Source organism: Amblyomma mixtum, chromosome 1 (assembly GCF_055824585.1).
Source record: "Amblyomma mixtum isolate Tamu chromosome 1, ASM5582458v1, whole genome shotgun sequence".
Lineage (NCBI taxonomy): Eukaryota > Metazoa > Arthropoda > Arachnida > Ixodida > Ixodidae > Amblyomma > Amblyomma mixtum.
The window spans coordinates 11,959,040-12,245,841 of NC_143012.1; the positions used below are offsets into that span (position 1 = coordinate 11,959,040).

Sequence of the window (286,802 nt, forward strand, 5' to 3'; positions counted from 1 at the left end):
TCAAGGCCTTAGGGCTGATTCTGTAGATTCCACGGTGGAATGCACAGCTATATATGAATAACCGAAAGCTGCAACAGCTTTTCCTGCACTCAAGAACCAGCTTTGCCTAAAGTAGTAGTGCAAACACTGTTCTTGCCTGCTGCAAACTTGCATGTGAACTACTTCCTTCAAACTATTGCACTAGCTATTATAAAGCATAGCAGTGGACTTTAAATAAGCCGGAATATATCCAGCATAGAGATGTTACATCTTTCAAGAGAAGAAATTCCGGCATTTCAAATGTACTGGAAAGCTAGGCATTCAATGTTCCCTTTCCTTTTCTCCATGGCATACTTCCAAGTTTTGCGTACCTTCCAATGATGCACACATCTTGCAGTGGTCTCCCATCTGGGCTTTGGAGCAGTTCTTACAATGGGTTGAATCTGCAAAATTTCTAGAATGCTACTTCAGGAAATGTTCCTTTTGACAGAGTGATTTAAGGCCACTTGTGATCTGCTGCCACTGATAGTTTTGTAATGACTGCATATTATGTCCTGCTAACAGTCTACCTCATGAAATCTCCCATACTTGCTGTATTGCTTTCTCAATAAATCTAGGATGCTGACATTCCACTGTCAAAAACTTGATTCACTGCAACAATTTTCATTAAAATAGCTTCCAAAATGTAGAAAGACCTTGCCAGACACAGGAATCCCTTCATGCCTAGGACATAGGATAAGACATAGGAGATAGGAGTAGAAAATATGAAGAAATGAGCTGTTCGATATTTGCAGAAAAGCCAGTACATTCTTTATCTACTTCAACCTTGTTTCTCTACCTACTCCAGTCAACAGCACCTTACTACAGGAAACCTTTTTCACACCGCTCTCTCTCAAATTCCAGCACCGCCCACACAGGCACCACAAAATCAAAGAAGCAAGCCAGACAATCACATCAGCATTATTTTATTTCTGCAACAGGCCTTCCTTCTCAGCAGGGGTGGGGCTTATGTACAGCTGTCAACTATTTACAATGTGCTTGTGTCCCACTTTGCTCCTGTAGCTGGCTGCAGCACACAGGCCTGCCTGCCAACCATCGCTGTAGACCGCACCGAAACAGCACCAACACACGGGGCATGGAAAGCTGGTCCCAAAACCAAACAAAATCGGCCCCCAAGCAGTCCAAACAAAGCGTGGCAGCTAAGAAAAAGAAAAATGGAAAACAACAAAGCTACCCCAGAGTGCTGGAGTCCCCACTGCGCTCCTTTCGAATGTGGATTGACGTGTGCTTTCGCAGCTGGCCCACATATATTCGGCTCAGTCCTTTCGCGTTCCATTCTGGAAGATGAGTTCCTCTTCAGGGCTGCTCAATAGGACTGGAGGCACAAATTTCTTGTCTTTCACGTAGTCTTCCAGGCCCTGGAATGTCAGGCATTTCCTTACTGACACAGCATCAGAGAAGAATTAACTGACAAAAATTAAATGGCAGGCAGCAAGCCATAAGCAAGTGGTAGGAGCAAAGGAAATCAAACTGAACATAACCATAGCAGTCATGTATGCTGATTTACAGTATGTGACTTCAGTGGTCACTTGAGTAGCAATTACCCGGTATTTTGGTTGCTTGGACTAACCGAAGGCTCCCTTGGAATTGCTACACTCAGGGTCTATGTTCTGGCATGCAAGCGATGTACGGAGACTGATGCCAGATAAAATTTCTCATGACAGCATCCATCTCCATCCCCCTCATGTCGTTTTTTTTATTCAGTGTGTCCAGGTGCATCTTGTACGCATGTACCATTTTACTGTACAAAGTATAGCCAAAGAAACAAACTCTGGCATTAGAAGAATGAAAAACTAAGAGTTAAGCGGGGTCTGTGGTTCACAACTTTAGGACCAAAAATAAATTTAAAAACAATGACATGCCAGGCCACTCCATCTCGCCTCTTGCTGCTTTGTAAATTGCAAAGGTTCTGCTGTAGTGAACTGAATTCCCACATCAGTAAAACAATAAAAAGTGCACAGGAAAACATACCTCGCCATCGTAGGAAATCAGTGGAGAAACCTCACAGGCAACGGGGTGTTCGTACTTGAGATCCTCCTTTTGACTGGAGTGAGAAAAACAAATTCTTCATAAATAATATGGCCGCGGTCATCATGAAACCGACTGCAACCAACACTACATAACGTAAGCTCACATGACTACACAGTGCAAACTGGCCTCAAAAAGCACAAAGCAGAGGCTCTATATAAATACGAAGAGAGGCCTACATTTAAGCACTGCTGTATTGCACAGCCATATTTGATGACAGGATTGAGACAATAGAAGCTCACCAAACAAGCCAGAACATGTACAGCCTTCACCAAAAATATGCAGGCCCCAGATTAAGTTTCCAGCACACATAGTGACCTGTGTATTCTTGAAAAAAGGTGCACAAGAGTAGAAGGGCAAAAGAAATTTGTTAACCCTATATTAAGGGGGGATGCTACCCAAAAAGTGAACTTTGAACCGCTTGCTTGATTTCTTTGAAACTTGCAAATATCACTGCTGGGACCACCTCTGCCAAATTTTATTATTCAGCAGGGGGCTTGTCTTGAACATTGTAGTGTTTAAAATAAAATGGGATGATTTTAAATCATGTCAGTCTATTTTTCTCATCTCCTGTTTCTTCAGTAAACTTTCAGCTTAGAAAAACTATCATTCCAATATTACTTGATAATATTGGTATTGTAGCAGGTTTTCTGGAGCAAAATTTTATGAGGAACACAACTGTGCGCTCAGTTTGTCTATTTTTTACCTTTTCTCGCACTAAAAAATGACTTTAAAAAAATTGACGTAAAATGAAAATCTAATGTCATTCCTTATATGGTATCATTCTTTCAAAATATAGGAGAACTAAGCAAAATAATTCCACAGTTGTATGCTCTGGACATTCCCAATGCCCCATAACACAAAAAATTAAAAAAATTACCCTTATTTTTCAAACAATAGTTTTCCTAAGTAAGCATAGTCATCCTTGGCATAAAGGCTGCATAACCTGCTTCATACTTATTCTAGAATAATTAAATTTGGCAGAGGTGGTCCCACTAGTAATATAAACTAGCCCCACAAGTTTCAATGAAATCGAGCAATTGGTTCAAAAGTTCACTGTTTAGGGTAGTGTCCCCCTTAAATTATGGCAACTGTTCAAAAAAAAAAGCTAGGTGAAAGTAAAACTAAGTAATATTTAAAGAAACACAAAGGGCAACTGCATGCAATTTATTTTAAGTACAAAAACCAATTCTATGGCCCTTTCTGGCTAGGTTTACCTTTGTCCAGCGGCAAAAGATACATTTATTGCAGAGAAACTTGCTTTTGAAAATCTTCCCGTCACTCATTTCAAACTCTTTACATCGACACTGTAAAGGACTGAGCGATAACCATTTACGAGCGAATGACAGTATAACCTAACCTCCAAGATAGGCGTTAAAGCTTCATCGACACACTGCAATTTACTTGTGAGATCAGCCAGTGATGATAACGTCTGTATTTCACTGTTTTTTCCTGCCAAAAAAAAAATGTTCAGTTTTCGGTGATATCATTCCCTTTGAAGTTACAATGTAGTACTCTATAAACTAACCTCAGGCCCTTTAAAGTTGCCAGCTGCATCTACAGGTAACGTGCACAGGCACCACTTCTGATCTCAGCCTCTCAAATGATAAGTACAAAAATAAAGTATAAAGCTTCAATGGCTATTCTGAAACAAGACAACCTTGGTACAAATAGTGCATACATAGGGACTGTAGCACAGCCTCACAACGGTGAGCCACAAAAATTTTCCTGGCATCTGGCATATGCCCCAGATGATAATGTACGACATAAAGAAAGATCTTCAGATCAGATCTTTTTCTTGCACACGCAACAAATTAACACTACTAGTTCCCTCAATATCCTGCACTACGCAAACACCCCTACTTATAATATAGGACGTGCCTCTACATGCTAGGAGTCTTATCACATGTCAGTTGTGACGGCCTTGCACGGCAAGACATCTGGGTGTGAGAGTACACTGTGGAAGAAGTGCTACTTTTCCGGAGAAATATTTCAGCCTAACTACTGCTTCAGAATCCAAGTGTTCTTACAATAGAACACACCTGGAAATTTATCTGCTCCCTGTGCTCCCTGTGAAGTAAATCCAAACTGGCTTTGTACAAAAGTTTAAGTAAAAGCAAGTGTTGACAGATGGAAAAATGCAAATTAGGGTTCTTTCTTGTCATTATTACCCTCTGTACTGTGAACTAAGCTGTGGAACACTTTTCTGAAAAAAAAAAAAAAACATTAAATACAAGTGAGGACACAAAAGTAGCACTTCTGCCACACATACCAACTCAGTCTCTCACAACTGGCTAACCATGTATGCCACAAAGCATATCACATTGAGAAGGATGTGGAGAACAGTTTCTAAACTTGTCCAGCATATGACAATACAGAAAAATCAAGTGACCAGACAAGAGCACACACCCCCTGCTAAGCTGTGACATGAGAAGCACAGAGAAAATCAGCAACAAGAAAATAAACTACACCCAGCCTGATGTTGCTACTGCAGAGGAACCCGCAGCAAAAAGAAAGTTCTGACCTTGCTATTCAAAGCGCAAGCTTCATTAAACATTGATTTGTCTAGTAGCTCTCTTATCTTCATATTTTCCTTGCAGAGTAACCCCATGAGCTGTTACAGCCCGTCATATCCTCAATATCTTGTGGGTATCATCCACAGAAAAAGACACTGCATGCAAAGTCACATGACCCACCATCACCAGTGACCACATGACCTATTTAACTGTCGTCACAGTTAAATAAGCTCTCAACTGAACACCTGACCACATTCTTTTTCTCACATTTTTTCCACATTCTCCTTACATATACAGCTCATGCCAGCACTCGTGTCACATTATGTAAACACCCCAATAAATTTTTTTGCTTCAGCCAGTCCACCACACAGTTTCCCACTTAAAGGTGCACTGAAGAGGAATCTGAACTTGTCTTTTTGCCGCGGGAACTCGATCTACACGTTCCGAGCTTTCTTAGAAACTGCGATTTACTGCCCTGTGTGGCCGATTTCCCCAATTAAATCGAATTAACTTCCGGCTCCCGCCTTTCTTTTTTGAATTCTGCCTCGTATGGTGGGCGGAGTCGACCAACGCGTGGAGCGCCTTTCACTCAGTCCCGTGGCGGCTTGCCGCTCTGCCATCAGCGGAGTAATACGTAGTAGTCCGTAGTAGCAAATAGTCCGCGCATATTTTTATTTCTTCGGGCTTATTTTGTGGCTATATTAGCTGCGAATGAAACTATTTATTCACTGAAACCTAAAAAACAAAATAAAGCGAAAGCAAAGCCGCCACGGGACTGGGTGAAAGGCGCTCCACGCGTTGGCCGACTCCGCCCACCGTACGAGGCAGAATTAAAAAAAAAGGCGGGAGCCGGACGTTAATTCGTTTTAATTGGGGAAATCGGCCGCACAGGGCAATAAGTCACTGTTTCTAAGAATGCTAGGAACGTGTGGATCGAGTTCCCGCGGCAAAAAGACATGTTCAGAATCCTCTTCAGTGCACCTTTAACGCATAACACCAAATCAGTCCTTTCGCCTGAATCACAAAGCAGACCGAACAACAGCCTAGACAGCCTCTGTTTTTAGGGTCATAGTTGCAAAGTCGCATAGCAGTACCTTTTATGGTCACCGTGGCCATTCTCAGTTTCCTCCGCACTGCTGAACAAGGGTGGGGAGTGGGGGAACGGGTGCGTGCAAAAAGAAATGCATGCTGTATTCAGCTAGGGTGCAGAACATGCCACAAAACTCAGGGACATGCTTGGATGGCAGTCAGGCCTTCCTTTATACCTGTCACATGGGCGTATAAGAAAATACGTTGGCTAGGACTTCTCATATATTTTCAGGAAATGCAAGTGTTTATTCAATGCTAGTGTTCTGAAGCGTGAAATGCTTTTAAGCTTTCTTTTAAACCACAGGAAATGCTAGCAAACAATCTCTATGAGAGCCAGAGGAAACCAAATGGAAGACAGAATTCAAAACAATGCTAAAAAAAAATCTGTTCTCCTCGGTAAGTAACCCTGGAAATCGGTGGTTATGCCTGCCAAAAGTGGACACCAGCGCGTTTCTATGCATAATGTGCATTATGTACAGCTGTGCAAAAACTTTAAAATTGCAAAAGTTCATTTAAAATATACTCAAACTACTAACATGTAAATTTTGTACAATGTATTTATGTAAAGGTTAAACTATAGTGGTGTGCAAGCCTACAAAAAGTTCACAAGCATTTTTCAAGAAAGGCTTTCTAAAAATTCTTGAAGTTGCATTAATCAGTGCAACATATGGATATCTCGAAAAAATATCCAGTCTTTGCTCAGAGGTGTGCCCATGATGATTCTATCCAGTACAAAATGCAGCAACATCCGGCGATTTTTTTTTCCTCCGCCCATGTGACAGGATTGCAGTACTAGAGTCTACACCAGAGAACGGCAAAAAATCATCTCAAAAGACAGAATCGAAGCAGAAAAAAAAGGCAGCCACAACAATACAAGCATAAAAGAAAAGCATAAAGGTGATTGATTGATTGATTGATTGATTGATTGATTGATTGATTGATTGATTGATTGATTGATTGATTGATTGATTGATTGATTTGAAATGCACATCTGGCTCTATATTTAAAACTGTTCGCATACTGCGAAAGGTAAGCAAGGAGCACACTTGGAACAACTGTCAAACAGGCCAATTTAGTGTCTTTTCAAAGAGTGCGCTCAGCACCATCGAGTGCCACTGGGATCATGCAGTGCCACATACATTAGAAAGTTTGGGAAAGCGGTATTTTCTTGCTTTTCTGGGACGAAGCTATGTTCCCACCTGCTATGATCTTGTAACATGAGTGCAGTATTTAAAGCTACCGAAATAAATAAAAACAACACCAGCATGAACATCTGACAAGGTCTGGAGAAGGAACAGGATGGGAATGGGAATTTGTACCATTCCTATTCTGAAGCTATCCGTTGTAGCTGTAATAGTCAATGCAACTCTGCAGGGCCAACAAATATCAAAAGCTAAGACGAGCTAGGAACAAGTCGTATACTAATGCCATGTATCTATTTCTCTTTGCATAAAGTGGGCTAATCATGAACACTGGTAACACTTCGTAGAAACATTTAATATGAAGATCTGCATAAAATTACCAACATTCTGATCTTCAGCTGCACCTTACTTGCCATCAAAGCAGAACTTTCAATGCTGTGAAGTCGGGGCCCTAACAAAGAGATTTCAGACTGATTGAACTTGCTCAGCACAATCAACGAAAAGTGTGCGGATTGCAAGTGTCGGTAGGCACCCCTGCAAAGCTACTTGTGAATGACACAGGCACCGGGCGACACAGGAACCGGGCGACACTGGCACCGGGTGACACTGGCACCCAGCGACACTGGCACCCGGCGACACTGGCACCCGGCGACACTGGCACCCGGCGACACTGGCACCGGGCGACACTGGCACCGGGCGACACTGGCACCGGGCGACACTGGCACCGGGCGACACTGGCACCGGGCGACACTGGCACCGGGCGACACTGGCACCGGGCGACACTGGCACTGCATGACAGTAGCTCGTAGTGACACTCACTCGTCACAACACTAAATTTGCCTGACACTTCACAATGCAAGCAGATAAAAGTATGTTACACAAACTAAAAAGCCTCTCGCAAGCGGGTGCTTATAGACAAGATGCGAACAGATGATGCGTGAAGACAATGACAATGTTCGAGCTAGGAAATACAGAATCTGAAGCAAACCATGCATTCATAACTGCTGTGCAATGCATTGCATGCGGTGCAGATTACAATCTACCTCACTACTTCTTGCAACAGAATGGGAGTTACGAGTGAGGTAATGGCTTTCAGATAAATACGGTTGACTCATGAGTGAGTGAGAACAGCCTACTTATGGAAGATGTCACCTCATACATTTAGCTTCTGCTCCACCGCAATAAGTAGTGAGATAAAGGACAGGACTGCTCAGTATCATAGCCAAAGTAGAGGCAATTAGTAGATGAATGCATGCTTCAACAAAGATCACCTGACACGCTAGACATTGGATGACATTTCAAGCAATAGGTCTGCCCTGTCTTATATGTGCGCAACCTACTATGTACACTGTACTGATGAGCATGGATGGTGACCAAGGAAGAGCATTGCTTTGACTAATGTAGGCAACATTTCAAGTAAAAAAATGATCCCTGCCTTAAACTGAGGGTCTATGATAAGATGAAAGTACAGTGTTTTAATTCCAATCTACAAGTTCACCAATGCACTCATGATGCACAAATTAGAAATAATATTACGTGAAGCAATACTTTAGTCAGGATTAGTTGGTTCAGTACCTAGCTGCACACTAATTTTGGTTTTACTGCCAGCTCACGCTGAACTTGTAAGCTGGCAGGAAATAGACGTAGTCAGCTACGTCTGCTTTGAAGCTGTGTGCCAGTTTTTACAGCTGCGTCAGAATGCTGCCACCAATGAGCGTAATCTGCAGCCATATAAGAAGTCAGAAAACCACAGCACGAAAGGCAGATGAGATCCACAGAGACTTAATGCCTGCCTGAATCAGCCAGAATGCTCTCTTTTCAACAGTAGCTCAGCAATATATCTGATCACAAGGCAGAACACTTGGTAAAGAACCTTGCAAAAACACTTGGTCTGCAGCCTTGAAAAGTAGTGTAAAGCAAATGCAGAAAAAAGAGCACATAACATGGCACAGCATCAATGATTCAAAATATGTAAGCCTCTGTTACCAAGCCCATCTTTCAGTGATGAGGATGAGTCAAAATATTTATAAGGCTAGAAGGAAAAAAAGGGCACGTGGACCTAATTTTATAAAAACAGAGCAACTTATCTGAATCATTAAGCCGAGAGGATATGCACGCATGAAATAATGTTTGAGAAGGGTAACCAATAATTCCTGCTTGGTATACATAGCAATTTATAACCTACTGGGTTTAACTAGGATCGATCAACAAACTCAGTTCCATGCATTACATTATTCACATCACTAGCTCCAAAACAATGTGCAAACCATGTGCGTCGCTACGCACAATTTCCTGCAAGCAATTTTTGCAGTTCATCACGTGCCAAGAAGACAATGTCTGCGACAGCACATTTACAATACAGCCACTACCTCACTGCCTTTCTGTTTGCACTTATAACTAAAAGTACAGTTGCTGTATTTAAACTCCACTTAATGCCCATTTTACAGCTCGACGTCAAACTACATAGCAGGTTAGACATGACACCTGTCTGTAGATGACCATACACAAGTTCAAACGAGCAACATACTCTAAATGATCACCCAGTTAAATAATTAACTACAAGTGTGCTTCACTGGACTAGATAGGTTACGACTGTATCATGCAACCTTACTTCGAACCTCTTAACATGACTCTTCAACAGCTCCCAGAAATAAATTAATTTTGAGCTTCACTGTAAATGTCCGCAGTGCTTCCTTTGGGTATTTCAGTGCATAACGACAGCTGCAATTCAGCGGCCTGACATGTTCTGTGCTCTTTGGTCTGCATTCTGTTTGTAGCATCCAAAAGGAGCACAAAGCACCTACCTGGCAATGCTTTCATGTCAACAAGGGATGTCAGCTGTTTAACAAGCGAGCAGACACAAGAAAGAGGCAGCGGCAATCACTTGCACGATACAACCACTGACAGAGACGAAGAAAATAAAAGCAGCAGCCGCACCCACACAGACTGGTATGTCTGACCTGGGAATCAGGGAAATGGGGCAGCCGTCCTCGTCCACCAGTTTGCCGCCGGCGCTCAGGATGTAGCGGTGGTGCAGGCTGTACAAGGCATGGCGCGCTGTGCTGGGCGTGTCCTTGGCGGCCCCCTCCGCGTTCTTGAGGGGCGAGAACTCATCCTCCCGAAGCACTTCCCACACAAAGAAGTTGCTGCAGAGATACGACAGAGAAGACGAGCGTGATTGGGTGCAGGGTATAAAAGTTGCGCCGTTTCATGCAACTCTCCTCAGTGGAGTTCACAAAGCCTGTCCTAATTGATCTAGAAGGGTTAACTCAGACACAAGAAACGATGCTCCAGTTTCTGCCTTAAGACACATTTACAAAACCAGACTGCACCAACAAAATAATACGCATTTTTTTTTTTTTTTTCAGAGTGCCATGGTGACCACTAGCAATTACATGCATAGCCAAGGGGTTAGGCACAATCTATGTAGATTGTTTTGACAATCACCAAATGTGCTCAACACTTTGCCTCCATCAAGTTTTATTTGTGACTAGCAAATATAGTTCGCTTTCGAGGCCGCTGTACCTCCACTGCCCGACACCACCACCCACAGGGCTTTTGCGATAGAGGTACTCGCATGCTGCAAGTCATTTCGCGGCGACAACTACAGAAGGCGGGGGTGCTAAAATTGTGAAAACAATGCACGAATGCAGCCTAGCTGGTAATGATCCACGTAAACACTGAACTGCTGAGGCACACAACAAGCTGACAGAGTAATGCATCGTGTTGATGGCATCTCCCAGCAAATGCAGCTCCAGCAAGCGAGGAACCTAAGACCTTGCAGCCATTAGTATGCATGCATGTCACAAATTCGAAGCGACAACTCACTCAGCATACTCGAAGACGTCAAAGACAAACATCTCAAGCTTGATGCCGTTCGGTTTTTCTGGCTTGACAAGCTCTCCATGGTCGTTCACATGAGGAATCTTCTTCTTGGCCACGTGGTACTTGAGACTCGTCCCTCTGCACCACCAGGAGATGAACAGAAGAAGAACAATGTCACAGATCAAATGAATTGGCCGACTCAAAGCAATATTTATTTTTGATTGCTCTATGGCCTGTTAACGTTATGGGGCAGGGGTTGGGAAGCATAGCAGATGCTGGGAAAAAACTCAGAAGCCTATCCTCAATTTCACCTGGACCAGGAGGATGCGATTTGCGCACAGACTTCTTTTCTTACAAAGTAAATACACACTGCACTAACAAGCTCAAATATCAAAACAATATCTGGGTACATCTTCAGTAGCAGTTTATGAATTGACCAGTTGCGTCTTTCATATATCACTGACACTATACTTGAGGGCCTGCTTATGATCAGAAAGCAGGGGAAGGGATGGGGCTTGGACGGGTTTGGCTGAAATGTACAAAGCCCATGACAGTGCCATTTACTCATATAACAGTTATCACCCAAAGAGAAGACAGTCAGTTGTCCTTACGCAGACACTCGCTTCAGGAAGTCCAGGGTGAAGAAGTGGTTGCAGATGGAGCCCGCGTTGAAAGTGAGCCTACCATCGGGGTTGCGCCGCTGTGCTGTGCGCAGGGACACCTCGCTGTACTCCACCACCTGGAAGCGACCCTTGACCCGGCAGACAACCCCGACCGCCTCAGTCGGGAAGGCCTTCTCCACCACCTATCGGAAAAGGGCGCCCAAGAGGAGGAAGTGGCCGTTGAAAGACAGGAGTGCCAGCTCCCATCCCTAATCTCTCATCACTAATCTCTCATCACTAATCTCTCATCACTAATCTCTCATCACTAATCTCTCATCACTAATCTCTCATCACTAATCTCTCATCACTAATCTCTCATCTCTAATCTTGCATCACTAATCTTGCCTCACTAATCTTGCCTCACTAATCTTGCCTCACTAATCTTGCATCACTAATCTTGCATCACTAATCTTGCATCACTAATCTTGCATCACTAATCTCGCATCACTAATCTCGCTTCACTAATCTCGCATCTCACATCAATAATCAATTATGGTTGATTATGAACTTTTAATAAAGGAATGTTTTGGGATACCAGGCCCACGCTGCTGTGGATGGCTGGTAGATTGAATTTAACAAGGTACACAAATGACAGCTTTCATACATCATACAAGCAGCAATTTTAACATGGTACATATATTTTAACATTTCACTGCCATTGAAATGGCCAGGTTTGAACCCACAAACCTGTGTTCGGTAGTCAAATGCCGCAGCAACAGAGTGATATCAACAAAGACAATCATGTGCAGAACATAATGAACTACTACATAAAAGATTCAGCCAAAACATGAAAACTAAACTGCAGAGAGTCTACCTGGTAGTGACAAGGTATTTTGCATCTGCAACCAAAAACAGGCACACAAACGCGCACGGTAATAGGCTTCAAAAACAACAATGCCTCCCTTCACAAAACATTAAAACTTAGTGCAACCAAGATGAAAGGATGCCAAGATAGCACTTTTTAAAGATGTTTTGTTTTAATAAATCCATTGTTGACCATGATACAGAGGACAATTCAGCAGAGAAGCTGCCCTTATAAACAGCATACATAGAAGAGGGTGGCAGTGCACTAGAAGTCCAAGCAACCTTATTTCAGCTGACTTTTCAGTGGATTTAACTTCTACTGGCATAGAAGAAAAGAAACATGACAAATCATTTTACTGAGAAAAATTACTTTGCTAGACAACAATGCAAAACTGGCGCTCCTGAATCACTATGTAAAATAACAGTAAAACAACAAGCGGAATCACGGATAACTAGCAACATGAAATAACCAGTTACATTTTACTAAGGATGCAGAACAATTTGTTAGAGCCAACTGCAGGGAAGTTAAAGCTAACTCAAGAGGTACGAAATGCACAGATTTTTAAGAGAGGCCTTTAAGGGGAACTACTATAAGTTTCCTCTATTGTGTCCATCACTGCATTACAAATCATTTCTACACAGATTAATTTAATTACACTTCCTGACATTGTAACACCGTTACTATGCTTGCACTTAATAATAAACGTCCACATAAACTGTTTAAATTTTTCATATGAGTTCATACACGGACTGGTGAACTTCTACGAGTGAACAGCGCTTAAATACCTGGAGTGAATGGGCAAGATCTGGAGACGCACCTTTGCAGCGCAGTCAGCCCCATTGGTGACGCAGTAGCCCACAAAGGTGGGGTCGGCCATCTTGACGAGAATGTTGTCTACACAGTAGACATGGATGTAGCTGACACCCCGGCGCTCCATGTCAGCCAGGATGCCCTTCCTCTGCAGCACGCTGTAGAGGCCACCGTTGCCATCCGGAGACATCGACACCTGCAGGCAAAATCACACCAGACCAATGGACAAAACACCCCAGGCCTACCTTCTCGGCGCATTAAGCTCCCTCCTTAATGTATGCGACAATGGTACATTTTACTTAAGCAGTTAGAATTTATAAAGCCGAAACGTAAGAATTTTCTCGCAGGTGTCTGGTGTCCGATGTGAGATAGGGGAAGGGAAGAGGAAGTCAAGGGAGAAGGAAGACACAGGGTGAAACTAATAAGGAGGTGAGGAGGTGAAAAGAGCGGGGTGACCAGGCACAAGGTGAATGCTGGGAAGGGGAAATGAGGTGAAATAGGAAAAGCAACAAAGAGCATAAAGAGCAGAGGACGCTAACCTTGGGAAGTGGGGAAGCAAGCCGCGAGTGGGGAGCGAAAGGATGTATGCATGCCGTTGCTCAACAGGTGCGACTTTTCAAGCATTTCAGAGAAAAAAGGTCAACATAAACATAGATTTCAACGAGTTGACTATAATACGCGAGAATTTGTGAGCCCAAGAATGCTACTCGGTATAGGAAGTATACAAAAGCACATGCCATCTGGAACTAATAGTTACACACCTTGTAGGGAGTCTCGAGGATTATCTTCCCATCGAAGGTGAAGGCGGGCATCATGTTCTGCTCAAACACGACCAGGCTGTCCTCCTGAAGGCCAAAGAAGTCGTGCTTGGCAAAGAACTCCAGCGTGGGCTCCTTGGTGTGCTCGCTGGTCATAATGTACCTGGGCAAACAGAGAGAGAAGACCTGAACACACATCTCAATACATATCTCAATACACATCTGACTCTAGCTGCACAGCACAGAGTACCACATTTGCTTAAAGGGATACTGAACCAAACTTTTGGAGCTGCTCTTTTGCATGTAAACAAGAGCATGACTGCTAAAATTGATAAATATGACAAGCATTTTAGCGAAAAAGGCGGATAACATGCTTTTTTTCGCGATTTATTGCCGTATCGTTGCACCTGGCGGTCGCCTGTGGAAGCTGCGACTAGACGTCATTACACCCGCGCACCCACCGTTCCCGCAGAAGCACGATTGCCATCGCTACTCGCGGCTTTTCCCATGTCTGTCATCTGCTCACGGCGTACACAGATATGTCAAAATGTTAATCGATGCTCTCTACATACCATAACCGTATGCACGCTTACGTCCGCTAAATGCAGCTACTTTCTCCGGACCTTATGCCATTTCTAGCATTCTCACTTTTAAAACAGAAGAGCGGCGATGTTCAGACTAGTGGCGCCATCTGGTGGTTAGGAGGGGAAGCATTGTTGTCAACAAACCGACACCCCTTTTAGCCTAAAGGAGGCAGAATCGTCACTCTAAATAAAAAATAAAGCAAATTTATTACTCGTAAGTTTTCTTATGGGCGACAGGAGACGAAGCAAAAGACCGGTGGCCCATTTATGGCCAGTGAACGCGCTGAAGAAGCCAATAACGACGCAACCAGTCCAAAGCAAGGTTTCATGCATCGAAGGGCGCCGCCATATTTGTCGCCGCGGGAGGGTGCCATGACGTCACGCTCTTCACCTCGCACTGGCCAGGAGGGCTTGGCGCGCGCTCATGAAACATCAAAAATAAAACCATCCGCTGAAAAATGTGCGCAGTGACGACTAGATTTCGGTGTAATCACATTCCGAGAATCTATTTTCAGCGTTTTTGTTCAATTTTCAGATTTTGCTTCAGTATCCCTTTAAGTGCAGCACAACTATGATTATAACACGAGAGCTGCTTTTGCCACTGAGGAACAGGAAAACGGATCCAGTTATTCAATATTGAGGCAACTAACAAAAAAGGTGATTTTTAACTTCGATAATCAGTACAAAGCTCTCGTTACATTCGAATAGACGTCATTCTGCCTCTGTCACTCAGTGGTTCAGAAACAGGATCCTGCTGTACTGCAGCGCGATATGCGAGTGCGATACTCACCAGGGAATGTTCCCCCGCTTGCCGGTCACCTCCTGTGCCAGCTGGGTGAGGCGGCACAGCCGCTCCCCCTGCAGCTGGTAGAGGGTCTTGTGCGAGGGCAGGCCCACATCGTACATCCCCTTGGGGTAGGGCACACCCAGCCGGGTGCCCTGGCCACCGGCCAGAAGGAGTGCAGCCACCTTGCCCTCCGACACCAGCCGCAGACCTGGTCGAAAGGGAGCAAGGCAAAGTTTTGGTTTACCGGGTTTAACGCTACGAGGGACACCGCAGTGGAGGGCTTCGAACAATTTCCGGGTTCATCATCATCATCAGCCTGACTACGCCCACTGCAGGGCAAAGGCCTCTCCCATATGTCTCTCCAATTCACTCTGTCCTTCGCCAGCTGCGGCAACTGTATCCCCACAAACGTCTTAATCTCATCCACCCACCTAACTTTCAGCCGCCCTCTGCTACGCTAGCCTTCTCTTGGAATCCACTCTGTTACCCTTGAGGATCAGCAGTTATCTTGCCTTCACATTACATGCCCTGCCCAAGCCCATTTCTTCCTCTGGAGTTTGACTAGGATGTCATTAACCCGCTTTTGTTCCCTCATCTACTTCGCCCACTTCCGGTCTCTTAACACTACACCTATCATTTTTCTTTCCACAGCTCGCTGCGTTGTCCTTAACTAAGGCTGAGCTCTTTCAGTTAGCCTTCACGGGCTAACGGATTTCGGGGTTGCTGGGCACCAAATGGCCCAGCAAACCATGCCTCCAATTCTATTCTTCATATATGGGCTTCATTCCCCATGTCGAGTCTCTTTTAGACTGGCTGCCCTCAAAAAATTTCCAGCATCATTCTTGTGTCCCCTTCTGGTATAAACATTCCTTTTCATGGTTCCTCTCCTCAGACAGCATGCATCCACAAGCACTTTGGCAGCACAGTGCAACGTGGCAAAAGAAGCTGTCATTGGGAATCAACGTCAGTAATAACACTCGTGACACTTAACAACAGCATTCCCATTTTTCAAATCCCACTACTCTTTTTACACAGTTTTACCAAATTGTGTAATATGTGGATAAAAGGTCAAAAAAAAAAAGGCCACATTTTGTAAGCGAATGTATTTACCACAACAAATGAAACCCTATGCCCACTTGAGACAAGTATGAAGCACATTGTGAATGTGTCCCTTTCACAGCTTGCCTAGATGGCTCTTGATGGCCAGAAGAAACACTGGAATTTCCAGCAATGACATGCCACAGTGCTGACAGTGACAACTGACATCAAAGAAGGGAGTCCCCTGCACAGTTATTTCTGTCATGCCTGGAATAATGATAGCACCGCTTTGTCTCTCAGCATTACAGGACAGCAATATTGAAGGCTTTTTTTTAGTGCAAAAGTACTAATCCAGAGGTCCAGAGCCTAGCAAGATCGTCTACTGTACGCTTGTGCACCTTGGGAGCATAGAAAGAAAAAAAAAAAGGCAGAAAAAGAAATCGCATCAATATCCACGACTGGGAGTCGAACCCGTGGTGAAGCGAACCGATCAGCTTCAAAGGCCGCTGTCTGAGACCACTATGCTATCGCCACAGCCGAATATGCCTCGTGTTAGACTGCACCACACTCTCGCTCTATGCATTGCAGAGCGTCATCTTCTTCAACTTCCACCTGCTATGTCTGGTGGCACTTCCCGCTCATCGTCGTCTTCTGTGTGGCACAAATCCATCTTTTCGCACTGATTCGAATGTACCAAGCATTCTCTGTAATGTTTTCTAAATGTCTTGGGATGCTACAAGACCACTGGTCTTTGAACAAACGTAAGAGTCTAGCTCCACAAAATTTTTAACATAAAAAGGCCATGCTAGGTGGTGCTTTAATTTGCTGGTGCATTAAATTACAGTAAAAAGGCACACTGCAGGCTAGGGAAAAATGGCCTTCAATAACCCCTGCTACTGCATAGCACTATCCACATAAAAGACCAATTTTTCAGCCAGGGTTATGTAAAAACAGTCACGCTCCAAACCTAGCTTCAAGCCAGCAGGCAACAGGCACACAGACCAGCTTTCAAAGCTATGCCAAGTTCCAAGCAAGATTTAACAGAAAGATGCAAAGGCATCACAAGCTCAATCTTCCCACCTTCGTTGCGATAGGCCTCGAGCTTCTCAGGCGAGCAACGGGACACAGAGCCCTGCCTGTCGGCAGGAATGGGCTCCAGGAGGTCGTCCAGACTTCCGGGGTCGCCAGCCCCACCATCTGTTGCCTGCTTGAAAGCTACCGAGGTCCGCCCAAAGTCGATATACCTGCATAGTACATTCAAATGGTCTATTTACGACGGCTGCAGAATGCCAAGGGAAGAAAGAAAAAAATCTGCTGCAGGCCTAGTCAGAACTGTTGTGAGCTACCGTCAGGTACAAATGAAGTACTAAGCAGCAAGTGTCCCTCAGAGGAAGTCCTCCAGCCAGTGACATTGCAATTAATCAGTGCAATTAATCACAGATTAACCAGATCAGCTAGATTAACCTAGACAGTCAGCGGACACCACTGGCTGCATATAGGCATTCGCTGCTTCGTTCTTGAGGTGTATCCGACTATAGTGTCTGAGCTAAATTTGAGAAAAATCAAAATTTGGGACAGCTCCATCAATCAACATTGTGCATGCACAAACACATTCCATGCACCTCACAACAGGTTGATAATTGAATTAATCACCTGATGTGTGCGTAAGTTGAAACCTAGCATATAGAATACAGGTATAATAATCGAGTTATGCTAAATTAAGCATACAGGCTTCTAGCCAGCCATTCAGCCACGTAGATAACAATGAATGTGGCTATAAAATGATGAAACTGGCATTCTTCTGTGCAATGAAAAGTGCAATCAATTACACGATAAAGACAAAAAAGTTAAGCTCTTTGAATTCACCTTCACTTTGAATTAGCAGTCCTAGCATACAATATGAAATAAGTAAGATCCACTGAAATGATGTTAGCAACCAAGAAATGATCTTGTAGCTACTGAAAAAAAAAAATGGGGGGGGGGGGGGGGGGAGAGGGTTAAAATATAATCAGCCCCAAAGCTCTCATCTAATAGGCAGGGCTAGAGCGACAGTAAGAATATGCCCTGTGCATGTAACAAATGATATGGCGGGGCTATAAACACTAAACTACCACTACCCAGTGTATGTTGAGTCACACAAAAGACTGATACCTCTGTTACAAGCAAGACTCCAAACACTACTACTAATGGTAGAGAGAAACTCTTTTTTGCAGGGCACTCAGTCATGTAACGCTGTCGGCACGAGGATGAGATAGGAAGAAAATGATGATTCAGTTTATACGGACAGTTTCATCACTCAGAGCAACTCCACGCTTCTTTCAGCTGAACTGCTGTTTTGTTCACGCTCGAATTTCGCACACAGGAGGCATTAGGTGGCCAGTTTCATCGTTACTACGCTTTGGTGAGGCACTTGCATGATTCTGTCGGAAAGAATAGAGAGTATGTATGGTCTGTGCTGACACTGGACTAAGAAAAGCTTTCCCAACAACTGTAGCAGCAGCAGCAGGATGAAAGCACATAATGCAAAATGGAGGTTCATTCTGTCCAAATCAGGCAGGTACCCCTTCTCAAGGCTAAAACTGAAACAAACTAAAAAAACTGACTGCGAAAGGACACCTCTGTGTGAAATTTCACTGCAAAAAAACCAGCGGTTTAGCTGGAAGAAATATTCTAGGAGTAGCTTGGAGCAATGTAACAGCCTATAAATTTGACCATAATTTTATAAGGAAATAATTTAGACTTTATGCCAGTGAAACCTGTTGGCATAAGTCAATCCAGTGCTGCACACTATAATGGTTGCATTCAAACCAGCTTGCTTAATTCCAGCATTCGGGAAGATGCACCTGGACAGTTACATTACACCAAAACAAACACCACAGGAAAGTTCATTTATGAATGTAAGTCAGAGAATAAACTTTGCAAGGCATTACTGTCCATGCATTAATATCCTCAAAACTTTTCATTTGTTTAGAAACATAAATATAGAAAAAACTCCTGGCAACACTACCTGCGCCTGAGCGAACTTGTATGACAATAATAAACTGCATGTCGGTTATGTTGGCTCAAGTATGTCAACGTAACCAGATAACCAGAGGCCTGTGCTGTTAGCTAAGCCAACACAACCATATCAAGAGAAAAATATAGCCTCTATCATGACATGTAGCCCTAAAAACCACCCACCAGGCTTTTTAAAAAGAAGTCGCCGAGTCAGTAAGGTTACAGCAAGTCAGTAAGGTTACACTGAAGTTGGTTTAAACATGAAAGAAAGATGCATCTATATGAAAGTGAAACAGAGCTGGATTGATCTATAGATCCTAAAGTTCACGTTGTCGAAGAAATAGTTTTTACCATCTCATTTGTGCCGTGCAACTTTAATGCTGCACAACTCTGTGCAACGCCCCGTGTCTCAAATGCCACTTTTTGCCGCACATGTCCAGTAAAGCACGACAGAGAGACAGTGACCCCTTTCCAGGCCAGACACCCAGTCCAACAACCTTGCATGGTGTGTCCAACAGTGCTCTCCTCTCGGGCTTGCCAGGAGTCACGTGGAGTCAAGTTCTGCCAAAACAGAAGCACACGACTCGCCAGTCACCTCAGATCGGTCATCAGCTGGCACCTCTGCTCCTCCGTGAGCTGTGGCCAGAACTTGAGCAGGTGCTCCTGCCCGTGCGCCTCGAGCGACGCTCGCACCTCCTCAAACTCGGCATTGGTGTATCTGAAATGGGAACGAGGAAACGGCGGTGAGTAATCACTGTGTGCGGTGCAACTTCTGGAGTGGTTCCCCGCACTCCGCTGGAGAGCCCGAGATTGTGTGTCAGCAGGAACGCTGGAGAGAGATGCTGCCAAAGCGGATGCTTGCTCGAGAGCCTCTTTATCAGGGTTGTTTGCAGAACGTTGCAAACCATTGGCCACGTGCACCACCTCTTAGCATATTTATAGGTCATTACTAGGAACGGGATGTTGGCAAAAGGGCAAGTTTTATCTGCACTGTTTGCGCTGCGTTTTTCATATCCGCCTGGGCAATCCACTTTCCTCCAGTTCTCTTCTCTTTAATTAGAACCGAATCTGCCATTGCATTCCAAGAATTCCATGACTTCCATGATGTTTGCTCAGTAGGAGTAGATTTAGTGTCCTTGCTTTTCAAGGTTAAGACAAAGAAAATCTGCTGCCTTTATAAATACAAGTCAAGTGTTTCCAGTCTCATATTCAACTGGCAGCGCACTTAAAACCGCATTCCGTCTGAGATGAACTTCAGAAACCTGTTGCAGCTGAGATGAACTTCCGAAACCTGTTGCAGAAGAGCTGGATAGTTCTAGCCCAACAGATTAATTGAATATTAATGCTGTACTAAAATTTAATTTGAAATTACTTAATCGGTTTAGTGTAAGTGCATATAAAAATACGCCAAAACAGCAGATGCTGGAAACAAGCTCATTAGTACTATAACATTGTGGTTAGCATGCCAGTCTGGGTCTATCAAATCGGCACCTACGCACATAAATGCCATATCAGGCTATGTCACACAGTAATCAATGCAAACACAAGTTCTGTAATGGGCACACAAATACCATACATATAATGCAAGAAAGTGGGTATCGATTAAACATTTTTCAATCAGATTATTCCACTAGGGGTTCATAAATTTGCATCGCCATGTTTTGAAACCACTCGTACACAGAACAGCTCCACTATTTCAGACGTTTTCTTATCCACCATCTCTTATTGTCTGCTACAAGCAGCAGTGTCCCAGGCCAATTAATGGCTGCATATCCCAGGAATTAAGCGGGAAGTTCTGTCTTTATTACTTTTTTTTCTGCTGTAAAAGCAATGCCATATCCAGCTTGTCACAAGCAAGATCAACAAGATGTGCATCTAAGGTGAGCATTCTGTGGCCACAAAAACAAAAGTAAACAAATAAATAAAGAAAAAGAAAAACAAGAAAGAGAACCAAGTAAACGAACTATTTTTTTTTTTTTTATCAAGGCTGACACAAGTGTTTCAAATACAACCAACGTTTTACGATCAGCGACCTATCTATAAACTGCGCACGTACAAACAGCGCTCGCAGACGAAATTCCGCGAGCATCGACACGTCAAAATTCACGTACGGTTTCGGCGTGCGCCAGTCATCATCGTCCACATCCACAGTCCGCGCAGTCAGCACGCGCTCGAATCGGCGACCGCGCACGACGTAGAGACTCATCGCTGCGTCTTCGCAACACGGTGACTGCTGCCGCGGCAAGGAAGCACTGAGGACGGCAAATATGCTCCAACTACTACTGCAGGCTCGAGCGATGCCGTGTCGCTGGGTCAGGTCAACACGAGTGCCGCCGCGATTACGGAGACGAGCAAGACTCGAGAGCAGCAGCGGCGGCGTTACTCAGCGAGCGCTCTGGCGGGCGACGTGGAGAAGGGGCGTCGTCCCAACCCAAAGCAGCCAACACGTCGCTTATCACGAGCAAGTGAGCGCGCGCGCGATCACACACACACACACACTGCTCGGCGCAAGCCAGCGTGGCGTGGTTGCGTGCGGAAGCGATTGGGTGATTTTTTCTTCTCCCTTTTCTTTTGTTTTCTTTGCAGTTTGGACGCGCGCCTGCGCGCGCGGCTGTGTTTACGTTGTAGTGATGAGACAAAGCTGCGGAGAGTCAGGCGCGTGTCAAAGAGAAAGGCACAAACGGGCAACACACTTGGGCCTGAGAGATAGTGGAAACTGAAGTATTGATTAACCGTGGCGGTAGCACACAGGCACTCGAAGCTTGGACACTAGGAATCTCAAGTGGTTGGAAAGATGTCACAAAACGACGACGCCGTCCGCCATCCTCCACACGTTTCACGCCTCGCGGAAGCAGACGACCCAGAGTTGCGGGGCCGCCTTCTGGAAATCTTCCGTGCCTGACTAACGACAAACCGCCGGGGAAAAAAAAAATAAAACAATAAGCGTTATGATATAACACTGGCTAGTAAATGCTCTAGCTGATTAACCCCCAAAAGAGGAACTTTCTTTCTGGCAAGTAAATATCATAGAGTTTCTTACTATTACCTAGAGGGAAAGCTGGCGGCCCGTCTATGGGAGTTTGCATGGCGACCCCTCGAGACCACTTCAGCCACCATGGGCGCTCAAAGCATCATGGGGCGGTGAGCTACTTGTTGCGGAACTGCAACTTTTGGCCAAAAAATAATAGAAAAATAAAGCTGTTTGATAACTACAAACGTCCTAACATTGAAAATCTTGTCTAATGATTGCAACAAACGAGCAGAAAAGCATTTAAGTGCAAAGTTTGCCCAAAATAAGAGACGACTCGCTCTCCTATTGGCCTAGTAATTAACACTATAAAAACTAATATTTCGTATTTAACAGGCGCACTTTTAAAAGTAAATATGTTTTCAAAAAAGATGTTGTTTCTTAGATACTATAAGAGGTTTTTTAATGGCATTTCGGAAGAGTAAAACCTTTTATTGGCGTCGTGTGTCGTCGCGTTTTCACTACTATGGTTTGTACACTCTGCATTCGCGCGAAAGTCGTCTGCGCACACACGAACAGCGTTTTCGGAATGAAAAATCTTAGTAGTGCCACTCCATGTTCCCGAAAAATTACGACTGTGCCGCAACAAGTAGCTCACCGCCCCATGATGCTTTGGGCGTCCATGGTGGCTGAAGTGCAGCGCCGCCAGCTTTCCCTCTAGGTAATAGTAAGAAACTCTATGGTAAATATACTATGAACAGGAACGCAGCGCGAACAGTACGCTCAAGTACAACTTTCTGACGCTAAATGGCGCTAGTGAACACGCTTATTCGGGAATTGATCAAAGTATAGTCCACGTGCACAATCATAGCGAGAAATTTGAATCGTTAGGAGCGACGAAGATTGCCAGCTGCGGCCACCTTATCCCCGCAAACTTCTTAATCTCATCCGCCCCCCTAACCGTAAAGGCCGCCAGACGTCCTGCTCTCTAACAAGTCCCTTTAAAAATCAGTGCTTTATTAACCCATACAGGTGCCGCTGGTTATTCTGATTCAAAATAAATAGTTTTCCGCCTCATTAGTATCTCCAGGCTTCCAGAAAGCCGATCCGTTAGTTTTAAGAACCAAAATACGACGTCTAAATTATTTACAGGCCAGTACAGAATTTCGGACAAAGAGCCACAACGGTGGAAAATTGTAACACTGAAGTGCCAGGAACAGCAATAAACATCCCAAGGTACAGTAGAACCGTTTTCTGATTTGGAGATGAGCATATGACTCCAGAAATTCAGGAAATTATAATATATATATATATATATATATATATATATATATATATATATATATATATATATATATATATATATATATATATATATATATAAAGCAGTGAGCTTGGTAGAAAACCTTCCGCTGTTTTCATGCAGGCAGATTTTTCGTGGCATGAAAAAGCACCCTATTTGCGATATGAAAGACACTAAATTCGCCTGAAACAAAGAAAACAGTGCTAAGCTTAGCAACTAGGAAAAATCTGCGAGGTTGCTATGTAAAAAACTGTGTGCAAGGCGCCTTAAAGGGTTGAAGGACAAATGCACGCCAGCTTTACGTAAGTGGACGCCATTATTTTGAGATTGTCGCGTGGAAACAATGCGCTGTTTCTCTGAGGGATCCATGGACCGCACAGCGAGCATCGCAAACAATACCGACCCTGAGTCGTTTATAAAACGCCGTTAGTAACACTGCGCCAAGAAAGTCACTTCTTTCTCTGACTGCACAAAGGCATACCTTACTATAGCGTAAAAAATAAAAATAGCTGCTTTTCATTTCTCCAGAAAGGCATTCAGAGTATTTTAATAAATCATAAAACATATCACCGCAGGGAAACAAACATATGACGTGGGTGTCCGAGTGGAATGTGCATTCTCGCTTGCGGCCTGCGCTTGTCAGACCTAAGGAGCTTGGTAGAACCGGTTTCAAACCGCGCTTTATATCTGAAAAAACATTTTCAGCTCTCGCCGAATGCTCTCAACAGAGCTGGCATTTCAGTTCAATTCACGTCCACTCGTCTTAAGGACATACAATTTCAAATGATACGCCCTGCGCACTTCGGCAAGTAAAATCCCAAAAAATCTGGAGCTGTTCTAATCAAAAGGGACTTTCTGTAGAGTTTCAAACTATTCATTCGGTTCTCCCCTTCTATCTACATTATCTGAGAACGTGCTATTACGTTTCTTCAGAGAATACATTGAATTCATCGCAAGTGCTCAGTGTCGCGACCCAGGACGTAAGGTATACGAGCCGAGGGTAGCGAAGACCAGCGAGGCGACGAGCTCTCGTATACGCGAATCAAAATGAAGTTACAACGTTCAAGGGAACCCCCAACTTTTATTGAAAACGTCCCGAGTTTCCACAGAGAATCTACTTGAGTACGTTTATTGTTGTTGGGCTATAGTTGGGTATGCATGTTGCACTTCAAGAAACAAGGCGCTAAAAAACACAGGAGACGAGACAGGACGACGATACAGGCGCCAACTTCCAATTGTTTATTTGGAGAATGAGGTGCAAGCATTTATACACCGCTCAACAGCATACATTCATTTCTTTCGGTGCTTATCAGAAGCCTCCACTTATCGTGCCGCACTAGCGTGTTGACACAGGAAATCGAATTCCGCCAAATACCGAATAAATAGAAGTTTTGTGTTTTGTGTTTTCTAGCGCCTTATCTTTTTAAGTGTAACAGAGAATCTATAGGGAATTTCACCGCAACTCCTTTGACACGCCGGGCAACGTGCACCCCATCTCGAACTTAATGGGGACATTCCACTGACAACATTTAACTGATTTCATAAAGGTTCACTGAGGACAAGCAGAAGCTCGCCCGAATGGATAATACGTACCGAGTTCGAATCCCGCAGAGACCACTCACCGTAAACGAAGCGCCTGTCCTGTTAATTTTGTCTCCCTGTGTCCGTGTCTGTTTAGCGCTATGTGGCAAGTGAACTGTCAGCAACTCGCCTTACATTCTCTCATCGACTCATTCTCTGCTGGGATTTCCTTTCATCCCCTTCCGCTGTCATTACGTGCGGTGAACCAACCGTCGAGGTTGAAACCGACATCTGAGACCTATCTGACCGGACGCCTCACCCCTTAGTTACAGCCGCTGACCATGTCATCTATCCTGGCCACCTCAAACACTATGCCTGAGCCTATTCTTCTTCGCCAAGGATGTACTGTCGCTTCAATCGCCAGTGCTCAGCAGACGCTTCTCTCCCTTTGCAAACCCGCGCATCCAACTTCATCAGCTTCATTTAGTGAATATGTATACACTTTTCCCATTGCAGATCTCTGAGGCTAGACTACACCACCGTGCACTTCCAGCCAGCAATCACGGAGTCCGTAATTGTCTCGGCGTTGTCATCAATTCGTCCCGAGTTTTAATCGAGCAGCGATCAAAAGCATTCCGTTTTCAAATCCAGTTTTATCAAATACGCATTTCGCTGTCAAGGAGACGGCAACGGACGTACAAAAGGCCAAACAGTCAAGTTTTACTGAAAACAAAGACTGGAAAAAGTTGGCACTGTGCCTCTTTTCTGACTTTAGACAACAGTAGCGCGCGCGTTCTATGAAGAGCACAGACACCTGCCCCCGTACATACCGAAGGTCCTGTGGAGCAGCTTTTCAGAACAGGCGCTGCACATGTTTCTAACTTACGTAAACGTAGTGACGTCAAACAGCAGGCGCCGTGTCTAAAAGCACGCAAACGCTATATTCTTCCGCGAGGCGACCAAGCTCCCGCGTCTGTCACGGAACGACGCACTAATAATAGAACGGGGATATGATGGATGACGATACGAGTGAACTTGCTCGTCTCTATGCACGAATGCACGCTCGGTCCGCAGCAGACTAAACTCAGAGTATGCAAAGGAGAGGGGGGGGGGGGGGGGCTGCCCCCCTAAAGACCTTAGGAAGGGTGGCGCAAATTTTGTACCGTACTGCTCCACGCTACCCAGAAGACATGAACGGATGCTACCATGAACTTTGGCCTCCCTTTACAGAAAGGCCTGTAGACGCCTACACGCCGTAGCTATACTGGAATGCTCCAGTTTGAGTTCTACCACGTGGAGTTCTATAGCATGCATTGATACCTCACTACAAGCGAATTCCTCGGACAGCAGCTCTCGCAGAGTGTATTTTAATCAGCTAGGCTCTTCAGATAAGACGACTACAGCGCGGCGCGGTGAACTAATTAGACTTGAGGATTCAGAACAGTGACAGCATAAACAGCAATGCACACGAAATCTGACGATGATGGTTTGATTTCAATGGGGCAAGAGCAGACTGGCCAAAGATACTGGACGAATCGGAGTCAAATATTCGTTTCGTTCTTCTTTTTAAGTAATTTTGCTGCAGAAAAGTCGAGCATCAGGCCGGGACCGAGCTTGTACCTATACAAAGACCGGCGGTTACCCGGAAGCACTGGGGATCGAACCCTGGACCTCCCGCGTACCAGGAGCATGGTATATGGAACAAGTGCGCGGCCGGAAGTAGAACAGGTGTTTTGAACCGACACACAAATGACAAACATAGCCAGAATAGCAAAATGGCGGAAGAGTGAAAGCGGAAACTACTTCAGCGACACCCAAGGCCTCGAGTGGTATAAACAAGAAAAAAAAAACTGCACGGAACAGAGATAATATATTCACTGAAAGTATACGCGTTCCCGGCGTATTCGCCATTGAATGGCATCCAGACAAGGTCCTCGAAATTGAGACTGGACCTCTTTTCACTATCGGACAGCAACCGGAAACGGCTCAAGGCAAACCAGCGAACAACCGGCAGTTGTTAAACTTAGACCCTGCACAAGGTCGCGCTAGACAAGCAATGCGAGTGACCTTTCTCTTCTTTCTCTCTCAGCCTTTTTTCACGTAACCCCTTGCGTCGTTTCACCCGCACGTCGTGGGACAAACATCGAGATCGGGAATCTTTCCACACACGGTGCCCTTTTATTTGTTTATGTCCGCGGCCTCCTCACTCGGGACGTGCGTGGCCTTTGGTATCGGCGAGTTCGTGCTAGCTGGACGCCGGAGGCCGACAACGGCACGTACTAAGTACGCGCGCACTATATATATAGATTCTCCGCAAAAGCTGACCCGGCTTCCTATGCTAGGCACGAAACGAGCACGCAACCAAGCCGATCGGCTTTCAACGTGTACCTCGAGAGAGCCGTCACATACGCGCCTTCAGACTATCATGCTGCGCCATCGACACGCACGTGGAGTGTGTTAAACTTGTTTTTTCGCTGACCGTCATAGACTTTCTATAAACTTCTTATAGACTATTGCCTTCGTATAGATATTTACTTCCGTCTATTCATAGTCTATAGACTTTATATAGACAAAAGTCTACTGAAAGTGTATGGCCATAAACCTATAGATTGTCTATAGACTGTCTATGGGATTTGTATTGTCTATAGACTAGTCTACAGGATTTATGTATTGAAAGCATATAGACTTTAAAGACAAACCTCTCTTTACACAGTCTACAGACTGTCTAAACAAATTTTTGTAAGGGCGGACCCGCAGCTATACCTTTAGCTATTATTTTGCACTTAATGTATTGCGCGATTGAAGGAAAAGATAAAGTTAGACAGGAAGGAAGCAACGAACTGTCTTCATTCGTTCTAACGTACATGTCTCGATATCGAGAAAGCTGCGTGCAAGCACGCTCATTCTCCGACTCCTATGTAAAAAATTCCGGCAAACTATAAACTATATTAACCACATACTATCAATGGGCTGTCGATATACTCTCTATAGCTTGTTTGCGGCCTGATAATGGACTGTCTATTGACTTTTTGAGGCTATGATTGTGATGTCTATAGACTGTCCATCGTCTCTTCATGGACTCGTCATAGACTGTCCATGGACTGCCCATGGGTCCATGGGTTGTCTATGGATTGTCTATGGATTGTCCATAGATTGTCCATGGATTGTCCATGGATTGTCCATGGATTGTCCATGGATTGTAAATTAATTTGTGAGGGCCTACACGTCCCATACAGCACGTTGTGCTCCACTGGGCAACACTGACTTTTGGACGGCAAGATACTGCCGTAGTTCTTCGTTACGACTCAACGTTTACCCTGAAGAGATATCTCCTTATAGCGCTGTGTAAACAAACATCGGAGGCTGTTGCAGCTCCAGTTGCAATCGTCTAAAAGCGGAACTTGGTAGGCGTACACTTCTCTATATCGCGGTGGCGTCGTGGGACTCCAGCCAAGCGGAATTGCATAACGCGCTCGAAACGCGTAATAAGACGAGGCGCCGTGGGGTCAACTTCCTTAACGATAAACGCGAAACCACCGCTAGCTAGCCACCGTTTCTTTCTTTAACTCGCCCAAACAGCCACGCGTGACCTTCCATTCACACAAACCCTGAGCCGTGCGGAGAAAGGGCGCTTTCAACCGAATCCGCAACACGCAAGCGTACGCTCAGCCACAAATGTGCAAAGGCCATGGCGAAAGCAACTGGTTTGGTTTGGTTTGGTTTATGGGGTTTAACGTCCCAAAGCAACTCAGGCTATGACAGACTGCGTTTGGGGCAGCTCGTTGTGATGAATGGAATAGGTGCAGCTGAACTGAAATCCCGCTGACGATGACCTTTAATGGTCCTCCTTCTGCGCCTGCCACCGGCCGCATTGTTAAAGCAAATTTCTTAATCCAGTCACTCCATCTGACTCAGCCGATCTCGCTTACGTTGTAGGTACGCTTCAAAGTGCAGAAATCTGGCTGGTGCAAAACTCACGAGGCAAGCTGACTGTCGCATCGCCTGTAGACATCCAAAATTACCTGCACAAGTTTACTGCCCCCCAAGATTCGGAGCAGTGGTGTGGCGACGCCTGGCAACAAAATCAGCTAAACAGACACAGTAACAAATTGTATAGATAAAACAGTCCGAAGCATAAAGAAATGAAAAGCCAAAACAAGCAATACATTTCAAAACCTCTGAAGCTAATGACAAAGGTGGCGGGCGCACGCTATTGATACGATTTGAAGGAGGTGCCAAGAACAATCGATCGTGCGCACGCGCGCGCGTGCGTGCGCGTGCGTGTGCGCGCGCGCGCGTGTGTGCGCGTGTGTGCGCGTGTTAAAAATTTCGCAAAGTAGCTGTTGTGCATTGTGATTCATACTGTGATTCATTTATCGTTTTGTAGCTATGTGCCTGATGCTTTCTTAACGAATTTTTTGGGGTTCATTATCCTGTGTGTTGTTCTTATCTACATATATTGTGCCTGCCCTTTCGATTCAGACATTCTGACGAAGGCCGTTCCTCAATAAATTGTTTCAAAGTTGGTCTACGTTCATGCTACTACATACCGTACCAAGATTTCTCTTTTCGTTGAATTATATGTATGTATATATATATATATATATATATATATATATATATATATATATATATATATATATATATATATATATATATATATATATATATATATATATATATATATATACCGTGTTCTGCAACTTTATCGGCACAGGTTTGAAAAATTCTCCCGCCACAACCGTTGGCCCGTTTGTGGTGAAACCGCGCACAAAGCTTCCTTATTGTTGTCCGTTTTAAGGCATAGTAAATATAAAAGTGGTACTTACTAGGTTTGGTCACGCGAGATGAGAAACAAGAAGCACCCGTGTTGAGATCGAGCCGCCGTCATCGAATTTCTGCCGAAAGATACTTGCGGCGTCATCTGGCATCGCTGAAGGAAAGCGCCGCAAAAGCAGACGGCAGAAATACGACGAGACAATGGAGAACATATCTTTTATTGGTAAATCACCGTCAAGTCATTTAATTTGTTTACGATAGTTTTCAAAATGCGTTGGCCGAAAAATATTTCACGCGCTTAAGCAGACGACATGGCCCGAACGACGCATTCAAAGCAAGCCGCCGCGCTTCCGTCGCGGCGGCTATATATATATATATATATATATATGGCCCAGGGAGCAGGCGGGTTTCGAAGCAGAGTTTTGCAACTGGCATGATAAAAATATCCCAGTATAACCGGGCGAAACAAAAAGGGGCGGCTTGTAGAATACTTTTCATCCGAAATTATAGAAAGAAATCAAACAGACATGTGAACTTTAATAAATTATCTGGTCATATCGGCTTCATTGGCGCATAAGCAATTACGCCAATCATGCGTCAAGGACAACACTAAAGTTGGAGTACATCTGATCACAGGAAAAAAAGTGAAGATTACCCGAGGGATAAACAAAAAAACCAACAACGCTTGCGTCGAGCAAGCAGTGATGACAGTCGCTTCTACAGTTCCCGGAGAAATGGATCACCGCGAAGTAAAGAAATTATTCTACGCTGCACAAACTCAGTACAGTGGCAGGCGCTGGGCGTATCGTCAACAAGTCCGGCTATAACGCTCGATGTCTGTCCAAATGGCCAGCCTTCCGTAACGCCCGTCTCGCAAGCCCCGGTCATACGTGACAGGCATTTCCATGGAAACGAGAAAGATTCCTCTGCTCTTCCACTAAGAGAGTGGCAGTGGAGAGAGTACCAGGAGAGAAGAAAGAAAAAAAAAACGCACTGGCCGCATAATAACTGCATGGGCGTGCATGGCTGGCGACTGAAACAACGGCGAGCAGTCGTGGAAAATCTTTTTTCGGTGATGTTCTGTCTGCGATCAGCATTCGGTGTGTACCTCTTTGATCGCGCGTCCTCCCTATACATGCGCGGCGTCCTTCGCGAGGCCTATACAGCGGCCAGCAGAGCTAGAAATGGCGGCGCACGCAGTGAGCGTATAGAAGGACGACTTCGCGCGCGGGTGTGCATGCTCCCCACATATCCTCCGAACCGATCTCCGCATTCGGGGCACGACCACCGGCTCCGCAGAAGCAAGTAACGGGACGGTGGGGGACAAAGTGCCCGGGATTACTCCACCTGACCGCGCATGCTTGTTACATATACGCAGAACCGGAACGGACTGGGAGCGGCCGTGAAAGGAGATTCGAGAGATGAGAAATGAGAAAGGAAGAAATAAAGAGAGAAAGCAAGAAGGAAACAAAGAAAGAAAGAAATAAAGAGAGAAAGCAAGAAGGAAACAAAGAAAGAAAAAGAAGGAAAGAAAGGAAGGAAAGAAAGATAAAGAAAGAAAGCAAGAAAAAAAGAAAGGAAAAGAAAGAAAGAAAGGAAAAGAAAGGAAGGAAAGGAAGGAAGGAAGCAAGGAAGGAAACAATGAAGGAAGGAAGGAAGGAAGGGAAGAAAGAAATACAGAGAAAGAAAGAAAGAAAGAAAGAAAGAGAGAAGGAAACAAGGAAAGAAAGAAGGAAGGAAGGAAGGAAGGGAAGAACGAAAGAAATACAGAGAGAAAGAAAGAAAGAGAGAAGGAAACAAGGAAGGAAGGAAGGAAAGAAAGAAAGAAAGAAGGAAAGAAAGAAAGAAAGAAAGAAAGAAAGAAAGAAAGAAAGAAAGAAAGGAAAGAAAGAAAGAAAGAAAGAAAGAGAGAGAAAGAAAGAAAGAAAGAAACAAAGGAAAAGGACAGGCCTAAGAGTAAAGAGAAACTGGTGAGAAATATCGCAAGCAACACAGGTAATCGGCATAATATTGGAAATGGACGGCCCTACCGTGAACAAATTTATTAAGCTAGCTGAGAGCTCGGTTCTTACATTTACTTCGGCATGTTTTTTTTTTTTACTGCTCTGGTTTCTTCCGATGTATTTATGACATGCAAGTGTCATTCCTGTTTTATGACTTCATTCCTTCATTATCTATGCCACATGAGTTGCCTGTGCAGCATCCTATGTTAGGATTCAAACTTTAGTCACTCAAACTGTATTTGTGTACCATATTATTTTGTCCACTCCTGTAAAAACCCCAAGAAAGGGATTGGCAGTATTCTGAAAAAAATAAAGTTGCCGTAAAGATTCAGAACAAAAAAAAAAAAGAAAACTCCGAAATAAAGAACGGGCGAAACTCGTCGCGGATGTATGACGACGGATCACGCCATACAACAAGCGTGCTCCAGTTGAACCCGCATGCCCCCGAGATCGAGCGGACGCAGACGCGACGGGTACTCGGGACAGTTTGGGACCAAGGCAGTCCGGTCGGCGCCACAGCCCGGCAGCTAAGCCAGCTTCCGCCTCCAAAGCCGACGACTACACACGCGCCGTCGACGAAAGAAAAACAAAACTATATATAAAAAGTGAGAAGATGCAGAGAAAGAAAGTAAGCAGCTCTGAAACGAAGGCAAAACCCGAATAGCGCCGCAAAGGCAAGAGACGTCTCGCGCCAGCTCCACCGTCTGTGCCTGACGTGAGCTGAGTAAAACCGGGAGGCGAAAAAAAAAACTGCAAAAGCGAAAGAAAAACATGAAGCGTGGAAAAAGGCTTCCAACGGGCTCGCCCAGCATGCAGGCAGGGGCGTCAAGCAGCGTGGATGAACGTCCACAGCCCCGGCCGGAACAATGGGCCCGAAATTGCGGCAGCCGAGTTTGAAACTAAGGAAAAAAAAGAAAGCGAAGATGACGGAAGCAAAACGCTTGGCCTAGCTTCGCTTTCCCGCGCGCTCGGCTGATGGCTGTACCCGAGCACGTGGGATCAAATCCCGAAGGCGGCGGTTGCGTTTCGATGAGGGGGGGGGGGGGGGGGGGGGGGGGGGGGGAAACACAAATGGCGCCTGTATGTTGTCCGATGCCAGTGCAGGGTGTAAGGAACTTGAGGTGGTCGAAATTGATCCGGACCTCTCCCGTATACACACTGTAAACACGAATACGCCTTCATGGAGGTAAAAATGGAGTAATTTGTCCTCTGACGCGCCATATAGCACTCGTCCGCTCTTCAGCGGCCTTCAATGCGCGCCCTTGGCCGTCTTGGCCGCTTTCTCACGTTATTGTGCTCGCAGAATAATTAACGAAATACTCTAAGCGTTGCACAAACTGCAGGTGCAGGCAGCGTACTGCAATAGCTAACAATCGCGTCGAGGGAACTATATGTGCATGGGGTGAACACTAACACGAATACGTCAATATCTGGGCGTTTACATGAGCCCGACAAAAGTCGGGTTAAGGGGGCTGTCGGGCCGAGAACCGGTTGTCGGGCTCATGTATACGCTAGGGGGTCGAGCTAAGGGACCGTCGGGTCGAGCAGGGCCAGCCCGACTGCAGGGGGTGGGTTGACTCTGCACGACCCGGCTGGAAGGAGCATGTATACGCTGCCGCATCGGCTTAGCGCCTCCTCTCCTGCCTCCTCTCTTTCCTCCTCTCTGGTCTGGCTGGCGCTGATCAGGAACTCGGAGATATTTTTTCCAGATGCTCGCCGAACACCGCCATGTTGCTTTCCTCCTCTCTAGCTGCTTCGGAAAGGCGGTATCCGTGCGTCCCGTGCGTTCTCTGCGGTTCTCCGTGTTTATTGTATGCGGTTGCTTAGCTGTAGTAGCCCGATTTGGGTGTATGCGCGATTTAAGCTGAAACGAGGCCTTCAGGAAACCACCGCGCAGTCGTCTGCTGTTCAAACAACTACAGGAAGCGAAGGCGGCTTGAAGCGGAGCAGTGTGAAAACACAGAGAGCCACGGCGGCAGTGCGTTTGCGGGCTGTTTCAGTTACACATACCTTACACGCGAGCACCTACTGCTGATGTCGCTAAGATATGTGTCGTCTGTGAACCTTGCAAAATCAAAACATAAGTAATAATTCTGGGAAATGATGCAGCAGCACTGCGTGTTGCGTGAAACATTTCTGTTATAGCTCTTCTGTAAAACAGTTCTTCTGTAAAAATTTTTGTGCACGCTTGTTTGTTTTTCATCAGTCCCCCCCTATGTAATGCCCTGCTGATCCCTTAGGGTATTCTGAATAAATAAATAACTGCTGACACTGGCGACTGATTATTAGCGACAATGGCACTGTAAACATAGCTATTTGACAGTACTTGAAAGCCATGATGCATTGCGCAAATGCCACAACTGTTTGCTTGCAGTAAATATCCGATAAACCAGCAGGACTTAAAAAACTCAAGGCCGCAGCTTTGACGTGTCCGCCTTGCATCGTGACACCTCATGCTTCGACCAAATACTATTTTCAACTGACGCCATAATGCAAAGTGCCGATTGTTAAAAAAAAAATGTGCCTATTAGGGACGTGCAATCAACAGGCACGCAGTGCCCAGCCGACCACACGCACGTACTTTTTCGCTCTTTCGGCATTAATCAGAGGCCGCACCCGAGACGGACCAAACAGATACACCTCTCAGGAACTGTCACAACATGTGCACCAGTTTCGAGTGTATAAATTACATCGCGTTCGAAGGCCAGATGCCTCTCTACTACATCCTTTTCCGAGTTTAGCGAAATGTCAGACGACGCGAAGCTCCACATCCAGTTTCCTCTGTTCCTGCGACACTTCGCTTCGACGCGCGGCGCCGACGGATGCACTGGCGCTCCGAAGAGCGCTGCCACACACTCGCATGCTCACGCTAAGAGTGGACCACCCTAAATTTGCAAGCTTCACCAGTTATTTTACCGTTAGTACGAAGTAATCAAGAAATTTATGCAAAGCCAAAAGCCGCAACAGAATTCTGTGCGCTTATGCGCTCCAGCGGTGCCTTCTCCATGTAGCACTACAGAAAGTACCGTTTTTTAGGACAGTGCAGAGGGAAAATGTTGTGAAAGACGCGGTCGAACGCAGTTTCAATCTGTTCGTGTCACCGGCGCAACGCAGGACAGACCGCTTGAGCGCTTGACAGCAACACTGCTGTTAGCCCGGAACGGAGCGGTTTTTCTTTTATAACTACAACATAGAAGCGCTCAGCAAGTTTCGTGCTCGCATTGATAAATGTCTCCTTTATAGATACCAGAAAGCCGTTAAATGAATTTCGCACACTTGCGTAGAAGCGCACCTCCATTGTCGATTTTCGGCACAACTTGCAGGGAAACATCCGCGTTGCCGCTCGCCGAAGCACGGGCCATTTTGTTCACAGTTGCTGAGTGCATACAGTGCAACACTTTGCTGGTCAAAATCATGCAAAAATCAACACTCGGATAAGGCTGAACAGCGCGGTGAGTACTCGCTGCCTGTATTGCAGCGTGGCCACCCAAGCCAACATGGCGGAGAAATCGGCCAGACGCAAGATGGCGCTGCTGTAGAAAGATGGAGCGCGCACCTGAGCGAAGCACTCGACAGCAAGCGACAGCGAAATCAAGACGTATATAAAGAATTTGAGAGGGAGATGCGCGGTATGGGTAATAATTTTACATGGGAACAGCTGCGCACCTGCTGGAAGAACATGAAGAAAAGGTTTACGCTTGTAAATATTTAAAAAGTCGTCCTTGTGTTACCTCCCGGGTAATTTATTCGCGGATTTTAGGAGCTGTTCGGATCGGACCAGTAGTCCTTAGTCTTGAACGAGACCATTTTGACGTGAGGCTTCGGAAGCGGCGGAAGCGAACGTTTTGACGTTACATCGCCACGGCAAGTACCATGTTGTGCACATTCATCCATGAAATAGAGCTGATTCAAACATAACATGAAGCTCAACGCAACAGCGGAGACACCCATTGTAAATCAAACCGAGCCCCTGCCGGCTTCCAAGAGAGCGCGCACGCGAACGGGCGAACCAACCGACCGGAAAGAGCAGCAGTCGGGAAAGGGAACTTTTCGTCCGCGCGTTCCTCCTCCTCTAGCATGCGTGTGGTTTGCTTGCTCGACGCTAGGGGTAGCGACGATCTCTGCCCGACCGAAAACCGGTTCATGTAAACGCGGTGGGGTCGGGCTGGTTAGCCCGACATCTGGCGCACCCCGACCCGACCCGCAACGTCGGGCTCCATGTATACGAGGCTAATATGAGAGTATGCTATGAGAGTATGAGAGTATGAGAGAGTAAGGGAGTATGCTGTCCTCTAGCGAACCGCGCTAGACTCTCTTTTTAGTCCTTTTTGTTTAGAGTGTACACCTATGCCAGAAGGGATGATTTTTATACTGATTTACTATACGTTCCTCCGTGCTCGTGCCCAGCCATTCTCCAGTGGCATTATAGACCAGCGTATGCGCGACGCACTTCTCTCATCCAGCCGTAAACAGACGGCCTTTCAAGGCAGGCGCGCTGTGTCCTCGCTGATAAGATCGTCTCGCGGTGCCGCCAAATACGACCCTTCGCCGGTTCGCTCGCCGAACCAGTGGCGACACACAACGGGCTTGCCGAGAAGGGCACCGCCTAAGCTGTCAACGAGCTCACGAGCTGTTGTACGAACAGCTTTGATCACTGGGCTCCGTGTTCTCTGACGCAGTGGTCGTACGCAGCTTTCACTTCAGCGTCGATAAAAACTGCGAAATACGGAACGCATGGCCGTGGTATACGCAGCATTGAAAGTGGAGGGCTCGCTTCTATAGCCGCTTCTTCGATATACCCGTCATTTCGTAATATCGAGTTTTTGTGTTTTTTTTTTTTCAGAACACACGCGCGTGGCCTACTATACTGACTCCGGCGAACAAGACCTATTCAATAGGCTGCGAACAGAGTGCCCCAGGTCATGATAATGCCCCCCCCCCCCGGCTGACAGTTTTGTTCAGAAAAAAAACGTACCCCTCTACCCACTCCGCTGCCCCGCTCGCTGCGCTGACGGCGCGTGCCATGAGCACGAGTATGCACGCATATTCCGTTGCTGGCCCGATCAAGGAGATTATTATTCATGCAATCCAGAGAGAGAAAAAAAGCTGACACTGCTGCAGGCCGCGGCGAAGAAATTCGCCTTGACGAGAAACTGGTTCCGCACGTCTGAAGCTGCCAGCCACCGAAAGAACTGTTTTTTTTTTTTTCATTTAGTTCCTTTTTCTCATTCCTGTTTCTCTCATGCGGGCAGCTTTTTTTTCTCACGGCGTCAGTGCAAGGTGGCAGAGGCGACGACGAAGAAGCGACGACGGTGGCGTGGTGTGCGATGTCAACCGCGTTCCATATGCCGTGCACACACGGCCAACTGCCTACCGAGGCCCGCTTCTTCAACCAGTGCAGGCTTTTTTTTCTCTCTCTCCCTCTCTTCGAGGACGAACCGCTGTGCAAATGTGCGCGAGGTGAGCGTGTGTGCGCGCGAGAGAGACTCGTTCGACCGGGTGCACCAGTTACACGGACTACATACATACTACTCCGGGCGACCGAACAGGATTGGTTGGGAGGCGCAACATTCCTGGCCACCGTTCCAATCAGCGGGATTAATCACGGGAGTTGGATTCCAAGGCAATCAGCTACACGAGAACCATCCTGAAAGAGGCAGCGTGTGTGTCCTCAGAACCAGCCCCATGAGAATGTGAGACAGTGATGATGTATGTGAAATAAACCAGCAGTACTGAAACTATAGAAATGCTTGACGCTTGTTCGGCTAGTTGGTTAAACATGACTTCAGGGCAGCGCATGTAGAAAGAAGGGACGGGGTAGGACAAAAGAGTAAAGAGCGCTGAATAGAAAAGCGCTGGGGAAAAAATTCAGGGGAACTTTGGTACTCTAAAGTGCTGCAAGGTGAAAGCCTTTCCTGGCGCACTGTTTGGCATTGACTGCGAGACTGTTTGTGCTGTACTAGTGCTTTATTTGACTGCACACTTTGACAGCACATTACAGCTATACACTTTGACTACCGACTTTGACTGCTTCTTTAGCACGACTCTTTCTGCTTCGATGAGTTCGGTTGTATCCATGGCTCTGTTCGCAGTATCTATAGAGGTATATAATGTGGCCACCCACGGACGCCTTAAGCCCCCTGTCGGAGCGGACGACAACTATTTTATTAGTTGTCGTCTGCTCCAAAAGGGGGCGTCAGAGCGGGGGCGCGCGCATCGAGGCACCCTAGTGGGTAAACTCATTACTGCGAATCCGCTCACTCTGACGTCATAACAATTTCGACCAACCGAAAAGCGTGACGTCTCTACCGACAACCTTCTGCTGAAAACCCCTTTGTCGACAACCTTCTGTCGACAACGATGAGGCATAAAGGCTTTCGCCTTAATATTTCTAGCCCGTATGTTGGCGTTGATTAAAGTAGGGGGGGGGGGGGTGCATTAAGTGCGTAATCATTTTAGATGTAAGATCATTTGCACAGAAAGCAGAAGAAAACGACGTGCCGAAGGTGGGATTCGAACCCACGACCTCTGAATATCGCGTGACGTGCTCTATACCAGCTAAGCTACGGAGACATCTTCTGCTTTCGAAGCTACAGAATATGTTGCGTGTATTGACAGTTCGGTATAATGCGTTACATAAAGTTTGACTGTGTGCGAAAGCGTCAGTATTAGACAGAATGGGCCTTATAATACGCCACAAGAGATCGCATTACCTCACAACGAGCCTTCGATGAAATCCTTGTGGAATGAGTTTTCTATCTGCACATGAAACTAAATAAAATGCAGGGATAACAGAGAAGTTATTAGTTTTCGCTTCTCCTGCGTGGCTCAAGTACGCGTTCCCATCAAAGTCGCGTATGTTTTTTTTTTTTTTCTGTGCTATTATAATGCGCACACAGCCCTCTCGCATTCTTGTAATCGGCGGACGAACCCGAGACAAACGCATTCAAGGTCGTACACAGGAAGGCGACAAAGATTAAAGGAGGAGGAAACGTCTTGAGCTGCGCGCCCATTAGGCGATCGGCACAGATAGTAACAATGAGCGGCTCTATATTTGCCCGCACCCTCTGGTCCGCGTTTATGCAGAAGAAACCAAAACGTAGACGGATTCTCCCGAAGAGCACGACATTCACGGCAGCACAGCTGTAATAATAAAATAATGGCCTCATCCATCTCAGCAAAAATACGACAAACAAAGAAGACCGGATGTTGAACAGACATTCCCGTCTAGCATGTCGGCCACACTGCAAAACAATCTGCACCCACTCCTGACGCAGTGCTGCAGCGGTTAAGCGATGCGCCACTGCCCTGCAATGACAGGTGCTGCCATCGGTGGGGCTTGGAAGACCCAGGTGGCTCCTCCCGACCTCGCGACCAAACATTAATCTAACTGTCACCTGCCACGGTGGGCAGTTTGCTCACAATCGAGTAGGCAGGTTGTGCCGACTTCATGTCACGTGACCTAGGCAGGCCACATTTGCCACCTAGCCCCCCCCCCCCTCCTGTTTCCAGGGAGGGCACTAGCTGTGGGCGCACAGAGGGACGTCACAGATGGTTAAGCTGCTGAGTAGAAACTATGTTAACGCACTAAACAAACTGCGGAAGACTACCCTGTAGCACAACTGATTTTTTGTTTTTTATGCGTAGCAGCTGTCCATAGTGTGTGCAATAGTGCGGTGTGAAAAAAATATTGTCCTTGAGATAAATGATTCAGTTTGCACTTGCGAAGCCACACTTTCTTATCGTTCCACAACGGGCTGAAAACATCTTCGCTCAATAACTAAAATGTCATGGCACGCTCACAAGCGCCGACACCAGTTCCGTGCACATGTGCACTCCCGTCGGACCACGACGGCCCATTCACTCATGCTCAACGGGCGTATACAATCGTCGCCCCAAAGCGCAAGTACTGCAGAACGAACGCCGCCTTAGGCTCTCGAATAAACAGGACGGCAACGCTCGGCGCGACTGCCAAGGAGACGCACGCGCCCCAGGCTGCATGCATATAGTATATACAACACGATACGAAAAGAAGACTAAGAAAGCAAGCAAGCCGGCAGGCACGCGGGCAGCTTCCGCCGAAATCGCGCCACAGGTGTCCCGGCGGCAGGCGAACACGAGCCGCCTCAAAGCACACACCACGCAAGGAGAGATCCTTTCGCCGACGACGACGATGAACGGCGACGCGAAAGCGAGCACAACACAAACGACGACGGCGCCGCGTCCAGTTACATGCAGCGCGGTCGAAACGGGCCGCCACACGACGTCCAATCAGGAGATCACGCATCACTCCGCGCCGGTGCACCGGTTACACACATAGTCCTTGTAGGCTGTAGCACACCAGGTGCGCAACTCCGCACGGGAGACATCATAGTTGGTTATACTAACTCTATGCATACAGCACATCAACCCATGTACCAAAATGTGACGCTTTTTTGGTTATTACAAACTGTCGCGCCATCTGCCGCATCAGTAGGAGTTGCTCAACGCGGTCAAAAACCGCAAGGCGCAATAAAGTTGAGTGCCTGCCTGCTGGTAGACGGCGCTACCATCCGTTAATCTTCAAAAAAAAAATTCAATTCTGGTCACGACTGAATTTCGAATTACAGTTGCGTTACTGGTAGGATTGCCTAGTATCTGGGCTCACACTCCTCACACTGCACTCTCGCTGCATCAGAGGTCGCGGACGTTTATGCCATCTGCGAGTGAAATTCACGCCAGACTAAATGACTAAATCGGAGCTGAATTAATACAACGCTGCAACTTCTGCCGCGTGTGAAGGGCGGGACTACTTTGTGCGGCGGAGGAGAAAGTCTTACACGCGCAACCGAAGAACGCTCGCTAGGGCTCCGCGCGCGCTGCACGGAACTGTTGAGGCTACATGCGTGCGGCGGTTGCGGCGCGCTCGCTCGAAAGCCAACGGTCCCCGCGCCGGCCGCACAGCCACGAGATGCGGCGAGGCGATCGCGTCGCGGACTAGCGACGACAACGGACCGCTGCTGTCAGGTCTCGCCAGGAGTCGTAACACGAGAGGAACCCGCACAGACACTGAGCTAGAAGAAATGCCGAGGTATGTCATATATTATATTGCTACATAATGGCGGCAGTTAAAACGACCCGATAACAGCTCTGGGCTCGGCGGGTGGTCGTTTGAGTACCTTTCCTGCGCTCTCTCCTGCTATCTCCCCTCTCTTTCTCTCCAGGGCCACCAGCGGCATGCATCAGCTGGAGGATGACACGTCTGAAAGCGACGAGGGCCAAGAAGACAGCGTCTCTTTGCGACCACGCTCGTTCGTGCAAGACGGCGACGACGACGTCATGACGTAAGGAGACGCTTCCTTTTTTTGGTGTCTTTTTCGCGCTCTCCGCTCTTTTCTTGTATGCCTTCATGTCTATATATAGAAGGGTATCTATAAATGCATCCGGATCGATTGCGTGCATCCAATCACGAGAGTAGCGATCGGCCAAAACGGGAAAGGGAAGTTGCGCAAACGATCACTTTATATAGCGCGAAGGCCGCAGCAGTCAGGGGGCGTGGTGTCTTCACTGTCTGCCTTGTTGATGCAGAGCTAGTATCGTTCTATTAACGGGTGCATCACGACTTGAGAAAAGGAAGGAGGGAGGGGGAACTGGTGTGGGGGGGGGATGTCATTATGTCATAAGGAATCACAAATGTGCGACAATATCATCTCAAGTTTATCAGTAATAACAGCAGCGCAGTGAAATGGCGATAAGTAAATTGCGTCCTGGCAAACGCTCGAACGTAATATAGCGACACGCACTTGAAAACCTCCTCGGTTTTCGTTCCTCGGCGAAACTTTCCTCGGTCGGAATGCGATCGTAAATTCCGCGGAACTGTCAAAAGGAAGAAAAAAAATGCGCCCACACGAATTATTGCCACACCACTTTCCCCCACTTCCACGTTGGCGAACGACACACGAGATATCTTCGAGATGAAAGGAGCAGTCAAACAAAACCATGTTCATGTCTACCCCCTTCTCGTAAAAGCAAGGCGGGAAGTCACGGGGACGTGTATACGATTAAATGCGAGGTCGCAGAGGAGATATGTGCCAAGGGCACATTAAACACTACTCAGTGTACACAGTACACCGACAGACGTCCTGCGCTGATTCTTCGAACGTATAAGCTCGCACGAGTCAGAGGTTGCGCCGTATGTTCTGCGGTTGTAAAACCAAAGGTCCCAAAAGTCGTCAGCTGTGATGAAAAAGGGCTCGCCTCTGCAAACGTAGTACAGGCGCATCGACTTATACTTCTGTGGCACGTGTCTTCAGCTTTCAGCGTCTCGCTAGGCAGCGGAGCGTTTGTAGAAGCTTACCGCCATAGTGAGCTGAATTATAGCAGCAGTACTGCTATAACAGTACTGCTATAAAACCGAATGCACGTTGACATGTGAAGTACGCGACGTCAGCGGAACAAACCGGCATCTCGGTGACGATGTCTCGTCCGTAAGCGCTGCATGAACTACCGAAAGTATTTCAGCGTTCGAATTTTGCGGCCAAGTTGATGCTAAACGATCGATTTCTGTTTGCTTGCTGCAACGCGTGACTGTTCTACGGAACACATGCATCGCGCTATACGAACTACGCGATTATGTTCTACAAGATGCCAGGCGGCGCGCGGTAAGAAGTGATCAAAGCCCGTCATAGCTCCAAAGCGAGAACAGCAGCGCTCTCTAAACGAACCTTAACGGGCTACTTCCGCATATAGCGAATTAACGAATATAACGAAGTAAAGATAGTGCTATTGCTACTCCAAGGCGTCTCCTCCGGATACAACGAAATAACGGTTATAACGAAGGTGCACCTGGGTTCAACTGCTCTCTATACACCCGTCACTTTTGCCGCTCGTTTCCTCCGTCATTTTTCGTCAGTAAGGATCACGTTACAGATGACACACTACTTGGCCATGTCCGTTACGGTTGCGGTGATATAAAGGGAAACTCGTTCAACTGTCGCTATTAGAAGGAATCGTCTGTCCGGCTGACTGATGAAGGAAACCGTGGTTCTTCGCAGCCAGTGAAGGACAGAATCCGATATCCGCAGGACTAAGCAGAGAGGAAAGCTCACCGCATTCCGTTGGCATGTGTCGGAGACGTCATGACGGCCTCGTCCTACTGGCAGCAGCAGCCTTCTTTTCAAGAGTCGTCACACCACCAATGGGCCTACGACCGTATAGGTCTACAGAACGTACAGAAACCACCCGATGACCGGGAGCAGCAAGACAAGTCAGCGGCGGCGCGTCAGCTGCGTACCAGGAGTCGAGGGCACGTCACCGTAGTGTCGTCGCGAGCGACGTCGTCGAGCCAGGGAGATAGGGAACTTGGTGTGGTAACACTAGCGGGCTTTTGACCACACGACGAAAAACAAGTTGCGTTTTCCTTCCAACTCGCTTTGCGTGGGATACGCCGGTGGCTTTCGAGAAACAAGCGCGCCAGAAACGGTGGGACGACGCTCCTGGACGACTTTCGCCGGAGACGACACTATGGGAGCGCGCACCGGCCGACTTGTCTTCTTCCCACAGTGCGAGTGAGTGTGAGTGGTTTGCTGCTTGTGTAAGAGAGCGACGCTGGAGAAGGTGCCAGGGAGGAGGGCGCTGAGAAAAAAAAAGGTGTTCGTTCAACGAGAGTGGTGGGAGGAATGGAGAAAGGATAAGCGCCTACCTGCCTACCCCACCGCGAGACAGAGACGGAGGACGATGGAAGAAGGGAGGAGGGTTGATAAAGAGGGAAGGGAGACAGCGCCGAAACGATACGTGCCACAGCCACCACCACGCTTCGAACGGAGACGGAGAGGGATGGGAAAGAGTGGAAGAAGCAAGCAGCGGCAGCAACTCGACAAAAATCTCGCTTGACCGACTTTGAGAACGAGAAAGTCTGGACGAAGAAACGGAGGAAGAGGGGAGAAGGAGAAAGGAGTCCGGCAGCTCCCCCCCCCCCTCCCCCCCCTTTCTACACACACATACCGTTCCTCGCAGTGCAGTTTGTTTTTTCTCTGTTAGCTTTACTGTGTTTTCTATAGCGGCCAGTTCTTCGCGCACACACGCACACTGGCCACTAGGGAAAGTGGGCTTCGTACGGAGAGGGGGAAAAACGGCGAAACTCGAGCACGCTGTCGAAAAGAAAACGGCGGAGGATTTTAACGAGAGAACGCGAAGGCGTATACCCGTCTCCTTTACAAGGTTGTCCACTCAACGAGGCGGCAGGCAGCAGGTCGAGCAACTTCTGTTTCTTCGTTTTTCAGTCCCTCTCTCGCGCAACTCACGACAAAGCACCCACCACGCAACGATAAGTGACGGCGGAGGGGGGGGGGGGGGGGGGGGGGTGCATACCTAGGAAGAAGGAAGGACCGCAACAAAACAGCCACGCGGAAAAGAACGAGAGTTACACCGAGAAAGAAAGAAGTGAAAAATAAAGTGGGAAAAAAAGAAAATGGTCTGGCGAGCCGGACCGTTACACGACGGCGGCCAGCTGCGGGCGCGCGCGCCTGATTCCGCCTTCGGGGTCGTTAGCGTATAAACGCTCGGGCGTTGCGTAAGCGGCCGATTGTGTTGTTACGACGGCGGCGGCACCCTCTGATTGCCGCCGAGATATATGCCTGTCGCGCGCCGCCCATCGCATACGCGGCAATATGGGGGGAGGGTGTCGAGAACCCGTTTGACACGTCGGAACGAGCTTTTTGCAAAGGCGCCTGCAGGTTTGAGAAATTTACACATTTAAGTGTGTTTTGACGTGCACGGCTCATTACACGTACACCCCCATAATAGGTGCTTCAATTACACCAGTTTAGTGCGAGGGTGTTTTATGAGCTCTGCATCCTTTATAAGGGGCCTAACGAGCGCTCATTGTTTGCACGCGCCGCAATGAGTTCTATAAAAGTAGTCACCGCGGCTGCGCATGCAAAGTGAATTTACACCTTAAAAGGTGGTTTGATCCACGCACAGGTCACACACACAGTTTCACAAAATGCGTGTTTTCGTCTCATTAGCAAGCTTTTATTCCCATCAAAGCATATAATCGTTCACCGATTCGAAAATTTCTGGTCATTCTTGTGATCCATGCAGCGCATAAATGAACGGTGGTAGTCGCCTAGAAAAGGCTTGAAACGGCTTGTCACAGTATGCACTAGGTTTATAGCAGCCACGATTATCGTGATGATTACCACGTAGGCACGACATTCGCAGCATACCTGTATATATATATTCGTCTGCAGAGCACACAGTTTATGCTGGCAGGACGTACATGTCTATTTCTTTTTCTGTAATCTGCTGTCCCGTCACGTTTTAAGAACTGTATCGAAGCAGGACCGAATGCATGCAGACACGCGATATGACGCAGTTTTTTGCATATCTAAGAGGGCGCCGTCTGTGCGGAGACTAGCTGCCATCGTGAATCATTTATTCTCTCTAAGGGAGTAATTGGTTTCGTTTATTAGGGTTTAACGTCCCAAAGTGACTAAGGCTATGAGGGACGCCGTAGTGAAGAGCTCCGGAAATTTCGACCACCAAATTTCGACAGTACACGGGACTCCACAATTTCTGGTCCAAAGAAATTCTAGCCGCCGCGGCCGGGATCGAACCCGCGTCTTTTGGGTCAGCAGCCGAGCACCATAACCACTGAGCCACCGCGGCGATCCCTAAAGGAGTAATGGCTGCTCTTTTAGAGAGTAATGGTTGTGGCTACGCCGTTACTCCTAAGTGACTAAACCTTGTGGCACTTTTAGGGCTTTTTCGGGTGGAGTGTAGAGCGCCCTGTCAACACATAGCCTCGGATTATCTGGAGGTAACAATGTTACAACTGGGGCTAATTGGTATTCCATAGCTGTAGTGCAAACGAGCTGAGTATAACAATCACAACAATCACGTATAACACGTATAACATTCAGGTGTTGCGATTGTTATACTTAGCGCATTTGCACCACAGCTATCTGGAGGTGTTCTTGATGTTGTAATGGTTTTCCGGCGGGGCGACCGCGACTACATTTATTTCTCAGCACGAGAAATAAATTAGGTGAGTTCGAGGTGCGGGCTTCGCCCACCGAAGCCAAACCTCTGACGATCAAGCCATTCGTTCAGGTGGCCGACGTTCGATGAAAGCCCCCTTCCACCCTTTCTCATCGTCGCTTGTAAGCGAACGCAGGTGATTCCCGGCTGCCTCTGCCACACTGCGATAGAGATAACTTGCGTGCTGCTATGAAGGCCTAATTCTCTCCAGAAGAGAGCAAGCCGGTGTCTGAACAAAAGGAATGCAGGCCGCTGTCTCGTTCCGTTTGCCACTTCCTTTGTCTCCCTGTTTCCTTCCTTCCTTCCTCGTTTCCTCTACCTTGTTTTTTTTTTTTGCTTCCTTCCTTCATTCTTTCTTGCTTTGCCTTTTTCATTTCTTTTCTTTACCTTTTGCAAGTCTTCGATCAGAACTTCCTGCAATTTTATTTTTTTCTTCCTTTTTTCTTGTAAAGCCGCTTGATCATCGGTGTCACGCTAATCCCACTCGAGGAGTAACTTCGCGAAAAGCACTAAGGAAGCCGCGCATATTATTAGTAGAACGTTTTGTCATGACACTATACCGCCAGCCACCAGCAGCGCACAAGTGTGGCGAACTGGGCTTGTTGTCAGTCAGCGCCTGTGTTGTCTCCTTCTGTCCCGTCTTTCGCGCTGTTTCAAGTATGAACCAACAGCGCATGCGCAGATGGCGGTTAGCGGTATGCGGTAGCCACCCACGATACCGCTACCCTAAAACGCGGCAGTATATGTTAGGTGGCGCAGCGGCGACTATACCGCCTATACTACCGCCGGCGACTATACCGCCAGCCACCAGCAGCGCACAAGTGTGGCGAACTGGGCTTGTTGTCAGTCAGCGCCTGTGTTGTCTCCTTCTGTCCCGTCTTTCGCGCTGTTTCAAGTATGAACCAACAGCGCATGCGCAGATGGCGGTTAGCGGTATGCGGTAGCCACCCACGGTAACGCTACCCTAAAAAGCGGCAGTATATGTTAGGTGGCGCAGCGGCGACTGAAGCGATAAAGCGCTAGAAATAAAATATGTTACTCGTACAGTTAATAAAAGTTAGGTCTAAAACCCGAGTTTAAACTATATATGGCTTAAAGCATAAAGCGTTCTGAACTAAACTGATTGAAGGATGCCAAAATCTGCGAGAATTAAAAGTTTGCTTATGTTGAATGAGTGACTCATCGCCGAGTAAATATTCCGTTTCAAACATGGGACGCATTGCCGGTAAATCAAATTGAGATAACGGAAGACAGAGCACAGAATCGCAAAGCCCGAAAGAGGTGGGATGCCGGACACCTGGATGACGCGTGCACAATGCGAGGTAGCCTTCCGTTGCTCCTAACTCAGCTTCTTGCTTCCTCAATCAGTTCCTGCTGCTCACCTGTTTGTTTAACAGCATCCTGTTTAACAGTGCATTCAACCCCGCGCATTGTGACTATAATATTCCCATATACGCTAGGAAGCAAGCTTTGCTCATGCCGGTCGTGTCGCGTCGAAATCCTGCTGCCATGCAAAAAAAAAAAAAAAAAAAAAAAAACAAGCGTACGCGGCATTGAAGTCCCCGCATCGCCCGAACTCGTATCGCATTTCGCCACACGCTGAAAGTATATTCGTGGCCTCGGCGGCGGATCGGCATGCCACGCGCATGCTCGCATAATAGAGGGGGTCCTTGAGGGGCCGTACATACTCCACGACGAAGTCGGGCGCACGCCGTGGCTCTTAACTATAGATACATGCGGGACACCGTAGAAGTGTGGATGGGGATAACCTGCTCGTGGCGAGGACGTCTGTGAAACGAGAGGACGAACAGAAACCACATACAGATGCGTACACCAAGAGGGCGCCTGTGAACGGTCTGTCACAGGCGCCCTTTTAATTCGCACCCGCTATCCCAATTTCTGTTCAGCAACTATATGCGGATATACCACTCTAAACACGAATACGCCCATATGGGCGTAAAAAGGGAGTCATCTACCGCACTCCTTTATAAAGAGAGTATACGCTAGAGGGCAGTTTACTGCCTTGTTACTACATTCTGTTGAGAGTACTCACATACACAGGCCGCAAAGTGCAGGGTGCTGTCGGGAGTGTGCCAGCTGTGCTCGTATGATTCAGGTGCGCCAGGAAGTATCGGTACACTCGAGAGGCCGATGAGTCAAATTTTCTTTCTTTTTAGGCTATACCACCGAGTAGAATCGGCAGAACTGGAGCCCAATTGCATACCCTGCCATGTAGGCTAACGAGATAGATGACTAATGAACACTTCGTTGCACTAATTACTGCGAACTACAACATTCCGACTCGCACTGAATTCCGCCGAATGCCGACACAGCTTTCAGCCGAGGCCGCCTTTACGGATGGAATAATGATCGTTCGTATGCCGCCCTCTTCGGCGATTCAATGGGACTACTCGATAGGTACATACCCGATAGCAAACCAAGTTGAACGTGACCGCGATCTTTCTACGTGGGAACAACGGTTATCTGTCCACCACAAAGGGGCGGTAGGGTGACAAGATGGGGTGATTTCGCTGTACACCGTGACTTCCTTGTAACGGGACGCAATTGTTGTGCCGCGTGGGAAATAAGAATAATCGTCTGGTTTCCGTATGTTCAATACGTCACATAATTCACTTCAAAGCGTGCAGAGCGAAAGCATACACGGTTAGGAAATCTCTTATCTCCGCGAAACTTCTATATCGTGAACTTCTTACTACACCAAAAAAAAAAAAAAGCGCAAAGAAGCACGTCAGTACGCAATAAAAAAATCTCGGCAGCTCTGTGTTATAACCCAGCGCAAAGTAATAGCGATTACATCCACTCCCAGTGCCCGCCTCACGTGACTATACAGGCGGCACAGACTGTCTAGAGCGTCCTGTCCTTCCATGCATATAGGAGTTCCTCATACGGCTCAGGAAGCAATAGGTTAACGCGGGAGTTTCCGGTTATGACATACGGCGTCGCTTGCTCCGATGAAGTCCTTCAGCAGCTTCTTTACAAGTCCTTTTACAGGAGGACCATTCACATCACTGGAAAGGTTCAACCCTGTAGAACGGAAATGAGCGACAGTTAAAGCTGCTCATGGAACGCGCAATCAACGTCACTGGACGGCCGTTAAGTGCAAGTAGACTAAAAGCGAAATACTAGTAACAAAAACGACTTTTCTCTGTTTTGTTGGCTATGGATAAATACAGAATTGGTCAAATGTTTAGGGGAATCCCCCAAGGTGTAGTAGATTTTGTACTAAGGGAGTAATACTCATTGAAGTCCACCCGATCGCAGCCATACGGCTACAAAGGAAAGCTAAACAGCTTTCTCAGAAACTTCGTAGTTAAAGAAAAATTCGTCCTGGTCCGGGGTTCGAACCCGGGACTACTGCTTCACCGGACCAGTCGCACTAGCAGTAGCTCCTTCCTTTGTAGCCGTATGGCTGCGATCGGGTAGACGTCAATGAGTATTTACTCCCTTATTACAAATAACGAATTGTGAACATTTTGTACAAGACAATAAGAATTGGTTTTTGAGGAAAGGACATGACGCAGTAATTGTCTCACATCTCGGTGGACACTCGAACCGCGCCGTAAGGGAAGGGAGGAAGGTGGGAGTGAAAGAAGAGAGAAAGAGGTGCCGTTGTGGAGGGCTCTGGAATAAATTTGATTACCTGGGGATGTTTAACGCGCACTGACATGGCAAAGCACACAGGCAGATTTCTGCGTTTCGCTTCCATCGAAATGTGGCCATGAATCTATTTCAGTGAAAAGACGACGAAACGGGCAACAAAGTGAAACAAACCGGAATGAGGTTTTGCCATTGCCGAGAAAGCGGGTCTTAAATATGCCTCAAAATACATGCGAAGTATAAGGCCAGCTATGTGCCCTTAAGTTCACAAGTAGTACATCGGCTCATAATCAGAGCGGAAACGACAGACAGTTCGCGGCCTCGCGAATCCACAGCCTTGAGATCACCGGACGGCCTTAAATTACGCTCCTTCCATACCGCATCAACCGCAAGAACGCGGACACCGGCGAATAAATACGAGAAGCCGCTACAAGCGTCGAACCCGCGCCCTTGGCTCTGGCTTACACATACGGAAAAGGGCCTACCGAAAATGCCCGCTCGCCGCCGACTTCCCACGAGAGCGGGTTCGGCCTGGGAGAGAGAGAAAGTGGTTCGCCTCGTCGTTCAACGGGCCGACCGGTCGGTCAGGCGGTCGGCCGGCCAGCCCGTTCACGCGGTGAAAGCGCGCGCCCTGGGAAAACACGCCGTGTCCGAGAGGGGGCGTGACCCTTGACCCCGTTGAACGACTCGCTTTGACCCCTGCGCCGCCTCCGACGGCGCGTGCACTGCGGGGTTCACGCGTCGGTCGCGGCTGGGGTGGCGTAATGGGAACACGTGCGGTTTCGGGTCGTTACAAAAGAGCTCGCTGGCACGGCGTTTTGTTTCGGTTTCCGCGTTCACTGCGCCGCGCAGTGCGTGCGTCCGTGCGTGTGCGCGCGTGCGTGTCAGCAACTTCTGGCGACGCTGCTTCCCAGATGGAAGTTTCAGAACTTGGGCACTGATAAAGCAATAGCAAAACTAAAGGGACACTAAGCACAAATTAAAGCTTGCTGCATCGATATATGATCGCCTTGTAATAAAAAAAACAAGCCTTTTTTGTTAGTTTTTTAACTGAGAACAGAGCTTTTTATAAGCCAGAAAGGGTGAGTGAGTGAAGCTATGTTTATTTAGAGGGGGTATGCTAGAAAAAGTAGAAGAAAATGAAGTACTGGCGTCGGCATCGCCGATCGATTTCTCAATTAAAACACGTGCATCGATACAGCCTTTGTTACGCCAATCCCGGAGGCCAGGCTACACCGCCATTCACTTCCGAACAGTCATCACGGAGTCATTTTCTCTGTAGACGTCGCAAGTCTGAATCCAGTGACGGAAAAAAATCTTTAAATGAAAATTTTCCGGTATGATTGAGTCTCTTAATGCCGGACATGCATCAACATAGCCATAATGAATCTTAATTTTGGCAAGAGCAAACATTGGATAGAGTTGAATCGAGTGTCCCTTGAAGTTCAAAGGTTTTTCTGTCAGCCCCCCCCCCCCCCCTCCCCCCCCAAAAAAAAGATGTACACAACAGAGAACTGCACAAGAGGTGCCCGTGTCCTGAGAAGTCCTCGATCGAGCCTTGCTTCAAGAAGTCGCGAATACAATTACGGCACACCAGCTTCTAAAAGACAAATAGAGCATATATCCTGTCACCGGAGTAGCTGTAAAAACGACATGCACTGAAGGGAAAGCGCAGCTCAATCTAGGAAGGCTCATAGAGAGGAGTAGCCGTGCTCAGTTATAGGCCAGAATTCCTCGGCTGCTGAACGTGCGGCCATGTTCGCCCGCTTCGTTCTACCAGCTACGCAGCGCGCTTGAGGAGCCTCCGCCATTAGCCGCGTTTAGCATCCCTCGCTGCCGTCGCTGTTTTCACACGCCATTTATTTGTTTATTAATGCGCTGGCATTAAACGCCTCATCAGGAAAAAAGGTGTCGTCGGTCATAAAATTCGTCCATTGGCTGGTGAGATGTGACGTCACCATACCGGATGGTGGTCGCTGATGCCGGCGGCACGCAGTTGGCTGTAATGCATGTTAAATAGAATTCAGCGCAAAAAAAAAAAAAAAGGACAAGGGACGGAGTAAGGGACACAGAGACGTTCACGAGTGCTAACTACCAACTGTTTATTCATGCTGAAGTACAGGGGATATATAGGAAGGGAATGGAGAGCATGCACGTAGAGAGGTACAGATAATGCACATCCGTCAAGCAAACAAGTTAATCAAAAAACGAATCTAAAAAAGCACATTCAGCTGAGTATATGTGTACAGACGTGTCACTGACATAACGTTCGGACAGCTTTCTGATATAACAAGATTCTAAAACGAGCCTTGCCTTATCATTGCCGCTCTTGCCAATAATAGTGGTCTTCTCTAATCCCGCCCTACATTTACACGAAGCAAGGCGCCGCACAAGATTCACATTCGTGTCGTTATTTTCGAACCCGACCGCGGCAGCCGCGTTTCGATGGAGGCGAAACGCAAGAGGCGCCCGTGTGCTGTGCAATGTCAGTGCACGTTAAAGAACCTCAGGCGGTCGAAGTTATTCCGGAGAGCTCCACTACGGCACCTCTTTCTCTCTTTCTTTTATCTCTTCCCTTACGGCGCGGTGAGCGTGTCCACCGAGATATGTGAGACAGATACTGCGCCATTTCCTTCCCTCAAAAACCAATTTACCAGAGAAAGGAAAACGGAAAATAAGAAAAACGGCCACCAACTGTGCATGCACGTCGTTCTGACAGGCAGTGCAAAATCCAGAACAAAAAAAAAACTACAGAAGAAAAGAATAGAAAGAAAAAAAAACGCAGCAGCAGCCGAATATGCATACATGCACGTCACAAGTCGGACAACGGTTCTTCGCATCGCATTCAACGAACACAATGGAGGCGTCTTATTCTATTCATTGATAGCATGCGGAATGAGAGCGCATGAATACATCACTGCGGCATTTTATCCAGCGTATTTCGCAGCAACCATCGCACATAACTTCCGGGTATAGCACTCGGCGGTAGTAATGAAGTTGCAGCGTTAATGACAGTTTTACTGAAAGAAATGCGATAAAGAAATTCTAACCAAATTCGCATTCGGCGCTTTTATAGGGAGTCCCATTTCAGCTTCTGCTTAATACTGTCGCTACGAACAATTGAAACACAGTAGTTAGTCACAAACCGCTCTGCAAACTCCAGCATAGCACAGTGGCTCGCTACTACAGTGTCCTACAACCTGCATAGGCATGCTCCCTAATTGGTCTGGTGTTAGCGAAATATAAGAGTTTTCCAACTTTCTAAGTAGCAGCCCTGAAATTCCGCTTTAACAAGCCGAACACTCTTCAAGCTTCTGTCGATACATGTTCAACACGCTTTTTGTCCCGTGAGGTCAGCCGAAAAATAAACACCGAGAAGTTTATAATCTATCATTTTCAACAGAAGCTGCCTGCTCAAAAGGTACGACACAACAGGAGTACGTCTGCGCATAGAAACTGCAGCATCCTGCAGCACTCAAAACCATGCCCCATTTTTCGCATCACCGGTGAATGCGGTCAAAGTTTTGCTGGGAAGGGGGGGGGGGGGGGGGGGGGGTATACGTATCGCATGGAGATTCTACCTAACGTGGTACGCGCTTACAGCCGCACCTGGCAGGTATAACAATTTCCACTACGTCATTGACATACATGAAGGCCAGAATGGGCCCAAACACAGACCGCTGCGGAACGCCAGAAGCGACTGTTGCAATGTCTGAAAAGCAGCCGTTGACCAAGACTCGTTAGTTGCACCTTTCGAGTAAAAATAAAGAGCTGCCTTGTAGTGCGCGCTAGACGACAGCTCGCACCCTTTCTACTCCTTTTCTGTTTAGAGTGTACAAGCTATCGTTTCTTCATATAGCGAACGAAGCGTTTCAATGGATTAAATATCTGGTTTGGTTTATTGGGGTTTAACGTCCCGAAGCGACTGAGGCTATGAGAGACGCCGTAGTGAAGGGCTCCGGAAATTTCGACCACCTGGGGTTCTTTAACGTGCACTGACATCGCACAGCACACGGGCTTCTAGCATTTCGCCTCCATCGAAATCCGACCGCCGCGGCCGGGATCGAACCCGCGTCTTTCGGGTCAGCAGCCGAGCGCCGTTGACCCGAAAGATGTCGATCCCGGCCGCGGCGGTTGAATTTCTTTGGAGGAGGAATTCTAGAGGCCCGTGTGCTGTGCAATGTCAGTGCACGTTAAAGAACCCCAGGTGGTCGAAATTTCCGGAGTCCTTCACTACGGCGTCCCTCATAGCCTGAGTTGCTTCGGGACGTTAAACCCCAAAAAACCAATAAACCAAACCAGATATTTAATCCACTGAAACGCTTCGTTCGCTATATGAAGAAACGATAGCTTGTACACTCTAAACAGAAAAGGAGTAAAAAAGGGTGTGAGCTGTCGTCTAGCGCGCACTAGAAGGCAGCTCCTTGCTCTATTTTTACGCCCATACAGGCGTATTCGTGTTCGGAGTGTAACTGTGTCAAATATGCCCTTTAAAATCTAAACACACGCAGTCCACCTGTTCATGGCTGTGGAAGGCAGAAATACTAAAAGGTTACGGCTGAATCCAGGTAATTGTGGTATGCATAAGCGGCCAGCACTAAAACCATGTTGGGAGTCGATGGAGGATTTATTGCATCCGATGTGTTTTACCACTGCGCCGTAAACGACGTGTTCCGTTATTCTACAAGGGATACAAGTGACGGAGATAGGCCTGCAGTTCGCGCACTCTGGACAGAAAGAAGTAATAAGGGAGTAACAAACGCAGGTTAATGACATCCTAGTTGAAATCAAGAGGAATAAATGGTCTTGGGCAGTGCATGCAACGCGAATGCATGATAACCGATGGTGGTTAAGGGTAACGGAGTGGATTCCAAGAGAAGGCAAACGTATAGCAGGGGGCGGCAGAAAGTTAGGTGGGCGGATGAGATTAAAGGTGCACTGAAGAGGAATCTGAACTTGTCTTTTTGCCGCGGGAACTCGATCTACACGTTCCTAGCATTGTTAGAAACTGCGACTTATTGCCCTCTGTGGCTGATTTCCGTAATTAAATCGAATTAACGTCCGGCTCCCGCCTTTTTTTTTTTTAATTCTCCCGCGTACGGTGGGCGGAGTCGACCAACGCGTGGAGCGCCTTTCACCCAGTCCCGTGGCGGCTTGCCGCTCTGCCATCGGCAGAGTAATACGTAGTAGTCCGTAGTAGCAAATAGTCCGCGCGTATTTTTATTTCTGTGGGCTTATTTTGCGGCTCTATTATCTGCGAATGAAACTATTTATTCATGGAAACCTAAAAAAAAAAAACAAAATAAATTGAAAGCAAACCCTCCACGGAGCTGGCTGAAAGACACTTCACGCGTTGGTCGACTCCGCCCACTGTACGCGAAAAATTCAAAAAATAAAGGCGGGAGCCGGACGTTAATTCGATTTAATTAGGGAAATCGGCCACAGAGGGCAATAAGTTGCAGTTTCTAAGAATCCTACGAACGTGTAGATCGAGTTCCCGCGGCAAAAAGACAAGCTCAGAATCCTCTTCAGTGCACCTTTAAGAAATTTGCGGGAATACGGTGGCCGCAACTGGCGAAGGACAGGGTTAATTGGAGAGACGTGGGAGAGGTCTTTGCCCTGCAGTGGGTGTAGTCAGGCTGCTGATGATGATGATGACTCCTAAGGGAGTAAGATGCATACCCCCTTGTAAAAGGGAGCGTGTCAGAGGATAGTCTACTCTCTTCTCACTCCAATATAGGCGTGCTTAGAGTGCGCCGCTATTTTTATAGCACCCGCCTGCTCTTCTCCGGCCTTAATCGACGCGTTCGGCCACTGCGGTATTCTAACCTTCGTGTGGCGCTACACAACGCTGCCGTTGGCGACACAGGCGAGCGCTCGCATATATCTACACTCCTCATTTGCAAGTGCTGTACGAACGGATGAAACATGACCGTGACAACTGTCGCTAGCAAGTGGCGCTAACTATATATTTAGAACACACGGCGCGAGCAGTTCCCGCGACGGCCGAGTGATCTGGGGTGTCGAGGGAGGGAGCTGTTTCATTTGTGCCGGCGCTGGCTTGAATGTCCCTCGGGACGCTGGAACGGAATAGTCTGTTCTGCCGAATACTATTAGAATGAAAATTTTCCCTTTCCTATAGTTTCAGCGCCGGCCTGCCCTGGTTTCCCGAAATGGGAGCTAAAAGCATTTTGTGGTTTAAAAAAGTACTAAACTCAATTCAGTACGCGCTGTCTTTTTTTTTTTTATCGATCTGTAGCTGCTGATAACTCAAGATTCCTTCCACTGGACGCAGAACAAAATTACCACATGAACGCATCATTGAGGGACGCTTTGATGATCGCTGAATCACCGACGCAGCAAGCGGCGACGATCCGATGAACATCGCCGATTTTTGTGGCAGCCGTTATTCTATGATCATCGTTTTATTATTATTATTATTATTATTATTATTATTATTATTATTATTATTATTATTATTAAAACTTTCTGGGGCGCGAACAGGTCATGAAAGCGCTGTAGCAGTCCTCACGTCAGCGAAAAATGTGTCGCGCGCAATCGGTTCGAAATACCCGCAGAAAATAGGCCAACGATTGTGGTTAACGCAAAAATCGAGATCAGTTGCCGGGCTGCGTCGACAATCTTTCAATCGTGCGCTAATTACAAGCGTATCTCCTGGGCATATATCAAGCGCAAGCCTCTCTAACGCGTACAAGGACATCAAAAAACTTATAAAATAGCTATGGCCGTTTTTCGAGATAACCGGGACGAGATGCAAACGCAATATTTTTTCCTTTAACACTAATCAACTTCAACAACCTGTTTTTTCGGTGTTCACGGGAATAGTTAATGAACAAGTAGGCGTTTCTTCCTTTGTGCTGGATGTTTATTTGGTACCTGACATTTGTGACAACTTCTGTACACATGGATCTGACCTTTTAGCGGCAGCTTTAATACAAGAGCCCCCCACCACCGAATCGCTGAAAAAAAAAAAAAAATCTGAGAGCGCGTGAAAATGTTCCTAAAAGGATTTTGAAACCAAGATAGCAGGCGACAGGACGTCTGCTTGCTTTAAACTAGCCGTTTCTTCAGCACCTCCGCAGTTCCTGTCAATACTTGCCGTTTAAGTTACTTGAATACAATATCTCGAAAGCAAATCCTTTCCAAAAAAAAAAAAAAATGTTCTGAAACTGCGCGAACGCACGGTCAGAACGTTTCTGAAAAGGATGCAGAAACCAGACAGCAGACGATGGAAACGTCTTCTTGCTTTAAAACAGTTCGTCTGCGCGAAACATCAACGGTTTTGCATGTGTACCTTTACGCAGCCCACAATAATTCCATTCGTAACAAATGTCGAAGCTCGCTCGGCACAGGCGTGTGACGCCCTAAAACAGCTTAATACCGCGTGCCTCGTCGATAGAGGGGCGGCTGACGATCGTATACTGGCGCACACACATAGACCACCCCAGCGCCACCAATTTCTGGGGCAGTAGTGACAAGTTCCGGGTTCCGCTTGGCGGCACACGTGCCACATCTTTCTGCCTCGCGTTCGCCCGCGCTCTCTTCGTTTTTACTGCCTATAGGGAACCCAAGCTCAAGTTTGGGAGCGCGACGCCAGCGCCGCAGCGGCGAGCAGCGGAAACTCGGGGCGGCGCCGTAGCAGACGCCCTGCTAGCTTTGTGTGCACGTGCGACGGGAGAGTCGCGCGAGGCGCAATCTTCGCGCTGACAGACGCGGTCTCAGCGAAGCAAAAAGGAGGTAGTACGAAGGCCGTAATGTAAAAACCAAAGCGTATGTACACGGTGATCCACTCTTACCGCGAACACGCGAGTATGCGGCCGCGCTCTTCGGAGAGCCAGTGAGTCTGTCCCTACCACGCACGAAAAAAGTGACAGACGACGCGCAGGCAAGTCGCTCGCTGCTCGATTTTCCAGCCTTGCGACTGGGAGTCGCAAGCCGCTGAACTAATCGGCGAGACAGTGGAGCTTTTGGCAATGACGCCGTCCGCGGACAGTAGAGCTTTCGGCAACGACGTCGCCCGCGGCCACGCCGGGCGACGAGCTGCGCTGCTCCCTCGCTGCCGTAGTCGTCGCTAAACCTAATCATTTCGCACCGATGCTGTAGCTGAGGGCACTTCGGAACTGGCCAGCGCTGTAATAAAGGTGCTACTCGCGTCACCGTTTTACTATGTTCACCGTCACATAATAAAACAAAGACGTGACCGATTTCCGTGATGCCTTTAACTGCGGAGCCAGGTGACAACAGGCGAGCAGCACTGGGCATGAGCAAAGCGGCTTTGGAAAAGAAATATGCTTGTATCGCAGTTATCGCTTCTACCAGCAGCTCGGTATTGGCCAACGATCCTCAAAAATGATTCATTTTTGACGTTGCTCTACTCCAGGGTTTGGTATGAACGCGAACAAACAATATTAGCGTATTTTTCTGACGGCGGCGGCAGGCAAACAGGTCGGCAGGCCGGCCCTAAAAAGCGCGCCGCTGTCGCTGTCATCGTGACGCTTATACGACTGCGGTGCACATCAATACCGTCACGACATCCTCCTGGTCACCGTAGTGCATTGAGAATCGCACCGAGCGCGAGTGCAGGAGACGCGGTCAAAGCAGACGAAATTCTCGAAAGCGCGCAAGCAATGTTATTCCGGAGAGTTTTCGTTTCAAGCAAGAAGGCGACCCGCAGGTCGCACTTGCAAGTGTGAACAATGGTGGTCAAATGTTTAGGGGGTTCCCCCAAGGTGGAGTAGAATGTTGACGAACTGTTGCCTGGTCGCATGTCCTTTCGACTCGCACGTAAGTGGATCGCCCTGCGCATCGCATGCAACAACTGACAACTACGATCAACAAGTGTCTCGCTTTATTTCTCACAGCTGATAGTACTTCGCATATTTCGAGCATATAATTATACCGTGGACTTACCTCTAGTTACATGTCATACAGTACGACGTTAATACTCACTCGAGAAACGCATTTTACAGTCAAATGGGCCTCCTCATCGTCGACCGTCTGCTCCACACAGTAGACGCGACTAATCAGTTTCCCCCCTTTAATTAAGTTTGCATTGCAGTACTGCGCGTCAGTCTGAACGATCTTATTGTGGCTCATGCAGGCGACACATCGCGACAGCGCGGGCGCGCGCACGTGCAAGGAAGCGCGCGTGCAAAGAAGCGTGGTGAAAGCAGCGCCCCAGTTTCTACTTTTCTCCCATAGATGGCGCTGCACATCAGGCGCAGCAGCGCCACCCGGCGATGCTTTGGGAGCCTATTTCTCTCCCGTGTGCGCTTGACATACGTTATCCCCGCCCACATGGCAGTTTTTCGCAGCCGCCTCACCTTTGCTCCGTGTCTGCGTGGCGCCTGGTGGGTTCCAACCGTGTCTGCGTCGTCGGCATTTCCGTTCTAGCCTGACCCCACTGACGGCCTTGGTAGACGCGGTTTCGGTTGCGGTTGTACTCGACGGTGACGTCTGTTGATCGCTGCCGGCACTCCCAGCCAGGGCACAGGAACCAAAAATCACCCCACGACACAGAGATCGTAGATCACGGGTGAAAGATCACCAGCGCACAGTGCAGCAGCGGAGGCGGCAGCAGACGACGGCGAGCAGACGGCAGGCAGCAGCAGCGCGGTAGCAGACGACGACCGAAACCAACCACGTAGGCGCGCGCAGACCAAAAAAAAAAGCGGAGCGACACTAGCGCCCAACGTCACGGCGCGGACGTCGTCGTCGTCGGCGCACTCGTCAACGTCGTCGCCGGTGGTGGTGATGCCGTCATCCGTCGCCGCGCCGCTATATCACCGGCCATCTGCGAGGATAAGGGTTAGAAAGAACAATGAGGAAAGAAAAAAAAATGCAGCGAGAGCAATAGGGAGATGCAACGAGCGACGTAGCGCCTCACGAGCGGCTTTCCATCACTTTTAGTAGGCAGCAAAAGTTAACGAGATGCGGGCTTGCGAAAAAAAAAAAAAAATCTGGCGCAGTCACGCAAAGCAATGCTCTGAATTGCATGCGAGTATGTTGAGGCGCAGATTCGCAAGCACACGCGTCCCGCAAACGTTTGCCGGAGACTTCACCCTTCGTCACTGGCTGTCGCCGACACTTGCAAACCGGCGTGGCGCTGAATAAGGACAGAATAGAACGAAAGGAAAGGGACCGGTCTAGCACACCGGCCCACGAATGTTGCTGTGCGCTGAAATTTTGCAGCTAAGTTCTCTTTTCTATCTGTACTTTCAATCTTTACACAATTTCTCAAAGATTGGTATGGTCTGTGGTGTTTTACTCTTGAAGTAATATATCGGCTGTGACTATACAATGTAATGAGGGACGCCATAGTGTAGAGCCCCGGATTAATTTCAGCCACCTGAAAGTATTGCATTGACATCGCACAGCACACGAGCGTGTTTAACGTCGCCTTCATCGAAATGCGACCGCTGTGACAGGGATTCGACCCTGCGTACTTGGGCTCAGCAGTCAAACGGGTTATGCCCACAGCCTATATAGGTAATTGTAGCTGGTTCAGTTGGTAAAGGCACTCCGATTATTTGGCAGGCAAAAACATGAATACCTCTGATCTGCGAAGTGCAACTCCAACTGCTGTGTTGCATATTGTCTAGCTAATCATGCAACAAAAAAATGGTGTTGAAAGGTAAGGCGGTGCGAACTAAAAGGCGAAAGAAATGTAATGACGTTTAGGTTCACAGGGAGTCTTGCTCAAGACGTGTGGGAGCTGAAACGTCATTTCATTGCTTTCGATTTTTAGTCGGCGCGGTTTCTTTATCTTTCGTTACATTTTATTTATTTTTTTTGCATCAGCAGCTAGGCAAAGTGTACTCAACATAGCTGCCAATTGGAGCTGTACTTTGCAGATCAGAGTTATTGATGTTTTCGATGTCATTAGTTTTCGCCCTGTGATGTTTTTCATGGCAAATTAGCACGCAGACGAGGTTCCGTCGATCCCTTGATTTCAAACTTGGAGAAGTCGTTATTATCATGTCTCTACGATATGCAATTCCAGATAAAAACGTTGCTCACACATGGAGCCGAAAATAAATTTCGCAACAAATATAGTGCCAAATTTAGGGGGTCGGGATCAAGCTAGAAATTACATTTTCTTGGAAGGCCAAGGTCCAAGAAATGCGTTGAGCAATTAGGACCCCCCCCCCCCCCCTCTCAACTGATGAATCCTGGTGTAAAGAAATAAACGTTGGCGCTCTGCACTGTAAACTTGATTACTTGGCTTTCTTGACGCCAGCACAAAATATTTAGGCAGACGAAAAAAAAGTCGTTTTTGAACAGTAATGTCAAGAGGCGCCTGAAAGAGTTGATGCGAACCCGCTTAATTCAAACTGCCCGTTTCTTCGAATTGTCCATTTGGTCCAGTCAAGATCAGTCATATTAAATTATATTGCTGTTATGCATTGCCTGACGAAACCTATAGTCTCATCAGTTGGAAATCATTATTGCTAGCGCTTAGTGAACACAAGAGACAAAGAACACAAATACACAGGACACACGCTAGTCTTCAACTGCCGTTTATTCGAAAAACAATCAATATAAGACATCTAAAAAATTCTGATACTCACACACGCGCAAAGCAACGCCATGCTTCAGGAACAACACTTCTTTTTTTGATAGATTGACAGATGGGGTGCTGACGCATTTCGAACCTTCTGTATCAATGCACAGAGCTTCGAAAATTTCACGTTCCGATTGCGTTTTTATTGTACCCAGAATGCTTGTTTCTTGAAAGACTAGGTGTGCAAGGTACAGGGTACCTTGCACACCAGTACCGTGCAGGGTACCAGGGTACCGGTCGCCAGGGTACCGTTCGATAAAACAGCGTTTGCAGAGCGCAGCGAGATCCCCCCCCCCCCCCCACACACACACACACACACCTAGTCTTTCAAGAAACAGGCATTCTGGGTACAATAAAAACGCAATCGGAACGTGAAATTTTCGAACCTATGAGCATTTACAAAGAGGGTTTAAAATGCGTCAGTACCCCGTCTGTCAATCTATCAAAAAAGGAAATGTTCCTGAAGCGTGGCGTGCGCGTGTGTATCAGCATTTTTGAGATGTCTTATATTGATTGTTCTCCGAATAAACGGCAGTTGAAGACTGTCTGTCCTGTGTATTTGTGTTCTTTGTCTCGTGTGTTCACTAAGCGCTAGCAATAATGGTTTCAAACGCTTTCCAACTAGCCCAAGTTTCCGCCTTAATAAGTCTCATCAGACCTCGGCTGAACCGTTGCTAGCCTGTCAAAAATAATTGATTCTACTAACAATATATCAGCACTCTTTCTGGGCCTATCGCTACAGTTAGGCATAAACGATGTACTGTTGCATACCTTCGTACAGAGAACTTCGCCAGCTATCGAACTTCGCCAACATTCACTAATCCTCTAATGTTGTCTAACACTCCTCCAACACTCACCGACACTCGAATGTTGCCGAGCACTTCGACAACTTTCAACAACAATGGAATGTCGCCGAGCATTTGGCCGACATTCAACTGTTGCCGAGTGCTTAGCGAACATTCGCCGACTACAACAGTGCGTGAGAAAGGAGATCAGGGTGAACGCAGCACATACACACACTGCACCTTCCCCGCGAACAGAAAGCGCCAACTAAGATGGACGCTTCACGCAGCCAGCCGCGCACGTTATCTTCGCTTACATCAGCAAGCAAACAAGGTTCGCGTGCTGCGAAGACAAGATAATAGCCAATCATCGCTTACTCAGCGCGCAAGGCCCGATAAAAGGCCGGCAGCTGACAGTGGAGAGGGGCTTGTAACTGCTAAACTACACCATGCAGAGCCGATAAAGCTCGAGATAACAACGCAACCTTGACTCCGTGACCGCAACATTGGGTATGGAGCGGTCAAAGACTCCGTGTACACTCGAAACAAGACTCTAGCGCATACCCTTTCAAGAGGAGTAAGCTATCCTTTATCGCGCAAGAAGACAAGCGTACACCCTTTTTACTCCCATATACGGCAGATTTAGTGCCGGATCGTCTTATACTTTTCTACTCGTTGCGAAGCCTTTTGCTTAACGCAGCGGTAAAGGTTGTCGAAGCGCCGTCCGGCCGCTATCGGGGTGAGCGTTCCAACCGAGCGGAGACGCATCGAGAAGCAGCGAGGTCCGTGTCCCAGCCCAGAGCGAAAGACGCCCGTCTGTTCATTGCAGCCAAATATATACAGGCCCAATGACGTCACGGTTCTCACGTGACACGAACGCAGACACATGTCAGCACATCCCCCTTTTTGGACAACATCAGAAATCCCGTTATCACATTTGAGGCACTAACTATACTTCACAGGCAAATGTGCGAACTTTACAGCCAGGTAACAACAGCTTTGTTCTGCTCAAAAAAAAAAAAAAGAAACACTCCGCATGGCTCAGCCCGAGAACGCGCACACAACAAAAGGTTACTCATCATATCCCCAGCGAACGGGAGGGCGAACTTCTCTTCCCGACCTGGTCACCGTGACTGGAGCCGAAGGCACCTGGCGTTCGGCTTTTGCTTCGGCCGGACAGCTGTTTACATTGGCAGGCGCGTCCCTGACTGACTCACCTGGCTCCTCCTGACCATGTTCATTGGGAACTCATAACTTCCTTTTGCTTTCCCAACAATTGGCAAGCGGTTTAACATAATTCGTCGATTACGGCGCAACAGAGCACCTTGTTCTGTGCGTACTACGAAGGACCGCGGGGTAGCTGCAGCGCAAACTACAGTGGCCCTGGTTTTCAAGTCTTGAACCCACACAGGATCACCGACCTTCAACCGAACGAGATCCCCAGCACGATGACGTTTGTTGTAGTAACGCGCTTGCAATTTTCGATTCCAATGATTCTTAGCTGTAACATCAGTCATTCTACTCTGTGTTGGGCCCCGCAGCTGAGGTGCCATCTGAACACGAGTCGACCCATCAGGATTTCTGCAGGACTGTAGCCCAGCACTCCTGGTGTCGCCCTATATGCGAGAAGTGCGAGGTAGGGTCTTTCGGTTCAAGTACAAGACGCTTGATTGTTTGCACCATTCTTTCCACTTCCCCATTTGCTTGCGGGTGCCTTGGGCTTACAGTCACGTGACTGAAACCATACTCAACAGCAAAAGTTTCAAACTCGGAGCATGCAAATTGCGGTCCATTATCTGTCACTACCGTTTCCGGAATGCCATGACGAGCAAAAATGCTGTTCATCCTTTCTATAACGGTTAGAGCTGTAGTTGAAGGCAGAAGCGCAATTTCCGGGTAGCGAGACAGATAATCGACCAGCACTAGCAGTTTGCAGCCAAATATATAAAGGCCCAATGACGTCACGGTTCTCACGTGACACGAACGCAGACACATGTCAGCACAAAGGTTTGCACATTCTGGCGCCGAAGCGATTTGACAACGATCAATTTAGGCTTAACCAACACTATTTCAAGTGCTATATCACAACTTACTTCCCCATAATGCTGGACGAAATGTACGAACTTAGCTAGCAGCTTGTACCTACAATCTACACCATCAGCTTTTTGAAAAGTAAGTGACTACCGCATAAGGAAGAATAGTGATTGGTATTTTTTAGCCCAAACGAAAGCAGTAACTTTTAAATCGCGTTACACTGACCTCTGCATAAAGTTACCGCGCTGGGGCGTCGCGTCGACCAAGGGGCACATCCATCTGTTTGAAGAGCGGTCAGCATTGTTCATTAGAGCGAATACGAACTCGCTAGGTGTCTTGCAGAACACACGCAAACTCACTCCAGCGGCGTAGAACTTTTAAGTTACGAGGGAGAAAAAAAACAACAAAAGTTGCACGATTGTAGTACACTCAATTTTTCAATTCATTAAACAAACTTTATAAAAAACTTCCAGCCCAGCAGAGTTTCAACACGCGCAAAAATTTTGCAATGAACTATAGGTCAGCTGCCATTGATGACGGCTTGCGGCCCCGTCATCCGAAGCTGGCGCCATTCCTCCAACCATTCCTCCATGTCATACAGCAATCTTTTAAATTTTACAGAGCAGCGTAAAGGTTCACTGCACAGAGATCACGTCGTACGCATGAAATGACGTCATCATCACGTGACGAGCGGTGCAGCTGCTGCGAAACCCAAGTGCCGGTTCTGTGCCTGTATATGTAACTTCAGGACAAGCTTCGTGACCCAAAAAAATAAATAAATAAAAGGCCATCAGAGGGCTTTATTACTCCTCTAACTCCGTCCCTCTCTGTCACATACACACAACGGAAACCGCGTCAACAGATAACAACAGTCGCAAGTACTATGACGGTCAGAGGTTTACTAAGCTATTTCGATCACAGAACAAAAATATATAAGAAAACAAAGCAAGCAAAGAAAAAAAACTAAGCGGATGGCTATGTGTGCTTGCTGGGAGAGAATGCGTTCATCCAATCTGCCAGCGACATTTAGTCTCGCCAGTCAGTCAGTAAACCGAAGAAATAAAAATTCAAACAGATACGGTGCCTGTCTGGTCGCAATTACGAAAGCAAACGCGCAGCAGAACAGGATCGAGTTCTGTTCGCAGCGGCTGTCCCAGCGTGTTTCTGTGGACAAACACCGGAGGAATTCTGTGTCGAGAAACTACAGTTCGCAGTAAACGCCGTTTGGGTAAGTGGGCTCCTATTTAATGTGACGCAGTTAGGCTCTGGTCAGAGGGCGCTGATGTCGCCTGCTTTAAATGCGTGACGATTTACGCTCCTCTGACAACACCTTGTAGCGGTCACGTTCTTCACACCGCATGTGGTATGCGGGGTTTCATTTGATTTGATTTGATTTGATTTGGCTCCTCGGTATTCGAGAGGAGGCTGGGACAGAAGCCTCCCAGAAAGCCTGACAAAGGTCAAAGCCCCCCTGTATACAGTCCAGCAGCAGTTTTCTGTCTGCCGTGTGTTCTAGAGATGTTGAAAAAAAAAAAAAAACACGCTGAAAAAAGTTGTATGGTGCAATAAACTCGTAGAGTTTGTCAGACAAATGTCACACAATTATCCTACAAATCATACATTTGTCACGCAGATGTCATACAATATCATACAAATTGCATGACATTTGCATGACGAAGCCTGTGTGAGGTTATTGCATTATACAACTTTTTTTTCAGCAGGGATAATACACAGACAATGAATATGTCTCACAAACTATACACGTGACAGATAAGCACACAATGCTAGAAATTCTTGATAATGTAGCCAGTGTGAACCGAAACGACACGTGGGGGCTATGAGGGACGCCCTAATGGAGCGCTCTGAATTAAAACCACCTGGGCTCCTTTAAAGGGACTATGAAACAAATTTATTGAGATTATGTAAAGATAGGCAATCCATCACTCGTCACTCCAGCGCAAGAATTTTTGAGCTAGCATCAATAACAACGAAGTTATAGGCGATTAAAAATCACCCTCCTCCTCTCCCCCCTCAACTCGTACGCGCGGGGCACCATAAAAAAATAAAGAAAACAGCTCCGGGACTGGGCTCCGCCCATGAAAACGTCATTCGCTGACGTTCGGTTTACAACTTCCGGTTGTCGCACTCGCGAGGAGCAGCGTGCGTCGGCAGCGTCTCTCCGGTCTCGGCGCTTTCTTGGATTGCGGCGCGCGTCGGGTTTCTTTGCTAGTTGGCACAATGGACCCGGACCTGTTCCCGGCTCACACAATGTTTTATTTTTTTTGTGCGCTGGTTCGGCCGTCACACCGATGCTGCCAAGTCTTGGTGTGAAACACCGTGCATATACTGAGCCTAGCTCTCGAATGATGTTGGACACCCGGCTGCGGGATCGCAAAATCGCGCCGCCCGACTTAGAACACAAGGAACATACGGTATTACGGTCGTAAAACGGACGGGAGAGTCAAAGAAGGTCGGGACCGAGTCTGCATGTCGAAGCAGCAGCCGAATGTGAACAGCAGCAGTACGTAGCCGTCAGGCCAAGGCCCTCCGCGACAGCTAACGCTTCGAATTCGTCCTGTGCCCTAAGTAAATGCGGCACCTTTTTTTAAGTTCTCGTAGATAAAATTGTCTTCCGATCGCAGTAAGCTGGAAACTCACCTTCCCGGCGGGAAGAAACAGTGTCGGCAGCGACTTCGGTCGAAGCTTCAGCTGCTTGACATTCATGCCTGACTATCGAACGAGCGCTGGGTTATAGTAGTAAGCGTCAGGTGCGAAGTGTCGACCGCAAACGCGGAGTCTTCGGCGTGCGTGCGACGCTGGCAGTCCGATGCGCTCCATCCAGGCTGCTCGCTCACGCACGTCTCTAGGAGTAACATGCCTGAGTTCAACACCTCGCCAGTCACTGGGTTTGCAGCCGACGACACAGCAAGGCGTATTCATCTTGGGCGGTCGAAAAAGGCACTGCTAGTGGCTCCCGAACTCGCGACAGAAAGAGGCGGCAGAGGTAAATTAAAACCATATGCGCGAAGGCAATGCCCTCGCTCGCGCTTGCCCCAGGGAGTCGCGCGGCAGCTCGAGCAGACGATTTTCACCGCTACCGGAAGTGTGCCCGTGACGTCGAAGCTGCGGTGGCTCTAGCGAATGACAGCGTGTGGTGGCCTGCCGACGTCATGGGACTAGTGACGTCTATCTTCCCGGTTTTGGTTTCAGAATTGCTCCCTACGAAGACACCAAGCGGCCCGCGAATTTTGAAAAACACGGTTTTTAAAAATTCATAATAAATTGCCGGCTGAGTTCCGAAGACTCATACTTGGTGTCAATGCTTCTGAGCATCACTTCTAACATTTGCAAGCGGCTTTTAATTCTTTTCATGGTCCCTTTAACGTACGCTGACGTAGGACGTTTTTTTTTTTTTTTTTTTTGCGTTTCGCCTCCCTCGAAATCCGGTCGACGCGACCCGGACCTGAACCCGTGACCCTGGTATCAGCAGCCGAACGCCAAAGCCACTGAGTCAGCACAGTGTGTAGTTAGACCGAAGGTGTTTCACATAAGATTTTACACAATTCTTAAAAATCGGTTTCTCGACTTTGAAGAGCGCTTTTTTTCGGCATAGCACTGTGAACGGTATAGTACATAAGAATACAGCTAAGACGTGCTAACTAGCAGGATGGTTAACTAATACTGAATAGTTAAATTTTTAACTATTCCCGTTAGTTTTTCGAATTTCGAAAACGCAGTTACCCTCGGAGCTGTGGCCCAACAAATTTTGGCTACGTCGCGCCAAAATACACGTGCTTTCGAGAAGCTTGCAGGCAAAGCAACCTCTCCAGTGCACGCAACTCGTCGGGCTACACGCCTTTGAATAATTAAGGAGCCTAACGGTAATAGTTAAAAAGTTGACTTATCAATATTAGTTAACCAGCCTACTAATGAGCACGTCTTAGCTGTATTCTTATGTACCACACCGCTGACAACGATATGCTGTAAAAAGTTGAAAAAGGCCATTTTTAAAAATTGTGTGAAGTCTTAGGTGAAACACCCTGTATATAGAAACCCATCTTCAGTACTTTTACGGCTAAGAATAACCTCCTCCTATGTTTCAGGCGATTCTAAGAACTGTCTTTAAGCAGCCATGGCCGTTAGACAATGTATATATAACGAATGTATAGATGCCCATTGTATCATAGCGAAAGGTCACCTGCATCTGTCTTCTGAGATGATTCTAAGAATCGCCTTCTAGCAGTCATGTTCATTAGACCACAAGCACAGACCCTTCGAGTACTTCTGCGAGGAAAAGCGAAAAGACTGCACTAACCGGTTGATATGATTACGTGACAAACGTAATCCGTCATCCAGGATTAAATTAAGTAGGAGCGGGAAAGGGGGGAAGGGGGGGGGGGGGGGAGGGTGCGTCATTCAAACTGAATCACATGTTCGGAGGGAAAACTGCGAAAAAAAAAAATTACCGACGATTACGTTACTTCCTAATGCGAAATTTGAGCGCAGCAAATAAGCTGTTTCACCTTTTCGATAGATTGAGGCAAAGAAATCGAGCAACACATGTATGCGCTATCACAGAATTTTTTTTTTTTATTTTTCACACGTATTCGCAATTTCGGCTCGGGCGGTGCACATATACAGATCCGCCGCCACCGATCTGGCTCTCTGATTGCCACCGCACAGGGGTTGCATTGGAGGAGGAGCGAAGAAAGGAATTAAGTTCGAGCCGGCGCTTTGACAACCGGAGACTCGCAGGAAGAGGGGGGAGGGGGGCGGCGTGTACACCCAGCGGCAAACGATGGGGGCAGAAGCGCGCGCAGCAAGCGGACAACACGATAAAGGGAGGAGGGAAGAGATAGCAGCGACTGACTGATGCCGCTGACGCCGATAGCGCTGGGGGGATGAAAGGGGGGCGGAGCTGGTTACGAGGCCGACGACAACGCCGACGCCGACGACGACGCGAAACCCAGGAACGGACGCCAAAGAGCTGCGCTCTAAAAAACTCCCGGGCTACATGGAAGCGACAGGGATACCTGCATCAGCAGAACGTAGTGGGCGAGTCGGTACCTGCATATATCGCTCCATTCATTGCACCTCCTCGTCCGCAAATCCTCCCCTGCCATAGGAGGAAAATTCTCCAGAGTGTCCACTGCCTCGCCAAAACATTCTAGTTTTCGAACCGCAGAATGCGAAAGATTTTAGTTACGACATACGACGCCTCCGCCTTTTATACCAGAGGAAAAAAAAAACACTGTTATCTTACTGACAAAGGACGTCTATTCTGCAACATAGCAGCATTAAGAACAAAGAACACAGGTCTTGCCGTCTTCCCCTTCGGTAACAAAAAGAACATCCCATGGGCGGCAACGCCAAGCAAGCAAAACCTGTGATAAGGCCCACTCCATGACGCGGTTGAATAACCACGGGCATCGGCTTTGATTCCGCTAAATTCTTATCGGTTGAAGCCTGTTACCCAGAGATTTGCTCCCGTTTCTGCAAGAAGCAGCGCAAAAAAATAAGCGTACGACACTGGGGAAGTTATGAGGCGCTCTGAGCAAGTCCACGAATTCAAACAAAAGCATAAAATCGGAGATTTCGAGCTCTTACAGCGAGACCATCGCCGTGTAGTTCTTCATATTCAGAGCGGTAACTCCACACCTTTCTCAGTGGAAAAATTCCATCAGGAAAGAAACCACACAGATTTTTTTTTTTTTCGCAATGGAAAATATTGAATGTGTGAGACAGCGTGTGTGTGACAGTTTAGACGTAACGGGTTATTTTTTCGGCACAGTACCCAGTCGTGGCAAACTTCAGGAAACGGTGGTGTGCATAATTCAACCGCGCAAAACGACGAGGCACGAAGAGAGGAAAGCACAGGACAAGACGCGGAACTTCAGCTAAGGTTTACTACAAGGAAAACCTCATTTATACAAGATTCGTAATCACACCTGATAAACAGCCGACACCATCACATTATACAGGCAGGTGGGCGCGCGTGGCACAGGTTAGCATCTAGATAGTTGACTTCCTTCTTGGATAACGATACTGAAGTGGAGCTGATGCAACGGTCATTTCCTTTTTTTATGCAGTAGGCTTCAAAAATTTCCCTACTAAGCTGGGTCGTTAATTTTTTCAAGACAATTGTGTCGCGGAACCTGGGCGTGCACTTGCTACAATGGCGACAATGTCTTGCCAGTTCCCCGCCCCCGCCAATGATTCAACGGCTGCGCGATGCTCCTGAAGTCTAACATTCAGGCCAAAACGGGCCAAAACGGGTTCATTAGTAACTCGTTAACTATCATGCCATTTCGCTATAACTCTTACAGTTAGTCGCCCAGTTGTAATCAGATTTGTAAGTGGTAGTTAGGAATAGCAGAGTCCCTCAAAGCTATTGAAGGACTCTGGTAATATTCACGCCTGTGTTTAGGTTTTCAAAAGGGCGATTTAGATAGGCGCAGCTAGTGTTCCACGGCTCTGAGTGTTCCTATATTTGCTCTCGCAGGGAGCAGAGTTTCGCGACCGTTTTCCCCGCGCCGCTCGTAACGCTAATCGCAGACCGGCGATCACATGACCCCTATGACGTCAAATGTTGCAATTCGTGTCGGCTCATACCCAACCTGTGAGCCGCAGGAGGCTATTCGCTCCCATCTTGAGCGCAGTCTACTTTGTTCTCCGACTGAGGGGGGTATTGTATAGCCACCACGGGGAGGAGCGGCCTCCAAACTGCCACTTTATTAGTTGCGGCCCAGTCAACTTGAAAGGTGCAGCGCTGCTTCTGCGCATGCGCGTATTTCCCTGAGTAGCACGGCTCCTGCCACACGAGAAGCGGCTTTCCCGCAGAGCTTGGAACAGCATTTAGCATACCGGTTTTACGTACGCTTGTTGCGCACGCGCAGTGGTCATACCCGGCCGCGTACTTGCGGCTACGCATGCGCAGATCGCCTTGAGGCTGGCCCAGATGGCGCCGGGTACCCAGCAGCTATAGTGCCTATACAGCAGCTGTGCGCTTGCATGCCGCATCAGGACCAATCAGCGCGTGCATACTGACGGTGGGCAGGCTCCCGCCGCTCCGGTAACGGTAACAGGGTACACGGTATGCTAACGGTGTGTAATGACGGACCTTCGCGCGGCTGTTCCCCTGCGGGAGCATACAATGATACACTCAGCGCAGCGGCCCAAGAAATTCTGCCTCTCCGGGCGTTTCAAAACCGAATACAGGCGGCCGCAGAGCGCCCACAGCCGCACCCAGCACCTCATGCCCAGCACCTCAGCAAGAAGACCCAGAAGTGGTAGCGAGGGAGTTGGCTACTGCGCGATCGCCTCCTCGCCATCGTGTGCCCTTTCGTTGCAGCCGCGTGTTTACCACAGTTACTACGCATGCGCAAGGAGGCTAATAGCACACTTGCCTCCACCGTTATCGTGGTGCTCCCAGTGCATTGTGCGCGAACTGCGACAGCCATGACGTCAAACAAACAAAGCATAACTGCAGCTTTTCGCTTGTATATCCAGGCTTAACCAGAGCTAAGCCACTGCCAATTTTCCCTCTACTTCGGTGCTACAGCCAGTTGACTGCAATCTTCTTTTCTGTGCTGTACCATTGTACTTATTCGACGGCTCTCTAGGGGCTATCTTGATGTAAACTGGCGACATTCCTGAGTTTACTCAGAAGAGGGAACTGCTTCCCGAGACCTTTTGGTTGGAAAACAAGCTTACGGAGAAACTGACTGACAGATTTCTGCAAATGGTCCATTGGTGGCTCGGCATGCGTCCACTGTTTATAGAGTTGTGTGTGTGAGAGTGGTTTTGGGGTGAAGACAAGTGTGTGACTGCGTGTTCGTGCTTTTTTTTTTGGTGGAGTGCGTGGTCAAGGGCAGGTGTTTTCTGGCATGCATGCGAGCCGCAACAAGGGTCATCGAGAGCACCTGCAGATTTTGTTTATGTGCAACATCATTTTCGGCGGTTTTTTTTTTTCTGAAAAAGAGGCAGAGGGGGGACAGTTGAAATAAAAAGTTACTAGTAACGTGACACCTCACGTTACCGGAAAATGTTAACGTAAGTACGTTACCGGTTACAACTCCGAAATGGTAACGAGTACATTACTAAGTTACCGAAAAAAGTAACGCGTTACCGGTAACGTCGTTACTTGTAACGCGTTACCGACAACACTGGTCACGACCAGCAATTGAGATAGAGTGTAAAGGAAAGTTGTGGAAAGTTTACAATGATGCATTCTGTTGACAGGTAACTGTCTCGACCCGCTCCTATCCCTGCTCTATTGTGTCCTTTCAACAACTTCCCTGTCATACAGATAAAGGGGAATCCCCTCCATTTTCGCTCGAGATTACGAGATTGACATCTGCAAAAGAGGATTTTCGGTTGGAAAATTGTAGAGGGCGCTCGGTATTCTGCAAATTGGCAATTATCTAAGCCATAGGTGTTTTTTTCTCTTTTTTTTTTGCTGCCGGAAAAGAGTTAACGCACACTGAAGTGAACCAAGCGCAAAAAAAAATAAATAATCGGTGTCTCTGAGTTTGCTCCCAAACCTGGCGAACAGTGTCGATATCTGTATTTTGTTCCCCCCCCTTTTCTAGCTTACATGCAAAAGATCCGTTTTCGGCGACGGTGCAGACTACAATTTAACCGTGCTATTTTATCGGTACAAGTCAACTTCAGTTTGTCCCCAGTTTCAGTTTGAACATTCACTTGTGTTCAACGCTATACACTGTACTCTTATGTAGGTCATACATAATCATGGGACTGGTAATTTTGGGGACAAAATGTTTTCCTATTGGTCGGCAGTTCCGCACGTAACACGGTTTAGACGTCATGCCTGCGGCGTATAAATCGTAAAAAAGAATATTGCTGAACACTTTAATTGGCGAGCATCGCGACGTTCAGAGTTCATGAGTTTACAAGGATTGCAACAGATGCCCATTGTTTCGCTTTGTAGAATGTAGCACACAAACGCGACAGCACGCGGCTTCACCACTTTTTGAAAGTGTTACTGTATTGGTAAAAATCACTGACGAGTGCCCTCGTTAATTTGGAGCATTAATTGCAGTTGAGCATCAATGAATTTCAAGGGTCACAGCATTCAGGCACACCGCGCCGTGACTTTCACTGATACACAGTCTGTCAAACCATCCATCGGCCTCATCAGTTTTGAGGCGTTTTCAGAAAAGGCTGTATGTAGCGCGATTCATAATCACATAATTTTCCGATGCTTGCGATGAGATCTCCCCACTTCCTTACCCTTAGATCTTCTGGAGTTCACATCCTCTCAGCCTCTTCCCACCACCCTCATCTTCTTTCCAGTGTATGTCATTGGACTAAGTAATTAATACGCTTTGTGCTTACTAAGTGATCGAGGTCATAAATGCAAGTACACTTCAGTTATGACCCATACCATTGCCGAGACCTCGAGACCGGCGGGAGCATACTGTATTTTATTTCAACTGTACACAATAACATACGCACGGTTTGGAAAGGAAAGAAAAAGGCTTTTTTATTTCCAAGAGAACGCGTGCGTTTAAAAATATTCTCGTGTGGTTATATTCGAAGGAGATAGCATCCACATTTATTGAATTTATTGAACATCTAACGCGTATACGTATATCACGGAGTTAGGCAACTACGTACGGTGTTCGTAGATTTTAATGCACGAGCAGTTGCAATTTTATAAACCAGAGCCCTTGCTTCAAGACAAATAAAAAAGAACTAAGCTCACCATAGATGCCTTTAAATGGGAACTATGCAAGCTCCGCATCGTGCTTTGTCCGCTCTAACAGCTATCTTTAAGGGCAACGGAATAACACCCACAGCTGCTGCGTTGTTTTAACGTGATTCGTGGAATCGCTATTCGTACTGCAGGATTGTTGACGTGTTCACTTAACGGATTTTATTTCACTGGATTCTCGAACTCGCTCAGGTGTGTGAAACCTAGCTACATTATATATTAGCGCGGTTCAAGTTCTATCGTTAACATTGATCGGTAGAATTATAACTGGCTCTGTATGCAGTTATTGGAAACAGAACACAAGTTGTAAGTTTGTTCCTAAACAATTGAACACCAATATGTGCTTGGTTATGCGTCCAGCACGCACTGTTAAAACGCGAATGCGGGTGGGGGGAGTGGCACTGCTGCATGCGCTAAAATAACCTAGATGTTCTCAACCAGTTCAGAACGCGAAGTTTTTTTTTTTTTTTTAACGACCGGCGACGGCAGTGTCAAATGGTCGGCACACCGTTCGTGTGCGGACCGGCATGCGTTATCATGGGAATTATAGAGCGGAGGAGTTTGATGCCGCGTACTGTCGGTGCCGTGGCTGGGAGCTTGCCAAGCGCTCAGTCAGCAACCGGCGAGGAACAATCGGCGAAAGCCGCGCGAAAGGGAAGAAACAAACGCCCACCATTCCTGTCTCCTGTGCAGAACCCGTCAGACGCCTCCATCGGGGCCTCCGCAGAAGCAGCACCGAGCCGACAGAGCTATGCCGAGAGCCACGCTCGCCGATGATATCTCCGATGGGACGCCCGCCGCCGCCGGAAGTTGTCACGACCCGTTCTTGTCACGTGGCCTACTTGACGTCACGGTCAACATCCGGCGTGGTCGGGCGGCCAAAAAGATGTCGAACCCCGATCGCAAGAGCAAGAAACCGTCGAGTGAGCCGATTTATTTTCTTCTACCTTGACTTGTTTTTAATTTAATATCGCTGTGCATGGTTAAGCTGCTACGACGCAGTTCCTGAAAATGTGGGCTTGCAGCTGAAGGCTTTCGAAGGGACAGATAGCCCTTGGCTGGCACTGAACTGGGGCGTAAGCGCTGTGTTCGTGGTTACAAGTGCGATCGTTGTGACCTTACCTGACACCGTTAAGTGAACGTTTGTCGTTCACCATTCGTTTGGACAAGAACTGAAGCCTCAGCTCGGTTCGCCGGCATCGCGGATTTGAGTTAATTGTAACAATCGTGCTTCATGGCAAGACGAACAAAACGGAAATCGCTGCAATATGCGCTACCGATAGCCGGCTCTGACTCGATTTTGCCGTTGTCGACGGTCTGTTAATTTGAGAACCGTTCTCTACTGTGTTTGATTTCAGGCAGTGCTTTCAAGCAGCAGCGACTGTCGGCATGGCAACCCATTCTGACGGCAGGGACGGTGCTGCCTACGTTCTTCGTAATAGGCCTTGCATTCGTTCCCATAGGCATCGGTCTCCTAGTTTCGTCCAACGAGGTAACGTCGGCGGCTTTACTTACACGCGAAACCTGTGACCTAGTAACATTGGCGGTCTTACTTACGCACGAAACCTGCGACCTAGTTTGTTCCTCCAACTCCCTGTGCTCAGACTGTTCAACCTTCCGTGACAGGTTCAAGAGTTCCAGTTTGATTACACGGAATGCAAGGAAAAAGGCAAAAACGTAACATGCGCGTCTGTGATTCAGAACGACATCAAGAAGACATGCGTTTGCCTGGAGCGGATAACGCTTCCCGAAGATTTCAAGGTAAAATTGTGCATTACAGCTTCTTTTTTAGCGCTCGATCATTTCTTCATTGTGCCGTCCCGACGGGAACTTACTTCAAAGCATATTTTTAGAAAGAACGTTTGGATATGTGTACTTAGATGGTGTGGTGCTAAACGGTAATTCAGTACCGTATGTAGAAGGCAAGCATTTGTGCTCAAATCCAACTGTCTTCTCTCATTCTAGTGTTATTCTATTTATGCAGCACTGTCCAAGTTTGTTGCGGTCATCTGTGTGAAGCACAGATGTATCAAACGTGACATGTAGATTCTAGGCTTTTTTGCAAAGCCTGCTCTGTGGATAGCATGGACGAAATATGCATACGGGGCTAAGCCCTTGATCCTAGGCTGTCATCCTAACGTCAACACTGGTGTCACAGTTTGCAGCCGTCTTGATGTACGGTACAGTGCACAGCTTTTAATCAAGTATCTGGTGCAGCTTATTTTTTTTTGCTGAAGTATGGTGCCTACTAATGTGGACCCAAGGCTGTCTTTTTGCATATATGTCTGTGATGCTCAAAAAAAAAGATGTGTTTTTAAAAGTCTAGAGGGTTGTGTTCATGGCTATCACTTCATTGTTGCTCTAGTCTTCTCACATATATAAAACACCAAACGTCTCATGATAAACCAGCGGCAGTGCATGTAGGCAAATTGTTTTTCACTCTGCAGCAGCGTTGGAGTGTTCTATTTTTTTCTGTCATTATTGCTGAACCACTTACTGGCATTGTGTTTCTTGAACTTGCTCTGCAGGCTTTTGAGGGTTTGCAGATCAGTTCAGTTAATGTGGTGGGAAAAGTTGCTACTGATGTTGTGAGATGTGTCTCTGACAAGTAGCGTTTATCAAAATACAGAGGTATACGCCTGGTGGGGTGTGCACATGGCCTTCTAGAGGGCGGTTTAAAAAAACCTCTTCTTCTGCGTTGCAGTCAGAAGTCTATGTGTACTACGGGCTGACCAACTTCTACCAGAACCACAGACGGTACGTCAAGTCCCGGGATGACACCCAGCTCCTGGGCCGACCTCTTCAGACGAATCTCGACTGCGAGCCCTTCGCACAGGACCCCAAGACGGGGCTGCCCATTGCCCCCTGCGGAGCCATCGCAAACAGCATCTTCAATGGTGGGTTCGGTTCTTTCAGCGCAATGTCTGCTTTCTTGCTGGAGTTTCGGCTTTTCAAATCTTTGCTTGTCCTGCTTTTCTGAACAGCTCCGTGGCCAAGAAGTTGAATTCCCTTCCGTAAGCTTGAGCTGTGTAGCTCAAATTTCAGAATTGAGGTCACTGCAACAGGGCGGAGACCCTATCAGTTGTGAAAGCTTGCTTGTTCGTGTGTTTGCATTTGCATAACTGTGTGGTTTGCTGAGTGGTAGCGTTTCTAATTGATGCTGAGTTGGGGGAACCCTTGAAAAGAAGTGTGCATACACGGTGTAGGCATTGTATTGAACTTATTGTATTGTCTTCTCATCCGTTTTGCAGCAGCAGGAAGCAGTAATATTTGTTAGTCGAACATTACAGGGAGGGCCATAAGCAAGTTGCGATGACGATGCACAGATATCTAGTGATTTTTCATTTAGACAATTTTTCCTTTGTCGGGGAGCTTTATGAGTAAAGTTCAGCAAAAAGGGAATCTTAGCGGGTTTGCAGGGTGTTTCAGAAATTTTCTTGCTTTTCTGATGTGTTGAAAGGAAAAAGCACCAGAAATTCGGATTTTGGTTCGAATTGAAGGAATTTTCGGCTACAGCAAGAAACTTGACTGAAGAAACCATTTTTTTTTTTTTTGCTTTTTGGTGTCATTAAATTGACGTCAGCAACCCTGGGTGTGCCTGAAATGTGCCTTTAGATATTCTCTTTTTCTTTTTCAATCATTAAGACACGTTGAACCTCAAGTACCGCCACAAGCCAGACCAGACCAACATCGAAGAATCATCTGATGTGCACCTTCTCTTTGACAAGATCGCCTGGCCCACTGATCGCAGGGTCAAGTTCAAGAACCCACCAGGTCAGTGAAGGGGTGGTCCTGTGATCTCTCTGCTACTTTGTAGCTGCAGCCCATGGTCCTTGAACAACCCTGCACCATCTGCTTTCGCAATCACGTATTAGCTGCAATGTGCACAGTGTAATAGAACGTCAGTTCTTGAAGCGGTGCGAACGAGACAACACTGGAAAATTATGCCATCAGCGGCCGATGAAAAGAGAAAAATACCATGTTCATGTTTCCTGCTCTGTGTCAAGGTGCATTGATGTGCTTAAAGCGGAAACCTAAGTATGCTCACTGCTGACGTGTTGCTGGCTGTATTGAATGTTTCATCATGGCTGGTCTTCTTTTTTCAGTATGGCTCCTCTTTTTGACACACAGAGAGAGTGTGTATGATTACTACTGCATCATCAGTAGTACTGTATCAGTAGTACTGCGTGTGAAAGAGACTTGCAACCTGCCCGGGCATGTGCACTGTTAACAGTGCTTGCAGACCTTCACTGTTTTGATGTCACTAAAAGTAATGCAGGACTGCATCTTCACTAGTGGAACTTGGAGTCCTTTTAACGACAGGTTGGAAACATTGACAGCACTTTCTGCACTCAATCGTTTGCCACATCCAACTTTTGAGAAAACTGTACTTAGCAAGCTTAAATACCTTCCTTGGTGCCTCTTCTTTTGATAGAGCAGAGGAAGAATTTTAAACTCGCAGCAGTGCTACAAATTTGCCTTCTTGAAAACGTAGCAGCACGAAAAAACGAGGACAAAATAGACACAGGTACGACAGGACATATGCTGCACTTCCAACTGTCGTATCTGTGTCTATTTTGTCCTCGTTTTTTTGTGCTGCTACGTTTTCAAGATGGATCAATACCAACTGGCCCAAACTTCAGTGCTTTTGCATACAAATTTGCACAGGGCAGTGATGTGCTCAGCAGTCATAATGGCCGCAAGGTGTAAACACTTGTCCATATATCACATCTGTCTCTGTTCTCCTCCTCTGACCACACCAGCTGAAAAAATAGCTTGTGATGATGATGTCTTGGCTGTACTACACCAGCAGCTGTCATACTGGTCTTTGACTCTGTTCTAAACATGCGGCAAACCAAGAGCTTCCACATATTTGCACAGGTGCCTATAGTATTTGTTTTGTCAAAGATCCAGCACAAGACTGAGTTAGTGCTCTTTCCTGTACAGGCATGAATTTCAACGGCACGGCGAAGCCTCCGAACTGGCCCCTGCCGGTGGAGGAAGTTGGTGGATTCGAGAACGAGACCCTCATCGTGTGGATGCGTACCGCCGCACTGCCCACCTTCCGGAAGCTGTACGGGCGCGTGGACCACACACGCGAGCTCTTTGTCAGCTCGCTGCCCAAGGGAGAGTACGACCTGGAGATTGTGTACCGTATCCTTCATTTGTTTTCAACAGAGACTATTGAACCTTGTCTGAGTCACGGTGAAGTTGAACATGGCTCACAGGCGGTTTGTGCTCAAGAAAGTTTGCAAAGGTGTTAAAAATAAGTCTCCGTGGAGACCTGGCCACCTTTTGAACACTGCACTGATGCACATTTGGCGGTCAAAATTGGTCGCGGTGAACAACTCAACCAAGTTACTCTGCCCTATGCAGTGACATCCTAGCTAAAATCAAGAAAACAAAATGGACCTAACATTGCATGCAAGTTGCCCTCTTGATCAAGATGTTTCTAACCATGATCAGCGAGATATCAGATGGACGTGCGGAAAAAAAAATTTAATATGTTGAATTAACTGTATAAATATCACATGACAATAACTAACAGCGTGTGCTGTTGAGTCCAACAAAAAGGAAAACTAGAAGTTACTTATTAATGAAATGTTTGTTTACAGAAAATGGCAGTATAGAAAAAATATGAGTGGCATCGCATGAACTGGGGCAAGTTCATACAGCACTGAACAAAACTTCTCAGAAGAGGGAGACCACAGCCGTGCGTGGGATACCAGTGCTCATTCCTGGGCGTGGACAAGGGATGATGCATCAAACATCCTGCTTTAGCTAGGAAGGAAAACTCATCTTGTTTTGTAATGTCAAAATTGGTAGTACCTGTACGAACTATAATAATAATAATACAGTCAAGCCCACTTATAACAATACTGGTTATAACAATATATCGGATATAACAATGGTCAGTCATGGCACCATCAGCTGTGTCACATGTTCTATAGTAAAATAAACTGCTTATTGCGATGCTGTCAAGGCACATTATTGGTTATAACAATTAAATCTGGTAATTGAGTGTCAACCATTATAGAAGCAAAAAGGAAATGCTGCAACCACACCAGCAAAACCATGCTTACAGCACAAAAGCACGCACGTGGGGGGCCGACCAATGGACTAAGCTGGCGCAGCAACGCCACGAAAGCAAAAGAGGCAGGCGTCATCGCGTCAGGAGAGCTGCTGCATTGCTGCATTGGCTACGCACGCCATGCGTACCCCCAATCAGTCAGTGCAGCGCGCGCGCATGCAGCCAGCGCGGTTTTTCTCTTGTCAGCTGTCACCGCACCCTTGGTTCTGCATGCTTCTTGAATTTCCCATAAGAATCACTTCCGGTAAGACGGCTTGATTCCTGTGACGTGGAGGTGCGCGAAGCTCCCGGTGGCGCAGTGATGGCGGTGCTTTGGTCATCGGTGAACGGTGAACATTGTTCCGGTTCCCTGAAGTTCGAATTAACGAGCTTTTACAGGCATTAGAACAATCAAACCCCTCCAGGTATTTGCTGTCAATAAATGCGGTGAAGTTTGTCATCTTTTCTTTTTTTCGGCTCAACCCTGTTGTAACAATTATTGGATATAACAATGGTATTTCCATGGCACTTGAATATTGTTATAAGTGGGCTTGACCGTAATGCCTTTGTTTGGCAAAACGAAATTTGAGATAGTGTCTTGCTCTCCCATGTAGCCTGAAGCAGAGTGGCTTTAGGGCACACTGGGCAGTATTAAAGGGACACTGAGGAGAAATTGAAGTTGGCTTGTATCGACAGAATACCAGCTCCTGATTACAAAAACGCCACTCATACTGACAACAAAGCTCTTGTAACGTAGAAAAGAGCAAGAACCAAAATACAGGTATCGCCGCCACAGGCCAAACTCGCAAGTACAAGCGTCATGACGTCATATAACAAAACAGTGTTGCTAGAACCAATGGTTCTAGCAACGCTAGGACACGAGAAGCACAAATCACTGAGGCGCAGCCAATGCATGCGCAAATCTCCTTGACGTCGCCAGATGGCGCCACGTGCCGGGCAGCTACGCGCTCGCCTGAAGCATCGGGACCAATCAGCGCCTGCTCGCCGGCGTTAGGCGGGCTCCCGGTATTCCGCTAGCGGTATCAAGGTACACGGTATGCTAAAGGTGTCTATTTGCGAGAACTTCGTTGACGACTTCGAGAACGAGATCCATCGTAACGCTCGCAAAACGCCGGTGCAAACGTAAGCGAAGCGACTGTAGCGACGGCCGCAATAGCCGATAGATGCCTGCAACGTGCGGCCGGCGGTAGCTTTCTTTTCGGCTGCTGCTAGGCCGCACTGCTGGCCGGCAGAAATCACGGAGTCTGCAACACGTCATGTTTTACGTCACTTAGTCCTCTGTCGTCATAGCCGAATCCTAAGTTTGAATCACAGCGGCGGGAAAAACCTTTTCAACTTCGAATCCAAATTTCTTAGAAATAAATGCATTTTTCGCTGCCGGCCAAGTGGCAACAAAGCCATGACATGCCGAACTATCGGATTTTGCTATAAAAAATATATTAATAGTGCTCTCCTCAGTGTCCCTTTAACCCTTGTGTGTTTTCTTCTTTTTGTGTATGAAATTCAAAACTTCATGCTGGTGAAAAGGGAGTTAAAATTTGAACAATTTTTTTAAGGCCTCATGTTTGAGGCTAACATGCCAAAGAACGCGAGATGAACAGGGGTGCTGTTCTTTGTGTCTTATTTCTTCCTTGTGCCTTGTTTCTCGGTGTATCAATGTCATGTACAAAATCCTTCTTGTTTGCTCACGCTCACAGAAAGTTTGGTGAAATGGAGTAGTCACTGACATCCTGTGAAGGCATTTGACGGTGCAAACCTTCTCATACTGCACTCTATGCTGGAAGTAGAAGTAGTAACATAACAGACCACTTAGCATGCTTTAAGTTGCCTGCACATGATTAGAAATGTTGACCAAACTCCTTCTGATTATTAGTACAAGAGAGGCTAGAAGTTTTTGTGGTGATGGTTTCCTCATTGGCCACTAGATGGCACCAGCATGCAGTAGGGCTCCGAACTCCTTGAAGCCTCAGTGATGCTGTTACACCTTACAAGAGACAGAGGGTCTTATTTCCCATGTGTTCTTCTTCTTGTCTTAATTGCTAGAGCTTATTCATTTAATTTAGTGTCACATCATGAATGGTAGCTTACCAATATCCCTGAAGAGAAAAGTATACAATAGCTGTATCCTACCGGTACTCACCTATGGGGCAGAAACATGGAGGATAACGAAGAGGGTTCAGATTAAGTTAAGAACAACGCAGCGAGCTATGGAAAGGAAAATGATAGGTGTAACGTTAAGAGATCGAAAGCGGGCGGAGTGGGTGAGGGAACAAATGCGGGTTAATGACATCTTAGTTGAAATCAAGAGGAAGAAATGGGCTTGGGCAGAGCATGCAATGCGAAGGCAAGATAACCGCTGATCCTTAAGGGTAACGGAATGTATTCCAAGAGAAAGCAAACGTAGCAGGGGGCGGCAGAAAGTTAGGTGGGCGGATGAGATTAAGAAGTTTGCGGGAATACAGTGGTGGCAACTGACAAAGGACAGGGTTAATTGGAGAGACACGGGAGAGGCCTTTGCCCTGCAGTGGGTGTAGTCAGGCTGATGATGATGATGACATAATAGACAGCAATACAAATTACGTAAAAGCCGGAATATAGGTCGACCCCCCAACTAACCAATTCTAAAAATGAAAGAAATCTTTTTCAATGGCAAAAGTACAGAGACACACCCTTACCTCGAAACAAATGCGACTCAACCAGTTGCACAGTGGTGACAGTATTTATTTTCATTTAGATGCTGCTCGTATGTACACCCGGCCAATTTTTAACACCATCGCGCGACCATCGACCCGCGTGCTGGTCAGCGCATTATTAACGGCGCTGAGCGGCGAAACAAACGAGATATGCACATGTGTACACATGCACTTGCTCTCGCTTCTTTCACCACTCCGTGCCATGATAAGGTGCTGACAAACATGCGAGGCGGTGGTCACGCGATAGTGTTAAAGAATTGGCCGGGTGTACAGTACAGAGAAGGGCACGAAGTGCACAAGCTTTACTCCGAGTCATCAGAGCCGTCCGAACTCGAGTTGGATGCCACGTCCCACTGAGCATCATCCTCTGTGCCGTCTAGCGCGCTGCTTGTGCTGCATATTCTAAAAGACTCGCGCACCATCTCTGTGGGGAAAGATTTCCATGCCGACGACACCCAGACACAAACCAAAATAACTTTGTGACAACGGAAACGCGAAAGAGCGGTGCCACAACGTCCCCACACCGCGCTGCTGCTGATGGCGATGGAGGCCGTTGACTTCAGCTGCCCACTGTTGCAAGACTTGCGTAGTTTTACCGCCAATGACCGGTATATAAGATGTGGGTCGACTTTTTGTCATGGTTTTTTGAGAAAAAGTATGACCTATATTTCAGTTTTTACGGTACTGTGTGCACAGTGCATAAAGTCTTCCTGCGGTAGCACTCTGCGCTATTCTGTTTTCCTGAGCTGGCTGTGACAGGCTACCCGGTGACGCCGTTCAAGGGCAGCAAGCGGATCATCCTGTCCAACACGTCCTGGCTGGGCGGGCGCAACCCGTTCCTCGGCATTGCCTACATAGCCGTGGGCAGCTTGTGCCTGGCCTTGGCCTTCGTCTTCCTCGTCATCCACAACAAGTTTGGCAAGAAGTGCGTTGTCGGGCTGATGCTGCAGCCATCACTCTGCCACAGTAGGGCATGCCCTCTCCCGTCACGCCGCCGCAACCGCCCTGTCAGTGGCGGCGCTTTCGTCTTTGGGCCGTGCTTTGTGCATGTTGCTGCACCCAAAGCAAGCTCGCTTCACCCCCGCTTCCTGCTTCTCTCTGAGCCACCTGCATGACTGACCCCTTCTTCACTACTCCTCCATTTGGTAAGCAGTAGCGCTGCTGAAAGCTCTGCCACTTGGCCAGCCGTTTCCTTTCAGTTCTGCGTTCCAGAGTGAAATGTGGGGTCGGGAGCACTGTTGTGCGTGATTTTGTTCTATCAGCAGTACCAACCCACAGCTTCTAATTTAAACAGCCATCACCTAGGGGCAAAGAAGAGATGAGAACACTTAAAAAGTGCTCAGTCCCATTGGTTCTGTTGCGCAGTGGATTAGCACTGCATTTTCGAACACCCGAGATGGCATTTTGAAGCCTCTTGCTTGTAGATTTTTTTAATCCTTTTTATTTTCTACACCAGGAATTAGCAGCACGCAAATCATACCCTCGGCGCGTGTTACCTTTCAGGTTAGATTCTGAGCTGTTATTGATGAGCTAAAAACCTCCGTTAGAGCTAAGAGACAAGCCGAGAGAGAGCGAAACAGGAGTTGGGGTGCTGTATCGTTGTCAGAACTGAACTATGCGACTGTGGTGCTGCATATTTCACTGGAACACTCATTATGCTGTTACGCTTACCAAAGTCCATACACCTTGCAGTGTTTTTCACCAAGGTGGAGTATGTCGGCCTTTGTGTTGTGGCCAGTGCTGCTGTTTCCCACCTCTATGATATGTGCCTGTCCTCTTGAGGTAGCTTGTTTAGCACATTGCCTTGCTTGTTGTGAATAGCTCATGAGCATGGGATTTCACTTTGTGATGTAGTCATGTATGTGGTGATGCGTTCAAGGCCTCCTGAAACTGAAAGCTTTGTACTGCTTTGTACCGCTCTATGTCTGGAGTGTGGCTGCAGAAACTTTGTATTTGTATTTTTTTGTTCCTGCATACAGCTGCTCATAATAGAAGCGACGTTTGCTGCAGCACAAGCTTACCAAGCAGGTTCCATATCTGAACCATTTGGCAGATACAAGTACTTAATGCAGTCAAAGGCTGACACCAAAGCAACGAACAAAACATGACACAGCCACCTTCTCGATGTTTGAGTTGTATGTCAGTTCACAGCAGTTTTTAAAGTATCAAGCTGGCCCGATGCTGAATAAGTGGGGGCCTCATTATTTATGCACGGCTGCAGCGATCTTGTTACAAGATCATAACAAGTGGGAGCATAGCTCTGCCAGAAACAGAAAACTGTAGGCACGAATAAAACAAGACCTGTGTATGCACAGCAAAGCAGAATATCTTGACCATTGTGCCCGATGTGTTACTGCCAAGCCCATTACCCTAACTGTACATGTAGACAGTCTACAAGTCACAGCTACTCCCAAGAAGCAGACCCTCCAGAGTAATCAGGCCTCTCTAGTACTGAAACATTATCTTCACTTGCTGCTATTGCTTGCTAGGAGACTTCTTTCTCATCTTGCATTACTATCACGCATGTGAAGTTGCACTTTGCTATTTCGCGGGAAATGAACCTGCCTGTGGTTCTTCTTTGCCTTGCCTGCCATTGATCGCGATAGTGCATTGTACAGGTTGATGCAGTATAAAAGGGAACATCTTATTATCATGCAGTCGATTACTGCCCTGGTATGAGTGAAAATCATAAATTTTTCATCTGAGTGGCCTTCCTCTCAGTACATCTGTGCAGATGAGCATTGTTGGCCCCTTTGGGTGTTTATTGTCTTCCTTATGATACTGTGCATCATTCTTTTCTATAATAATAACTGCCTGGGTGCTGTGGCATTGTATAAGTAAAAATATTAAAATAATACGTTTTCAAGTTCGATGCTAAGGTAAAAACCGCTCTTGAATTCGGACTGAGAGTTTCCTTTTGTATTACACATGCCTGTATGAGCAGTGTGTCCATGTAATTGTGTTTTTCTTTAATTGCATGGTGATGGTGACTATCAGGGGTTCGTGTTTCGTGGCAATTTCACACTTTTGGGTTGCCATTAATGTTGGCTCTTATAATTGCAAGACAAGTTCTCTTTATACTGCCAAAAGCATGCTTTGTCCTCATGAAAGCAGATTTTCCAGATAATTTTTTTTTGGCCCCACTCTAAGTAGTTTGGATCCTCACTTCCTACTGTTCTTATTAGGAGTGTCATAAATGTTGGTACTATGTTGACTCAATGATGCAAAGGTGTACTTAGAATTAATGCGCCATGGCTAATCAGTTAGAATCATTTTGCAGCTCTTTTGTCAAATACAGTGGATCTCAATGTTTGTAGTTTCTAGATAGCATAAATTTAGCCATACATGTTAAAACCCTTCACCTGGAGCTAGGGTTCATACGACCAAGGCCCAGCAGTTTTAAGTTATGCATCATTTTTAGCTGCTGAGTCATTTATTGTTCTCTGTGGCTATGAGCGATTGTTCTCTGTGGCTCTGAGCGGATAATCTAAAATTTACTGCTCAGATATTGACTGGCAGAAATGCTGGTGCAATGGTGTCTTCTTCACTGATGTTAAAGGGCAGCTGCAGGGTTTTTTCGGACATTTTGAGTTTATAATCGCATCACATTCCTTAGAGTTCGCTCTCTCCAGCACAAAAACTGGGTTTCAATAAAACTATTGGCGTCGGAGACACTGTCGCAAAACCCATCATGTCTGGAGCTAAGCTGGAGGAGCTGAGCTAGAAATTGTAATTGACAGTGTGAATCATTATTTGTCCGAAGTGAGCAAAAACCAGCTCGAAATTTTCTTTTTTGGCATACGCCGAGTGAATATCAACAAGCTTGCAAACTGTGACGTCACACAAATAATCTTGATTGAGGCCGCCAAATGGGAAATTTTTAAATTGCATTGCAAAAGAAGCCGCCCAGTTGCAAAATTCCTCACAAAAGATCAGAAGACTGTTTAGACCAATCTGTGAAAGTTTCAGTAGATCCTGTGGAGGTAGGAAAAATGTCAGAGTTGCCTTCTAAAGCAACTATGAACCTCAATAAATATGAGTAGGTCAGTAGGTTAGCTTTCGTAGATATTGGAGATGCAGATTGTGCCAATAACATGGATTTCTTGACAGAAACAATATGAATGTTAGCTGCCATGCAGTTTTTCTCACTATTAGATGATGACATCCTTGTCGTGGTGTGCAAGCTGATTGGCTGGGCATTGGTAAATTATTTCTGAAAAATTGCAGTACTCGGGGCTTCATAAGACAGGGAACTTTGTTGCCTGGAGTATCTTGAGTGCAGTGCATGAATATCACACAAAACACTAAATGTATGAAAGAAGAAAGAAGCTGCCAGAGGTGTCATTAAAAGTGGCCATCCTAGTCATGGCATGTAAATTTGTCATGTCATGCGTTATTAATTCAACCACTTTTGAGCATAGTGCAAATTCATTCATTGAGTGGAGTGCTCTCTGCAACTGAACAAATTGCAAGGTACTTGGTATGGCCCTAGCCTAAACAAATTCAACGCTCAGGAGTTAGATCTTTTAGCCCCTTCAACACAAATTCAGCCTGACCCAGACCGCAGCTTCCTAATTCAGTTCCGAATTCTCATTTGCAGCACGCATGACTTGGTGAACATAACCCAGAGAACACCGTACTGATGGAACAACCGAAGAGGCCGTCGACGTGCCTAATGCATTCCACTCGCACTGGTTGGGGACCTCCACTCTCCTGACGAGAAGCCTTTCACACAGGACCACTTCGGATCTCGCCGGCAGCTTCTGAGTGAACCCCGTGGTCAGGCACAGCTACCTTTGAAGTTGTTTTTTAGGGTCTGCGAGAATTGCGATGGGACGGATGTGTGCCAGCATGGCATGTTTACAGCAACACTCGCCTCTGTGTTTATACACACTTCCGCTATGCTCTATGTGGATGTTCTTTGTGCCGTTCTGAAATTCTCTGTGCAAATGCTGCTGTCTCAGTACTTCTGCTGTGATTGGCTACTTGAAAAGCTAGTCTGGCTTAAAAAGCGGGGGGGGGGGGGGGGGGGGGGGGGGGGGGGGGGGGGGGGGGCATTAAGAGGCTTCTCCTTAATCAAAAATAATTTTTTGTCTCGTTCAAGTTCAAATTAATCAAGAGTCAACAGCATAACACCTGCGAGCAGCTGCGGCCACCAGCAAGGGGCATGAAATGCATGTGGCTCGGCTGAAACTATAAACTCCATGAATAGGCCGGCTCTGCATAGAGGTTGACTTCCCTCCTCCGACCCCACCCCTGGCTCCTCGCCTTCAGTTTTGAATGGTAATTTTTATAAGAAAATGATGACTCGTATTTTTCAGTATGCTGTAAGTTCCGAGCAAGAACCAAGGACAGCATTCCTTTACTCTCAGAACTGTAGGTGAAAATGAGTGAAGTGGTGGCCTTTTACTGTTTTTGAATACTGCCTGAAGTTGTAACCCTTGCAGTTACCGTAAAAAGCCACGTATAATACGAACCCGAATATAATACGAGGTGCAGTTTTAGAGACGCGAAATGAGGAAAAAAAGTTTTACCTGTGTATAATACGAGTGACGCAAGCTCATAGAAGACATTTATTCAAATCGCATCCGGCACTCCATTTCAAACACATTCTTCTTCAGTAGCGCTTCCTTCAGACATTTCTTTGTCCGACAAATCATCCCAAATGTACTCATCTTCTGTGTCATCGAGGCTGTTCGAGATGCCGCGCTTCTTAAGCCCGCTTCGGCCACCCGGTTGGCGTCACTGCAGGCTCACCTGAGCGCATCCACTCTGCGTAGCACCGCTTGACTGCGTCCTTGAACGGTTTGTTTACACAACCATCAAGCGGCCACGAAAGCTTCGTCGTGTACCGCTGCACGCGAAAGGGGCTTCTTTCTGTCGTGGCCATCCACGAATGCTTCCGTCGATGACAGCAAACTGCCTCCCAGCCGCACCGTTGCCGATGTTCTCCGCATCTAAAATCACTTTTCGCTTGAAAGCAGCCGGGTACTGTCTTCGAGACGCTGACATCATGCTCCCCAAAACAATATCCACTTCGCGGGAGCACGTGCATTGTCAACAGGCACATGGCATACCGCGACCCCCCCGGCGCACCCAACGGATCAACAAATAAACAACGTCGTGACGTCGTTTGTCGAGAGTAACGAAGCCAAGCCGTAGCCACGCCGCAAAAACGAAACCAAAACTTCGAGCAACTTCGAAAATTTTTCTTCGGATCCGCAAATAGTACGAGGCGGAATTTTAGGACGCTAATTATGGGAAAAAAACCTCGTATTATACGTGAGTTTTTACGGTAATATCAGCAGACTCCTCAGTGTGCTTGAAAGCATTATTTTGTTGCCTCCCGGTGAGCAGAGGGGGAATGTGTGGCAGAAAACTCTTCCTCTTTGTTGCTAAGCGATAGGCTGGCCGCCTTCCCTTAGGAGGTGTGGGATTGGTATTGTTGCCGGCTCATTACTTCTTGCCGTTCCCCTTGTGAAATATTTGAATTTCGCTCAGTTTTTCTAAATTACTTACATCCACATGCACCAACTAACCCACTAGAAAACACTGCTGAATATTTGAAATGAGCACTTTCTTTTTCACCATTTTGGGGAATCGTTGCTAACTCCATGTCATACTGTGGTAGTCTTTACTGCGGAACTGCCAGGACGTGAGTCAGCTTTGTTGTATATGTTATGGGAAGAAAGTTTGTTGCGAAGGTGGATCCCTTGTTTTGTCATGCCTAAGGCATGACACGTTCGACAATTATGGACGCACTTATTTTTATGCCACAGAGACCAAGACTGTGGCGAGGGATGATGCAATGCAAATGCCACGCTGCGGGACCTGCCATTTGCAAACTGTTCGTTGACGTTGATGTGCATTACTCATGCAGGATTTCTTGGAGCCTTGCCTTGTTGTGAACTTTGTGCATTGTGAAGGCAGAAATGTCTAGTCAGCTAGTGACGGTTTTCTGTGTGTCCCACGTGCGTGCTAGGCAAAAAGTACTTCACTCAGGCTTTGCGTAGGATGATTTTTTGTAGCGTTAAATAATGATGATGGGACGAGTTTGCAAATCATAATTGCTGCTTGATGCGATCTTATTTTTGGCCTTGCGTCGGTATTCGTTGATCCTTGTAAATATGTTGTAATTTATTTCGTGAATAAAATAAAGACACGCCTTTCTTTACAGATTCCTGTCTACACTGTTTATTTCTTGACAGACTTATTGCAAAACTGTTTCAGGGGTGCTTAGCAAAAACTTGTACATTCTTCTGCTTTCTGACAAAATGGTCAGGAAACGTTAGAAATGAAGTAAAGGAGCAAATTTCTCTAGACTTTATTGGCAACCAGTAAGGGATGGTGCGATCTCTATGATGCATATAATTTAGTACATGATTGCTTCTTTTTTAGTTGGCTCTTTTATGAAACACTACAGTTTCGAACCAACCAGATGTTGATCTAGTGAAATTCCCTGCCTCTCTACTCTTTTATTCTGTCATGTTACTTGCATTGCACCTCATTTATGAATGCCTGAAATAATGGGCCCTGCAGAATATGTTCATCACAGAGCCTGTTGAAACATTGATTGCTCTGTAGGCATACTACCGTGGTGCCTACTTTCCCTAACACACCGCTTACCTCATGGAGTCACTGGCCATCACAAAGGCTGAATGCAACCATCATACTTGGTTATCAGGGAAGGAAAGACGCTGTAACTGTCCCACATGGAGTGGGAACCAAACCGAGACCTCTAGGAAAAGAAGAAGTGAAAGGAAATTAGGGCAGCAGATGCCACAGTAGATTTTATGCCGCCTGGGGTTCTTAATAATGATGCCCTGTAAGACAGGACAAAAACTTGTGATGAACAAAATGAACAAAAAAAATTGGAAGTGGCATAGCTCAGCTAGGCCAGGATATACGTTGCGAAAGCAGTTTCGTCTACTGACATTTCGGTAGCGGCACATTGTCGTTAAGCAGCTTGGTGGCGTCTCTTCGCGAGACGTTCCTCTCGTTCTTCGGTCGTCTCGGCCGGCCGTTTAGCCTTTCTCGCCTCGTTTTCATGCTGTCGGCCACCCTTGTGCCATGCAACGACTTCTTGATCGGAAGACTCAATTTCACGCTGCTTGTACTTCTGCCATGACGAGCAGGGCCATTCTTCTTCTATGGTGTGCGTCTGAGGAGCGAGTGCATTGCTTCCGGCTTATATGGTTGGTTGGTTGGTTGGCCTTAAATAAAATAGCACATACCCACTACGAGGGAGTGGTCAAGACACAGGCGATGAACTGCTGGAAAGAAGAGCATTTATAGAAAAGGGAGTAGCAACAGGGTTTAGGCTGAGATTGGACGACACAACGACAGGGGACCTGTTAGCTGGGAGATCGAAGACGGGAAGATGGCTTTTTGTGCAAATTCGAATGCAATGCATGTAATGGTTCAATTTTGCACTGACTGAAAGAGATAAAAATAATGAAAAATTTTTGAAAGACAGAAAAATAAAAATAAATAGAAAATAATATAATAAAAAGAAATCAAATTAAAATTAGCATGGGAGTCGCTGCGTTTCTATAAGAAAATTTTTAACAGCACGGCGCAGACCCTTGTTGCTTCGTCCAAGCGAAGAAGCGCCAAAGGAAAGAACAACCGCAGTAGACACAGGCAGACCCAGCTGGTGAAGCGGAATTTCTAATAGGCGCCTCCTCAAAGCAGAGAAGCGGCGGCAGAACAGCAGGTAGTGATCCACTTTCTCAGGCTCGGCACAAAATGGGCACAGTGGAGAAACCGCCAGACCAGATCTGTGAAGGTAGAAATTTAGCAGAGGCACTAGGTATCGCAAACGCGTGAAAGAGACCTCCAGTCTGCGCGAGCGCCAGTCTTTGCTACTCCAAGGATGCAGAAGATGCTGATATTCGGGAGATGAAGTAAGTGCTGAGGCTGAAAATTTCTGAAATAATGTGTAACTGCGACACCTCACCGCAGCTGTATACGCGCAGGTTGGCAGGACAGCAATTCTTGGGTCGCAGAGAGAGGCCGAGCTGCGCGGCGCCACTCTGCACATGCACAATGCGGCGCAGCGGCTGTGACGTCATGGTTGCCATGGCACTGGTTGCCTTGGTAACGGCGCATGCGCTGTAGTGGCCTTTGGCAGGCACCGCGAGATGCCCGCGCCAATAGGTGTCGCGCGAACTCCCCTTTCCTTTTCCCGCACCGAACCCCTCAACGGGAGCGCGCTTTCCTTGTCTCCGCCGTCCACCTACGTCCAAGAGGGAGAGATGAATTTGGACCGCGCCCACGAGCAGCAGCCTAGTGTGTTCTTCTCGAGTAGAGGGTAAATAAATGTTTTCCCGTGCCCGTAGACGCCATTTTGTTTCAAGCCAACAGCGGACATACGGAAGGTAACGACATTCCCTGTTCCTGCCGGTTTCCTCCTTGAACTTCATCGCTATTATTGTTTTCGAGCGCCCGCAATAATTCATGTCTGCCGGTGTAAATACGAAGCTTTCGCCATTCTTGTGTGCCTGGATTATAATCATGCAAAACTAGGCCCCACTCAGTGCACAATCAGCGCGTTCACTCGCGCAACTGGCTACGACGTGGTAGAGTCTTGCGCATATGCGCCGAAGTTGTGACTGTATTCCGAAGCAAATAAAGACCACCACTAGCCGTGCGATTTATCACGCCGGCACTTCGGGTCAGTCACAGAGGGAAAAGCATGAAAGCGAGGAGGAAAGCGGCAATCTCATAATGGCGCCAATTTCTCCGTACCATTAGGTTTCCTTAATATGCACTGACGCCGCGCAGTCTAATACACCCTTGTCGAAATGCGGCCGGGATTCCATCCCACGTTTTCGCACTCAGCATACGAACGCTATAACCACTGATATATCGCTGCAGGCAATGCTGAACGTCGGCTAGCTTGAGCATGCTGGCAAGGAGGAAAAAAGCTTTCTTGCGTGCCGGCCTCACAGAGGCTGTCCGAGCTGACCATATCGTAAGGCTTAAGGCCGTTGTACGATCGCTTTTGAGCGGATCCGCCAGGCAGGCGGACTGGCGGACCGAACGACCAGACAATAGGCATTCGCCCCGTTCGGCAGGCGAAAGGAAAGTTGGTGAACTTCAACTTTGGGGCGGACGAGCGAACCGCCCGGCGACCGAATTGCAGCGATTGGCTGCTTTTTACGTGACGTAGGCATCCGCTCCTGCCGGGCAAGATGGCCGTCCGTCGACTGAACTGGGGAGCGAGGCATAGGTCGTGGCTGTAGTGGTGGCATCTATGCCGCGAGGCATACTATATTGGCCACATGTTGATATTACGAGTGTTCAGAGCGACTGCGAACTACTCCGCGTGCAGCAGCGGCGAGCAGCGACAGTGCTTTTACATCAAGGCAGTGAAATGTGCACCTTCGAGAGCTCACTACGCACGCCGTGCTTTCGGAATGCTGAAATGAACGTGGCGTTGTGCAGCTAGTCGCATTCGTTGCGATGGTTGCAGTGATCGCGACCGAAGCGTGCACACGACGTTGTTGCTGGCTACGCATTCGTTACCATTTTGTTCGCGATTCGTGTTGGCACTGTGCTTGAGAATTGCCGTGTGTGCGACGTGACGCGACGCGAGCTTGGCTGCACGGCCGTAGGATTGTTTTGCGGCGACAACAGCGATGTCGCCATCCTCTGCGCTTTGGTGCTCCATTCAGTACGTTTTGTGATGATGGGTGCTCGGGTTACGACTCGCCGGAGAAACTGTGTAACCTGTGTGAAAACATCGGTGCAGTGCAAATGTAACTTCGGGAGCGTCATTTCTTTTTATTTCCTGCCGGCTGTGCGCACATTTGCCTGCAATAAACATATCGGCGTGATGAATGGGTGACTGAAGACTTCCGCTTTCGGTTTAGGTTGTAACATGGAAACAAGAATCATTGCTGCTTTTGAATCACGACTGATTGACAGTGTACAAATCTCTAATATGTGCCAACTCATAAGTCTGTTTTCATGAGCATTTGAATTGATGTAGCGCAGAAAAAAAAAAGTGTGGCAGCAGCTTATGCAATCAAAACTGACCACAGAGCAAGTTGAGCATAACGAGTCTTGATGAAAAAGAAGAAAAAAATATTGAGAAAACCTTTGCCATTGCTTTTTTTCTCTTTTTGCTTAGCAGTGTAAAGTCAATATTGACAAATGCTTGGCAGTATTCAGTTTAAGTGGGATGTTGGTTTCCACTGCAATCAGAAAAATACAGTGGTCTTGAAGCACCTCATAGGCAATGACAGTGTCTGTTGTTGATTTTGCTCATGGTCCTTTTCGATCCGGGGATCAGTGGTACGAAACTGGATGTGTTCGCAATGCTATTGTTGCAGAGCTGCTTGCGAAATCGGCCTTATTGGTGTTAAGTGGTTGTTCAGCGGTGCTTCCTGGGTCAGCCGCAGCACTTTGTTTAACAAGCCATTCTCGAAGCTTTGAGAAGATCTTGTCGATGCACTTGCATATGTCTGTCTGCTTCCACCTTCATTTGCCTGTGACTGCTTGCTACAGACATGACTACTTGCAGACTGCAAAATAAGCCCTGTGGAGCTGGTAAAGCTACGCTAGGAACAAAGACGATGGTAACATCACTGCACAGCGTAGCAATTCTTGCTCTGTTGTCGTCCCTTAGCACAGTTTCGACATGCCAACTTGCCACCGGTGCACCCCACAGTACGCTGTGATCAAGTTCTGTGAAATTTACGGAAAGCAACAACGGGAGAGGAAGTAGGTTGTATAGGCATATCTAGTGCATGCTGTACAGATAGCTTCCTGCCTTATTATAGCCTGGCCCCTCTGTTTTTAATCCTTCATCACCCAGCACCTATGGCCCTATTTGTGTTATTGGCATGTGCTGCAAATCACCAAACACATTTCATACTCTTGACCCTGCTAGATTGTTTTGGCCCATTAAGTTGTTTGATTCAAATCGGCAAGCTTTTAGAAGACATTTCTGCAATAGCCAACTTTTTCTTGTTCTTCACGACATGCACCTTGACTGCAACATCCCCCTATGATGCTTTTGTTCTTTGCTTTGAAAAAGCATGCATTTCCCCTATTTATGTGAGGCTGGTTTTCTCGTGCTTTAACTTGCATCCAATAGCTCTAAACTGGATCCAAGCTTAAACAGCCAGCCTTCGGCAGATTTCCCTTGCCAATTCTTATGTATCTTGCCTTTTCCTGCAATCTCGGACGTCCGCCAAGGCACTCCTTTGGGCCTCAGCTTTTCATTACTTGCATTATTACCGTCCCTTCAGTGTTTTGTCATATGCCTTCAATGACAGCCATATGGTGTGTGCCATATTGCAATCAATACCAGCATTTCAGTTGTTCAAAACAACAATTAGCATGCCCTAGATTGTCCTGTTTGCTAATGTTACTAAGAATGCAGTAATATTGTTTTTTATTGTCAGCATTACATTTTGCCAACTTATAAGGCCTTCCGATAAAGGTATATTCACTGTATACTGGTTCAAATACCTAATAATCCTCATACACCCACCCACAACCTAGGATATTTACACCATGACATGTTGTTAGTATCACCATCTTCCAAGTTACTTGCATTCAATTCCCCTGTGTGTCATCAACTTGGGTATTCTAATGGCACATGGCACAAATCTAACTTAACTAGAATCCTTGAATTAGTTCAGTCCTGAGCCGCCTGTTTTATTTTCTCAGGCCATTTTTGAAGGTCCAGTGTGACAGCACCAAAAGTGCATATTTGAATGTCTTCATCTTATGCAGGTTTTTTTTGCTCCTTACCAACACGTCCCCAACTAATCAGTCCCAACTTGTAGTCTCTCGTGCACTAGGTGCACTAACACTCTTGTGCCTCGTTTAGCTCATATGCCACTGAATTTCAAGATTCGTTTTTGTTCGTGCCACAGAAGGCTGTAACGGTCTTGCATCCCACAAGGCTGTGTATCTTACTGTCCTGCGAAGTGGTTACTACAGAAATCGTGGTATAAATTACGAACTCACTGAGCTCCTACCTGGCACACCATTTTAAAGCTCGCTACTAAAGTAATGTCATTAGGACCACTGAGGTGTGATAAATATGAAAACAAATAGATCTGATATAGTGCTCAGTCACTCGGTCACCTCGGCAAACCAGTACAATGCTCTCTTATACATAACGTGTTCATTGAGAACTTTGTTCATAATTTATTTCAAACTATATCGGGGCAGATTTACACAATAGTAGCATTTGGGCTAACTTTGCACAAGCTAGCTTTAGCTACCTACATTCGCCGACTGCAAAGCTAAACATGCATTAGTGCACCCACCTGTTGTTGACCAGGCTTCTCTTTGTGCTTGTCTGTTCTGCTCAGCTGAGCAACACACTGACTTCATGATGTGGCTCAGTGAGAATTATACATCTGTATGCTTATGCATGTAACTTGTATATAGTCACATGTACTAAGGATAGTATTAACTGGGCAATTGGTTCAGCTTAAAAGCTCTCATCATCAGATTGCAGCAAAGAGATAGCAATAAAAGACAAAAGTCATCACTGCCTTTCTGTTTTTCTTCATCATCCTTCGGCCTGACTTCAACTTGGTTTTTTTCCAACTTCCTTATGACTACTGATGGCTCAGTTAATTCGTTTCCTTGCAACCCAGACTGGCAGTGGAATAAGGATATTTTGCTAAGAAATTGGTAATTAGTAACTAGTACGACATTATTCTATATATAACAAGTGGTGCGGATATCGATTAACAAATACAGATTCTCTCTTTTGCTTGCTGCTTTGGGAATCAGAGTTGCCCTTAAAATTTCTCATATTATTTTTTACTGATCAGAAAGGACGTACCTTCAAGATTGCTGTAGAGCTTTACTGGAGAACTTAAGCATCTATGGCCCACACATACTTCAATGGCTTATTTTTCAATTCATTCTGTCCTGAGACATCATAGCTCTTATTTCTGAAAATTAACTTTTTCGCATTCTGCTTGATATGATTGTGTTTGCTTGAGGTAACTGCAAAATATGAAGCAGTTCCCGTTCCCTTGACTATACAAAGCATTATATCCTAGTCTCCGCCAATTTTTAGAAGAGCAAGTTGCTGGGCTAGTTGGTGCTGTTGCATCGTGGTGGAGCAGCGCAAAGGACGGGACACAAGAAACAAGGAAAGACGTACACAGGCGCTGACTATCAACTGAATTTTTATTGCGAAATATCGCTATATATTCTCTGTATTTCGCAATAAAAATTCAGTTGATAGTCAGCGCCTGTGTACGTCTTTCCTTGTTTCTTGTGTCCCGTCCTTTGCGCTGCTCCACCACGATCTCCGCCAATATTTGCTATGTAAACTTTCCAAATCGGTTCTTGCATTTCCTTAACCTCTAGGCCAGTGTACTTACTCCAACCACTTTGTTTTAAATTCATGGGACAGTTAAGAATGCTTTGTGGTCATACGCACAATACGCCACCTTGTTTCTGTGCATGTCAACATTGATTGGCTCTCAACAGAACTTTCCACACTTGTTTACTATGCTGCATACTGGTTTGCACAATGTTCACTGCAATGTCACCTCAGGAAGCACTGGTAAAAGGAAGCGGCCTGCCCACTGTCACTGCAGAACAAAAGCGTGCACTTTAGTACAGTGATGCGCACCATATCCGCTTTGAAGCCACTGAGTGGTATTTCTATTTCAATTTTCTTAATGGTGTGAAAAACATGACGAAAAAAAATCAGAAAAGAAATCAGTATTATTGCGTCGTCATTTTTCTGTGATGTGATATTGTAAACACCTGCAGTTAACACTGATCTTCCATATTAGTAAAGGTTGGGAACATTGTAATTTCCTCATGTATAGATGCATTCATATCTGATGGTAACATGCTAAAATATGCTGATTTTTTCATGCATACATAATACACACATACACATACACCTTTTCTTTAATGAGAGACAGTGGCGTGTTTGATGTCATTTGACCACACATTCTATGATGTGGATAGAGTTGAAGTGCGGCAGGAGTGAACAGGGACACAAGAAGAATGATATACAGGTGATGCTGGATTTCCCACAGCTGAAGAACCAAGCTGGGCAAAAATGATCTGGTTTGGTTTGGTTTATGGGGTTTAACGTCCCAAAGCGACTAAGGCTATGAGAGACGCCGTAGTGGAGGGCTCCGGAAATTTCGACCACCTGGGGTTCTTTAACGTGCTATGACAGAGCATTGTTAAAGGCTGTGAACAAGCAGTCCACATCAGCAGCAGCAGATGCCCTCTCTACAGATGCAACAACCAATCTTGTCAAGGTCACCTTGACGTCAGAAGCAGTAGCATGGACTAAGCCTTGGTACTATTCCCTTTTATCTAAGAGCACACAGAGGCATCTGCTCTACGTCCCCTCTTGTGTAGGACAGTCCAGCATACACTGTTCGTGATATCACTTTGGACAGTTGGCAGTATCAGTGAGGTGTTTGTTGCGGGTTGTCTCTTTTTGTTTCATGTTAACTATGCGTATCTATTCCTACAACAAATATTTTTGTTTGCATTGAATTGGCATCTAAGCTCAGTCAACAACCAATGTTCAGTTTTGGTTTTTGGCTGTCAGAACATGTTATCACCGAACACTATAGTCAGATTCAATTTAAGTCTGCAGTGAAGCTTTGCCATCTGGACCGCCGCACAGAATTCTTCCGCGCCAAAAAAAGTAGTCCGCTGTTAAAACTTTTATTGTATACTACCATAAGAAGCTTATTACAAGAAAAAATGATAAGCTCTAGAATTCTGATACCTGGATAGATTAATAAAGTCAAACATCGAACAACTTATTTTATTTACTGTTATTGGTTAGTGGAGTAATACAGGATGCCTCGGGCCATGACCGAGTGCTAACAACTGCTGTTTCTTTTAAGTTTTATCCTACTATACATGAGGTACGCGGTATGTGAACCAGAATCATAAAATTTCAGTCACAGCAATTTCATCTTGTTCAGATGTCTGATGTGTGTTCCACAAGGTCACCATCCTCAAATCCAGCAAACAATTGTCATGAAATGTACCATTATTTTTTTACTTGCAGTTATGTTGTAGGTAGGTAGCCAACGTCTGTGTTAAAGTACTCCACTCAAGATGGATGTAGGTTTGCTTCTGCAAACAATGGAAACTCACTAAAAGCATGTGTTTGATTGCACAGACGGTTACCAGTTGAAAATAATAACAGTCATATTCACCCGACATCACTGCTATCATTCAGCAGCACAGAGAACCCTATGCAACAATTTTGTGGCAACAAACGACAGAGTGCAGGAACCACTGTGTATACGTACGCATGTATGGAGTGCATGCTGCACGTACTGTTTCTTACTTCAGAATGCTGGCCTTTGCCAGTTACCACCCAGCAGCTATTGCCCCATTTCCATCACTATGCAAGATCAATGCTCAAATGCATGTGCGGTAATTAGTATCCAACTGTACAGCACTGCATACAAGAATTCCCAGTAAGTGTCAGCAGTTCACCCATGATGGCTATCATTAATCCTGATTTTCAATTACAACCTCAGGAATGCCTTCAGGTACTTTCCTGGGCCTTTTCACACCTCTGTCCCATTATGGGGACAGTGCTTCTAATTAGCCCCCTCAGTTCATCCATCAATAACTGTTCCCTCTTGAGGCTGTTCACTGGTACATGTTCCTCCATAATGTCATTTTCCACCTGTCTTAGTTGTTTTTTGGGCTTCTCCCAAATAAATGCAGACGTCATAATCTCTTTTGTCAGTTAATTTGTTATCCTTTGTCATTGTATGACCGTCGCAGCATTCCTTTCTGAAAATTTGACATTCTTCATTTTAAATACCCCTAGTATGCGGTCTTGACATTGCGCGCATCCATCCCGGCATCCGTGGGATTGGTACGCGTTACAGATTCCGCAAATATGTGCTTCCGAATTCGCTCACGCGGAAATGTACAGGTCACAGCCTGCCTTAATTTCGAGTGCTACCATACTGTACATGCGCCCGTTTCTTCGCCTTCCATCACGTGCCCCAGTAGTACGGAAGCTCTTTCGCAGCAGCTCAATGCGCGGGCACAGCGGGGAATCAAGGCATCAACCCACGAGACGATTCACTTTGAAACCGGTTCGCATCTCCGTGGTACGCCGCGTGGCGTCACCTTTGCGTGTGCAAAGTTCTTCGTCCTGTTGCCGGCTGAACTTCGGCACGCCATGGCTATGCCGAAGTTCAGCCTAGGTGCCGGTCGCCGAGGAGCAAAAAAAGACCACGTTTTCGCGCCGTCTAGGTTGCCAACAGGAGCATGCTATTGGACAGACGGCAATCCCGGGCGCGCCAATCGGAACGCTTTAAACCATCCGCCTCGTCCGCCAGCTCCAAAATGATCGTACAACACCAATTCCGCCCCACGCCCGAGCGAAGGCCGAAAGCGAGCGGTTCGCTCGCTGGCGGATCCGTCCAAAAACGATCGTACAACGGTGGAGGAGGGCGCGTGCATCGAGGCACCCTAGAGGTTCACATACTGGCGCGCCGCCATTCTGCGAGAGGGGGTTACTAATTTTGATAAGGGATCTGAATCCCCCACGCTAGAATGTAGGGACTGCGCATGAGTCCAAAGCAGGCAACAATTTTTTTAGTGTCCTCCCGGCAAACCAAAAACCTCTCGACGTCTAGCTAGACGTCTCTGAGAGGTTTTTTGTTTGCTGGGCTGGTTCGAACCTTAATGATTCAAGGACAGTTTGGTGAAAGAGCGCCATGCCTAGCGTCTTGATCTGCATGACGTTGAGGTCAAAGCCCTGTTTTTCCAAGAATTTCACCCAGGAGAATCCGACCACCAAGCTGGGGGAAAGGTTGTGGAAGCCAGTGGCGGCACTGGGGCTCGAGACCCGAGAGAGAGAAAGACGTTCAGTGCATAGAATGGTTGAGTGGGCCCTCATTCCATGAGCCCGTTGGCTTTTGCCCCCGCTCTTGCCCGGTTCACCAGGGAAAGCTAGTCTTTCGAATGTGAGCTGGACAGCGCCGCCTCCCAGTCCTCACTTGTTGAGTTATTGATTCTTTGTATAGCTGGGTTTTTCTGCCATCCCCATACCATATGGTATAAGACAGCCACCTCACCGCAGAAGGCGCAATGCGGCTCGTACGAATATGGAAACATATAGCTGAATTTGACAGAATTTATATAAGTATTCGATTGCAATTTCCTTAAAACGACCCCTTGCTCCCTGTTTAAACCCGAGCCTTCCGCGCACAAGGAGGATGCAAAATGCTGCCGTTGTGTAAGAGACAGAAAAGAAGAAAGAAATTTTCGCCCTTGCAAAGGAGCGAAGATAAGGAAGACAAGGAGAAGTCTGTGCGAGCCGCACGTGACCTTGAGGGCGGGAGTGCACCGGCAAGAAGGGTCGCGCGGCCGGAGCCGACCAGGAGGTCAGGGGCGGCCGAAGACGATGGTGTCGCCGTCTCCGCCGTCGTGGGTTCTTCGCCGCCCCTGAGCGGGCGGGCATGGTTGCCTGCCCTCCGCCGTCACTGCTCTGCACGTTGGCCGTCTTGCTGCGCCTGGGACTCGTCGCAGCTGGAGGCATGTCTCGACGCCGCCTGCAGCAGTCCTCGTCGCCGCCGTCGGGCCATCCTCGCGACGACGAGGATGGCGCTGTTGCCGCCGCTCCCGTCCCGCAACCGCCGTCCGCCATGCTGCTGCCCGAGCTGGTGGGCCGCCTCCTAAGCGAAGCGGCCGCGAGCGTCATCGTGGACGACGAGTCGGAGGTCATCCGACTGGAAGACGGCGTCGTCTGGAAGCCCCTCCGGGAGCCAGATCAGGTAAGGTGTGGGCGGCAGCAGATTAATCCTCTACCACAGTTACGAAGTGATTAAGAACCAGACCATAACCCGAGGCCACTCTTGTGTTTAAGGGGTCTGCGCACTATTTTGGCGGCGCTAGATTCTAGACACCCTTACAGTTCGGCGGATGGTGGTCCGCCTAACTGTTGACGACGCCCTTGCACCTTTGTCCATGTCTTTCTTCACCACACTAATGCCGCAAGTGGATGACAGTCGGCTAACCAAACGCTGGCCCAATCACAATCGCCGCTTTTGATACGTGGGCCCAATGGGACATTTCGCAACGTGTTATCAAGGAGCTCTGCGATGGCTTGGTGACATCAGGAGAAGCAGGTGGTGTATCCAGTGGCTATAGATACCAGTATACACTATACTGGTGCAGTTAGGGATAGTTGATTCGTCATTTTGCACACGAGGACCCAGGGATACAAGAAGCAGTGAAAAGCAGCGGTGATCTGCTTTTGGCGTCCATGTTACTCGTCGTTATGGTTGTGTGGCGCACAGAGGTACGAGTTCATGGAGGAGGGAAAGAATTCAAGAGAGGCGGTTACGTCACATTTTTTGAAGCCGGACGTGAAGGCTTCCCTCTGCTTCCCTCTGCGTCGCAGCAGGGCCAACGCACTTATCCCTGCAGACTTTCGTTAGGCAAAACCCACACTTCCTCCTGTAAGGCTGTCGTACCCGTCTCCCGAAAGCGAAGTCGCAGCGAATTGTCGTGTTACTGATGCCGGGGCCTAGGGCTTCCGAGCATCAAGAGAAGCCGCGAAGGTCACCCTAGTTATCAGTGTCCAGAAGTCCTTTCGCTGGGAACTCCCGCTTAGGAGAGCGCTGCTCGACTTGCCTCGTTGGCTGACCCAAGGGACTGCGATTCCTCAACAAAACACAACAGTCTGCTGGCAGCCCTTTCTCACGAGCATGTCTAAAAGTACACACTAGATCTTTTTTGTTATCATGTTCACTGTAGCTTTGCTTCTTTGGCAGTGTTGTTGACACGACCCTTCATACTACACAGGTAAGGGCTGCCGGCGAGCACGTGAGCGGAGGCCTGCCCGAGGTGAAGAGGGAGCTTCAAACTATCGACGAGGCAGCTGCCATCATCGAGAACGACCTCCCGCACCGTTGGCTGGAAGCAGACTCTCCGCTTCTGCGAACACGAACTCCCGGGTTACGTGGAGTTACGCCCGATAGCGTTAACCTCGTCCCGGAAGACTACGACCCGAGGGCAGACGTAGACATGGCCCAAAACCCAAACCTCAGCAACAGCGGCAACAACAGCAGCAACAACAATAACGAAGATGCGAGCCGTTCAAGTCACCCACGGAACCGGAAGCCTCCGGAAGAGCCCAGCAAGGGGGATCCTGGGAAAGATGCGACTCTTGAGACCACAGGCTCTCGCGCCAGAAAGGACGTCGCCGCAGCCAACGCCAGGGATGGAGCGAACAAGGGGGAGGAACCTCCCATGACCGAGTCCAGGGAAACCATGACAGAGTTCTCCGGCGCGGACGCGAGTGTGCAGACGGACGTCGCCCTGGATGAGTCCTGGCAACCCGATGGGCCGAAGTCGAAGACCGAGCCACCACATGTAGCCACGGTGAACCGGGAGGTGCAGACGTCCAAGAAGACAAAGGACAAGCACTCGCAGACGCAGCCGACGACGCCGGCCCTGTACTCGATGGCGACGCAGACGGACCTGCAGCCAGCACCGTGGTATCTGTTCCGTACCTCGACGCAGAAGAAGCAGCTGGCGGCCTTCATATCAGCCTTCTTCGTGCTTGTCTACCTAATCCTCTGCTACGGTCTAGTGTGCTTCGCGCGCGACAGGTACGCTGAGGAGTTTGTCTACGAGGAGCTGGATTATTTCTGAGCTTACTCCGGACGAACTTGACCTCTCTACTGCAAGCCTGGCTATGCAACTAGCAGTGCAGATGTACCGGTGTCTTCTTGCCTTATCTTTTTGTGGCGATGAGACAGCTGCAAGTACAGAGAAAGTCAGTAGGTCATATGTTATTACTGCGAATTGAAAAAACTGTCGCGAAAGCTATCTGGACAGCGCTGCCACCATCTAAATCAAAGCTCGCAGTCTAGTTGTATGCTCATGGACGCTGGAACTAAGCGAGAGAGGCTTGGATGCTCGCGGCATCGTGAGAAAAAAAAGTTTACTGTTTTGAAGGCTAGTGCCTTCGTGGAAGTCGCGCTGCCGGTGAGGAAGTGCATCACTGTAGAGAGTATAGTGAATAAAAAATTTGCTTTGCAGTCCGAGACAACAGCTTTCGAGACATTTATTGACGGGCCGCTGTCGAAATCGATATTAGTAAAAGGCGAGCTGTTGGGTTCTTACCCTCCCTGACCGTGCATGCTCAAGAGGTTTGTTACGAGTGGCAATTTAGGCTGTTTGTGATACGGGGGGGGGGGGGGGGGGGGGGGATCGACAACGAGCTATGAGCTGCTGCTCCCGTGCAGCTGTTAAATACTGTCCTGAACACAAATCTGAAATGCTGCCAAGACAAGCATATGACGCATACGTATGTGATGACACAAGGAAGGGGCAGAGCTTACCAGCAAACGACTTTCGTCGCCGGAATCACCAGGGGAATAATCCACCCGGCGTCCGTTAGACTCGGCAACTCGTCCTATGCTCTGTTCTTTTGGCAGCGGCCTCTGCCCAGAAATGCCATCCATGTCGTCCACATCAAGGAAGCACCACAACTTCACTTCTGAACCTATGAGAAACAACGGAGTCGCACAGTTGGCTGGCATTGGCGACGTCCTGGGAAGCCGGATGAGGCTTTGGCAGACACTCGTTGGACAATATCTGGCGGCGAGGAGGAACCAAGACGAACGTTAGCGGTGCCAACAGCAATCAGACACGAGACTGCTAGCGATGATTATTGCCAAAACTTCACGTAAAAATCGTACACTGCTCAACATCAAACTTCAAGCGGGGCGTTTCCTTTTGTCCGTCCCTCTGTACTAAAAAGAGTAGCGCCATACTTCCGAATTTTACACTTGATGCCGATTTTTCTGTTCTGCAGCAGTGATTGGCCCAGTGTGATGACACGCTGCATCTCTCAGCTTGCGGTTGTTTTTCTGCGGTAAAGGGTTGTAGTCGAGTGCTCGAGCGACTGCATCCAGTGAGTATAGCAGGGAGAGAAAGAAAATCACGTATTAAGTGCTGTGGTTTGATTGTGTCTGCGAACGCAGCAGTGGGAAGTTGCAATGCCACTGAGTGAAGGGTGAAACGAGAGCGAGGCTTAGTACGCACCTTGCGCTCGGCGGTGGGTGTTATGCAGCCGTCATCTGGAACCAGGAGGGTGTCCATTTCATGGATGATGTCATCGCTTGAGTTAGTGAGGTCTGAAGTGGTCCAGTCATGCGACTAGGTGACAGAGGAGGCAGGTGGCTGGGTAGCATCGGCAGACACCGCGGCTTCCAAGGGAGCTCCTTCAAGCAGAACTTGAAAGGAAACACCGCAGCGGCTGAGGACTAGGGCCAGCAGAGGTGGCGCGCGGCTGGTCGGGAGAGCTCGGAAAGCACGTCCGACGCGCACTGCTGCTGAGGAGAAACTCAGTGAGTAGGATAAACGTTCCCATAAAAGAAATGGTTATAATCAAGGCACGGGACAATAGCAAAGCTCCGCACCTTTTGTGTGCGTTAACAGGTTACCCTTTTGGGGCTGCTCTCTAGGCACTTAGAGATATGTGTAAAAAAAGTGAGAGGGTTTTTAAGTAGTCAAGCCGAGTAAACGTGAGAAAGCATGTGTTCATTCTCCGCCTCTTTCAGGCATCTGCCTGCGCACACACGTGTTTCTCGATCTTCATCTTCACGCCCTCTCTCCACTCTGCGGCAGCGGGCGCGACGCCCTCCTCCCATTGGGTACACAGCTGGCGCGACGCTCTTCCGAACTAACCCGAATTTACCTGACTTACTCCGAGGCTTCACACAACATTCTTGGTTGGGTTTGACCCCGTTAACTAGTGCTTTTGCACTAAAAAATACCAAGCATGGTGGCACTCACCACCCCGCGTGAAGGGGACGCTCTTGACATCATCATCAGCCTGACTACGCCCACTGCAGGACAAAGGCCTCTCTCATGTCTCTACAATTAACCCTGTCCCCTGACAGCTGCGGCCACACTATCCCCGCAAGCTTCTTTATCTCATCCACCTATCTAATTTTCTGCTGTCCCCTTCTACGCTTGCTTTCTCTTGGAATCGTCCGTTGCCCTTAACGGTTATCTTGCCTTTGCATTAAATGCCCTGCCCATGCCCACTTCTTCCTCTTGATTTCAACTAGGATGTCATTAACCCGCGTTTGTTCCTTCGCCTACTCTACCCTCTTCTCCTGTCCCTTAACGCTACACCTATCAAACCTGTGGCGTAAAGCACGCCAACAAGTTCGTCAGGTGTAGGGGAGGGGTGATCTACCAGATTCCGCTTACATGCGACAAAGTTTATATTGGACAAACCGGAAGGTGCTTGAACGAACGTTTAAGGAAACACGAGCGTTCACTTGAAAAAGGCACTGGCTCTAATCTTGCGCTTCATTGCAAAGAATGCAAATGCAAGCCTCGTTTACGCGAAACTGTTGTTCTAGATAGAAGTAGAGACAGCGTAGCCCGGGAGTTAAAGGAAGCCTTCTTTATAAAAAGAAAGTGCTTGGAATGCGTCAGTGAAGCGTCAAAATCATCGTACGGGAGTGAACTTGCCTTTTTAGAACTACATCGCTAAATTTTTATTGCTGACTATGCGTGTTTCAATCGTTGAGTATTTTCTGTTTCCTCGTTTTATTGTTAAGGTCTGTGCACTTTTTTTAGCCCCACGTTGTCACATTCAGTCAGTTTTTATTCCTTCCACAATTTCACTTCGTCAGTTTTTATCAGTTTTATCCTTGTTACTTGCTATTGATGTTTTTTCCGTTTTTATGCCTCTTTACACCTTGTTACTTTTCTATTCATAGTCATCAAGTGTACTTTTTTTCTCATTTTGTTATCATCCCTTTGAGATTCAGTTGACTTTTAGCTTTTTCACCCTGTTATGTTTTTATCGCTTTTATGGCTCTTTACACCATGTGGCGTTGACTGCATCTGATTATCTTTGCCCCTGCCTGCCTATATATTGTACGAGTTTCGCTCAATACAAATTCAGTTGTCAGTTCAGCGCTCTTTCCTGTCCCTTCTCCGTTTCGCCTTCGGGCTTCTTTCGCGCTGTTTTCACTCATGTCACCTATCATTTTCTTTTCCATAGCCATGGCTGTGTTGTCCATCCATTCATTCATCATCAATTTAACCGGTAATGAGGCTTGAGGAGGAAGCCGGCAAGAAAGTGGGCATTTAAGAGAGACCATGCATATTTGCTAGTGGCCCGCACTTTGTCGCCAGCACATCTGCCATGTGCTGCCTCTAGCCTTGCACCGACTCTCAGCTCTGAAGTCGAGCTCCTCTACGCACTACGCACGCCGGTCTGCATTGTTGTTGTTTCCAGTAAATGTATTATTGAAAAAAAAAAAGAATGGCTGACGGTTTAGCATTGCTAAGCACCAAATATTGCGCGAAAGAAGTCTTCTTCAGGTGGACGCCACCGTCACGTACCTGAAGGTGCGACTGACGCTTCCACTGACGCATGGAGCCAGTTATGCGTGTCCAACTTTTTCATCATCTATGCCAATTTACCCAATGTACGCCGGCGGCTTATGCTCCAGTGCTGTGTTTCTGCAGCAATGTTGTCAACGCCAACGCGCATTGCTCTAGTGCCGTGTTTCTGCGACAAAGTTGTCTACGTCAACGCATGTAGCGCACATATATCTCTGTCACTACCGCCACATAGATTAAAGCGCGAATATTAGTTTCATAGCAGTGTTAGTGGATGAAAAAGACGATGTGCAATGCACAGCGCGAGAGTGTTGCAGTTCATCGGCGGAATATCAGCATCTGAAATATTCCTGGAGCAGGAAATTTGTCAATCTCGGCAGCTAGAAGTATCTCTGACGAGGTTGCGCTGCCGTATCCCCCGTCTAAATTTCTATCTGCACAGGTCTGGTTTGGCGTTATCTCCCCTCTGTGCATTTTGCCGTGAGCCTGAATCTATTGATCATTTTTGGCTCCATTGTCGTCGTTTCACCTCTTTGAGAAGAAGACTGCTGGAGTTGCCCTTACAGCATCTTGGCCTTAGTTTGAGAGCCATTTTTTCCCCTTAATTTGCAGTACATCCTTAACTGCAGTTCATTTCCTGAGTGACTTAGCAAGGCAATGTCATCAGCGAATCGCAGATTAATTACTATGGCCATTAACTCTTATCCCCAACTGTATCCAATCCAGGTGTATGAATACCTCTTGTAAGCACGCGGTGAAAAGCATAGAATAGAGTGTCTCTCTGCTTGACACCTTTCCTTATCGGAATTTTATTGCTGTCTTTATGGAGATCTGTAGTGACTGCGAAGCCATTATAGATACAGTACTTTTAAATAAGGCTATTCTACACGCTGATTCCTCAATGAATGCATGACTGCTGAGGTTTCCAATAAGTCAAATGCTTTCGGGTAATTTATGAAGGCTATATGGGCTGGCTATATGCTGCACATTTCTCTATCACGTGATTGATAGTGTTCATATGGTCTATTGTCAAGTATCTTTACCAAAAGCCAGCCCGATCATTTGGCTGATTGAAGTCTAACATTTTCCTGACTTTATTAGCGATTACCTTAGCAAACACCTTGTAGGCAACGGACAGTAAGCTGATCAGTCTAATTATTCGTCATTGACGTCTCCTTTCTTATGGATTATGTTATTGTTCTTCCAAGCTTCTGGTACAGGCTATAAGGCACTGCGTGTACAGGGTGGCTACTTTTTCTACCACAATCTCCCCCTCTTCTTTCAAGAGATCTGCCGTTACCTGAGCATCACAAGCTGCTTTCCCTCTTTGCATTGTTCCTCTTTCGTTACTGGCAGGAGTTCGTTTTCTTCTCTTGCCTTCTCCCGCTGTTCATGGCGACGACATCGCTGTGTTCGTGACTCAGCGACACGTTGCGGTGCGGAGGTGAGACCTTTCCTCTCAGACTGCACAATTATTTACAGCACTTGTTCAGAACATTGTCGTCAGGTGCGACATCAACAAGATAAACTGGAAAACTGGGTGGAGAGTCGGAGTAGAGAGGCTAGCAGGATCAGGTCGTTTGCCTCCTACTACACAATAGTCCGCAGTCCCGGAGGACCTCCGTACGCCTTGTCGCCCTTCTACTAGGCCCCCGTTTTCGCCCAGAACGCTTGCTGTCATACTGCCTATCTCATTTACATCCTGATTACATTGGCTGTACAAATATGTGTAGAACTCTTCGGCTGCTTTAACTATCTTATCCATGTTGCTAATGAGATTGTCCTCTTTACCTCTTAGCGCATACATCTGATTTCTGACTATGCCTAGTTTCCTCTTCACCGCTATTAGGCTACCTTCGTTCTTTACAGCATGCTCGATATTAAACTTGCTCATGTCAGTTACCTTGCGCTTATTAACTTTGATAGCTCTGCCAGTTCTATTCCGTCCGTCGGGTTAGACGCTTTCATGCATGCTTTGGCGTTTCTTAGATATTTCGTCTCCTAAGAGATCTTGCCGGTAACATGTCGAACCATCCTACCGCCTACCTCTGCTGCGCACTCTCTAATGATAGCTGCGAGATTATTATTCATAGCTTCAACATTAAATTCATCGTCCTCAGTTAAATCCGAATATCTGTTCTGAAGCAATATCCTGAATTCCATATCTGTAATACAAATGCGCTGAGTATAACAATCACAACACGAGACGCGACTGGACGAAGCGCATTTGTACTACAGCTATGGAATATCAACTAGCCCCAGTTGTCGCATTATTAACCTGGATTCCTCTGCCTTCCCTCTTACCGCTGACTCGTTAATGGGCTTCCGCTTCACTAGTTTCTTCCGTTCACTCTTCAAGAATCTAGGCTAGTTCAAGACCTTACCATCCTGTGGTCGCTACAACGCACCTTTCCTAGGACCTCCACATCCTTCACGATGCCAGGGTGAGCGCAGAGTATGAAGAGTATTTCCGGTATACGTCTCTACTAATAAGTCCGTTATTCCGAAAGACCGCACTTACGGCTGTCTGGGACACTAGGTCACCCTAACAGCTCATTTCAGGTAAATATTTAGAAGCTTCGCGCCAGATCTACGCCTTCTTTCTGAAAGGAAATGGCAGCACTCACCGAACAACGGCTGACGCCATCCAAAAGCCGATCTGGATCACATGACTATGTAAGGCATGTTCTGTAAAGCGACAACTACCAGTGGAAAAATACAACAGACTCAGGCCCCAAATGCGACAAAATAATTCGTCATCTTGCCGTAAGGACTGATTGCTCTTAAGTTCTTCACGCGAGCCATCCGAGATTGGAATATGTTGCCGAATGATGTTGTCATCTGTAATTATTTCAATGCTTTTTTGGAAGGATTGTCAAATCTTTAATGGGAATAAGTGCACTGTTTTTAATTGTTTGTTTTTATGTTACTGCGTGATTTATCGCATTGCATTGTCTTTTCCTTTTCGAAAGGTATTTTGCAAACAAGATTTTTATTGTTGTTTTTCCTTCTTTATCATTCCTGCAGAAACCTGACTGTACTCATGTATTTTTTGTGTGTATATAATTTATCCCTGTCCTGCGAAAGCCTCCAGGGTGAGGGTAGCAGTATGCTGTAAATAAATATTGAGAAGTCGCCTGTTGTCACGACAGAACTGCTTGTGTCGCTACGACAAGAGACTGCGCAATACTGCAGAAATTTCAGCTTTTAATAAGAATTTGTTACTACAAGGCCAAGTCCCAAAATACTATAAAAAATGTGTTGTGTAGACAAAATTTTGCATTGTTTTTCCACAGAGCTCGCTGGCCGATCGAAGTAGTTGGTGTCTTCCGTAGCAGTGCCGCAATACAGTGACACTTGCGCTGCATGTAATTATTTCGGCAACAATATCGGACGTGCGATTTAATTAAGATATGATCGTGCATAATTACGGACCCGAGACGATATTTATATTGAAGAAAGGAAGCTACAACCTCTTTAGTCAGCTCGAAATGAAATGAAACAAACAAAAACACACACTGTACAGTGAACGTTTTCTTTTTATTTGCACTTTGTTACAGAGTAAAATGTCGTTCATGTCTTCCTAAATTTCTAGAGTTCCATCAAGGGAAGCCCGCGTAAACCAACCCTTTAACGCCCAGTGCCTTCGTGACGATCCAAATGTGCGCAGAGTGCTCGTTTCAACATTTAGGTTGGTCACAAATTTCGGTGTCGAACTGTTCCCAGTAGCAAGCGCGTCTAATAAAAATGCATGGCGTCACTGGGCGCACGCTGTGTAAAGGGAAATAAAGTGGAGGGGGGGGGGGGGGGGGGCTCCTACGTACGTAGTACGTCTGCTAGCCGACGTTCAACGACTCCTAGTGTTCCGTTTGGTAGAATAGTTGCCGAAAAAAAAAAGTTTTAGCACAAGCCGTTAGGTATACACTCGGCTAAAGAACACGTGCTTCACCGAGAAATAAGGTGCCCACAGCTACAAGAAGCACAATGTCGAATAAGGCCGGACAGGAACGGTGGAACCCCTTGCCCGCAGGCTAACGGACGCCAAGGCAAAGCGCGATATGCATCACCCTCTCCCCACTACAACCTCCTCCTTTGTCTTTCCTCCTCCTCATCGAAGGGAATGACCGCAGTTGTCTAAACTAAGGAAAGTTCTAGCTGTGGAAGCGTTGGTCAGAGGAAGGTACCCCACGAACTCCACCTTTCTTCAGGTTAATGTCTAGAGAGCAACTTTCCATTCACTCTCCTACCATGAGCTCTCAAGTAGCAGCACCTATGAAAAAAAGCGAAGAGTCATTGAAGCAGCACTGAGGACTCAATAGTTGCGCAATAACTACTGAACGCCCGTATATTGAAAATTCGCGATATACCGATTTCCCAAACAACAAATTATTTTTTCGACACCGTTGCATTATACTAATGCTCGATCCTAAAATGTGGCAGTTATGTCTTCATTGCTCCGTAATTCGATCGCAGAATGATTGGTTTGTTCTGTGAGGGCTTAACGTCCCAAAGCGACTCAGGCCGCGAGGGACGTGGTAGTGAAGGGCTCCGGAAATTTCGATCACCTGGGGTTCTTTGACGTGCACTGACTTCTTACAGTACACGGGCCTTTGGAATTTTGCCTCCATCGAAATTCCACCGCCGTGGCCGGGATCGAACCCCCGTCTTTCGGGTCAGCCACCCAGCGCCATAACCACTGAGCCACCGAGGCCGCTATCGCAGAATTGTTGATAAAATTTTTGTAATGCTGAAGTTAACGAGCAGTAGATTTGACTGTGCGACTACTATTACAGCGATGTTCTTGCGCGACAGTATACCGTGTATAAGACGGATTGTAGTCGGAGGTCACTCTGGAAAAACCTTTGCCTAACGGTGGACTTGCTCGATTGATAGCTGTCACCTCCCTAGACCTGTCATCGGCCTGTCCTTACCCTGTTGGATGCAGGAGCAAATTAATGGGGTGCGTGGAGGGTTGGTTGGTTGGTTTATGGGGTTTAACGTCCCAAAGCGACTCAGGCTATGAGAGACGCCGTAGTGGAGGGCTCCGGAAATTTCGACCACCTGGGGTTCTTTAACGTGCACTTTAACGTGTTCTTTAACAGTACACAGGCCTCTAGAATTTCGCCTCCAAAGAAATTCAACCGCCACAGCCGTGATCGAACCCGCGTCTTTCGGGGGGGACGGTGCTGTCGCAATTATAGAAAGAGCTTTTTAGGAAGCGTCATATAGTAGAAAATTAACACGAAATGATACTCTCCACAAAACTGAAAGCAAGATGGAGTGAAAGGCATACGCCTTGAGCTGAACAGGTAACCGATGGCCACACATGGTGATAGAGCGGATGTGCCACAGGAAGGTACCCAATATTGTCCTCCTGGATCTTGTCATGGGATGTGTGCTTACTGCTGCACTCAGACTAGAAAGATGTAGAAAATGATACATGAAAAGGAATAGCCGGCGACTGCGGCGACATTTGAGAGCAGCGCATTGCGTTTGACAGAGTCCCGCGCGAAGTGCTTTCGATGCGCCACTAAGAGGTTATGATATAGTAAAGATAATTATAGATAGAAATACGGTTACTTTTTCTGTTCTTTTTTATTTCCTGCTTTTTCAAATGTGTGCAAGTTTTCTTCGTCCACCAAACGGGTGAACGGGCCGCCAAAATACGAGGGTTTCGTCGACCTACCAAATGAACAGCCTTCATTCGTGCTTCGTCACCACGTTGTACAACATAACGGTCGTATGAAGATGACCAGAATAAAGTTCCCGCCAGTTGAACCTGGAATGTATCCCAAGCAAAGAACTGCAAATGAAACCCTCCCGCCGACCGAAGACGTGGTGTATACAATCATTGCACGGAAAGGCAGACGGTTCTTGCGACCTTACTCTAAGCCCTGTCCACGATAGTGTCGACTGTGAGAAGGAAGCCGGCATAGAGCTCCACTTCTTTGAGAATGAGGCGAAAGTGATTGCCTTTACTTTGCGTCAGTGTACTCGCAACTGTTGGGAAACCCTAAAAATAGCCTCTAAACGAAGAGTATACGACAGTTGTATCAGCCACTACTCACTATATATTATGCGGCCGAAATTGGGGGGGGGGGGGGGGGGGGGTAGTCTTGGAACTTCAAGTGGACAGTGTGGATTAGAGAACTCGGGCTAACGGCGTCAAAATGGACTTGGATCATCCATTTCTTGGCTAAGTGGAGATCAATGGGAGAGGTCTTAGTCCAGCACTGGATGGTCGCCGAGCTGATGACAGCAGATAAGCAAAACGCTTTCCAACACACCTTTTTTTCCGCTTACAATGCCAGCAACAGTCAAGAATGAGTTTCGGCCAGTATATCTCCTGTCACTGTTTCCGCTACTTGCTGCCTCCTTTTATGCAGCCCATTCGATTGCGATTGCTCCAGGAGCTACACCTGGACCACGGTTGATACAAAGGTCTGCAGGAGGTGCATATTAAGAATGCCCTCGAAGCATCCGCAAGCCAGGAGATCAGTTGAAGAGTGTTATAAATAGGTTGTGCTCAGACATAAGAAATACAGTGCTGTCTGGCGGCAACTGTAGACAAATTGCTGCATATGCCTTAGCTCCTTCATCGCTACTACCCTACTTTGACCCTCCAACACTGCTCAACATGTGGGGCGGCCCAGGCCCCCTCATACACTACCTGTGGGAATGCTCCAAACCCATGGCAGTTCCCTCCAATACCCAAGCCCCTCATGGGAGGCTGCTCTGTGAGCTGCTAAACCAGCTGGCCAAACATGGCTAGCGGACAGAGCTCACTGTGAGGCCCAGGCCCGTGGACTCTTGGTCAAGGAGGAGCCCACCCTTGAGGACCTTTTGTTTTTTTCTTAAAATAAAGTTGTTCCGCCTCCTCCTCCCACTGTCGCAGCGAATGGAGGCTCTTTGGAATAATTTTGATAGAGAGATCATTGAGCGCAATTTCGCAAGGTTGATCTCGTTTGAGTACTCAGCATTTTTTTTATGTCACAAAGACACTGTATATGCTTGGCGTTTAGCTCGCATTTAGCAATAAGGATGACTAAAAATTTTAGAGGGTGAAAAGGGGCGTGCTGTACGCAGTATGCTGGTAAAGGAATAGGGGTGCTCTTACATGGCCTTGAAGCCATCGCCAAGTCAGGAGAGAGAGGGCAGGCTGAAGTAACAGGAACCCAGCGGAAAAAGGCGCAACTTCGGGGGCTGAATTTGAATTGGGGAGGTGCGCGCCTTTCTCGCTCACCAGGAGGTCAAGGCCCAGGTCGACTTTGAATGAAACGGCGTCTCCAACCAGCTACCAGCCTTCTGAAATGACCGTTGGATGCGCGAACTGCGTTAGGCTCGAGTTGATGTGTGCCTTCCGGTCTTCCCATCCGATCGAATTAAACAGACGTGCCAGGTGCGATGAATTGCTTCCAGGAATGCCTGATGCAAGCTGCAGCACGTTCTGACGACGACGTAGACTAGTGAAAGCACTGCCGGCAGCTCGGTGAAAGCGAAATCCTCTCTTGGCAATGTGAGAGCGGCAGAAACGACAGCAGCAGTGACGAAGGCGGAAAGGGAAACGCATCAAGAGGGAAGGAGGGGGTTGGAGGGGGGGAGGATGGCATCATGCGTGTGGTCACCGCTGCGCGGATCTCGAGCGTTCACATAACGTCTTCCTGCTGCTAGTGTTGTGTGCGTGTGCGTGCGTGTGTTTGTTGGTGCGCTGCTGCTCAGGTTTGCTGTGAGAGAGAGTGTGGGATAGGGGGGTTGGGCTGCAAACAGTCGAGTGGCGAGAAGGAAGTTCCTTTCCCACGCGAGGGGCTGGCGCACTGTCTAGCGCGAGGCGGAGCCAAGGTTTTTTGGGACCGGGCTTTGGCTTGCTTGTTTGCTTCATCGTGGGAGAGGGCCGCACGCGCAAGGAAGAGGGAAGGGAGATTCCGAGAGGAGGAAAGGAAAAGCCAGCGCGAGCAAAAAACAAAGCGAAGCGGCGGCAGAACCTCGAGCGAAGCTTCGACGACGTCGACAACGCGCTAGCTTTTTGTACTGTGCCTGTCGCGGGGATTGTTCAACGGTGTGTCGAAGGCGACGAAGCTATCGCGAAACCGCCGCTGGAATTTACCCACCCCGCCCACCCGTCGCGAATCATCGAAGCACATCGCTAGCAGCAAGTTTGCATACGAGAACGGAAGAACTATACAAGCACGGCATATCGGCCCCGGAGAGCTCCGTTAGCAAGCATCATCGTACAGTGATGTTCGGCGAAGAGGTTTCGGACGGAAGCAAACGAAGTAAACATACAAATGACCGGTCACCGACGCGTGGGCCCTCCAGCGCTGCCAGAAGCGATGAACGTCTCTGCCGAAAATGGGTGGGGTCGACGGCTGGGCTTCTCGGAAGCGTCAGCAGAAGGGTTCCGAGGTGCTCGGCGCCGGCCACGATCCAAGGAAGGCTTCCGCACCGCGTTCGTTCGCGTCGCCATCTGATTCTCGAGCAGGAGACCGAGGCTCAAAAAAGCGTGACGTCACGTGTTTTTGGTAGAGAGGCGCTCAAAACCCGGAACGGCAGAAGGCGTGAAAATAATTTCTCCCCGTATCATTTAGGAGCCAAATTGTGACGAGTCAAATTTGCGGCCGCGTTAATTGGCTTCAACGAAGGACGAAAAGAGCCCGACGCTTTCGCCCAGCCCCGTCGCGAGAAGGCCCCGAGAGCCCACGTTACGCAAATGCCGGAGTGACGTCACGGGTCTTCTAGCCAACCGCGTGCCGGCAAAGCTTCACCACAGGGTGAAGCTTTCTATGTGCCAGCCAATGAGAACACGGTCGGATATTGGCATGTTACATGACGGGTGAGTGTGTTTCTGAATATTATTTTGCTGATAAAATTTTCGGGGGGAAAACATCGCGTACCCGAACCAGCCGAGCCTTGGTTTAGAAGAGTTGTCCCGCGATCCTAGCGTGCCGGGCGGCGCGCCGTTGACGCGTCCGCGCCAGTCCCCGAGCCCGACCGACCATCCCGTGGCGTTTTCCTCGAATCGCGCCCGACAGCGGAGAGAAGGAGGGAGGCGAAAAAAAAGAAACCTCACACTGGGCTCGGGGGGTCACGGGCCGAATCAAACCAACAGCCCTCGGCCTGCCCTTGTCCCCTAACGCACCTCCCACGACCGATTGCCGCGGCTCAAATAGCGGCCAGGCCAATGGGACCCGCGGCACCGGCTACCCCCGCGAGCTCCCGTGCACGCGAGCCACCCGGCAATGGCGATCGGCCGTCAGGCCTCGCACGTCAAGGGCGCCCTGCGTTCCTCCTCGTCACCCCGAACGCGCACCGCCCCGCCGCTCGGGCACGGTCTCACACCGAGGGCTTCTTCCCTCTTCCTAGCATCCCCTCCGGTTTATTGCTCATCGGGAACGAACCGCGACGTTCCATTCACGTAGTACTACAAAGCGATTAGCATGCCTGAACAGCTTGCTCGGCGTTCGCACGGGCGCACAACGCTGCGCCCCGGTTCTCGAGATAAGGGTGCTGCTTCGTCGAGGCCGTTGAACCGCGATCGGCCTCGCGAATACGGTAGTCAGCCTTAATCCATCAATGAACCTGCCCTGCGCGCTATTTTCTCGCCACATATATGACACCCCGCTTTCTCTCACCCACCAAGATACGCGTTCGGTGGAACACATCGCGGCGTCTCACCGGGCCCATTTCACTTTCGCGAGGCTGTCTCGGCGATTGCTTTGGCGGCGGTGCTCATTAAAAGCTTAAAAGCGAGCGTCAGTTTGGTTTTCTCGTGGTGATTTACAATGAATTCGATGTTTTCCTCCCCACCCTCCGCCTCCCCGCATTTTTTTTATTCCTCACCTCCCCCCCTTCTACCACCAACCCGGACCGCCGCTGCGACCTCGTTTGGTTCGCAGACGGACGCAATGGCCAACGGTGGCAGCAGATGCGTAGCATAACAAACATGGCGGCCACCTCGGCGGAGGACTTCTCAGGCAGTGCGAGCGCTCGCCGTCGGCGCTGCTACGACTTGGGCTCGTTCGCTAAAGTGTCTCCGGAGTGACGTGCCCGCGACGCGGGAGAGGTGTTTGCCACTCGTGGGACGCCCGGGGACGCCGTCGAGCCGCGGCAAGGCGCGTCTCGGATGGCCCGAGACGTCGGCTCAGAGTAGCGCCCCGCAGTCTCTACCAACGGAGGTAAACGCATCCCCCCCCCCACCACCACCACCACCTTGCTCCACCTTTCGTCCCGACCTGTGCGTGTGTGTGCGCGTGTGTGTGTGTGCTTTGCGAAAAGACAAGAAGGCTTGCATCACGCTCGCCTCGCGTTCCTGCGCGACGCGCCTGCCGGCTGCCCGAAATAAATCGCGGTCCCCCCGACCTTCGTCTGGCGGAATCGTCGAACTGCACAGGCAGCGTAGAAAGAGCGGGCTGCTCACTTGGGAGGGTGGGAAGGAAAGACCGATTATCGAAAGGTTTGCGAAGGCTCTCTCGCGGCCGATTTCTAATCGTAAGGCCCGATTCCGGGGCTCTGGCGTGTGCCCGAAGTGGAGGGAAGAGCGCGTCGCTGCCGCCGAGTAGCATGGCTTCGCGATCAGCTGCTTGCGTCGGACGGCGTGCTGTGCCCGGGTGCCGCGCTTTGGCCCGCGCAGCGGACTGCCGATGATCCGGGCGGAAAGGCCCGCGTGTGCTTGTGTTTGAAAGTAAAGGCATCGTGCCGTCCACTTTCAGGGCCAGCGACGCGGGCGAGCGTCGTATGTTGTCCCGCGTGTAGCAGATCGCACGTGTGCACGCGTACACGTCAAGTGCGTTGTCATCAGTTAGTGGGAGCTGCCGCAAACAACCTCTCGTCAGCCGTCCACGCTGATTAGGTTTGCTTAGTGAACAGTGCATGCACTGAAAAGCAATCAGGCACAGAAACGACTTTTTGGACTTCCACAGAGGAAATTAGAAATCAAGTCTGGCCAATTTGATATTAGTTGGTTTCAAATATGGTTTTCAAAGACGAGTAGGTGTGTTTTTGTGGGGTGCATGTTGTATGGCATGTGTGTTTACTTTCTTGATAACCTTACAGGCATCAATCACAGTGTTGTGCATTGTCCATTCAAAAGAGCAACAAAAAGCAATGTTTCATTGGCTACAACAATAGCTGGCTGCACACTTCATCCATTGATATGTGAGGGAACCAGCAACGTATGCGTGTTCACTTTTTGTTTGCACCAGGTGCATATTCCTTTATTTGCATATGACATCTTTTTGTTTTTAGGGCTTCGTGTCTGGCTTGGGAGTTGTACCTCACCATCACTATTTTTCTCTGACAGATTACACTCTTTGTTCTGTCATCAACTTGACAAAAATGTATTAGTTTTATGCATTCTGTCCTTCACACACGTGCTATAGTGAAGAAAATAACTATTGTACTGGTATGTATAGGGTCTTAACGTCCCGAAGCATCACAACAGCTATGAGGGACGCCGTAGCAGAGGGTTCTGGATTAAGTTAGACAACGGGGGGCTCTTTAACGTGCGCAGTTGCTGCACGGCACATTGGTGTTTTTGCATTTCGCCTCCACCAAAATGTGGCCACGGCAGCAAAATAATCATTATGCATGACAGGATGCGTAAGTAGTGATGTTCAACGAAGAGATAGAAACTTGGTCGTTGTTGTGGAACGATTGATAATGAACGCATGCTGGATTTGAATCCATAGGTTGCATAGCTTTTTGTGCGCAGAAATTTTAGGCACCACAAACAAATTCCCGGTTTCCATGTACACAACACGTAGCCTTATGTTATAGGGACAGTGTGGATAACTCCATCCTATCATTGTTCGTAGTAAACCTACTCTGGCTTCTTCTGGCTTTATTCACGTTTGTCCCTCAACGAAAGATGCGTTTGTCGGCTAGAAAATTGGATTCAGAAAGTTTCCAGTCTGTCGTTGCAAACTTAGCGCCCTTACTCACAGGGACGGCCTGCCACCGTTTTAAAGTGAATGATGCTGCAACTAAGCCTCTGGGATCTGCACCCGAAAATTGGTGTCAGCACATGCACTTTACTTCAAAATCTATCAGTGGTGGCGACATCTGTATTTCATTTTTTGGTCTTTTCCAATTCATGAAAGCTGTGTTTTTGATGACAGTGGTATATTTGTGATTAGAATACTTTACCCTATCGACAGAGGCCAACTTATATTTGTCTTCGGTGTCCATTTGAACTATTGCTTACTGCTAGCATGCTTGAAAAGGCGATTTCTGCGACTACTACCAGCTCGCGCATGATACATGGAATTGTCGCAAGATGTATCACATTTCAAACGCTCATGGGCTCGTGTAACATATTAGAAATATTAAAGAAAGAATCACACATACGCTCCAGTGAAGGAAAGTGCCACTTTAGAAACAGCAACTCGACTGCTTATTTTTGTCTTTCCTTTGTACAAGATTTCTTGCAGTAAATTTGCGTTGGTGATTGTGCACTGCTTTCCAGGCTGAGTGGCAGTCCTGGTATATTGTTGGCAGCTCAGTGACTGATTTCACTGTGGGATTAAAAATGCAGTTTGAAACATAAGCCTTCAGTGTACTTAGGGGGAGCCTTGAAACCTTGCTTTTTATTGGTGGAATGTATTGAGAGCACATATTTTTTTACCTTTTAGTTGTGCATTACAAGGTGTCTTTGTGTCACTGTATGATATTAATTTTTGTCTTACCTGTTCATATCTCATTATTAAGAGACAGTGTTGTCACATAGATTTGCAGCGTATGCATGGCTGTGTTCATTTGTTGTCAACTAGGTTTGCTTTCCTTCAGTGGTCATTTTTTTCCCTCCCTGTTTGTGGAATCTGTTTACTAAAACATTTGGGCTGCACTCAGATTTTTATTTAGAGTTTACAACATTTAATATTTCCAACTCTTGGGCAGAAGTCTAAATCAAACATGCAAATATTGTGAGCATCATTACACAAAAACATCAGTAATGGTGGTGTTCTGTTTGTTTGAAATTAAATTTGTTTTTCATTGTTAGCTAAAGGCGGGCAAACTGCTGTAGTTTGATTATTGGTTCAAGGAACTAAGGAAGGGTGAAACCTCTTATTACTAGGTGCAATGGGAGCTTACAGTCTGTGATTATAATAATCTAGGATTGTGAATCGAACGCCCATCTTGTTCAGCCTGGCACAACCTGTCTCAAGCGTTATTTGCCCAATAGTCACATGTAAGGGAGACAGATTTTGGATGCGCTGTGAAGTAAATATCAGGCAAAAGGGTTGTTGCTTATATCCACAGATTTAGAAACAAAAATCTCCACATATTTGATCAGCAGTTCTCCATTTGTCAATTTTGGGGCACAACCAGCTGAAGGCGGAGTTATACGAGGCAGTATGCACGTGCGTATACGCTCTTGTGTGGCCGACAAAGTGTGTGTGTGTGTTTCCCCGTTTCTTTTATTGTTGTCTCCCCTGCCCATATTGTTTGTTTGTTTTTCTCCCCTTCCTCACCTCCCCACCAGGGCCACAAGCAATCTGCCTCAGTAGCAAATCAGAGTTCTGCATGGCCTATTCCATGTTTTCGGAATGTTCAATCCAGGTGATCCCCGTCTCTCATTGTTGTTGACTGCTCTCGGTTTATTTCATCTGCGTCTACCGCTGCTGCTTTCTTCAGTGGGGTTATGCGTGCACCCCGCTGCATTTCCGTGTTGTTCTCCGCGTCTCGGTTGCATTGTCCAGTCACGGAGGATGTGTCTGTCTTGACCGCACTAACCACGAGAATGCTGCTGCTGCGTCTTCCGCCCGCACTGTGGCGCAATTCACTAACAATAGTTTGTTGTTAGGTCCATTACTTCACTGGCTGCTTTTCTCATGATGGGATTGGCATTACTTCGCTTTTTTCAGGCACCTTTGCAATGGATGATGGGGGCCGATGTCTGCTTGACGTTATAAAGTGAGTACCCCAAAATCGAACCTCATTTCCACTCTTAGTTGTTGTTCTAAGGACCCAACTTTTTTTGTGCCACAGTAGAAAATTTACTGCCCATGGTGCCCGATTCCACGACAGTTTTATTCGAAACACTGCTTAAGGTTTCTGCCGAGAAGTTTTTGATCAGTGGATGTGTCCGTTTTTGTGTATCCTGATGTTGGAAACCATGATCAGTGAGTGCAATAGCTATTGCATTCTTAATATTGCATAAATTAATATGATCCCTGCCACCAGACAGTAATTAGACAGCTTTAGTACAGCGCAGCATTAATTTCTGTTTCCGCACCCAAAGCTGTTGCTACACAGTGACATACGTCTCGTCGATGAAAGTTTGAGCAGACCATGGCTACACAGAAATGCAAAACACTGTGGCTTCATCTAGAAACAAAACCTCAAAGCACATTGCTTGTGATGTGAAGGGTGCACTGGGGAGAGTTCACACTGACTGGGCCGCTCACGTCAAGGAACTTCATGAACTCATGAACGTTTAGTGCAGTGGGGTTGTGTGGGGACCCAGGGACCTAGGTGTCTCAAATGCCATGGTCAATAAAGTTATTTCTTTCTTCACACTATAATGAAATATGATGAACCCTTCTAAAAAAAATTGTGTGAAAAGAACACATAGGTAATGTTTTACCGCAATTTGGTCACTTAGTGACATACACCAAAATTGGAAAGTTTTCACTGTAGGATATCGTTTTAGCTTGTTTGATGCCATTTTCAGAGATAAATTAGGGCTATCAGTAATCGTTTCTTCCATATTACAGTGCTTGATCCTTACCCTATAGGGCAGGATGGTTTTATTTTCACCGTACCTTGATGGCACGTTTTATTCAGTTGTCAGCTTCTTTGATCTTTTCCTATGCTACGTAGGTGTACTGCACCAAGCAGTGATTATTTTGTCTCAGAAGAATCCGGCGCACATCCCATTGCATCTCCTAGCTTTTAACTGTTAGCTGTAACTGTTTTAATGTTAGCTAGCAGATGTAGCAAATACTTTCTTAAAGTAGTGAGCTTGATAGCAAGTTCTTAGATATATTAGATATATTTGTGCAAACGGATTTTGTAACTCATAGTTAATGCCCTTTTATTTAGGGTTTCTAGCGTTGTGCGTCTCTGAATAAAAAGAAAAGGGTCACACAAACCCTCGAGTGCTTATTTGAAAAATCATCAAGCATTTTAATGCTACAATTTTCAACTCTTTTGACGCTGTGTACATAATTTTGCAGACACCTGTGAAAGCAAGTCTGCCTTCATATGCTTTTTGGTGTGTGTTGCACTTGGAAGTAATCAGTCTTTAAATTTGAAGATTAACAGCTGATGTTTCGTGACGCTTACAAATTCTCCGCTCTTTAGGCTTGCATATACTGTTCAGGTGGAGATTTTTTAATTCTTTTTTTTTTTTTGGTAAGAAATGACAAGTGGTCTGATGGGATTGACTGTGCGGGTGCATTGCACAGTGCCTCACAGAGTCCACCAGTGTATTGACTGTGGTTGAAGAATGTTGCCGTGTGTTGTGCACTGACAGCTCTGGCATAGCGTGTGAACATACTGCTATGGCTCACGATGTACTTCTTCCTCCAGTGACCCCCTGCTGCTTCAGTCTTTCCTAGAAGATAAGGACGAAGAGAGTGCAAAGGTAGGTCGCTTGGTGATAACCGTTATCTGATCTTGTTACATCATGCAACATTCGTGTTTAGAGATTAGCTTCGGCGATGTGTGGGTCATGGGCTTAAGCAGTTGAAAGGTTTAATTGAAAGCAGTTGTTTTGAAAGTTCCTTTCAGTTTAAAAAACAGCTGTGTCTTGTAATGCTAATGCTGGGTGAACTGGGAAACATAGTGCCACTTTCGGCATGCTTAGACACCTCTTTTCTTTCTTGTTATTTTAGCTTCTACATTTTCACTTATCGCCTCAGAGGATTCGCTTTAACTTGTTTTCCTTAAGAAGGCACATTGTCATTGGTGTGTGTGTGTGTAGTAAATAAATGATGTAATGGAAATGGGTTATAAAGGTTCTTTAGTGTTGTGTTGTCGTAAGTTTTCCTCAGATGTAGTTGGAGTGAAAAGGGATAATCTTGTACAGAACTGGAAGAAAACAGAGCAAATAAGACAGATTGGAAAGCGACGTGTTGATGGTTGTGAAAAGTAATCTGTAGGATATGCTTAACCCAGTGAGGTCTTTTCAATTGTGTATTCATCTTTTAAAATGCTTATGCTTATCGTAGCCTGGAGTTGATTTTGGCTCAGTGGTTGAACATCTCACTATTTCTGTCAGAAAGTATTGGAGAAGTGAAATGCGGTGTGGTGATCATAAGGCTTTACATTTTCTGTACTTATTCACCTAAGGGAAGAGAAATATATGTGCACATGGGGAGAGTACATGAAAAGAGGTTTTGGCTTAAGGAAGAGCCCTATTGAAAGCAAAAACCTTGAAGGAAATGCACTAGCAAGAGCACTGTATAGGAACAATATGTGGGCCATTGAAGACAAGCCTAATGTGGCTATGGGGGCAGAAAAATACCTGTGAAACATTAGCATAATAAATAATGATAATTTCGCTAACACAGCAAATCACTGCAGCATAATATGGTCATTTAACTGTACGGAAGTCTTGTGTGAGCACAGGCAAGCGTTCTGCCTTACTAGAGTAGACGTGCAGGCTAGTTGGTGAACCATGATTCCTTAAAACAGTGCAAAGGACAAGGACAAGGAAAGAAAAGACACACACAGCACTGCGTGTGTGAAAGAAAAGACCCACACAGCCACTCATAGCGCTGTGTGTGTCTTTTCTTTCCTTGTCCTTTGCGCTGTTTTAAGGAATCATGGTTCTGCCTTGCAAAGTTGTACTCAAATAGTATGGAAGAGGAATATGCTCGAGGGAGATCACAGCGGTGCAACACCAACTAAGTCCTCAGGAATCTGTGTTGGCACCCACGAGGGGGGCGCAGTGTGTCAGCTAGGCCTTGTCGGGTGGGTGTTGCAGGAATTGGGTTCCCTGTCGTCGGCTGCCCTGGAAAATGCGCTGCTCGGGCAGCAAGACCAAGTGAGCAGCACCACCAGTGGTCTGGTGCCTCGCCAGCTGCCTGAGGAACCCATGGGCTACGGCTGCGCCAGTGCCGACAAACCCGTGGCCGCCGCTCTCGCCGTCTCCGCGACGACCAGTGCTGCTGCCGCTTCCGACACCGCCGCTGCCTCGCCCTCGCCCCAGCTGCTGGTCAGCTCCACCACTGTGCCCCCGGCTGCTGCCTCCAGCAATGGACTGCCTGGTGCCTCACCACATTCCACTCGTTCCTCCCCGGCTGCCACAGCCGGCAGCCGGCCCCACTCCGCGTCCCCACTCCCCGTCACCTGGTCCTCGCCGGGACCCAGTCCCGCTGCACGGAGCCAGTCCCTCCCGTCGGCGTCAGCGCCGTCAGTGCCCGTCACCACCAAAGCGACCGCCACCGTCGCACCCTTGCCCGTGGCTCCTCAGCAGGCGCCTCCCTCACGACCCAGTGTCGCCCAGGTGCGTTTGCTGCTGTTCTTCTTTGCTTGGCCGTAGAGCAAAGATGCGCAAAAACCAAGAACTACCCACTGTGTTTCTTTAGTGCATGGCAGTGGTGGTGACACCTTGGTCTGGGTGAGCGATCAAAACGGTAGCGGGGTGGGCTCTGTGCATGTGTGTGCTTGGAGATGTTAAGTGCCTCTTAGGTGATGATGCGCACCTTAAGTCAGGGGCTCTCGAACTTTGTTGCTCGCGCCGGTGTGTGTCGCACTGTGAGCCAAAGCTACCAAACAGTTTGGCTGTTCGATGATTCAGTTTGCCACTGTGGTAGTATTGACTCGGTATCGACCGTCATGTGTAATCTCCCGACCTCACCCCCCTTCCACAGATAGGACTTCGTGCCTGCCCTGTTTTATTAAAGAACTACTCTTTCATCAGCTGAGCTGCACGCAACAGCACTGTTTTATCGCCGTTGATCTCCATTTGCCTCTGGCTGCTGGCTCTGCGATTGCTGGCTCTGCGATTGCTGTGATGGGAATGCTCTGGCAGTTGCGCAAACTTGTGCCATTGCATTAAACATGCTGCTACTTTCTGCAGCAAATTATTATTTTTTTTTATTTGAAATTGTGCTGACGCTCCGCCAGAATAATATTCTAACAGCAAATAGCGCGGCAAAAGGGGGATGGTGGAGGCTACGGTCTAGTCTGCACAGGTCTGGCTGGTTTCTGAGGAAGATAAGCAACGGAATCCAACTCCGCCTGCTTTCGCTTTCGAGTCCTTTACTGCCAACTTGTATCTCGTGCACTGTAAGCGCATATTTTTTACTTCTGCCGAATGGCGTCATGAAAATTCCCCGAGACGAACAGGGCCAATGCGTGCGAAAAAGAAATGCTTCTAAGAGGCTGAGCTGTGCTGAATTTTGGTCCTGCTGCCGCGAGCAAGGTTTCGGACGTGTTACAGCTGCTAGCCCGATTTCACAGACCTGACTTGCCCTCGCTGTAACAGAACTGAATAGACCGAAAAGGTCGGTTTTCGGTGAGAGCGGTCGCTTTGTATTTGGAATACCGTAGTCTATCTATACAGGCCATCTTCAATTTGTCCTCAACATTCTTTTTTGCAGACACCTAATTCTTGTGGAAAATTTAGTGTGATATTGGCCTATGGCTGCGAAATAATTTGTGATTGAATTTCTTCTTGACGCATACGAAAAAGTGTGCAGTACCAGTTTGCCCAGATTGCAATGCTGTTTCGGTTTCATCAGCCGAACGACGGCTGAGACGTGCATTTGACCTTCAGGTCACGTGAGGCACAAAAACTAAAGCAATTTATAACTGCTGATATGTAATTTGTTTTCATTTGAGCGGTTGAAGCAGGCTGGCTTAAGTGTTTAGTTCGTTATAACTACGTATCGACGTTTGTATTGCAGATTTTTCTGTGCCTCACGTGACCTGAAGGTCATCTGCACGTTACAGCCATTGTTTGAATGGTAAAACCAAAACAGCATGAGAGAAGAAATTCAGTTATAAATTATTTAGCGACCATAGGCAAATACCACCCAGTGATTCATGTATTCTAATGTCTAATTCGTCTTTTGAAAGAAGAAAACAGCCAACTGGAATTAGGCGTCTATAGTCCTTTAAAAAGAGAAACCGGCCTGAAGTTGAAAACCACTGAAGTGGGCACTTCTCGACATGCTCTACAACTTTTGCATAAAAATGTTTGCGCTATTCATTTTAAAATAAGGGCCATTTAAAATTGTGTGAACATGGTCAAAACAACTGCTTGCAGCCATGCACCATTCAGTGTGCTGTCATTTCTAAATCTGGTCAGAAATTAGCTGAAACGCCCTGTATAGTCACATTTTTTGTTGTTTTTTTCTCATTATCAGGCTTCTGCTACTAAACGCAAGGAAGCCACTCCAAATTGAATTTTTCATTTGCTACAAAGCCTCCACCAAAATGCTGTTGGTCATTCCCACCGTTGCAATTGCATCGTTGTGCGTTGATTGGCTTGAGCTACGCACACACTGTCGTGCCGTACCGCAGGGAACTACGTGCAGCAGCATTAGTTGTCGACTTACAGGGTCTGTTCTGAAAGTAGTAGGACTGGTTTTTTCCTGGACGAACGGGCGGACGAGAGGTGGTCTGCGCGCGCAGGATCGTTGAAGGGGGATATTGGGAATGCTGGGGAAAATCGGCAGTCGGCTCTCGGCCGTTGAAGAGAGGAGGTCGCTTGTACTGTGAACCCCTGTCGAAACGTCTCGTCACGCAGAATCATCGAGCGTTTTCTGGATCAGCGATACGCGATGAAATTTTGAGTAAATCGTGGTAAAACGGGCAAAGAGACTCACAACATGATTAAGGAGGCCTACCGTGACGCTTCCATGGGTAGATCAGGTGTTTTTTGAGTGGCACAAGCTGTTCCGAGAAGGTAAGGAAAGAGTGGAGGAAGACGACCGCTCCAGACGCCCTTCGACCAGCAAGACCAACGAAAATGTGCAGCGTGTGAGACATTTACTTAACAGTGATCGTAGAATAAGTTATCAGAATGATTGCAGATGACTTGAGCATTCCTCAAACCCAAGTTTTTGAGATCGTGACAGAAAACTTATCCATGAGGAAAGCGTGTGCGAAGTTGGTGCCGGGAGTGTTGTCAGAGGAAGAAAAGGCCAACCGGTAGGATCTTCTTCATCATGTGAATGAGGACCCCGATTTTTTGCCCAGCACATGGCGGCAAGGCTGCCTCAGCCCCCCTACAGCCTCGACTTGGCCCCGCCAGACATTTTTCTATTCCCGAGAATAAAATCGACGCTCAAGGGGAAACATCACGGATCGGTAGAGGTGGTTCAACAGGCCGTGACGAGGGAGTTAAACAGCATTCCGGTCCAGGCGTTCCTGGAGGCGTACGAAAACTATGAAACTCATTGGCAGCAGCGTGTAGGTGCGGAAGGGTGCTACCTTGAAAAATTGTAATCGTTTGTACTATTCTCTTGAATAAATTTTGTTTAAAAAAATGAGTCCTACTACTTTCAGAACAGACCATGTATATTGGGAATCAACTTATGTACGGCAGTATAAAGGTAACTGGCGCGTGCGTACCCCTTCTCCAGGTGGTTTCGGCCAATCCCACTCCTCGCACTGTCGGTGCCCCCCGGCTCATCCAGCCCAAGCAGCCGCAACTCCTGCCCAAGCTGTCGAGTGGCAGTGCCAACATGACGTCACCCGCAGCGACCGCCACGACGCGGTCCCAGTCGCCCCGGGCGGCGCAGCACAAGGCCACACCGCAGCCCTCGCCCGTGCCGGCGCCTCAGCCAGCGACCACGGTGCAGCGTGGGGCCGCGATGGGGCTCAATGCAGGTAGCCCGCTGCTGATTGGCAACCCCGCTACACAGCCAGGCATGTTTCCTGCAGGACCTGCACAGGTGCGTGCGTGTGTGTACAACTGAAAGGAAGTGCTCGACAAAACTGCGCTCGTTGTTGCACACTAGCTGGCTGTAAGGGGCGACTCCGGGGGTATTGAACACTTTGATTTCATGATCGACTCTCTTTGTTGGAACAAATAGTTTTTTTAGTACAATGAGTAGAACGGTTTTCAAATGGTGCAAAGCAGGAATCTGAAACTTGGCGTCGATCAGTAAACGTTACAAATCAAATTACATCACAAAAAGTATCGGCAAAACCGTTGTGCATGTGTTGAATGTCTAAACTAAAGGCTTACAGACACCATAATTTTGTTTGCATGCTTGTTTCAAATGATGTGTAGACATACACAAGGATCACTGCATGATATTCGTCTATGATCACTGAATAGTTTATGATGGAGTGTCTTCTTAACGCTGTTTTGTTTTCTCTTTCAGTAACCAAACAGTGGCTGCGACATGTATACTCCGTTTCATACATAGCAGGCAACGCTGCCAAAGCTAGCGTGCCTGTTCACGCAGGCTAAGTCCGCACGCAAAAAGTAGTTCGCCACACAACCAAAGCGAACACAAACATATTTCGTTGTGACAAATCTTCAGTGCCATGACTGGCACCTCCTGGACTTCGTTTTACCTCTTGTGAGATTTTCGTTCTGCGACATGTCGAGATTTCGAGAAGCAAAAAGTACACGTGGCAGTATGATACGGCGGTTGGTAGGGCGAATCGCTTCTACTCAATCTGCACACAAAAAGTGGTTCACACGCCGTGAAAATTATGGCCAGAGACCCCGAACACTGAGTGCCTCACAGCTTTGACTGTGATTTTCAGTGCTACTGCATTGTTTTATACCGCTCCTTGTAATCTTCCAAACAATGACCGGAGTTTTGAGAAGATTGAATGATACATGGCGGAGTAATATAATTTCGCCGATGTGCTACTTCAGCAACCTCCGCAGCATTGCCTGCTATGTATGAAATGGAGTATAGTTGGCATGCTGTTGCTCTCAGGCACGAAGAAAACGGCAATATAACTGCTGACACTTCGTTTGTTGTCATTTCAGTTCTTGAAGCAGGCTGGTTTAAGTGTTGCAGTGAATTTAAACTACAAAGCGATGGTTATATCGCAGGTTTTTTTTCATGCCTCATGTGACCTAAAAGGTCAACACGTCATAGCCATCATTCGGTTGATGAAACCGAAGCCGATAGAGCATGTGAGAAGAAATTCAGTTGTGAATTATTTAGTGGTCATAGGTGAATACCCCGCTGTGATCCATTTAGTAATGCATCAATTGAAAGAAGAAAACACACAACCAAAATTAGGTGTCAGTAGTTCTTTAAGCAATAATGCCATTCGTGAAGTGACAGGAAACAAGCTTGACATTTTCTCGTTCATGTGGGAAGTTCATAATGTCACAAACACTAGGTTGCCCTTGAAATAGAAGTTGTCAAAGTTATGGTTGCGAAATGGGAAACATACCTAAATAAATTTTTGCGGGAACAAAATGCCACATAACCATGAATTTTGGTGTCAGACACCAAGAGGTTGTGAAGAGCTTACAGTAAAGGTTTTGTTCCTCGCCCCCCTCCCTTCCTGAATTGCCCTTGACGAATGTGGCAACGTTTTTGGAGGTGCAGACAATGCTGGCTCTTAAGGGGGGACACTGGTCTTGAAAAGAAAATTTTATTAATTTAGTCATAGTTGTGAAATTATCAGGGCGCATGTATTTTTGTGCGATGATTCTAGATATGCCATTTAATTTCATGTAAAACAATTCCTTGAGCACTTATGCACTTTTTATGCAAGTATTTTGCGGAGAGTTTTGAAGAAAACTTGCTGCGGGAAACTCGCTGAAATGTATGCCATTGGGTTCTCTTGACACCTTGGAATGCAATAAGGGTAAAATACACACTTTTCTTCTCATTTCTGAAGCGAAAACTTCAAAACTCTATAACTTAAGTCCTATGATAGGCAGGAAGACAATTTCACCCTTATTGTATTCCTTGGTGTCAAGAGAACCCAATGGCATACATTTCAGCGAGTTTCCCGCAGCAAATTTTCTTCAAAACTCTCTGCAATATACTAGCATAAAAAGTGCATAAGTGCTCAAGGAATTGTTTTACATTAAATTAAATGACATATTTAGAATCGGCACACAAAAATACATATTTCCTGAAGATTTCGTAACTGTGACTTCATTAATAAAATTTTTTTTTTCAAGACCAGTGTCCCCCCTTAAGAGGGCTGTAGGCATCGTTTCGTCCTGGACCCTGTGAGGAGAAGGAAAGAAGAAAAAGTCCTCCCGTGTGTGTGTCCAGGGCACGTTCCTGCTGAACCAGTACATTCCGGGCTTGGGCCAGAGCCCGATCCTGATCCAGGGCGCCCTGGGGCAGATCCAGAGCTCACTGGGGCAGATCCAGGGCGTGCAGCTGGCCCTGCGGCCACCCCAGGCGGGGCTGGCCCTGGGGCCGCAGGCTGGCCCCAAGCCCCATGGGGGACACCCGGGGCCCCCCACCCCCACGCTGGTGATACCGCAGAACCTGGGGCCGCGGCCCAACATCATCCTGGCCCCACGCATGGTCTCATCGCCCCTGTCATTCGCCATTGCCCCGGGTCAGCCGCTGACCCTGCAGCAGCTCCAGGCCATGCTGCCCGCACAGGTGAGGACAGAGAGATGTTTCAAGTTGCTTGTGTATGTAGTGCCCAGCATATCGCCTATGATATACGGTGTGACAGTGAGAATAATTTGCGTTTTTGATCGCAGAACTGCATGAATTGCTAACGTGATTGTGGAAGTGAACTTTAAAACATGTTTATTAAAGAAAGATGAAAGTCTGCCACCAGATGTCCAGGAGGCCTATTCAGAATTAAACAGTTGCAAAATTTAACCTTAAAGGTGCACTGGAGAGGAATCTGCACTCGTATTTTTACTGCTGAAACTCGATCTACATGTTCCGAGCGTTCTTGGAAACTTCAAATTATTACCCTGTGTGGCCGATTTCCCTCATTTAAATCAGAATTAACGTCGGGCTCCCGCCTTTTTTTTTTTAATTCCCTGTAAACGGTGTGAGGAGTCGACCAACCTTTCACCCACTCCTGTGGTGGCTTGCCACTCTGCCATCGGCAGAGTGATACGTAGTGATGGGCGAAAGCGAAGAGTCCACTCGTATTTTTATTTCCGTCGGCCTAATTTACAGTTATGTAATCTCTGACTAGACCTAATCATTCACAGAAACCTAAGAGAAACAAAATAAAAGCGAAAGCAAAGCTTTCACACTCCATGCACTCCATGGTTGGTCCATGGAAAGGTACTCCATGGAAAGGCACTCCATGCGTTGGTCGACTTCTCCCACCGTATGCGGGGAATTAAAAAAAAAAAAGCGGGAGCCGGACATTAATCCAATTTAATTAGAGAAGTCGGCTGCACAGGGCAATAAATCGGAAGTTTCTAAGAATTCTCCAGTTCCTGCGGCAAAAAGACGAGTTCAGATTCCTCTTCAGTGCACCTTTAATGGCGAAACAGCCGAAAATTTCTGAAGTCGTAACATTGCGTTGGCAGGTGGTAGAGCAGTTTTAAATTTTACTCTTGGTCTACTCTATGCACCTGCATTTTTGCATGCAGTTTTATTGTGCGACCATTTGCCGTACAGCGTTCCAGGTGGTGTCATAAGATTTGTCATTGCATATAGTTTACATGTGCTAGAGAAGTTGGGGGCCAGCTTGCGACAGGGATTCGAACCGATGGCATGTCCACCTTCAATTGTATGCCTTCCCGGACTCGTTACCCCCTTCTGTTAAGACGTGGTTGAGGTGCCCACCAAGATGTGAGACAGTTACTGAGCCATTTTTTTTTTCTCAAAAACCCATTTTTGTATCAAAATCGTGATGCAATGATTCATGCAACGTTCCAGGTGGTGTCATACATGTGTGGTATGTGGGTGGGTGTCAGTGCACCCAGGGACAGTAATGCTTGTGCATTCCCAAACATAAGCAGTCTTAAAGGTGCACTGAAGAGGATTCTGATCTTGTCTTTTTGCCGCGGGAACTCGATCTACCCGTTCCCAGCATTCTTAGAAACAGTGACTTATTGCCCTGTGTGGCCGATTTCCCCAATTAAATCGAATTAACGTCCGGCTCCCGCCTTTTTTTTTTTAATTCTGCCTCATACAGTGGGCGGAGTCGACCAACGCGTGGAGCGCCTTTCACCCAGTCCCGTGGCGGCTTGCCGCTCTGCCATCGGCGGAGTAATACGTAGTAGTCCGTAGTAGCAAATAGTCCGCGCTTATTTTTATTTCTTCGGGCTTATTTTGCGGCTATATTATCTGTGAATAAAACTATTTATTCATGGAAACCTAAAAAACAAAATAAAGCGAAAGCAAAGCCTCCACGGGACTGGGTGAAAGGCGCTCCAAGCGTTGGTCGACTCCGCCCACCGTACGAGGCAGAATTAAAAAAAAAAGGCGGGAGCCGGACGTTAATTTGATTTAATTGGGGAAATCGGCCACACAGGGCAATAAGTCACTGTTTCTAAGAATGCTAGGAACGGGTAGATCGAGTTCCCGCGGCAAAAAGACAAGTTCAGAATCCTCTTCAGTGCACCTTTAATCTGCCGAATTTTATTGTCCTTGTAATATTGAAAATTGTCGAAATTTGGTAAACTTAGTTGTGCCGTAACCTATGAGTACCGACAAGTTAGTACTCATGCACGTGCATGCTAACCCTGCTTGCAGACCATGCTGGCCCAGCCAACGCTGGGCGCGTTCCAGACGGACCAGCACCACCAGTCTCTGGTGCAGATCCCCACGTTCACCCAGCCGCAGATCCTGGCGCACGACCACCACCACCACCACCATCACCACCACCACCACGGTGCCCTCTCGACGCCCCTCCTCTCCGCTGGCACCAACGTGGTGACCACCACACCAGCACCGGCCAACATTGTCACCCACCACCCCACAGCTGTGCTGCAGCCGGCACCAACGCCACCGCAGCAACCTCTTGCCGGGGTGAGGAGGATTTGTTTTCGCGTGCAGAGTTCAAAAGGGTTCTTAAGGGGGGACACTGGTCTTGAAAAGAAAATTTTATTAATTTAGTCATAGTTATGAAATTTTCAGGGCACATGTATTTTTGTGCGCTGATTCTAGATGTGTCATTTAATTTCATGTAAAACAATTCCTTGAGCACTTGTGCACTTTTTATGTCAGTATTTTGCGGAGAGTTTTGAAGAAAATTTGCTGCAGGAAACTCGCTGAAATGTATGCCATTGGGTTCTCTTGACACCAAGGAATACAATAAGGGTAAAATTATCATCCTGGCTATCATAGAACTTGAGTAATAGGGTACTGAAGCTGCCACTTCACACACAGAAATACACATTTTCCTTCTCATTTCTGAAGCGACACCTTCAAAACTCTATAACTTAAGTTCTGTGATAGGCAGGAAGACAATTTCACCCTTATTGTATTCCTTGGTGTCAAGAGAACCCAATGGCATACATTTCAGCAAGTTTCCCGCAGCAAATTTTCTTCAAGACTCTTCACAAAATACTTGCATAAAAATTGCATAAGTGCTCAAGGAATTGTTTTACATGAAATTAAATGACGTATTTAGAATCAGCACACAAAAATACATATGCCCTGAAGATTTCGTAACTGTGACTTCATTAATAAAAATGTTTTTTTCAAGACCAGTGTCCCCCCTTAAAGGAACGTTGAAAGAATATCGGCACAACGCGTCAAAGTTGAAATACAGTAATGCTCGTCAATTCAAAGTTCAAGGTTCCAAAAAAAAAAATGTTCGATCTATCCGGAACTTTGAGTTATCAAAATGACCCCGGAAAAACTGCCAAAAATTGTGGCAGCACATTAAATTTATTTTTCGAAAGACTGGATAATGGTTCCCTGATTTTAAGGTGAGAACAGTGTGGCCAGATTGCTTTTCACGTTTCCATAAATGCGTTATTGTGCGCATACGGTCAGGAACGTTGAAGCAGAATTGCTGTAAAATGATCAGGGCCTCCCCGACCCTTCACGATGCGTCGCAATGGAGCTTCACCGCTACCGCGTGAGACGCATCATAAGCGGCACCATTTCGTGTGAGAGGGCTTTGTTGCATAAGCCATTAACGTCGCTTGACGAGTGCAGTTTTGGCGCTTTGAAAGACAAGACTGCAGCATACTGGTGATGGATAGACGCAAGTGACAGATGGCAGCAGCTTTCAAGTACGCACCTGCCACTTCACATGTGTAGTTAGCGCCTCATGGAAGCGAGTTGCGCCTTCATCGCCCATCCCTCATGCGTTTTGTTTTCAACCAGCTTTGTGGGTAGCAGACAGATTTTTGTGCAGTGCCCACAGGTCGCCGCGTCGCGTGTAAAATTTACCAGCATGTGCATATTTATGTATACAGTTGAACCTCTATAAATTACGATATCATACTTGCTACCAAAGAGCTTTGGTAAATTGTGAGTTTCATTAAATTGATGTTCTTTTGCCTTAACACTCCAAATGACGTCGCGTGTTCTTGAAGCACTCTTGGTAGACAGCTTGCATTATTTACTTATTGGTGAAATCCCATCAGAACTGCAGTGATAGATGCAAATACAATGGGATGTCAGCACCTGCTTATCAAGCTGCACTTTGCTCGACTACAGCCATGTCTGCAGCCACGGTCATGGCCAAACCCGTTCTATCGTGCTGGCTGCTCACGGTGCAAAGTGGTCACTTATGGTGGTGTTCTGCGTGTTGTAGCCTGTGACGACACCAATGGTGTCAGCAGCGGTCCAGCAGCAGCAGCCGGCACCACAGGCATCCACCACCTCGGTGCCAGCAGCTGCGAAGCCAGTGAAAGTCAACCTGGCCGAGCTTCTCAAGGAGCACGGGATCATGCCGGAGTCAACGCCCCCGCCCTCCCCACCGTCCAACCAGGAGAGCGGCACCATATCGGTCGAAGTCCCCATCACGCCAGCTCCCGCTCCAGTCACGGAAAATGTGCAGGTCAGTGTTTCTTTTCTTCTTTTCGGTGAGCACAAAAGTGCTGGATGGCCCCGTGCATGTGAACCGAGGGCTTAACGAGTCGTAAATACATTGAACAAATTTGTAGGGCACCCAGGTGCCCTCTGCCCTGCATGCGTCATTCTCGTCATGGTCTGGTGGTGCTGGGCTCTGAGTAATGATATCGCACCGCCTACTTGCCCCACAAAATCGTTCCTCTGACACCTCTTGCTCCTTTGCACCCAGGTTGTGGTGAGCAAGGCCCCACAGACTGTGGCGGTGTCACCTCAGCAGCGGGTGCAGCTGTCACTCGCCCACGACGGCAGCGTTGTGCTGCACCCGCAACCGGGCAGCGGCCTTTCCTCGGTGCCTGCAGCAGCACCAGTCCCCTCGCCAGGGCTTACGGTCACGCCCACGTCGACGAGTGCGCCCGGCGGGACCGCCCTCTCGCGGACCCACTCGGCCCTCCTGGAGCGTCTCTCCGCGGCCCCGCCCGTCAGCGTGCCGGACCTGGCCTCCCTGACCGCTCCGCCGCCGCGCGTCTCCGTCAGCGCGCCGACCATGGTGGCGGCACCGTCGCTCGTCGCTCCCTCGGTCATGACGCACCCTCACCAGCTCACCCTGCACACCGTCAACAATGGGCTGGTGCAGACTCAGCAGCTGGGTCAGCCGCAGTCGTACGTGACCCTGCACGGCACGGCGGTGGCCAACATGCTGTGCCACGGCAGCAACAACACACGGATCAACCACATTGTTGTCAGCCCATCGCCTTCCCTGGGGCAGCAGCAGCACGCCCTGCATCACACGTGCCACGCTGCCATGCCAAACGCTGTGGTGAGCTCTGTGGCGAGTGCCGTGGTGCCGACAACGACGACGACCGCTGTGATGGCGTCATCATCTGGAAGGACAGCGGTGGCGACATCTATGCCACACACAGTGATGACGTCCATGCCGCATACAGTGGTGACGTCCATGCCTCACACAGTGATGACATCCATGCCGCACACGGTGGTGACATCCATGCCGCACTCGGTAGTCACATCCATGCCTCAGCACACGGTGATGACGTCCATGCCGCAGCACACGGTGGTGACGGTGACGTGCCCACCCGTCACGACCATGACTGTGACGCCCACGGTGGTGGTGACGACATCGAGCAGTGGTGGAACGACGCCGCATGCAAGTGGGAAGTGTACAGCGCCGATGAACTCGCAGAACCAACAGGTAGGAATCAGAATCATGCTCAGCTGGTCAGGCCAGCCTTTGTAATTTAAGCCCGTCATTCTTTTTTTCCCGTCTCACTGTTTGATTGACCAGGCATGGGCCAACCATATCTTGGGGAGGCTATTGAGGACTCTTAATTGACGGCTAATCTTTGAACTTGAGCATCATTGAGCCTTTTTTTCTAAACCGTGAGTAATCTAACTTGTGTAAACTTAAACTGCGCTTAAACAGTATTTTTATTTATTTGTTTGTTTGTTTGTTTATTTATTCTGCTCTTGTGGCACACATCTAATACTTTCTAAAGGGGAGGGGCACAGCAAAATCCTAAGAAAAAAAAAATCTAAATTCCTAAGCACACAGCGGTTGTAACAATATCTAAGCCACCCTTATTATGATGAGGAAGGGAATTGTGTAACACGTTTGAAAATGTTGCATTTGATAGGGTCCACAGTACTCTGTTACAGCACTTTTTTGTTACTGCTTTGTAGTGATCAGGTCGAAGAATTCACGAAATCTAACTTCACCATTACAAATGTGTTTTGCGGTGCAGCAAGGGAGTCTGAGTGATGGCATATTTCCATACAGCCGTTCCAGTCTAATTGAACAGGCAGTTTAAAAAGTTGAGGGCAAAGGAGGGCAGAGTAAAGTGACTCCTTTATTAAATTGGCAGTTTGTGCTGGTGCCTGCCGAAGTGTTGAGAACGTGGAAATGACGACAAAGCTGAATTTTTTTTGGCTCTGAGCTGCCAGGGACACTGCACCCACTTCTCGCTGATATGTCTGGGAGCGCTCCCCTGTCCCACCCGCTCTCCTCTATCCGTGTTCCCCGTTGCTCCTTGCTCAGCGGTTCGCGATGCGACCGCTGGGTTGCTGCAGTTTTACATGGCCAGTGGAATTCTTTCGCCACCTCCATCAGCCTGGGCTAAGAGAGTCATCACAACTTTGTTGGAAATTATACCTCTCTAACACTCAGTACCAGTCGAATTCAGTATTTGGTGAAAATTCCGCTGTCTGTGTGTCCGAAGCTTCTACCCACCTGCCCCCTTCCTTGAAAAGCCCCGACCCTGCTGAAGGCTTCCACCCAACACCCATCAACCTACCCCACCCAACAGTGGAACGAAAAAACGGCAGGAAAATCAAATTCAAAGACGCAATGGGCCGGCGACCAGTGTAAAAGCGATCACATCATATGACAGCCCGCCATCTTTTTTTCTTTCGCTTCATAAAGCTCACTGTTTGCTACCGTTCTAACCACTGCAATGGCTCAGTGGTTAGTGTGTTCCGCTGCGGATCATATGGTTATACTTGAATCCCAGCTGCAGTGGCCGCATTTCAATAGGGGCGAAATGCAGAAAATGAGCAATATGCAAAAAATGCCCACGTACATTCCATGCGATGCCAGTGCACATTAAAGAACCGTAGTTCGTTGGAATTGATCAGTAGCCACGTGTTATGGCTTCGCCCATAGCCGCGTGCTCCTTTGAACCCCACCTCCCGTATCGTGTCATTGATTGACACTTTGGTGGGTTGCACTTCTTGTGACTATTTCATTGCACATAGATTGGATGGCCAGACTGCTTTTTACATTGTGTCGATATGCCTCTTTGGCAGCTGTACGAGCAACTGCAGACTCAAATCAACCACTTGGCCTCGTTGAAGAAGCCCACGATGCAGCAGAAGCTACTGCTGCAGCAAATGCTTTCCATCGAGGAGAAGCTCCGGGAAACGAACAAGCCTCAAGTAAGCTCCTCATCCAACAACACCACCACAACTGCCGCGGTTCCCACATCACACGCACCACACTGCACGCAACGACACGACGGCCCAGCCAAGCCGACTGTTGTCTCGGTGAGCCAGTTGTCTGCTGCGGATGTGGTCGGGTGTGCTTTCAAGGGGGCTCCCTGTTGTAAGCCCCCCTTTCACATGCAAACTTTCAACACCTAATCATTATTCGGGGCCATAAAAACGATGTGCATTGCACTTTTGGACATTGGTGGTGGTTGAGATGTCGAAAATTTTGAATTGGTTGCGAATGGTGTTTGCCAGATTGGTTCAAAAGAGGTGGGCCTGCCTTCAAGGTGCCCCTGTTGTAAGCCCCTTTTGCATGCATATGTTCAATGCCTCATTGTTATTTGGGTGGTGTTGACTGCACTGATTGAAATTAGTGGTGGTCAAAATGTCCAGACTTTTGGTTGCGGATATTATTTGTTGGATTGGTTCAAGAGAGTTGGGTGTGCTTTCAAGGGTCACCTTTCGCATGCATACTTTCAATGCCTCATTGTTATTTGGAGCATGCAAAATGGTGTTGGTTGCACCGTTATAAATTGGTGACCTGTGATTTTTTATTGCGAAAGCAATACTACTTTCACTTTCAGCTCCTCGCGTGGCGAGGCCGCGGTAGCTACCATTGACCTTTAGCTTGACCTCTGCTATGACGTCATTCCATCTGCCGCAAAAACCAGGGCTCCAAATTGTGCGTCGCGAGGCGAGGCCGCGCTTGGTAGCTGCTGCCTGACTCGTGCGCCCGCCGCACGCGGTGCGCCTAGCGGTGTGACGTCGCAGCTGCAAGAGCAGGGCTCCAACTTGTGCCGTTGCGAGGCGAGGCCGCGCGTGGTGGCTGCTGCCTAACTCCTGCGCCCGCCGCGCGCCTAGCGGATTGGATTTGATTGGATTGCATTGGATAGGATTGGATTGGATTGTATAACCGATGCATCACCACAAGTCTAACCACAAGCACCACCACCAGCAGCACTACCAGCTGAACCATGGCGTAGCTACGGATATTGCTTTCGCAATTACCGGGCTTAACCAAGCTAAGCCACAGCCAGTTTTTTTAAATTTTGTATTGTTTGTGCATGGTGTTCACTGGATTGTTTTAAGAGATTGGGTATAGTACTTTCAGGTGGCCCCTATTGTAAGTCTGATTCCGCTGTAGACTTTCAGCACCTCATCATTATTTGCAGAATTGTAACCGCATTGTAACGGCCATGGATTTCTGCACTGCCACTGTGTGGTCGCAGATTGGAAACAAGGTCAGCAAGATGTTTAGTGTATTGCATCGAGTGCCGCAGTGCAGTTAGCTGGGTGTGGATGCGCCAGCATGGGCGCTCTGCTGAACATTGTTAAGCACTCTTAAAGCCTGAAATGCTTAGAAGCAGTGCTCCCAAATTTTTGAGAGGTGAATATAGTGAAACTAAGTGCCAACTTTGGTGCCAAAATCAAGATCTGTTCAGCACGTCATGCCCGATCCATGCTAGCAAAGGTTAGGAGCAGTTTCTTTGAATTTGTGGGGTGTACAGTGAAAACTGTTTCTTTTCAACACGTCAGAATCTTGATGCAGCAATACAGTAATTGTGTGCACTGAAGAAATGCCTTGTCCAGCACCTTTTTGTTCACATGGTGCTCCTTGTTTTTGTCGGCCAGCATCCAATTCCTGTAGCAGCCACTGTGATAACGGCGAAGCCATCGCCAGTGACCACGATGCAAGTTCCCACCATTGCCGTTGCCACGACAACACGAACCACCACTCGGACCACGCATCACAAGGTCAACCATGCTGATGTCAAGCCCAAGGCATCCATCCTGCATGCTGGGAACACCGCATCCATAGTTGCCACACCAAAAGCAGTCACCCCGCATTCCGTAAGTATATCGCCTACATAGCTTACGGGCAGTTTGTGTTATTTTGAACTGGCGCGACTGTGGATGTGAGCCAGTTGAGAAAAACTTGTTTGACTTCAAAGATCCCAAGGAGTGTACAAAGCACATATGAAATAGGGTTCTGCTTTTGGACCAGCTGCGGCTGACGTTGGGTAATTAAACTCAGATGGCCTGTGAAAGTGCCACATTCGTGCATTTAGTTTGTAGCCAGGCTGTTAGAGCCCGGGGCGTTGCTGGCCTTCATTTTACTAAAGCAACTGCTGCTGCTTTTTGCGCAACACTGTTAACTTCCACCCGAGCACTCTTTGCTGCCGCCGGGTGGAGGAAACATCGCCTGCTTCTAACCTTCGGCTTTTCGCTCTCTTACTCCCTTCCTCCCTCCCCTTTCCTTTGCCTTCTCTCTGCTGGCTTGCCAACTGCAGCAGCAAGGACCGCTGCGAGTCGTAGCCGCTGCATCAACCACGACAAGCGCTGCTTGTGCTGCTTCTACCTGTTCCTCTGCTCCTTGCTCTTCTGCATCGGCGCTGAGCGTACCACTGGTGTCAGCCACCACGGCGCTGTCATCGAGTGTGCCACCAGTACCAAGCGTACCACTGTCGTCAAGCGTGCCACCAATATCAAGTGTACCACTGGTGCCAAGCGTGCCGCCAGTGTCTACTGCACCATTGACACCAAGTGTACCTCTGGTGTCGGCTACACCATCAGCATCAAGCATGGTGCCAGTAACAACCGCACCCCTTGCGTCTGGCATGCCATCGATGCCAACTGCGCCTCTGGTGTCAAACATACCGATAGTGTCGTGCACACCATCGATGTCAACTGGGTCGTTGGTGTCAGGTGCATCGGGGCTGTCGGGTGGGCCAGTAGTGTCTAGTGCATCGCAGATTTCCAATGCATTGTCAGCGCCAGTTGCACCTATGGTGGCAATGTCAAACACGCCTGTGTTGGCATCGGCAACTGCTCCTCTGGTGTCGAGCGCACCACTGACGTCAACTGCACCATTGGTGTCAACTTCACCACTGGCATCGGCCACACCAACGGTGCCATATGCTCCCCTAGTGTCCGCCACGCCAGTGGCATCAACACTATCGACCGCACCACTGGCATCTACTGCGCCATCGGTGTCATATGCACCCTTAGTGTCGACCACTCCAGTGGTGTCGACGGCGCCAATAATGGTGGCAAGCACAGCTGACATGACTGTACCACCGCTGGCTTCGCATCCCGTGGTCACTGTGGCTTCACATCCCGTGGTCACTGTGGCTTCGCATCCCGTGGTCACTGTGGCTTCACATCCTGTGGTCACTGTGGCTTCGCATCCCGTGGTCACTGTGGCTTCACATCCCGTGGTCACTGTGGCTTCTCATCCTGTGGTCACTGTGGCTTCCCACGTGCGTGTAAGTCTCCAGTGCAGTGTGCATGAGATGTGTATAGTAGCATGTGTGCTTGCATATTCTCACTGCATCTCTTGCTTGTAAGGTGCCTTGATCGCTGCTGTAACTAACTCAGTCCCGCTACTACGCCCACTTCCAGGGCGTAGTTTTCTAGCAAGGTGATGTATTGCCAGATGTTAGGTCACCTTTTAATTTTTGAATTCTGTGCAGCTAAGAGACGCTCACTTCTAGGTGGTCTCTGTAGTAGTGATTAAAGTGGTGATTTGATTTCACCAGCACAATGGCAGCCAGGCTGAAGAGTGCCATACTTACTGTGTTTGGTCTGGTTTAGTACGGGTTGAAGCCCTATATTTCCAAGCATTTTGCTACTGTGAAAACGAGCACCAGGTCAGGTGGTGGCCTGTACCCATTCGAAAACCGTTCCAGTACCCAGCGGCAGTGGGGATCAGAACCCTGCCCCTACCATATATGTGGCCAATGCTCAAACCACTAGGCCCGCACTACAGTCATCTCTATAATAGTGGTGCAGTTGAGGTGCCACCTGAATGAAAATTGCACCTTCAAGGTGAGGTAAAGAGTAGAAACAGGCAAGTAATGTCTCGAAATGGCTCCCTCTCTGTGCTGTGCTTTTTGAGCCTGAAAAGCATGGTGCTGCATTGTGACTCTGGCGTCTCTTGGAGCTGTGTCCCAGTCTCTCTTTGATGCCCTGCAGTTCAAAGCAGGCGTTACTGTGGCTGTTGGCTTTCTTGAATCTCGGAGGCCAGTGAATGGGATCCAAATGCCACTCCGGCTTGCAGGTTCCTAACCAGGCTGTCAGCGGCAAGTTTGTACAGCAACTGCACCATGCTGCTCACCAGCACCACCATCACCACCACCACCACCACCAGGTGGCATCAGTGGCTAGCGGCGTGTCGCCGGTCAACCAGCGCTCACCACCACAGACCCGGCCACAGCCCGTGGTGGTCCGGTTGCAGCACCCAAGCAACCACATCATTGCAACACCGAGCACAACCAAGCAGATTTTGGTGCAGGTGCCATCCGTCATCAACAAGCCGGTGCGTGTTGTTCCCTTGTACCACCACACCCCGCACCTGCCGTTGCATCTCAGTGCGCATTTTTTTTTTTTCGTTTTTGTTGGCTTCATAAAAATCTTCCAGTGTAATCCCCCACTTGCACACTGAAGTAATGACCAGCCTTTGTGGGTTCCACATCTAGGGTCGATTATTCTTATTTATTTGTTAGGTTGTTTATATATTTACTTACCTTTTCACCTTTGGTGCTCATTGACTATACAGGCCAAGTGGTTTCAGTGGAGTACAAAAAAAAAAGCAATGCAAAAGCATTGTGATGTCATACTATAGCCTTGTACTGATCCTCTATGCCTTGGACCTTGCACTAAATAGAAGTACCTTTCTCTCGAAACCAGCTGCTGTCATTGTCTATCATCGAGACATCTGCATTGTTTTGGCTAATATTATGCTATCGGGGCACTAAAGGGCATCTATTATTGTTCACTGTATTGTCAGTCCCTCTCTACCACTCCCAGTTGCAGTGCTTCCGGCTTTTGAGTGTAGAAGGAATAATTAAATAGGCATCTAAGTAAATTAATTGCCACCATGCCTGAGCACATGGCGGGCTGTTCCACAGTGTGCACTGACTGCCTGGAGCAGTTAGACTGAATGCATTGTGAAAGTGGTGACATCAGCGGATTTTTTTTTTTTTCCAGCCTCCAAACAAAAACTCTGGTGGCAGCAGCAGCAGTTCTGCAAAGTCCAGTGTTCCTGTCCTACCGAGCAAAGTGGAGCCCATCGCTCCCAAGCCCCTTCCTCCGCCACCCGAACAAGTGAGTGCTTAACCTTTTTGCCAACAGAGTTGTGGCACTTGAAGAGTACGATTTCCGTTGGGCACTGGCAAAATGAGAGCTCCTGTTGACTGAAGAAGCAGCCATCCTTACGCCTTGCTTCAATCTCTTATGATATCATTAGGAGCCGTAAAATGGGATGTTTTAAGCATACGCTACCTCTTCAAAGCATACCTGGCAGTCTGTTTGGCTATTTCGTGTATCGCAGAGTGCAGTCTGTGTTCTTTGCCACCAGGCCCTGTTGCGACATGTGGCTCTATCGCCTCTGTATTGTGGGATGACATTATCTAGTCCTTTGTTTGTGCTGCAGTGACTCAGAATAGGAGCTCTTGTTCCTGCATATTTTGGTGAATGAATGGCACTTTAACAATATCCTTCAAGAGAAATGATGCAACAGCTGTATCTCACTGTTACTCACCTATGGGGCGAGAACGTGGAGGCTAATGAAAAGGGTTCAACGTTAAGGACAACGCAGCTAGCTATGGAAAGAAAAATGATAGGTGTAACGTTAAGAGATCAGAAGAGGGCGGAGTGGGTGAGGGAACAAACACGAGTTGTGACATCCTAGTTGAAATCAAGAGGAAGAAATGGGCTTGGGCAGGGCATGTATTGTGAAAGCAAGATAACCGCTGGCTCGTAGGGGTAACGAAGTGGATTCCAAAAGAAGGCAAGTGTAGCAACAGGCGGCAGAAGGTTAGGTGGGTGCATGAGATTGAGAAGTTTGCGGGGATACAGTGACTGCAGCTGGCAAAGGACAGGGTTAATTGGAGAGACATGGGAGAGGCCTTTGCCCTGCAGTGGGTGTTGTCAGGCTGATGATGATGATTTTTGTGGCGTGGTTTAAAATCTCTCACCCTCTTTGTCTCAACAAGTGTTTCAACCTTTTCCTTGCAGCCTCCAGCGCCACCTGTTCCTCCCCCGCCGAAGCCAGTTGCTGTTAAGCCTAAAGTTCCTGACCGCGTTCAGAAGATGCACATGTAAGTCTAGAATGGTGGCACCATTTTTACGAGCAGGCCACACATGTTGCGAAATGCATTCTGCCTGCACAGGTTACCGCATCACCTCCCGTGCATGCTACCACTTTCAGTCCGTGGTCTTGTCGATAGTCGTCTTGTTGATTCAGTGGTGCTTGATGGCACTTAGACCCATTCTTCAGCATGGGTTTTCTGAAAATGTGGAATAGTAGCCAGACTGTAGGCCTTTCAGGCAGTGATACGTGGCCACATGGTTTCTGCAGTGGCATTCCTTCACCTCTTGCCACCCTTTTAATATTAGGCCTCTGGGGAGGTGTGAGTGCCTAATTTACACCCCTTTTGAAGCGGTCGGAGGGGCAGATGCTTCTTTCACACCTCTTTGCAGGTTTTCAGGAATGTTGTGCCCCTTTTACACCTCTTAACTTTTTTTAAGCTGTTAAGGAGGTGCAAGTGTCTCTTTTACACCCCTTTTGAAGCTTTGTGGGAGTTACAGGTGTCTCTTACACCCCATTTGAAGCTCTATGGGAGATTAAAGTGCTTCAGGACTTTACACCATTTTTCAGGCTTTCACGGGGATGCGAGTACATCTTTTACATCTCTTTTCAGAGTCTTTGGTGAATTCAAGTGCAATGTTTTGCTTATTTTCAAATTTTTCATTAGTTTGTCTTTGCCTCTTGCTGGAACTGCTTCTTTCCCTACTGCAACAGATTACTGGGTTCCGCATCTTCTGGCACCATGTCTTGACTGTGGGAAGCTTGCAGTGTTTCTCTACTGCTATAGTGCACTCACGCTTCTGATATCAAGGCACACTAGCACTGAAGTTGCCAGTGGTGGCCCTGGGAGGGGTCTTACTGTCGCCTTCATTATAAAGCAATTCTTGGGAGAATTTTTTCCTGTTTTTTTTTTTTTTTTAAGTTCTGTTCTTTCTGTGTACCCTTCTTGGTATTCATTTGGTACTCTCAAAAGCGGATGATCACCTTTAATGCACACTTTCATTGGGGATTCATAATTTTTCACTATCTATGATAACTTTATAATATACCTATGATTCTGCCTTCTGCTTACCAGTCCGTCTATACACTTGAAACAGAGGAAGAATCGCGTAGGTTCTACAGCTTGGTGCAGTGAATTCACAAAAAGATTCAAAATCTCTGAATGGAATATTTTGCCTTATGCAGTTATCGGCGAAGTTTTCATTTAATTAGTACGCTTAACTGCTTTCTTTTCTCTTTGTCTGCCATATTTTAACAATTTTTCACAGTCCTCTGGGAACAGTACGCAGAAGTTGACAGTTTGTTTCAGTTTCTGTAGTCAGATACAACTCAAACAAAGCAGCACATACCCCTTAAGGGGGGACACTGGTCTTGAAAAGAAAATTTTATTAATTTAGTCATAGTTATGAAATTTTCAGGGCACATGTACTTTTGTGCGCTGATTCTAGATATGTTATTTAATTTCATGTAAAACAATTCCTTGAGCACTTATGCACTTTTTATGCAAGTATCTTGCGGAGAGTTTTGAAGAAAATTTGCTGCAGGAAACTCGCTGAAATGCATGCCATTGGGTTCTCTTGACACCAAGGAATACAATAAGGGTAAAATTATCATCCTGGCTCTCATAGAACTTGTGTAATAGGGTACTGAAGCTGCCACTTCAGAAACAGGAATACACACTTTCCTTCTCATTTCTGAAGCGACAACTTCAGAACTGTATAACTTAAGTTCTATGATAGGCAGGAAGACAATTTCACCCTTATTGTATTCCTTGGCATCAAGAGAACCCAATGGCACACATTTCAGCGAGTTTCCCGCAGCAAATTTTCCTCAAAACTCTCCGCAAAATACTAGCATAAAAGTGCATAAGTGCTCAAAGAATTGTTTTACATGAAATTAAATGACATATTTAGAATCAGCACACAAAAAATACATATGCCCTGAAGATTTCGTAACTGTGACTTCATTAATAAAAATTTTTTTTTCAAGACCAGTGTCCCCCCTTAAAGGAGACCCTCCAGCTAATGGTGTCAACCAATTTTCATGACGTTGCGGTCGCACTGTCACGTGATAAGGTTCAAGGAGGTTAACCACGATGTCGAGAATCAGTTGATTCCTTTTGGCTGAAGGTCTTCCTTTGAGGGTCATTTGCCGCTTCAGTTTGGTTTATGGGGGTTTAACGTCCCAAAGCGACTCAGGCTATGAGGGACGCCATAGTGAAGGGCTCCAAAAATTTCGGCCACTTGGGGTCCTTTAACGTGCACTGACATCGCACAGTACATGAGTCTCTAGAATTTCGTCTCCATATAAATTCGCAATTGAAGCTTTTACTGCCCAGTGCTGTCTGTCTCGTTTGACATTGTTGCCAATTTTCTCCAGCAGTCAGCAAGTTAACATTCTTTCGTGTTCAGAACCTGATTTATGAATTCTCATTTTCCAAAGAGAGCGAAAGGCCCCACGCCTGCAGTTTTATGCTTATAGTCTCAGCAGGCCAGCTGACTTCTTGATTTAATGAAGGTCTAAAAAAAAAACAAGCTCTAGGCAATCTCGTACATTGTTGGATCGAGGCCCAACTGCTGCTCAAGAATCATTGCCCTAAAGCAGCAACAGTGATGTGATGAATACATGTCATTTGTTTGCCTGTTTTTGTGGCAGGTTTCATCAACGAGTCTTGGAAGACCAGAATGGTGCTATAGCTCCAGATACTAAGACCCCGTTCTCTTCACGGCGCGACGCTTGCCAGAGGTTGTTACGGTACCACGTCTACAATTCAAGACTACCGAGGGAAGAGGACCTGCAGAAGAGTAAGTTTTTGTTACCATGAGGCTCCATGCCATTGAGTTTAGCTGGTAATGGCCAAACAGGCATGTCTGACTGAGTGGTTGTACATTCTCTCTGCAGCTGACGAACTGTTTGCCGAGGTCTCGGAGCGCTTACTGGAGGAGCGGAAGAAGCTGTATCAAAAGTACCACTACCTCATGCTGCTGGAAGGAATGGTTGGTCAAACTTCCTGCGTTGAGAGCCTTTCACCTGAATGTGCTCTTGAGCATGTCGCGCTGTCTGGAGTGCAGAGGGACAACCCTTAGTTCACTGAGTGCTTCCCTTCAAATTGTGATGCAAAACTGTGGCCAGAAAACTTTTTCAAAACTCACTTGTATGCACCAAGCCAGCCCCAAGTTGGTGCTCATGCAACTGTTTTAATGTGCCCTGCCTGACGAAGTGTCTGTTTTCATGTTGTGTGGCCTGCTCCAGCCATTCAAAATTTGTCGAGCAGTTGTCACGAAATTGCAAGGTAGCGTTCAGACATACTTAAACTTGTTGCCTAACCTGCTGTGGTATAAAGGGAAAAAGCTGCTTCAGTTAGGGCCAAGTAAAAGCGGCTGCAACTCTGTCAGGAGTCAGTAAAGCTTCTTTGTTGGGCTAGTTCGTATATAGTTGGTTTACGTCACAAGTCTTTCAACAGCTGGAAACACCAGTAGGAGCTGGATATGCTATGGTTCTGTTTCACTTCAACATGCTGCTAGAGGTCGTTCGTGTTTCGCTTTATTTTGTCTAGGCCTGCTGTCATCAACGAAATAGACCAGCAGTTTCAGTTAGTAAGCCATAGTTACTGCTGTTTGACTTCACTTTGGAAGTAGATTTGGTTTTGTAGAAACTAGTCAAATTGTTTCTGATAAACACCTGTTTCCAATCCTTCTGTTTGCCATAGCCAATGTAGATACATTAAAGAAACCAAAAGCATAAACTTGAATCCACCATTTACTGATAAATGCGTGTAAGGGCCGCACTTTTTTCCCAGATTCGAGGGCTAATTTTCGGGGTACATGCACGTGATGTGCGAGAAAAATTTTAAATTAAAAACACACCAATCTGGGAATGCGCGGCATTTATTATACGTTCAGTTGTCACTCGCGAGTTTTCCGACTCCGAGATGGTGCTGTGCTCTGGTGCACACTTGTCCCACAAGGAATCATGCAGCATGTCCGCTGTCAACGCATAGTCGTTATTCCGCACTTCCATCACATAGCAGAGAAGCTCTTATTCCATTTCGGGAAACTTGCATGGCTTGCCTCGGAAACCGTGCTTTTTGCGGCTTGTGTTCCTCAATGCATCCGTTGGTTGCATCATTGTGGACGCACTTCTCGGCCACGTCGAATTTCCTGCGCGCCACACACATGCCGTGTTTGAGAGCAAGCTCCCAGCCGTGTAGCTATTGGGGTGCTTGCCCATAGTGCTGAAGTTGCAACGCTTGGCAGCAGCACACAAAAGGCACAACTGCGAACTAACACGCTACCACAACTCCCTTGCCTTTGATAACCACAAAAAACTGGAGCTGGTGATACTGATGCCGATATGGATAACGGTAGCTCGTGGCGGAGGAGAAAGTGGTGGTGGTGATGATGACCCGCGGCCTTGGGCGCCATCCGTGGGCAGCACCTGGAAGCTCCTGTGCACGTGTGGCCTCCGTGATCAAGTGGAGGCTACTGCGCGTGCATTTTGATGGCTATTCCCACGTAGGTCATGGAAAGTTTGGGTGCGGTCCTTACACCGATATTTTTTTAAATATTTCCTTCAGGAAAACGGTGCGGCCCTGCGTTTGGTTTTGGTAGATGGCGTTTGGTAGATAGAACAGCTGTGGGTGGTCTTTGCATGCTGTTCCATATTTTGCATCCGCAGTACCACACGAAATTGAAACAGTTGAAAGTATTGCTATTTATACAAGATTTTTCCTTTATGCTCTTTTGCTTCGATCGTTGGCTTAACACCCTCTCTGCAAATTGTCTTGTTCTTGGTAATAGTGAATGAACAAAATCATCATACTGCTTTCATCATGCCACTGTTATTATTGCTAACTATACTGTTTAGCATTCACGATTTTCTTCTCAAAGAACAGTTGACAGTAACTTGTACGAGGTGATGCCAGGAGTAGTAAGTGTGCACACCTACTAAAGCGTAGCCATCGTGCAAGATTATATTTTTCTTGGATTGCCTTTTCTTGCAGAGAGAATGCTCAACTGCTGAAAAGGTTATGATGGAAAAGCTTTTTCTCGAGCACGAAACGGATGCCTTGGCTGACGAGAAACGAGCAGCTGAGGAGGGGCAGTGTGAGTGTTTCTCATTACTTTACTATTCCTTGCAGTTTTGCGTCCCTTACATGAAATTCGATGTCGCAGGGGTTCGTGACCCTCCGTCAGTTGTGTCTGAAAAAATAGCAACTCTAAATGTTGAATCCATTAATAAAATGCCTAAGACAGCCTAATACAAGCTTCAAAACTTTGTTCTTCATGTGGGAAGCATGCAGCAACCTAAGATTAATGCTTGTGATGTCGCAAACGCAGTGTTGCCTGCAGAAATGAGCTTAACTGAGGCCACGGAAATGGTAAAATTTAAATTCGAAATGATCAGGACAGGCAGGAAAAGTTCCAGTAAAAGTTTCATTAGGATACATGAATCTCTCTTGGAGTTGCCTTTTAAACAACTATGAGCAACTGTGCCCTGAAATTGGCTTCGTCATCCGCATGTGCTTGAATGAACAGAGTGGCCCTTCTAGGGATTCTCTTTCTGTGCTGTTCACTGACGTTCGCCCCTGTTTGTGTGCAGATGCAGGCATTGAGGCACCACTTCCACAGGTGCCCGAAGGTGCGTGGACGTTTGAGTCGAGTCCGTTGTTACCGCCGCCCCGGCCAGTGAAGAAGGAACCCCCGGATTCTTGGCTTGACGACGATGACGACAGGTGCGAATTGGAGCCGGCCGCGAAACGGCGCTCGATCAAGGAAGAGCATCACGAGACTGACGTCATGGCGGCAGTTGTGGAGGAGGAACCGCCCCCTCCGCCACCGCTGCCTCCCCAGGTGTCGATGACACCGCCACCACAGCCCGAGCACGACGACCTCGTGCTGAGCATCCACAAGGAGCTCGACATGTCTCCTCCATCGGAGGACATCGGCGAAGAGGACGACGAGTTCGCCCACGAGCTGGCGGACTTTGAGCCACCGGTGGCTCGCTTCCCGACATCGGCGGAGTTCAAGCGGCCACAGCAGCAGCCGCCCGTGGTGGTGGCAGTCCCAGACTGGACTTGCAAAAGTGCCGAGCCACGGGCCCCCGAGCTGGACCTGTCGGGCATCGAGGGCCTGGATGACGATAGCGGCAGTGGGGTGGTGGTGGACCCGTTGGGTCGGACGCACTACTTTGGTGACGACGATGAGGACGAGGACAAGGACTCGGTGGAGTTGCACGACCAAGTCCAGAGTGCCATCAACAGCATCTTGGACTTTCGGCGGGGCGCTGCCGACGACGGCCTTTGTGTGGACTCTAAAGGAGCCGCGCGGGGCGGTCCGGAACCCATGGACTACGACGATGCGACGGGAGACGCGCAGCCGGACTCTGTTTTAGACGAAGCTGTCAGGAGCATCTTGTTGTGACCTCAGCGGTGTCTCTTGCGGCTTCTCCTCCTCGTTCCTTGAGGCATCGTCCCGCCAGTGACGTTTTCACTTTTTTTTTTCCCTTTCCGGGCACGCCCGTGTGCGTGTGGATGCGTGCACGTGGTTTGCGTTTGAAGTGAGAGCACGATCGTGATATTTGACCCCCTTCCTCCTCTTCCCCTTCTCCGCATTGTCTACATGTCTTGTATTTTATTTTGCTCCCACCAGGCCCTTTTTTTTCTTATGTCTTAAATGTCGCACAACTATGTTTTTTTTTTTTTTCATGAGTACTGAGTGTTGCCTCCCTAGTTCCCTTATTCTTGAAGGGACAGACAGTTTTATGCCACCTATTGGAAATGGTGAGCCCCCTCCACCACGTGTCTTGCGCACATGACTTTCCCCAACACAGTTTTGTGTTCCTGCTAGCTTTCTTGCCATGACTTAAGAAGCTTTTTGGTGAAAAGATGCTCAAAAGACGGTCCACGCACAGTGCAACAGAGCATAAGTATGAAGGGGAATGGGCTCTAGCAGACTTCGTGCCCACTCGCAACAAAACCAGCACGAGTCGTTCTCTGTGCACAGGTATGCATGTACGCTCAGGATTTTTTCCCCACCCACCCCCGATTCCTTAGGCCTCGTTTTATTTTTATTTTCCTCATGCTTCTGCTTTTGTGAAACTTAGGGGGTCCTTTTGTATATGTGCTTTGTTGATGCTTTTTTCTGTCTTGTGGTACCGTTGAGCGCTTTTCACACTAGGCAAATATGCAAAACTTTGGCTAGCTTTTGGCCAGACATGCAAATTGGGGGCCTCTTTCTATTTTGTTTTCCTTTCTGCAGCCTCCAATCTTCTACTTAAAGCAAGGGGGGAGAGAGCCTCATATTGTGGTGGAGAGCAGACCCGGGGGAGACACGAGTTTTTTTCAGTGCCTCAGCTATAAAGAGAAATGTTGTTGTCCCCCTTCCCTGTTTCGTTTGCCGCCAGCGTTGTAAAAAAAAAAGAGGAAAGCAGGCCAGCGAAACAACACATTTTCCCATGTATAGGTGTAAATACAACAATCGTCGCACATATTTATACACAAGCACACATCCGCGACAAATGAATGGAATTTAGGATTTCACTGCTGCTCAAACAAAGTGATGACGGAAAATACATTTGATGTAAATGATAAAAAAAGAAAGAGAAGAGAGTGTTCTGTAAACTGATCAAGCGCCTGCGGAATATGATGGCACTGCCTGCAGCGACTAAATAGACATGGTGTGGTGGTGTAGAACTGTTTGGCAGGTTTGACAAAAACCATGTGCATTGAACTGTTCGAGGCTAGCCTGTATTTATGTATTCGCTTTGTTGTGGGGCTGACACTGTGTATCAGAGAGCAAGCTTGAGGTAATGATATCCTCACTGAAATAACAATTGGTCTTGAACGGGACATTAACAATAACCGGTGGTATCTTTGTTAAGGTAACGCAATGGATTCCAAGAAAAGGGAAACATAGCTGGGGTGATAGAGAGCCAAATAGGGAAATGAGATTCGGAGATTTTCTGGGATAACATGGTCACAAATTGGGGCTAGTTTAGTTGGTCAGTGGAAGAGGTTGTTCTGCAGTGGACAAGTTGGACTCGTGGCGATTCTAGTTTTATATCAGGCCAGTATGACAGAGTCAAAGGCGCTGCAACATTTTGTGTGTCACCAGTTTAAAGTATCCAGACAAAACTATGCATTGTAGGGGGACTTGTATTCAGTTCCCAAAATGTCTGCAGCACAGCCTGAAATTTCGCTGACATTTTTAATTGGTGGTGCGTTCCGAGAAGGCTTTCAAAATGGTTGATTCCTCTTCCATCCCATTACCCATATAGTGTTGGCTGGTGTTCCAATACGTGTGTGGATTGGCTGCAAGAAATGGTGATGTGCGCCTATGCCTCAAGTGTTGGTGCTGTCGTAGTGCTCCAGAAATCAACACTAATCGGATTCAACCCAATGCTGTTCGTGTTCCAACGAGTTCACAACTCACCGTGCCATGAATCATGCATCCATTCCACGCATATAATGGTGTATTTATTTCATTTGAAACACTGTACTTTCATATAAATAATCCATAACTTTGTCAGATGAGGCTATTCTGCATCGCCTTTATTGCAGTGGTGTCATTTTTAACTTGACGTTGCTTGCTATAGTAGAACACAACTTTTTAAGGCAGTTTCCAACACTGGGCCACAGTCCATGCCGTACTGTATTACTCCGTTGGCCAGTCATAATAGTAAAAGAAATCAACTTTCTAATGTTTGAATATATTAAACTAGCCAATTATCAGAATTCTAGACCTCATATTTTTTCTTGTGATTAACTTGTTTAGGCAACAAGGAAAGTTTTAACAACAGACTGCTTTTTTGTCACGGAAGAATTCTGTGCGGCAGTACTGAACGTGGGCGGAGTTTCACTGTGCCATAGTGTGCAGACTTATGGGCTTATGCTTACTTTTATGACATTTGATGAAAAACAATGCCATTTTTGACAAAGTAACTTTTACTGCATTTGAAACTACACCGATACCATATTGAGCTTGTAAGCGCAGTGTTATGTTGAGGCAAAATCATTTTTCGGGCATTACCATCATCACGAGGGACTGAATCTGGATGCATGGCATCGGCACCGACATACCTAATGGCATCAACAGACTTTGGGCGTTCACACGCGATGTTATTTCTTTGGTCTGCATGGCTTTTGACACAACTGATGTAGGTAGTTGTAATGGACGTGGCCTCGGGAATCACAGGACAGTCCATCTTCACAAGAAGGGGACTATTGAAAGGCTTTTGTGTTTTGTACCCATGCCCTTTGCTTGGTGCAATGTGGTAACCAAATGCGATGGATCCGCTTCTTCTAATCACAACCTCCAGCAACCAGAGCAGGGTCCGTTTGAATTATTGCAGGACGATGAGAACAGATACGTACATTTCATCTGGGGTTACTACTTCACGTAACATCAAACGCACAGCTGTCGGCCAGGCAGGATATAGAACGCACAAAACAACGAGACTTTATTATTGTAGCCAGCGGTTCTCCACCACCACCACCATGGCTGTAGCTTTTTTGTTCTACAAATTGCATGTTGCTGCTGCAACCGTCTTAGCGACTATTGTTTGTGATAGGCAGTTTCCGTCGACCACTGTTTTTATGACGTTTGTTTTCCGCCTTTCTGCCCCGTTTCCCAAGCATGCATACAGACCTTTGCACTGTTCACACAGGATGGCAAAAACAAATGCTCTTTGGACTGTTGCGAGGACATGCATACCGCTGTGCTGTATGCGTGTCAACACTAGCACTGTGCCCGCAACAGTCCAGCGAGCAACATGGTGACGCGTGCAAAGAGCGCCTTTTTTTGCAAAGGTCTATGCAACAGGAATAAAAGTTGGAGAGAGCATTGAAGAGAAATATACGTGGTGCGGTACATAAGAAGCAGCTCAGGGTCTCCGGCAGTCACGTGCACGTGCTCACAGGCATGCAGCAAGGAGCCGAAAAACACTGTGTACAGAGTTGGTTTTTTTTCTAGAAAAGTGAAAAAACTACGCTACGGCAGATTAAAAAAAAGAATGAAAAGTGTAAATATTTTATTAAAAGATCTTTCAAAAATTGATGCTGTGTGTGGCCCATGCTTTTTGTGCATCACAACAGCCGAGCTAGTCATTCCAATCTGCCCCCCCCCGATTGCCTTTGCGGGGTGGGAACAGTTGATAACAAATTATGTGGCGAATTTATCAAAATTTTCCTGCTATCAAAGTCGTCAAACAAAAATAACACAAGACGTACTAAGCCAAGTATGTTGTGTACAGAATACTTTGTTATTCCAGCCACTACAACTAAAAGCTTTGACACAGCGTGACACAATGATGTAATGCACACACAACAGTTTTTGTCAAGGATATCTTTTATTCTGTACATGTCCCAAAAAGGAATGAAAATCGCACATGAAATATATTCCATCACTGCTAATGACTAGGCCAAGGTATTTTTTTTTTTACTCTGCATGATGAAAGGCTCTCTGCTGTATTTTTCTCCTTAAATCCCCTCGGAACATGTGGCTCGACAGAGCTCTCGGCAATCAAATGACGAATCTTTCATATTTTTTTGACCACCACTAAAGGCCATCCAAACAAAAATGCAATGCACAAATGCTCTTGTGCAAGCGTTTTCCAGAAAACCAAAGTTCACAATGATGTAAAAAAGGGGGGGATGGACGAATGATTTCGGCTACAGGTAAGTACAGATGTAACTCCCAAACCTCTGTGTCCCGAGATAAAAAGATAACAAAACGTGAATGTGCACCTAAACGAACAGCTTCCGTATTTAAGCCGTGAAGTGAAGAAACGTGACAGCCTCAATTGTCTGTCGGCGCTCTTTGAAGTCTTCAGATGCCAACAGCTGTGTCACTCGGCATGCTTCTGCAACAAGTACTCAGCATTTTTATCTACGGCTCGAAATCGCTGCATTGTAATATGTGTACAGGGACTGACCTACAATAAATAATTCTAGATGTCTGCAATATGACAAAAGGCTTCCTCGAACAATCGACGGCTTTTTTTTTTTCTTTCCCCCACATATATAGATGTCAAAGATCCCCGAACTACAGCCGATGTCCAGTGAAACGGCCGCTAAAATCAATCTGTGACCATGTTGTTGCATGATGAGAACCCTGGTAGCTGAAGTCCCAAAAGGCTAAATGAGCGTGCAGAAAACCACTATTGTGGGCCACTGTGCGGCTGTGTGCAGTTTTAACGACTTCAGCACTAAGTGGCTTCGTGCTTGGCTTGCCTACTGATGGTTGCTGAAGTCAAAGCTTGGCAAGGTTTCACCAAACGGTGCCCTCGGTTATCCTTGCATTGTGAACTCTTCAAAACAATTGTAAACCATTTTCAACTAACTGCACTTCCACTTGCCCATCCAGTTTTCTTTTTTGGCAAAGATGGTGGCATTCATGAATAATTCCTCTGCTTGTCAGATTACGAGGGTTTTCGAAAGTGCAAATATGCAAATCAATCAAGCCAAACCAAAACTCTACACACGCTATGCATTTAATGCCACACTGTGCCTCAACACCTTGGTGTTCACCGAGAAAAACGATGGTCCTGCCGCTACTGCTGTAGTGCCCAAACTCAAAACGTGGCTTTGGGCTTGATGTCATCGTGACGCTACAGAAATTTTGTTCTCCCTTTTGTCTCTTCAAACTCCCAACCCCCACTGCTTGAACGATCCACTACCAACCTTAAAAAGAAATATTGTTCATATTTTTTTTTTCTAAGTGTACAACGTCAATAAATCACAAAAAAGAATGCTGCACAGTTAGGACATTGCCTTGAGAGAAAACACTGTGGGTTCACGCTGCACTGCCTACATTGTAAACAAAAAAGGAGTAAAAAGGGAATAACCTGTTCTCAAGCACACACCATTTTATAGAAGGGAATGTGCAAAAGGACACTTTACTTCCCTTTTACTCCCATTTAGGCGTATTCGTGTTTAGAATGCACTCTTTCCGCTTTCTTCGATGCCCTCGAAAAAGGCCAGTGCTTCAGACAATGGACTCAAGACCGAGTGCAAACACACACAAAACACAGATGTCGGCGCCACATTTTCTACACCCTGACCTGCACTGACACTGCAATGCCCAGAACCGGCGACACATACATATCACACCTTTCACATGTGGAAGCAAACTAGGCACTCAACGTGGTCAGAATAGATGCCTCTGCATTCACCCAAGCCACTGCCACTTTGCTACGAATCGGCTCTTTAAAGCAAAACAAACAAAACAAAACACACACCAGGCCTCCTGGCTGGCAAAACAAAGAACAAAAAAGGGACTAACAGCAGCAGCAGCAAAGAAAAAAAAAGTTTTTCCAAGAAACAACTCTGCAACGCAAGGTCGTATCGGCACAAAGTCCGCCAAGCCGATGCACACACTGCATCAGAAAAAGTCCAGGGTGAGAGCATGAGCCTTCCATGTACCATCGAGCATAACCAGAATTCTACCACTAAGACATCTTCTATTTACATATCCACACTGGCTTAAAGGAAGCCGACACCGAGCACTCTAAAAGTCCTCAAGCGAAAGCCGGTGCTGGCATGTCGCCTGGCCAGGCAATTTTAATGGCGGCCGACATCTCCTGCCACAGAAGGGGCCCACAGACCGTGCCCGCTAGATGTCTTGCAACACTGAACGCAGCACTTCAGTCTTCCCGATGATGACACTGCGCTCCCAAACCTGAGGCTGGAAGCTGCAAAGGACGACCGCGAGGAAGTTCGTTTCGCCTTCTGTTGCGTAACAGAGGCGACGAATTCCTGCATTCGTGCTTGAGTGACGATTTTGCTCTCGTTTACAAGTTCAGCACGCACGCACACACAGTGACAGCCCCCTACGTGTCAGTTCGGACGGGCTGTCTGGGGGCAGCTGAACATTTCCCACGTCAACACAGACCTATACAGATGGCAGACAGGAAGAAAAAGGAAAGGCACAGGTGAATCACAATGCACAAAACACAAATTTTCACACTTTGCAATTGGAACTTTGCAAGTTCTAGAAAGCAAAGGCTGTTACAGCCTTGCAGAGAGACTGAAACACTAAATCCACATGCATTTTGAAAAGCCTCCGCCTTGCACGCAAAAGGTGCTGGTTTCGATTCCCAGAGCTACAGGTAACCATTGGTTCTCCCAGTGAGTCTAAGCTTTCCGCATAACTTCATTTCTCTAAAAAGCACACAACCTCAACTTGCCGTTATGCCTCCCAGCTCGTCTCACAGCTTTCTAAACAGAAATCCTGGCTTAAAAGAATCGCAGTGTTTAACCTAAAAGGCACACACGCCTAGGATGTAATAATTTGGGGAGGGGGGGGGGGGGGGTAGACTGACAGTGTCTTGGAAGCAGCCAACAAGAGCGAAAGCAAGCTCCAAATGGGAGCGGAAGATGCAGAAACCTGTTGTGGTTTGGTCCATGAGGTTGCAAAGAGTCTAACACAGCTGCGGAACAACCACCTCGCAGAAATGTGGCTGCTGTTCGAAAAACTTACTTTTCACGGCTACGACACTGAAGCTGCAGAGGCAGCAAGCTACAGTACGTCCACCCACTCACCAACGAGCGCGCACGCGCAGTGTGTCGCGAGGAGACGGACTCAGTTGGTCTGGTAGGTGGTCAACAGCGCGGCATCCACCGGCTCCATGCACGAGGGGCACGTGAAGGAGCGCATGAGCCAGTCGTCAATGCAGTCCGTGTGGTAGATGTGCATGCAGGGCAGGAATCGGACTGCGTCACCCATGGCAAACTCACCCATGCATATCACGCACCTGTGAGAAGAGAGACGGGGTTGAGGACAGACAAATATGTGTTGCTCCATCAACCCCCAAGTTCCTCACACATGTATACTCCGGTCAGACACAACCTGAGAATGAAGCACTAATGCCCCACAAATAAGGCCCCCCAACTAATGACACTGACACTTGGCTATCAGAGCTGGCTAGCAGGTCGTGCAAGGCAGTTCACTACGTCAGGGCAATAGGTCAATGAACCAAAGCAGATATGATGATAAAAGAAAACGACAGCGTTAAAACCGTGTGTACCATGCCTTTAGATGCAGTTCGGATGGTGGTTGTAATGATGATGATTGTTAAATACAACTCAGCGCCTTCTCTATTTCAATGCCAGCCAGATAAGGCAGTTTCGAAGAGCCAAGCCCTATCCTACTATAAAAGTGCACTTGCCAGTAAGTACATTAAGCATGCTCAGGAGTCTTTCAGTCCAAGTGCTCAGCCACAGATAGTTCGTGAAAGTAAATGCAAACAAATAAAAAGGTCACCAGCTCGAAACAAGTATTGTCGGACCCATTCACTAAGGTGCGAGACTTCAGATTCCAACTAGCAGCTCGCTTCACTTAAGCGGCACAGTCTGCTGCTCCGCCTTCCTACATATTGCATGTGTGTCTCGCGCATAAGCAACAAGGTGCACGCTTTACTTATGCTTACTTTTGCCTTGTGAATACAATATGTGGAGAGCACTAATAAAATGTTTTTTTTTTGTTCTTTCTGTCACACGCACCTTTTGTCTCAGACATACTTTGTTTTGCTGCTGAGGTTCTGCTATTCAATGATATAATAATTTGCTCACTCTGCCTGCATGGTGTGCAATTAGATTGCAGTACAGACCTACCTTAAAACCATACAAAAATTTAAGCTTGCAATACATGCTTGCAAATAACATATCTATTTGTTGGAAGATTTTCAAAGAAGCATTCCGAAGAGTGAAACAGTGATTTTTTTAACAAGTTTCAGAAACCTATGAAAGGCTTTTGAACACCCATTGCTGTACTGACACTGCTGTAGCCAATTCACAGTGGCCTCCTTCGTTGCCTTAACAGCTGGTGGCAAAGACAAGCAATTGTCGAAACCACCGATCCTGAGTGACCTGTGAGCGATCCTCAGTGACAGACAGGCAGGCAGGCAGGAGCGATGGACTGTTGATGGCAGAAGGTGCACCTGCCCAGCGCCACTCACTCTCTGTTCTTCTTGCTGCCATCATAGAGGCCCGTGGGAAGGTGCTGGATGAGGCCCATGCGCTGGGCAATCACCACCTGCTCTTCCTCGGTCAGCTGGCAGGCTGGACGGCTCACGTTTGGCGATGGGTAGTACACTGGCATGGACACTGTCTCCTGCAAGGGAGAGGCAGGTGGCGGCGCACACCACTGCGTTCGATTATCCATAGTCATTAACACCGGGCCTTCGCAAACTAGTGCCTAGCACCACAGCCATCGAGCAACTCAAAAAGTTCAACAACGGTACTGAGGTTTTGTTGTTGGTTATCCTGTTCTGCAAGCACAACAAATTCCCATGAAACAAGCAGTGCAAATGTGGCTGCCATGGACAGCACGGTTCTAACGCAAAAGGCCCGATTTCTTACCAGAAGACACAAGCTCAAGCGAGACAATTCTAATCGACAGCATCAGTGCCATTTGTGAATAAATATGAAGAATTTACCACCAACAAGCCTGTATCCAAGCAAACTAAATGGGAAAAAGATGCTTAGAGTGATAGCATTGCAGGCCATTCGTATGGTACCATGCAGGTATGTTTGACGACTGGCCCGTGATACACCCCATCTCACTGAGAGAAGGCCCAAAAAACCATGAAAAAAAAGCAACTAATATCCTTTTTACCATAGCTTGGATTTTGACACCAAAGTTTGTGTGCTACAAGATGTACTCCCCATCAAAAAAATGCTCATACTGTTATGTTTACGCCAAATGAAAAATACCGACAACACTTACACAGCAAACATATCTGTTTCAAGCATGACAGCAAAACAGTTTTCAATTGTTAGCAACCCTGATTACCACCGTGACATTTTCGCAACAAACAGGAAAATACAGCCACAAAATAATTGCATTAGGTAAACATGTAATATGAACAACCCTGCCCGTGAGTCAAGTGTTGTATATTTTAGTTTCTGTTCCTTTTTCACCCCACGCGCTTACACTATACAAAGCATTAGGTTCTACTTCACTTTTTTTCTTCTGATAATGTCAACTGTAAACAGGGAAAGCAGACAAAACATGTCCCGCGAGTCCAGGTTAAAACAAAACATATGACGGTTACAGGAAGTGATTACAACTGCTGCGCTCTGTTGCCGCTTTGTGGCTATGCCTACTGCGTCCCTTGTTCATGAGACACGAGTGCCCTCTTATCTTGACTGGTACTAACTGCACTGAGCATGATGTTATCGCAAAGCATGCCATCGCCCTTGGCATACAAGATATTTCTGGCTCTTAGCTTCTGTCATGCTGACACACATGCCCACTAACGATTTGAGCCGGGCCATCACAAGGGCACCAGGCCACCGTAAGGGCATATTAATGAAAGTAACATTTGCAGCAGAAGTAGATTAAATCCACTCAGCATCACCCCAACATCATTCAATGTTAAGACAGCTACGCCAGAAATAGACTGCACGGAAAGAAAAGATGCTCTCACCCCGCCAAGTCTAACAATCCTGAGTGAGCTCTGGCCCCCAAATCAACTGTACATTTACGAAGTATTGAAGAGGATTTCTAGTGATTATGGGCCAATTTGTGCATTTAAAACAATTACAAACATAAAATTATTACCACTGTACAGAGTACTGTTATGTTTTACTGCTTTCAAGAGTGTATGCTCCGTGCTGCATTAATCGTGCATGCACTACAAGACCCAAGGTGCATGATGTAGCTCTTTCAAGAGTTCAGTGCCTTTTGTTCCCATGCCATTCTAGGAACAATTCTCAGATAACCAGCACACGAAGCACGTGTACACTTGCTCTCAACCTCTGCTCAGCTTTCTCAGACAGAAAAAAAAAGAAAAAAAAAAACGGAAGCAAATTAGTATGACAGGGTGAAGCATTAGGGTGTGGTGGCAGGTCAACTTTGTCCCATATCGACGTCAGCAAAATCTGCGCGTGCAGCAACAGTACAAGGACGTCCCCCTCACACTGGACCCCTCTCCCCCTCCTCCGTCTTCCCAAAGGTCTGCCCCGCCGAGTGAGGGGCAAAATCTCGCCCCCATCTACGCGACACTCGGCAAGGCAGACATAGGTGTGCTGTGGGGGCCGACAGTCGGTGCATACATTGGCCTCGTCGTGCTTCAATAGATACACGTCTCGCGTGCGTTGAGGCGTGCCCTAGCTGTGGTCAGCAGCCAGCGCCTTTTCTTATCTCGACCGGCAGGCAGATGCTATCGCGCGGCGCGCGCGCGTGCGCCCTTGGTATCCTTGGCACACGCGATATGTATATTTCTGGCTCTCGCCCAGTGACCGCGCTCGCTGACGCCGCTACAGATACTGCAACCCATGAGGCCACAGCCCTTGGGACGCTTCGGCCTCTCTTCGCGACAGACCGTGCAAAACAAACACTTCCAAGAAGCCGTGACTTTCGGTGAGGTACGACGACCCTATCCCGACCAGGAGCTCGGCGACCCCCTTCACACACAAACTGGACTCTCCGCCCACATACACTTGAGCGCGCGTCGTCGCGCCGATCTGCCGACGCAAGAGACGCGGACAATACAGTGCTGCGACACACATATTACCACACGCCGCTCCATTGTCCGCGCTGAAAGATAGCGGACAGTTTTTAGTACAACGTACGCAGACGCGTACGCGTATCGAGATTACACCCGAAAAAAAATAAAGAGGGGGGGGGGGGGGGGGGAGTAAGCGTGCTTCGAAGTAAGTCGCTACTGAAGACTTTAGCGTTCAACTGCTGATCAGAGATGTTGGTGTTGATCCTGCTGAGAACGATCATGCGGCCCGTCGAAGACCACAAGTCAGCGGGCACCAGTAGACCGGCGGCACAACAGTCATCATGCTAGCTGGCTAACCAGAGCAGGGAGAACCTGCCGCTTAACGATAATCCGCTTATCGCCATTTGCGCCGTACGTGGTTCATCATCACGGTGCTTAAATGCGACGTCAAGTGCAAGCCATCTAAGGCGCGTTCTTCTCGGTATGGTGGCTATTCTCGGTGAGAAGGATTCACTCGACGTGACGGGCGCCATTTTGAAGTTGGGCGCCATTTTGGAGTTGGGCGCGCGTCTTCAGCGGTGAGGGCCGGCACAGGTGGCGATCAGCCACTGAGCCCTGAGGCTTACTTTGCGTTAATAGGAAGAAAAGACGACACCTCGCAAAAAGCGACCTTTTTATCTCTGCCGGAGGCCGATGTAGCAGGCGGCAGCAGTTAACCCTCAAGCTCCTAGACACGACTAGCTACTAAAGAGCCAGCTACGCGCTGCTGCAACGGGGTAGCCTGCAGCGGGAGAGACAGGCACCTTACGACGGATTGGGGATGACTTTTTCCCTCTCCACGAGGAAGGTGCTGAACCGTTGAGCGAGCCAGTAGATTCTGGGCACTATAGTTTAGCAATCGCGGCTCCACCCACACCTCTCGATAAAAACTCCCGAGGAGGAGCCTCCCAACGCGCGGCGCCCAACTCGGTCCAATTTTCTTCTTAAAAAGATTCCACGGCTCTTTCTGGCTATGCTGATGTTCGTCTGGCACCGAAAGACGCATATGTCGCTTAGAAAATTGGCTCAAAAATTTTCCCGCTACTCGATTCAAACACGTGACATCAAGGCCAAAAAGTGACCCCGTGATCACCCACGATCTGGAAGCGGCTGGTAACGTAGCCTAGCCTCGGAAATCCGCGTGAAAAATTGTTTGACGTCACCGCATGCAGTTAGGCTGCAAAAAAAACGGCCAGTGGAGGCGATACCTGCATTTCTAATGAAAGAAAAAGTATTATGCGTATGGCTCTGTGGCGTCAGCAAAAAGCGTCCGCAAATTTGTCTGCACGATTACGTCGTTCTCTGAAGATAAATTGAGTGAAAGTGTGATTGTGACAGATAGTCTGTGATAATATGTTGCCGTGGGGAAAAATTTGGTTGATGAGGTGCAATTAGGCAATTGAAAGCGAAAAATACACTTAGACGTCAAAATGGATTAGAAGTCGATATAGTACATGGACGTCAGCCACATACGTCGATATAGTATGTGGACGTTTTACTTTCGCATTGCTATGCGGATCGCGTCAGTGAACTAAAAGTTTTTACCTTTTTCTTTTCTGTGAGTGGTCTCTGCCATTAAGTTCATCGATACAGGCCAATTCAATTTGTCTTCAGTGCCCGCTTAATTCAGTGAACCTTGGAACCAGAACGTACTACAACATACGTTCTATTTTGCCCTCCTGCTGCGACCCGTGACGTCACGATTGAGTGACGAAATCGACAACCGCTGTGAACGCATTTCTGCAACGGTTGCACTGGGTGCGCCGCTTGTGCGCGTGCCTTTTTTTTTCGAAGTAACTCGGCACCGACGACTGTTCTTTACACCCAGAAGGCAAGGGACGTCAAGCCCGTTTTTCCACACGAGATGACAGCTCACAAAGATCCAAGGCGCCCGTATCTTTTCTGAAGCGCGTCTTCTTTGTTATCCGTGTTTACCATGTCGCAGTGCTCTTCCGGCGGGTTCAACCTTGTTCTGCGCGCATTAACCTTGGCTGCTGTTGACGCATTCTCCGCGTGCAGGACGGTGTAAACACGAAGCGGCCGCAGCTAGGAAGACGCCGGAAGAGCTGCGAAATCAAAGCTCCGACCAAAGCGCCGGAGTGTTATTGCTGTTACACATACAATATGACGCATGACCACAATGGGGAATCTGCAATGAAGCGGGCGGCTCCCCTATGAAACGTTCCGTTTGGATCTGCACGCACCCAATTCTTCTTCATAGATATACCAACCTTTGTATCGGAATAGTGGCAAGTCCACCTTCCCTAATAAATGAAAGTGGTTAATAGATTCATTCCAAGCCGCCGCGGTGGCTGAGTGGTTATGGTGCTCGACTGCTGACCTCCACCTAGTGCTTGTAAGGGTCGGTCACTTACGGGCCGATCCAAGTACACCTCTGTCCCTTCGTAATAAATGTTTCACCACCACCCAACCACCCGATAGACGCAGGTTCGATACCGGCCGCGACGGTCGCATTTCGATGGAGGCGAAATGCAAGAAGGCCCGTGTACTGTGCGACGTCAGTGCACGTCAAAGAACCCCAGGTGGTCGAAATTTCCGGAGCCCTCCACTACGGCATCCCTCATAGCCTGAGCCGCTTTGGGACGTTAAACCCGTAAATCCAATTTTATTCCTTTTCTAATTTTGAATCATTCTCTGTTTATTTTATTTTCCCCATTCAAGGCTATTTTTTCACGTTCTAGGCTATATTACTTAGAGTTTATCTTTTCTCCTTTCATGCCACCAGATACTGCAGCCTTCTCCTGCGCGTCTCTATCCGCTGATGTGATAATTTTGCTTTCACTGTCCCTAAATACTGGAACGCCCACTATGTCATCTCTGATGCCTGGTTGTACAGCTTCGCAGCCCAGAACATGTTTAATTTCTCTGCACTGTTCCCGCCCTTGACGTCTCCTTTCTTAAGAATTAAGATAACTTCCAAGTGTCTGGTACACTCGAGGTCATAAGGCATTGCGTATACAGGGTGGCTAGTTTCTCTAGCACAATCTCCCCTCCATCCTTCAAGAGATCTGCTGTTACCTGATATGCTGCTTAAAGGGCCACGGACCACCCCAGCTCAGCAGACACTCTCTACCTCTCTTTCAGCGAGCCTCCTCTCCTTCCACTCCCTCCTCGAAATTTTTCTCTCCCGCTCCTCGTCGAGTAGGCTCGGCAAGGCAAAATCACCCCTTCCTTCTCCGGTGTAAGCCGGAGGCGTGGTGTCTGTGGAGTGCGTCACAGGCGACGTCATGGCCCCGCCTTCAATAGAATTCTTTTCTTGGTTTTTGCATTTTCTCCGCACACTGAACGATCGAGAGGCGCGATCGGCTCGACCACCTAGACTTGTTAGCGAGCGCATCCTTTCATACATCTGTTTGTCATTCCCAGTTAACGAGCCACCTTTTCATTTTCTTTTAGGCCTCCCCACCGTTTCACGAGCGGAGGGGCGGAAGTCGGTTGTGTTCGAAACACACGGCGAAGCGCGGACCCGGCAACCGCCCGTTTGCTTTTCTCCATGCGTGTTTGTGTTCTGTGTGTTTGTGTCTTTTCTCCGCTCCAAAGCATATGTCATTCATTGGAGTCAAGGCGTACGCAAGATGCACGAAAGATAAGCGGTATGTGTGCGGAGCGGTAAAGTGGGCGAGCGAGGGAAAGGCTCTGCTGCACTACTAATTAAAACCTTGTTTTGGGGGGCTCGCATAGAAGAAAAGAAACTGAGAAGGGAGCGCGCACGCAGAGCGTCTCGTGACGGGATCACGGCGGGGGGGGGGGGGGGGGGGGGGGGGGGGAGGGGGAGGGCGAGCCAACTCCCTCAGTTTTACTGTTTTTTTACTTTTTATGGCTAGGGTTCAAGGCTGTCGCCGCACGCTCCCTCCGCAGTTTTTTTTTTTTTGTTCCTTCATGCGGGTTTGTAGGCATGAGCCAGAACAGAAGGCGCTGCGGAAAGCGTTGTGCAGACGACGCGACGCCAAGGCTACGCCCAACCTTCTCCCGTCAGTCAGAACGATGCACCAATGGAGTGCCTTTAGCGAAAGTAGCCCCCCCTGACGTCAGCGGGGTGCAGAGTAGTGGGCCGGGCCCGTTTTTGAAGGAAGGAAAGAACGAACGGGCTTTGATTTGAATTTTCGCAGCTTTTCGGGGCGCGCATGGCTCTAGTATTTTGCAGAGGTTATCTTCGATGCCTCATCTATGCAGTGGGCTTGTTTTTCAAAAATGTCCGGACCCTGGTCAGTGGCCCTTTAAGGGCAACGGAGTGGATTCCAAGAGAAGGCAAGCGTATAGCAGGGGGCGCCAGAATGTTAGGTGGGCGGATGAGATTAGGAAGTTTGTGGGGATACGGTGGCCGCAGCTGGCAAAGGACAGGGTGAATTGGAGAGACATGGGAGAGGCCTTTGCCCCTGCAGAGGGCGTAGTCAGGCTGATGATGATGACTGTTCCCGCATACTACAGAAATATCACATTATTGTTCATACCTGCTCTGCTTCTATGTTGCCTGGTTCCAAGACAACCTGATCCAGCCTCAAATAGAAAGGTACTGTCTTTTGAATTACCATACCCCGCTTTCCTCCCGGATTTAGTCCTTACCAGCTCTGGTTGGTTGGTTTATGGGGTTTAACGTCCAAAAGCGACTAAGGCTATGAGAGACGCCGTAGTGAAGGGCTCCGGAAATTTCGACCACCTGGGGTTCTTTAACGTGTACTGACATCGCACAGTACACCGGCCTCGAATTTCTCCTCCAAAGAAATTCAACCGCCGCGACCGGGATCGAACCCGCGTCTTTCGGGCCAGCAGCCGAGCACCATAGCCACTGAGCCACCGCGGCGGCTCCTTACCAGCTCTGTATTCACGCAATTACTTACTTTGTTCCCATTTTATGCATCCACTTATCAGCCTCGGTTTCGCGGACTTTCTTTCTGATGGTCGTGATGGCTTTCTTTTCCTTGTTGCCTGCCCTAAGCTTTCTAGTCATTTTCCCGTACGGCTTCCGCAAGATTTCTCCGCGGTAAACATGGCGCCATACATACGGGCTCCTCATACATCCGCATAAATTCCGCGTGCTCCATACAAGTCGTACCGACGGGGAAGCGCGGAGAGGATATCGCGTCAACCCAACACCAACCCCCTGCGGCGCTATATAGCACATATGGTTACTGACAAAGATGCTCGCACACAGCCAAAACCTACGACGAACTGAGCTTCAACAGCCGTTGAAGTTTTCTCTTTCTTTTACAAGCCTTTTCGTGCTTTTGAAGCACCTAGTAGAAATGCAGTCTGCAGCGACCAAAATGGTACCAGTTAAAATCACGTGATCTCATAAGCTTGCTGTCCCCAGATATGCATTCAGTTCGTAGAGCAACGGCTGGCCATCAAGAGGTGTCCCCATAATGGCTGCCACCAAGGTTTAGCAGAACGAGGTGGGGCTGCGTACGGGAGAGCAGTCTCTGCCAGTTGCACGAAATATGGACACATATGGAAGTCATCTTACGGCACGTTTCGTTGGGTTAAAGGGCCGGCCGATCTGCGTAACACGTATGATTTTTGAGGAGTTTCGTATTAAAAAGGAAAAAAAGAGCAGAAGGTTGAAAGAAAAAAAAAACTAAGCGTCGGAAATCAAAATTTCCCGCCCCATCCGTCTTCGACCACGGCCTCCACCAATGCGCTCCCAGGAGATACTTCACCTTCCTCGACGTCCAAGTTAGATAGTTTTTTTTTTTCAGTTATATGAAGGACCTTCGCAAAGAAAGAAAAATATATATGCTCATATTTGCGTACGACGCTGCTCGTTTCAAGCTGGATCAGCCCCATTTATACAAGCACCTTGCTTAGCCTCCATTAGCGAAGGCGTGCCCCGAGCACCAGGGGACGGACAAATAGCGGTTTGCCTTTATCCACCGTTAACCACGCTCTAATTACAGGCTACGTTCACAGGAAACGGTGCTGTTATACTGCAACTGCGATGACGTGAATACTTTCTTTTTATTTTTCAGAGATCAGCGCTTTAGACACGGATCACCGGGGCTAAACAAGACAGCCGTCGGCTTCCAGTCGGCGATCACGGAGTCCAATTAGTCTCGACTTCATTATCGACGGCTTTGAAGCGAGCGGCGGGGAAACATATCTCTAACAGGATGGAGTTGTATCCAAGAAAAAGACAGTCCGAGCTGATACCCATCGTGTAGCCCACAGAACCGCAGCCCAGAGGAGTCACCGGCAACTCCGCGCGTAGGGTGCCTTGGATGTCCGCTAGCCTCGCGCTCTCGCATGTACTACCAGCTTCAAAAGCCTGCCCCTAGAGACAGCGGCCTTTTCTTTTTCTTTTTCCTATCTCTCTCTTCACGCATCGCGGAGATCGGAGATAGGTGCGGCGTTGCAAGGGGAGACCGTCCTCCCAAGGACAGGATGACGTCGCGCCCGGCAGCCGCAACAGGAGGCGAACGGCAGAACCTATGCGCCTTTCGCAACCACGGGCGAATGACAAGTACACACACGCCCTCGCCGCGTTCTTCCTTCTGCTGTCGCCGACGGCGCGCACTCCTTCCGGGCTCTCCCTTCCTCCTCTCCATCGTCACCCGACACAAAGCGAACAGTCACGAGGGGTGAGACCCGAGATGCACGGACAAGGTGCCGTCAGGAAGACGCAATTGAAAAACAGACGGAGCCACATGGAACACGTGAATACACGCAACACATCGTACAGACTGCGACAACGTCGCCACGGTGCGTTCTAGACAAACAAAGAACCGACCCCCTACCCGTATGCACATTGTAAAATTTCTGGGTACAAAATATAAAACTGGAAAATTGGTTTCGAGGACAGGAAATGGCGCAGTAACTGTCTCGCGTATTTCTGTGGACACCCGAACCGCGCCGTAAGGGAAGGGATAAAGGATGGGAATAATAGAAGAAAGTGGTGCCGCAGTGGAGGGCTCCGGAATATTTTCTACCACCTGGAGATCTTGCACTGACATCGCACAGTACACGAAATTCCACCGCCGCGGCCGAGATCGAACCCGCATCTTTCGGGTCAGCAGTCGAGCGCCATAACCACTGAGCAACCGCGGCGGTCTAAATTTCCGGAGCCCTTCACTAAGGCGTCAGCCACAGCCTGAGTTGCTTTGGGACCACAAACCATAAACCAAGTCACCATCACCATCAGCCTGACTACGCCCACTGCAGGACAAAGGCCTCATCTATATACAATTAACCCTTTACGGCGCCAGCCGCGGCCAGGGTTCCTTCTTTCATACATGCTTCCATTATCGTTGCCCTCAATTTGCTCGTGTTTTTATTTACTGTTCGTCTTCTGCAGTGATTTTAGAGCTTATTTTACTGTTTTTTTTTTTACTTAGTTAATAGTGTTGTGCAACTACACAACTGCTATTTCACCGCCGCTCTCATTTTGGTCGTTACTTTTTCAATCAAAGGGCTCCAGTACAATGTTTCGCTGCGGGTTCTCTTCCTGTGCTTATTACCCACGTACTACTAATTCCACGTTACCACATACGCGATCAAAACTATTACAGGGGCAAATCTCTGGTGCACCAGCGGCAGATCGATGGAGTGTTGTTGCGCACGCCTTTTTTCAACCGACACGTACGACTGCTGTCGGTCCGTTTTTTGCGTGCGCAAACTGCAGCACCGGTACGCGCTGTTTAAAGGTCAACGCACTTGTATGGGAAACCCGTGCTCAGTAGTGCGCACGCGTGTTGCCCCTCTTCTGAAAGCCACTACAGCTCTTCCAGGAGGGCTTCGGCTTCCTGGAAAAACCGAACATGCAACCGTGCGCTGTTTGGTGAGCTGCTGAACTGCCCTCCTTCACTGCCCAAACGCAATTGCACTCGAAGGGGAAAAAAATTCAGATGCTACTTTTTCACTGTTTGCCAAACTCGAATAAATGTGTGTGTGTGTGTGTGTGTGTGTGTGTGTGTGTGTGTGTGTGTGTGTGTGTGTGTGTGTGTGTGTGTGCGTGCGCGCGTGCTGCATTGTTTTGTCAGAAATTTCAATAAACTCAACTCATATATATATATATATATATATATATATATATATATATATATATATATATATATATATATATATATATGCGGAATTGGTCATTCTCTACTTTACATTCATGGTGCTTGTTTTGGTTTTATGGGATTTAACGTCCCAAAGCGACTCAGGCTATGGCAGACGCCGCAGTGGAGGGCTCCGGAAATTTCGACCACCTGGGGTTCTTTCACGTGCACTGACACTGCACAGTACACGGTCTTCGCCTCCATCGAAACTCGACCGCCGCGGCCTGGATCGAACCCGCGTCATTCGGGTGAGCAGGCGAGCACCATAACCACTCTTGCTCTTCCCGAGCAATCGCTTGCGACCAATCATTAATTTAACTGCTACCTGCCACGGTGGGCAATCCGGCAGGCAGGACGCCACCTAGCGCGCTGGGCAGGCTGTGATGACGTCACATGGTATAGCGGTCATGCGTGACGGCGGCCGCCATTTCCGCTAGCTCAGACCCTTATTCTAATGCTAACGCATTCGTAACTCGTTCATTAGGTGTTAGCGTTAACCAGGAGAGCTCCGGACTGCGGAAGCAAAAATTGGGTGAAAAATCAGGCCTGCAAGCAGCCCTAGAATGCATGCCTGCATTTAAACATAGACCCAAGAATAAAAAGCAGGACGAGACTAATAAGTGACAACGAGGCGGTTCCAGAAGATTTACTGAAAGCGGTCACGCGAAAGGTCCGAGCAGAGAAAGCAACCGGAAACACGCATGGCGCTTGCTCCCCTTTCTCAGTAAGCTGCTACTCGGCCGCCAACTCTCGGCCGACATGAAATCGAAAAGCACGAACACCACACGTTCGCGGAAGAAACCCACCCGATGCTGCAAGACGGGTACGTGTAATTAAAACGAACGCCGATGTTCTCTCCCTCCGAGTGTAACACGCGAGAAAGCAGAAGGAAGAACGGGTAGTTTTCCTGCTATATTCGCTCCTTCTCTGTAGACGAATCGCAGAAAGAACGAACGAACGAAAGAACCAGGCGCCAGCAACTGTATATGATTACAAGCGTTCGGTAAGCGCTTTCCCCGTTTCCAGGCCCTCACTTGCGTCCCCCCAGCAACAACGTGCACTTTCATGACTCATCGCCCGTCTGCGGCAGACCGCGCGGCTGGCAGCTGCTGTGAGAGCAGCTGATTTCCAAGCTCCCCCCACTACATCCTTTCTCGTCAATTTACCCCGCGCAATGACAACGGGATGTGGCACGCAAGGCAGCAACGGCCAGACACGCGCAAAACCGGGAAGAAAAAAAACGTAATGAGCCGCCACAATTACCGCCAATTAAACGACCAGAGTTGGAAGCAAGGACATAAAGGGAGAAAATCGGCTGCCAGGAAACCAGACATGCCATCAGAAAGCCTACGCCGCTACAGTAGCTTTCCGGAGACATATCCTGGAGACTGCAGCGCCCTTGCGCCTTTTGCGTGGGCCGTGACGTCAAAGAACGCCGCTCATAAAGAGAAACAACGGGAAACAAAAAAAAAATCTGGAAAAAAAAAGTCGGGCCCGATATAGAAGGGGTACATCTCCGTTCACGGAATCCAAACCATCACCTCACAAATCGAAACTTTGTACTACAACACCCAGCCTCGCACGCTGCATCTAATGGCCCTCCGGTTTTCTTTCACTGTTCTTTGTAACTTGGTCCACATTGACGTTTCACCCGCTTCAGCCCGTACACTTGCCCGGTCAACCTTATCCCCGCCAGCTTCCAGACCGCATTGTTCATGACGGCCCGTATGTTGTCGTTGCACTGTCTGCCCACCACTGCGGCAAACAAACAAAAAAAAAAAAACAGCGCAGGTTCTCTGTTAGTGGGATGGTTATATGTGACGCGAGATAGAGCTATCTTTTATACTCCACTGGGCTTTTTCGCGGTGACTTTGTGGAGCAGCTGCGCGCTGTGCTGCAGCGAATAAGACTCGAGAAATGTTCCACGACGCGAAGCAGCCGCCCTGAAAACGCAAATGCACGAGGAAAAAGAGAAAACAAAGGGTGCTCGAACAAAGCGGGCAAGAGCCCGTGACGGCGGGGTGATGACTCGACAACCAGTTTCCAGCCGAGACGCAAATGGTCCCGACGGGGTGCACACAATCGCGCGGTGGTAGCAGCCAGGGCACCAAGTCGTAAAGAAACTAGGCCCTATGACATGACGGCGACACAATAGCCGATTATGCTGTGTCGTAAAAACGAGCAATTAAAAGAGACGCAATCTTCGACAGAAAGCGCTCACCTGGTACGGTGGAGGGGGTCCAAGCTGATCAGCTGACGAATCCCTAGTGCCTTGATTATCCCTCAGGAGCGAGATGTCATCCGACGACATCGACTTGAGACAATTTCCCATGGCTGGCCGATGATCGGGGCACGGCGTCTCAGAACGTCAGCAGTGGGCGACCAACGATAGCTCTCGGAAGAACCATGGTAATCCGGGGACCATCAACGCACCGCGGCCGTCGAAGTCGTCAGCGCGGCTGGTGGCAGTAGGCCTAACGTCGAGACGTGACATGCCCGACGACGTTACTACCGTTCGTCGTCGCGGACTCGGAGACAGGAGGGTGGCAGTATCCGGGCTAATTTGGCACTCCCCTCTTCTGCACCAGATGGGTCCGAAGACGCATCGCACAGCTACGGGGATAATAGGGAATTTTGACGACGCCTGCCTCGCTTAGACGCTCGGCACTGCTGATAAACTCTGATCGGGGTAGTAGTAGCGGTGGTGGGGCGAAAGGCTCACAGTCTCGCTCCTCGGAAGCCCTCGGGTAGTAGTCGCCGCCTTTGTTTGTCACTCATCGAATCGCCGAGACGGCGCGTCGCCTTTTGTGTCGGTTCGCCGCGGCTGGGTTCGGCGGCACCGCGCGCCACATAGCTCGACGCCGTCGTCGATCGCTGCACAAACTGCGCTAGCAAAGTCACCGGCCGCCGCTGCGTCTCCGGACAGCGAAAAATAACAGTAAACAAACGCCCGCCGATCACTGACGCGAGCCACCGCGGCGCCGCCTCTCGGAACGGAGGGGAGCCAACGGCGCGATCCGAAAAGCGGGAACATAAAAGGGATAAAAGCGTCTAGCGTAATTGAATGAAAAAAATTCACCTTCAATAAAAACACGTAAAAGATTATAAGTAATCGTTTTCAGCGGACACTGAAGTGATCATGCACGTAGTACCATCACACGTACTTCATAGCAGACGACGCTTATTAGGTTTCGGCACCATTGGCAGTTCAAACCGCGACCGTGGTTCAAGTAAGCGCGAATCAAGCTACTTATTGTAATTTTATTCGCCGTCAAACACGACAATGCAACGGACAAACGCTAGAGAAGGTAGAGGCAGGCAGTCGGCTTTGAGACAAGCGACTCTTCCTTATAGAGGTAGGCCGTCACCCATGCCTCGCGCTCAGAGCCAGCAAGCACCGTACCGGGCTCCCGCACCACCGCCCCAAGTCACCCGCTCTTCGTCGGCAAGAGGTCGAGGTTCTAACGCGGCCGCAGGGAGTGGTCCGAGTCCGCGACCGGGCATCTTGAAGAAACCGGCGCCCAAGTTGCAACAGGAACAACCACCACAATACCAGCCTCGACCTGCTTTGCCATCATGGAGGCCCACTGCGCCAAACCAACCACCTCGGACCGCAGGCAGTACCTCTCAAGTCACCTTTGCCACTACCACACCTCCCCGCTCGAAGCGCGGTAACTTGTCCGGCAAAGCTCAACCCGCTGCTGTTACGATACAACAAAGACCATCTGGCACTGTTCAAAGAAGCGCGCAGAATGGCGCTACTTTCGAGTTCGTCGAAACAAATGGAGCAGACATGAACGAAGCGAGCGGTAGCTGCCGCATCCTAAGCGTTGGAGTAGCTTCGATAAAAGGCACTCGAGGGGTATGCGAAGTCTTTGGCGTCTTGGACTCCGTGCCCACGACGAGCCGCCACGGACTGGCGAAGCATTTCACGCTGAGACAAGACAGGTCGAGCGTTAACTGTATTTTCTACCAGATGGACAGACCCCTCGGGCCGTTGATGAAAGGAACTCTGCTCCGCTGCGTCGGCTTCATGAACCGCGCAGGACAGCTGTCCGTGGTCTCGGCGCGCCCGGCTAGTGGCGAAGAGAAAAAGTTCCTGAACATCCTGACAACTGTCACCGCCGTTTAACGCGCAACAGTCACATTTTCCTTATGTTTTTGTGCGTCGTTCAACGCCAAGTCATACTTCACCTTTCACTTTTATGGAGGTAATGTTCTGTCCTTCACTTATGTAAACGGTTTTCAATAAACAATTTTCTTCTCGTTTCCATGCGGTCATCTTTGAATTTGCTTATCCAGAAGCTTCCGACCATGAAAGCGAAACTGAAATTTCGTCACTAGCGCCAATTTCTTTTACAGCGTCGTGAACAGACCACAATGAAGAGCAACATGGCTGCAGGTGCCGTATTTGACATTGCTGAAGGCCCGGCTACGGCAAGTAACGTCGCGAGGAGCCGTAGAAAAATGCTGTAAACGCTGAGAAATCTCTGGCATGCTTGTATTTCGGCATGTCCGCCGAATGTTTTTTTCAGGCAGCCCAAAGTAGTCTTTGGAACTTGCAGCAACGAAGTGTTTGCAAATCGTGACAGAAGCGGTCGGCGTGATCACTTGTTTTGTGTGTTCGGCTGAAACAGTGTTCGTGCTGTGAAATGCTGAAAATAAGTGAATTTCTCTTCCTTACTTTTTTCCGTGCTATTCAGCGTGTTTAACTCTGCAGACCCAAACGGATTCGGACACAAACTTCGCTTTGTGGTGGAACGGCGGATGACGACGCGCGGGTCTCATAAGTTTCAAGAAACTTGTCTCGGGTTTTAAATTTCGCAGCACACTACGCTTGCTCATTTGGTGTCATCAAAACTTTAACCTGCCGCCTTTTCACTTGATAGCTCAAGGCAGTGAAGTTTGACTACGCGCGGCTTTCACAAGCGTTTATCTCGCACTGAAGCTCTTGTGGACATGTTTTGGAGCTCAGTGCGTAGCTTTTGACAGTTTCAAAGAGATGCTCTCAATGATTTTGTGTTACGCTGTGCCAGTCCTGCACAGAAAACGCACTATAGTGGTGGAAGCATGCGGAGTCAGTAACGAAAACATTGCGGTTTCGTTTGCCGTCAGAGCCTTCCACAGCTTCGGAATTAAATGTCATGCCGTTGTAAGTGTTTGCAGTCCGTGTTAGTAAAGCGCGCTATCATTTGGATAGCAAAAATTTAGCTTAAGTTGTAGTGGTGTCATTGTTAACGCTGCGTGATTTTTGCGGGCATACATTAGATGTTACGCTCCGGATCTGTGGTAAACTTTAGCAGTGCCTTTTCTCGTTTTATTTCGCAAAAAACAAAAAAAACGCCGCCTTAGTGCGCCTCATGTTTGAGCATGGTAACGCAGCTTTATGCTTGAGCTGACATTGGGTTGCAAGACATTAATTTCGTCAGAAAAGTCAAAATGCAGATGATCCGTGCTAGGTGGCTATCAGTCCACGGCTCACAGCGACCCGAGTAGCCCATTCAATGGCCCGTGTTTGAACGCCCAGGTATCAGAAATTCCTGCCTGATTTGGCGAAAAGTTGTTTGAATGTCGACGAAGCAGAATTTTGAAATAGTTGTGATTTTTTTCTGATGACATAATGTGCAGATTTACATGCGGACGTCATTTGTGTGACAAAAAGTTTCTTGTAGTGAATATGAGGCTTTAGTTTTTTGTCCAGTGTCATGTTGAAGTAATATCTCGATGCCAATTTAGAACAGTGCTCTGAAAAACTGGTTTCATTACTTACATCTGAGAATGTAACAGCGTAATGTGCAGAGATTATCAGTAATGCAATATTCTACGCTGGTTTCGAAACAAAAGCTCTCAACTGGAAAAGTTACATATTTTATCTTCTGAGCCGTGCAGACATTGCTGCTGTGACATTATGAATGTGTGGTCTGTTGCTCTTCTGCTTGATTTGCTGAAATTTTCAATTGTTCAGTTACTTAAATTACAAAACTAGCAATTTGTGCTTAAGATAATTCTGTTGGATTTCCAGCAACTTGCCCCAGTTGTTTTACTGCAACTTGTGGTGGACTGTCTGACAATTTTCTTTGTGCCGCAGTTGAATATAAATTTTATTGCTGTGCAGCTTCAGTCATCATGAAGTGAGTGTGCAGTATGTGTTGTACTTAGAGGGAACACAAGAAATAGTTAAAGCGTCTTATCACGGAAAAAAAGTAGGTTTCACCGTAATGCAGGAGCGCAGCAGCAGGCTCTTCAGCTCTCTGCCCCCCCCCTTTTTTTTTGCTTTGCAATGAAACCTACTTCTCCCTGTGTCAAGAGCTGATCTAACCATTTCCTGTGTTTCCTCCAAGTATGATGCATGCTGTACATGTTCAATCCTAGCATCAGATCACCAAGTACACCTAGAGATGGAAGCTTTTGGATCAAAGCTGCCACCCGAGAAACTTTATTGTTGTTCATACATCCCTTTTCAGTTCTAGGTTGCACATCCAGGCTTCAAACATGTTCTTTGTTTACAGCATCAGCTGTTACATCTGCAGCTCACCCCAGAAAATCTCGTGGTTGTCGTCTACATAAAATGATGTCATTGCTCTGTAAAGCGACGTGACTGATTGTTGTTGACTATACTCCACTTCAGTAGTTCTTTGCAGCACTACCAAAGTTGCCATGAGTGCACAGGCGACGTTCCTATGCTGCAGAATGTAGTGGCAGTATAAAATAGGCATATGGATATATAGGATCGCGTGCTTTAAAGTGCGCATGTGCCAAATGCTATGTTTCTAAAATGGAGGCTCCCTTCGAAGCAGGACCCCGTCGCCTCGGGACTGAATTCATAGTTGTTACTGCCGTTTTTAACACATTCACGCCGTAAATGGGCCACTGGGCTTTCACTTCGTCTCATCTTGCCTATAACAAAGCGTATGACCAATAAATTCGCTTAATTTTTTATTTAGAGTGACAATTCTGCTGCTTCTAGTCCTAAGAAGAGCGTTGGTTTGTTGGCAAAAATGGTACCCATTCTAACAACCAGATGGCGCCACTTAATTGAACTTATCGTTGAGTCTCTGTTTCCATACGCTGAACTAAAATTACGAATGTGACGAATGGCGTAACATCCTGCGAAGTGCTTGCATTTAGCATACATAAGCATGCATACACTTATGGTACGTACTCAGCGATTTGGGCTATTTTCTAACCATATCTGTGTTCGTCACTGCAGACGACAAGTCGTGGAGGAACATGTTTAATGGGCTTGCCTGATTGGCTGATGAGGTCTCTACCTTCGTCAATGCTGCAAGGAACTTACGAGACGGAGTATACATGACCCACAAGTCACAATAATGGTCGCATGGCGAATTAGTTAACTGAACCTCGAAGCGCATTTTCTGATAACATTCTTTTACTGCATCCCCCTTACACGTACAACTGATGCTGAAACCCGTCACTTATGTGAATGCTCCTTTAAATTTTTTTGCTGTCGCTCATGTGGTCTAGAAACTTCTGTCCCGAACCACACTCTTGTATATTTGAAATGTTAGCCAAACACTTGTGAGATAGTGCCATGGAATGCAGCCTCTTTCAAATTTCAGTCTGCTGGCAATACTTATACCGGCAAACGTTGCCCATTTGTTGCACAAGTTAGTTCTCTGCAAATACCAGGGATATTTTGCCAGTAAATTGAATAATAATAACTTTCATATTCTGAAAGAAGTTAGTGTAAGACAATTATCTGGCCTCATCTATGCTAGCACTACCTGAAACGTGCCAAATTTCTTGTTAGAGCTATTGTATCCAGTGAAACTACCAGCACTCTAGTTTTGTGCTCAAGTTAGCATGCATCTTGATTCGCGTTTGGTTTGTGCATCAGCTGCATGCACACATGCACACTTAATAATTTTTCTTCCTTTTCCATTCCACGCATGCATATCATCGTTTTGGGAGCTTCATCCTCTACGCTACATTGAGCAGAATCTCCTCTCTAAAGAAGAAGGGGTCAGATTTTCGTGCCCCTTACAGCCTGCACAACTGCATGGATGATGCCTACCTGCGAAGCCTCATTTGTGTGGACACCGGCGAATGGCCTTACTGCTGCACCGTATCCCCGGCTGAGTTTGGAGACCACAACAACCTGAACAAGCACTTGCGTCACAAGGCGTTCCATGGGGGAACGTTCTTACCAGTGTGTGCACTGCACCATGCATTTTAACCAGACAGGCTGCATCAAGAAACACCGCCTTGAATGCCAGAAATGTTGACTGATGTTGAGTGTTCCTTGTTTACTTTCTGATGTGATATGTCATTCGTGTGAGCCATGTTGAAACTGGTGTGTGCCCTTATGTTTGCACTTTTGTTGCAGTGCATTGCTTTTGCTGAGCACGAGGATTTAAAAGGACAACTCCAACCAGTTTTTTATAGTAAAAATCGATTTTACAGCTCTTTCTGCGTCATTTGATATTTATCGAGCAGTACAAACCACATTCATGGTTGAGAAAATTGCATTTTAAATTTTTTCCGCCACTCCATTCAGACTCGTGATGTCTACACCAGAAAGTACTCTGTGATCATTGTTTTGCAGTGAATGCTGAAGTAGCCAAGCCTCAGGAATTTGTGCCCAAAGAGCTTTGTTGAGACACTGCAGTTTACTTGCAAAATCAGCTGGTGGCGGCAAAAGTTTTGCTTTGGTTTCTGCCCTTTTATGACTCATAAAAGCTCCATTTTCAGTAAAAGCAAAGTCTTTGTCATTAGATTGTCATAATACAGGCCAGCTTTAGTTTATCGTCAGTGGCCTTTCAAGGAATGAGTGTGTATTCTTTGTCTCTCATTTTTTAAAAAAAATTTGTGTTTTAATAGCAGAGTATTTTTCAATGCGTTTGGTTTCAACAGAGGTGCACCCCGCTTTGCTTGCATGCTTTTTTTTTTTGCTTTTTCTTCAGGTTTTCTCATAAGGACAACATTGTAAAAAAAAATGGTGAAAACATTTTTTCCACTAGTAATAATGCCATTGCCGTAACTATACCAGGTATATTCACGCCAGTTGTGCTTGAACATCACAGAGGCTATCATTGTGGAGTGTGCATTGGGAATTGCAGGATAGCATGTGAGTGACGGGCTGTATTATATGATGCATGTGCTTGAACTCGTGGACACTCTCATATTCTTGTTTTGTAAAAGTGTGTGTCTAATCTTATGTTGCCGAGCGTTGACAATGTTTGTACCGGCCAGCTTAGCTTGCCTATAGAAGATTGTCTGTAGTTTTTAACTAAGCGGTCTTTGTGTTTTTCCATCACCACAGTACCATTACCTGAACGAAGCACACTGTGCGATATGTTATTCTTTCCTGTGGACGGAAAAGTTGGTCATGTGCTGTGTGTGTAGAATCGCGGAGGAAGAGATATAGTTAATTTTTGTTATGGTTTATAAATTCAGAAATGCTTGCAGGCTAGCTGTATTTGAGCTGAGCTTCAGCAGCCCTGATGTACGATGACATGAGTGTTTTGCATCTCATTCAGCAGTCACAAGAATTGGAAGCCTTTATCAGATGCAAATGAGACTACGTACTTGATTTCTCTTCCGCTCTCTTTTGTTCAGTTTGGTTACCACCAATATTGAAGACTTCGTCATAGAACGCCAATATATGACTTCATGCATAAGACTTGTTCACCATAGGAAGCTCCAGATTTGTTTTATGGGCCTGGCTGACAAATTAGTATGTGCTTAAGTTGTAAACATTGCAAGGCACGAGTGCTCAGAATGACATGCTATACCTCACATGACTATGAGGTCTCGTGTTCACTTTACTCAGTTTATTTTTTTGCATGACATAGGGCATTGTTATAATAGTCTTTTGTGTTTTATTCAAGCAGGAGGGTCTGTAAAAATCCAGATAAGCACAATCCAGTCTGCACTGGATAGAGCAAATCCCACTATTTGAACCTGCTCAGGTTATGGGGTAACTAATTGAACAAGAGATTGCCAGGAACCTTCTGATTTTAGAGCACTTGATAGTAAACATAAACTTAAGACAGTGTAACGAAAAAATTGACGCTGCTACACAAGGCTATATGTACATGTACTTGCCAAGTAGGTCCATGTTTTTATCTAAATTTGGACGCAGTGGAGTTTACTGCGATTCTTGAGATTGAAAAATTAACAGCTTTATTTGACCAGACACTTACTACAGTAAAAGCTCGATCGCACCTGGCCTGCATGGCAGTATATGACAGTAGGTTGGTGCCATTGGTCGGAAAGCATCTTTTAAAGGGCATTTGCTACTCTTTCATGAGTTGTGTATTATAAAAGCCTGGTTCTACGCCAGCTGGTATTGAGCAAATCTTCTCTGCTTCCTTTCTGTTCTCTTGTGCTTTATTAGAATGCTTTGATTGCAGTGTAGCGTGCATTCTACGGACTTGGAAGAATCAGGTTAAGGAGAAACGGAAGAGATAGCCTTTGATTGTTCCTTGTTTATTGCTTTGTATATATCGCCATGCATCCTGATCCTGGTCCTAGCAAGCCTGTCTTTCAGGCCACAGTGACCCTACCTTCGCTGCTTGAACTGTGCCATAGTAGCTCAACTGCACAATCAACTTCTCACATCACTCGCCAGGGAATAAGGATTTCTACTCCTACAAGCACAAACGAGAACTTTACACACATCACTTGCGCACCACATGATGAATGGTTCCCCGCAGAGCCAACCCGCAGCATGTAAATTTCACATTGAGCCACCCTCCTTCCCCTGTAGTCATAGTTTATGGGATTGCCTGGAACTAAAAATTAACGTGATTGCCAAAACTGGGAAGAGAAATTCGTCTTCCTGCATTCGGACCTCCGTGGCTGACTTTAACGCCAACTTTAGCTGGCTAGCTAGTTTTAGTCAGATGCATAAAACAAGTGTTACAACTATATCGGTTTGGTTTGGTTTAATGGGGTTTAACGTCCCGAAGCAACTCAAGCTATGAGAGACACCGTAGTGAAGGGCTCCGGAAATTTCGACCACCTGGGCTTCTTTACGTGCGCTGATATCGCACAGCACACGGGCCTCTAGAATTTCGCTTTCATCGAAATTCGGCCGCCGCGGCCTGGATCGAACCCGCGTCTTTTGGGTCAGCAGCCGAGCGCCGTAACCACTGAGCCACCGCAGCGGGTACAACTATATCGACTAAAAACTACTGGACATACTGCTTTTGGCTGGTGGCAAATATCAAATTACGTTTTTTCTTAGTTTTTCTTTCTTTATGATTTCTTGGCACACTGGCTTGCGATAGATCACACACACACACACAAGAAAAAGATATAGCACAGAAGAAGCTGTCCTCCTCATAGATGGGCCCATCCATCACAGCCCTGCTAATCCGATGTGCTGCTCGTGCAGGTGCCCTGGTGGTGTTTCCCTGGGACACGAGGCCTCCACACGTCATCGCTGATGCCAACAACAGTCGGCGGCTGGTCCAGTGCGACCAGTGTGGCTACCGGTGCAGTAGCCGCAGCTACATGCGCATCCATGCCCGGGTGCACACGGGCGAGCGGCCGTACCGGTGTGACCTCTGCCCGAGTGCCTTCACCGACCCGAGCAACTTGAATCGGCACAAGCGCTGCCACACCGGTGAGCGGCCGTTTGTGTGTCGCCACTGCAAGCAGCACTTCAGCCAGAGCAGCAGCCTGCGGACGCACCTGCTCTACCGACATGGAGATGCGGGCTGACCGAGCTCTTCCTTCAGCAGCCACGATCGCTGCAGTGCTGTGCGCACTGTGCGGAAGAAGACGTTTGTTGTGACCTCCGCAATCGGATTGCACTCTGTGCAGACAAGGTGCAGCCCTGCCAAAATGCCAAACTCAAAACCAAGCCCAAAGTCAACTGTAAGCGATGCATACTCCCTGGGGGCCATATTCTGAAGACTCTGCTAACGGACATGTCCTGATGGGCAGCGTTTTCTGCAAAAAGCAGCCAATGCCGCTGCCGACATCTCGGATCACGTTAGAAGCACCCTTCACCTTTAAATAAAACACAGACACCCATTTTTAGTTTAAACACGTTAATACAAAGCCATGTATCTATAGCACAAGTAGTCACTTTTGCACTACTGATACAATGACAAGCTTCAACTGAGATTATTAATGTAACTGACAGGACAGGTCAGGTGTCGTCACCTCCCGAGGCTCCAGCTGATTGCAATGGATCGAAGTGGACATGTTGGCTTAGTGCACACTGCTGGAATACAGGCCCAGGTCTGTTCCTTAGGTAGTTCATTGAGAGCGGCAACACTATTCCGTGCGAATTCTCAGCTGGCAGGATGCACTAATTTCTTGGTCCTCCACACAGTTGGAATACACTGTAGCTGCCTTCGTGTTTTCAGGTGCATAGAGATGTGGCACTGCTGGAGTGTGGTAGTCAAAAGCTAAGAGCTAAAGTACAATAAAAGTAAAAGTGTGCAAAAAGTAAGTAAAGTAAAGTGTCCGAGTTGTGTGCCCCAGGTTTCTTCCTTCCTGTATAGTTGCACTAGAGCAGCAACATTGCAACCATAGAAAAGTCGACTGTGCTCTCTGTTCTATTGCTGCAGTGTCGTGCATGTTTTGCAGACATTGTGACATCATTTACTACTCGAATGGACTGCAGCTGTCTTAAACTGGACGGCAAGCCTCTGCGGTACAAAGAAATGCAACCAAAAAACCTGTATTAAAGTGGTTCTCTGGGAATGGCGGCCTTGAATCCACAAAAGCGCCTTGCTCAAAGAAAGAGCCGTCTGCCTTTGCGCTGCGAGTGCTGTGTGATTCGCGACGAAAATTTTGCGCGCAGGCGACTGCAGTTTTTCGCCGTATCCAGGTAATCTAGGCAAATTTCGATGTTAAATGATTTATATATATAAAAAAAAATGCAAACCATCATAAGCTACCTTGTGGTTTGTGGTTGAGCCGAAATAGGCCAATAGTTTGCGCAGAATTTTTCTACCACCCAGACAGATAAATACAGAACATCCTGTAAATGTTCAGTGAAAGAAGCAGCCCGTTAATCTGCATTATGCCGGGTCGTCTGTGTGTACCCATGAACAAGACTTGACAGGGGCACGTAGACGACAAATGAACCCATAAGGTGGCCAGTACGCAGCTAAACGGCATGACATACATAAAAAGTGCGTACTGTGCAATGTTATTTGAATGCTGGAGCTTCGTGCATGAGGGTAGGTGATGAACTGTGTCGGCTGTAAACTAGGATATGATGAAGGAAAGTTGTTTGCATGGCAGTGCGCTGTTCTGCCACCAATGTTGCATATACCAAGCTGAGTCGCGGAAATTTACTAAATGTGCACAGTATCTGGGTGATGTGCGACGTCGGTGCACATTATAGAACCGTGGGTGGCCAAAATTAATCCAGAGCCCTCCACTACGCTCTTTAGCTCACCTACAGATGCCAGACATTAAACCAGACGTACCTTACCCTTTTCCTGATGCAGTATTACTAACACTCGAAGCTCGTCAATGGAAAGCAAGAAAAAAGATGAAAGAACGACGCGAAACACATCTGCATGGGAAACGCGCGCACACAGGAGCCACTGCGACGCGGCAGGTGAGAGCTGTATGAAGCAGGTGACAGCGCCATAGCAGGGCAACAATGCAGACAACTGCGATGCATGTCGCGACGCATGCTTGTGTACGCAAAAAAACTAGCAGTGATTTAACTATGTTACACCGAATGGTCGAGCGATAGCTGTTCTTGCTAGTCTTATCACTCGAATATTGTTAAATGACGTGCTTCGGATAACATTTAAATGTCAACATTTAATTCTAAAAGGTCTAACCAGCAGAATGAGCAAGGTTGAATTTCAAGAATGGGCTGGGCCAAATTTGGAAGTAGCCCGGGTAAAATTTGGGGGCTTTCATCGCAATGAGCACATTCAAATTCAAACCGATGGTCGAATTTCGGAGGTGGGCCAAATTTGGGAATGGCCTAGTTTAAATTAGGAGACTACCATCGTATCGAACACATTCAAATTAGCCCGTACATCGATTCTGGTCCAAATTTGGGAATGATCCAAGTCAAATTTGGAGACTGCCATTGTATCGAGCACATTTAAATTAGCCTGGACATTGATTTTGGTGCAAATCATGAAGGTCAAACTTCAAGGGTGGGCCAAGTTTTGGAATGGTCAGGGTTAAATTTAGAGACTGCCGCCATATCAGGTACATTCAAATTAGCCTGGAAATAGATTTTGGTCCAAAATGGTCATACCTATTTCGGGGGTGGAGTGGGAAATATTTTGGAAACGACCCCGGTCTAATTTGGAGATTGAAAACTTTATTGAATGAATGGCAGTTCTGAGAGTCTTGGGTGGTCCTCTTATTCTGGCAGACCATTGGCCTGCGCCACAGCATTAGCCCTGTGAACCAGTCCTCGTTGCTGGTCAGGGTCCTTGCTGTGCAGAATGGCCTCCCACTGCTCCAGTTTGGAGACCCCATTGCATTGGCCGTAGTCAAAGTATGCTTTGGCACCCGACTTTTAAGGCTGTTGCTATGAGACTGTCGAGTCCGAAGGGCATTTGAAGGTCATACGAACACATGGACTGAAACTAGTTTTGAGCTGAATAGAGCTATCGCTGTAATAAGGGGGAGGAAGTGTCCGCACCACCGACCCCGGCACCGTGCCAAAAAGAACCGCTTTTCCAAACTAACAAACAGAGATGAACGTCGCAAAGTTCTGCAGCGCGTGTAGGAAGTACTGTCTAGTGCTGTCACTTTTCTTCTCTGATAGCGTGAAATGTTTTATAGAAGGACACTGTACCCGTGCTCTAGTTACGACGACAGCTTTGGATGACAAGGAAAATAATTAATTAGGCATCAGTGTGTTTGATAGAAAAATGAGGATGCAAAGCCGTGAGCATGGAAGTGGGCGCAGTGCATGAAATCCTAAAGCTTTAGAGCCATTCATGTTGTTTTTGTGTAATAGGAGGTTCGAAATATTATATACACACACATAATCTTAGATTTTTCTCGATAGTAGAACACAATATGCGTCTGAAAGGGCTACGGACTGCATAACTGAAATGACCAAAATGTGTCGGAGGATGCTTGTGATGTTACTCAAAGGCCTCCCCTTTGAGAGCACTCGCAAAAGCATCTTCGTACTTAGTTTAAGCTTATACTGGGAGGCACTGTTTTGATGATGGCATGGGACACTTCTTCCACATGGGAGACAGCAGCAGTTTATTCCCCGCACAAGTGCGAGAGAGATGAGATACAAAGATAGAGAAACCATGTAAAAGCGGTTTCTCAAGGAGCAGAAACAAAGACTGCGACGACGAAGGGGGAAAAAAAAATACAGAAAATAGATATACAAATGAATGGAACAACTGACAAGGAAACAAACTCTGCAAGGTCTCTTCCATGTCACGGACAAAAAAAAAAGTGTGGACGATCGATGTGGTGCAAACGAAGGGAAGAGGGGAAGAGGAGACGGGGGCACACCGTCGCAGCTAGTCACTCTCCTCTGTGTCGTCATCGTCGCTGATGTACCGTCGCACGTGACGGCTCTTGCGCTTCTTGGTCTTTTCCTGTAACATTCGGGCAAAGAGAAGAGGCCGCCGTTACAAAACTGGACCCTTGCCGCAAGTGGAAGAACTTGCCACTCTCTCGATGGGAATGGAAGATACTTAGCGTCATGATGCAGCAGCCGCAGATGAATCAAGCACAGGCTGAAGTGCTTTTCAGGGAGAAGAAAATTCGAAAGTGAGGATGCACACAACAAGCAGCCAAAGCTGATGAATGAAACATAACAGTTTCAATGATGCTGAACTGTTAGCAGAGCAAAACAGGGAGCTTCTTATTCTAGTTCACACAGATGTTAGTTGAGAAAAGCCAAGCGAAGCAACAATGGGATGCACGGGCGCATGCTTGCAAGGCCACTTCTAACCCCCGGCCGGCGTCAAAGGCAGTGTTCCAAAGGAAAAAAAAAAAAAGAAACGAAGGGAAAGATACCAGCCTTCATAGGACAAAGCCATTCTCCATTGTACAGCCCACTTTCACAATGCAGCTGGCATTGTGTAATGCAGACAGTGTAATGTGTGCATGATGGTGTTGGTTTTAATGAACCAGGGTTGAAACTGCACTGGTGTTGTCATCCAATTTTTTCATGACACCTGCCTTGAGATGGTATGAAATGACATGAGCAGTACATACCTTGAAGTTCTTTTCTGACCATGAAAACTGAAAGTGCGCCACAACAGAGGGCACATTAGGAGTGAATATACGAAGTGTGCTGTGTTCTCTCCAGAAATGGGCTGTGATCTAGTTGAGCATCTCGAGCTATTGGCAGCCCCTCGAAAATCGGATGATGGGTGTCTCCGCAGCAATGTCGTGTACAATTTGTGCTAAGCGAAGTACAACTGTCCCACACCAGTGCTTTCATTAACCCAACACTTACACAGCAGTCCACTGTTTAGGGGTGTCAAGGAAGCGGCCAGCCTAAAAACCAATGGCGCAGCCACCCAATAAACTAACTTGGAGTTGTTGCCTCGTGGTTCGGGCTCACACTTCCATCTATCTTCTGGATGCGTCTTGATGCAGGAGCAGAGACAACAGGAAGCAAGGGTCACGTGGAAGGATGCTTCCGAAAGTAGAGATTGTCTTGAAAGGAGTTATTCACGGCTATGCACAGTGCTCACACTGCATGAATGATGGAACAAATCTGTCCTGGATGTATCGTAAACAGCGCAGAATTTCTCTGCAATGTGCAAGCATCCTCCAGCAGGTGACACAGTGTTCAGCTTCCAACACAGCTGAATGGGCCAAGCCTCTGCTCCTGACAAACAATGGGCCACTGCGCAACGTGGTCAGATTGAACCACACAGAGTCCGCAGACGCCGATTATGCACCTATCAATGCTAACATTAAGGGGGGACCCTGGTCTTTGAAAAAAAATTTTTATTAATGAAGTCACAGTTATGAAATTTCCAGGCCACATGTAGTTTTGTGCACTGATTCTGGATATGTCATTTAATTTCGTGTAAAACAATTCCTTGAGCACTTGTGCAATTTTTATGCAAGTATTTTGGGAAAAGTTGTGCAGAAAATTTGCTGCAGGAAACTCGCTGAAATGCATGCCATTGGGTTCTCCTGACACCAATGAATGCAATAAGGGTAAAATTATCATCCTGGCTATCATAGAACTTGAGTTATAGAGTTTTGAAGTTGTCGTTTCAGAAATGAGAAGAAAAGTGTGTATATTCCTGTTTGTGAAGTGGCAGCTTCAGTACCCTGTAACTCAAGTTTTATGATAGCCAGGATGATAATTTCACCCTTATTGCATTCCTTGGTGTAAGAGAGCCCAATGACATGCATTTCAGCGAGTTTCCTGCAGAAAATTTTCTTATATGCTCTCTCCAAAAGACTTGCATAAAAATTGCATAAGTGCTCAAGGAATTGTTTTACACAAAATTAAATGACATATCTAAAATCAGCACACAAAAATACATGTGGCCTGAAAATTTCATTACTATATCTAGATTAATAAATTTTTTTTTCAAGACCAGGGTCCCCCCTTAAACTCCACCAAAAAAAAAAAAAAAGGATTAGTGAACAGCATTCAATGTCGCATTTGAGGTGTGCTGGGCACTAGATGGTGTGCATCGGTAGTACTGCAACTAGGTTAATGAGAGACAAACCTGTTCAGGATGCAAGCATTAGCTCTGCATGCAACTGACACTTGCTACACTAGAACAATACACGTGCATTCACTAGACTGCAGAAGAATTCAACCACACAGCAGCAATCGGTGAACAATAAATCAGTTTTATGCAAACACAAAACAGGATGCCAAAGACACACAATGTCGCGTGAAAGTAAATGCTCTTGACAGGCAGCCGCGGTTATGATGTGGAAACGTCCCATTTGCAAACAGCTCACATCACGGTGCCTCGCAACAAGATGCATATCTGTTAATATGTTTTTGAAGGGATGAATATTAAACAGGCAATGAACGACCGAGCAGTGCACGATGCAGGGGGAAGAGAAATTGTGTTAGGGTGTTATTCACGCGTGAAACAGAAAAGAGACTGGTGGGCCCTGATCGACCGCCTAAGTGTGCAGCACCAGCGAGAGGGGGCGCACCTCCGAGCCATGCTCCGCCGCGGTCGAGGGTCCGTCCTCGTCCGTGTCCTGGTCGTCGGTGCCCAGCGCCAGGTCACCGTCCTTCTGTAGCCGCTCGCGGGCGCTGGTGAACACCGACTGCAGCACGATGGAGTCCTCGTAGATGAGCGAGCCCTCCACGTTGTATGTCTGGGCGTTGATGCACAGCAGCATGAAGTCGTCCTCGAGGTCGTCCAGGGTACGGTACCGGTGCTCGCGGATGCGGGCCTGTCGCAAAAAGGGTGGCAGGTAGGACGGGGAGCACAGCATTGAGGAACAGTGCACAAAACAGAACGCAAATGAGGAAGACGGACCAACTGCTGACTATCGCAAGTTTTATGACCGATGATAGGCTTGTGTGACCAGTCATCTTTTGGTTCAAAGCAAACAGTATGCTTAGAATAATTTCGAACTGAATGCTTCAGGCTTAACAGCAGAATTGCCATATTTACACAATTGCAAGTTGACTCAACTGAAAGTGAACCCCCATATCGCATGTCAGAAAAAAAAAAAAAAGTAACCGTGGGCACATTCCAAAATTAAAATGTATTAGTCACTAGACTACTCGTCCATGCTTGTGCCATCGTCCTCACTAGTTCTGCTTTCATCATCGCCGCTTAGGTCCCACAGCATGTTGTTCTAACACCGTCGCCTCGCAAAACCTCCAATCCGCAAAGAACCACGCCACAACATCGTGTGGAACAGCTGAAAATTTTGCCTCGCTGCAGCCATCACACCTGCATCAAGCGTTCCGAAACATCAAAGTTGTGACCCAGCAAGCAGTTTGTTTGTTTCTTAAAGGATGACAGCCATCTTGAATGTGGCAGTGAAGCACTGAACGCTTATCAGCCCCGAAGCACAAATGACGATTGACGAAGCATTATATTAAAAACTGGTAAAACGTGGGCTGCAGTCAAGCCAAATAAACGTTAAACGGAGCCAAAGAGAAACCATGTGAACTAAGTGTGAGCTGCATCGGCTCTTCCATCAGCTACCGACACTCCCCAGAAGCACTGCCATTCCGAGCAGCAGTGCCGCCACGATTGGAACAGTGGCCCTTCCATCAACTATTGACACTCCCATAAGCACCGTGTATGCAGTTAAAAGTAAAAAAAATAACATATAATAAAATAGTAATAATGACAAATCTTTCCGATCAAGCATGCAGAACAGCCAAATTCTACTGAGTAGAGCCGTAGAGCAAACATAAAATTGCAACCACGCTGTAGCATCCCCGATATCTCATTTGTCTCGCCTTTATTTATGGTGCAATGCTTTGGTTTCGATTGATAGTTGACCCCCCCCCCCCCCTTTTCGGACTTTCAAATTAAAATAAAAAATAATAAAATCGGTTGACTTGCGCTAGGCATTTCCTGCCTAATTTTGCCTTAGGCTAACAAGAATGAGAGTAGAAAAAAAAAACGTAAAATGACTGGTTGTTCTTCCTTGCATCACCAAGAACCACCTCACTCTTACCTTGATTTTCTTCAGATCAACGGGTTTCTTGATGACATCATAGTAGTCTGGCAGTTCTCTCTTTGAAGGCAGTTGCAGGAAGGCTTCGCTTAGTACACGGCCATCACTAGGGGTGGAAAAAGAAAAAGCGCAAACAATGACCAGTTATTTTCTCTGCCACTCACAACTTGAATTATTATCAGGTGCTCCATTGTACACCCAGCAGCATGCAAAGTGGCCATAAAGCTATCCAGTTCGCTTCTTTGCACCTTGCACACCCTGTGAACTTCGGACACCTGGTACATCAGCACTTTAACAATAGCTTTATGGGGACTGTTTGGGTGGATGGGTGGGTGAGTGGGGGGGGCGGCTGTACACACACGCATTATCTGTTGTAGAGCGTCATAACCAGAAACTCCCACATTCACATACTTGCCACGTAAGGAGCGAAACGTCTGGGAGCACTTTCGTTTTCTAGGCTAGACTATATGACATCGCTGTTAATACTGTTAACCAGGTTCAACACCTAATCACGACTCCATGCAGACTACACATCCACTGCCAGTACCTGTCCTTGTAGTTGATGACGATGTCGATGAGCTTGCGCATCTGTTTGGTCAGGGAGGGTGGGTTGGGTGAGGCCTTCTCGACGGGAGGGCGGCCACGGCGTTTCTTCACCACGGGCTCGTCGTCTGCCATCTGCCGGGAGGGGCCGCTCTTACGCTTGCCGCCCCGCTCCCCGCCGGAGCTCGACGAGGCGCCGTTGTTGCCGCCTGACTTGCGGGAACGCTTGCGAGTCTCCATCTCGTCCAGGTTGCCATCCTCAATGGCCTGTCATTGTTGGACAGACAGACGAGTTGGCCGATGTAGTCATGTCAATTCATAAAACAGTGATGTACACCAGTGAGTCCACATACATTTAAACATGGAATCAACCTAGCTGCATGGCATGCACCAGGCAATGTATGCGCATGAGGAGAGGTCTTGTCATTCCACATCAAGGATTTCAGAACGAAAGCTATTGCCGTTTTCACCCTCCATGAAAGCAGATATGAGCATGGGACGTGAGCACAGGATGGCTACTGGAAGGCTTCAGCTGACCATGCCACTGGTTCCCGGGCACCATCGATGGGTACAAGAGGGGCAAACGGGTGCCAACTGCCTGGCTACTAACTGTTCATGCTGATATATCTTCCCTGGCACTGTTGGCAAGTGTGAGAAGTGTGAACTGTGACGTGAACACTCGCTGCGCCATACCAGTCACTAGTGTTGCGAGGAAAAGCTTGCTGCCTGTCATTCGAGCGGGCACAGCTTGGCACTTGGCAGTTCAGTATATCCCTTTCATAACAAATCACGCTCAATATATGAAGTAAGCACTGCACGTGTTCGTTAAAGATGTTTAGGAGCAGTTTGATACGGCCAATAATTCGTAATATTCGTGTTCATTATAATGGGGTTTGGCACTAATCAGCCTTGACATTGCATGCTTACTAAGACACCGATCTAAAGCAAAGCAGCGGCAGAGGAAAAAGATGATGTCAGGAGATAGAGCACTTGCCCGAAGCCACTCCTTGTCAGTTAGGGCATCAGAGTAGTCGATCTCTTTCCGCTGCCTGTTGCCCCGTCCAAACAGCTTGTCCTCTTCTTCCTCATTGGTTAGCCGTTCCACCTGCCGAGCGAGGAAGCCACATCGCATGTCTGAGGCACAGTGCACAGACATGGCTGTGGCCGAAGTGCAAAAAACGGAACTATGAAACAGCTCAGCCCGTTCACCTCAGCATCGTCCTTGAGCAGCCATTTTGGAAGTTCGTCTTCCTCCATGAGCCTAGGTTTCCGCTTCACACTGCGGGCCTCTTCTCTCCTCCTGTCAATGTCCATTTTCTGCAAGAAAAAAAAAAAAAAGGATGAGGAATGCTCAGGAGAAGGACTTGATTTAAAGCATACCTTCCAACCTGCTAATGTCAAAATAAGGAAGGCAATGAAGGTGAACGGGGGAAAGGGGGGGTGCACGCAACATCGAGTGTACGTTGTCCACAGGTTGTACTTCGTCTATTCAAGAGTTACTTTGCCATATATAAGACTTTGCTCACCTCAGAAATTTTCTGCTGTAGATTTTCTCACAAAATTTTTAAAAGTGGTGGCACTTCACCGACAGTATTAGAGCGCCAAGTTAAGTTATTTTTTAGAGAAATAAGACCGTGTTCATGCACCGAGGGGTTTGGTGGAAATTCAAGGGTCTCCCGAAATATTTGGGTGAGTTGGCAGTTATGTAAAAGAGATTATGGATGCTCGCCTCTACACCACGACTATACATGTACAATCGTCCACACACCTGTCTACAGTGTTCAAACGGCATGATCTGTTGGGTGTTTAAGGCAGCCACCACTGCCTGGCGAGCCTGATATAGCTTTTAAAGACATGACGAGTTAATCACGATCCATGGCAATACCGACGCGCAGCACTAAGCCACTCGTAAATGATGCCAGCGTAATCCCCAGAGCGTCGTTCAAGCGCTCTACTAAGTTCTGTGGATGACTGTACAATCAGTGATACAACTGTCAGTGGAGGTATCGATAATTACAACCTGTGTTACGTGCAGCAAAATTTGCCCATGCAACCAACTTAAACTGCACAAAAAAAAAAAGCATACCTGGAACAACTCCAGTTCCTCTTCATTCCTGGCAATCATTTCGTTGATGGTCTCATCATCCGGCACTTCGTTTTCCTCCTGCAGTTGAATACAGATCACAATGCTGTCGTACTAAGGCAAAACAGTCAGCGCGAAACAACACACTGAAACAGAGACCCTGGAAACGGATGTGGTAGAGGATGAGAGACATAAAAGATGACTCGCCTCCTCATCGTTCTCATCCTGGGTGAGGATGGCCTGGAGGAACTGCTTGCGCTCGGAGCCTGTCGACTTCTGGTCGAACATGCCGGCCTGGATGACCTTCTCGTCCAAGTTGAGCTTGTACTTGGCGGCGGCCAGGATGCGTTCCTCCACTGAGTTGACTGTCACCAGCCGCAGCACCCGCACCTCGTTCTTCTGGCCGATGCGGTGGGCTCGGTCCTGCGCTTGCAGGTCCTGCATCCCCCCAACCAAGACGAGAGGACTGCGTCAACCTTGGGGGGTCGCTGTTTCGTACCGAGAGAGGTACAGTCACAGACTAAGACAGGCTTGAACACCGACTCACTCAAGCACACATTTATGCATTTAATATGTGCAAAAACACCACGCTGCTGCCACATACTTGTTTTTCTAGCTCTCTCCCTCCATTACCCTTCTCTTGCCAATGTACCTTTGTGAAAGCTGTCCCTCTTTCAAGCACTCTCCTTGCAGTCTTGATTGAGTTAAAAACACTATTAGCCACTGACAAAAGAAGAGACAACGTCGCCTCAAACTAGAAGCAGAATGCAGCTGGTGAGGCAGCAGCACTCTGCAACGGACACTGATTAAAGGCGGGGACACATGTCAGGCGGGCGCTCCGGCCAGCCGGCGACCGCCGGACGCATCAAATCGCGTAGATATGTCCGGCGCACCGCGTCCGGTGAATGTCCGGCACGCCGCTCCGGCGGGCAGTGGCAGCCAATGCGAGCGCGCAGAGCGCCAATGTCACGATGACGTCAAGTTCACGACGTCACAGGTGAGCACGACAGAGGTACAGAGGTGAACGGTGTGTCGGCTGCTGAATTGTAGGGTTGATTTGGCGGCGCTGTTTTCACTGAACGCCATGTCTTCGTTCAAACAGTCCCGGATTTGGGAGAACGAACAAGGGGTGCCGAGCGTAGCACCTTTTTTGAGCGCTGGCCAGTCCCAAAGAGCCCTCGGCTGTGGCGTCGATGCGAAACCACTAGGCCTAGTGTCGACTAGGGCAGTCGGGGACTAGCGCGCAGTTCGTCGCCCGGCGTTGGCGCAGGCGATGTCGTTGCCGAAAGCTCCACTCTAGCACAGGCACGTTGTCGTTGCGTGAATCTAGGAAGCATTCTTTCTGTTAGCATGGCTGTTTTGTATTTTCTTGTGCGAACGTGAAGTAAGCCGAGCCTGCCGGCCGGCCAGCCTGGATCCCGTCTGCCGGCGTCATAAAAACGAGCTAATGAGTGTTCTTGACGTAAATAATAAACCCTGGGATAGGGAAATGAAAAAATTATATCATTTTTCTGGTTCATTGGCCAATACCGAGTTCCTGGTAAAAGTAACAACTGTGGTACGAGCGGTTGCGAGAACCGCCTCGCAGCTGCCGCTAGCTGGCCCGACGCTGGGGTCCGGCTCGACTGGCGCCCGCTAGCCGCTGCTGAAGGCGCCACGGAAACTGACCGTACTATTATTTTATTGTGAGATGATGCTGTTGACAGCAAAGTGGAGTGAAGAATAGGCCTTCAATTATAGCGCAGGCGACTTTTGAAGCGCCGGCCCCTGCCGCTTCGATGCGATGCAGGCTATAGGCCTAGCGACGACCTCGGCAGACAGGCAGCAGCAGAGCTCGTTGCCCAGAGCGCCCGCGAGCGGTGCCGTTGCCGAAAGCTCGCAACATAAGCAGGCATGCTTTGTCGCCGCTCGAGTATAGCTGGCAGTCTTTCTGATAACAAGGCGATGCCGTCTTTTCTTTCAATATTTGTACACCAAGCCAAGCAGCGATCAGGCACTACTGCGCGGCGGCGAAGTGCGACGCCGGTTGTGGGCGGAGCTTGGGTTGAGCGGCACAGCGATGCTCACCGCTCCCTGTGTGTCCCTGCTTGCTGTGGTGCGGCAGTTCGGAAGCGGCGACCGGAGCGGCGCGCCGGACGCGTTGCCGGACATGTGTTCCCTGCTTAAGTCGCAATGCCATCTATTAAATACTTCGGATGTCTCCACACTGATAAAGCTCTAGTCACGGGCCTGAATCAGCCGAGTAGGCTTGCCTGTTTTACTGTGCAGGCATGATATGCAAACACACTATTGCACACATGAAAAAGCTAGTGGCTACAGTACGGAAGAGAAGCACAGTACACAGTACAAAAACCCCATTACAATAAACGCTGCCACAACGAAGTACAGTCAAGCCCACTTATAACAATATTCAAGTGCCATGGAAATACCATTGTTATAAACAATAATTGTTATAACAGGGTTGTGCCAAAAAAAAAGAAAGGATGACAAACTTCAGAGCATTTATTGACAATAAATACCCAGAGGGGTTTGATAATTCTAATGCCTGTAAAAGCTCGTTAAATCGAACTTCAGGGAACCGGAACAATGTTCACCGTTCACCGATGACCAAAGCACCGCCATCACTGCGCCACCGGGAGTTGTGCACCTCCATGTTACAGGAATCAAGCCATCTTTTTGGAAGCTATTCTTATGAGAAATTCAAGAAGTATGCAGAACCAAGGGTGCGGTGACAGCTGACAAGAGAACAACCGCGCTGGCTGCATGCACGCGCGCTGCACTGACTGATTAGGGGTACGCATGGCGTGCGTAGCCAATGCAGCAGCTCCCCTGACACGATGACGCCTGCCTCTTTTGCTTTCGTGGCGTTGCTTCGCCAGCTTAGTGCATTGGTCGGCCCCACACATGCACGCTTTTGTGTTGTAAGCATGGTTTTGCTGGTGTGGTTGTAGCATTTCTTTTCTTTTTCTGTAATGGTTGACACTCAATTACCAGATTTAATTGTTATAACCAATAATGTGCCTTGACAGCATTGCTATAAGCAGTTTATTTTACCATAGAACGCATGGCAAAGCTGATGGTGCCATGACCGACCATTACTATATCCGATATATTGTTATAACCAGTATTGTTATAAGTGGACTTGACTGTATTTCCGATTCCCCACCAGCAAAACCATTTAAGGCACTACAATTATTTCCCCCAACAATGAACAATTTTCAGAGCGACGTTCCGCTTAAACAAAGTTATTGCGAGCAGCCAGCCAACCTTTTTTGTTTGCGCATCCAAACATGCCTTTCTTTTTTTTTTGCTTTCGCCAAAAACAGCTACAAAAGTCAGCTTCCGTTCTGAATGGTACAGTTTAAACCAGAACGCTATAAAACATCCTCTACACTGAAATGTTGTGTAGGAAGCAGACCCCAACCGATTTGGCGAGCTCGAGATCGGAAGCGAGAACGCCTGACCCCTCTCGCACCACAACTAGGGCTTAAACAGTCGTATTACACACAACCGTCCTGTAAGTACACAAGACGAATGCACAAGCATAGAAAGTTGGGCTTGTTGGTGTAAGTTTGTTCCCGAAGACAGCACGAAGGAACAACTCTCAACAAAGTGCTCATGCTGCTTATCATATATTGCTCATCACAATGATAAGCACTAGTGCTGCATGGTGGGTGTTGTAAGAACTGCTTGACAATAATAAACTGAAGCTGGTTATCAGATGTGATCTACATAGGCTAGCACACTGTCCGTATGACAACAGCACAAGAGGTAAAAGTACAAGCATAATCCTCTCGGCATGAACAACCAGACAAGCTTCAGATGCACCAGATCTCTTCAACCCAACCGCGGACTCCCTGCCCACCTGGTGGGGGTTCCAGTCCGAGTCGAAGATGATGACAGTGTCAGCCGCCTGCAGGTTGAGACCCAGGCCGCCAGCCCGGGTGCTCAGCAGGAAGATGAAGTAGGGAGATTCCTTGGCATTGAACATTTCCAGCAACTGACCACGGTCTTCCGCCTTGGTTGTACCGTCGAGACGCAGGTACCGGTACCCTGCAAATCAGGCCAAACACCAACAGAGCTCCCACACAGTTCACAGTATATATATTACAGTCACCACAGTGCAGGGCTCTACATAAATTTTGAGCAGCTAGGGTTCTTTAAAGTGCGTTAAGCTCGGACCTTGTTGCAGAACAACACTGCAGCCATGGTGATGCAGTAGTACTGTAATAGTGGTGTTCTGCAACTTAGCCTGAGCATGAGATCACTGGTTTTGGTTCATGGCTATGGCAGTAAAATTATAATGGAAGCGCAAGAAAGGGCCCTCATGCATTGAGACTTTGATACCATTGAAGAAATCCATATGGTTGATATGATAAGAAGCCCTCCACTAGGCATTTTTCACAGAGCTGCTGGCAGTGAAAGTGACCAGAGGGGGAACAACACTGACCCCTGTAGGTGAGGTAGTCCTCCATGATGGTCATCAGGGTGGTCATCTGACAGAAGAGGAGTACCCTGTGCTGCTTGCAGCGCAGCTTGGGGAGTATCCGGTCCAGCAGCTCAAACTTGCCAGACACCCGATACAGGTCGGGTCTGCAACACCAAAGTCAAGCAATAAGGACGACAGCCACAAAAAGAACTCCATTCTCACAGTGCCCTGAAACATGTTTTCTTCGATACTATCTTGGGGGAAACAGTTTCTTTCCGCTGGATGCCCTCTCTCTCACTCACCCTTGCACCATGCTCCCAGTGCAACCAATGTGCTCGGCGTAGGCCTCCTCAATGTGTTGGAACATGAACGGGTGGTTGCAGATCTTGCGCAGCTGCATGATGGTGTTCATCAGCGTCTTGGTGCCACCCTTGCCCTGCACGTGCAAAACAAGGAAAGAAGAAATAAGAAGACGCCCTCCTCCTCCCATTTTTCTTCTGCTCACTGCAACATGCTCTCAGCAGACAGTAAAGTAACTTCAAGGGTGAAACTTTTGCTACGCAAAAACACTTCCTTTTTTCCAAGAAACTATGGGTGTCCAAATAAATATTCAAAATTTCGAATATGAACACACGTATTTTTGTTATTTGGTTCATATTCGACTTGAGAAATGAATATTCAAGAATTTCTGAATATTCGAAAATTCCAGAATCTTCAAAAATTTTCTAATACCCTGCAGTGATCAAATACCGCGCAGACTTTCAGAAATGCAACTGCGGTACAGCCACAATATTTGGGCCAATTATCCAAAGGTCAAGTTTAAGGGGGGACACTGGTCTTGAAAAGAAAATTTTATTAACTTAGTCATAGTTATGAAATTTTCAGGGCACATGTATTTTTGTGCGCTGATTCTAGGTATGTCATTTAATTTCATGTAAAACAATTCCTTGACCACTTATGCACATTTTATGCAACTATTTTGCGGAGAGTTTTGAAGAAAATTTGCTGCATAAAACTCGCTGAAATGTATGCCATTGGGTTCTCTTGACACCAAGGAATACAATAAGGGTAAAATTATCATCCTGGTTCTCATAGAACTTAAGTAATAGGGTACTGAAGCTGCCACTTCACACACAGGAATACACATTTTCCTTCTCATTTCTGAGGCGACAACTTCAAAACTCTGTAACTTAAGTTCTATGATAGGCACGAAGACAATTTCACCCTTATTGCATTCCTTGGTGTCAAGAGAACCCAATGGCATACATTTCAGTGAGTTTCCCGCAGCAAATTTTCTTCGAAACTCTCCGCAAAATACTAGCATAAAAAGTGCATAAGTGCTCAAGGAATTGTTTTACATGAAATTAAATGACATATTTAGAATCGGCACTCAAAAATACATATTCCCTGAAGATTTCTTAACTGTGACTTCATTAATAAAATTTTTTTTTTCAAGACCAGTGTCCCCCCTTAAAGTGCCAGGAAAATAGCACAAAGGAGTCCTCTTCACTTCTAAGATGTTTGCTGCGTGGACTGCTCACGTTCTGACGCTGAAATTCTGCAAGTGGACCTCCAGCTGCGAAGAACGTGAGAAAGCCCGTGGCCAGCGATCGTGCAAAAAATCCCAACTTTTTCACGGCACATTACAGCCCATGTACACAGGATGTGCGCGGAACGGAAGGCATGGTGACAATAAGAGAGCCCCCGTCGCTAGTCCAAAACAGCCTGGTCGCCTAGTTTCGGTTTCTGAGCTTCATTGTCAGCCCATGGCGACAATGGCTATCAGCCGCGCATTCGCCAGCCGTCCGAGCAAAGCTATGCACCGCTGGTCATTTCATTTTCATTTTAGGGGGGACACTGGTCTTTGAGAGCAAAAAGTGACCAAAAAATCAATTTTCAAAAAATGACATTTGTGGAACCTACAGCTATTACTTTCCAACTGTACCAATTTTTTCCTTCAAGAAATCAATATTTTGACCATAATATTAAATTCAGATCATCGAGTGGGCCGAATTTATGCAGCAGCAGACAATTTAATGGCATGAAAATTTTGGACATCTGGCTGTCTTAGTATGTCGATATCTCAACATCTAGGACAAATAGAGATGTCATATTATTTGCTAAGGGAAGCTGAAGGCACAGTGTGTGCAATAATCGAAGCAGATTTGTTCAACTGCCCTTCAAAAATTTATAATTTGTCAAAGTTCATCGATGCATTACATTCACACCTTGAACACTGATATTCCAAGTGCTGTGAAATTACTAATGAGGGTAAAACTGAAAAATGGTTTCGATTATTGCACTCTTTACTCACCATGCTATGTAGCTATGGACTGAAATGATTTTTTATTGAGCAGTTTTTTTTGCTCCGAGTTACTAATGAATGACTAATTAAACTTAATTATCTTGGGAACAGACTAATTTATGAGAAAGGTAATTTCATTGTTGAAAGGAGTATAAAAACCTGAGCAAGGTGGTACAGTTTCATTAGGATTGGACTAAAAATATGGAAAATAGGTCTAAGACCAGTGTCCCCCCTTTAGAGACAGTCTCTAGCCAATGCATGCTCCCCTTGCTTACGACCTTTCTGCTCTTCCAGCACACTGAAACTGTGCACTTGTCACAAGCTGTTCATGGTTTGTGTGATGAAGCCTCTCATTCAGAAAATTTTCACATTTTTGGCAGTTTCCAATTTTGCTTCCCTTTTACAAGAAAACCCCTTATAGTACTTCACATAGAAAGAGGCTGACACTCAGTGGTGCCTCAGTGTAAATGACAAGTAGAAAGATTCCACCACTATGGACAAAAAAGATTTACGGACAAAAATATTAATAAGAAATAATATTTTCAGCGCAATCTTTCTATGCATTCTGGAAAAGGTACATGAAGCTTAACTGTTATCATGCATATCACACATTGCACGAATAAATCTCGAGCAACATGCAACATACAAAGAAATTAAATTTCTTCAACATAGTTGCCTTTCATAACTTTTTATGGCAGATGTCCTATCAGTAACAAATGAAATGCGAACAACAGAACTGAAGTGCCAACCCAGAAATACCAACACGGCATTAGCTCCAGGAGAGGAAATATGAGCGAGGTTGATTAACACTCCGGAAAGACAGCCCTCGCACCCTCGAAGTGATGCAACCCTCCGTTAGTACTGAGGTTTCCACTGCCTAAGAGCTTCCGGTTTTGCTGTTCATTGTTCAAATGTCTTGTTCGCGCTTCATTTGCTACTGGAAGTGCAGGCACGGACAAAAGTAAACGGAGCACGCAACTGTCTTCAAATATTTTACACGCGTCACCTAACTGAAATTTCCAGCAGTGGTACGTGCATGCTGGTGGCGGAGGTTGGTGGGCTTTCTTGTAGACAAACAACACTTCTTCATCACCAATGGAGAAAGCGTGATTGCACTTCGAACGCAATAGCATGCCCCGTTTACTTATGGCTGCGCGTGTACATTTGCAAAGGCCAGTAAAGCACATACATTTGAGTAATAAAGAAACAGCCCCAAAAAGCAGACTGTCCATATGCAAGCAGATCTTTCAGAGCTGTAGCGCGAGCGCTTCCTTTACGTAATCAGCAACAGGTGTGAAGGTAGTCACAGGAGAGGTAGCCACCAGCTGATGAGACACAGGTGACGTAGTGACAATAATGCCAGCCCTCTGACATGAACGTACCTTCTTGTCCTTTTCAGATCCATCCGTGAGAAGAACTCCCTTTGTCTGCATGTGTCTGTACAGAAGTCTCTGCAGCGCTGACATATCACACTTCACCACGTACTCCACCTGGTGAGAGAGAGAGAGAGAAAGAGGTGGCGGTTAACATCAAATGTTCAATCCAAATGCACACCGCAAATATGTATAAAAATGTACAAGAAAATACCCCCAAGGAAACACCGGTACAATGACAACATACAAATAGCCTCAGTCAGTGTTCAGAAACAAAGAGGGAGCATTCGAAACACCAAGTATCTGCTACAATGAACTTGCAAAATGGTTTCAGCAGGGAATGTGTTCATTCAGGCAGGAGTTCAAGCAGTAGACTTGTCTTAAATACCGTATTTACTCGCATAATAGGCGCACTCGCATAATAGGCGCACCCCTAGTTTGGTCGCGAAAAATCCGATTTTTTGATTTCCGCGCATAATAGGCGCACCCCGAACTTGGCACTGTGATCAATACTGTATTTACACGATTGCAAGCCGACGCCTCGCCGCCCCCCACCCCCAATCATTATTTTAATAAAGTTTTTGCTGAACTGACTACTGGTCCACACTAGTGCTGCTGCCGTCGCAGCTGCTGCGGACCCACAGCACGTACAACGACATCGTGTAGAACAGCCGCACTCAGTTTTCAGGGATGCTCACTTTAAACGTCTGTTTGGAAAGTTTCATCTCCAGCCCGAAACGTTCCCGACTTAGGCCCGCGAAAACCTCGGCGCCTGGAGTCACGTACGAAAATTTAGACACACCACAGACGCAACTGCCGCACTTCTCGGCCACGTCGAGTTTCCGACCTGCCGCACGCTTGCCGTGTTCGATAGCAAACTCCCAGCCGTGTAGCTATTAATGCTTGCCCGTGCTTGCCCGTCGAGCTAAAACAGCAACGCTCGGCGGCAAAGCCACAAACCACGATGAACTACGTGCTACCGCAGATCCCGGCACTTGATAGCAACAACAACAAAAAAAAAACCTGGAGCTGGTGATGCTGATGGCGATTAGATAGTGAAGCTGGCGGCGGAAGAAAACATTGATGATGATGATAAGCTTGGCCTTGGGCGCCCTTCGTGGGCGGCGTCTGGAAGCTCCTTTGCGCGTGTGTGGCCTCCGCGATCAAGCGCCCGTAGCGCGCGGCCGGAACTGATCGCGGAGGCCTCGACGCATGCATTTCAAAGGCTATTCCCGCGTGGGTCGTGGAAAGTTTCGGTGCGGCCCTTACACGTTTTTTTTTTAAATATTTTCTTCGGGAAAACGGGGGTGCGGCCCGTACACGAGTGCGTTTATGCGGTATGTTCAATTTTGCGAGTCGAAAAATTTCCGGAAATTTTACCCCGCGTAATAGGCGCACCCCGAACTTTGAGCCGGATATTCTGGAAAAAAAGTGCGCCTATTATGCGAGTAAATACGGTAATGCATTGGTGGAATGTGCTGCAATGACGCACCCTGCTTGAATGACCCCAACAGGCAGTGTGAAACAAACAAGTGTCAAGCCTTTCACCTTCTCGGGGAGTTGGGACTCGACCTCCTTCTTGAGTCGCCTCAGCAGGAAAGGTCGGAGGACCTTGTGGAGGCGACGGATGATCAGGATTGTTTCCTCTTCGTTCAGCTCCACCTGAGGAAGGGGAAGCGTCAGTTCTCCTGTCCGTGAACGAGCGAACCTTGCAAGCACCGATGCAACAAAACAACAAAACGTGATGAGCGGGCTAACCTTTTCACCGGTCGTAGCAAAGGGAGCGTTGAACCACTGTTCAAACGTGTTGCAACTCTTGAAGATGCTCGGCAGCAGGAAGTTCAGCAGGGCCCACAGTTCGGGCAGCTTGTTCTGTAACAAGAACAAAGACCCAGTTCCCCTCAATCACAAAAAGCTCTCATGGTCAACTCAAATGTAAACAGAACAAGGAAACCATTCAACTCGAAAGGACCCCACACAGCTTAATTCAAAGCAAGCATGTCAAGTATGATGCATGCTTGCTTTGGCACACCAGAGGCCTCAGAGGTTCTTAAGATAGGTCCACACTCTTACATGGACTCAAGAGGCCAGTTCAGCAATTACTAAGCATGACTATGGCTACTATGCACGCATGACGCTTTCAAAGCTATGTGTATGGAAAGCCTTGAGCCTAGGGACATGCTCCAAGGCTCAATTCTGTGCATTGATTTCCTGCCATCCTCATCTGCACAAAAGAAGACAGTGGAGCATCTGTCACTCCACAAACAAATGACTGCAACAATAGTTCCTATTCAGCACCCCCAACAAAAAGCATGAACAGCACGCAGTGCCACAGGAGAAGTGCTTCACCTGCAGCGGGGTGCCTGTGAGCAGCAGTCGGTGAGGGGCGCTGTAGTGGGTGTTGAGGATCTGCGTCAGCTTGCAGTGGTGGTTCTTCATGCGGTGGCCCTCGTCGATGATCATGTACTTCCAGCGGATCTTGGCCAGCACCGCTTTGTCCTTGATGACGTACTCGTAGGTGGTGATGAGCACGTTGAACTTGCTGCTGCGCAGCTGCTGAGACAGCTGCCGCCGCAGGTTGGGCGACCCCTTGTACGCCACCTTGACCACCGAGGGCGCCCACCGGTCAAACTCCAGCATCCAGTTGGACAGTGTTGACAGTGGCACGATGATCAGGTAGGGCCCGTTGATGCGCTTCTTCTCCATCAGGTACGTGATGACTGCAATAGTCTGCAACCAAGGTGCACGCATAAAAAAGGTCTATGACATCAAGCTTTTTTGCCATAGTTTAAATGGACACTGTGGATAGCTACATCCAATTTTTGTACTGAGTAAAAATAGATCCTACTGCTCTTTCCGGCTGTGTTGACATTTATTCGGCAACAAAACAATTTTTTACCACAATATGGTCCAAACTCATGACATCAAGACCAGAAAGGACTCCGTGATCAGCGTACCGTAGCCTCAAGGATCCATGCACAAAAATGACTTTAAGCCACTGCAGCATGCATGCGAAAACAGCTGGTGGTGGCGATGCCTGTGTTTCATTTTACAGCGGAAGATCTTTATATTCCCGCTTCTGCGGTGTTGACGTCGACATAACGCCTAGCCACAACGACTGATCAGCATCAAGTGGGGTCAGGCATGACATAACCTCAATGCTTCCCTTGTATTGGGCTGCACAAGCGTCATGTGGCTGCAACGCGCACTGGCAATGCAACATACTGAGAGAGAGAGAGAGATAACTTTTAAAGTCCGAGCCTTCTGTCATAACCTGTCAATACAGGACAACTTAAATCTATCCTCGGTGTTCCTTTAAGGACTCGTCGGGTACAGGAGCTGCTTGTCAGCGTACCTGGATGGTCTTGCCCAGACCCATCTCGTCGGCCAGGATGCCGTTGAGGTTGTTGTTGTAGAGGGAGACCAGCCACTCGAGCCCCTTGACCTGGTACTCCTTGAGCTGGCCGTTCACCATGAGCGACGCCTGCTCACGCACCTCCTCCCGGATGGCATGCGCTATGTTGTAGTAATTCTGGTAGCCGCCGGCCTTGTATTCGTCGTCCTCGGCTACTGCCGCCCTGTCAAAGCCACACAACAGCTCATCCCGTCACCAACAATATCATCATCATCAGCCTGACCGAGCCCACTGCAGGGCAAAGGCCTCTCCCATGTCCTTTGCCAGCTGCGGCCACCGTATCCCCACAAACTTAATCTCATCCGGCACAGGTGAACAAGGATGCTGAAGGAGAACTAGATGTGATTAAATTGGTAACCTGCTGCAGACAGTTTGAAATTAAAGGACAACGAAAACAGTACTGCCTGCGATTGTGAGGCAGTTTGAGAACCCAGGCGTTCTCAAACTGAGTTCTGCGGAGCCCATGGCTTGGAGTGTTTCTTTCGGTTCCTCGAGCAGTACCTAAATCCGTGCACGCCTCAACACCTCCCTCATTTTCTTTTACCCACCTTATTTGCAGACTAATCATTCCATAACTGCTTAAGCAGGCCGTTTCACTCTATAGCCAGTTATTGTTAACTGAATTTGGGAATTTTCGGAGGCACTGTGCATCTGCATGGTCCTTTATCATGCATGGATGTCGGGCACGAAGTAAACAGAAGACAAGATGTGTTGTTCCTAAGCACATTTTAAAAGTTTGCTGGAGTTCCCCAAGGCTAAAAGATAGAAAACCCCTACTGTAAGGAAACCCAAGCAGGAAGGCCAAACTACCTCTCAAGTAATGGATACAAAGACACCATCTGTCCAGTTCACATCGAATCGTCTTGCAAACAGGAGAGAACTCACTGAATCACACTCTTCACGTGGTCGTCAGCCGAGGTCTCGATCTTCGCTACCGAAGTAACAGGCGCTGGTTGCTGCTGAGAATTTTCTTCACCTTCTTCTTCCGACTGTTTGAAAGACAAACACAGAGCAAGGCAGCAGCATTAGCTAGGCGCCTGTGCATCAGATTAGAATTTGCTGTAGCTAACTTCATCGCTAAACAATCATGTCAGCAAGTTTTATGCAGGAGACCTTTAAAAAGCTTTTCGCAGGTATCATGCACAAAAGATGCCGTACAAAAGCTGGCATATATTTTTCTTGATAATAAAGTGCACCTACTGATCTGGCGCTTACAAATACAGTCCCACAAGCTTTCTTTATTTTCGACTAAAAAATAAACCTAGTCCACCTTATCAAAAGGTTAAGGTATCATCTGACACATACACAAATACCTTTATTTATATCAACATCAAGTGTAATGATAGAAATGCACCCACCCTCTCCTACAGAAAAAAGTGGCAGCAACTGAGTACATACAAAAAGTAACCTAGCATGTTTAGCCAGAATTCGGGCATAATTTTCTTTCAGGAACTAAGTTACAAATGCTCAAATAACACGAATCATACAGCAAAGACGATTCTAAATTTCTCGTGGCTCATTAGACAGAAGTTTCACCACTAAAACACACGGGCATACCTCTGTTGAGTCATCAGTTTCGCCCTCCTCCTCATCGTCGCTGGCTTCTCTTGGTGCCACCTCAAACCTGGAAAAGTAAAAATAAATAAATAAAAAGTTTTTTTCTGCACGGATAGTGTCTGCCAGTCACACACTGAAGTCGGAATGGTTACACTGCCTATATCCATGCTTTCTATTTCTTGCTCACTAAACAGCAAGCTTGGCTTATAACCACGGGTTGGACTAACCGGGGGGCTTTTCGGTTTAAAATAGGAAATGTATAAACGGAATCGTGTTTATCGCTGAGCGTATGATAACCTCTTTCTTTTCCAAGATATCACTTTTCCTTCGATGAATCAGCCAATGTACCATCAGCAAGAAATGAGACAGGAGCCTAATCACAAGGTGACATTAAAAGCACAAGAATTTTGATGTCTCAGTCTTGTTCAATAGAGGGAACCATTAAAATCCTGACTTTGTTTACTGCTATGGTTGGATAATAGCACCCAATGAAGATGAAGATTTTATGGCTATCCCTATGAAATGGGTGATCAACGGCAATAAGCTGAACCATGCCTGCTGGACACTGTTGCCAACTGCCACTTCTTTATCCTACTGCAGATATTGCGTCTGTCAGTGCGGGCCAGGCAATTTTCTTTTCAGTTCTTTTTCTTGCCCATTCTACTCCACCCGTATCCACTGCGTCAGCCTATGCAGATTATGCAGTGCTTGAGTGAAACACAAGGATGAACGCTCGTCCCGTACCCTGGATGCATTTCCAGCCATGTGTCAAGCTGGCTGGCCAGTGGGGCGTCCTTCCCCTCGATGACCTTGCCAGTGGCTGTTTCGATGACGTTGACCCTGAGATCACTGTGCTGCGAACTCTCATCCACCATCTGAACAGCAAGAGGGGACGAAAAACAAAGAAGCAGCGGTTAGTGTGAGGGTCAAGCAGGTGTGCTTCTGCAATGCCCACAATACAAATGCTGATATGAAGTATTAATTCCCTACACAACACTTAAAACAGCCTGCTTCAATAGCTGGATTGACAAAAAGCGATGAATCAGTAGTTGTATTGCCATTTCATTTTTTCATGCCTCGCGTAACCAATACTCCGTTTCATACATAGCAGGCAATGCTGCCAAAGCTAGCGTGCCTTTTCACTCCGGCTAAGTCCATGCCCGAAAGGTACGCAGGGCACTACTCACCGCATCAACCGCACCGTCGGAGGACGTCGCCGCACCGCCCTCTCCGCCCGCGGCGCCAGCGCCGCTGCCATCCTGCGACGACTGTCCCTGGGCCTGGCCCTGTCCCTGGGGCTGCTTCTTTTTCTTCTTCTTCTTCTTCTCGCGCAGCTTGCGGCGCTGCTCGGCCTTGTGCTGGCGCACCATCTCGGTGAGGTTGTGGATGTACTCGTCCGTCTGGGAGAGCAGGAAGGCCAGCCGGCGGTCCTTCTTCTGGTCGATGAGCTTGCGGTAGCCCTCCTCGTCCTCGGCCATCAGGCGCCGCATGCGCTCCTTCTCCACCCGCTCCTGCTCCTTCTTCTGCTCCCGCTCGGTGTTGGCGTGGTACGTGGCCACCGCCTTGTTCACCTTGGCCACCTTGGCCTGCACGCCCCGGTGGAACTCGCGGAAGTCCTTGCCGTGCTGCAGCACCGCCGCCAGGTACTCCTGTAACAGCGGCCATGACACACACGGGCCAAGGTTAACTGAGGAAGACGAGGACAAAACAGCACAGAATGCACTTTCGGACCTGGGGAAAAATTAACGAACCAATGTGTACATTTACTGAGAGGAAGACGGCCCGTGGACTTCGAATAAAAAGGGAAAAAGGGGTTGGAAAAATGCTATGGCACCTTGTTTGTCAGCATCTTACTTACTCTGGGTCCAAGGAAGAAATTAACAAAAGGAGAGAGAGAGAGAGAAAGGGCACAAAAGATGCATCATAAATGGTCTCCGGGACTTCCTTCTCAGCTGTATGGTGATGTTCTCGGCCCCTCTAAAGACCAAGAGGGCTCGAAAGGTGAGGAGAAGGGCCCTTCTTACCTTGTACAGATTTAGAGCTAAAGAGTGCCATAAAAAATACACTGCAGGACTGAGAAACAAGCACTGTTGCCCGTTTACTTCTGGTAAAGACGGTGCGCTCTTGACAAAAGGTGGAACCCAACAACACACAAAGGCGCGAACAAAAGGTGGAACAGCACAAAATGTGCATCGAGCCCTCTGGGAAAAATAAAGAAGAGGTGAAAACGAGAGGTGAGCCTCCCTCTCTTTCTTCCCCCTTGCCTGGTGCTTCTGGCGTCGCTTGCGCTCCTGCTCCAGTTTCTGCTGCTTCTCCAGCTTCTCGGTGAGGCGGGCCTCGCGCAGGCTCTGCCGCTTGGTCCGCTTGTACAGCTTGGGGTTGAGGGAGGTCTCCAGGGTGGTGTCCCGGCGCATGCACTGCACCACCTCCGCCCGCAGCTGCGAGGCACAGGAGCAAGTTTACTACTCCAACAAGACGAGAGCCCGGCAACTCCTGAATAATTCGAGCCACAAAACTTCCGTGACACTTTTAAAGACAGCCACCAAACTCACTGCACCAAATCCAAATCAAGCTGTAATGCACCAACAAACATTTCGCGTAAATCTAGGTATGCCGGCATTCTGCTTCTTAATTTCCCACAAAGTTTTACTGCAACTGCAAAGTTTTCCCCCTGCCTTTTCCCATTCAATTTGTTCTGCTTAATTCATGCACACTACCATAGCTTTTGTCACCGCCGTCCATCAATACCCTTTAATGTAAAATTCTAGGCACTTCAGCATTTCTGCAGTCTTTTGGCTCTGGCCACATATTATCTTACTGTATCTAGTTGTGCTAGCTATGTGCTCTGCAATACATAATGCTTGGGGGGCTTTCATGGTTCAAATACATAAAATGTGTTCATGGAAAAGAAAAGGGCGAAGAAAAGTTTAGCTTTCACATGTAGACTTCGCACTATTCGACTCATAAATGCCTAAAGTATAAAACAAAACAAAGCTGCACAAAAGTAAGGCAACCACAGAGCAGACAGTGTCACTACCTGCCGCTGGAAGTTGAGCAGGCGCAGGGCACGGAGTTCGATCATGGCCTTGATGCGCAAGTCCTCGGGCAGGTTGGCGGGAAGCTTGGAGAGCTCCTCGATGCGGTGAGCGATGCGGCTTGTCAGCCGGTTCTCCTTCTCCTTCAGGATTTCGATGGGGTCGATACCCTGCGGCTTGGCCACGGGTGTGATGCGGTTCTGCTTCTGCTGCTGCATCTGCACCAACCAAGCACCATTAATGCCGCCTGACTTGGGAATATGGGGCAGAGTTCAACACCACTCGAGTTCAACATGTGGACAATATTTTGGCTCTGTGGGCCAAGGTGTTGTACAACACAGCTACGACATATCCAAAACGCATTTCAGGTAGAAATTAAAAAACCCTGTATCCGCACCACAGGCCAATCTGCAGTCTATCAACGAGCCCCAAAATTACACCTCCCAAGCAATAGGTGTCATGACCGCGAATGGCAGCTCTGCCATCAAGGCATCCTAGGGGCTAGCAGATAGAGGTGCCACCTTTGATCTCTGCCGTCGGTTACAAGTGGTGTCCTTCAACTTTTATGCAATCCCAGCAAGTTTGTTTTGCTGCCCACAGGTGGCATGATAATTTGTAAACCCCAAAAATTCAAACCACTGCGCAAAATTTTTCTAAGCGCAAGTATATAAGGGGTTACACAACTAAGATTTAAATAACGTTTGGGCAGTAGCAAGCCCCAAGTGGCAGTACAGAGAACCACTAAGTGAGCAATAGGCCAACAAACAGGGCTTAACAGCCTAGCAGTGTCAATTCGGGCATAGTAATGCCTAATGCGGTCATCACAATGAAGTCGGCAGATCTGCAATTCTATTCGGCACTGCAAGCTATTAATAAAGAGAAGGAAATAAAGGTCTCGCCGGGAAAAAACAACTTCTAAGTAGTTAGCACTGCACATGTTCCAATACTCAGAATAAGAACCCCGAAAAGCCTTGAACCTTGAATGAGAGCCTTGAAGTGGAGTAAAGCACCAGCACTCACTTCACGAGCGAAATGGCCAAAGTTGAAAACAAAAACGGGTCAGTTCCTTTTCTGTTCAGCTGCGAATTCAAACAGGCAAATGTTTCTTTCCCCCGTTATCAGTGAACGAAAGCAGTGACCTTGGCTGCACACAAACATCTCTGCTAAGTAAGCATGTCAAAACCACACAAACAACACAGTGCTTGCTGTGCGACAAGAACAGCACGGAAGCACGCTTGCAGCAGGCAAATGAACAGCATGCAATGTACTCGTGCGTCCCTCCGTGTGTCGTGGCTGGCACCCCACCAGAGGACAGTGATAAGGAGCTGAGCAGCCTGACAAGGGCTTGGCTTATCTCACGCCTATCCTCACGTCTGACAGGACAGATAAGACCAGATCCCTTCCTCAAGCACTTAGGGCCAAACGAAGCAAGTTAAGCGCAAGACAAAACTCTCAAGGGCTTGAAAAAGCAAACCCCATTTCACTAAAGCAGCAAAATGAGGTTCTTTTACCCTTGTGTGTTTTTTTATACAGAGGTCCTTTTGTCTCTGCACAGGAGACAGGACAAGAATCTAGGTACAGAGGAGTGACCTCCAGTGCATGTAGCACACCCCTTCCTCTTTTAAGGAATTTTTGGTTTTTACCTCAGTTAAAAAAAAAAAAAGGTTGGTGCTTTTGAAACTAGTTTCAACAATCCAAACACGTCTGTTGCCATACCGAGCAATTCAGGATGCAGAACTCAATACTAGACTGATGGTGCAGTTGCAGGAAAGCACAGAAGTACAGGCAGTGTACATATGCCCATGTTCCCCTATGTACCACACCCTTCCACCTAACCTAACACCCTAACTCGGGTGGAGGAGGTCTCCCTGAGACGGCTGCAGGGGGTAGGAGTGGCTATTACCCTCGTGATTGGGCACCAATGGCGTAGTCACACTTTACAAACTCCTGACAAGTACCTACTCCCCCCCCTCCACCCACAGCAGATGGTGCCGCAGATGATAACACCGTGTTCCTACAGGTGCTAACCCTACTTTTCACCCCCAGTCGTGCCAGCCGGCGACAGCAGTGCCACTGAAACTTGCGTAAATCATAGTTCAGTGTTGGTCTATGCTGCAGTTCTGCAAGTCAACTACGTGACTAGTCATGCAAGTTGTGTGGTGTGTAGTGGCACATAAGCAACTGAGCTGCTTGACCATCAAAAGAACGGCGATGAAAAAAACACGTCGGCCAGGTGCCTCGACACGTCACAACGTTATCAAACAGGAGGCGATCTTCCACTGCCGCAACTCTCACCTGCATCATGGCCGGCATGGAGGATGGTGGCCCCGTTCCGGGGCTTCCGCGCGCACTCTGCGGCGGTGCCTGGCACCCGGGCCGTGGACCCTGCTGTGGGGGTACCCCGCCTCCAGGAGGGGCACCGGCCCCCTGAGGGGGTGGAGTAGGGGCTCCGCCCCCCTGGGATCCCATCATGGGGTGGGGCTGGCCGTGGGGTGGAGGCGGCACTCCCGGCACTGCACCCCCAGAGGCTGGTGCTGCCACTGGGCCGTACTGGGGGCCCATGGCCGCCCCACCTCCTCCTCCGCCCTGGCCACTGCTGGTGCCGTACTGCTGCGGAGGCCCCGCCCCCATGGGTGGAGCTGGCTGGGGGGACGGCCGCATGGAAGGTGATGGGGCTCCTGCAGCACACAATGCAGTGCAATCAGATGCGAGCAACTGTCTACGTGAATTGATGGTTTAAAGCAAATTCACTGATCTGGTTGCCGAACATTCGAAGGTCGGACAATAATTTAATCGGTTATTATTTATTTCGAATTCAAAATTTGGATAGCTGCGCACCTCTGTTAAGTCTGACTGTGTATATAGGGAGCAAACACTCAAGCCGCAGTGGCTGCCATTTCAGTGCATAAGGAGCACGGTCAAAGGCCGTCATATGTATAATCAGTTTATTGCCACCTCCTCCAGCCTGCATGGCTGCAGCTAGGGGCTGTACACTAAAATGGCACCCGTCACATCACAAGCGTTTTCCCTTTCCTCTCTCAACAGTTCACCTGTCAAACTGACAAATTTCTATCAAGAGTTTGCATTCCTAACTGCAATAGGTATTGTGCGTTTGTTGCCACTTATCTCAAAATCTGGTTCCTCAAATCTAAAAGAAAAAAAAAAGAAGGGGGGAAATCGGCAGGCAGTTTTCTGCTATTGCAGGTCATGCCGCCAGCCAATGAGCAAGTTTGCATTATCTAGTCACAATTCCACAAGAGCTGGCTGACGCGGAATGTTAGGCTAGTCTACAGCAACGAAATCAGCCAGCAAAAACTGCATGTCAAACCTGAGCAGCAATTCGGGCTTGAATACTAATTACCTAGCTGCTCCCTTTAAGTTTATAGCCATGCAATATGTCACTGAAATTTCGCTGCACAACTTGACATGCGCTACTGCCTATAGCGGAGAACCCAAGCCCCCTCTCACCAGGTGGCCTGTGCATGTATGGTGGGCCCGGCTGCGGAGAACCTTGAGGCGTGCTTTGTGACGGCGCGGTGCCTTGTGCCGCCAGGCCGATGTGATCTGGCACGGGTTGGTTGCGGGCAAGCAGCTTGTACGCCATGATCTGGGCCCGAAGTTGCGTCAGCTGTGGCGGAGACAGCGGCGACGGTTTCGAGCCGCTGCCCCCCGTGCCACCGCCGCCACCTCCGTCAGCAGCTGGAGGTGTGTTCGCCGCAGACCCGTTGGAAGGCGGTCCGCTGCTGCCAGGCCCTCCGCCGCTGCTGTAGCCTGGTGGTAAACAAGATGAGAGATGCCAGCAGCTTGAATCTTCCTCTCGACAATTAGAGACTAATCTCGGGAGAAAAAAACCTTTCATTTCTCATCACTTTTGTATTGGAAATATGCCATCACTTACTATATTATTAGAGAAAATGCAACCGCTTAAAGGAAGACCAAAGACAAGTTGAAGTTGGACTGTATTAATAGATCACTGCGTTAAAATAATAGAGAGGCAGCTTTCACTGCAAACGGACCGCAAAATGGGCCAGAAAAAAAGGTGAAAAAAAAAAAAAAATGAAATGCAGGTGTCGTCGCCACTGGCTGTCTTTGCAAGCGAATTGCAGTGACGTCAAGACAGTTTTCCATGTACGAATCTCTTAATACTAGGCAACACCGCCATTCAGAGTCCTTTTTGGTCTTGACGTCACAAGTTTGAATTGAGTGGTGAAAAAAAAAAAAAAAGGTTGCATTTCTAAATCTATTTTCCCTGCAATAAATTATTCTTTTGCTGCCGGACACACATCAACGTAGGACAGAGAAAGGCACAGAATCATTTTTACCAATAACAAAATCTAGACGAACTTGATCTCATCATTCCTTTAGCACAAAACACAATTAACAACTATCCAGACAGAATACACTGCAAACTTCCACATCTTCTTGTGCTGTTGCCTCTTTCTTTTTTCCCACTTATGTCTGTTTTACATTTTGTAACAAATGTTAGATTTGCTTTATTCTTACTTGACAGTAACTTCTAATAGTTTTGCATGAACCCTTTGCTTTTTGTTACAGCTGTGACGGACATTCAACTGCCTGTTCAGCTGAGAACTGACATTCTGACCCCACTGAACTCTTGCAGCTATGTTGCTGCTATATGGCAAAGCCTATTACCGTCGAGATGTTCAACAGCCACATACCAAGCACTAGTGGCATCACTGTGGTCACTAACACTTTTGTTGCCTACCTTGTGAAGCAGGGTCAGGAGGCTCCGACCCCACAGGTGGGTGATGCGGGTGTGGGCCCGGCTGATGAGGAGGGGCTGTGCCAGACGCTGTTCCCACCCCCTGCTGCGGAGGGTATGGCTGTTGCTGGTAGGGCCCAGCACCCCCTCCATAGCTGCCCGTCTGCTGGGGGCCCATGCTGTAACCATGTTGACCTGGCCCTGGGTGCAAGGACACAAGAGGCTGGTACCAACAACAAAGCACTAAACACTGACGTCCCAATGCTGCCCCCCAAAGCCTTGACTGGTCAAGATGAAAGGCTTCAGTCCTAGGTATTGTAGGTATTTAAACAGCTAATAGGTTTTTTCATACAGCCTTACGGGTAAAGGTTACATATTTTGGTTACCAAACTAAATTAACAAGCCTCATTCACATTTCCGCCACTCCGATGATGTGTCTTTTTTGTGGCTGGCCCATTTTTCTGCCTTTACGGCAATCCAATCAAGTTGTTGCCTTTCTCATCACTGCCTTTAAGAAAAAAAGGATGAGAGTTTGCTCGCTTCTGCAGGTTGCCGACGTCATATTAACATTTTAAATGACAAGTGTGAGCAGCAAAAAGCAATTAACTAGGGAAGAGCCTTGCCTGGACCCATGTGCTGTGGCGGAGGTCCCTGTGGTGGAGGAGGTCCGTAACCATGATGTGGCGGGGGCGGTCCCTCATGAGGAGGTGGTCCCCCCATAGGCCCCGCCCCCTGTGGGGGAACAGGGGGTGGGCCCATGATAGGGCTGGGAGCCCCCGACCCACTACCACTGCCTCCCGCACTGCCCCCAGGCGGCTTGCCCCCCCGGCTGCCACCCATGCCCAGCATCTGCGGGTAGCGGGGATCGTCCGGAGCCATGCCTTTCTCAGACTCCATGTTGTTTATGGCCTGCGAGGTTAGTGAACAGGGCAAAAAAAAGAACAGTCTTTACCCAAAGGGGGTAGCACAAAACACCATGGGGGTAAGCAAAAAAGGAAAGGAATTAACAAAACCCTGCCATGGAGGCTTACAACTAAAGGTCTCCAGCAAGGCTAAGGTCTCATTATGTTTACTGTATAGCTGATTAACAGAGCGACATGAAGCTGGTTCGCAAGCTTTTCCCAACCTTAGAGAGCCAACTTGCTCTCGTGGCTAGGACCCGAGCGGCTACGGAAGCCACAGGGGCCCCGGACTAGAGGCCCCTGACTGATTGGCTTCTGACCAATCCTTAAATGTCTATTTACATTTTACATTCCTACACAGGTACTCCATGGCTCAGGATCTGCTTTCATAGCCAAGATACATAGCAATTGAATGTTTTGCTGGTATTTCCAGACAAAAACATTCCTTTTTGAAAGTGTTAATGCTGGGTGACCAGTACTATGCGTGCCTGCCCTTGGCGTGACTTGCGTCACTAAAACAGTAAAAGAATGTCAGCTCAGCTTTGCTCGTAGCTTGCCAAGGAAACAGGTATGGTACGCTGAGAGTGCAGAAACCTATGGCCCCTGCCGTGGCACATACCCCATACCAACAGAGGCCACCTGTCCACCTCATTTATAGGAGGTATTCACTGAGGCCGCGCTACCAGACGGCGCGAGTGTCGTCGCGGCAAGCGCGCCATGTTTGCAGTCGTTTCAGGCCAGCTCGCACAGTGTCACGGTGCGCCGTGTGGTACCCGGCCTGAACTGTTAGTGATCCGTAACATATTTGTACGTTGTTGAATACGTCAGCGACCACTTATCTTTGTGGAGCGCATATTATGCATGAAGTTTGCAGCAGAATTCTTCTGCGCCGCGATATAACCGAGCTGCCTCAACTCGGCAGCAAAACTGGCTGGCTGCGCTGCACGCAAGAATGTACACGACTTGCAGCTTTTGATATCAGTTGATAACTGTCAGCTAGTCATGCAGGGCACATCGTGGATAAACAGCACGATTAATTACCGAAATTCCAAAACTGCCGCCGCAGAAATTGATAATTCAAGCGCCTGTAGTCCGCGAGCTGCTGACGTTTCTCAGACGGTCTTTCAGCAGAAAGGCAAAGCATCATAGCTGCCTTATTTACATTACAGAACGGTGAAACAAATACTTCCATGCGATCGCAGCACGAACGGCAGACACAGCGAGAATGTTTTGCAGTTTTGATTGTAGCTACATAGCGCTTCTTCGTATGCACAAGACGTCTACCGCTTTCGCAGCAACGCAGTGTGCAGCCATTCCGCTAGATTCAGTAGTAACACGTCACTTTCAGCAGATAGAGATGACAAGCTAAACTACAGATAAGTGAACAGACCCTTTGAATTACTCGCCTCTTCAAAAACGGCACTTCGGCTGTCGGCACCGCAGACGTCAGCACCCTCAGCACGGCTCTTGGACTCACCCGCTTGTCAAGTAATCGCACCCTCTCATAGGTTTATATCCTTTAATTCCTTGGCCTGCTAGCAAACTTAAGCTGTGCACAAGGTGGGCCTCGATACCGGTGAATTCAACGCGCGGCAGCCATCCTGTACATCTCACGGGCCGACCTTTCCACAAAGTGGAACCTTTTGAGCGTGGCCGCTCTTTTGTGCTTCGCGCAATTCACGGAACACCCTCTGAGTAACGCGGTGTTACGGGCCGGACAGTAATTACGCGAAATACTCTCACATTTCATACATCACCGGCTATTTGACGCTGCGGCTGGCTGCGGTGGCCGCGCGCGCAACCACCAACATGGCGAATGCCGCGCCGGCCGCTAGCGCCCCTTGCGGATGACGTCATGTGAATACCTCCTATTGCGTAACGTAATGAGTCTCCCAAACGTTTCAGAACCTAGACCTTCACCATAGACTTCAGCCATGTTTATGGTGTCTATTCAAAACGTCTAAAGTGCATTTTACCAAACTGTTCCATACCAATGACACATAAACAAGCCATGACCAATGTAATGCCATGTGCGGTACTCAATCAAGCATGCCTTAATTGTGCACCTAGGTTCTATGGTTTTTCAGGGACAAGAAGAAAGCCTAGAGAAAGTTGCAGCAGATTCCGTCACATTTCGAGGTGCAGGACTTCTTCAATAAGGTTGAAGCAAGTCAAATACTGCTGTGCCGATAACTGTTCTAGAACAGCATGCGTTGGCAAGCTATAGAATAGAGGTGACAGTAAGAGACTCTGTCACAAAGTGTTGCAGGCGTGACCGCCGTAGCTCACTCAAACTGGTGACTTACATCAACAAACTTCAACCTGCTGCTACCAGAACTTTTAGGCAGAACACAAGGAGTATCTGTGGGAAAGCCTGGGGTTTTCCAGTATATCATGAACTTATACGCAGTCACACTAAACTTCCTCCCTCTCTAACTAACTGATCACATCACGTAACACTATAAGCAGCAATGCGGGCACTTGACAACCCAGGTAACTTGAAGGAGGCCATTAGTAGAGCTCCAGGGAGCCAACGGTCGAGCACCGTAGTCAGCACAGTACTCCACGCAACACAACTGATCTTCGACACCGACAACATTGGTTTGCTCATTTGACACGTCTGACGCTTGTACCTTCGATCGATCGCACTAGCAAATCGGGCATGTTCGCGTGCACGACAAAAATGCCTGCCTGCCAAGCGAACCGAATCCGAAAACAGCCGCCATGACCGCCACCAGTGTGCGCGTCTGGGGATACGCTATGCACACACAGTCGTTGGGCCCAAAAACTCACCCGCTGCAGCATGTGGATGTTGTCGGACGGGTATCCTTGTTGCATGTGGCCGTCGCTCGGGTGTGGACCACCCGGCTGGCCGGGTGGCGGTCCACCTTGAGACTGTGGCCCCGGCGATGCGGACATCATTTCTTCGCCCGACGCCATAGGCGAAGCCGGAGCCGCCGCTCCACCTGACAACCGCAACAGTCGCGAGATGCGACCGTTTAGACAGCGAGCGACAAAATACGGCAGGAGCGAAACACTTTAGACAAGATTTCGAGCCGGAACACTGGTCAGAAACTACCTGCCTGATCTAGCAAAGCAGCTAGAAACCCAGTTACGACAACGCCTTTACCTTTCCCTTCACATTGTGTGCGGAAAGGTAAGGATAGCCTTCCGGGAGTCACTTCCAGCCAATACAAGGTTAACTATCCCCGCACGAAGACAACTAACTGCTAATTCCATTCATTAAGTTGATCGCTATCTCCGCTAAGAGCAAACAACGAGCGTCGGCTTTGATGCTTTGATACCCCCCTCTCCACTGGAGCCCCGCGATTCGGAACGCGACGATGAGCGAGTAGGGGGTAAAGTACGGAGTGTTCAAGAATCCGTGCACGAAACACACGCAACGGCCGAACTTTCCGATTACCTGATAAGCGGTGCGACGGCTATGGGGTGCACGTATTGACGGTTCAGCGGGGTGAAAGACAACACACCGCGTCACACAACCCACAAACGAAGCCGACAAATGGCGTACAACTCCTCTCGTCGCGCGTGGTGAGCCACCGAAACAAAAACCCAACAAAAACGAGGAAAGCCGGACGAGCCGGATCCAATCAGGTTCAGTGAAGTAGCAAGAACCACTGTGAGTAGCTAAAATAGCTTCAGCTCAAAGAGGAAGAAATCGTCGCCAAATTTATTACGCCAGCAAATTTTGCACACAAAGAAAATTCTGCGCACTAAATACGAAACTACCGACACTACACGCGCGCCGCGAGGAAAATTTCCAACAAAACCAAGAAAAAGAACAGCTGTTGTAGCAGGCGAGCATGGAGACGTGCGCGAGCACCACACAGGAAAAACGGGGATCGCACAAATCATTCAGACGTGAAAGAGAGAAGACGCCGGAGCGAACATGAGCGCCGAGGTTTCTACAAAGACGCTGAACATCCTGATCGGTTGCACGGGCAGTGTAGCCTCGGTTAAGATACCTGTGCTCGTGCAACAGCTGATGCAGCAGCGATTCCCGGGCTACGCCTCCGCGGACCTCAAGATAGTGGCGACAGAGAAGTCGCTGCATTTCTTCGACCGCTCCATGGTTCCGCATTCGGTGCCGCTGCTACGAGACGAGGACGAATGGAGCACCTGGCAGAAAATGTCCGATCCGGTGCTGCACATCGAGCTGCGGCGATGGGCCGACATCACGGTGATCGCCCCCCTGGACGCCAACACGATGGCCAAGATAGCGGGTGGCCTCTGCGATAACCTGCTCACGTGCGTGGTCAGAGCGTGGGATTTGCGCAAGCCGCTGCTTTTCTGCCCGGCCATGAATACCCACATGTGGTGCCACCCCATAACTGTCAAGCACGTCGTTGCTCTCAAAGATCTCGGTTACACCGAAGTGCCGTGCGTTGACAAGAAGCTCGCGTGCGGCGACAAGGGGTACGGTGGTATGGCCGAGGTCGCGACGATAGTGAGCTACGTTGTCGCAGCCGTCCAAGAGAACAAGGAGCAGTAATCGTGCGTTTTCTTTTCAAATCTCGAATATCTTAACTATACAGCGTGATAGAGTGCTGTTGTTGGCTGCATGTACTTTTAACTCTCCGTTTTACCCTTGATATAGAGGAGGGCACAGCACAACACTTCTGATTTTCGTGATCTTTCCAACACCTTTTGGGCGATTTTGGCCTTTCTGATTTTAAGCTCACGAACGTGTATTTGTGATAGCATATCCAATGTCGCAAACTGAACATTTGCTGTATCAAAGTGATACAGTCTTTCAGCGTTGTTTTTATTAATTCGATCTATGTAGCGTTTATGCTTTACAGCACATCAACTGTGACTTCCACAGCCTTTGAAGATCTGCCACACGTACCAGCCCCAAATCGATACCTCGTCAACAAACACTAGTTAACTTTATTGCATCATTCATAATAAACAAAGCTCATGTCGTGAAAGCACCCATCTTCCTTGGATAACTTCGTCACCTCGTGATTGACGTGTTTCACGAACTGGAAGAGTCCGTCGTCTTTGTAGACCAGGGCCAAAGAGTTACGGGCTGGAGAGAGTGTCAACACCTGTGGACATAAACACAGGGATAAGAGTGAATGACTGTTGAAACATGAACAGAAAAAAAAAAAGGCTGGATAAACAGCAGTGGTTAATAAAATTTTGTTATTAACTTTGTCCAGTCATTTTTGAGCAACAAATTAATGAAATGCCAGCTTATTAGTCCTGCTCTTCTATAAGCTACAAGGAATTCAGAAACTGGGTTTAAAAGCAGGCACTGTAAAGTTGCATGCTCTTCGGAAATATCCTGGCAATTCAACTCAGAAGCATCAAGTTGCCTGGATAGTTATAGTGGCTGCCGCAGCTGAGAGAACATCAAAAGTATCTGTGTACAGCACTTTACGTTTGCAAGGACCGGTAAAGTCAAAGGATCGCACTGCCTAGCGTACAATGTAAGCATATTACAGGCATCCTTCAGGATCTCACCTCTTCCTCTTCTCCTTTCACGATATAGACTGTAGAGCCACCATACTCTAGTTTCCAATCTGAAAAAAAAAAAAAAGAACTGAGCAAAACAGGAACAACAGAAAAACAAATGAGCAAATCAGAGTAGTTATCTGAGTGAAGATAACTACTTAATTTCAGTTACAACAAGGCTTGACTTGAGCGGAAGACCCGGTGGCATTAAGTGCAACTACAGCTGCCTTCACATGACAGTATAGTAAATGCAGCAAGTGAACATTTCATTTCATTTCATTTATTGATACTGTCAGCCTTTCTCAGGCTATTACAGGAGTGGAAAACCTAATAAATTCACATTCAAAACAAGGTACATTTCACAACTGCGATATCGACACAAAAAACAAAGGAAAAATCAAACAGTAGATAAGAATAACGCATGCAAGTGCTGAGGCAAAACTATTACATTGGTGTACTACGGTCCAGGTAAGATTTCGGGCATTCTAGAAAGGCGTCGAGGGAGTTAATATTTACAATGGACTCTGGCAGCATGTTCCATTCTTTAATAACACGAGGAAAAAAACTGTGCTTAAAACAATCGTTATAAGAACGCGGCACAGGAATATACATGGAATGGCGATGTCTTGATGTTTCATTAGGGTGTATTGTAAAATGTGGTGTGTTGATATTCAAGTGGCCATGGATTAAAAGGTAAAGAAACTTCAGCCTATCTACCTTAGTGCGGTATTCTAAACTTTTAAGGTTTGCTAATTTACATAATTCGGTCGGTGAATCAGTTCGGCGATATTTATTGAAAATAAAACGGGAAGCAAGTTTCTGAACTTTCTCAATTTTTAATTTGTTAGACGCAGTGTAAGGATCCCAAACAATTTTACCATATTCAATTACATATTCAATCACCAACCTTTGCAGTTAAGGTAGAGAACTGCATCGAGTCGGCACTCTTCCGCACTCCGATCATGGTCGTGGGCGAGCGTATACGTGTTGTGGCTCCACTTGCGGACAGCCTGGGTGCAGCACGCGGAACTGCCTGCCGCAGCCTTCTCCGCCGCGGCACCGGAGTTGTCTTCGTCGTCGTCCGAGCTGGAATCCGAGACGGTGGACAGCGGATGCAGCTTGAGACCCGTTAGGTTGGATAGGATGAGAAACATGGCCTCTGACCGGAACACCTTCAGGCACTCCTCCACCACGGGCGACAGTGGCGTTGGGTTCTCCAAAGTCCAGCTGCACAGATGTGGTGTGGTGTTGTATAAACACGTGCCCTCGGTTGGCGTCGTTCACTCAACAAATACGCTGCGGACAATTCCTTCCAGTTTTCATTAACCCCCCCGCTACTCGATTAAAATTCGCAACGTCGTTGGTTAAAAGGACTCTGATCACTGTTTTGAAGTGAGCGCTAGTGTAGCCTAGTCTCAGGAATCTGCACAAAAAAAAAAAATGTTTCTTGATGTTACTGCAGTTTGCTTGTACAAATGCCTGGGGGCAGGGAGGACAAACTGTTGGATTGTGTCAATACAGAGCCATATTCTAAGGAGAGAGAGCCTATTTTCACTGAAAACACAGCTTATTAGGCTAGAAAACACCAAAAAATTGAATATGGGTACTTCGCAGCTAGCCATTTTCACAAGCAAACTGCAACAATGTCGGGATAGTTTGACATGTGGATCTTTGAGGCCAGGCTACACCGCCATTCACTTTCAAACAGGAATCATGGAGTCCTTTTAATTGCAGACATCATGAGTCTGAAATTGAGCATTGGGAAAGAAACTGTCCGATTCTTAAACACAACTTTCTCAGCTCTTAAGCAAACATCAACACAGCCATGAAGAGCCACATAATTGATTTTTGCTGAGAACAAAAGTTGGATGCAGTTGACTTCAGTGCCCTCGTACATGGAAGCTTTGTGACAATGACGCAAGAAGAAGGTGAAAAACAGAGGGCACCCTCTTGAGTGGTTGTCCTTTATAATAAAACTTGAAGATTCAGCAAGAAATGTGCTTCAGGATAGCACCAACTTTGGGCCAGTTGGTACACGCAGTGGGGCAAACACCTGTATACACACTCACCGGTGATTACGTGGGCCTCGCTGACTCCACAACACATCAGGATCCGAAAGCGCCGCCTCCAGGTCTCTGCACTTGTCCTCCTGTTGATGTAACAACAAATTCGTCAAGCATAATTGTGCGCCAAATCACAAAAGCCTCCGCCTTTCAACGAAAGAAGATTGCTGATCTGCCTGCTGAAGTTTTCTCCACTACTGGGAGATCCAAGCAAGAGGCAAAATCATGCACTGCAGTATTTCTATTTCGTTGATGGTTAAAAAGGCCTGGACTACCCCACTGCAAATCACGAGAAATGACATTGGGACTATGGAGCATAGTCAAGCTATGCCACCCTCCCAAAAATTTTTTTGAACATATAACGTAAGTTGCTGAAATTAAACGCACAATAAATTTTTAACAGCCTTTGCCACTTCCCTCAACTGGAATTCCCTCTTCTGTTTTCCCATGACCTGCACTTCCAGGAACACTGCTTACTGCGGCCATACGGCTTGCACCACTACTCACAGCACCCCCACTTTCACCATTGTTTCGGGCGAGCAATAGTGTGGGTTAGTGTTGGGCGCTACCCCAAGTTCCCATCCTTTCCTACAATGGCTGCAGCACTTCCATATTTACTCAAATGTAATGTGTTTTCTTTTCTTTTATTGGCATAAAAGTTAAGAGAGACCCCTTGTGTTATGACTGACTCGCACTAATTACCGAATGGCTGGGCCATTTTTTGCCTGTTGCACATCGGCAAAGGTGACCCTCAAATTACAATTGTGGCCATGCTAAAAGCATGTAAATAGGGTATGTCATAACGGTGTGATAGAGGAGATATAGGAGAGGCAGGTGACTTTACTTCAGCATTCTTTGAGTGCTATTGCTTCAATATGTCTACATATGGAATGTTCATGCAGCGCAGTTTACTTACTGACCATAGTAGCTTGCCAAACTCAAAAGTTGTGTTTTGAAAGCAAGCAACCACACCAACATGGACGACGATGAAAGAACATGGAGATGTGAGACGAGTGAGTTTAGCCTTAAAAAAGGCATCCACAAAAGCACAGTACGATTGTGCACGAGTGTCTTTGCCTGCCACAGGATCACATTTTCAGTGCCAATCTGTAGTATTTACCTGAAGGAAGCCCTGAAGCTGAATTTCCGAGTTGTCTTTGAACTGCCTCCGTATCTCCTCAGCAATAGAGTCTGCCAGGTAGATGGGGTTGATCCACGACCTGAACACATCCTCCTGCAAAGCAGTAACCATTCTATTGACGATATGTGGTTGCTAATTTGTCTTCTCGATTTTGCTTTTTCGCAGCAGCAGCTGTTACAGTGTGAATTGTAAACAACACTCTCTGACTCTGTTTTATTAGCTTTCACTCTTTCCAACCCACAGAACATCATCGTGGTGGCTCGGTGGTTGGGGCACTCATCTAGCGGGCCAGAATACCCAGATTTGAACCTGGCCGCGGCGGCCTCGTTTTCATGCAGGTAAAATGCAAAATGCACCCACATGCTGTGTGACGTCAGTGTACATTAGAGATCTCCAGGTGGTCGAAATTATTCCGCAACCCTCCACTGTGGCACCTCTTTCTCTCTTCTTTCACTCCCTCCTTCACCCCTTCACTCAAGGCCTGGTTGAGGTGCCCAGAGAGAAGCGACAGTTACTGCATCATTTCCTTTCCTCGAAACCAATTTCTCATAATCAAGCTAATGAAGAAAGCTAACCTTGGTGGTCACTGTCGTCAAGAGAGATGTTTTCTAGCGATAACTTGACAGGATAAAAGTAGGACCAGGAAATATGCTCTTCGCCTCGTTGCTAATTGTATCACGTTTAAAAACGAGTGACAAAGGTGCACATCTGTTGTGCAGTAAAATCCAAAAGATGAGTGCGCACCTCAACATGGCATGACTTTAGCCTCTCGCTGGGTGGCTCAATGTATGGTGCTGGCCGGGCAACAGGTGGTCCGTGGAACCAGCCGCCAACGGAGATCCTCACTTTATCCTCGCTCAGCACTTCGGCCACCTGGTGGAACGAGACTGGGCTGACCTCGAAGAAGGCTAGGCTGTTGAACCTACATCAGATGGTGCAGCCAAAATGGAAAAGAGACAAAGACACCAGCTGGCATTGAAAAGCTATGAAACTGCAGCTAAGTTGGTACAGTGAATTTTCAATTCGAACTTCAGTTATTCAAACACGTGGACCTAGCAAGATCAAGTGCATTAAATTAAAGAGGCTCCTCTTTAACTTACGATGGAAACTGCAAAGCTACACAATCACCACTGCAAGCACTAGTTTACGTCTCCTTGCTCCATCCATCATTTTTTTTCTACTCCACTACAATCAGTCTTGACCATTTTTCCTACCAAGTTTGACACTCCATAGCTTCACCTACAAATGTTGAGGGCAGAAAAAACACATTTTGAAAGCACTGCCCGACTTTTTAAGCATTATTTTTGGTGGTTAGGAGCTATCAAAGGGCCATGTAAATGTTAGTGGCTGTCAAAAATTTTCCACTACACCAAAAGCCTAGAAAACATGGACACTGTACTGGACTACCAGATGTACTATAAACTGCCTCATGAGATTATAAGAACACTGATGGTAAAAAAAAGAAGTGAGGCACACCATGCAAATGGTGCTTTTGATTTCCTTAGCATCACTTTCATAAGAAATTTGTTTTGTAAGCTACAATAAGAAATGTAAAAAAATTTGTCTGATCAAGAACAAAAACTATAGAACTGGTCTTCACACAGTATGTGCCACTACAGGCCCACAGGGCCACGTAAATGTCAGTAACTCTCAAAAGTTTTTAACTTTTGACTATCAGCAAAGCCTAGGAAATATGGACACTGTGCTGGACTGCCAGATATATGCCACTGTAAAAGCTGAAGCATATCACTGAGCGACTGCTCCCCTGATAATACACATTAACGAGGTCTAACATATTTTACTAACGAGCAACACCTGAATGAGTAATTGGTTTGAGCCAACCACCACGAAAGACATCCATGCTTGCTCTCCTTTGATAATGCACGTTAAAGAGGACTAACATATTTTACTAATGAGCAACACATGAATGAAGAACTAGGTTTCAGCCATCATCCACGAAAAACATCCATGCTTGAGCCATAAAAGGACATGGCATGTCGATTGTGTTCAAAAGAAATAGTGAAGCTTGGTAGACATGGAGAAAGAAGCAACTAAGAGAGAGAAAGCCATTCTCTTTTTCGTGGTAAAAAAAGTCGCACTAAAAGAAGCCCATGAACAAGTGCAATAATGCTCTCATCTACCAAAATTGCACAGAATTATAATATGCCAAGTGCTGGCTCCACACCCCAAGGCAAGAATGACTCTAAACACTGCAAATGTTGGCAAACGCGTCCGTCCTGTAAACATTTTTACTGTTGACCAATTTTGTGTTGGCAAAACGAGTAGGTGATCTAAAAAGACAAACACTGAATGCCAACGCTGCCTACAGGTAAACACCCTATCCTCCCTGAGTGCACGCAGACAGAGACAGACAAAAGGGGCCATTACTGCGTAGGCAAGCGGCAACATGTGCATGAGCACTGATCTTCTGTGATAAAACACCCAAGGTAGGGTTACTCTTTTTAGCTCGAAGCACCATTCTGTGATCACAGGGAAGGACCTGGTGCTCACATGTAGTTTCCACTCTTTTAGTTCTTGCTTCATGAAGAAGGTGAAGTTGTGGTTACCATGACCTCCAAAAATCATGTAGAAAAGTTGCCTCATCACAGCAAAGACCTTGATACAAGCGAATACAGCTGGGTAGAAAACTAGATAGCAGTGACTGCTCTGTTTGGACATGTACGGTCAAAGGTTTTATGAAAAGGAACAAGGCACCACGTGGCAGATAGCCTCGAGCCCTACCTGCAGCGACGCGTGGATGCCACTCTCAGAAACAAAGTGGTAAGATGTGGGCCAGACAGCAAAACCCTTTACACCATGTTGCAAAAAGTGGCAGCTGCGCGTTGCCGCAAGTAGAATTTGAGGCTATCTCCCACACGCTCCTGTGTTCCCTTTCATAAAGTTTTTGACTGTACATGAAAACCAGCTTGTAATGACAAGAGGTGTGACTCTTTATGTTGAGACAATTCTTTTTTTTTTTTTTTTTCACAGTTGGTTCACATTATCACGGCTTCATACTGACTTGTGCCAAGTTGCACAGCCATCCGTGCACTAGTCCAGAGCACCCAAACGGCGTGCTCTGTTGTGCATTTATGACAATCGTTGCTGCCCAGCAGGCCCAATAGACCTTTTTTACAGACATGAGGAGCTAAACACGGTCTATGGTAATGTGCATGCACGATAAGGCCAGGTTTCTAGCCCCAGGCCATTCGTAAATGACACAGGTGTATCCCTCGGTGTACTGTTCGAGCGCTGTATAGAGGTGTATGGATGAATGTACACAATCCATAAGGCACAAAGATATGGTAGAGCAGGAAGTTGGGCCAGTTTGTTAATATGCATGGTAGAAAACAGCACACAAAGTTGATGAGCAGATGAGAAACACTATTTTCTACAAAGATATGGCAGTACAATGCACAAACCTTGGGTATATACTACGAACGATGTCTCTTGGTTGCCCATTGCTGTCGACGTCAAACAGGTCCAACGAACCTCCATCGGTAGACGACCAACTGGGCGTAAGGTAGAGAATAAACGCTATCCGCCGACCTTCCAGCTCATCATCATGACACAGGAGCACATCTGCACGTTTAAAAAGACATATGGGCTGTGAGACAGCAGACACCAAGTCATCAATCATTTGCTTGCAGTGCAGTGCACTTACCAGTGTATGAGTACTTAGAACAGGTTAAGCTGATTGTGCCATCCAGCGGTATCCCAGTGACATCGCGAAGCCACGGTGCAAGCTTTCCCTCCAGGCACTTTCTGAAAACAACAACAAAAAGTTTTCAACGCAAATAACCATTCAGTTAAGTGCACTGGGCACATGGAGTAAAAGCGCGCGAATCTCGCAAAAGGACCATGAGGAAAAACGGTGTTTACCTGAAAGCATGTATGTATGGCGTGTCGAAATTTTGCAGGGCGTCCGACTAGAAACCGAAACCAAAGCGATCAGTCGGCAAATTCACGTGTGCTACAAGCGCGCACAGATATTGCTGTATAAAGGGATCACCTGGTGAAACTTGTAGAGGTCATTGTTCTTGTCATGAAACTCGATGTCGAAAAGCTCACTTTTCAAGCTGTCCACGCAGTCAGCGTCCGCGAGGAGGTTGTGCAAGATGCAAACGTTGAAAGGCTCCGTGATCAACTCAGCCGCAATACCTACCAGTTGAAAAAAAGCAGCCCCTCATTATAACACCAAAATAATTTGTACAACCTGATATTCGCTCACCAAAGTTGCCGGCCTTTTTCTCCGCAAACGCAGCTTTGAGGCCATTTTTCGTTTCATCCGAAAATAGCTTGTGATTGAGTTGCAATACCACGGAACCCTTTCTGCGCTTAGACGCGGACGACGTGTCAGGAGAACTGGCATCACCCTTGACGGCACGCTTCCCAGGCGTCATGATCGCACCGGTAACACGGTAAACAATTTTCTCAACACTCCCTCTCAATTAACGCAAACATTTATCGTCACCGTTGTGCGCTCCAGGTCCACGTGAGTGGAGTCACGCATGCCGGAGAGATCGACACGAGTCGTTTGACGGATGGACGGCAACGTAAAATTCGCGTTATTTGAACGGACAGAGCTAGTGGTCAGCACACATGCGTTTGTGTGCATGTACTACTGCATGGTTATAGCCACGCAGCGTGCTGCTCTCTTTGCTGCTCATGAGCCGCGTTTCAAACAGCTAGCGGGCTTTTTTGAAGCTTGAACAAAACCAGACATAAGCCATTCGTACCAATCATGGTACCAATGATCCATACAGATCGGCATTAAAAACTGAAACTGAAACCAATCATTTTTTTTTTACATAGCGGCTATGCACGAGCCGCTGCTAGCTGAATCAATGCGGGTCGGGCTGCGCAATGGGCTGCGCATGACAGCTTGACGCGCGTGCTGGCATGTGCGAGCATTCGAATTTAGGATTGTGTGTGTGCTTCGGGAGGCAGAACGGACCGACATCGCGAAAGGTAGAGGTCCACAGGAGAGTCAGCATTTGGCCGACAAGGTGAAACTTGTGATCTTCTTGAATGGCTGAGCTAGCGGAGCGATCAGAAGTGAAAGAGGAACCGAAGAAGGAAGGTGCGTTAGCGTAGATAAGATCGCGGCAGCGGTGATTTGTTCTAATTCATGGGTTTCTTCGCGATCTTACTTTTTTCCAGAAGATGCAAAGGAGTTCCCGAAGGTCTTCTTCTTGTTTATGTTCGTGCTTTTCCGGTGCGGAGGCGCGTTCTTCGTTAGGACCGCGTTCGTTCCTGACGAGTACTGGCAGTCGCTGGAAATCGCCCACAAGTTTGTGTTCGGGTAAGGGCAGCTGCTATTTTTAACGGTGCCAGCGTCTCTCCTGTCCTCATGTGAATTCGATCTAATAAACTTGTTGCTGGGCTAGTTTGTGACACATACTTTGATCTTTATTCAAGAATTCGATCTAGTTTCGTGCGTTCTTGGCTTGTGGTGTGGCTTGAATTCAGTGTTGATCAAAGCGTATTCTAGTTGAACTGAACTAAAATGAGATTAGCTCAGGCTGATGATGTCTTTAGAACCACAGTAATATGCACTCACATGCAGTAATTGGGTCAATTAAAATGTTCTTCGGATGTATTTCTTCATTTCGAGATTGTTCGATCTTGCAAGTCAGAGACCAAATTTTGCACTGCACGTTGGTCAGCAATCTAGTGCGCACGAGAAGTCAAGACCTGGATAGATTTGGTCGCGTTGTGTGAACAATTAAAAGGGAGGAAGTCGTTAAAGAGCATATCGTTTTCTTTCAGGTATGGCTACCAGACATGGGAGTGGAAGTATGCCATTCGAAGCTCTGTTTACCCCATGTTCATCGCGGCACAGTATTACCTACTGAAGATATTCAATATTGACACTGTCTTCATGGTGGTAAGCCCTGCCAGTTCTCAAAGCCTCGTCATTTCCTGCACTATGTGGCAGTGAACATGTTGTATCCCTTGCCGTTGGGGGACTGGCAACTGTTGTATCCCTTGTCATGCCCGGCCCGACTACGCCGGAGCAGCCGGAGAATCGCGAAGTCAAGCACCCACCACTTACTTCGATCAAATCCCTTTTATTCCCAGTCCATGATGAATATATATACAAATGCATGTGTCAGCTGACATGGTAAGGCGTGTGCCTAGTGCCACCTAGGTTACATAAACAGAACTGCTGAATACCACAGAACAAAAGCCTTCAAACTGAATGGGATGGTTGTGCCTGATGCTGCATGTCATAGTGATTACCTGCGCTTTTGCTACATTGAATAAGTACTTACAGGAGCAGCATTGTTAGAGGAAAACAGCATGTAGTGCAGTTTAAAGCTGTAGTTTATGGCATGTCCTGAGTGTCTCTGTAATGAGGGAGTAATGCACCTGTGACACCCGCCCTCTTTACTTGCAGACCATGGTGCCACGCCTCGTTCAGGCCCTCATGTCAGCCATTGGTGACTACTGGACTGTTGAGCTGGGCCGTCGCCTCTTTGGCTACCAGGGTGCATGCTGGACATCATTCTGCGTGATCTCCTCGTGGTTTCTGCACTACACAGCCTCTCGAACCCTGACCAATGTGGCCGAGCAGGTGTTCACAGCAGGAGCCCTCTCCATGTACCCATGGAGAGGCCAGAAGCTGCCGGGGTAAGGGCATGCACAAAAAAGAAAGTATGGAGTATGCTACCATCAAATTACTTTTCTTGGATCATGTGTTCCTTTGCTGTATTGCTGCCTGCTTTGCAAAAATTTTGTTGGAAATGCAGCCACAGCTAGAGCTGAAACACACCTCTCTTCCTGGTGGCGGAATAGTCACCCCTGTAGTTTTCTCTTCATTGTCACAAAAAGTTATCGCAGTGTGTAGTGCTTTAAGGTTGTGGATGTACGTTTACCAACCAATGGAACTTTGGTTGAAAGGTAATATTGACATGAACAAACCAGCACACTCAAGATGGAGGACAGGATAGAACTGACATCAGTGCTGATGCAACTGGATTTCTTTACAGGAAAAGTGCACATTTAAGTACTGATGTAAAAGCAATCTTGTTGCGAAACCATATCATTTGGGCACTTTCAGACTTGCATTAGGATGAGGCCAGCTGGGTGGTGGAAAACCCTCAGTTCAAACCGTAAAAGCAGTATTTCAATAGATGTGGGAGTGGTAAATATGCACTAGGCAGGAAGGTGGTAAACAAATATGCTTTTGCATTGCAGATATCCTGTATGCTATGGCATAATATGGAGGAGATTTGTATGGTTACTGGGCTTGACTAAGCTCTCGCACTAATGTTACCGACACCACCTGCAGCACTTCCTGGGGCTATCTGTGGTTGGTGGGTCTGTCGTGCATGATGCGGCCCACGGCTGTGGTCCTCTGGTTGCCCCTCATCGTCCTGCACCTTGCCAGGGAGTCCCACTCGAGGATGTTTCTGCTTAAGAGGCTCATCTTCACAAGGTATGTGGCATCTTTTTTTTGCATTCAGTGGCATTTTGCAGTGAAACAAGCCTGTTGGCAGAACATTTCATGGTGATGGTGGGTTTTCAGTTCTGCAGTAACTTTCTCTGAGGTCAAGAGCATTGGTGTAATGCAATCGTGAATGCGTTTTTAAGGCGAAAGCCTTTAATGCCTCATCGTTGTCGACAGAAGGTTGTCAGCAGAGGTGTCATGCTTTCTCTAGTCAGACCAGAAAAAAAATTTTAAAAATCTTTGTGCACGATGGGATTCGAACCACCATCCTTCCGTTCCGCAGCCGAGCGTACTAATGGCTATGCTACTTCCTGCCAACACAAATGCAGTTTTCCTTGTCTAGGTCGCTGGAGAGTTTGCAGAAAGGCGTCAAATCAGACGGATGCCTCCCAAATGCCCTCCAGTGTCTCCAGCATTTAAGATTGACAAACAAGTGTGTACTTAACATCTTAACCACACATCAGTGACACAAGCAGCAACACCGCGCCAAAAGCTTTAGCCTCACCGCGTTTTAGGTCAACAAAGTGTCCCCCCCCCCCCCCCCCCCCCTGAATTTTTAAAATAAAGTTCACAAAACTTTGGAACAAGTTTCTGCGAGTCCACCAGTTAGATGTGCCAAATGTACCGCTAAAGCTGAAATTGAGTCCAAACCACATAATCGGTAGCTTTTCTTGGAAAGTGCTAGGAACAGATAAAAAGCAAATGCTGTGCCAATTTGGTTGATCACGTAACATAAAGCTGCGCAGGTGTGGGGCTGTGCTCATCCCATCTGCTTCTCTTCTGCTGTGCAGTTTTATGTTTGAAAATTATGTCATACTAACTAGCACCCCGTCATGCACTCCTTGGCTGATTACCTGCTTCCTTCAGAAGCAGTTACAACTGGTGTACTCCATGCTCTTGATCGTTGAAAGAGCAAGTTGAGCCATGCTTTATCGTCCGGTTGTTTGCTTTATCCTGCTGCTCTCTTTCATCTGCCAGTGTGTGCTGCTTTGGAGCTTTGATGCTGTGTGACCGGTGGTTCTACCGGAAGTGGGTGTGCACCCCGTGGAACTTTGCTCGGCTGAACTTTGTGGCCGACGTGGGCGCCCACTACGGCAAGAACCCATGGCACTGGTACTTCACCAATGGGCTGCCTGCTGTGCTGGCCCTGCACGTGCTGCCCTTTGTGCTGGGCATCCGGGTGGGCCGCTGCCGCCTGCTGGCAGCCATCATCATCTGGCACATGCTGGTGCTTAGGTGAGCGAGAGCGGGAGCTCACCAGAAGAGCTTCGTCTTCTTGTTTATGAAATAATGCCACAAGCAGCTGTGCTGCGTAAGTAGGGATGATAGCGTTAAATACTTTTAGGAGTGTGTGATGGCTAGCACGGATTTCACGCTAGACTTAGTTGTGGGTGGTGCCTTGGGGGGGCACTGGTGCACCTTGTAGCTGTGAGAATGAGCACAGAAGAGCGCTAAGTACGAGAAAACTTGTGGGCGCGGTAAAAAAACTAGCTTGCCAGAACGCCTTGCTGCATATGTTTGTAATAATACTGCACGCAGCAGCGCTATACATATAGGTTAGGTAATGTAAGATACTGACAGCAGACATAGTTATGTGCAATGCCTCAGGAGGGCATTGCAGGTGTCACAATGAGCACACGAGGGCACTAGGTGTCGAATGTCCTGTGGGCATCATAAAAGGCCGGCAAGACGGGATGGATAGGTGACTAAAGGAGCGAGCATGTGAGCAGTGCATGTTGGAATTGTTGCTTACTCACTGAATCGCAATTATAAGATGTTATAAAAGCTTCCAGTGCTCATTTGAGGACATTGGTCATACCCAGGTCTTTTTATTTAAGCTGTTGTGTCCGATTCAGCTTTGGGTCTTCATGGACAAGAAAGCAAGATAATTCACTCTGCAAGTAGGAATTGTTGACAAGAATGATAATGGGAATACATGTGTTGAAGTGGCGTTTGACTGTTCATGGAATCGAGTGCTGGCTTTCCTCTTGCCTGTTAAAAAATATTAAATTCCCCATTTGTGCTGAACAAGTTTTGTTTGTTGTGTGCTCCGCCGAGTTAAAAAGGCATTGCTTGTAATCAGTTCGGTGGTTGTGTTTTTGTTGAATTGGCTGCATTGTTTTATGGTGGCTCAGCTTATTGGGGCAGTGCTGCAGTCAACTGCACTCTTCACCAGTGAGCTTCATCATGCCTGTGCTGTTGTCTTTCTTATAGCAACCTTACAGACCAGGTAGATCAGGTTCACAGGTTATCTGTCCGCATTGTTTGTACCACCTATGTTCATTTTTCCTCCTTCTTCTTAGCTCAGCTGCCATTAATTTGTGTTTGTCCCCCTAAAAGCTTTCTGCTCTCTTTGCGTCCTTATCCCTTCTTCCTGTTTCTGTCTTTCTATAGTTTTCTGCACTGTCGTCTTAAACTGACACTGATGACAGCCGTCCAGCTTTTCTTTTTAGTGAAATTTAATTTTTTACCAAGAAGAAAACATCGTGTTTCCACCACCCAATTCAAACCCATGACATCAGTGATGAAAAGGACTCTGTGATCATCTACTGGAAGTGCATGGTGGTGTGGTAAAGCCTCCGAGACCTGTGAAAAAAAAAAGAAAGAAAAGAAAAAAGGCATTGACGCCACTGTGGTTAGTAATTTCTGGGCTTTTTCTTTCTTTAAGAGGTCAGTTTTCAGGGAAGCATCATCTTTGTTCTCAATGTGTGTGTGTGTACTTTCGAGCTTTCTCGTGAGCCTTAGCTGGTGCATGGGTAGATTATCTCTGGTGTAGAATTAGTGCATCTCGGGCCGGAGCTTAGATTTACTTGCACTGTTGCCACGCACTTTCCTCCTCCCCCCTGTTAACCCCTCGCAATGGTGGTGTGTCCCAGCCTGGTCAGCCACAAGGAGTTCCGCTTCCTGCTCCCCATCTTCCCATTGGCCATGTGCGTGTGCGGGGCGGGCATGGCGCGGCTGCCGCGCTCCTGGGGCCTCACACTGGCAGGCATCCTGGCGGTGTCGTTCTTCCCGCCTGCCCTGTACTTCGGCCTCTTCCACCAGAAGGGCACCATCGAAGCCATGGACTACCTGGCCAAGGAGCTGGAGCAGAGGCCCGGACGCACCAGCGTGGCTTTCCTCATGCCGTGCCACTCCACGCCTTTCTACAGGTGATGGTGATGCCACTTCCGTGTTCCCATCTTGTCATCTTGCATGTTTGCTGAACTTTGTCACATCCTTAAGGGTGCACTGAAGAGGAATCTGAACTCGATCTACACGTTCCCAGCATTCTTAGAAACTTCGATTTATTGCCCTGTGTGGCCGATTTCCCTGATTAAATCGAATTAACGTCCAGCTCCCGCCTTTTTTTTTTAACTCCCCGTACGGTGGGCGGAGTCGACCAACGTGTGGAGTGCCTTTCACCCAGTCCCGTGGCGGCTTGCCACTCTGCCATCGACGGAGTAATACGTAGTAGTCCGTAGTAGCAAATAGTCCGCGCGTATTTTTATTTCTAAGGGCTTATTTTGCGGCTATATTATTTGCGAATGAAACTATTTATTCATGGAAACATAAAAAACAAAATAAAGCGAAAGCAAAGCCTCCACGGAGCTGGCTGAAAGGCACTTCACGCGTTGGTCAACTTCGCCCACCGTACGGGGAGAATTCAAAAAATAAAGGCGGGAGCCGGACGTTAATTCGATTTAATTACGGAAATCGGCCACACAGGGCAATAAGTCTCATTTTCTAAGAATGCTAGGAACGTGTAGATCGAGTTCCCGCGGCAAAGAGACAAGTTCAGATTCCTCTTCAGGGCACCTTTAAGGAAAATAGCGCAGGAAAACGACGATGGAAAGAAAGGAAACAGCGCAGGTCCTGTTATTTCCTTTCTTTGCGCTATTTTCCCTAAGGATGTATCACCAACTCGCCCATTTCGCCATTGTGTTTGTCGCATCTCTGTATGACAGAGGTCAAATTCTTGAGAGTTTTTTTGCTCATTTGTTTTTTACTTCTGACCCGAGATGAAACAGACACACAAACTACACGGTAATTAACGCAGTTTCTTTTCTCAGTTTTACGAGGCAAAAACTCAGTTCCCTACCCAAAGGCCTGAAACAACAATTAGTATAACCAAACAGCTTGAAGCAGCAATTATATTTTCCGCATGTATGTGCGATGCTCAAGTATGCATGCATGTGTTTCGCCTTTAGAAGCAGCCAACAAACCTGAAAGAATACGGAATAGGGCTGCTAGGTTTCACCTTGGTAACTGTATATAATGGTATATAATGTGCCACGAATGGCAGGAGCTTTCGTTGGAAACCCTTCATGATAAGCAGCGCAGGGCTGTCTCCAATCAGTCATGCAGAATGAGCAAAAGAAACTGCTTTTAACATGGACACCTGCGTTTCATGCAAGTGCTGGTGTGGCTCCAGGTAGTTTTTTTGTTCTTGCTCGGATAAAAATTCTGCACCCCTTGATGATTAATTATGTAACATCTGGCAGGCCCTCATATAGTCGTATTTAATCCCTAATTTTATGAATACACACCCACCTTTTCTTGACATATCACAGCAATGTAGAGCACTCAAAACCTTCAAAAATGCCTTCCGAACCTACATACTGTCCTACTCAAAGCTTTAAGCATGCATGTTTTGATAACCAACTAAACTTTTTATTGGATGTTATTTATTTTAATGTTGTTACATTAGCACTTGTATAATGCTGTAATCCTTTGTACTTTTCTATGCACTGTAAGGGTGACAGGGCCCTCGTCAGGCAGAGAACATCTGCCTTTTTGCTCTGTCATCCTAGACCGCCTGTGTCTGAAAGAATGTTACAAAATGTCCATGTCATGACTGTACACTGCTTGGAGGGTCTCAATTACACTTCTTATGAACTCATTCTGTATGAAGTCGTTATGTAACAAATAAGGCTTATTGACCTTTTAAAGCTTGATTCAAGCGCAGTTAGGCATGTTCCTTACAAAAAAATGTGAAATTAAAAATTTTCCTCCCACCTGATAATTAACGATTGAAGACACTTTTGGGTGCGTGTTTTCTTCTTTGTAATGAGGCATAAGGCATTATTATACATGTATTACTGCATGGTAATCTCCTATGACCTCTAAATACTTAAAATTGAATTTTTTTCTTGTGCTGTTTCGGTTTCGGGAGCCGAACGATGACTGTTACATCAAAGAGAGGTTACAGGTCATATGAGGCATGAAAAACTCGAAATATAATCGGTGCTTCTACATTCGTTGTCATTCTAGCTCTTGAGGAAGGCTGGCGTCAGAGCGCTGTAGTGAATTAAAACGATGAAGCAGCGATTAGATTGCAGCTTTTTCCATCCCTCACATGACATATAGCCACGCTTTGACGTCACAACCATCATTTGGCTGTTGAAACTGAAACTGAAAAAGCATGACAGAAAAATTTGATTATAGATTATTTAGCGGTCGTAGGTGAATACCACATGGTGATTCATGCATAGCAGGGCCTTCCGCATTGTTGTAGAGAAGAAAACATGCCAACAAAATTAGGTGTCTCTACTCCTTAACACAGTTTTGCTCGGAAGCCGAAATGTCTGTATTAACGAGGAATGACCATATCTGTCTCATCCTTCCAGTCACATCCACCGGCGCGATGTCAAGCTGAAGTTCCTGGCGTGTGAGCCCAACATCAAGAATAAAAAGGGGCACATAGATGAGGCTCGCGAGTTCTTCCAGGACCCCGTCAATGGCCTCAAGGCTTTTGGGCTCGGAGGTGTTACCGACTACATTGTCATCTACAACAGCCTGTACAAGCACATGCTTGACTTTGTGGTGGACGCTGACTTGAAGTTCCTCAAGGGCTTCCTGCACACCCACTTCCCCACTGCCTACGTGGGCAAAGAAGTGTGGATCTACAAGTCCCGGTGATATCAGCAGCCGCTCCGTCCTTGTCTTCTACTCTAGTCGCGTTCAGTGTTGTGTGGTGTTGACTGCTACTGCGAATGCTACATTGTGTTGTGTGAGTGCCTCAGTGTTGTGTCTGTCTGTGCGTGGCGTCGGGAGTAAAATAAAGCTATCAGGGAGAACTGATCTCTGTGTCTTACCCCGTTTGTGGTGGCTGGTATGGTCACATCTCCATATGTGCACTTGACTTGTTTGGCGTCAGTTTTGGTTGCTGCCGAGATAGAATGTGCCATGAATGTTTTGGGCTCGTGTTTTAAACTCATTGCAAGAAAACAGTAGTTGGTCTCAACAGTAGTTGAGACCCAAATTGAAGTCCCATAATGAAAGATCACAATGCTCTAATGACAGCCTTCCTTCATTCATATATGGAGGTTTTGCAATTTATGAACAGCCAATAAAATGCAGGAATTGCTGCCATCTGCCATTATTTGCACAAGTAGTGACATCATGAACGCTTTTTAATGCGAATCTCTGAGGCTAGCCTACATTCCCATTCACTTCCGAACATTGATCGCAGAGTCCTTTTTGGTATTTTTGTTGCTAGTTTGAATTGAGTGGGGAAAAAGCTTAATGCTAAATATAATTTTCTCAGGAATAAATGCTGCTTCTGCTGCCAAACATGAACATAGCCACAAAAAGCGAAAACAGATTTTAACCAAGAACAAACATTAGTTATATTGTTGTCAGTGTCCCTTCAATGCGGGCATACAAAATTACGAGAAAATGTTTTTAATCAGACATTGCTTCACCAGCGAAAGAACGAGACACGAGGAGAAGAAGAACACAGGACAATGCTGGAGGCCTCCACATTTTGCAGTGAGGGTGAGGGAACAAATGCGGGATAATGATGTCCTAGTCGAAATCAAGAAGAAAAAATGAGCTTGGGCAGGGCATGTAATGCGAAGGTAAGATAAACACCGGTCCTTGAGGGTAACTGAGTGGATTCCAAGAGAAGGCGAGTGTAGCAGGGGGCAGCAGAAAGTTGCGCGTCGGATGAGGTAAAGAAGTTTGCAGGGATACGGTGGCCGCAGCTGGCAAAGAACGGAGTTAATTGGAGAGACATGGGAGGCGCCTTTGCCGTGCAGTAGGCGTAGTCAGGATGATGATGATGACGACATATCTCGGGCAGGACTCAATGTGGGCAATATTTTTTGAACAGTGACACTGTTTACCTTTTTCAGTGCCTCAGATATCATCTCAGGCAGAATCCCTTTTTTCTTTATTTGTTCTTCCTCAATTTTATGCAGCGATCTGCCAAAGTAAAAACACATTATGATTTTATTTGTTCTTCATCAATTTATTGCAGCAATGGTGCTTCATGTGCTACTGTACGATTCCTGAACATCATACCGCTGGCAAATTCATACCGATGGATGGATGGATGGATAGGAGCGCCCCCTTTGAAACGGGGTGGTGGCAATTGCCACCATGCTCAGCTTTTCTTTATTTATTATTTTTTTTTGGTTTACTGTGTTGGTAATTCTCATTAAGATTCTCCATCAACTTTGCCTACGGTTTCCTACTATTCTAACCTTATGCCACATCTCTGCTTTTCAGCCACCAATCCTCCAATCGCTTTTTGCTGACTTCCACTGCAGATTTATTTACATGACCATTGTTATCTTTAAACCCTAGGGCCTCAGAAAGAGTGACTGTGCCTGCATCGACATCCGGATGGATACCATCACATTTGATTATGAGGTGTTCAATTGTTTCCACAGATCTACCACACACTGCACATGTGTCATCTTCTTCGTTAAATTTCTTTTTGTAGCTGCGCGTTCTAAGACACCCTGATCTAGCTTCGAAAAGTAGGGCACTGCCTCTTGAGTTATCATAGAAAAATTCTTTCCTGATCTGCCTTTTCCAGAATCGATATAGTTCTACACTATGTTTCTTTTCCATTGAATTCATCCAATTTTTAACTTCCGCGTTTTTAACCTGTTGTTTAAATCCTATCCGCACGAAGCGCGCGGAGATTGAACGCCGTACTGAACCTATCTTTGCAATGCTTCGGCACACCCCCCTAAAGGGGTCCAAAAATTGCACCTACGCAGCGAATGCGTGGCGCGTGAGTGTTGTTTCACGGTGTCAGCAAGGCCAGCCTCACTTTACGATCCTCGGCACAACCAAGCTCCCCATGATAAAGACGGTTGATCTTGCGAACTCCGGTCAATGGACCGCACGCACTTTGGCCGTACATCATTCACAGGTTGCAAGGATGGTTGCTACGCCTTTTTTGGAAGCAATAGTTGAGTAGCATTCAATGATTTACAATTCTCTCAGTCAGGCACTGATTTTACACAGAACTTTTAGTTAATACAACGTCAAAAATGCTTTTAAATCATTTAAATCAGCCTTTGGTGGCATTTTACAGCACAACTGTTAGCGTATTTTTTGCAAAACATCATTGTGGCCAGACGGCCACAAATGTTGGCGAAGTTTGGCCGCTAAGTGTTGAGTATATGCCATCGTAAAGGAGAATAACGTAAAGGCAAAATATAACGATCCCCCAGGTGGTTGAAACTATATTCTGGAGCCATCCACTACGGCACCTCTTCCTACCTTTCTTTCAGTCCCTCCTTTCACCCTTCCCTCATGGCGCGGTTCAGGTGTCTACCGAGATATGTGAGACAGATACTGCTCCATTTCCTTTCCTAAAAACCAATTTTCAAAAACCAATCTCATTTTTTTTTTACCATTCGAGCTCCTGCGTTCCATTTAAATACATCAAATGGCGCATACAACGTCAAAGCGAGAGAAGAGATTGGACCTGTGGTAGCCCGAAAGCGCGGCGAGCCAAATTATGCGGTAAGCAGAACCTGCTTACCTCAGCAAGACCCAACGTTCGCGGTATCGGCATGCCTAATGCGACCAAGCCCGTCGCTACGCATGAGGGCATGAGATAAAGCGTTAGGCGTTATCAATCTATAACGCTCACAAAGTTACCCTGTTTACTACGCATACGGCGTGTCTACTTTACCAAATAGCCATGATGCACGATTTCTTCGAATGAATCCTTCAGAAAGCACGAATACACGGTTAAACCGTTAAACAATGTCCTCAAGGGTTGCGAGGGCACCGATCTCGAAGGTCACGCTAAAGCACAACTTACAGATTGATGCATTAACTGATTTGCAAGAGATGGCAGCACCAACTAGGGGCTTCTATTTAGGAGCTTTAGGGGCTTCGATGCATGTGCCCTCCATTACTGTTCGGCGCGCGTTGAGGACGGGCATATGTTACCGATCTCGAAGGTCACGCTAAAGCACGGCCTACAGATTGAGGCATTAACCGAATTGCAAGAGATGGCAGCACCAACTGGTGCCTCGTAGAGTTACTGCAGTAACTCTAGACCATCATCATCGATTGCCAATGTTCGTGCGCGCTATTGAATACATTTGTTTTGTCGTTCTTCACTATCATAACATCAGCAATGAAAACAACCATATTAACGACTTTTTTCGCTCTAGAAGAGTATAAAAAGTGTATTTCTTTTTGCCCATTTTCTTTTCGGTGGCACAACCGTAGATAAATGACAAATGAATGTTGATGATTGCGTGGATAAACGATAAAACTGTATTGTTTGAAGTAAAATGAAGGAGGAGGCCATTTTCTCAACAAGTTATATTAGCGCCACGCTTTCCGTAACGTGTCTACCCTAGCGGCAAAAGACATAAACTAGAACGCCAACGGAAGTATTGTTTCCGGAAGTTGAGGTCTGGCGCCAAATACGCGTGAGCAGACGACGAGACGCGGCGAGTACAGCGATGAGCAAGCACTTCTTTCACGATGGAACCTACCAGTCGCTTTGTTCATAGTGCGCCTGAGGTGCACCACATTTTTGGTGAACCTCGTAGGCAACGAGGAGCACGGTTAAGCTCTAGGTAAGTTCATAAATGAATATATATGGCATGTCTGCAGAGTGCTTTTCGGTTTACGGTGAGTCGGTTTACCAACTCGCCCAGCTATATTTTTTACTCAGTCATATGTTGTCAGCCGGTATGAAGTGTGTACCAGCTGCTATCCTCGCGCAACGATTGGAAACAGACCCTGCATGTTAGTTTCTTTCTGGGGCAGCGGCCGGAGCAGGGTAGACGCTGCGGCTCTATCCTTTGATTTGCTTACGTCGTTTTGGTAATAAGAGATGCAGCCCCTTATCTGAGGTGCTGCTTATGCGGTGTGCGGCGCTAAAGCTGTGAGCGATCACAATCGAAATACCTGTCGTTAAGGCATCTTCATATTATTATAGACACCTCTTCACATTGCATCGTAGCGTTATATATATGGACCGTCCAGAATACCCTCTCAACCTTTTTGTGTGAATATCGTTGCAGAGGCAGGAACAGAGCTTGGTCATGCGGAGGTGTCTCCAGAAATTAGTAAGTGTGCTCTAACCTACTTTGGTTGAAGGGTGTGCTAACTGAGGCTCTCACTGCTCGACGCGATAGATTTTACGGATTAGAGCCCCGTACAAGATTCCACTCTTTAATTTATAAGTTTACAGTTGGTGAGATAACTGATTTAACTTTAAGTATACAAACATAGAACTGTTTTATTTCACACTGTTTGTGTCCTTCAATCTTCCAGCAATCTACCATGTTTGGCCGTCATAGACTGGCTCATATATCTTAAAGCACCCAACCTCTTGCTAGTTCATTTAAGATCCGCACTGTAATCAACAGCGAAGAAAGCAGTTTTGCACCACTGCACTTCGTGGTGTGGAAGGACGGTCTGGCTGCTCGCATGGCCACACTAAGGGGGCAGAATCATTCAAGGAACATGTGTTATGTTTGAAAGCACGAGCTGATGGGCGAGTTGGTTTCCTCTTGGTTTCCTCCTTTCCTCTGCTCTCTTTTTTGGCCTTCGGCCTTGCGCTGTTTCAATCATATCATGTGTTATGTGGACATTCTATTTCCACTCTCTTTAATTATATACCTCTTTTTCCACCTCATGCCTGCAAATGGATGGGAGGAGAAACTAAATTACTTCTTAATCTATATGCCACATACTTGGACAAGTTGGGCCTCTGAAGAAATTCAGGAACAAAAAGCAATGTTCGAAAAAATTGCCATGGAGCTGAAAAAAACTATAGTAGTAAGAACAGGGGAGCAGTACTGCACCAGATAGAAGACCATGTGCAAAAGAAAAAGAAGCAGCTCTATGACCAGCGAGGTAGGGGGCTACTTCGCTGCTGCCAAAATAAAAACAAAAATGCATAAAATAAACTTAAACGTTTGAAGTAATGCATTATAGCTTAAATATTTTCCTATAAAACATGGAGGAAAAAAAAAATCAGAGGAGGGAGCGTCCGGCGACAGCCTTGAAGCCTAGTCTTTAGAAGTAAAAATATAGTAAAAAGGAGAGAGTTGGTGGGACAACATACCCCATGCCGGGCCCCTGCTTTTACTCCCCGTCGGACCTGTGCTTCTGGAGCTACTGCTGGCCAACATTCGACGCCTGTGTAAGGAAAACACGGTCGTCATGCAATTCGAGTCCTAGATCGGTCTTAAGGCCCCATTGCAATGAAGAAAGGTCTGCGCCAAGGGTACCCGTCATCGCCACTCGTAGCATCGAGTGAGGGCTGCTACGAGTGGTGCTACGAGACAGCTGGTATGGATGACAACCGATGAGTGTGGGTTTAGCCTTTGCGGATGATCTAGTACTACTTCAGAAATCTTCCTAGGATTTGCAGTGTTTGAGAAACATCTGCCAGAATGAGATTATGCGTCTGCACCTGAGGCCCAATTCCAAGAAGGGTGTGGCTGTCCAAGTTCAGAGTTTTGGTGCCCGGCAGTGGAAGTACGCACAGAAAATCCATGTACAGCTTTCACGAGGCTATAGAAACAAGCTAGATTCGAACACTTCGTTTTACCAGTGTGCGTGAGTGTGAACTCAAAAACGTAATATCTCCAGAACTGCGTGAAATGCACGTATTCGTGCTTAACTCGACGTGGCACGTCGTTATAGGTCCGATAGGCTTCCATGCGGATTCAGCTTTTCCTGCATCGCTGATGCTTCGAAGGGCAATCTCAATGTGATGTTTGGCGACGTGTGGAAGTTTGAGCATCTCCCTGTATTGATGCTTGCAAATGCTGTAGTGTGCCTGCTAGTGGACACGAGAGTGGCTTCGAGAGACAACAGTGCGAGGCTGGCCGAACTTCGCTTGGCTGTCGTGGCCGGGTAGCGAACAAGGTGGTGCACGGAGACCTAGGTTGGCCCAGCTTTGGAGCTCGAGAAGCGTTGAGTAAGCTAATCTACAAGGGTCGTATCCAGTGCGTACCTAGAACTCGTTGGGCGTGCTGAGTGTTTGACCACCTGGCCGCAGTGTGCCTTTGCACCCAACGGACAAAGTGCATCTACCATCTCGAAAAGAAGTGTGGCTTCTTTCAAGAGCGGGTTGAAGGCAGCTGCTCAGCAAAGTGGCAAACAGAGCTTCGTAGATGCACAGAGCTTCAGATAGGGAAATGTCGTGGGCTGCAGTAGAAGCTAAGACCACATTCTTCCTGTATAGCCTCCAGAAATAGGCACCCCAGCCTACAGTGCTCTACAGTGAGTGTTGCAGCAGCCTCCTGTTTGAGGCAAGAGCGAGGAGCTCTGCAGACCCTACAGTACTAGCATCGATTTCATCACACAGTGGAAAGGACGCTAAGCTGAAAGTGAGGGGAAGCAGACGAAACCACGGAACACTCAGCGCTCTGATGCCAAGATAAATCTAGTCCACCACGGATGTCACATTCTGCAGTCGTTTGGGTCTTCATGTCGTACCCAGCCAGAGGAATTCGCAGTCACAGTACAGGCCACCAAGAAGCGCCTTGCCGAGTGGTGGGGTGCTGTGCGCCGACAATTCGAGGAGTACCTAAAAGCACTATAGTCGGATACAACGTAAGAAGGCAGCGGCTTTTCCCCGTCAAAGAGCCCCCCTCCAGCCAATGGCGTCGGCCGATTCTCATTGTCCTGCTAGCGTGACAATGCAGGGAGTGGCAGATGAAAGGGGACAGTCCTCTCCCTCCATGGTCGGGAATAGACCCTTCTCTCCATTGTGGCACTGCTCCCTGTATTGTCACCCCAGCACGGTCATGAGAATCGGCCGAGGCCGTTGGCTGGAGGGGGGTCCTTTGACGGGGAAAAGCCGCTGCCTTCTTGAGTTGTATCCGACTATAGTTGGGCATGTAACGTGGCAGCAGCCACTGGAGTGGCCACCGAGCTCACGATGTACTGCTGTCATTTCTGTTCCAGTTGTTCATATGAGTGTGTATGTCCCTCATAGCCTGAGTAGCTTTGGTACGTTGAACCCCATTAGCCATGTGAGCATGTATGTGTTGATGTGCGTGCATGCATTCTGTGTGGGGAGTGATTAGTTGTGTGTGTTGTGTGCGTGCATTTTGTGTACTCTGGCTGGGCACCACACCGACGACATCCACCCCATTCAGAGGACAAGGCCATAGTCATCATCAACATTATCCTTCTTTGCCGCGCACGGCTAGTGGAACTAGTGGGCTATCTCAGCTGGGTAAGCTCACCACTGTACTACAGGGAAAAAAAAAAATTTTTCGCACAGAATCTCGGAAGATTCGGACGCACATAGCAATTTCATGGAGTGCAGTTTCTTAACAGCGCACAGGGCTTCAATGGCACACTGTGCTCGATGGCACTATGACGATTCCAGCTCGTCAAAATGATGAAAAGTTTCTTGTGCCTCTGGCATCATTTTTCTGGGGGGCTGTCAAGATTTAATGATGCCTTCAAATAAGGAAGACCTGAAGTGTTCTGAAGCCGGGCCATTTATCTGGCTTTCGTTGGTTATCGTCACATAAAGCGAAGTGCATACCTGCGCATGTTTTTGAAAATAAGGTCTCTGGCAGTGCGGCCTGAAATAAAAGCCACAGGTGCTCATCTAGCTCCAACTTTTTTTTCTCCAACGAAGGCAGCCTCTGACTAATCCTTTGCACGTCCTTGATTATGAATTGTTTTTGTCTACTTGTGCAGCAATAAGGTCGTTATTTCTTATCTGATAAAGTGACAACCGCAGTTGGAAATGGTGCATTTGGCCAAATGCACATCTTGGTTGCACATATGAGCTTGGGTTCTGCTTTTCGAAATACTGAAGCAGATTTTTTTAGGATGTTAATGTGAAAAGGCTATGTACTACGTTTTCCTGTCTGTGAATTCGCAAGATTTTCTCTTCTTTAAGTCCTTTTCTCAACTTTTTTTTTTCTGCTGTTGTTTTATCCACTTATCTGATGTGAACTGCCATGGTGCGCCAGCCACCTTACAGTTTGGCTCCCGGCCATGGCGGCAGGACTTCAGGGGAGGAAAAATATCAGAAATGCCCATTTGCTCTGCGTTGCACATGCACGATAAAGAACCTCAGGTGGTTAAAATTATTCCGGTGTCCTCCAATACGGTACAGTGCTCTAATTACGGCATCCTTCATAGCTCATGTGTTGCTGAAGGACATTAAACCACACAGTTTACATTTAAATTCTTTTTGCAATTTCTAGGGCGCGGAAATTTGTCTTGTGTGAGGGAGTTTACCTTCATTCTCCCCACAGGACATTAGGGAAACATTGACAAAATTTAATTGCTATATATGGTGAGTGACTGATGTCATCGTTAGGGAAAAAAAACTGCACGGAACATCAAATTCCTCCTTATGATCCTTTGAAAGGCTACAGCACACAAAATAAAATGCCTTACACATTTGAGCTCCAAGGCACATCTGCAGTATCCCAGAGCTGCAAAAATGCAGTTCCTGGTGCGACTTATTTTGCAGTTCATGTAGTCACTTAAGTACAGCTGCAGTGCCAAATTTAAAGCCATCTTTTTCTGTCAGGCTCAGCCGAAATCTTCGAAAACTAAATACCTTGAGTGAAACATCCACATTCCACCAGTCTGCAAACGTGGAGCAGATTCTTGTGCTGAAAAATTGTTGATGCCCATAAAAACAAAATGTTGAAAGTGCTGAATACGATTTTGTAATCGCTGTGCAGACAACCATATGGTATGTGCGGAAAAAATGAAATTGTGACTTCTAAATTTAGTTCCATGCTTGTACCTAGAACAAAAATCATATCTAGCATGAAAAGAGCTATGCACCTTAATGGCACAAGTTGTTACAAATATGGGCATGTGACGAGCAGGGGTAGACTTACAGGTCATCTCTTGGGGGTGTGTGGTTTGGGGAGGTGGGGGGAATCCCATTTTGATCGTATATTCTTGGGGCCTTTTTTGTCCAAAAAAAATAGGGTTCATGTGGTTTTCCTATGTAAAATTTCTTGCTTGGGAAAGTGTTGCCTCCCCATCCTTGTACAGACCAGTCCCTACGGTCCAGTTTGTGTAAACAGAAGCAGTTTTGGCAATTGTGGGCATCAGCAGCACTTCTACCTTCTAACATGTTGCGTGAACTGTGACGAAGACCATCCAGCTTACTTTTTTTTTCTGTTTAGTGTAGGAAAAGAAAGACACTGAAAGTGAGAGAAGACGTTTAATTTTCCTAAGCATGCACAGGCACATGACACAGCCTCCAAAACGTGCCTTTAATGATGGGTTGAAATGTCTAGAATAATAAAGTGGCCTGGGGAGTCGCACATTTATTGGGACGTTTAGAAGTATGCCTTTAATGCTATGAGAATACGAGTAGGATGTAGTGCATTTGGCAGATATTCTCAATTAAACTGTGAAAACCAGGTAACCAGTATTCCTAAAGAAGAAGGCATAGCAACTTGCTTGCACTCACTGATGAGGCAGAAGCTTTGAAGTTGAAAAAGGGGGTGGAATTCGAATTGAGGACAACGCAGTAAAGTATGGAAAGTAAAATGATGGGGTGACGGTAAAGGGCACAAGAGATCCTAATCGGTTAGGGAACAAATGGGAGTTAAGGATATGCTAGCTGAAATCAATTAAATGTGCATAGCATGTAATGCGGAGAACGGATAACAGATGATCCATTATACCAAAGGAATGGATTCCAGGACAAGACAGGCATAACAGAGAGTCAGGGGGTGGATGAGATCAAGAAGATTGCAGGGATAGGGTGGCCACATCTTGATCAGGATGATGTGATTAATAGGAGGGATATCGGAGAGGTCTTCATCTTGCAGTGGATCGGTTTCAGATAATGATATGACTTGAGATGCTTCCAACGATGAAAGTTATATGCCTAGAAAAGACATGTTCCCTTAATCTGCCTTTACTCATTAGCAATAAAGACTCTGAGATAGCAGATGATTGCAAAGATCAGCATTTTAGTGGCACAAACAAAACACATTTCTTAACCATCTAAATTTGACATTTATGACCTCACGTATATCAGGCACATCTTTGAGTATCCTGTAAGCACAGTACTATGCATATAATGAGTTTTAAATTATTGACACTGTTTAGTCAGTAGTCAATGTGTCATATTACTTTATAATTTCATATGACAATTGTCACAGAACTCTGTATGGATCTAATGCACCGGAGGTGTACCGGACGTGTACCATTTGTACCGGACCTGTTGCGTTACACACAGTACACTGTATGCTAAAGATCTCTTCTAACTCATGCGCTCAAGCAGCCGATTTTTGCGGATGAGAAAACCGGCCTGTATTTCTTTCACGATCTTAGGAGCCGTTATTTTTGTTGTACTATCTGCAGAACTTCTGATCGTGACATGCAAGTGCCAGAGGGATGCCGTCGCCGTCCACCGGAGACGCCTGGATGCCGTTAAACCCACGGCAAACCGACGACTACCAACGGAGCCAGGCCACCGGCATCGAAGGTGAGTGCGAGGCAAGGCCTCGCGGCGAGAGCGATATAGGTCTGTGAAACCTGCCCTGGACTTCGCAAATTTAAGCTTCATTTGTGCTGTTTCAAGTACCATTACATAATAGTCAGAAAGTAACAGCATAACGTAAAATAGAGGTTTCATGGACCGTCGCCATCGGATTTCTTCTCTGTGACGGAAGCGCGGTGAGCTGGGATTCGTGGCGTGTACAGCTCTAGGCTTATCTCACTGTAGGCAGGTCAGCTGTAGGTATTGAGCCAGCGAGGAAAGCGCATATAGGGCTGGCTTTGCTTGCTGCCTCAAGGTTGGTAACATATGCGAGCCGCTGTCGTTTGCGTCACGGAAAGAAATCCGTTCCGAACGGCGTTGCGACCAAGCCACCACTATGTCATGCCATCAAACGCAAGGGTGCGGATGTGCTCTTAAGCGACATGTGGTTTGTGGAAGCACACGGCGCTCGGAAGTTCTCGCCAGCCACGACAAGCAACTCGGAAGAATGGACGGTGCCTACGGTCTGCGGCACATCGTGATTCCGCTGCAGCCAAGGTAGGTAGTTCGCTTTCTTTATGCTTTTTTTCAGCCCCATGGTGAACAGCTTCTCCGCTTGAGGCTTCAGTCGCGCTCAGTTGGCTGGCACGGTGAGTTTGCACAAATGTGATATGCCTGCGAGTCGTCACCCTTCATTTTCCGTTACAGATTTGCTAATTCCCGCCTTCTCACATTTGATCAATCGGCACTGCTGCATTGAGCCCGATATGATATCTGCCCAGAAGTGACCACTGAGCAGGAGACCACTCTGCCTGGAGGGTGAGTACCCACGCCAACTCGCTGGGAAATGCTAAGCCTTCGGGCCTCGACCGTGATCCAGGTGGCTGGATCAAAGTCCAGCGCAAGGCCTGGCGTCCAGCCTCCCGCAGATTTCCAAGGCTGACCACGGTTCTTATCTTTCCTTTACGACAGACCCTCTCCCTCAAGGATGTGGTCAAAGAGGACTACAGCCCCTTCCTCTACAGCCAGCCCGGAGTCCTATAGGCGCGGATGAACTGCAAACGCAACATGAATACAGGAGACGTCTCTGCCAAGGTATCCCAGGAGCAGCTTCTGGCCTCCACCACCCTCCTCTCCACTCCGGTTCGCACCTTCGAGACCTCCCTTCCTGACGGCAGCATGGGCGGTATCTACGGGGCCGACCGCGAAGTGTACGACAGCGACGTTGCGGCTACCATCGATGCTCCAGTCGACACTAGTAGCCTAAGGCGCCGTGGCCATGCCATCACCGCTGACCATGTGTTCATTACAGGAATGCGCTTCAGGGTGCGCCCTCTCTTGTCCGGACCCTGCAGTGCTCCTAGTGCAGGGGCTACAAGCAAATGATTGCCACCTGCAGGAGGCCCCAGCACTGCACGACTTGTATCAGTGCGCATTACCATGGAGTTGCTGAAAGTAGTAAGAGAACACGTCTACTTAGGCGAGTAGTGACCACTGATCCGGATCATGACTGATATAACTAGAAGAATAAGAATGAGTTGGAGCGCATATTGCAGGTTCTCTCAGATCAGGAATGGCAGTTTACCAACGCTGCTCAAGAGAAAAGAATACAACAGCTACGTCTACCGGTGCTCACCTATGATGCAGAAACGAGATGGCTAACAAAGATGGCTCAGCTTAAGTTAAAGACAACGCAGTGAGTTATGGAAAGAAAATTGATTGGTGTGACTTCAAGAGATCGGTAGGGGGCGGACGGCTGAGAGAACCAATGCGGGATATCACATCCTAGTTGAAATCAAGAGGAAGAAATATGCTTGGGCAGGACATGAAGGCAACCGCTGTTCCTTAAGGGTAATGGAGTGGATACCAAGAGAAGGAGCGTAGCAAGGGGGGGTAGAAAGTCAGGTGGGCGAATGAGTTGAAGTTTGTGGGTATACGGTGGTCGCAGCTGGCAAAAAACAAGGTTAATTGGGGAGACATGGGAAAAGCCTTTGGCCTGCAGTGAGCGTAGTCAGGCTGACGACGACCACATTGCCATGGTGATTGCTCGGCTTCTGAACGCAGGTGCCTCCACTGTGGAAGGCGTCAGGGCTTCGGACTCCAGCCCTCTCAGGGGGAAGGAGCAGAGCCAGGTCACCATGATCGTTCGCAGGACGGCCAACCATTTCAGGTCAGAGGCTCACAAGGTGTATGAGGGCGCCCTCGCTGCCGAGAGCTCTATCGACCACCATCATGGCAGTCCTCTTAAAGGAAACAGCAAGGTCAGGCATTATGCTGTGTAATGTGAATTCCCTGCGCGCATGTTTCTGACCTAAATGACCTTGTGTTGGTGGCTACCATGGAATACGATGTGCTCGCCCCCCAGGGACCCGGATCTCAGCCAAAGCCTCCAGTCAGCCTGGGTAAACTAGGTAGTCCGATCTCCATGATGTGAACAGCGCGAACTACAAGGGACAAGAAAAGAAGGGACACAGGACGAGCGCTCGTCCTGTGTCCCTTCTTTTCTTGTCCCTTGTAGTTCGCACTGTTCACAACATGAATATCTACCAACTCGCCCAACTGAACGTTTTGTAGTCCGATCTCTCCTTCTGACCCCTCCACGGCTGCAGCGACGCCCCCTGCTTGGACGACGCTCACTCTCATGTGAGGCCCTGTAGAGCCATCCACATAAAGAATAACATCCCTCAATTGGGCCACTTGAAGATTTGTGGTGACAGAATGCAAATGGGCCGCATGGATACCTGTGTCCTCAGTCTACCTAGCTCCCAGTGTGTCTTGGAATCCAACAATGCCTTCTTGCCCTCCATGCTCGACTCGGCTAGAGTGTTCTTATCTGTGGTGATTTTAATTCTCTTCACAGGGAATGGGGCAACCCAACCTTGACCACGAGAGGCAGAAAATTCCCGGATGCCACCATCGCCGCAAGCTTCCGTGTCCTGCAGCCCATGGCCCTTATCTTCATCCGACCAGGACGCTCGTCTATCATCGACCTCCCGCTCGTGTCGGACGCTTGCCATTACCATTAGGAAAGAGCAGCTGATTCCCGAGGCTCAGACGACTGCTCCATCTTCGTGAACCCCACCTCTAAAGGCAACAGAAGGAAAAGGTGCATAGTGTCTCTCGGTGGCCAGTGTTCAGGGATCTGGTAAAGGACATTCTCCATGCAGGCGACCATCCTCGGCACCCGCTCATTGGCAGCGCAGGCCCCTGGCCCTGAGGTTCGACTGCTGGGCCTCCGAGCTGCTGGGGACGCGCAGAGCGGAGAGTGTAGAGAACGTCGCTGCCTGCAGATTGGGTAGCCTACCGGCGGATCGACGCTGTCTGCTGCTGTCCGGCCAACCTAACTGCTCAGGGAGGGCTGGGCTGGCGCCTGCCACTCCATGGAGCAGTGGAGCATGTCTTCTCTGCAGGAGCGCATTTCGGTGCTAGGGCGCTTCACCTATCAAGCGCCAGCATTGTCATGCTGGTGCAGTTGCTTCACGGGTAAGAAACAAACCCTGCTGCCTGGTTGCTTTTGGCAGGGAATACATGCAACTGCCCCAGAAATCGAGAGATCTGCGAGCATCTTTCCTCATACATGCTGCAATAAATGGCGACCGAATACTGCAAGAAGATATGACCAATTGCATGCCACGTTACTTTGGACAAAGCACCAACACATATAAAAGTTCTCACACGGAACCACAGCTATCAAATCAGTACAAGGGGCTGCATCTAGCTTGTTTCATGTCACACTATGTATTCTTATGAATACATGACAGATCTGTTCAGGCCTATATCTGCTGCTTTAATTCTGAACTCACGAAATAGTAGTGGCAGATAACTATATTTACCCAAAATTATTTCCTAAAATCATACGTTTGCGAAGCAAGTGCCCAGAATAATTTTTTAAACAGCAACATAGCAGGAAATGCAGAGACGTTACAATATTACATATTCCAAGGTGAATTAGAAAAGATTGCAGGTACGCTTTCAAAGGTCCCAAATTTTTTAATTGAAAAACCTTTAAACCTGCGATAACAGTGAGAGTATGCATTTGGCCATACCAGTCATAGATCTTGGCTGGACACAAACTGCACGCCAAGCAAAAGGTCCCCCTGTTTCTGCACATGCAAATAAAAAGAGTACACAGAGGATAAAAGAAATCCTACAATTATAGCTAGTCTGTACAGTAAAAATTTAACAACCCCACACCCACAAAGGGCAAAAAACATGCGAGGGCTCCAATCTAACAATAAACTAAGTAGTGACGCTGGCACCTACAGGTTTACACGCGCATTTAGCACATTAACAAAATGAATAGGCGCCGAATAAAAATAGTGTAGTGAATTTACTGGCACAGCAAGTGCTGCATTAGCTGCTGGTACAGAATGACACTCATCCAAGCAACTGCCTAATCCATTTATTGTCTTGAGAGGCCTGCAGAGTAGCCACTGGCTCTCCTGCACAATACATGCTGGCTCAGTTTTGTCTTTCTAGCGTCCGAGTACCGCCTCAGCATTCTTGAGACTGCTTGAAGACACACACCGTCTACTGTTTACGCACACATCATAACAGTTTTTGGTCATTTTTCCACAACTTCCTCACATGCAAATGAAGAAGCTGTTGAGGCTGGCTACCATGTCATTCGTTTTCTTCATAACACAAATTTAAATAAACCATCTACATACCCAAAATGCTAAATAAAGGCGTTTAAACAAATTCAAGGACATCTACTATTGCGGTTACTTGAGCTATAAGAAGACTCTGGATTTTTTCACAACATATCCATTACATGCAAGTTCCTTGGCCGTGACAGGCAGTGACGGCGACAAGGGGGGCAGAGGGCCGAGAACCGCCACCCTAAAATTTGCATGCAGCAGTTTGTTCGTTTTATTTAGTTAATGTTTATAAGGAGCAATAGGGTATCTCACGCCTGCCAGAGGTTCGACTTCCCATACGAACACCTCGGCGCCGTCCCTGTAAACGTTTGCGCCCGCACTGTACAGCCATCTCACACTGCCATTTCAGTTCGAGGTAAGCTACTTTTATTCGGCACAGGAGTAACTCACTACTGTAATGCTTAGTTGCCAATCGTTTCAGTGTTGACGACAGCTGCTGCTGGCTCCGGTGCCTCGGGCCGCTTGCGGACCTTCGATGGTTCCTAGCCTCCTACTGTTCTTACCTCATACGTTCGGCCTGAAGCTTCCGTCATCCATTTCGATTACTTCGATGTTAACAGCAGTTGGCCAGCGCGTGCAGCGCATGATAAACGGCTCACATATCACTTTTGAGATTGCTGCAAGCAAAGCGCGCACCGCAGCCTCTGCGACACCATCTCACTGCGCTAATAGCAACCTCAAAAGCTTCATATGACTAGCAGCTTTTTTTTTATATCCATAGATGACGTGACAGCCGGTAAAGAATTGAGTTTTGGCTCAAGCATTTTCTACATCAGTTCAAGAGATGCGGTACTCTTGCATTCGATTGATGACGATGGTCATGTACCAAGTAACCTGATTTGGGCCCCCGGTCACCAGGGACTCGGGGAAAGGAACAGGCCGATCAGGCCGCCCGCGCACGCTCTCCCCGGACTATCTCCCAGTCCTTGGAAGCATACCGCCCGCGCACTCTCTCCCAGTCCTTGGAAGCATACTCCCAATCAGACAATGTGGCCCTTACATTCAAACACATCACCGATTACTGCAAGGAGGAGCACCATCGCTACCCGGCCCGTTGTAAAGGACTGGATCGCGCTGACGAGCGCCTCCTCATCAAAATTGTCACCAACGCTGTACTATGCCCGGCGGTGCTTAAAATTTCCAAACAGATACTTTGATGGCGCGTGTCAGTTTTGTGGGGAAGTGGCTGCTGACACCTTCCACGTGGTTTGGGTGTGCCAATCAAACCTAACTCCCCCCCCCCCCCCCCCCCCCCCCCCTTCATCCCCACCAGAAAGGACTGGGAGGCGGCCCTGCTCGGCTGTCAAGACTTCAAGACACATGTTGACAACCCTTTGGAACGGGCACTCGGGCAAAGTACACGGAGGTATGAGCACTACATGCGAACTTTGCGGAGGGGTCGAGGAGATCATCAAGCACATAGTGCTGGAATGTGCAGACCTTCAACCCTCGGTTTCGGATACACAGGCCGATCCCGTACCAAACTTCCTAGTACACTTCGCCCATACCTGACTAACCTGACGCGATCAACGGACCCGGCGCGGCGGGCTAGCGGCAGCCACTTTCCTCCATGGCGGCACGGAGGGCGTATTCAGAGGAAGGTGATCCTCGTTGCGATTGGCCAACCGAGAACAGACGTCACTGCTCTACTCTACGTCACTCTGTGGGGACTTTTGGGGAACACTGCGCTTCAACCGACAGGGAAAATCTCAACTCTTCGTGAAAATCCTTGCTCACTATCCCGAGGTATCCCAAGGTCCATTTCTTGCTCGCTTGTTTATTTTTTTGCCTTGAGCATGGAGACGGACATGTGCGATGGCGTTGCTTCAGCGGTTTGCGACAAGGCGTTCTTCAATACTAGTAATTTAAAAACACCCATCAAGGATATTCATGGGGAAGGACGCAGTTGTTGCTGCGACGCGTCTTTTCTTTTTCTCTTTCCTCTGATCTCTCCTCTATCTGCACGCGGCAGCGGTGGTGGCTCGGCTCCAGCCAGTAGGCAGGCCCATGCAATTTCCTTTTCATCCTTCTCCCAGTCACAACAACATGTAGTAAGGCACGGCCGTTCTTGTGCGACTTACGTCCGAAGCATTTTGTCGCCCTTCGTGACCTGCGACGGCACCACGACTTCGAGGAAGAGGTGGAGAATCTAGTCTTCGACTCTAATAAAGGTAAGAAACGAAGTCTGCATGCACGCACGCTGTGATTAAAGCAATAAAGGGCCAAAGCGGGATGCAGTCGCGCGCTTAGATTACCGATTGAAAAGTTGCAGTTTATTGACTTTTCGAGTGCGCGCATTTTAAGTTTGTAAACACAAAGCGCGTTCTTTTTTTTTTTATTTACGGGCTTACACTCACCTGGGGAAACTTGCACGTGGTTTTGTGCACAAAAACTTAGCGATGACATGCACGTTTTTTAAAGGAACCATGAAGATTTCAATGGGCTTAGTCTAGTGCAACAGATCTGCAGAGGTAGCCTTTGCGGGCATTCGAGTGAAATGTGAAACGTAACGTACTATAACCTTTGAAAGCCATGACTTGTCATAGTCATTTTGCACTTATTTGTAATGTATGGTGTATAGTTTGTACAAAGTTTAGGTAGTCATAGTTTTGACTCCTAATCATTCTGAAGTGTAGCATGACTCAGCACTTTACTAGTAACATAAGGTGTGCAGAGTTTGTACAAAGTTGCGTAGTCATGCCTTGCACTCATGACTCGTCATTCTGCAACATAGCACGACTGTGCACTTTAATTAGGGGTGTGCGAATATTCGAAATTTTCGAATATAATTCGAATATTATATTTTTAGTATTCGAATTCGATTCGAAATCCAAGTATTCGTGTTGTCTCGAATATTCGACCCGACGCGAATATTCGTATCTAGCCGAATATTCAGTGTGAGCACCGGCGTTCATTTCGGTCCGCAAGCCCTATTGACAGACATAACAACAAGGCGGCGCCCAGAGCAATGCGCATTCCTTCCTCCAAGGGCCATGCCGTAGCTGACTGCACTGGTGAGCTTCCTTGTGGCTATACCTGCGAAGCTGGTATAGTCAGAGCTGTGCACGAAGTACCTCGCAATACGTGCCAGTTCAGTGCCAAGTGAGAGGGCATTTTCTGTGGCTGGAGGAGTCGTTTCAGCCAGAACGGAACTACTTCTGCCTGACCATGTGGAGCAGCGGGTTTTCCTTCACGACAACCTTTCATGTTCATCCCAGCAACGCGCGTTCGCGCTGATGGCAAGCTAGCCTTAATCAATGCTGTGTACCAGCCATCTTCTCTGATATTTCCACTCTTCTAAGAATAATGTTCGAGACATACTTTTTGTGCAGCCACACACACCTTTTGTGTTCATTTAATCATCGATAGTTGAACTGTGACGTTCTTCGGTGCTCAAATAAATGTTTTGTAGTGGTTAAATGTGTCTGTCCTTGATTATTCGATATTCGATTCGATATTCGGAGCCAAGTATTCGTATTCGATTCGTATTCGAAGAATTTGATATTCGCACACCCCTAACTTTAATGCTTTGGCATTCTCGCTGGTAAGCAGTCTTATGTGTGTCTGCAGAATTTTTTTTTGGTGTCCTAGCTCCTCCATAAGCAAAGTGACAAGCAGTGCACTCTCTTTCATATTTAAAGTGGCCACTGCAGGAAAAAAACTGGTCCTTGCAGCAGACTCGCTGCTACAGGCCTTGCTTATGCTTTGTTACAGGCATCTGCAATGTCTCGACAGGACACACAACATTGTCGCGGCATGCACTGGCTTAGCAGCGCTGAAGCCATGGCAATCGCAACACGCAGAAGTGTGTAGGAAGAATGCCCAGCATTGTTCTGCCTTTAGAAGTCAACAGCGCTGACCTGAATTTGTGGTCAAAGGACAGGGCCATGTAAAAGGTTGCTGTGCAGGAATGAGTTTTTGCAGGGTGTAGTAAAATTGAAATACTTCCATGTAACAGTCCGTGTAATAACTTAACCTGAACTTAATAATTTTCTCCAAAAATTGTTCCCCATGCGCTATAGCAGGAAAAAACAGTAAGTGAATGACTGATAAATTTTTAACAATAAAAAAGCTGGGAAATGCAGTTCTGCACTGCAGGCAAAAGGCTAAAAATTTGAAGCTAAATCTGTGATTGTCATGCGCACTTGGCAGAGGCAGAGCGCCAGTAGTAGTGCGAGAGTACTGCATATGTGCCCACTCCATAGCACATGCATTTTTCATTAGTGTATGTAAAAAGTACAAACTTTAATTTGGCCTTGCTTTTCAAAAAATGAAAGTAGTGTGATACACAAAAAATTGACAGAGAAGTTTTGCCGAAATTTTATAAACGTGCAAAAGCAGAATTTCATGAACATTGCCTTGTCTTGTTACTTTACTGTTGGCTTTCTAAGGATGCCTTATGCCGTTATTCATGTGCTATCATTGTGTACACGTTTTTATCAAAATGGAGCCCACCTTTGTTCACGCCTCAATTTAAAAAATTTTTTTTTTAGTCATGAGTGGTCATGGACTTAACATCATATGTTGGCATCGTGTCATAACTATGTTGCAATGCTGCTGTGAGGCTGTGGTTGCTATGTCGCCGTTGCTATGCTCTTGGCACAAACCCACATACACATCGCAGGATCTTGCTCGGGGTTTACCGTTCGGAATTGTGCTTTCACACTAATAATTAACTAATACTATGTGGAGTGCTTAGTTATGTTTACAATCTTTCTGTTTCAGGATTTTGCGCCTGGAAAGACGGAGAAGAAAGCAAAACTTGCTGCCATTTTATAGCTTCTACAGGAAAGAAGGAATGTGCACCAAGGGTTTTTAAACGCTACCTGCACTGCCACCGTTCCGACTCGTACGAAGAGGTTCCTATAGAACAGCGCCAAAGGCAGGAAAAGGGGCAAGGAAGCTGCAAAATCAGTAAACACTGCTTTGCTACTCTAGAGGTCATGGAGAAAGAGGGCAATGTAAATGTAGTGTTTCAAAAGAAACACTACGGACACTTCAATGAGGCCTGCCACCAAAGGCTATCCCAGGATGATGCCAGAATGCTTGCAGGTTAGCCACTCCTCTTGTACAAAGCATTTGTGCATGCTGTGTTGACTGTACCGGAATGTGAAAACGTTTAGAAGCTACACTCCACCAACCTTTCATAAATGGGAGACGAAAGTGCAATAGAAATGTATTTTAGGGGGAAGATATTGCTCATTAACTCGAGTGATCATTTCAATGATTTTTATTCTTCTGCGATGCATCTATGGCACAAAAGAGGTGGGACAACACGAAAATGCCTATTGTAAAGTGGGAGAAGGCATGTCCCACAAAACGAAGGGGCGGAAGAAGTTATAGTAGGGCACAGCTTAAGAACCCAGTGGCCAATGCCCCTCAAAGGAAGCCTGCCATCCAATGGCGTCGACCGATTCTCATGATGTCATGGTTAATCCTAGGGGGTAGCACTGCAGGAGGGTGGCAGATGAAAGGGGATTAGTTATGGCTTTAATTGGGTTAACTGATGAAAATCAGCTGACGCCATTGACTGGGGGGGGTCTTCTTTAAGGGCCATCTGCCACTTCGTTCTCGAGTTGTATCTGACTGTAGTGCAATTCACTTGAGCCTACTTGGTCGCATCGAAGGGTGAAAAACAATTGATCCACGGCACATTGCATGCACAGCACAGTCTGTACGAACTTCATGCCGTTTAGTTTAGAGATGCTTTGTGGAAGGGGTCCAGTCTTTCGAACTGAACATAATTAGGAATGTCGTCTAGCACTGAACTACTCCAATGTCTGTTCTTTTGTTTTTCTGCTGGTTTCATTGACTATCCTAGGTCTGTCGCTCAATCGGCTGACGTTGAACTTTATCCGTAAGAAGTCGGCTTGAGCTCTATGAAACGTGTCTTGAATGACTGACAGTTGCACTCGATGCTAGCCTCTTTTTTTGGCCTGTCAAAAGCGTAGGCATTTTGTTGCTGATCAAAGCAACGCCACCAGTCTAATGGTTGTATAAGGGCCATGTTTTTTCTCATAAGACAGATCGTCTGCAGTGAACTTTCATTAATTAGAATTATTTGGCTGTTTTGGCACTTCATCAGTAACGCTCGCAGGAACGGCTGTGGTTTGAGTGTTCAGCTACTAAGCTGGAGTACCCGGGTTAGAACCCGGTTGCGGCAGCTGAGTTTCGATGGAGGCAAGAGGTGCCCACGTGCTGCGCAGTGTCAGTGCCCAAAGATCCCCAGGCGGTCGAAATTATTATGGAGCCCTCCACTACAGCACCTTTCTCTCTTGCTTCTTTCACTCCTTCTTTCCTTCATGGCATGGTTGAGGCAGTTACTGCACCATTTCCTTTCCTCAAAAACCACTAATATAAAACACAAGCCTGCACAAGAGTTGAAATCGCAAAAAAAAAAAATTAACAAGCAGCATTTATATTTCAGTTTATGTATGACTGGCATGCCCTCCAATTGTCTCTGACTTAGCAGCAGTCATTCAGGTGTTGAAACTGAAACAGCATGAGAAAAATATTCACTTAGAAATTATTCACCTGGCGTAAGTGAATTCTACATTGTGACTCGTGCACACTATTGTCTTGTGCACAAGTCCAAAGAAACAAAGATCGCGTTCAAAAATTTGGTGTCTCTACTCCTTTAAAGGTTGCTGTCAGGCGAATCGGTGCATTTTTTGAATATGCAGAATGAAATGGGACAGGATGAGAAGCACATGTCCTTATTCTTTTCTTGTCCACATTTTCAGTGCTGTTATATTCTGCATTTATAACACGCTGTATATAACTTCCCTGTTTTGCATTGCAGTATGCAAGTTTAAACACTCAAGCTCATAAAAATAAAGTCCATCTGGCTTTGAAACAACCATTTTGTCGTGTGCATTGCAGTGCTACAAAAGTGAAATGAAAGTAAGATGAACTGTGCGTCACCTGTGAAAAGGAACAAAGTGCAAGACGAAGGAATCCGACCAGAAGTATTTGTCACTTTATTACATGGCTGTAGACAGATGAACCAGAGATGTTAACAGTTTTTTTCTGTACCATTTTCAGGCCGGTTAGCAGAAGGAGTGCCAGAAAAAACCATTGTGCACAACATCCGAGCAGGTACAAGTGGATCAAGCCCACGGATGCAACTTGTGACCACTGAGGACCTCCGTAACATTGCAGATAAGTTTAGGATTGGCAAAACAGAGCAGAGAGATCCAGATGATTTTAAGAGTGTTGAATTATGGGTCGAAGAAATGAGGGCAGAAAATGAGTCGCCACTGTTGTATTACAGGAAGAAGGGTGACTCCAACAGTCATGATGGTGACTTTGAGCTAGCATTAATGACGTTCCCACAACGAGAGCTCCATTATGAATTGGGGGCAGCGAAACTGTGCATTGACTCCACCCATGGCATAAATAAGTACTAATTCCAACTGACAACCCTGCTCACAATTTCTCAAGATGCCTTTGGTATCCCGTGTGCCTACTTGATTTCAAAAAGGGTGAACACAGGCACTGTGTTGAGGTTTTTCGAGGCCATCAAAGAAAAAACACAATACCATGTCAGGCATTTAGTATGTCTGACGGTGCCCCTGTTTATGGCAGTGCATGGGAGCAGGTGATGGGTCCCTTGAGGAGTCGACTGCTTTACAGCTGGCAGGTGTTACACAACTGGAGCACGCACCTGAATACAGTCACAAACAAGGACTGCAGGAGTACAACAAGGGACATGCTGCACACTCTGATGAAGTGGACAGATGAGACTGAGTCTCAACAGTTGCTCCCTGCACTTCTTGGTATCCACTCCAAAGAGCATCAGCTTAATTGCCTTTGGCTTCATCAGAAATTTTGAGAAAACATAAGCAAAGAGGGCATGTCAGTGGGCTTACTGCTATCGGCAGTACATTGGATTAACAACAAATAATCACTTGGAGTCAGTGCACAAGGCACTGAAGTACTCTCACTTTGGTGGCTAGGTAAATGGTTTGGTTTAGTTTGGTTTGGTTTATGGGGTTTAACGTCCCAAAGCAACTAAGGCTATGAGAGACGCCGTAGTGGAGGGCTCCGGGAATTTCGACCACCTGGGGTTCTTTAACGTGCACTGACATCGCACAGCACACGGGCCTCGAATTTCTCCTCCAAAGAAATTCAGCCGCCGCGGCCGGGATCGAACCCGCGTCTTTCGGGACAGCAGCCGAGCACCATAGCCACTGAGCCACCGCGGCGGCTGCTAGGTAAATGGGTGATTGGATACATTAATCAAAGTACTCTTCAATTTCACATCCGAAAAACTTTACAACAGGTGTCAAAGGAGGAGCAGACCACCGCAAATCTGCCCTGTTTAGGAAGCATAAAGTGGGGATTGCGCTTTTTAAGTCCAGTACTGAGAGAGTGGGAGATGGCCAGTGGCATGCAAAGTCACAAAGTTTGGTGAACTTCAAACACACAGTGGAAAGGACTAGCAAATCGTGCAGTGGCTGCGAGCTTCATTGTGAGCAGTGCGAGGCTTGCCACAACATGTACACATGTACGTGTTGACCATGCAACGCATGTGCACATGTGCAAGCACATGCATGCTGTTGCTATAATGGAGCTACACTCGTGCCAGATGCAGAGCAGCCAGAAAGTAGCATTTGACTGTGCTGGCATTTGTAGGCCCTGCCAGCTGAAGATGGCAGATTTTAGGTGAGGGAGTAGGATTATGTTATGAGCTAGTTGGCGGGCTATTCTGACAAAGTGCTTTAGCATAGCAAGCTCAAGACACAGCAGGGAAGAGGAGTGCCATTTGCTAATTTTCTTGAAGCCCACATGGTCATGAGAAAGGTGCGCCATCATATCCCATATCAAGCAGCACCATTGGGGGTGCACTACAGGCCTCTGGTATTTCTTTTCTAGTCATTCCTTTTTCCCAAAACTTTCCTCCTAGGAATGGAGAACTCATCCCGCCACGGCGCCTCAGTGGCTCTGGCGTTCTTAGACTGCTTACCCGAAGGCTGTGGGTTTGATCCGGCCATGGCGGCCACATTTCAGTGGAGGCAAAATACAAAGATGGCCATGTGCTGTGCAAAGTCACCGTGCATTAAAGGGCCCCAGGTGGTGTAAATTAATCCAGAGACCTCCATTATGGTGTCCCTCATAGCCCATGTGTCGCTCCCGAATGTTAAACCCGACAATTAAGAAATGGAGATATTTCAGGCCCCTCATTCCCTACTCAGAATCTGCTTGTGTGAGTACGCCCTCTCTGGCACTGCTCAACAGAGAACCTCTGACAATTGGCAAACATTTTTCATCTTTGGGAAATTAGTGCACTCATTTTCTTGTTCATACCTGCCTTGCATTCACTATAATTTTATTTCTTCGTCATCCCTGCTTGATTTCATTTTGTCTGCATGTGATGCACTCATAGAGGCATGCGCTCTTCAATAAAATTAGTATGAAGTGTCGCTCCATGCTGCATTCCTCTTTGTTGCGTCGTGCTGTCACAGTGCACCACCCTTTTAGGACATCTTGAGAAAAACAGCGCTTGCAGACAAAGGACCAGAACAAGAAGGACACAAAGAAGAAAAAAACAGCGCAGTTGTGTGTCCTTCTCGTTCTAGTTTTTTGTCTGCAAGCGCTGTTTTTCTCAAGATGTACCCCAGCCAACTCGCCCAGCAACACACCTTGCCTTTAGGGCAGTTGACAATATGTGGTTCTACAGTTCTGCAATGCATATGAGAAAAAGTATTCTTGACAAAAGGCTAAGCCGTAGCTGTCATCTTGCACACTGAAAGCTGCAGCGCAAAACTACTATTCATCTTATTTTCCAAAAAGACAACTCTTATTTTGCAACAGAAAAAAGTATTACTCATTTTTCAGAACATTGCTGGTGCAATTTGTGACACGAACTTATACTGCCATGGTAGAAACAGCCGTGAATAGCCTTCCCTCACATGATAAAGCACTTCATAAATGAACTTGCTTGGCTCTTACACAGTGTATCTCCACCAGCCTTCCAAGCAATGAGCCTTCTGTTGTGTGATGGGAACACTGTGCCAACTCTGTTGCCTAGAAATTCTAAAATGCCCCTATTTGTCGAGAAGGCAGCTTAGATGAAACATAGTGCCCAGTTAATGTCATTTCCTTTTTACTCATTAATGAAAAATGCTTCTAAGCCCAACTGCAACGAAATTATAATTTGGCTAGAATACCTGTTAATGTGCTGGGTGTGTCATAAAACTAATCGTAACAAAGTTTCATGCTTCTGAGAAAACTGACACTGTTGCTACAAGTGTTTAAAAAGCTGTGTAGTAGACACCGTGGCATGTCCATATAGGCTGATACGGATACCTGAGTGCCATACGGCCTCATGTCTGGCCCATTGGAAATGAGCAGATTAAGGACAGTGTAGAGTGAAAGGCTAGGGGCTAAAATGTGGCTTGGCAGCCATGGGTATGGTGCTGTGGCAAAGTTGTTAGGAATTTGTTTCAATCCTGCAGATGCTGATTTCTGTTTCCATTCCAGGTTTTTGTACACCATATTTACTTAAATAATGGATGCATTCGCATAATAAACGCTTTCCTTACATCAATCATCAAAATCTGGGGAAAGTTCAACTGACCACACCATGTAATAAATGCACCAAACTTACCATTCTAATTTTTTCCGACAAGAAACTGCGGTATTACAGGTTACAGAATGAAGCACTGTCAGCCGTATTATGTGGCCGCAAGACTGCCTGGCGCCATGTGAAGAGGAATGCTCCCAAGGCTCATCACATCACATTTACTCCAGTATCCACATATGGCACCCGTTTCATCCTGCACGTCACATTCACCTCGGGCTGGTGATAGCCTGCCAGCTAGATTAAGAATGTCACAAATAAAATGTCTACCTAACTGAAAACTGTGGTTGTATATATCGGAGATTTTTATTGACTTGTGGCAGTCTACCTGGACAGGTTATGGTAATGCAAGGCAGCCCATTATGCACAGCATATGAGTGCATAGGCACCACAACTTCACATCTTTTCCAAGGGTTCATGTTTTGCACTATTGGGTGTGACCCGACCCATCTTTCCACCATCCTCGCGTAATTAATAATAAAGTGCTCCTAATCCTTTTTTGACAGCCAAAATGTATTTTCCTAGGCATATTGGCAATCTGCAATTTGTATTTCTCCACAGATTTGGAACTTCTGAGAAGTTGGACGGTCATTTTATAAATGATATATTTTTAATAAGCTAGCAGATACTATTCTTGATTTAAACATTTGCAGGCATATATACGCTGCCGTTGTTTGCCTTGATAAATACTGTGTCCATTGTGCAATCATGGTACAAACACGTTAATTGATTCTAAAGGATGTTAATGCTGCTTAATTACGCCGTACAAGCCCAGCTGTGGCTTTGGAAAGCTGCCCTTCCTTGGATTCTGACATTAAATACAACTTGTACTTGGGAAAGACTAATCTTACTGTGAGTGTAACGACAAAATTAAACAAATTCCATTAGACGCTGGTATGATCCCGGCTGCGGCAGTTGTATTCCGACGGTGACACACTACAGGCCCCGATGCTGTGCGATGTCGGAGCACGTTAAGGGCCACTGTTGGTCGAAATTACTGGATCCCTCCACTGTGGCGTCCCTCATAGCCTGAGTCGCTTTGGGACGTTAAACCCCATAAGCCAAAGTTAGCATTATGTTCCTGCCGGACCGAGCAGCCGCTGACAGGGTCAGACTGTACGAATGGGTACCATCAATCACTACGTGACACCCCCACTCCACTCACCCGATGAAATCCCATCCATCAGTGACACATCCACTCTCTCCACCCTTCGACTCAGATTTGCAACCGCTTGCCAACCGCCTCCTCCCGCCCTCTCTTCTTCCCTCTTCCCTGCAATTTCGTGAAGGTGGATTTCACTCCCTCCACTCTGTCACCTGAGGCTTCAGACCGACGGATTATTCCAACATGGGGGGTTCTGATGCTGATGCACTAAAATGATATTTTTGAAAGACAGCTACAGTTTGTTACAGGTTAAGGAGAAGAGTACTCGCTGCACCATGCAAAATGCGAGATCATTCCCTGGTGTGCACACACTGCATCACAAGGAAGTACATTTGGCACCTAAATTTAAATGTGCAGTATAGCGAGCAGTTAGCACCAGGTGCTGTACACAGACACGAGCACGAAATGAGCACGCTATAGATAGTGCGAAGACTGCTTTTGAAGCTAAGGTTGGTCACATTGTAAAGAAATAAAGACAGCATGAACATGAGAACCGGACGCACAGCACTGACAGAAATCTCGATAGTCGGTGCTGTGTGTCTGGTTCCCGTGTCGTCCCTTTCTGTTCAGCGACCAACCTTAACTAGAACAAACAACTTGCCCGAACCCTTGCTTTTGAAGCATTGCACATTGCATGCAGTAAGTAGCATGCAGTACAATGCACAGACTGAGCCATGTGTGTTATTGTATCAGCAGTAAACCACGTGCAAAAAAAAAAAAAAAAATGACAGCCAATAACTACAGTCGGTAAAGCGAAATTTGAGCGCAGCTCTTCACATATTTTAGTTTTGCAGTATGCTGAAGTAAAGAATTCCAGAGAGCCACCTGCCCCGGCGAGAGGCAGTGGTAGGTGACATTTCGCCCCGAGCACTTGGCTATCACATACTTTGTACACAAGTTCTGTCCCGCCTCATACGAACACCAAAACACTTTCTTGAATATCTTTTTCAATGAAGGCAAATACACTGGCTTACACAAACATCGAAATTACTTGCTATTACATCTTAATAAAGTGTTCAGTGTCACACTATTACGATGCTATATATCAATTTATGCATGCCAGCACATCATCTCTGGCTGACAAAGATCTGAGAAATCTTGCTTTTTGACAGTATGTGGGCACAGAGTCATTGATTGCACAGACCAAATATGACTATACCAACAGAACGTGAACTCAGAGGATTACCTTAGAACTCATGTGCCTTTGAAAACATGCAGTGAACATGGAAACAATTTTATTTTTAAGGTGCGCCGCCCAGCGTATGCACATGCGTTCAGTGCACTCTTTCTGCGCCATGAAGGACGACTCGGTCTCAAGAGCAGAAGTACACACTGCCAGTGCATTCCAGGACATTTAATTCAGATAGGTACTACATGAGACGTAAGCAACGTATCTATAGCGTTCGCACCGTGCAGCTTTATTGCTTCGCTCTGTCCCGAGCATTTTTCAGTCCACTGAGGTGGTTGCGAGCCACAGGTGGGTTAGTCTTGCGATTATTCTGCCGGCAATTGCTTCTCTCTTTCTCTCTGTGATCTAGCAGATCTACGCCACCTCGCACCCACAACAGTCGTCAACTGGTACTGTCGCCATTCGGTGTCCAGATCAGTGTCTTGAAGGATCGAAGGCGGGCTGGAAACGACATGCTGCAATGTTCTCCAACCCTTGCATCACAAGAAAGTCAATGCGACGACATATCACAGCCCACGCACTGCATCGTGATGATTATAACAAGAGTTATATGCACAGATATTTTCCAGAACGAGCTGGAAACACCCAGATCAGGGACGCCAGTACTGGGCGGCGCGGGCTTGCGTCCTGCTCACTCACCTTTAGGGACGCATGGGAGGTAAACACGCATTCCATAGGCGGTCTACTGGTCACAAACAAAAAAGGGGCAAATTTAAAGAACTACACACGCCACAAAGACGAGACACCGACGAATACTTCACTCGCAACAGCCGCCGACCGCGATTCGAACGTATGTAAACAACCGCCATGTTGTTTTTTTTTCTTCTTTGCTAACTGACTATAGGGGGCGCTGTAAGAGCGCTAGCATCATCATCATCATCATCGCGCGTTCCCTCAAAGAAAAGTAAATACAAATAGCCCAAACCAGCAATAAACTAGAAAAAAAGCATTAAACGTTAAACATTGCAACATAAATAAGAAAGTCATTTATGCAAATCAAATCAACACACTCATTCAAAGGAAACGCCAATAAAATTGATTCATAAAAATAAAACAAAAATATAAATATGCATGTTTTCTTCTCCTTGGTTTTGACTAAAGCTAGGACGTGCGACTATTTTTTGGCAGTTTTCTAAATCGGGTCGCCCAGTGCGACCATAAGAAAATTAAGGCAAGAAAACTGAAAACGTAACAGGGGCACTTAAGGGTCAACATTGCATCGTCACAATATGCACGCTTTCTCTCTTGTTGCTCATCCCAAGCTTGAATGCATGTCAATTTGCTGTTTCAAAGTAGAATGGTCTTCTATCGTTGTAGCGGATTGAACCGAACCAAATGTACTGTCATGAACAAAGCGGTCACATAACTTTAACTTATGCAGCTCAAACTCACATTATTTATTATTTGAGTTTAGTTTTAATGACATGAAAGAACCACAAGTACCATTATAAAAGGTATTTTTCATCAGAGCACTTCGGATGGACTAGAAGCCTTACTCCCAACAGTGTGCAATAAAGCCATTTACACAAATCATGTTGGCAGCAATGTTGAAACTGTGTGCGTCCACCTTACTTGAAACTGCAACATATGCAAGACAGACAAAATTTTACCATTCAAAATCATAATGTGCCGAGATATTGCTGCAATCTTGAACGTAACCACGCTTGCCATTACAATCAAAATGACTCAACAGCACATGCAAACATGAGAATTTTTTCTTCACAGACATTTTGACACTACATTTAGTTCACTATTTATGCAACTTCCGTTTATTTACACGATGGACACAAATATTCACATGCACGCCAGTCTTAGCATGAGTGCCATGCATTAGTAATTGTCAATATGCACCCCGGCACACATTGTGCATTTGCACATTAAAACGCTCATGAAAACTCAACAAGTGCTCAGCAATTACTGCAGCTTAAATGGTCAAGCACACAGAACACGTCAAAGTTATGGTATGGTATAGAATATGGGGTTTAGCGTCCGAAGGCAACATGGGTTATGAGGAACGCCATAGTGCAGCGCTACGGATTAATTTTGACCACATGGGGCTCTTTATCGAGCACTGATGTCACTCAGTACACAGGCGCCTAGCATTTCGCCTCCACTGATAGGTAGCTGCCGCAACTGGGATCGAACCCGTCCTTGGGAACAGCAGCGGGCACCCTAACCACTCGGCCATTGCGGCGGGGCGACGGCTGACCACATTATAAGCAACCAAAAGTCCAGGTCTCTGCTTTATGTCTTACATGTTGCCTAGGTATCTTCTACTTTTACTATATCTGCAATCTAAAAATTAACGATAGACAACTTCCCCGCTCCATCTAAATTACTATAATTGTCCCATGCCCTTCTTCGTTTGCTACACACTTGAGCTTATAATTTTTGGCTAGTTTTATCAAGGTGTCATACAAGTGTAACAGCTGCCACAGTATGAATTGTGGATTCTAAGAGAAAAAAGAACTCAAATTTTGCACTACTTTGAACAAAAATATTCAGCCAATATATGCACAACAGGCATACACCAATAACATTTCTACCGCAAAACCGTGAACCCACCGTACCGAGGAACAGTAATAGAATATCACTGGCCGCCGCGGTGCCTCAGAGGTTATGGTGCTTGGCTGTTGAGCCGAAAGACGTGGGTTCGATCCCGGCTGTGGCGGTCGCATTTCGATGGAGGCAAAATTCTATAGACCCCTACAAAAATTTTATTAGTCACCCCTTATCGTGCTAATATGCAGGTACCAATTATTTCTGTAACGTACCTCTCATCATTTCTGTAATACCCGTTACTAGGTCTTCAAGAAAATAATAAACTGAAATGTAGCAAAGAGCTGATGGTTGTCTTTTTATACAACATTCTTCACAGCAGCTCTGCTTCTGAAAGGAGCACCTCATTCTTTGTGGACTCAACTAGTTTTCTTCTATTTTAATCACCATGAGGTCAGAGTACTCCAGTAACACTCTGAATCCTGATATGCTACACTCTAGTGAGCCAGTTTCACAACTCTCATAAAAGAATGATGAACTCAAAGGTCTGCCACAAACATGTCATGGGCTACATCTTTAATGGAGTAGAGAAACCAAATTTTTGGATACACATTTCTCTTTACGTTGATGCACTAGGCAATGCTGTACACAAGCCACCATGTGGATTTTAACTTTGTCAGCTAAATAATTTACAATTTAATTTTTTTTTCTTGTGTCATCTGGTTTCGGTTTTTAACAGCCGAATGACTGCTCTGAAGTCAGATACATTTTCAGGTCACATGAGGCACGCAAAAAGAGATATAATCGCTGCCTGTTCACTTTATGTGACTCCAACTCTTAGACAGGTTTGTGCACGAGTTGATGCAAATAACAATGAACAAAACTGCAATAATACTGCTGTCTTTGTATGCCTCACATGACCTGAACACATCCCTGACATCACAGTCGTCGTTCGGTTGTTTAAGCTAAATGAGTGCGAGAGAAAAAATGCAATTATAAATATATTGCCTCTTGTTGTCGCAATCCATGCAGCTGTCTAGTCTTTCTAAAGTACTGCGCATCATTCTAACCGAAAGAAACAACTAAAATTTTGTTGTCTCTACTCCTTTAATACCTACTGGGCCTTGACAATATAAAAAGCACCTATACATATCAGCGAACTGAGCTGCCAACTTTCAAAAATGTATCCACAAGCTCTTTTCACATTGTGCTTTTAAATATGTTGCCTCATACTCGTGATATACATATGTTCTGACTGTGCACATTACAAAAACAGTAATTCAGGAACCAGCAGACCCACCCATTCAGCAGCATGGCAAGCGAAGAATGAAAATTAGAATGCAGCTAGAAAGAAAAGGCACACAGCTTTTTCAGACCTTCTAATTTGAATACTTCAAACTTATGTGGCCAACTGTAAATGTTTCCTTATTGAAATCCCACACTCCTTTAGACGTTTGCCATAAACCAGAAAAAATTTGTCAAAATGCTTCCCTCTAAAAGGAACAACCAAATATAAGCAGACAAGCCATGTTTACATTTCATGCATTTTTAAGCGCTTCACTGTATGCACAGAAGCATGTCACATGCATGGCGTGTTGATGTTTGGTTTATGCTGCTTCTTCACTTTATATTGAAAGGTAATGGCTATTCTTTTTTTTGTGTGTGTGTCCATTGCCCCACAGAGCTGCCGTCTATGGAGCAAGCTTATTTGCATTTAAAGGTCGCTTGCCTAGTCACTGCTGACTCCACACAAAACAGATTTTCCACTCAAAACTGGCAATGTGCAGTAAAAGCAGGCGTGCAATTAATGTGACACCTCATACACTTCGTAATGATGCATGCAGTGGCCTACATAAGGCCAAGCCAGCATGCTATTCATGTATGCGCACAAATTATATTCACTTATACAATGCTAATGTCAAAAAGAAACCCTTCTAGCTACAAATGCTAGCACAAAGTTAATGCAGCGCATTACAGCACGCATGGCATCCAACGTCCCTGTACAACATACTTTTACTAATAAGGCTAAAACAGTGCACCCTGCACAAGGATGAAGGAAGATGAGACAAGACGCAGCATCTTCCTTATGCAGGTGTGCTGTTTTTGCCTTATTATGTCATACCAACTTGCCCATCAGTCTGTGTTTTTACTAACTACTGCAGCGGAAAAAAACAGCTGTGAAATTTGGAATGCATTCATGGCGTCTAGAAATTGAAGCTCAGAAAATGTAACACACAGAAAGTGCAAGAAACTGATCATCCGGAGTGTTTACGTTTCTCTCTGTGTTTCTCTCCAAACAAACCCAAGGACCACACTGGCTACGCGGATGCTGAAAGCCTAAGTCAAGCCTCCCACTTCATCACAAACCATTACAAAAATGACAGAGCAAGCAAAACAAGTTTCGGCCTTGTCTGGCTTTATTCCAATGCTGAACGTTACAAGAAATACACCAAGAACCACATGTTCTACTTAATGAGAATAAAAACACTTCACCAAATAGATAAAAGAAAAGCAGCTTTCTAGATATTCAAAGGTTCGGTGGTGTGACCATACTACGACATTTGCTAAACGCCTATCAGCGAAGAAAGCGGCGTACGGATCATAGTTCATGTGGCACGATGCGTCGCGTTGCGTGAATTAAGTCTCTCTGCGGGCAACGCTACGGTGTCGGGCAGAGTTTCGTACTGCAGGCATATTAAACATTAAGACGGAAGATGTGTTGTCCTTTCAAAGGCTAGCGTGTACGCTAGCCTTTGAAGTACGCTAACATTGCCTCCTTCTAGAGGAGGCAATGTTCAAACACGAGATACAATACCGAAAGGTGCCGAAGAGAACTGAAGCACCGCCTTGCAAAACGTCTCTAGGGGCTTCCGATATCATACCACGGCTGGAACAGGTCGCACTGCAAACTTGCATAATAAAGACAACACTAGGGCACTGGGGTACAAGTCCGGACGTTCCATTGCACCAACCTTTGATGACTTTCACGGCAGCACTTACTCCACACGTCAATGCACCGCGCGGTAAACAGCCATCGCAGCAATGTCAACAAACCACCGTGGCGTTGGCGATCGATGGTCACCGTGGCAACCGTGGAGACGCCAGCGACCTAGAAACTATGGCTAGGGACGTTTCAAAATTTTGCGACGCCATTTTTACCTAATTTTGCAGCAAAAAGTACCCAGAAATGTACCTAAACAAACGCCATTTTAGAATGACGTCATTAAAAGTCACGTGACATGAGGATCGTCTTCCTCCATTTAGCCTTACGCATGGCGGCAGCCTTGGAGCCATGGAGGAAAGAAGGAAAAGAGGAGAGGCTGCTACGTCACATTTTTTGAAGCCGGAAGCGAGGGCTCCGCCATGACACTTGGCCACTGTCTCAGCCAATGGCATGCTAGCGCCGCGAAGATCAACGCGAGCAGCGCGAGCAGACGATTTCGCGCCGCGCCTGGCTGTCGGCAGCTGTCACACACGGCGGAAAGTGAGGCTTCTGCTCCGATTGACAACAAAGACGCTGCGATGCCCAGCTGCTGCGTTCCTGGGTGTCGGTCGCGCACGCCAGGACAAGAACCGGGCGTCACTTTCCACTCGTAAGTATACTGCATTTTGTTTTCGTATTTAATCGACTGCGTAATGAGTAAAATGCATGCTCGCAGAACATAACGCGCGACACGGCGTGAACGTGGTATTCGTACCGCCCCGGACTTATTCGTGGCTCTTTGTCCGAGTGCAGTGAATAGTATTGTTTTCAAACAGGTTTCCGAAAGATCCAGAGCGAAGGAGGCAGTGGACTGAGGCCGTTAGACGAGGCCAAAGCGACTGGGAAGCAGCAAAATGGACCTTCAAAACATTTTCTGCCCGAGCACTTCGATCGGATGTCGCCGCTCGTAGTTCGTATACGTGCGGATGCCGTCCCCCTTCAGATGAGGAACCACCTCGATACATTCTCAAGAGATTTGAAAGAAATGCTCTTATTGAGAAGGTGCTTTATTATAGCATTGACTGCATGTATGCTTTCAATATGACGTTTTAGGTGTTCATGAAAGAAATAGAATGAATGGCTTTAGCTAGACGTTATGATCGAGTAGCGCGGCTACAGTATTCCCGCACTGATAAAAAGTAATCATTACTGCTAAACTGGCTGCGGTTTGTATATGGCTCTGATGAAACTCTGCTTACTGTACATGATTATTTATTTATCAGCTTACGCACTCCTTCATTAGAAGAAAATAAAAAGAGAGCCTTGTCATCTATAGCATCGAGCACACCACAGTTTCTTTGGGGCATCATTTCCACTTGATATTATTACTTGTAGTGTGCAAATGTTTGCGCCTAGCAGTAATCTGTATGGCGGTGCATTTTTTCTTGTTATCTCGGCCATAGCGCCTGGGAAGTGTCACTGTTTTATAACTAAGGGAGCACGTACTGTGATTCATTAAAACCATAGGTCGTTTGCAAAATAAATCAGAAAGAAGTTCCTGAAGGCATAGAGCACCGTACGTATTTGCTCGCGTAATTTGAGCACGTTTTTTCTTTAATTAGGGCTCCAAAAAGCGGGTGCGCAATTTACGCGCAAGCGAGTTATCCGAACACATCCTAAAAAAAAAAAGAAAGGTTGGCACCCCTCGCTGGCTAAACGAAAAGGTTGACTCGTCCTCCCCACCCACGCTATGTAGCTCCCCGCGGGGTGGCATGACGGCACGTGCTTAGCTCAAAGCAATAAACGCGCAAAGATTCAATCGCGAAGTAAGCAGTGGGAGGAGATAACGGGCAATAAAACGGGGCCCTTGCGTGTGGCCCGGCTGACTAGCGGCAAACCGTATAGCAAACGCGGTACGGTAGAGTTTTGGATTTGGGCGCGCGCGCAACTGTTCGTCCGGGATAGCGACCGCCAGCGTGAGCAAGCCGGGTACAGGGCGCAAAGTTCGCACCCGCGTATACATGCTAGTGGTGTGGCTCAGCATAGTGCGCAAAATGTGCGAGTATTTTTTTTTTAATCCGGTTAAATGTTTGAACTTTTTGGGGAGCACAATCTAAGTGCGGGCGCAAATTACACGAGTAAATACGGTAAATGTCTGACTTTGTCAAGATAAAATTCTATTCAAACGGCCGCTCACAATTTAGAGCACATTACAACCTGTCATACTGAGTATTGAAAAGAATAGCTTTATAATGTGAATGCGTCATGTACGGTCGCCGTCAAAAGTAAATGGAAGGCGACTTTGTCAAAAAAATTTAATTTCTTTAAATCTAAAGCATAATGGTCCATGTTTGTTGGTGCTCAGTGCAATTCGCACAATCCCAATTAGTCTGCACATATGTATTCAAGGATGCATGAATTGAGCGGGCAATGATTAAATTTTTGTGTTAATGTTGCCTTCCATTTACTTTTGACGGCACCTGTACACCACCGACTTAGGCTCATGCTTGATGGTAGTCACTGTCAGTTTTTTGAGGAGTAATCAGGGGTTTGATTTAGCTTGATTGCTACTGAATCAACCAGAAATTTGCCTTCTTCCTAAAATCAGACTTTTGTCTTTTGTGGTAAATGAACAATACACACATTTTCAAAAATAAGTCAGTTAAGTAGCATCAGCAGTACATGTCCAGAGTGCAAATGCTAGTTCTTGTTCATGAATCTACATGCTGTAGCTTCACACATGGCCATGTACTATTGGTCACTGATGTTCAAGAATAGGGGCTGCAGTTAGCAGTCTCCCAGAGCTTTCTTTAGCGTGCCTGCACTACTGTCCTTTAGGGTACAGGGTGACTGAAGTATCGTATTTTGTAAAAATGTGGAGTGCATGGTTTTCATACTATAGAAGCCAGAATAATAAAGAGAGTAATTAGTGTACATACTTACAATTTTAGTTCTAGATATTCAACACAACTGAAGGTGATTTTGGCCTTTCAAACTAGTAGTGTCAAAAGGGGGTGATAATCCCACTGCACGCAGCAACAGAGTAAGCACTAGCATATAAGTTCTAGCATATAAGGGAATTCTTTACCACGCAACACTTTTAAGAGCAAAGATTTTGTGAAAGGACTAGAAAGCCATATTTTGCATACTTAACATATCCTGTTTTCCTTCCAGAAGAGTTATTTGTCATGCGTTTCGCATTCTTATCATACATGAGACGTGTTGTTGCCATTTATTACCCAATATTAGTTTTATCATATAGTTTTTCTTTTAAGAAATGTGTTGTTTCCCATGTGTTCTTCCTCACATTGTATATGTTCTTCTTGTTGTGTTCTGCATTTGTATGCCCATCCTGCTTGGGCCAAAACTGCCTGCAGTATATGTAAATAAATAAAATATATAAGTTTTGCAACCTGCAACAAATTCATGTTCTTAAATGATGAAAACACTTTTCTACGTGCACTTCGTACATATGCATACAGAGGAAAACCTTATCATTCTACCAGCCACAATTTGTACACTATATTAATCATTCTTTAGCTGTCATCATGCCTTAGTTGTGCACAGCTCAAATGCCCGTCTTATGTGCAGACTATGTTGGTTGGCTCGTGGTTTTGACAAATATAGAACAGCATGTGCACACAAGTACGACATACCACGCAACAAACAGAACAGAAAATTGGACAGAAAACTATGCTATTTCTATACTGTTCCAGGCTAGGAAGATAAGAGTGGAATACAACAATGCAACAATAGAAATAGTGTCAGCAGGGTACTCTCTTTCTTTACATATATTACAGAAATGAATACATGAAGCAGAAGGGAGGGAAATGATTCACTTCTTCCACCAGCTGCGACAACTGTTACCAATTTCTCAAGTCACTTAATTCCATACAGTGCTCCAATTACTTTGCATTTACATTGCTTAAATTTTATCAACTTTGTGATACAGAAACAACTACCGAGAAATGAAAGATTTCACACAATTTGGCAAGATCGGTCCACAAATATTTTTCTGTCTCAAAGCCCTCATTTACTGCCTTCCTATATGTTTTTACTCTCTCTGTTCGAATAGTTCATGGTTACAAAGTGATCTAATTCAGTTGTGCATTTCTTCTTCTTTCTAGTCTTTTTGTTGAATCCTTTTTATGTGTGTTCTCCTTCCATACACCAGTGTTATCACTTTTGTTAAAAGATTTTGCTGGCTTCAGGTAGCAAGCTATGTTTTGTAATAAGTGTCATGCTGTATCAAGCCTTTTCAAGGCTCATATTTTGATTTTCCAATAAACTACAAATTTTGGACTTCACTAATGCGTTTAATCAACTGAATGCAAGAAAGTGCAACTCGGCAAAGTGGTCGCAGGTCGACTCGGCATCTCGGTAAACGGTAAGTTGCGAGGTACACTCAATCTTACAATGGCATGGCCTTACACTTCACCACCCTTAAGAGCAAATGTTTTAAACCTAACACTCCGCCTCCTAAACCCGGCTTTGTGTCCTTACGCTCGCACAACAGCACTCGATCGAGACAGCAGCGCGGGTCGGTCGATCCAGTGGGTCCATATCGGAGAAAATTTGCACGCAGTTGACATATCGCTCGCACAGCGTACAGTAAACATATGGTACGCTTCAGACTGCTTCGCGTATCGCTTTGCTGACGGATACCAGCGGATGCGGAGCGGCTTTCTTGGCACTGCACGCTTCGGTGAGCACACCGCGGCCCACGCATATCGGTCGCCAACAATTCCGTCATGCATAGGGAAATGTAGACGCAACGGGTATACTTACAAGGACACAGTCTGGACGAGTTTGTATTTATTCGTGGTTAAAACAGCGCGGGAAAAATACACAAAAATGAAGGAACACGTATACATACACCAAACAAGCGCCGACTCGCAAATGGCTTTTTCTTCCCGCGCTGCTGTAACCATAAACCAGCGTGTCACCGTCGTCTATCGCTTTATGAGCCGTCGGCACTGTCAATTTCTCCTTGGAACAAGACTAGCAGCGTTGAGGGACGCAACCGCACAAAGCCGAAAGAGAATAGCGAAGCTGCAGCGCCAAGCCTTTTCAGAGAAAGCTGTCGCGGGCTTCCAAAACAACCGCTTTCGTCGAGACGGCATCCTGAATGAACTAAGCGCACAGCAGTGAAGACCAGCACCGACTGCAGGCCTCTGGAACTTTGTGCCTCCCGCGGACCACAACGATTGAATAAAAATGCGGATTTCCAACTCTACTCGACCGGCTCTGCCGACATGGGTGATGAGTGAAGCAGACGACGCCGCTGCGCCCAACGCTGCTATTGGCTGCGCCGTCGGCCAAGGAATCCCAGTAAGCCTTGCAAAACCACGTGACTTCCTCCACGTTTTTTGTCAAGCGGCTCGGATAGCGAGGGCCTCTCCTATGGTTTCCTTCCTCCATGCTTGGAGCATAGCGATGGTGATCGGTTTCCGCCGACTCGACGAGCCACCGCAATGAAAGCTGGTTGAAAGAACCAAGCGACGACTTGAACACTGACAACGCACACCAAACAAATACCTTCCTATATGTAATATATATATATATATATAAGACTAAAAATTTAAAAATTTATCTCGGAAGAAACACTGCAAGTGTCGTCTGCTAGCGGCGATTGGTAGCAGACGCCTCTACCTCTATCATGACCGCGAAAGGGTCATTGCTCTCAGGTAAAGCTAGAAGACGAAACTGCGCTTTTATATTATTGAAAGAAAACACGTATTGTAAGCAAATAAACTACTCAAAAGCATAATTTTGCTTTTTTAAGCCGTGTTCACTCAATACAAAGGGTCTTTCCATTCCATAACAGCAGACGTAGGTATAAAACCGCTGCAGTTCAATCTGTCCACTCAGCGCCGGCTGTCTTGTTGACTCCCAGCTCCTGCTTTGCTTGCACAGCTCGTCATCATGCTCTATTGCTGCGTACCGCAATGTAAGTCAACTCACCAAAGAAAAGAACCCGATGTATCGTTTCATGAAATACTGTCAGTTTACGTGAGCAATGGCTGAGCAGTTTCGAATGACGACTGTTGCACTGTCGTGATTTGCAGACTTACTCCACCGTCTGTACCTCGCATTTTTTACTTTCAGACTTTAAATACGACAGCAAGGAACGACTGTTGAAACCAAGCTCCTTAACTACTGCCGGTAATCAGCGACCAGGAATGAAGCCCAGCAGAAGGGCCCGGGAATGGAAATGAGGCCAGAAAGCGCAAAACAGAGTCGCAGTCGGCTGGCACCCCGAACTACTCAGCGCTGCACAACGACAGCCACTCAGTGAGTATGATGAGACCGGGATACAGATATCTCTGTACAGACGCTATATGGAAGATGCAGTGTGTGTCTCAGGTGAAAATTGATAAATTTCAGAAGAGCGCTGTGGATAAGGTCTGCATGCGATTCAGTGCGTGAAACTGACTAAAAACTCTCTTCCAGGACCTGGAAACGGTGCGTATACTTTCACCAACTGTGTTCTTAGGCAAAACAGCAGCAAAAGAATGTTAATACTATACTGGTAGTCAAGGGCGTCCGCAGAACTTTTTCCAGGGGGGTGCACCCGATGTCTGGAGATGGGGGAGGCGGTAGGTTTGTAGTTGTTTTCTACTGGGCATAAATAATGTCCGTAATTCCAAGGGGGGGCAACCGCCCCCCCTTGCCCCCCCTTCCGGACGCCCATGCTGGTAGTGCACAACGAAAAGAGGACGGAACCCAGGCAACACCGAGCGTCTGAGGACGTCATCAAATGTTCTAAACGTCCTCATCCTGAACAGGATATGAGCACCTTTTTATTGCATTACAGCCGAACGTCCTTCGTACTTTGCTGGACGACTCGAAGATGAGGGTAAAAGCGTAGCGCAAAAGACGAGGACTCAGAAAGACAGACACACATAGCGCTCAGCCTTTTCTGAGTCCTCGTCGTTTGCGCTACGCTTTTCCTTACAGTATGAACTAACAAGCCCAAGCGTCGGCCCTTCGAAGATGAGAATTCCGCCTGGGCTTTATAGTATCGTCTGCTACAGTGCGTGGTTCTGTTTCGTGCGCTTTTCATGGCATTTGAGAACCGCAAATTTTGCACAGAGGTTGCATTTGATGGTAAGTTTTCTTTTATACTACATCTATAGGTGATGCACTTGCCCGATTCGGTCAGAATTATTCGGAAATACCATCGTCTGCGGCGACGGAGAACCAAAACCGAAAAACTTCGAAGCAATGGTACTGTGGCGCCATCTTGCACCCACCGGAGAAACGTGTCACGAGCTCCATAGAGTTTCTCAATCTAGAGGGAAAGCTGGCGCCCCGTCTATGGGAGTTTGTAAGGAGCTCTCTCAAGACAACTGCCATTTTTTCCTCCATGACTGCAGCCACCTTGGAGGAAGGAATTCCTCCATGGCAGCCACCATGGGCGCTCAAAGCATGACCATCATTAGAGTTACTGCATATGCTACCTTTTATACAGTCTCTAGACCATCATCATCTAGACCATCATCATCGCTATTGAATACATTTGTTTTGTCGTTCTCCACTATCATAACATCAGCAATGAAAACAACCATATTAACGACTTTTTTCGCTCTAGAAGAGTATAAAAAGTGTATTCCTTTTTGCCCATTTTCTTTTCGGTGGCACAACCGTAGATAAATGACAAATGAATGTTGATGATTGCGTGGATAAACGATAAAACGGTATTGTTTGAAGTAAAATGAAGGAGGAGGCCATTTTCTCAACAAGTTATATTAGCGCCAAGCTTTCCGTAACGTGTCTACCCTAGCGGCAAAAGACATAAACTAGAACGCGCAACGGAAGTGTTGTTTCCGGAAGTTGAGATCTGGCGCCAAATACGCGTGAGCAGACGACGAGACGCGGCGAGTACAGCGATGAGCAAGCGCTTCTTTCACAATGGAACCTACCAGTCGCTTTGTTCATAGTGCGCCTGAGGTGCACCACATTTTTGATGAACCTCGTAGGCAACGAGGAGCACGGTTATGCTCTAGGTAAGTTCATAAATGAATATATATGGCATGTCTGCAGAGTGCTTTTCGGTTTACGGTGAGTCGGTTTACCAACTCGCCCAGCTATATTTTTTACTCAGTCATATGTTGTCAGCCGGCATGAAGTGTGTACCAACTGCTATCCTCGCGTAACGATTGGAAACAGACCCTGCATGTTAGTTTCTTTCTGGGGCAGCGGCCGGAGCAGGGTAGACGCTGCGGCTCTATCCTTTGATTTGCTTACGTCGTTTTGGTAATAAGAGATGCAGCCCCTTATCTGAGGTGCTGCTTATGCGGTGTGCGGCGCGAAAGCTGTGAGCGATCACAATCGAAATACCTGTCGTTAAGGCATCTTCATATTATTATAGACACCTCTTCACATTGCATCGTAGCGTTATATATATGGACCATCCAGAATACCCTCTCAACCTTTTTGTGTGAATATCGTTGCAGAGGCAGGAGCAGAGCTTGGTCATGCGGAGGTGTCACCAGAAATTAGTAAGTGTGCTCTAACCTACTTTGGTTGAAGGGTGTGCTAACTGAGGCTCTCACTGCTCGACGCGATAGATTTTACGGATTAGTGCCTCGTACCAGATTCCACTCTTTAATTTATAAGTTTACAGTTGGTGAGATAACTGATTTAACTTTAAGTATACAAATATAGAACTGTTTTATTTCACACTGTTTGTGTCCTTCAATCTTCCAGCAAACTACCATGTTTGGCCGTCATAGACTGGCTCATATATCTTAAAGCACCCAACCTCTTGCTAGTTCATTTAAGATCCGCACTGTAATCAACAGTGAAGAAAGCAGTTTTGCACCACTGCACTTAGTGGTGTGGAAGGACGGTCTGGCTGCTCGCATGGCCACACTAAGGGGGCAGAATCATTCAAGGAACATGTGTTATGTGGACATTTTATTTCCACTCTCTTTAATTATATACCTCTTTTTCCACCTCATGCCTGCAAATGGACGGGAGGAGAAACTAAATTACTTCTTAATTTATATGCCACATACTTGGACAAGTTGGGCCTCTGAAGAAATTAAGGAACAAAAAGCAATGTTCGAAAAAATTGCCATGGAGCTGAAAAAAACTAGTAGTAAGAATAGGGGAGCAGTACTGCACCAGATACAAGACCATATGCAAAAGAAAAAGAAGCAGCTCTATGACCAGCGAGGTAGGGGGCTACTTTGCTGCTGCCAAAATAAAAACAAAAATGCATAAAATCAACTTAAACGTTTGAAATAATGCATTTTAGCGTAAATATTTTCCTATAAAACATGGAGGAAAAAAAAAACAGAGGAGGGAGCGTCCGGCGACAGCCTTGAAGCCTAGTCCTTAGAAGTAAAAATACAGTAAAAAGGAGAGAGTTGGTAGGACAACATACTCCATGCCGGGCCCCTGCTTTTACTCCCCGTCGGACCTGTGGCTTCTGGAGCTACTGCTGGCCAACATTTGACGCCTGTGTAAGGAAAACACGGTCGTCATGCAATTCGAGTCCTAGATTGGTCTTAAGGCCCCATTGCAATGCAGAAAGGTCTGCGCCAAGGGTACCCGTCATCACCACTCGTAGCCAGGGTGTCGAACCGGAACCGAACCTGAACCCGAAACCGGAACCGAACCCGAATTTTTGCCCGGAACTGGAACCGAACCGAACCTAAATTTTTTTCGCCATCTTGGAACTGAACCCGAACCGGAACGATTGAAAGGAACCGTTCCGAACCGGTTCGGGACTCGGTTCAGCCGCACATTTTGTGCAACACGGCATACTTTTTTTCTTTTTTTTTTTCAGACCCAACGGCATATGCCAGCGCGCAGATTTACCCAGCGAAAGCTGTCGGCGCTATGGAGTGAGAAAATGGCATCCAGTCGAAATTGCATCCAGTTCGACAAAAAAACTGAAAGAAGTCTCGTGTCTAGGAAGAAAGCTAATTGGCGTTTCCGCAATGTGCTTTTGGTAATTCTAAAGTATTTTACGCCAGATTGACGTGAGATGTTGGATTTTATAGTATCCCCATTTCACATGCTTACGTACAGCTTTACTCGAACTGTTAGCACAGCTTTAACTCGTAAAGCACTGAGTGAGAATGGTTTCCTTTTCTTTGTGTCGAGTACCATAAATATGTGAAGCATAGGCGCAATGACCCAATCACGTTGTGCAACATTTACTTTCTGAGGCATTCCTTGTCTCAGATAGCAGATAATGAATAAGACCCCTCACGATGGCTCAGTGGCTGTGGTGCTCGGCTGCTAAGTCAAGGTCGCGAGTTCGATACCGGTGGCGAGGTCGCATTTTGATAGCGACGAAATGCAAAAATGCGTGTGTGCTGTGCGATGTGAGTGCACTTTGAGGAATCCCAGCTGGTCTACGCTAATCTGGAGTCCTCCACTACAGTGTTCCTGATAGACTCCGCGCCGCTTTGACTCGTTAGAACACACATAATACTATTATTACAAAACAAAGAAATATACATATGCGCTTTCTTTTTAAAGAACCCAAACATTCTTTGTGGAACGCGACGGAAATAAGCAATTAAAGCTGGGCATGTAGCAGCGGTACGATACTTAGAAAAAGAAAATAGTGATTACACAAAGAGGCAATGCGGAAATACATGCGCTCGCTGAGATGTGATAAACGCCCAGAAAGGGGCTACTGAAATGAAATGTAACTGTGATGAAGTGATTTTCTGTTATGTCGATGCATTGAAATTCTTCTGCTTATATAAAAAAAAAATGTCAATCGCTAGCGGGCAGCTTCGTCACGCTGTCCTCAGACTGCTGTATCTTGAATTCTCTGACGTGCGGCTTATAGCTGCATCTCTGTAGCACATGAGGGAAGCCAACAATAACCGAAACCAAGGAGCATAGGGGATGTACTTTTTTAAAAATAATTGGTGGTGTTCATCAATAGGAGCTTAAAGAGTAATTATTTTTAACGATAACTGATTAAACTGAAAAAAAAAAACATGCCGCCAATAGGATCCGAACCCCTGACCTCCGAATTTTGCGTCCGGTGCTCTCCCAACTGAGCTACGGCGACGATTTTTTTATTTATTGCATGGAAATAGTGCCGAAAAGGAAAATCGGAGTAAGCCCATGCCAGAAAACGCCAGGCTGTGTAAAACGAGCCTACCACACCGCTGCACGTCCCCACCTTCCTAAACATCAGAAGTCTGAGAGGCACACCCATGCATATAGATAGGAGCGCCAGAAAAGCGGCCCTTCCAGGGCAACATATACTCCCCTCATCAAAGCGCACTGCTCACGGAACAAAGATTTCGATGACCGCGGTGATTCAGCGGCGATCAATCATACGGTTCTTGAGACTAAATAGTCAATCACACGGCAAAACACAGTTTTTCTCCACTGGCAAAAAACGGGTACTAATCCGTGCGATTTCAATGCCCTTCTCAAGTGTACGTTCGCCGTAATTATGTCCCAGAAGAACGTAGCATCACTGCGCACAATAAAACAATGGTCAATGGTCTTTGTCGCATTGAGCAGGCTGCAATTTACCGTCCATGACACAAACATCTCCTCAGCAGGAAGTAATGCCTTGACAGGCAGCGTCGGTGTGTGAAGCTTAGACAAGAACGTTTTTGCAGCAGAAGAAATAAATGTACATTCGCTTAACACGTTTTAAAGCACTGGTGTTAAGGAACTCCAGAAAAGGTTGCCGGTACAATAGTAGAGGAAACAAATACCCTGTAAGTACATGAGTCGTCTGCCTTCTGTGGAGGCTATACAGAAAAGCGCACAGTGAGGAAATTTAAGTTGTCTGCCTAGCTCCGCCCTGCGGCGGCGATTGTCTTATATTTTTGGCTTTCGGGGGTACTTACGTGCAGTGCAACCGAACCATGAAAGTGTTCACCAGCGCCACCCTCGTCAATAGCAGCGAACGCAATGCGTCTTCTTTTACCGAGAGTGCCACATAAAAAACGTGGTCGAACGGTGAGGGCGGCAGCTCTGCGAGACCTCTGCTTCGGCTTGTTTGTGTCTGAGGAGAGAGGCTTAAGGTTGGTTCACATGCAAGCGAATGGGCAAGTGAGCGGCGCGTCCCAGCGAAAATTTCCAAATTATTGGAATCTCGCCGCTCACCACCGCGACGACTCAAAGACAAGTTTTTGCACCACAGATGCAGGATTCGCTAGCGTTTTCGCGTTCTTTTGTGGAACGCTTTGCGACGGCACACGTGCAGCATTCACAGCATTCCACCTCAGGTAGATCGGCTGCAGGCAAATGGGGCATTTTAGACCGCAGATATTATGCGTCCATTCGCCAGTTGCGCGTCGTAGTCGGCGTAGTCGGCGTAGCCGGTTGTCCAAGTAGCAGAGCCACGGGAAGACCCCAAGAGTGGCTAGCAGCATAATACGCCACATGCCAGGTAGCGTGTGTTGAGTTGCGCTTAAACTTCGCATTACCGACAAGTGCAACCGTCTGTCAATTTTTTGCCAGTGAGTGCCCGGATGTGCGCCCACCAAACTGTGCACGCGTGTGCATACACTTGCTTAAGCGCACACATGCATGGACACATACACACGCACACACACACCACGGAAATTTTTGAATTTTTGAGAAAGGAGACTAAACTGCTAACGCAGTAAAGAAACCAACTACATACAATACTCTAACGCTAAGTGGGAATCTAGCCAGTGGCGGCGGCCGCAACAGAGAAGCTTCGTTTACTGATGCCTTAGGCTACTCGGCCATGTTTGAAGATTCTTTTTATTGTTGCCGCATAGAATATCAGAACCTCCCTGACCTCGTCTTGCCTTACTTGACTGGGTCGAATTCCGCGACCTCGGCGTACGGCCTCATGCCACTATCACTCCCTTGCTCTGCCTGCACATAAAAATTCCTGAATGCGCACACGTCAAGAAAGGGCTACCAGTCAGGAGGTTGAACTTTCGCAGCATGTACGTTCTGAGCTGAAATGAACTGTTCTCTGAACAGTGACTTGGCCGAAAGTGGCAATTGTGCGTGTTTATCAAGCATACAGCTTATTCACACGATAAGCAGTCTTATTAACAGGAAAAGTTCACACGGAATTCCGGTGTCCTTCATTACTGCCACAAATCTTATAGTGTAAGGCATGACCTCAATGTCCTTTCTAAGAGGCTGCTGAAGTGAGCTATGTCTGAAACGAACATAGCGTCACAAATAATTTCGTTGTTCAATTGTTCCTCCTTGCTTGCAGATGTAGCAATTCTCTGATCATGGCACAAATGTCCCCTTGGCTCGATGACATGTGCTAACACGTATGGTCGACGTTTGAAGTCTAAGAAAGGTTCTTGGGGCCTATTGAATGTACATCCTCTGAACTCGCCTTAATATCAGGCCGTCAAGAAAGGCTACGTAAGGCTGCACGTAGAGAAAGTAATGACCGATCAGGAGCTTTGCCAGCTGTATTCTGGAGAAGCCGTGCAGGTATTGTAAAGAAAAGCGAATATTTAGGAAATCGAGTGTGTCAGCACAGAATTCCCTCACGACTATGTACATAAAAGACAGATGAGCATTTAGTCACCTAATAAGCATAGCTGTCAGGAAGCGGTGGTTTTCGGTTTCGGAAAATAAAAATCATGAAACAGGTTAGTGGACAAAAACTCCACGAAACACTCACCATCTGTACCAAGGTAGCATAGAATTCTGTCCACGCATGGGCTGCCTTTGAAAACGTCCCAGAAAAGTAACAAAAATTCTATTTTAACGAATTTACGGTCCTCCTCTCGCAATGCACCAATTGCAGCATTGTCACAACGCAACGTCGCATTGAAGACGTCGCATGTTTGTGTCCGTACAGACACGAAGTGCCCTCAACCAATGCAAGCCTGCTTTTTTATCATATTCTTTTCATCAGAGCAAGAGACGGCGACGACATCAGCATAGGCCAAAATCTTAATTTTACACTGTACTAGCGACAAGCCACGATTAGCTGTGTTTTTGAAGAAACTGAGCTATAGGTGGTCGAGATATATAATGCGAGTTACAAAGGCGATGTAGAGCAGGTGATGATGATGATGATGAAAACGTTTATTTAAAGCCACAATGCCTTAGTTGAAGGGAGGGCAGGTGATGAAAATAAAATATTTTTGGTAAACTCTCTAGATGTATGCTGCAGGTGTGCCAGAGTGGGGGGTGACTGGCAAGCCGCTTTTGGGGTGACAAAATGATGTCTTGGCTGTATATACCTGCATATACAAGGCAACTTCCGCTCATAGTGGGCGCATGCAGCGGTCCTGACGGCGCCCGCTTAAGCATTTTGCGGCGGAGAAATTCCCAATTGACACGAGCTTCAAGAGAGACCTATTACTCGCCTGACGGGGACTCCGAAACTGCTGAAGCTTAAAAGTTTCGTAGATGAAAAATCCATCAGCTTTTTTTTATGTATCTCATCAGATAGAGTCTAGTTCACATAGCCGGTGTACACTAATTCTGAGTTCATTTGATTTCGCGGCTCTTGAGTAAATTTAAATCCTTTAGCCGCGGACAGTAAAACATCTCACCTTGAACAAATTTTGCAGTATTGTTTTATATGCTGATTTCACAAAGAAAAGTAAACAGCAAAACAAGGTTGAATAAAAACCTACGTTCAGAATTTTTTATAGTCTGAACCCGTTTGAACCCGTTTGAACCGGTTCGACGCTATCCGGAGCGGTTCGAACCGGAACGGAATGTCGCTCCGGAGCCGAACCCGGAACTGAACCCGAAAGGCGTGAACCCGAACCTGAACCGAACCCAAAAAAATTCCGGTTCGACACCCTGCTCGTAGCATCGAGTGAGGGCTGCTACGAGTGGTGCTACGAGACAGCTGGTATGGATGACAACCGATGAGGTTTAGCCTTTGCGGACGATCTAGTACTACTTCAGAAATCTTCCTAGGATTTGCAGTGTTTGCAAAACATCTGCCAGAATGAGATTACGCGTCTGCACCTGAGGCCCAATTCCAAGAAGAGTGTGGCTGACCAAGTTCAGAGTTTTGGTGCCCGGCAGTGGAGGTACGCACAGAAAATCCATGTACAGCCTTCACGAGGCTAGGTCCGATAGGCTTCCCTGCAGATTCAGCTTTTCCTGCATCGCTGATGCTTCGAAGGGCAATCTCGATGTGATGTTTGGCGACGTGTGGAAGTTTGAGCATCTCCCTGTATTGATGCTTGCAAATGCTGTAGTGTGCCTGCTAGTGGACACGAGAGTGGCTTCGAGAGACAACAGTGCGAGGCTGGCCAAACTTCGCTTGGCTGTCGTGGCCGGGTAGCGAACAAGGTGGTGCAGGGAGACCTAGGTCGGCCCAGCTTTGGAGCTTGAGAAGCGTTGAGTAAGCTAACCTACAAGGGTCGTCTCCAGTGCGTACCAAGAACTCGTTGGGCGTGCTGAGTGTTTGACCATCTGGCCGCAGTGTGGCTTTGCACCCAACGGACAAAGTGCATCTACTATCTCGAAAAGAAGTGTGGCTTCTTTCAAGAGCGGGTTGAAGGCAGCTGCTCAGCAAAGTGGCAAACAGAGCTTCGTAGATGCACAGAGCTTCAGAGAAGGAGATGTCGTGGGCTGCAGTAGAAGCTAAGACCACATTCTTCCTGTATAGCCTCCAGAAATAGGCACCCCAGCCTACAGTGCTCTACAGTGAGTGTTGCAGCAGCCTCCTGTTTGAGGCAAGAGCGAGGAGATCTGCAGACCCTACAGTACTGGCATCGATTTCATCACACAGTGGAGAGTACGCTAAGCTGAAAGTGAGGGGAAGCAGACGAAACCACGGAACACTCAGCGCTCTGATGCCAAGGTAACTCTAGTCCACCACGGATGTCACATTCTGCAGTCGTTTGGGTCTTCATGTCCTACCCAGCCAGGGGAATTCGCAGTCACAGTACAGGCCACCAAGAAGCGCCTTGCCGAGTGGTGGGGTGCTGTGCGCCGACAATTCGAGGAGCACCTAAAAGCACTATAGTCGGATACAACTTAAGAAGGCAGCGGCTTTTCCCCGTCAAAGAACCCCCCTCCAGCCAATGGCGTCGGTCGATTCTCATTGTCCTGCTAGCGTGACAATGCAGGGAGTGGCAGATGAAAGGGGATAGTCCTCTCCCTCCATGGTCGGGAATAGACCCTTCTCTCCATTGTGGCACTGCTCCCTGTATTGTCACCCCAGCAGGGTCATGGGAATCGGCCGACGCCATTAGCTGGAGGGGGGGTCCTTTAACGGGGAAAAGCCGCTGCCTTCTTGAGTTGTATCCGACTATAGTTGGACATGTAACGTGGCAGCAGCCACTGGAGTGGCCACCGAGCTCACGATGTACTGCTGTCATTTCTGTTCCAGTTGTTCATATGAGTGTGTATGTCCCTCATAGACTGAGTAGCTTTGGGACGTTGAGCCCCATTAGCCATGTGAGCATGTATGTGTTGATGTGCGTGCATGCATTCTGTGTGGGGAGTGATTAGTTGTGTGTGTTGTGTGCGTGCATTTTGTGTACTCTGGCTGGGCACCACACCGACGACATCCACCCCATTCAGAGGACAAGGCCATAGTCATCATCATTATCATCCTTCTTTGCCGCGCACGGCTAGTGGAACTAGTGGACTATCTCAGTTGGGTAAGCTCACCACTGTACTACAGGCAAGAAAAAAAAAAATTTTTTCGCACAGAATCTCGGAAGATTCGGATGCACATAGCAATTTCATGGAGTGCAGTTTCTTAACGGCGCACAGGGCTTCAATGGCACACTGTGCTCGATGGCACTATGACAATTCCAGCTCGTCAAAATGATGAAAAGTTTCTTGTGCCTCTGGCATCATTTTTCTGGGAGGCTGTCAAGATTTCATGATGCCTTCAAATAAGGAAGACCTGAAGTGTTCTGAAGCCGGGCCATTTATCTGGCTTTCGTTGGTTACCGTCACATAAAGCGAGATGCATACCTGCGCATGTTTTTGAAAATAAGGTCTCGGGCAGTGCGGCCTGAAATAAAAGCCACAGGCGCTCATCTAGCTCCAACTTTTTTTTTCTCCAACGACGGCAGCCTCTGACTAATCCTTCGCACGTCCTTGATTATGAATTGTTTTTGTCTACTTGTGCAGCAATAAGGTCATTATTTCTTATCTGATAAAGTGACAACCGCAGTTGGAAATGGTGCATTAGGCCAAATGCACATCTTGGTTGCACATATGAGCTTGGGTTCTGCTTTTCGAAATACTCAAGCAGATTTTTTTAGGATGTTAACGTGAAAAGGCTATGTACTACGTTTTCCTGTCTGTGAATTCGCAAGTTTTTCTCTTCTTTAAGTCCTTTTCTCAACATTTTTTTTTCTGCTGTTGTTTTATCCACTTATCTGATTTGAACTGCCATGGTGCGCCAGGCACCTTACAGTTTGGCTCCCGGCCATGGCGGCAGGACTTCAGGGGAGGAAAAATATCAGAAATGCCCATTTGCTGTGCGTTGCACATGCACGATAAAGAACCTCAGGTGGTTGAAATTATTCCGGTGTCCTCCAATACGGTACAGTGCTCTAATTACGGCATCCTTCATAGCTCATGTGTTGCTGAAGGACATTAAACCACACAGTTTACATTTAAATTCTTTTTGCAATTTCTAGGGCGCGGAAATTTGTCTTGTGTGAGGGAGTTTACCTTCATTCTTCCCACAGGACAGTAGGGAAACATTGACAAAATTTAATTGCTATATATGGTGAGTGACTGATGTCATCCGTAGGGCAAAAAAACTGCACGGAACATCAAATTCCTCCTTATGATCCTTTGAAAGGCTACAGCACACAAAATAAAATGCCTTACACATTTGAGCTCCAAGGCACATCTGCAGTATTCCAGAGCTACAAAAATGCAGTTCCTGGTGCGACTTATTTTGCAGTTCATTTATTCACTTAAGTACGGCTGCAGTGCCAAATTTAAAGCGATCTTTCTTTG

General features: G+C 47.1%; 10 protein-coding genes, 1 long non-coding RNA gene and 1 other non-coding gene across 25 annotated transcripts; 7 read left to right on the forward strand and 5 right to left on the reverse strand.

Moving 5' to 3' along the window:
- Nucleotides 1-927: 927 nt before the first annotated feature.
- Nucleotides 928-74,250, reverse strand: mmy (UDP-N-acetylglucosamine pyrophosphorylase mmy). Of its 5 annotated transcripts, XM_089542808.1 has the most exons (13): nt 74,101-74,250; nt 58,636-59,105; nt 19,676-19,798; nt 17,164-17,327; nt 15,049-15,253; nt 13,678-13,837; nt 12,924-13,112; nt 11,251-11,444; nt 10,643-10,777; nt 9,775-9,960; nt 5,678-5,719; nt 2,011-2,083; nt 928-1,397 (listed from the first exon to the last, which is right to left on the reverse strand). In XM_089542808.1, exons 2-13 carry the CDS (start codon nt 58,692-58,694, stop codon nt 1,296-1,298), a joined length of 1,632 nt encoding a protein of 543 aa, XP_089398934.1. In that variant the 5' UTR covers nt 58,695-59,105; nt 74,101-74,250; the 3' UTR covers nt 928-1,295. The 5 variants fall into 5 exon arrangements, with proteins under 5 accessions (XP_089398934.1, XP_089398941.1, XP_089398929.1 ...); XM_089542815.1 differs by lacking the exons at nt 58,636-59,105; nt 74,101-74,250 and adding an exon at nt 42,742-42,890; XM_089542803.1 differs by lacking the exons at nt 58,636-59,105; nt 74,101-74,250 and adding an exon at nt 21,192-21,944 and having other exon boundaries at nt 5,678-5,716.
- Cdc50 (cell cycle control protein 50A) lies at nt 40,594-87,224 on the forward strand. The gene is made up of 10 exons (XM_089542819.1): nt 40,594-40,724; nt 40,858-40,977; nt 74,121-74,350; nt 74,786-74,919; nt 75,054-75,188; nt 76,132-76,324; nt 77,073-77,201; nt 78,375-78,581; nt 82,971-83,136; nt 86,812-87,224. Exons 1-10 carry the CDS (start codon nt 40,717-40,719, stop codon nt 86,852-86,854), a joined length of 1,365 nt encoding a protein of 454 aa, XP_089398945.1. The 5' UTR covers nt 40,594-40,716; the 3' UTR covers nt 86,855-87,224.
- A 12,482-nt stretch (nt 87,225-99,706) lies between these two features.
- LOC149365474 (uncharacterized) lies at nt 99,707-103,214 on the forward strand. Its single transcript, XM_089542766.1, has 2 exons — nt 99,707-100,993; nt 102,027-103,214. Exons 1-2 carry the CDS (start codon nt 100,679-100,681, stop codon nt 102,876-102,878), a joined length of 1,167 nt encoding a protein of 388 aa, XP_089398892.1. The 5' UTR covers nt 99,707-100,678; the 3' UTR covers nt 102,879-103,214.
- Nucleotides 103,215-114,731: 11,517 nt separating this feature from the next.
- Nucleotides 114,732-151,392, forward strand: LOC149365475 (uncharacterized). 7 transcript variants are annotated; one of them, XM_089542789.1, is made up of 21 exons: nt 114,732-115,431; nt 116,495-116,773; nt 120,079-120,155; nt 120,461-120,509; nt 122,130-122,184; nt 123,529-124,050; nt 127,139-127,450; nt 129,764-130,105; nt 132,176-132,451; nt 134,193-134,438; nt 134,682-135,659; nt 137,270-137,398; nt 139,082-139,300; nt 139,741-140,715; nt 141,510-141,767; nt 142,439-142,555; nt 143,468-143,550; nt 146,196-146,344; nt 146,442-146,536; nt 148,543-148,645; nt 149,142-151,392. In XM_089542789.1, the coding sequence occupies exons 3-21, from the start codon at nt 120,143-120,145 to the stop codon at nt 149,960-149,962; spliced, it is 5,742 nt and encodes a 1,913-aa protein (XP_089398915.1). In that variant the 5' UTR covers nt 114,732-115,431; nt 116,495-116,773; nt 120,079-120,142; the 3' UTR covers nt 149,963-151,392. The 7 variants fall into 7 exon arrangements, with proteins under 7 accessions (XP_089398915.1, XP_089398899.1, XP_089398908.1 ...); XM_089542773.1 differs by having other exon boundaries at nt 114,733-115,431; nt 137,270-137,506; XM_089542782.1 differs by having other exon boundaries at nt 114,733-115,431; nt 137,270-137,506; nt 139,744-140,715.
- A 3,658-nt stretch (nt 151,393-155,050) lies between these two features.
- LOC149365476 (RING finger protein 11-like) lies at nt 155,051-172,052 on the reverse strand. 2 transcript variants are annotated; one of them, XM_089542824.1, is made up of 4 exons: nt 171,309-172,052; nt 158,496-158,683; nt 157,081-157,292; nt 155,051-156,430 (listed from the first exon to the last, which is right to left on the reverse strand). In XM_089542824.1, exons 1-3 carry the CDS (start codon nt 171,417-171,419, stop codon nt 157,121-157,123), a joined length of 471 nt encoding a protein of 156 aa, XP_089398950.1. In that variant the 5' UTR covers nt 171,420-172,052; the 3' UTR covers nt 155,051-156,430; nt 157,081-157,120. The 2 variants fall into 2 exon arrangements, with proteins under 2 accessions (XP_089398950.1, XP_089398953.1); XM_089542827.1 differs by having other exon boundaries at nt 158,496-158,650; nt 171,309-172,048.
- A 7,983-nt stretch (nt 172,053-180,035) lies between these two features.
- On the forward strand, nt 180,036-181,798 carry LOC149365477 (uncharacterized). The gene has a single exon (XM_089542835.1). The coding sequence runs from the start codon at nt 180,401-180,403 to the stop codon at nt 180,776-180,778; it is 378 nt and encodes a 125-aa protein (XP_089398961.1). The 5' UTR covers nt 180,036-180,400; the 3' UTR covers nt 180,779-181,798.
- Nucleotides 181,799-184,256: 2,458 nt separating this feature from the next.
- brm (ATP-dependent helicase brm) lies at nt 184,257-216,615 on the reverse strand. Its single transcript, XM_089542860.1, has 28 exons — nt 216,458-216,615; nt 215,827-215,999; nt 212,755-213,040; nt 212,135-212,332; nt 210,877-211,179; nt 209,704-210,086; nt 207,411-207,626; nt 206,638-206,811; nt 205,561-206,022; nt 205,118-205,248; nt 204,374-204,440; nt 203,702-203,805; nt 202,757-202,979; nt 201,751-202,131; nt 201,160-201,273; nt 200,950-201,063; nt 199,411-199,518; nt 196,026-196,159; nt 195,745-195,887; nt 195,160-195,347; nt 191,502-191,732; nt 191,298-191,375; nt 190,421-190,528; nt 190,206-190,316; nt 189,216-189,478; nt 188,669-188,774; nt 187,175-187,420; nt 184,257-184,620 (listed from the first exon to the last, which is right to left on the reverse strand). Exons 2-28 carry the CDS (start codon nt 215,971-215,973, stop codon nt 184,543-184,545), a joined length of 5,097 nt encoding a protein of 1,698 aa, XP_089398986.1. The 5' UTR covers nt 215,974-215,999; nt 216,458-216,615; the 3' UTR covers nt 184,257-184,542.
- Nucleotides 216,616-216,818: 203 nt separating this feature from the next.
- Ppcdc (phosphopantothenoylcysteine decarboxylase) lies at nt 216,819-218,218 on the forward strand. Its single transcript, XM_089542852.1, has one exon. It carries the CDS (start codon nt 216,944-216,946, stop codon nt 217,544-217,546), a length of 603 nt encoding a protein of 200 aa, XP_089398978.1. The 5' UTR covers nt 216,819-216,943; the 3' UTR covers nt 217,547-218,218.
- sud1 (Prolyl 3-hydroxylase sud1) lies at nt 217,925-226,279 on the reverse strand. Its single transcript, XM_089542846.1, has 11 exons — nt 225,950-226,279; nt 225,731-225,879; nt 225,601-225,647; nt 225,383-225,483; nt 225,141-225,300; nt 222,463-222,640; nt 221,698-221,811; nt 220,584-220,663; nt 219,422-219,741; nt 218,524-218,582; nt 217,925-218,105 (listed from the first exon to the last, which is right to left on the reverse strand). Exons 1-11 carry the CDS (start codon nt 226,119-226,121, stop codon nt 217,953-217,955), a joined length of 1,533 nt encoding a protein of 510 aa, XP_089398972.1. The 5' UTR covers nt 226,122-226,279; the 3' UTR covers nt 217,925-217,952.
- Nucleotides 226,280-226,554: 275 nt separating this feature from the next.
- On the forward strand, nt 226,555-235,237 carry PIG-B (phosphatidylinositol glycan anchor biosynthesis class B). The gene is made up of 8 exons (XM_089542839.1): nt 226,555-226,801; nt 226,882-227,023; nt 227,491-227,608; nt 228,122-228,354; nt 229,016-229,162; nt 230,153-230,410; nt 232,051-232,326; nt 234,784-235,237. The coding sequence occupies exons 1-8, from the start codon at nt 226,750-226,752 to the stop codon at nt 235,073-235,075; spliced, it is 1,518 nt and encodes a 505-aa protein (XP_089398965.1). The 5' UTR covers nt 226,555-226,749; the 3' UTR covers nt 235,076-235,237.
- Nucleotides 235,238-237,143: 1,906 nt separating this feature from the next.
- On the reverse strand, nt 237,144-237,265 carry LOC149365482 (U4atac minor spliceosomal RNA). Its single transcript, XR_016287771.1, has one exon. It is a non-coding gene; the product is annotated as a U4atac minor spliceosomal RNA (small nuclear RNA).
- A 19,206-nt stretch (nt 237,266-256,471) lies between these two features.
- LOC149365483 (uncharacterized) lies at nt 256,472-261,397 on the forward strand. Of its 3 annotated transcripts, XR_016282864.1 has the most exons (4): nt 256,472-257,499; nt 257,576-258,489; nt 258,748-261,121; nt 261,183-261,397. It is a non-coding gene; the product is annotated as an uncharacterized LOC149365483 (long non-coding RNA). The 3 variants fall into 3 exon arrangements; XR_016282862.1 differs by having other exon boundaries at nt 258,748-261,397; XR_016282863.1 differs by lacking the exon at nt 256,472-257,499 and having other exon boundaries at nt 257,511-258,489; nt 258,748-261,397.
- The last annotated feature ends 25,405 nt before the right edge of the window (nt 261,398-286,802 follow it).

Excerpts from the sequence above, each read along its gene's own strand:
- mmy (XM_089542798.1), bottom strand. The coding sequence starts at position 21,286 with ATGAGTCTCTACGTCGTGCGCGGTCGCCGATTCGAGCGCGTGCTGACT. Across the intron at positions 13,838-15,048 it reads AAGCGGGGGAACATTCCCTG|GTACATTATGACCAGCGAGC; the intron begins GTGAGTATCGCA and ends CTGTTTGCCCAG. Across the intron at positions 1,398-2,010 it reads TGATTTCCTACGATGGCGAG|GGCCTGGAAGACTACGTGAA; the intron begins GTATGTTTTCCT and ends CTGACATTCCAG.
- Cdc50 (XM_089542819.1), top strand. Across the intron at positions 75,189-76,131 it reads CGCTTCCCGAAGATTTCAAG|TCAGAAGTCTATGTGTACTA; the intron begins GTAAAATTGTGC and ends TCTGCGTTGCAG. Across the intron at positions 78,582-82,970 it reads CGACCTGGAGATTGTGTACC|GCTACCCGGTGACGCCGTTC; the intron begins GTATCCTTCATT and ends TGGCTGTGACAG.
- LOC149365474 (XM_089542766.1), top strand. The coding sequence starts at position 100,679 with ATGGTTGCCTGCCCTCCGCCGTCACTGCTCTGCACGTTGGCCGTCTTG. Across the intron at positions 100,994-102,026 it reads CCCTCCGGGAGCCAGATCAG|GTAAGGGCTGCCGGCGAGCA; the intron begins GTAAGGTGTGGG and ends CATACTACACAG.
- LOC149365475 (XM_089542773.1), top strand. Across the intron at positions 134,439-134,681 it reads CAGTCACGGAAAATGTGCAG|GTTGTGGTGAGCAAGGCCCC; the intron begins GTCAGTGTTTCT and ends CTTTGCACCCAG. Across the intron at positions 148,646-149,141 it reads AGCAGCTGAGGAGGGGCAGT|ATGCAGGCATTGAGGCACCA; the intron begins GTGAGTGTTTCT and ends GTTTGTGTGCAG.
- LOC149365476 (XM_089542824.1), bottom strand. The coding sequence starts at position 171,419 with ATGGGAAATTGTCTCAAGTCGATGTCGTCGGATGACATCTCGCTCCTG. Across the intron at positions 158,684-171,308 it reads GACCCCCTCCACCGTACCAG|TGGTGTGCGCCGCCACCTGC; the intron begins GTGAGCGCTTTC and ends AATCGAACGCAG. Across the intron at positions 157,293-158,495 it reads GGCAGCAAGAAGAACAGAGA|GTGCGTGATATGCATGGGTG; the intron begins GTGAGTGGCGCT and ends CTCTTCTCACAG.
- LOC149365477 (XM_089542835.1), top strand. The coding sequence starts at position 180,401 with ATGGGCCCATCCATCACAGCCCTGCTAATCCGATGTGCTGCTCGTGCA.
- brm (XM_089542860.1), bottom strand. The coding sequence starts at position 215,973 with ATGGCGTCGGGCGAAGAAATGATGTCCGCATCGCCGGGGCCACAGTCT. Across the intron at positions 211,180-212,134 it reads TCCTGACCCTGCTTCACAAG|GCTACAGCAGCGGCGGAGGG; the intron begins GTAGGCAACAAA and ends GTTTACCACCAG. Across the intron at positions 206,812-207,410 it reads TGCTCAACTTCCAGCGGCAG|CTGCGGGCGGAGGTGGTGCA; the intron begins GTAGTGACACTG and ends TGTGCCTCGCAG.
- Ppcdc (XM_089542852.1), top strand. The coding sequence starts at position 216,944 with ATGAGCGCCGAGGTTTCTACAAAGACGCTGAACATCCTGATCGGTTGC.
- sud1 (XM_089542846.1), bottom strand. The coding sequence starts at position 226,121 with ATGACGCCTGGGAAGCGTGCCGTCAAGGGTGATGCCAGTTCTCCTGAC. Across the intron at positions 225,648-225,730 it reads ACCTCTACAAGTTTCACCAG|TCGGACGCCCTGCAAAATTT; the intron begins GTGATCCCTTTA and ends TTCGGTTTCTAG. Across the intron at positions 220,664-221,697 it reads AGCTTCAGGGCTTCCTTCAG|GAGGACAAGTGCAGAGACCT; the intron begins GTAAATACTACA and ends TTACATCAACAG.
- PIG-B (XM_089542839.1), top strand. The coding sequence starts at position 226,750 with ATGGCTGAGCTAGCGGAGCGATCAGAAGTGAAAGAGGAACCGAAGAAG. Across the intron at positions 228,355-229,015 it reads AGAGGCCAGAAGCTGCCGGG|CACTTCCTGGGGCTATCTGT; the intron begins GTAAGGGCATGC and ends CACCACCTGCAG. Across the intron at positions 229,163-230,152 it reads AAGAGGCTCATCTTCACAAG|TGTGTGCTGCTTTGGAGCTT; the intron begins GTATGTGGCATC and ends TTCATCTGCCAG.